Source organism: Panthera tigris, chromosome D3 (genome assembly GCF_018350195.1).
Source record: "Panthera tigris isolate Pti1 chromosome D3, P.tigris_Pti1_mat1.1, whole genome shotgun sequence".
Taxonomy (NCBI): domain Eukaryota; kingdom Metazoa; phylum Chordata; class Mammalia; order Carnivora; family Felidae; genus Panthera; species Panthera tigris.
Window position 1 is genome coordinate 424,842 of NC_056671.1, and position 260,405 is coordinate 685,246.

General features: G+C 58.5%; 8 protein-coding genes and 1 long non-coding RNA gene across 16 annotated transcripts; 4 read left to right on the forward strand and 5 right to left on the reverse strand.

The window, feature by feature from the left end:
• Window positions 1-3,459: 3,459 nt before the first annotated feature.
• Window positions 3,460-28,917, forward strand: ANKLE2 (ankyrin repeat and LEM domain containing 2). 2 transcript variants are annotated; one of them, XM_042961776.1, is made up of 13 exons: window positions 3,460-3,574; window positions 11,274-11,747; window positions 14,429-14,635; window positions 15,761-15,954; window positions 16,035-16,223; window positions 18,721-18,843; window positions 21,472-21,538; window positions 23,040-23,212; window positions 24,881-24,987; window positions 25,839-26,023; window positions 26,420-27,065; window positions 28,010-28,141; window positions 28,504-28,917. In XM_042961776.1, the coding sequence occupies exons 2-13, from the start codon at window positions 11,279-11,281 to the stop codon at window positions 28,706-28,708; spliced, it is 2,697 nt and encodes an 898-aa protein (XP_042817710.1). In that variant the 5' UTR covers window positions 3,460-3,574; window positions 11,274-11,278; the 3' UTR covers window positions 28,709-28,917. The 2 variants fall into 2 exon arrangements, with proteins under 2 accessions (XP_042817710.1, XP_042817709.1); XM_042961775.1 differs by lacking the exon at window positions 3,460-3,574 and adding an exon at window positions 4,355-4,555.
• Window positions 28,918-32,083: 3,166 nt separating this feature from the next.
• Window positions 32,084-39,671, reverse strand: PGAM5 (PGAM family member 5, mitochondrial serine/threonine protein phosphatase). Of its 2 annotated transcripts, none has more exons than XM_042961778.1 (6): window positions 39,461-39,671; window positions 36,333-36,511; window positions 35,267-35,392; window positions 35,074-35,162; window positions 34,822-34,952; window positions 32,084-33,126 (listed from the first exon to the last, which is right to left on the reverse strand). In XM_042961778.1, exons 1-6 carry the CDS (start codon window positions 39,649-39,651, stop codon window positions 32,976-32,978), a joined length of 867 nt encoding a protein of 288 aa, XP_042817712.1. In that variant the 5' UTR covers window positions 39,652-39,671; the 3' UTR covers window positions 32,084-32,975. The 2 variants fall into 2 exon arrangements, with proteins under 2 accessions (XP_042817712.1, XP_042817711.1); XM_042961777.1 differs by having other exon boundaries at window positions 34,822-34,955.
• Window positions 39,672-42,713: 3,042 nt separating this feature from the next.
• On the reverse strand, window positions 42,714-52,963 carry PXMP2 (peroxisomal membrane protein 2). Its single transcript, XM_042962756.1, has 5 exons — window positions 52,651-52,963; window positions 50,748-50,861; window positions 49,074-49,236; window positions 45,625-45,744; window positions 42,714-43,055 (listed from the first exon to the last, which is right to left on the reverse strand). The coding sequence occupies exons 1-5, from the start codon at window positions 52,770-52,772 to the stop codon at window positions 42,987-42,989; spliced, it is 588 nt and encodes a 195-aa protein (XP_042818690.1). The 5' UTR covers window positions 52,773-52,963; the 3' UTR covers window positions 42,714-42,986.
• LOC122232687 lies at window positions 49,150-50,374 on the forward strand. Its single transcript, XR_006210077.1, has 4 exons — window positions 49,150-49,255; window positions 49,436-49,552; window positions 49,642-49,735; window positions 50,171-50,374. It is a non-coding gene; the product is annotated as an uncharacterized LOC122232687 (long non-coding RNA).
• A 159-nt stretch (window positions 52,964-53,122) lies between the features above and the next one.
• On the forward strand, window positions 53,123-98,962 carry POLE (DNA polymerase epsilon, catalytic subunit). Of its 2 annotated transcripts, none has more exons than XM_042962050.1 (49): window positions 53,123-53,184; window positions 55,285-55,426; window positions 55,848-55,928; window positions 56,534-56,578; window positions 56,725-56,817; window positions 57,133-57,287; window positions 59,487-59,628; window positions 59,743-59,823; window positions 60,563-60,670; window positions 60,962-61,072; window positions 61,357-61,442; window positions 61,679-61,798; window positions 63,043-63,175; window positions 63,269-63,382; window positions 63,511-63,723; window positions 63,976-64,083; window positions 69,083-69,211; window positions 69,297-69,399; window positions 69,491-69,637; window positions 70,035-70,180; window positions 72,216-72,364; window positions 73,266-73,358; window positions 73,552-73,696; window positions 76,628-76,785; window positions 77,151-77,346; window positions 78,429-78,643; window positions 81,426-81,528; window positions 81,947-82,027; window positions 82,148-82,270; window positions 83,007-83,219; window positions 83,471-83,680; window positions 83,885-84,028; window positions 85,242-85,382; window positions 85,547-85,700; window positions 85,777-85,883; window positions 86,043-86,219; window positions 86,302-86,525; window positions 86,622-86,842; window positions 87,135-87,339; window positions 87,765-87,938; window positions 88,892-89,017; window positions 90,086-90,218; window positions 91,589-91,793; window positions 92,663-92,794; window positions 92,935-93,128; window positions 96,382-96,582; window positions 96,798-96,923; window positions 97,842-97,931; window positions 98,065-98,962. In XM_042962050.1, exons 1-49 carry the CDS (start codon window positions 53,123-53,125, stop codon window positions 98,176-98,178), a joined length of 6,873 nt encoding a protein of 2,290 aa, XP_042817984.1. In that variant the 3' UTR covers window positions 98,179-98,962. The 2 variants fall into 2 exon arrangements, with proteins under 2 accessions (XP_042817984.1, XP_042817985.1); XM_042962051.1 differs by lacking the exon at window positions 53,123-53,184 and adding an exon at window positions 53,287-53,366.
• Window positions 98,963-101,058: 2,096 nt separating this feature from the next.
• Window positions 101,059-104,251, reverse strand: P2RX2 (purinergic receptor P2X 2). 5 transcript variants are annotated; one of them, XM_042962023.1, is made up of 12 exons: window positions 104,067-104,251; window positions 103,815-103,950; window positions 103,643-103,714; window positions 103,460-103,535; window positions 103,293-103,389; window positions 103,054-103,134; window positions 102,791-102,929; window positions 102,263-102,393; window positions 102,019-102,109; window positions 101,837-101,902; window positions 101,679-101,756; window positions 101,059-101,519 (listed from the first exon to the last, which is right to left on the reverse strand). In XM_042962023.1, the coding sequence occupies exons 1-12, from the start codon at window positions 104,240-104,242 to the stop codon at window positions 101,415-101,417; spliced, it is 1,248 nt and encodes a 415-aa protein (XP_042817957.1). In that variant the 5' UTR covers window positions 104,243-104,251; the 3' UTR covers window positions 101,059-101,414. The 5 variants fall into 5 exon arrangements, with proteins under 5 accessions (XP_042817957.1, XP_042817959.1, XP_042817956.1 ...); XM_042962025.1 differs by lacking the exon at window positions 101,679-101,756; XM_042962022.1 differs by having other exon boundaries at window positions 101,059-101,756.
• A 5,758-nt stretch (window positions 104,252-110,009) lies between these two features.
• On the forward strand, window positions 110,010-116,631 carry LRCOL1 (leucine rich colipase like 1). The gene is made up of 6 exons (XM_042962686.1): window positions 110,010-110,190; window positions 113,456-113,557; window positions 114,484-114,792; window positions 114,875-114,997; window positions 115,109-115,205; window positions 115,817-116,631. Exons 2-6 carry the CDS (start codon window positions 113,468-113,470, stop codon window positions 116,203-116,205), a joined length of 1,008 nt encoding a protein of 335 aa, XP_042818620.1. The 5' UTR covers window positions 110,010-110,190; window positions 113,456-113,467; the 3' UTR covers window positions 116,206-116,631.
• Window positions 116,632-146,616: 29,985 nt separating this feature from the next.
• On the reverse strand, window positions 146,617-149,376 carry LOC122232706 (translation initiation factor IF-2-like). The gene is made up of 3 exons (XM_042962793.1): window positions 149,322-149,376; window positions 147,457-147,846; window positions 146,617-146,771 (listed from the first exon to the last, which is right to left on the reverse strand). The coding sequence occupies exons 1-3, from the start codon at window positions 149,374-149,376 to the stop codon at window positions 146,680-146,682; spliced, it is 537 nt and encodes a 178-aa protein (XP_042818727.1). The 3' UTR covers window positions 146,617-146,679.
• A 13,467-nt stretch (window positions 149,377-162,843) lies between these two features.
• FBRSL1 (fibrosin like 1) lies at window positions 162,844-240,370 on the reverse strand. Its single transcript, XM_042961363.1, is given in 21 exon segments — window positions 162,844-164,475; window positions 164,477-165,146; window positions 166,042-166,246; window positions 166,509-166,592; window positions 166,796-166,873; window positions 168,902-169,034; window positions 169,955-170,026; window positions 170,229-170,258; window positions 170,427-170,495; window positions 171,029-171,124; window positions 171,313-171,363; window positions 172,154-172,368; window positions 172,539-172,607; window positions 173,307-173,527; window positions 173,608-173,929; window positions 176,075-176,120; window positions 193,538-193,567; window positions 208,147-208,182; window positions 210,209-210,313; window positions 223,764-223,964; window positions 240,029-240,370. Coding segments are annotated over 21 exon segments (3,306 nt in total). The 5' UTR covers window positions 240,308-240,370; the 3' UTR covers window positions 162,844-164,181.
• Window positions 240,371-260,405: the final 20,035 nt, after the last annotated feature.

Here is a 260,405-nt window from a genome sequence, read left to right on the forward strand (position 1 = left end):
TGGGGTCCGAGTAATGGGACAGGCCTGCTAAGAAGATTCTCACTAAACTCTTTCTCAGTTTACAGACTTTTCTTGGTGTAGATGCTGCCGAAGCCATGACAGGTGTTCCTACTCCCATGAGTAACTTGTCACATAGAAATGACGTGTCCTGTGTAAAGATTTCTAGTAGTGAAAGGGACCAGTGTATCTGAAAGACACATGTCCTGGAGCCTTCCGCAAGGACCCCTGTGACATGTGAGACATTCTGAGCCTTATTCGAACAAGTTCACTGACACACGTCCCAGGCAAATCTGGTTGTGTGATGGTCTCAGGTTATAATAGGATCCTGGAGGGTAACGTTTTAGAGGATCTAGAAAACTTGGTGGCTTTAAGTTACTCATTTCTGTTAAAAATTTCCTCATGAAAGGATGTCCTCAGGTTGGGGCTGTTCAGGGGAAAGGTGTCACCGTGCACAACGAATTGTAACTTTAAAAAGCATGTTGATTTTTTATAAATGTAAGTGTGCTGGGGAATTCCTTAAATTTTGTGCAATAAACTATTTTTTGTTAAAGATTTTCACATTTCATTGGGAGCCTTATTTAATCGACATATTTAGCCGTATTTGGGAGGAAGTTTTATCTTGTGTTTTATAACCTGTGTTGAAATACTCGTCTTCAAAGAGCACCTCGCCGTCCTGGCTGTCCTGCCAAAGATTCACGTGGTGTGAGATCTCACTTGTGCCGCTTCTGACTCCAGAGCAGCATGCTCCCTGCGCCCTGCCCCCCCGCAGCCCACACCGCACCCACCTGCTGCCTCACGACGACAGGGAGGGAGGCGGCTGCCCTCGGGGCCGCGGGCACATCCCCGAGCTTGTCCCTGCACTGACTGGGCACTGCTGTCATGACTGTCCGCAGCTGGACCACAAATAATTCTCTAAATCTCAGTGTCGTGGCTCCAGTCTCCCCTCTTCCGTTCGCTGTCTAATTGTGATCGATGAGAGTAAGCCAGACGCGGAAGTCTTTACTGACCAGCAGGAGAAAGTGTACAGAATGGAAGTGAACTGGTGATCACAGAATGTGGTTTTGCGGTGGGAGTTACGCATCTCGCAGACCCCACTTGACCAGCTTCCGTAACCAAGGGTCAGGTAATATGTGTGCTACACAGAGCTTAGGGGAAGCCTCCTGCCCACCTGCCTCTGTGGCCCTAACTTCCTGAAGTAGTGAGGATGTCATGTCTTTTTCTCTACGGCAATCAGGAAAGGGCTGGTTCTGTGTCCCTGAACTTTTTTTCTTTTACCTATAAAGCTGCCAAACATTTGCAGGCACCGAACTGACACATCGATGGACTGACTTTTTAAGCACGCTGCGTCCTCTGGTCGTACAGTGGTGTCGAGGAGGGGCCTGGCTCGGCGGTGGCAGGTGAGCAGGGCCGGGTGCCGAGTGCGGGACCCAGGACTTCCTGCCGACGGGAAGCCTGGTGTTCAGGAATCACCGGATTATTCAGAAATCTCTCATGCAGATTATGTGGGAAATAGGATTAGTTATGCCGCTACCGTCCAGTTTGATGGACAAATGCAAGAGCTCTTGGAAGAATCTCCAAGCCTTTCCTAGAGAAAGAATTCTCAGCAATCAGCAACTTGTGAAACCAGAGGCATTTACTGGAATCCCTCTTGCCTTTATGCATGTGCTCAGTTGACAACAGACATCACAGATTCTGGTAAAAAGTATACTTCGGCAGTGCCTTTTCCTAGAAACAATGGAAACTGTGTTGCTCTCCCCTTGTTCTTGCTGTTTGGTGTGGGGCGGGCCTCCTCACATCCCGGCCCCCCTCCCGAAGGGCTCAGGAGCAGCACAACGACATCCCTTGGGGACAGTGTACCTCCCCCGAGTTGAATGTGTGTGGACCAACCGCAGCACCGGGGCGGGAGGGCAGCAGCTCTGGGGAAGTACCTGGAGGTTCTCACCCACTCAGCCCCCCACGTGGCCTGGGAACTGCTGGAGGAAATGGTCTGCCGGCTTTGCACGTAGTCTGGGCCCGAGCTCCACAGGGTGGGAGATAGAGGCTAGCTTATTAAGTACCTCGCAGGATGCTTCATTTTGACTGTGAGCTTTAAATGTGCATGTTATATATGTATATAATATATATATAATATACATAATTTTTTTAATGTTTATATATTATTGAGAGACAGAGCATGAGCATGGGAGGGGCAGAGAGACAGGGAGACGCAGAATCCGAAGCAGGCTCCAGGCTCTGAGCTTTCAGCACAGAGCCCGACACGGGGCTCGAACTCACGAACCGTGAGATCATGACCTGAGCTGAAGTCGCAGGCTCAACCGACTGAGCCACCCAAGCGCCCTCTACCTTTTTAAATGTACGCAAAATTTACACTAAAACACGGACAGATTTGGGCAACCATCCAGCCGCCTGTGTGCACCTGTCATTATCGACCCAAGCAAGATGTGGAACATTTCCTTCACAGTAAAGGTTTTCATGTCCCTTCCCGGTTAACCACCCCACCCAGAGGCAACCACTGCCCTGAGTGACCACAAGCTTTGCTCGTTCTTGAGACCCCTACAAATGGAATTGCACTGTGTGCGCTTTTGTGTGGGGTCTTTGTGCTTAGCGTGGTTTTCAGAATCATCCGCGTTATTGCTGAATGGTACAGCACCATAGGACTTTCAAATGACGGTTCCACAATTTGTGCATTCTTCCAGAGTTTATCCAGACACCTGGGCGTTTCCCGTTTGGGACTGCCACAAACATTGTGTGCCCGTCCCTTTTCATGCCTAAGGGAAGCCTGCACTACTGGGCCACAGAGCAGAGTTTGTCCGCTTATGAGAAACTGCCTGTTTTCCCCAGTGGTTAACTCATTTTACTCGCGCCAGCAGTGTAGGAGAATGCCAAGAGTACGCCAGTCTCCCCAAAATCAACCATTCTGCTGGGTGTAAAGCAGTATCTCACTGCGGTTTCATCTGCACTTCACTCACCCTCAAATTTACTGACTCTTTGCTGCCCAATCCACTTACATTTGCTTTTACCAAAGACGTCAATTGGATTTCTTCAGGGTTTTTCCATTAAAAAAAAAAAAAAAAAAAAGTCTGAGTTACAAGGGCGAATGGGTGGCTCAGTCCTCAAGCATCCAACTCTCGATTTCGGCGGGAGCCCCACGGTGGCCTTTGCTGGTAGCTCGGGCCGGCTTGAGATTCTCTCTCGCTGTCTCTCTGCCCCTCCCCTGCTTGCGAGCACCCTCCCTCTCAAAAAATAAGCTTCCAAATGTTACAGAAGAGTCACCCTTTTCCTCGTACGCGTCGGAGAGTTCTGACAAGCCTGACGAGCATAACGTTTCCGTCAGCCCCTACAGCCCTTCCCCCACCCCCGCCACTTGAGAGCCAACCCCTCCCCCCGCAGCCACCCCTGCTCGGCTCCAGGCCCCTCTGCGCCAACGTGGAAGGGACGGGATCACGCAGCCTGGAGCCTGACTAGACTGCAGCGGCGGGCACCCGCTCCTCGGGGAAGCCCTCCGCGCCCCAGGGCCGGGGCCGGGAGGAAACAGCTTCACTCGGGCCACGGCGATGCAACGCCGGCCGGCCAGGTAAGGCCAGCTTCACGGGCGGCAGGGAGCGGCTCTCCCGCGCACACGCGGCAGCTGCCCGGTCGCCTGCTTTGTCTGGCGCGGGAGAACTTGGTTCTCTAAAAGCCCAGGCGGTCACGAATGCCGCCTCACAGCGGGTCCAGGAGAACAAAACGCCGACTCCGGCCCGGAGAAGCCGGGTCGCTCCGATCCCGCGAGCAGCCCCGTTCCCACCGGGGCCGCGCGGAGCTGGCGCGCTCGCGGGGGCGCCGCCGGCCAACGCCCAGGCCCCGGCTCGCCCCCGCCCTGGCTCGCGCGCGGGACCTCGGGCCGCCCCCGCGGGCTCCGGGACCCGCCCGGCCGGCCCCCGGCCCCCGGCGTCCAGATGCCACCGCCCCCTCCGCCCGCCTTCCGGGCCGGCCCGGCCCGGGCTTCCCCCTTTGGCCGAGCGCCGCCGCCGAGGACGCCGTTCGCCTCAGGACCTCGCGACCCGAGCTGCCTCCGCTACCGCCTGACGGCGCGCTCGACGGCCCCTTGCCCCCCACCCCCCCCCCCCCCCCCCCCCCGGGACTGGGGCCGCGGCCTCGCTCCCTTGCCGGGCCACGGGGCGCGGCGGGCGAGCGCCCCGGCCCCCGCGTGCAGTCCCGGCTCCGCACCGACCACCCCTGCGTGCGGCGCCGTCAGGCAGTAGCGCGGGCAGCTCGGGTCGCGGGGTCCTGAGGCAGGCGGCCTCCTCGGCGGCGGCGGCGGCGACCGGGCGGCGGCGGCGGCGGCGGCGACCGGGCGGCGGCGGCGGCGGCGGCCGGGCGGCGGCGATGCTGTGGACGCGGCTGGCGGCGGCTGAGTGGGCGGCGCTGGTCTGGGAGCTGCTGGGGGCGTCCGTGCTGCTGATCGCGGTGCGCTGGCTGGTGCGGCGGCTGGATAAGCGGCCGCAGGGCCTGGGCCGGAGCGGGCCTCCAGCCCCGCCGCCCGGCGCGGCCACGAGCTCGGCCCTAGACCCAGGTGAGGCCTGGGCCCGAGCGCCGCCCCCCCTCCCCGCGCCCCGCTCGCTGGCCTGGGTCCCCTCCCCTCGCCCGGCCCGGGTCCCCTTCTCTCCTCAGGCCTGGGTCCCCCCCCCGCCCCTCCCCCCCCGGCCCGGGTCCCCTCAGCTTGGTGGCCTGGGTCCCCTCCCCTCGCCCGGCCCGGGTCCCCTCAGCTTGGTGGCCTGTGTCCCCTCCCCTCGCCCGGCCTGGGTCCCTTTCACTCCTCAGGCCTGTGTCCCCTCCCCTTGCCCGGCCTGGGTCCCCTCACCTGGCCTGAGTCCCCTAAGCTTGGTGGCCTGGGTCCCCTCAGCTTGGTAGCCTGGGTCCCCTCCCCTGGCCCGGGTCCCCTCAGCTTGGTGGCCTGGGTCCCTTTCACTCCTCAGGCCTGTGTCCCCTCCCCTTGCCCGGCCTGGGTCCCTTTCACTCCTCAGGCCTGTGTCCCCTCCCCTTGCCCGGCCTGGGTCCCCTCACCTGGCCTGAGTCCCCTAAGCTTGGTGGCCTGGGTCCCCTTCTCTCCTCAGGCCTGGGTCCCCCCCCCCCCCGGCCCGGGTCCCCTCAGCTTGGTGGCCTGTGTCCCCTCCCCTCGCCCGGCCTGGGTCCCCTCCCCTGGCCTGGGTCCCCTCAGCTTGGTGGCCTGGGTCCCCTCCCCTCGCCCGGCCTGGGTCCCTTTCACTCCTCAGGCCTGGGTCCCCTCCCCTTGCCCGGCCCGGGTCCCCTCAGCTTGGTGGCCTGTGTCCCCTCCCCTCGCCCAGCCTGTGTCCCCTCAGCTTGGTGGCCTGTGTGCCCTCCCCTCGCCCAGCCTGTGTCCCCTCCCCTCGCCCGGCCCGGGTCCCCTCAGCTTGGTGGCCTGTGTCCCCTCCCCTCGCCCGGCCTGGGTCCCCTCCACTCCCAGGCCTGGGTCCTCTCCCTCCGCCCGGCCCGGGTCCCTTTCATTCCCCCGGCCTGGGTCCCCACCCCTCCCAGGGCCTCGACTCTGTCCTGGGGCAGGACTCTGCCCCCTCCCCTGGCGGGCCCGAGTCTGGTGTTTTGGGCGAAGGCCCGGAGTAAGTCCCGGAGGCTTCACGCGCACGCGATAGGGAAGCGGGGAGCCGCGGGAGTGGCGCCCCCGTCTCCGGGCAGTCTTCATCCGCTTGGCTCCTTCGTTTGGCCGAGTTCTTCTCCAGGCCCTGCGGGCTGTGGTCCTCTCCCTCGCGGCCTCGCTCTGCCGTGCCACAGCGGTGGGCTTCCCAGACCGTGTGCGCCTGCAGGCGTTAGGGACCCTGCTTCTTCATACTGAGTTCACCCTCTCGCCAGAAAGTCGGGTTTCTTTTTGGAGAATCAGCGGTCGTTCCTTAAGTACTCTGATAGGAGGATGGCGTTTAATTAGCAGAAAGCAAAGTTAATGACCGCGTCTCCGGATCTCGGGGCTAACCGTCAGGGTCCGTACGGATGGCTTACTTCTGGTGTCCTGGCCCTGCAGCTGAGCAGACAGGCCCCAGGAAGGCCCGCCGGTGGTTGAGAGCACGCGGCTGGGAGGCTGGGGCCGGCTGGGATTGCAGGCCTGCTGACACCCGGTCCGCTTCCCCTCCGTCCTTGGGTTGCTTCCCTTTCCTCGCCTCCTGGAGAGAGTTTTAGCCGGTATGTTGAGAAAATAGCACGCTGATTTGTCCGGTCACACCGCCAGCCCTCTGCCAAGTAGCCGCACGACGCCGAGACTGCACACCGCCTGCGTGCTGAAGCTAAATGATGTGTGGGGCCACGAGGTCAGGGTTGGGAGCGCCCCCCCCCCCTTTTTTTTAAGATTATTTATTTGTTTTTGAGAGAGAGAGAGGTACTTGTATTCTCTCACGAGCAGGGGAAGGGCAGAGAGAGGGGGAGAGAGAATCCCAAGCAGGCTCCATACTGTCCATGCAGAGCCCGACACGGGGCTGGATCCCAGCAACCCGTTAGATCATGACCTGAGCCAAAATCAACAGTTGGACGCTCAGCCGACTGAGCCACCCAGGTGTCCCTTAAGTCATTTTTTGGACTTATAAAAAGTTACAAAACTAGTATGAAGCAAACGTATGTGCGAAAAGATGCTCAACGTCGCCAGCCAGTGGTGAAACACAGATTAAACCTCCAACGAGATACTGCACCTGTTAAAATGACTAAAATGAAAGTAGCCAGTACCGCAAGCTGCTGGTGGAAATGCTGAGAAACTGGGTCTCTCATTTACTGCTGGTGGAAATGTTACAGGGGCAGCCACTCTGAAATCAATTTGGCAGTTTCTCAAAAACGTAACTGTGCACCGTATTTTTGGGCATTTATCCTAGAGACATGAAAACATTTTTACACAAAAACCCGTGTGTGAATGCTTATAACTACTTGTAGTTTCCAAGAACTGGAAAAAGCCCAAATGTTTCTCGAGGGACAAAAGGGTAATAAGACTGGCATGTTCACACCACGAAATGCTGCTCAGCAGTGAGAAGGAAGGAGGTGGTGGTGTGTCTCAGGAGTATCGTGCTGATTGAAAAAAGCCAAGGAGGTTTAGAGGGTGTGATTCCATTTATCAGAATCTTCTTGAAAGATTACGGTGGAAGAGAACAAATTAGTGGTTGCCAGGGTCTGGGGACAGCGGAGGAGGTTGTGGGGGGGACAGTTCTGTGATCATGACTTTATCCACGTGATGGGTGGTGCTGGAAGCACGTACAAAGAAGAGCAGAGTCGTGCCGACACTGGTGAGGCTTAGCCGGTGTCACTTCCCTGATTTGGGTGCGGCACTGTCACCAGCGATGGGTCCCCAGGAACTTCCCATACTATTGTTTGTGTTTATAGTTTTTTTCAAAATAAAAAGTTAAATCTATGCCATTCGTTTAGATTCCCTGATGTTAGTAGCTTACATAATCACTAGGAGTAGGACAGCCTGGGAGTGTTCACCCAGCTCGCAGACCTGACTGGGTTTCCCGTACCGTCATCTCTGTCTCTCTGTCAGTCGGGGTTTGGCCGATACTTTGGATTCCAGCCCGAGGGTCGGCAGACCGCATCTTGCCAGCCAAATCCAGCCCCCACCTGGTTTTTCAGTCTTGCTGGATCTGTAGCTGTTCTTGAGTGTTCGAGAGACCTTCTCGCTCACAAGTCTCACCCTTAGTCTGTGGCCCTTTATGGATGTTTGCTGACCCCATTTCTAGCCTCCTTGCTTGTGACTCCCTTCTGTCAGTGAGGAACTGGACTCTCCTTAGCCATGGTGTATCCAGGTGCTTGCTGACCCCTCAGGCTGGTGTAAAGCAGCTTCAGGATCGTGGACCTGTCGAATGTACAGTCACTGGGTTCGTTCACCACCACTCCTTGCGCTTCTGTTGTCCACTTGGAAGGTCTTTCTCCATCTTTTTGCTTATTTACTTATTTTTTAGTATGTGAATCACAAATGTGTTTCTTTTATTCTTTTTCTTTCTTTTTTTTTTTTTTTAACATTTATTCATTTTTGAAAGAGAGAGACAGAGCACAAGCAGGGGAGGGGCAGAGACAGAGGGAGACACAGAATCCAAAGCAGGCTCCAGGCTCTGAGCATCAACACAGAGCCCGACACGGGGCTCAAACTCATGAACTGTGAGATCATGACCTGAGCCCAAGTCGGACACTCAACCTACTGAGCCTCCCCAGGCACCCCCCAAAAACATGTTTCCAAAAGTCAGAACATAAGAGTGACGTTCAGAGATGTTTTTCTCCCCTGTGCTGGCCCTCTGTCCATTCTTCCTGTCCAGTTTCCATACTCCACTCCTACTGGGAGTTTCTGCTTTATTCTTTATTTGGTACAGGTGAGCAGGTATTCGTATACTGTATTACAGTGTGTATTAAACAGTGTATTAAAGCAGTGGTTTTGTTTATATTCAGATTGACTTTCTAACATATGTGCTACAAAATAATAAGCCCGTGTAACCTAATAACTAAAACTGATAGTTGTGGATAATTTGTCAGTGTCAAACCTAGCAGCACGGACTTTACATGTATTTTTTACCTCACTCTTACTGTAGCCTGAGGGGTAGAACTGTCATATCCATTTTATAGATGAGGAAACTGAGGCTTAGAGTTTACATAACTTGTCCAAGGTCACACAGTTAGTGCCGTGATGTGATGGAATTGTTCTGTTTAGGGCTTGCTTGGTTGCAAGGACAAACTAGCCCAGATCAGAAGGGTGGCTTTAGAGCAGAGACACAGGAATGGCATGAAGACTGGACTTTTCTAGGAATGGGTGTGGCCTGTTTATTTGGAGCGTCTGCCCCAGTTATCCCAACCCCTTGCATGTGACTTTGACCTACTTTGTGACGTTCACATCAGTTTCCCATCATTGAGCCACCTCTGTTGCTCTTATATCGAGGTTTGTAGGGAATCACCTGGGTACCCCCCTAGGTGGAGTGGTCAATAGGCCCTCCCCTTGAAGTTCTGTGGCAGGTTTGGGGTTCTGTGCGGTACACTCATTGTTTAAAAGGCCAGTATCCCCTTTGCCAATAAGTAATAGCCAGTCTTGAAATCTTGGAGTTGGGTGGGGAGAGATGGTATTAAAAGTTAAAAAAAAACAACAACAATTTAACGTTTATTTATTTTTGAGAGAGAGAGCATCCGAAGCATGCTCCAAGCTGTCAGCACAGAGCCCGACACGGGGCTTGAACCCACGAGTTGTGAGGTCATGACCTGAGCTGAAGTCAGATGCTCAACCAGCTGAGCCACCCAGGTGCCCCGGCATTAAAAGTTTTTTAAAAAAGAAATTCACAGAAAAGATGGGGTAATATAAGAACTCTTTGCTGATAGCTATCATCCAGCTACAACGGGTATTAATATTTTGTGAATCTTTTTTATCTCTCACTGCCTCCCTCCTTTGCTCTCCTGCTAGAATAATTTATTTTTTAATTTTTATGTATTTTTTATTGATTTATTCTGAGAGAGAGAGAGAGAGAGCAGGTGCACAAGCAGGGAAGGGGCAGAGAGAGGGTGAGACAGAATCCCAAGCAGGCTCCACACCATCAGAGTTTGATGCAGGGCCTGAACTTACAAACTGTGAGATCATGACCTGAGCCAAGGTCAAGATTGGATGCTTAGCCTACGGTGCCCCCCCCTTGGGTCCCCCTGCTAGAGTGTTTTCAAGTCAATCCTGGATGTCCCATCACTTCATTTGTAAACACCTCCTAAAACCCTCTACTCCTTGGTTTCATTTTGTATCAGTGTGTGCATTTCTCTTCATCTCCTCTAGGGGTTTCTCTCTTTTTACTGTCAGGTTCCACTTTAGGCTCACTGTCTTTGTGTTTGTTCCTTGTTATTCCTGGTTTATTATTGGCATTAGAGCCAGCATCTATGTGCTTGTGACTCCCACAACCAATTTTTCCCACTCTGAACTTCTAAATCGAAACACCTGATCGGTAGGCATTAAGATGTTTTTGATGCTCAGTGCGTAAGTCTCCACCTCTTCTAGTTCTAGTATTCTCGGCCTTGGGTCAGGTCACTCATAGGCACCTGGACCAGAAGTCTGAGTGTCATCCTAGGCTGCCTGCAGGCCCACACACCCCTCCCCATGGCCTCTGATCCATCCGTCCTTCACGCCTCCAGTTTTTCTCACCTAAGTGCTTGTTTCCAGCCCCATTACGACGCTAGTCTGTACCCCAATATTTCTTCTTTCTCCCCAATTCTTGCTGACCACACTTAAACCTGCGACCTGCTCTTTCTCTGAAGGTGTGGATTAGAGCTCCTGCTCCAATTCAGATGCACTCACTGAGTGGCTGTGTCACTCGAACAAGTGACTGAGCGTCTCTGTGATCCAGGTTCTTCATCTGTAAAGTGGGGTGAACAGTGGTGAGACCTGCCACACAGAGAAATCATGCTGGTTAAATACTTTGTGTAGTGCGCTTACACCGGAGCCAGGCACATGGAAAGCCCCCCCCAGAACCTTAAACATTAACTACTTAATATTAGCAAAGTGACTGCCAGAGCCATCTCTGTGGCTCCTCTGGTTAAATCTTTGTATAATTTCCTTCACTTATGGAATGAAGTACACATGTATCTGTAGGATGCATCTCTAGAGTTGTATTTTTGACGGATATTGTTCACATGCCCTCCTTGGGTTTGTTCTAGATTACACTCTAAGTAGCACCAAATGATGTGCCCGTTCCCCCAGTGTGAGTACCTACTTAGAAAGTTAGTGTGATTGTGTCACGTAATAGTATCAGGTTCTAAGATTCTTATCCAAATAAACCAGAAATTGCTTATCTAAATTTGGTTAGATTATGATCAATTGGGAAACACTTTCAGAAAGCTCTCATAGGAGGCTCATAGACTACCAAAAATATGGACAAACACTGGCTTGAAATGAAACTGAAACCAGCATTTTTGCCACTTGTGTTTTTTGTTTTGTTGCTCATAAGAAAACAATGTAGGGGCGCCTGGGTGGCTCAGTCGGTTAAGCGTCCGACTTTGGCTCAGGTCAAAGTGTCCGACACCCAGGCGCGCCTGGGTGGCTCAGTCGGTTAAGCGTCCGACTTTGGCTCACGGTCCGTGAGTTCGAGCCCCGCGTCGGGCTCTGTGCTGACAGCTCAGATCCTGGAGCCTGTTTCAGATTCTGTGTCTCCCTCTCTCTCTGACCCTCCCTTGTTCATGCTCTGTCTCTCTCTGTCTCAAAAATAAATAAATGTAAAAAAGAAAAAGAAAACAATGTACTTCTCACCATCAGATTAATTCTTGTCTTGGCCTAGGTGAGATGACAATGGACGCTATCTTGGCTCGATTGAAACTCCTGAATCCAGATGACCTTAGAGAAGAAATTGTGAAAGCTGGATTGAAATGTGGACCCATTACATCAACCACAAGGTTCATTTTTGAGAAAAAATTGGCTCAGGCTCTACTGGAGCATGGAAGAACACTGCCTTCACAGCCTCCTGGCCACGACATGTCAGGAGCCACAACCATAAGCCAGGACGCACAGAGAAATTGGAAGTCGGCTGTAGGGAGCCAACCTGAGCAGGTTGGCTTGTCTGAGGACAGAGATTTTGGTTACAGCGTGGGCTTGAATCCTCCAGAGGAAGATGTCATGATGTCTAAGACCTGCTCTCTGTCCTTCGGTGCTGCCACTGGGGTCAACGGTCACAAAGCCATGGTGACGGCCTCTGCAGGGCCGCCTCTGTACTATGGGGTATGCCCGGCATACGAGGACATCCCTGCAAGAAATGGTAATGTGACAGGCACCTGGTGTTTCTCACATGGGGTGGATGGACAGCAGGGGAAGGTGATTTTGAAAATCACAAACTACAGAGAAGAATTAGGCCCCATAATTGCATTGCCCCAAATGAACCATCGTCAGCATTTTTGTATAGAATTCTGCTGAATTATTTGTAAATCTACATGTGACATGTGAATTTTTATAAAGAAAGTTGGATTCTGTGAGACATGCTTCACTTGCAAGTAGTTTTTGGCTGGCTACCATTTCTTGATTAATCTTCTCCCTCCTTTTTTTTTTATTCAATATAAGCTGAACCCCTTTTATGTTAATGTAAATGGCTAATGCAGCTATAAGTAATTTTCAACATGAAAGAATTGCAATTTTATTTTATTTTTAAAAATTTTTTTTTTTAAATTTTTTTTTTAACGTTTATTTGTTTTTGAGACAGAGAGAGACAGAGCATGAACGGGGGAGGGTCAGAGAGAGAGGGAGACACAGAATCCGAAACAGGCTCCAGGCTCTGAGCTGTCAGCACAGAGCCCGACGCGGGGCTCGAACCCACGGACCGTGAGATCATGACCTGAGCCGAAGTCGGACGCTTAACTGACCGAGCCACCCAGGCGCCCCTTAATTTTTTTTTTTAACGTTTATTTATTTTTGACAGAGACAGAGCATGAACAGGGGAGGGTCAGAGAGAGAGGGAGACATAGAATCTGAAACAGGCTCCAGGCTCTGAGCTGTCAGCACAGAGCCTGACACGGGGCTCGAACTCACAGACCGCGAGATCATGACCTGAGCTGAAGTCGGACGCTGAACCGACTGAGCCACCCAGGCGCCCCAAGAATTGCAATTTTTTTTTTTTAATTTTTTTTTTTAATTTTTTTTTTCAACGTTTTTTATTTATTTTTGGGACAGAGAGAGACAGAGCATGAACGGGGGAGGGGCAGAGAGAGAGGGAGACACAGAATCGGAAACAGGCTCCAGGCTCCGAGCCATCAGCCCAGAGCCTGACGCGGGGCTCAAACTCACAGACCGCGAGATCGTGACCTGGCTGAAGTCGGACGCTTAACCGACTGCGCCACCCAGGCGCCCCAAGAATTGCAATTTTAAACAAGACTAGAGTAGGTAGCATTGGAAAGAATTAATGAAAGCCTGATATTGATTAGAATGTCAGAAATCCAGACTATCACTATTGTGATATCATTTGTGGTGGCACCCCAAAATAGGAGATTAGACACATTATGTACCATGAGTAGAACTGAATGTTTATTTTGAGAGAGCACGTGCGAGCAGGGGAGGGGCAGAGAGGGGGGGGAGAGAGGATGTGAAGTGGGCTCTGCTGACGGCCGACAGGCCACTGTGGGCCAACTCACGAACCTTGAGTTCATGACCTGAGCCAAAGTCAGACGCTTGACTGACTGAGCCACCTAGGAACCATGAGATCATGACCTGAGCCAGAGTCAAGAGTCGGATGCTCGACCAACTAACTGAGCCACCCAGACACCCCAAAAGGTGTGCATTTTCCTTTGAAAGCCACTGCCCCCCAGAAGCTGTTAGTACGCACTGTGTTTGAGAGAGTAACTTTTCCAGTCTGTCTACAGTATTGAACGCAAGGTTTTATATCTGTAAAAAGGGAAGTCTTGTTTCCGTTCTGTCAGCCAAACTCCATGTTATTGAACTTTCCTTTTTATCTTTTGAATAAGGGAAACCTCTGTCTTGTAGGTCAGTTACTTTTTATATGGTTTTAATTTATTATTAATTGTATGAATCTGTTGGTCATATCTACTGACCGTTTTTACTGGGCAATAGACATTACTATTCTTCTCTTATATTGGTTAAAATTTTTTTCTCCCCATTAAAAAAATTTTTTTTCTTCCCATTTGTATTTTATGTATTTTTGAGAGTTTCAAGCAAGCTTGATTGTGATAATTCGCCTACAGAACTTTAATATTCTTATGTAATAGGAACTTTTCCTTTATGTATTCTGGGTTTCTTGGTACACTTAGAAAGGCATTCCCCACCCAAAATTATGTTTAAAATTCTCTTGCAATAGTCATAATTTTTAACTTGCTTTTTTTGTTATTTTTATTTATAACATTAACCCAGGAGTTTTATTTTTCATTATGAAATCGTATCCTTAGATACAGTAAAGTTACACGTGTATAGCATACACATTATTTACATTCACGTCCATGCATATGATCAGTCTTATTAACTGTGTTGTTTTGACTAGCTAAGGCCCTTTTTCTCAAGAATGACTTGGCTCAGGTCATGATTTCACGGTTTGTGAGCTCAAGCCCCACATCGGGCTCTGTGCTGACAGCTGTCAGCACAGGACCCCCTTCAGATCCTCTGTCTCTCTCTCTGCCCCTCCCCTGTGCATGTATGCGTCTCTGTGTCTCTCAAAAAGAAGTCAACATTTTTTAAAAATGGCTTTAAGATTAAAAACCTGAAATACTGGGGCACCTGGCTGGCTCAGTTGGAGGAGCGTGCAACTCTTGATCTTGGGGTCGTGAGTTCAGGCCCCACATTAGGTGTAGAGATTACTTAAAAATAAAACCTTTAAGAAACAAATCTGAAATACTAATGTGAAAGAAATCAGACAGCTGGTAATGGTTATTATGAAACTCGGGGCCTTCGGGTGTGAGCCAGTTACTTCTCTGTGATTTCCCTGTTACTTTTCCTACACAGAAAGGATTCATGTTTATGAAGATAAAAAGGAAGCACTGCAAGCTGTCAGAATGATCAAAGGATCTCGATTTAAAGCTTTTTCAAGTAGAGAAGATGCTGAGAAATTTGCTAGAGGACTTTGTGATTATTTCCCTTCTCCCAGCAAAGCCTCTTCAGCACTTTCTCCTGTGAAAACAGCACCACTCATGAGCAGTGGTGGGCTGAAAGGTGAGTTATATAGCAGTCTGCTTCTGGTACTGCTGTCAGGGTTACCCCTGGTGGTTTCTGGGCCCTCTTTCCTGATGTGTTGTGACTGGTTTTCTCCTCCTTTGAGAGAAGTCCAGTTTGCCAGGAAGTAGAGAGCTGAGGCCTAGGCCACGGAGTAGCCGAAGGAGAGTGGGTCGGTCACCTGGTCTGGGAAGGACTAGGGACCCCGAGGGTAGAGGCAGCGGGGCACTGAGTGGGCCCTGAACCTGACAAGGCCACTGTTGGCCCTTCCCTTCTGCTGCCTCTGTCTCCCTCTCTGCCTGCTGCCATGGGATCTTGGGGCTTTTTTAGATGCTGGGACCTGTCTCCTTCCCGCCTGCAGCCACACCTACTTCTAGGACGGTGGTGCCTGCTTTGGCACACATAGTCCTGCGGACGTGGAGCTGGCCTGCGGGGGGAGCCCTGCAGCCCGGAATCCCACCACACCTGCTCCAGCTCTGAACAGGGGTCTCGTGAGAGGCCTTTTCGGTAGGCCTTGTGCAGAACCCCAGCAGCCTCTGACCGTGGCCCACGCTCCGCCTTGCCCCCTCCTGGAGCCCGCAGCTGTCCTGCTTCCCAGGCTGGCTGGGGCTCCCGGGGAAGGCACCCTCTCCTTATGGACATACAGCCTTCAGTCGAAAGCTCCGCCAGCCTGTTTTCCTCTGCTTCCTTCCTCTGCTCACACAGGTGCTTCGTAGACGAAGCCACAGTGATTTCTAATACTTAGAGGTTTCCCTCTTTGCAGTCGGTGAAAGTGCTCAGATTGTTTTCAGACATTCTCGGGTGTTGTAATTAAAACGACAAATAGTCTTGGCTCACTGTGCGTTCGTGGGCGTGCTCCGTGCGCGTGGAGGTTCCTGTGTGCGTGCGGTGGTGTGCCCTCACCCTCCTCGCAGCCTTTTCTAGCTGCAGGCCGCTCAGGCCCTTTTGCACTTGGACTCCTGCTGTGGTGGCACGTTTGTGCCCCGCTGTTGGCTAGCGCACTCCCAACTAGGTGGTGATGAGCTTGTGTGGGGGCGATTTCTGCGGCCTCAGCGTAGCACACAGTGGGTGATGAGAAAATGTTGGTGAAGTTAAACATTCTTAAATCCTTTCTCTTGATGACAGATGGTTTGTACCCACCTGAGTCTGAAACTGTAAACAAAGAGCGAGCCAACAGTTACAAAACCCCCCGTACTCAAGATCTCACTGCCAAACTTCGAAAGGCTGTGGAGAAGGGAGAAGACGACACCTTTTCCGATCTCACCTGGAGTAACCCCCGGTATCTGATTGGTTCGGGGGACAATCCCACCATTGTGCAGGTAAGCCTGCTTCTAGCACCGTTAGCCTCGGAAGACTGTGCTTGGCAGAAATGAAGCTCACACCTACAGTCTTCTTTCAGGAAGGATGTCGGTACAATGTTATGCATGTTGCTGCCAAAGAGAATCAGGCTTCTATCTGCCAGCTGACCCTAGAGACTCTGGAAAACCCCGAGTTTATGCGACTCATGTACCCGGATGATGACCAGAACATGCTGCAGCAGCGCATCTATTACATCGTCGACCTGTACCTAAACACGCCTGACAAAGTGGTGAGTGCTCCTAGGAGGGGTCATGTCAGCCTGGCAGCAAGCTTGGTGTCCCCGTGTGCATTTCCCCGCATCGCCATGCACATGGAGGGTGGGACAGGAGACGCGCGTTCATTGCGCTCAGCTGCCTTCGAATTAGGGGTGGGGACGGGATCTGTTCACACATAGGAGATCTGCCGCCCCAGGCGGGGTGTACGTGGGTCTCACCTGTGGCCAGAGTTGCTGCAGGAACACGTCCCTCCTGGCCTTTGTCCGGGGAGACCTGAGCTGGGCTTTGATGACAGGCTGAGCCAACGCCAAAACCTAGAGAGAAAAGAAAGTAAGAGGTTGTGGTGCCTTTTATTCGAGGGTTCTGTGTGGTTTTTTTTTTTCCCCCACCTAATATGAGGAATCTTTCCTGTGGAGGTAAAAATCTCAAAGGTTTGGTTTTTAATGGTGCATAAGGCTTATGTAAGAATTGTTAAAACAGAAGAATTTTATATAGTTCTGTAAGGCAGAACCCAGTGATAGCTTACAGCCAAGACTTGTGAGCCCTGAGCAAGCCCAGGAGTTGGGAAAGTTGTGGTTGGCAGGAGAGGGAATGACAAGCGTGCTGAAGGTGTCATGACTCACTATTTCATGACACATACTGAATGGGACACATCAAACTCCACGGTCGCAGAGCAAGGGTAACCTTTAAATTAACAAGAGAGAAAAGAGGGAGTGAAGACACATTTGGCCAATCTGGCACAATTCTAGAAGGAGGTATGGGAGAAAGCGATGATTATACATATGGAAGCATTACTAATTGTAAAAGAAGACAGAAGGAGCACAGAGTTCTGTGCTTTAGACTCAATAAGGAAGGATTCCTGACTTGGTTATTACAATCAGGAAGTGTGACTTGAAAGGTAAAACAGAGAAGCGTGTGCCCTACAGAAAATGCAGTATTTACAGAAGATATGCATATGTACATCCAGAAGGAACACTTAATAAATTCTTGAAATTAGATGTTATAGGCTATCTTTGAGCAGAACTCACTAAGAGTAGGAATCAAAGTATTAGACACAAGTACCTGGCTTGGCAGAGCCCAGTGTCGGTGAGAAGCACCCAGAGCCTGCTGTCTGGGCAAGAGAAGCGGTTCCCGGCAGGAATGCGGGCAGAGGCGGGAGTCACGTTTGCAGAGCTCGGAACACGTTAGAGACGGATGTTCTGTGGTGCCAGGGAGCGGGGTGGCCAGAAGGACGCGGGCTGTTAGGTGCTGAGTGGAAACACTCACCCCTGCTGTGCCGCGATCGGTGTCCCCCTGCCTCTGCAGGCCTGGCACAGGAGGTCAGGCTATGAATGGATCTCGGGCCCAGAGCAGGAGTGTCCCCAGAACAGCATGAATTGAGAAAGTGCTAATACAGAGAATGCACCAGAGCAGATCTAGGAAAGGCCGGCCTGTTTTGGTAAACGAAGCTATACTGGAACACGAGTCTGCTCGTTCTTTCTGTGTCATCGTGGCCTCAGACACGCATAGAGCAGCGTGGCTGCCCTTGGCTGAGGCAGCTTGCCAACCTGGACGAGCGGGCAGGGTGCGGTCAGCACTGCTACGGGCAGACACCCAGACCTCTCCGGGTTCGTGTGGGAAGTCGTGTGGGATGGTGAGGTGGTCCTGGAGGGTGTGGAACAGGGAGTGGGTGCCTCCTGGAGGATATTTGTTCCCACGGGATCACTTGGATCACCTCTGGGGGACGCACAGGGTGGCGGTGTGAGTGCGAGTGCAAGCGGCAAGGCCCACGAGGAGTCTCGGAAGCCTGTGCAAGAGGCTAAGGGGAGGCCGGCACGTGGGGGACTTGCGAGCTGGGACGTGCCATCCTTGGTAGTCACAGGTGGACCGTGGCATTGAGTTCCTGGCCCTGGTCGATGGGAGTGGGTTCTGTTTCGGATGTGCTGCATTTGAGCCTGTGGCCGTTGCAAGTGAGGGTGCCCGGTTGAGGCGGGCTCCACAGCTCTTGGGCTCAGGGACGCTGTTAGTCGAAGGCCCGCTGATCTGTAGGCCTCAGTGGAAAGTATCCGGGGAGCGTTGGGAAGCATCCTGAGGTCAGGAGCAGAGAGTCTCATTTACTGTGGTGTTGGCCGCGAGAGAGGGTTGAGGGCAGACCAGGTTCACAGACTTTGTTTTATTCTGGGTATTGCATCCATCTGTGTACCTCAGCTTTTGAGCATTGATCATAGGACTTTGTACTGGGCCCTGAATTGTTAAAGATGCAGTTTACTGAGCGGTAGTTATGCCCCAGCTCACTTGTCAGCTCCGTCTGGGCCTGGGCACCTGTTAAGTGGGGTGCTGGGCTGGCCTCAAGCTCTGGCTTCAAGTGAGGGTAAGTGTTAACACGCCAATTATTTCTCAGTTATAAAAACAATGTCTTTCTATGGTCTTTTGTTTTTGAGCGTTTTTTGTTCTGCTAAATACCTATTTTTATCTTAAAGCAACTTTATGAGACAAACATAAATAAATATTCTTCCTCTGCACCTCTCACAGGGCTATGACACACCATTGCATTTTGCTTGTAAGTTTGGGAATGCAGACGTGGTCAATGTGCTTTCTTCACACCCTTTGATTGTAAAAAACCCAAGGAATAAATATGATAAAACTCCTGAAGATGTAAGTATTTATTTTTGGTTTTAAGTTTATTTGTTTACGTTTTTGAGAGAGCATCTGCATGTGTGTGCGCATGCACATGAGTGGGGGAGGGTCAGAGAGTGAGGGAATCCCAAGCAGGTTCCGCACTGTCTGCCCAGAGCCCGATGTGGGGTTCCATCTCACAAACTGTGAGATCGTGACCCGAGCCGAAAGCAAGAGTCGGACACTTAACCAACTGAACCATCCAGATGCGTCTGTAAGTATCTACTAAATTGCTGTTACTACATAGTACTAGATATGAAAATACACAAAGTTAGAGTCACTGTGAAGTCACAGTAACTGTTTGAACATGTTTGCGTCACAGGCACATCTTAGAACCATGATTACTGGGTAACAGGCCTAGCTCCTGGCTTTAATCAAGTTTCCTCTGTGTGTACCTCAGTTGACCAGGGAACTGGAGAACAGAGGAGGTGACGGTGTTGGTCGTTTGGGTGATGATGATGTTGCTGATGGTAATGAGAAGGTGGTGAGGATGACAGTGGAGAGGTGGTGATAATGAGGGAAATGGTGGGGATGGTGGGGATGATGGTGATGTTGGTGCTGGTGGTGATGGTGATAATGGAGATGGGGATGACAGTGATGATGATGATGGTGGTGATGGTGGTGATGACGACGAGGGAGATGGTGGTGGTGATGACGATAAGGCCGGGGATGATGGTGCTAGTGGTGCTGGCAATGGTGATGACAGTGATGATGGTGGTGAGGTGGGTGATGGCAATGATGAGGACGATGGTACTGAAAGCTGACGTGTTTAGCTCATGATGTACCAGCCGCTGTCCTAAGCCCCTCCCAGATATTCTCACCTGACCTATACAAGCCTTGTTAGGATTGATACTGGCCGTTGAGCAAAATGTGCCTTAGAGAGGGCAGAAGTGAGGTGGGGAGGGAGGTGGACCTGACGGAAACTGAAAGAAGGGTGATTTGTACTGTGCATCGGAGCTGTTGGCAAGCTGACCTGGGTCAGCCAGCCCTTGAGATGGAATCTGCAAGGATCTTAATCTGGTAGCAAATGCCACCTGTGTAGTTGCTATGGTTACGAAGATAGTGCCCATTTTCTATAGAAACTACAATACATGTAAAGAAAAAATTTTTCATTCTGTAACTCAGAAAATTACTATTATTTTTCACATGTATGTCTGACTCAACTGTTTGTGTGCATAGGTATGTATATTTATTCAATATAAGATGGTCTTTGGTAACTGCTATTCTTTTTAAATTAAAAAAAATTTTTTTAATGCTTGTTTATTTTTGAGAAAGAGAAAGACAGAGACAGAACATGAGTGTGGGAGGGGCAGAGAGAGAGGGAGACACAGAATATCAAGCAGGCTCCAGGCTCTGAGCTGTCAGCACAGAGCCCGATGCGGGACTTGAACCCACGAACCGTGAGATCGTGACCTGACCCGAAGTTGGACACTTCATGAACTGAGCCACTCAGGCGCCCCAGTAACTGGTATTCTTTTTTTTTTTTTTTTTTTTTTTTAATTTTTTTTTTCAACGTTTTTTATTTATTTTTGGGACAGAGAGAGACAGAGCATGAACGGGGGAGGGGCAGAGAGAGAGGGAGACACAGAATCGGAAACAGGCTCCAGGCTCCGAGCCATCAGCCCAGAGCCTGACGCGGGGCTCGAACTCACAGACCGCGAGATCGTGACCTGGCTGAAGTCGGACGCTTAACCGACTGCGCCACCCAGGCGCCCCTGGTATTCTTTAAAGCATTTGCCTTTTGGGGCGCCTGGGTGGCTCAGTTGGTTGAGCATCCGACCTCGGCTCAGGTCATGATCTCACAGTTCGTGGGTTCGAGTCCCGCGTCAGGCTCTGTGCTGACAGCTCGGAGCCTGGAGCCTGCTTTGGATTCTGTGTCTCCCGCTCTCTCTGCCCCTCCCCTGTTCATGCTCTGTCTCAAGAATAAAAAATAAACAGTAAAAAAAAAAAAAAAAGCATTTGCCTTTCCTCACAATCAGTTACACATTTGAAAAAATAGTTGCACTACTTACAGAGTAGAGTTTAGTTTGTTTTTTTCACAGGCTGGCAGGAGATGGTAATTTTGTAGTTCCTTCCTTATTTTAAGGTTATTGTGGTTTTTTATTATTTCTAGTAAAAATGTTCTTGAAACATCCTGCAATTCTTTAAGGAAGAAAGTTGATTTTAGAGTAGCAAGAATAAAACACCGTATTCTCGTTAAATAGGAACTCTGTTTTAACCCATCCAAACAAGAGCAACAAACAGGCCCCCAGGCATTGGAGCTCATAGAACTAAAAATTACAAGTGTCTCTGCCTGCGTTTGCCTAACTGAACATGCCTTTCCTTGAGGAAAACTAGAAAGTGTAGGGTAACACGAAGAAAGAAAATCAGTTCACTCCCAGGGTTTGTTTTTCTTGTCCTGACCCCTTTAGCTTTTATAGAACGTTTTGGGAGAAAATTGTACTGTTCAACATGGGGTTTTTGGTTGTGAGTTTGATGAAATATTTACCATTAGGACACTATCCTTTTTTTGTTAACCTTAAAACTTGCTTTTATAAAATTATTTTAATGATAAAATGTGACAAATTAAGATTTAAAGTGTTCACATACTGTGTCTTTTTAAAATAGGTCATTTGTGAAAGAAGTAAAAATAAGTCTGTGGAGCTGAAGGAGCGGATCAGAGAGTACTTAAAGGGTAAGGGGGACCCTGGCCTGGCGTCGTGGGAGTGGATCCTCTCTCTCCTGCTTCCTGAACCCCCAGCTCAATGCCATCTTGTTGTCCTGTCATCCCTCCTTTGAAGCCTGAGCTTTTCCGAGAGACGCGGGTTGTCTGTCCTTTGACTATTGCTCGTGGCTTCACCGCGTCATCCCTGCCCGTGTCTCGTGCAGCAGGACCCTCTCTGGTCCCTGCTACCTGGGCACGGCCTGCAAGTTGGCAGAGCAGAGAGTGGGAGGGGCCCTTCCTGGAGCACTTGGGTCTGGGGTGTCAGTGACTCCCCATCAGCCCTTTCCTGTGCCGCCCGCTGCACCCGGCCCTGCCGCTCCTGTAGCTACAGCTAGGACTGTCCTCACCGGGCTCCCAGAGGCAGCCCCGCTCCCGCCCTGGCCCAGCCCTCGGCATTCTAGGCTGATGCTTGAATTTGCGTGAGCCATGGGGGCAGCCCTTCCTGATCAGGGCCGTGGGGGCTCTTCCCCGCCTTCTGGGCCTGCCTTTTATGGTGAAGATGGCCGGTTTCAGAAAGGGGTTGTTGCCGGCGGCTTCCTCTGGGCTGTTTCCAGTGTGTTCTGAAGGTGGAGGCACAGGTGCCTTTCCTTTCGTTTTCAGCTGGAAGTCTGGTGGCCCCATTTCCCGTCTTTCCTTCTCTCTTAGTTTCTGTTAGATCCGTTTAAAGCAAAGGTCAGCAGATGCCTGCCTGGCCTGCCACCTCCTTTGCAGATAAAGCTTTATTGGCACACCACAGCCACAGCTATCCTTCTGTACGTGGCGTCTGGACCCCTTCCTGCTACACCGTCCCAGGTGACATCATCACAGTCCACCATCGTTCTTTCCGCATTTCACATGAGAGTGTCACATGATGCCGGGTCTGTTCGGAGTTGCGTGTTTGATGATAGAAGATTGTATCGTAGGGGCGCCTGGGTGGCTCAGTCGGTTGAGTGTTCAACTTCAGCTCAGGTCATGATCTTGTGGTTCGTGGGTTCGAGCCCCGCATCGGACTCTGTGCTGACAGCTCAGAGCCTGGAGCCTGCTTCGGATTCTGTCTCCCTTTCTCTCTCTGCCCCTCCCCCACTTGCATGTTTCTCTCTCAAAAATAAATAAACTTAAAAAAAAATTATTAAAAAAGAGAGTTAAAATCGAACTTTCTCTTTTTAACAATTCTCAGATTCCCATTATGCTAATGTTGTTCACACGGGCCCAGTCCTTTTAGTACCTGGGGGTGAGGAAGTCTGCTGCTGCCCTTCCTTCCTTCCCCTTATTTTCCTGGCAGAGGAATAATGTGTGGCTGATTGAGTCTGGCAAAAACTGGCCGCTTCCCCAGGTCTTTTGGCTCCAGAGCTTTTGTACCTTTTAGAGTTTTTGCAGCCTTTTTATCACTGAACAGCTTGCAAAACCCTGGTGTTTCTGAGGCTGCCTGACACGGCATTGAGGTGAGGACCTGCCCAAGCAGATGCCTTTAGCCGGTGTCTCCTCCTCCCAGGCCACTACTACGTGCCACTCCTGAGAGCTGAGGACACGTCGTCTCCGGTGATCGGGGAGTTGTGGTCTTCAGACCAGATGACCGAGACCTCTCACGTCAGCCATGGTGGAGGCGGCCCCAGAGACCCTGTTCTGACCCTGCGAGCCTTTGCAGGGCCCCTCAGCCCATCCAAGGTGAGCTGCTGTGGAAGCTTCTGGAACCAGCTCCTGGCCATCCCCACCAGAAGTGCCGGGTGTTCCAGCTCTTGCTTTGTGTTTGGTGTTGAGACCAGGACTTATGGAATCGTAGTCAGTTGGTGACAAGGCTTGAGAACATCTGCTGGAGAAACCAGAACGTGTCTTAACCCTGTTCCTCACTCGCTAGCCAGAGCGGATGCGGTGGTGAGCCCATACGTGAGAGAAGCGAAGTTTACCTGGGCTGACCCTCCATGCTATCATCACCTGGTGCTCCGGTCCGTGTCAGTGGCCCTTCTCACAGTACATACTGGTCTAGCCTGGCTGTCTATTCCCATATTCCTGGATTTGTATTGTCACTAGGAAACTTGCATTTGCAAACTGTGCAGTTCACCTTCTGGGCCGAGGTATTTCATACACTGTGTGTCATTTTCCTCTCGTTAAAAATAATTTTAAAGGGGCGCCTGGCTGGCTTGGTCGGTTAAGCGTCCACCTCTTCTTGATCTCAGCTTAGGTCTTGATCTCAGAGTTGTGAATTCAAGCCCCACATTGGGCTCCTTGCCGGGAGTGCAGAGCCTGCTTGGGATTCTGTCTCTCTTCCTCTCTCTCTGTTCCTCCCTTGCTTGTTCTCACTCAAAATAAATAAATTTAATTTTTTTTTTTTTTTTTTTTTTAAATAAAGAGGCACCTGGCTGTCTTGATGGGTGGAGCGTGAGACTCTTGATCTCAGGGTTATGAGTTCAAGCCCAACATTGGCAACGTTGAGTGTGGAGATTACTTAAAAATAAAATCTTTTTTTTTTTTTAATGTTTATTTTTGAGAGAGAGGGAGACACAGAATCCGAAGCAGGCTCCAGACTCTAAGCTGTCAGCACAAAGCCCAGTGCAGGGCTTGAAGCCATGAAACGCGAGATTGTGACCTGAGCTGAAGTCAGGTTAACAGACTGAACCACCCACATGCCCCTACTTAAAAATCAAATCTGAAAAAAAAACAAAAATCACTTGACATGAGACCTACCATCTGAACGAAATGTAAAGATAAATCATTTCATTTATTTTTTTGAAGTCTATTTCTTTTGAGGGAGAAAGTGCACGTGAGCAGGGGAGGAATAGAGAGAGAGGGAGAGACAATCCCAAGCAGGCTCCACACTGTCAGTGCAGAGCCCGACTTGGGGCTCAAACCCAGGAGCCATGAGATCATGAGCTGAGCCAAAACCAAGAGTTGGATGCTTAACTGAGCCACCCAGGCGCTCCAAAAATAATAATAATTTTAAATAGTTATGTGCATTTATAGAAGTGTCTCCAAAAACAGGTGTTATTAGTTAAGATTAGATTCATTTGTGTAAAAGAAGACTCTAGTTAAGAGTGACCTGAAAACATAAACATGCATTTACTCTTATGTGATGGGAAAGTGGCTTGAGGGTGGCAGCTCTCCAGTGTTGGCCTCGGGGTCCCCGCGGGAAGCTCCGACCCTCCCAGCCCAGCCTGGGCCCCTGGAAGGGAGCAGGACCACGCCCCCACGGAGCCTTGCCTCTGTGTGAGCGCCGCCCTGAGGCCGTCCGGCTGCCAGACCAGAGGGGGAGGGAGGAGGGGTGCTGGGAGGTGCTCGCTGGTTCTGTTCGTTCACCTGTGACTTGGGTGAGCACCGCCCCATCCGGTTTCTCCTCAGGCAGAAGACTTCCGCAGGCTCTGGAAGACCCCACCTCGAGAGAAAGCGGGCTTCTTTCACAGTGTCAGGAAGACGGACCCAGAAAGAGGCGTAGAGAGAGTGGGAAGGTACTTGCCAGAGCAGTATGAAGCGACACGGAGCTGAGTAGCAGTGTCCTTTCGTCCGCTGCGTGTGTCTGTGTTGAAACCAGTTAACAGCCGCCTTCAAAATGTCATTCCTGGGAAGCGTTCACTGGGGGGACATAAAGCCTCTTTACTGAGGTGTGATCCCGCCGTGGCAGCCACTCTCCCGGCAGGATTGATGGGTAGCGTGCCTGGGTTCACAGTGTTTTGTGTGACGTGTCATACAGAGGGTGCCCTCTTGGCAGTAAAGGAGGAAATAAAACACAAGAAGAAGGTGTGGCTTGAAACTGCTAGTAAAAAGTCCCAGAAAAGCATTTTTCCCACCATCAAGATGCTGAATACAGCATCATCAAATAAGGCTACACTGAGTTGTTTCAGAGCCTTTTCTCAAAATATGTGCCCCCCCGCCTCCCTGTATGTATATGTATGTATATGTGTGTGTGTGTGTGTCTGTGTGTGTGTACACACACATATATAACGTGCCTAGTTTCAGGTTGACAACTTGAACCTCAAAAGAACCTCCAAACGTTTATTTATGTGCTCAGCCAAAACCAGAGTCGTTTGTGGTGTGAGTGGGGTGGTCGAGGCCTCCTTGCCGTGACTTTAATGCATTCAGTGTAACAGTTCGTGAGTGAAACCGCTCTCAGTCCTGGCCTGCTTTAGAAAATAAAAACTGCTATCTTAGCCCCATATTTAGGATAAAGTAAAAATCATAACCAGAAGTACAGGCATTACTTGCACACTTTAGCACAAAGTGGCTCTTTTCTGTATAGTTGGTTCTGTGAGCGTTTTTTCCGACTGGTTTTCTAACTGATGGATGGTATCTCTTCCTGCAGGGAGCTGGCTCATGAGCTGGGGTATCCCTGGGTCGAGTACTGGGACTTTCTGGGCTGCTTTGTTGACTTGTCTTCCCAGGAGGGTCTGCAAAAACTAGAAGAATATCTCGCTCCCCGGGAAGTGCGCAACGACGCCCAAGAGTCGGGAGAAAATGAAGCCAGCCATCAGGACGCCTCTGTCTCTGGTAAGGACGCGCAGGCACATGTAGGTTCTCAGGACGCGGACCCTGTCCAGTGGCCGCGGACCAGGAAGCACGTCCACGTGAACGGGCAGATGCCTGCTGCTCCGCCTGCCCCTTATGTCCTGGCGAGTCATGGGAGGTGCCAGCCACCGTCCTGACCGCATGTGCCTACCCTTGACTTCCTTCTCCTTTTCCTGCTTTTGAGGGCAGGGTGCTGGGCCTGGAGGCTGTGCTTTCTGTTTGGCCTTTCCCAGGGAACTCACATCTGTCAGGGGCTGAGGAGGCGGCCTCGGCAAGAGGCTGGTTTCTGGCTGGTCCCAGGGATTTGCAGCCGCGCTGCCTGACGTGTCGCAGAGTGCGTCGCCCGCGCCTCTGCACAACTGCTCCTCTCCCTTGCAGGCCGCCGGAAGTGCAGCAATTCCATCTCCGTGAGGGCGTTTCTGGACGAAGATGACGAATTGAGCTTGGAGGAGATTAAAAATCGGCAGAACACAGCTCGGAACAACACCCGGCCCACACTTGGCACTTTTGGGGACTTGGAGTGTGACATCCTTCCCTTGGAGCAGGAGACCGAACTCATAGAAGCCTCCGCCCTGACCAGTGCCCACAGCAGCAAGAATGGATTTTGTAGCCCCCTAAGCGGAGGCCAGACTCTGGGGAGGAGGCGGCCAGAAGCCCCGCGTGGGGAGGAAGCCCTTCTCTCACCGGTGCCGGGCCTGACTGTTGAGTTTGATAAACTAAATTTGCAAGATCTAGGAAGTAACTTTTCTAAGACCCCAAATAAAAATATGAAAACTGCAGACAGACGGAGCCCGACAACAAGAACGGATGCGGTGGAGAGGGACTTGTTAGAGCCGTCTGCTGCCGATGCTCTTACAAATGAGCAAATGAGGACAGAAAATGAAATATCCGCCAGAATTGCTAAGATACTCCTGGGTCCCGACGCTCCTGGGCACGAGGCACAGCAGAGCTACAGTTCCCCATCCCCAGAGCCCTCAGGGGTCCCAGCTAGGAAGGAACCCATCCAGAGGCTCTTCCTTTTTGGGTATGAGTGGGTTGTGTGCGTGTGGGAGGCTGTGGGAGTAGACCTGGGAACGGAACATGGCAGGAGGCCGTGGGGGTAGACGTGGGAGCACATGGGAGGTCATGGGGGTGGGGGTGGATGTGGGAACATGGCGGGAGGCGGTGAGGGTAGACGTGGGAGCACGTGGGAGGCTGCGGGGGTGGACGTGGGAGCACATGGGGGTAGGGGTGGACCTGGGAGCATGTGGGAAGTCATGGGTGTGGGGGTGGACATGGGAGGCTGTGGGGTGGACGTGGGAACATGGTGGGAGGCCGTGAGGGTAGACGTGGGAGCACGTGGGAGGCTGCGGGGGTGGACGTGGGAGCACGTGGGAGCACGTGGGGGTAGGGGTGGACGTGGGAGCACATGGGAGGTCATGGGGGTGGGGGTGGACTGGGAGGCTGTGGGGTGGATGTGGGAGCACGTGGCGCCATCCTAATTCTCCTGAAGCTTTTTTCTGCCCGCAACCTGGTTGGACGTGCGCTCCTGGCTCCTATGTCTTTGATGAGTTTGTAGCTCTTGGTGCTTTTTGTGACCCTCCAAGTTGGCGGGAGACGCGTTTTCCTTTCCAGCTCAGCCTCCCGTCTTGCTGTACTTCTGGGGAAGCTGCGCTGAGAGCTCGGTGCTGCATCCCGGGGAGTCTCGGCCTCCTGGTTGGTGACCTTCGGAGGTGGCAATGCTCAGAATTGCATTTTCGGTGGGATGGTGTGTCCTCTCTGCCACTGTGGCTTTTGTCCTCCACAGCCCTCACCGCAGCTCTGACAGCCGAGCCCTGCAGTGGCAGCAACGGACCGGCTGCCCGTGCTTCCGTCCTGCTGCTCTGTTCCTGTGCCCGGCCCTCGAGTTCAGAACATCATGGTGTTGGAAGTCTGTGTTTCTAACTATGGGTATTTTTGTTTTTTCTTTCCTTTTTGTCTGCCTGGCAGAGAGGAGCCGTCCAAACTGGATCGGGATGTGTTGGCCGCTCTGGAGGGTACGGATGTGGACCCACAGCGGTACCCGGCTGTCCACAGGTGGAAGAGTGCCGTCCTATGCTTCTCCCCCTCAGACAGACAGAGGTCAGTGGGCCTGCAGGGTCACCGGTCTCTTATATGGGGGCTGTTGGTGGCCGCCTTCCGGAACGGTCTGGTTCTGAGTCGCGTGTGTGCACGCAGTGGCTTATCTGGGACACTGGCAGATGGGTCGGCCACACTGACGTGTGGCTGCCCGCACAGACAAGGGGTCTGCAGTTAGGGAGAAAGGGGACCGGGTGCTGCCAACAAGGTCGGGGCAGAGGATGGAAGCAGCCGGGGCTCTTGTTCAGGGCCACACGGGACTCGTGTGGAAGAGCTTGTGTGCTGTGAATCCACAGGCCTCGCAGGGTTGGGGCGCGGGGCCCACGTCACCATCCATGCTGACAGACCTTTCTTGGTTTCCTCAGTTGGCCGAGCCCCGCGCTGAAAGGGAGGCTGGAGTGTCGGCAGCCGGATCTTGGCGGCCCCCACAGCTGCAGCCCAGGGAGAAGCCCCGGGAAGCCCGGCCCCACACCCCACTCCCCGGGCCTGGGCAGCCCCGGGCGCTATAGCCCCGCAGGCGGGGGCCGCCTCCGCAGGATGGCGCGCCTGGCCCAGCTCACGGCCTTGTAGGGCTGGTGCCAGCTGCTGGGCGTCTTTTATTCTGTGTTTGTAAAGAAAGAAGGGTAACGTGTTTATTGCTAAAATTCTACCAAAAAGAATATATTCTGATTAATTTATTCTCATTTTGAGAGTTAAAAGAATTTTAGAAAATGCACATTTTTTTGTATAAAATTTCGTTCTCTGGTGTTTTGGGAGAACTTGATGAAAGCAAACTCGGATACAGATTTTCTGAGAATTGTCACTTGTACCGACACAGACTCGAGCTCACCGTCCCAGGCGGACGGCAGGTTGTGGGTGCCAGAGTGGGGGCGGCCAGATCGGCGGTGGCGCCCCTCGAATAGCTTCATTCACTTCAGTTCCGTTCTTAGAACAGATGAATTTTGTGTCGTCTTCTTTTTCTGGGAAGGAGTCTTGGACTTTCTAGTTCATGATAGAAAAATCTTTGTTTTGCCAGTGGATCCCAGTGGATTAGGCCAGTTGATAAAGGTGGCTGTCCGGCAGTAAACGAACCTTAAATAGGTCTTAGACTTGCAGCAATGTTTCTAATTTGGGTCATTACAAACATTAAACTAGGTTTTCTCTGGGAATAAATCCTCTAGTCTGTAGGAGTCCTAGGAACCGTCCGTAGCACTGGACAGGCCAGCAGCAGACCTAAGAAACCTGCACCTGCAGTTACTTTGTTTAGTTGCCAGAGTGATACCAATAAAATGATCTTTAAGTTGTTCTCTGGTTTTCAAATGTATTGCATATTTTCGAATTCATTTCCTTCCGATTTCCTGTGTAAAAGTGTTGTGTTTTAGTACAGAAACTAGAGGTTTATCTCTGAGTCCTGGTCAGTTACCGTAGTGCATTTATTTCAGCTTCCCTTTGGCCGTGACCTCTTGGGGGGTCTGCCTGGAGCGTGGGGGCCACCTTAGAACCACTGCCATGACTGACACCCAACCCACGGCCCCACGTTGAGGGCCGACCTTTCTCGGGTGTACGTGACCGCTCACACGCTGCTGGTGCTCTGTGAGCATGTCCAGTGTTATCCAAAATGCAAAGCTCTACCAATTTTTGCTAAATTCAGTGCCTTTTGTAAATTATTTTTTATTTTCCTGAAACTTGCTTTTTTGAGAATATACAGAGATACTCAGTAGGCATGAGGTTTTTTTTTTTTTTTTTCTATGAAAACTCTGATTGGGAACTTGTGTTTAAAAAAAGTTTATTTCTTTCATGTGTTAATAAGAGGTCAGGAATATTGGAATCTAGATTTAGATTTAAAAATTTTAAAGGTTGTTGCATAGAGTGTGTAACACTGGTGTGACAATCTAGATAAAACACAGAAAAATACATTCTATTCTAAAAGCCAATGGCGTTTATAAAAGGCATCTTTGTTCTCAAAAGAAATTAGAATACAGATAGCATATTCACAGTGGCAATCTGTTTTCTATAAAACCTTACCGTACTGTCCTGTATGTTGCTGTAAATATCCAGATGGAAATTAAAAGTGTTTCTGTCCTAATTATGCAGACTGTGGTTCTTGTTTTCTGAGGTTTTAGGTCATCTTTGACTATTTCCTCATTTGTTTATAGAAGGTGGCCCTGGCCTCAATGAATGCATTATCATGTGTCTTAAGGTGATTTTGCATTGTTTTTTAAGCTACTTAATGAAATTATTATTAAAACCATGTGGTAATAATTCTAAGCTTTCAGAAAGACTGCTCTCACTGGTGTCTGGGCAAGTACCGTTTTTAGTAAAATCTTAAGCAGTGTTGTGATGAAACAGTACATTAATCTGATGGTGGTGAATTTGCTGTTTTTTGGCCCTTTTTGTTCCTAACATGGTTGTGAAAAACTTCGAGTTAAGCTAGCACAGATTTCATAATCGCCCTTGGAAATGAAACCGGTCTCGTGATGTTAACAAATGGAGTGTAAGTTTTTCAGAAGAGGTGATGGGGACCACTCAGTGGTGCTGTGGCACCGGCTGACACACGAGGGACACAGGAAAGCCCCCGCCATCGTCGCCTGGGGGAAAACCAGAGCCAGGCTGTTCTAGAATGAGTGCCCACCACACGTGGCAGGTGTTGGTTTGCAACCCTCTTGGGAGTTTCCGGGAGAAATGCGTAACTGGTCCCTGTACGGGGGGCAGAGAGAAACCAAGAAAGAGGCCGGCCGCTCCAGGTGTAACAAGCCAAAGAACTTCTACAGGAGGCCTGTCTCGGGTGGGAGGATGAAACAGACCCCTGCACCCATCCTCCAGAAGTTTCTGTGGAAGCCTCAGCAGTTCACTCACGCATGCTGTACACACGTTCTCGGTCCCACGTCACCATCTCAAGGCTCCGTGGGCAGGGAAGGTGAGCGGAGTCCATATCCAAGGAGGGGAGAGGGTGAGGAGCCTCCGGGTGTGTGGGGCCAGCTCACAGGTCGACTGGCAGTCACGTCTTTTTGAAGACCTTCCCCAACAAGGACCACAGACGGATCCTCGTGAATAATTGGAGATACTCCCAGAAACATTCACAGCTTCGAGAGGAAACGGTGGGTTGTGGGATTACTGCTGTGACGGGGTGTGGCTTCGGAGGCCATCGCTCACTCACTGCCCTTTCGTCCTCAGCTGGGTGTGCTCACCGGGCCTGCACTTTCCTTGTCTTACACCCGCGTGTTGCAGCTGCGCACAAAACCCGCCAGTACTATCTTTGCTTACAGATGCACTCCGTTCCTTTCTTGATGGTCTCAGAAGACAGTATTTTGGAATAAGCAGCAGGCCACCATAGGAACCAAGTGCTGTTTGTTCCCAGATGTGGGTTCCTGATACAGCTCTCATTTGGGCCGAACTTGGGACAGTGCTGCTGACATCCCAGAAGTCTGGAGTCCCTGTCCCCTCAGACATCAGTGAGCCCCGACCCCATGTTAGCACCGACCTCCTGCTCCTCACCTGCCTCCCGCGATGTGGGCTTGTTTTTGGTTTCCAAAATGCTGCCCTGCATCTCAAAGGTCAAGTGAAATGCTGCCGGAAAGGCAGGTCTGAAGATGAGAGAGGCGGCAGCACCAACTTCCCTGAGGAAGGAGGGGAAGGGCCTGCTACCTCCACCTCAGGTCCTGGCTGGTCTGAGGGTCCAGGGCTCGGACTCGGGTTCCCATGCGTCATGCACACCGGAGGTCAGATGTATTGCCTGTCACTTGTATCCTCTGAGAAGCCGGTACAGCCCCTGGCATGTCGCAACTTTCTAGAAAGTGCCGAGGGGCTGGTGCATCTTGGGTCTGGGCCTTGGCCCCTGGTGGGTACACGCCCAGCAAGGCCGTCAACCCCAGGAAACACATCACCGTGGAAAACACTTGCCACCGCTGCTGCAGCATTCTGGCAAGTCTGGGCTCCTGTTTTCTTTAAAACATTCACAATAGCACCTTGAAAAACCAGTAAAATAAAATTTTATTTTGCAGTTATTTCCAAAGTTACAGAGAAGTGGATCAGATGTCCCAATTAGTTGCACAGATTGCAGAAAATGTTCATAACCACCTCACAGGAAGTTTCTCCTAAGTTAACAGAATACTTGGAATGGACACATCACGTCTAAACAGTTTCATCCATAAGTGTAAAGGATTAACAGCCAGAGGCAGACTAAAGTATCTGGTATTTTACTGAAACAGGACCCTGGCTGCACTGTCACTCTCCGGTCCCCTCCCTCACCCGTCATGCTGCTCTGAGGTGCCGGGAAAGGCCTAACAACACAGGGGAGTTCAGACCCAGCGGTGTCATGGGTGCAGGACTCCAGACTGAGTGGTTACCAAAGCAAGAACCCAGATGAATAGAATCTTTAATTGACAAATATTTAAGTGATAGAGTTTTAAGAAATGAGAAGAATGTATGACAAGTTCTGAATGGAAGCACTGGCGGCCCCTCCTCCGTGGAGCCCCTCGTGCCTAGTGGACTTTGCCGACAGCCTCGAGGGGCTCACGTGGCCAACAGCGGTCACAACCAAAGACGCCTGGGAAAACTGGCCGTAGTCCCCGCAGACAGCGTCAGTGAGGCCCCGTCCTGGCAGACAGGGCAGAGAACCCCAAGAGAGAAATCAGGCTGATCTGCTCAGGACGATTCCCTTTTCCATCCTGGGCCGAAGTACAGACCGAAACGCCACATTTTAGATACTAAAGACATTCGTGCTTTTTCACCTTTCTCCCCGAGAAACAGCATCACCACAGCAAAGCCTGTGGAAGGAAGATGGGGAAGGAGCTGTGTCCGTGGCGGCACCTGTGCGAACCAGGCTGGGGACCTGGAGAGCAGGTCCTCTGGGCAGCCCTCAGGAGCGGGAGATCTTGTCCGGAGGCATGAACCCCGTGTCCCCGAGGGCCCTGAGCGCCACTCGGCCATCAGGCCGAACCACCAGGTGGGTGATGCTGCCATTGTTGAGAGAGAGGCGGAGCCAGCCTTCTGGGGGGAACTGCAGCGCCCTGGAAGAGAAAGAACGTGCTGGAACAGGGAGCTCAGTCACCCCTCAGACCTTCCCGGGGCCCGGACCCGCAAAGGGAAGGGCTGGGCAGACACCAACCCATCGAGTCAGGGGACCAACCCAGCGCAAGAGGTGCAGGTGAGTCAGAAACACAGTTTCTACAGGTGAGTGTGGCTGATCTCTTTCCAGTGTAATCAGAAGGGGGCAGGGGGCGCCAGACGGTGCAGAAGACCCACTCCTGACCCGCTCACTGCCGGGAACAGGGTGGTGTAACCCATAATCCTTAGAGCAGTGTCTTCTTGTTCTTAGAAATGCTTTTTAGGCGCGGTAGTTGCTGAAAAGCCCAGTGTCATAATGGCTTCCCTTTGAGTCGTCAGACGTCCTTTGAGCCCCGAATGTCCCAGTGGACGAGCGCCATCCCGGCGGCTCACCTGCGGCCGACAGCCTCGGGGAGAGCTACCTTAGTGCTGCTTTTGAGTCTTCTTCACGTCTCCCCCAGGCTCTGCAGGGCCCTCACGTACCGTGACGGGGATGCTCTGGTTCCTTCTAGCCCTTTGCCACACGGGCCACCTTTACGCCAAACCCACGATTACTTCTGGGTTTTGCATATGTTTTCAGCATTGGGGTCACTTCCTAATGGCCGCCTACGTCAGCCTACCCCAGGCCGTGTTAGAACATGGTGCTCACACACGGCTGATCCACGCATGCCAAGAGCAGCAGACAGGACGGCGCGGAGGAAACGGTGTGTGTTGTACACCGGAGTTCCCAGACTACGCCTTCTGGGGGCACTTTAGCTGGAGGGTGTGGAGCCCCGTCTCAAGTCGCCCTCCATGTGGCCTGGCGTCCCTGTGCACCCTGCCCCGGATGCTCTGAGCTTCTCACCAGAGGCCGTACGCGCGCCCACCCCCCAGCTCTGGCGACAGGCCCGAGGGTCAAGCAGGGTCAGCAGAGACCCTAGGCGTAGGTTTGGACGGCACCACGGGCCAGCCGGCCGGGCTGTGTCCTGTCCTGCTGCTGCCATACTTGTCATCTCACGAGAAGGGGAAATCCCACAGCTACTCAAATGCCTGACACACATTTTCTGGTGGGTCTGGGGGCTGGCTGGGCTTACGGCTATTTCACATTCTGCACTAAGTGAGCTTTGGTCAGATACGTAAGTGCCAGCCAGCCTAACCACCTCCAGAGCCCTCTGACACACAGCTGCGCCTCAGGGCAGGCGTCACTCATGGGGGCTCCGGAACCTACTATAGTGCCAGGAAGTGAGGCCCAGCAGCCAATGCTGGGGCAGCCAGAGCAGCGACGTGCTGATGCGTTACGACCCACGGCGCCAACTAAAGATCTGTGAGTCCATAATCCTACAAGCAAACCAACGCAGAGTGAGAGTGAGCTCTTACAAAAGAATCTGAATGAAGAAATGCAGAATGAGGGAAACACGAAAGCACCGTCAGGCAAATGCCACCACAGGATCCGCTGTGGCAGGACCCACTGGCAGGTACTAGATACAAACAGTATAAACTGGAAAGAGAATGTTTGCACTGTCTCCCAAGATGGGGGGAAATAGACTGTACGGTGCGAGGAGTCCAGGGCACACAGAGCCCTAAGCAGGTGGCCATGTGGGTTTCACCCAGGAAACACCACTGGCCAGGCGGCCCGCCCTACACTAGGCCAAGCGGCTGCGTCTGTACTGTTTCCTCACCGGCACACGATGTAGCGGATGACATTGGCATGGCAGATGAAGATCTCGTAACTGTCCTCCTGCTGCTTGGCGTCTGCCCGGTGGATGTAGTTCCGGAAGGCGGCCTCGATCCGGGCCCCATCTTCGTAATACTGCTGGGGGCAGAGTAGAGAATCTTAAGCATAGGGGCAACACGCAGGCCACAGGTCGAGGGGTGTGGAGAGAGTGAGGGGGTGGAGCAGGGGGTGCTCCCCGGGGGAGTGGGGGTTTTACCACAGCCTCCGGCTTCCAGTGGGACACGGGTGGGTCGGGCTCAATGGGGGCGCCTTCCCTCAGCAGGTCTGTGCTGACTTTGGAGACGCCTGCAGGAAAAGCAGGGACTCAGGTTACCCCTTCGGGAGAGGCTGCCCAGAGCCCTCCCATCTCAGTCCTGATGCCAAGGGGCCTGGGGCGGCAGGGCACTCACCTGGCAGGTGTTTGCTGATGATATCAGTGGTTTCGATGGCACGGGTCATGGACGAATGGACAATTTTATTAAACTTCAAGCCCAAGCTTGCAAGTCGGAGCCCCGTCAGTTCAGCCTGTTCACGACCTTGAAGGTGAAACACACCAGAGAATTCCATGTTGCTGCAGCCCCTCTTCTGTTTACAAATACCCCAGTCCTCACCCAAGTACCATGAGGGTTGGGGGACAAGATGGGCAGGCCCTCCTGGGGCCTGGGCCTAACTGGGGGCCAGGCACTCAGCAGGTTAGACCAATGAGATAATCCAGTTACCTTCAGCCCCATCCAGAAGAAATGTTGAAAACAATGACCAAGGTTGAGGCTCGCTGAAGTCTAGGTAGGGTCCTGTTTACTATTTCTGGGTCCCTCATGCCACTTTTATTCAGTTTTGCCCAAAGATGGAGTCGCAACGTGCCACCGATCCACCAGCTGTGCAATCATCACAGATGTCAACACATAAAGACCCGATGGCCTCAGAGTGACCAGCACAGGAGGCTGGAGAACAGACTGCCGAACCCTCTATGCCATCTGAATTTTTTAATACGCGCATAAATGGGTAAGTGCAGCGCAGACCACTGTGCACTTCTCCTCCTGGAGTTTCTTCTACAGACATGCTTGCATGCAGCACACGGCGGACAGGCATGCCCGGCAGTGCCGCTCACGACGGCCAGAAAATGCAACACGCGGCACTTCTGGCCAGTCAGAGCGGCTGTCACCCGGTCTCGTCGGTTTATCACAAAGCCAACTCTAAACAGACCTGCGTGTGCAGACACAGGGTCTTCAGGAGCAGGCTGAGTCAAGCACACAGGGTGCGCAGTAGGCACCCACAGGGCGTCAGGGGTACAGAACACCTCTGCTATGCCTCAGATCTGATCGCTCGCAAGCCTCACCATCTATTTTTTAAAGCCGAGGGTGTTTTCAACGACTGTCTTGTGTCAGTCGGGCTGACGATCACTGTTAATGACCGTGCTTGAATCTTGGTCAGGCCCCTGACACAGGTACAAAGGAGCCCGGTGCGACCAGCACGTACCCAGGGGCGTCAGCGTGCGGTCCTTTTCCTGGGAAGCATCCACATGGTACTGGGAGTGCCTGATGAGGAAGATGTGTCGCGTGGCCTTGGCTTTGTAGTGGTCCAGCCTGGAGGCCAGTTCTTCTTCTCCAGATTCCAGGTTCCTCTTCCGCAGGTTCACCAAGGACAGCGGTTCTCGCCTAATGTTGAAACAGGAGAGGGGTGCCTGGGTGGCTCAGTCGGTTGAGCGTCCGACTTCAGCTCAGGTCATGATCTCACTGTCTGTGAGTTCGAGCCCCGCGTCAGGCTCTGAGCTGACGGCTCAGAGCCTGGAGCCTGTTTCAGATTCTGGGTCTCCCTCTCTCTGCCCCTCCCCCACTCATGCTCGCTCGCTCTCTCTTTCTCTGTCAAAAATAAACATAAAAAAATTAAAAAAAAAAAAAAAAAGAAACAGGAGAGGTGTCATCTTTGTGACCCCTGTTCACAACTCAGTCTGGAGATTTCCGGCAAGCCAGTCTTTCTGTCTTAGGAAAGCACAGGGACAAGCCAGTTGTCCTCTGCCTTCCACCAGTGGCCCCTGAGAGTCCCTCCTCCCAGAGCACATCTCATTTACTGCACAGACCCAAGCACCAGGCCTGTTTGGGGTGATCAGCGAATGAAGCAGACAAGCGAAGCCCTCGTGCTACCTACGTTCTAGCGAAGACTGGTAACAGCCAGGTGGTCAGTGACGTGGAGAAAATGAAACCAGGTAACAGGAAGGGGCAGCGGAGGGAGGGCTGGGGGAGTGCCCACAAGAAGGCCAGTATGAACTTGCTGACACAGAGGAATGACAGCCCCTGGCCATGTGGCTACTTACATTCAAGATGATGAAAGTTAAAATAAAACTCCCATTTCCCCAGTCAAGCTAGGCACACTTGAAATGCTCAGCAGCACATGGGATAGTGGCGATCATGGTGGACAGTGAGGAGGAAGACGTTCCCAGCATCACGAAGTCGATTGGGTGGCACTCTTGGAAAGGTGAGAAAGAGCTGATGGGAAAGTGGGGGGACAGCAGCAGGAAAGATGCTGAGAAATGACCAAATGTCATGAAGACAAGCATGTCTGGTGGCTCCCAGAACTTAAATCAGTAAGAGCTAAAGGTCTATGTCATGGGCAGAGCTAGGGAAAGAACATACTCAGCTGAGACAGTGGTGAAAGCGTAAGGTCTGGGGGAGGGGTGGCGACTCAAGGGTTCTTCAGGGCAAACCTGGGGTGCCCTAATACAGATAGGCTGAGATGCCACATGGGAACCTAGGGCTGAGCCAGAGAAGACCCCTGGGCATGGCAGGCACAGACACAGAAAGCCCAGACTGGATGAGGTTCTTCAGGAAGAGGCTGGAGAATTCACTGGATGAGGTCCTGGAACTCTCCAGCACAGACAGCATCCCCCTTCATAAATCTAGACTTGGTGAACAAATACAGTGTGTCAGCCTCAACCAATAAAGTGAGTCCAGTGCTGCTTCAAACAGAATCAAAGTCCACCTTGTTTCCTTAAAAAGCCCTAAGAAATTCAGAAGTTGTACTGATGTTTAAAAAAAAAAAAAGGATATGACCCTGGTCCAATCATGAGAAAAACAGACAAATCCCATTTGAGGGGCGTTCTATAAAATTCCCGATAACCATCCTCAGGGGCACCTGGGTGGCTCAGTCGGTTAAGCGTCCGACTTCAGCTCAGGTCTCGATCTCGCGGTCCGTGAGTTCGAGCCCCGCCTCGGGCTCTGGGCTGATGGCTCGGAGCCTGGAGCCTGCTTCCGATTCTGTGTCTCCCTCTCTCTCTGCCCCTCCCCCGTTCATGCTCTGTCTCTCTCTGTCTCAAAACTAAACATTAAAAAAAAAAAAAAAATTTAAAAAAAATTCCCGATAACCATCCTCAAAATGGTCAAAGTCATCAGAACAAGGAAAGTCTGAGAAACTGCCACAGTCAAGAGAAGCCTGAGGAGACGACTAATTGTCACGTGGGATCCTGGAAGAGACAACAATAACTGAAAACTGAAGAAACCGCAAAAAAGTACAACCGCAAAAAGAAAAAAAAAGTTAATAACACACAAATATTGGTTCACTTATTATGACACATAAACCATACTAAAGTAAGATGTTAGTAAAAGAGGAAATCAGGTGTGCAGTATACAGGAACGCTTATTATCTTTCCAATTTTCCTGTAAACGTATTCTAAGTATTTATTTTAATTAAAGGTTCTAAAGAAAACACCCGTGAAGTTCTTGATACAACTAGGCTGCTAGTCAATACCAGTTCTGTGCACTCATTCAGATAAACGACAGAGGAGGAGCTGGGATTGCTAAACCATCCCACAGTGGCCACTCCCAGACTCCAGACCAGTGCTGTCCAATAGAAACGGAACACCAGCAACAAATGTAAGTTTCCAAAAAACCACCTTTAAAAAGTAGAAAGGGACAGGTGAAATTTCAAAAGTTTACTTTATTTAATCCAACGTGTCAGTACCACCACTGCAACACATAAACTATATTTAAAAACCTGCACTGCTTTGATTTTTAAATTTAAATTCACTAACATCAAATAACACTAAAAAATGTTTCCTGATCACAGGTGCCACATCTCAAGCGCTCGATAAGCACGTGTGGCCGATGGCTCACGCGCGTCTCCAAGACGCACATCTTCCCTGCACACAGGTCCCTTGAGGGGCCAGGCTAGCATCCTTTGGGCCCCTCGTCCCCATTCCGCTCAGCTGGGAGGCAAGGAGCCTCCAATCCGCGCGTTCAGAAGTCGAGGGAGGGAAACGAAGACAGGGAGATCTAAGCCCTCCGTCCACCGCCCACCATCGCCGCCCCGGGCTCCCCGGTGCGCAGGCAGCGCAGTGCTCTCTCAACACGACCCCGAGGAGGCAGCCTCGGCGGCCCGGGCTCGGCGGCGGGGTCGTGCGGCACAGCCGAGGCTCCGGGGGCCGCGGGCGCCTCCGCCCGCCCCCACAGCCGGCCTCGCGGCCAGATCCGGAACACAAGCCCGCACGCGAGCCGGTCTCGCCCGCGCCTCGGCGGAACCAGCCGTCTCAGACCCAACGGGACGGCAGGCGGCCCGCAGGGTCCCCGCCGCCCGGCCGTCGACGCGCCCGACGCCACCCGCGGGCCCCGCACCTGTCCCAGTTGGAGTCCCAGACGCCCGGCCCGGGGCGCGCGGACCCCGCCCACGCCGGCGCCTCGACCACGCGCGACTCCGCGTCCCCGCCCGCGCGGGGCTTTCCCACCGCCACGGCCGAGAAGAGCACGGCGGCCGAGCCTCCGGCCAGGCCGCAGGCCGCCAGCTGCAGCGCCTGTCGGAACGCCATGCCCGCGCCCGTCCCGCGCCGGCTCCGCGCAGGCGCTCGCGGGAGGACGGCGCGCCGCGGGGGACACGATTCCTCCGGCGCCCGCTTCCGGCCGGCTGACAGCGCCGGGACGGAAGTCCCGCCCCGGCCAGGCAAAATCAACTTCCGGAAACAAAGTGGAAGGGGTGTGGTGCGCGACGGGGCGGAGACCTTTTCCCCGGATCCGGTGCGGAAGGCCGGCGTGCTAGTCATTCCTGCCTTCAAACGGCGAGCGTTCACGCGGCGCCTCCCGTTTAACCTGCGCTGCCCGCGTGGAGCCTCCTTCCCGACGGGAGCGCCAGAGCCAGCGGCGGGGCCGCGGGGGTGTGTGTGCGAGAGACAGAAGGGGGGACCGCGGGTGTATGTGTGAGAGAGGGGGAGGGAGCTGCGGGTCGGGGGGGGGCGAGGGTGTGTGCAACGGGGCTGCAGGGTGTTTGTGTGTGTGAGAGAGAGCCACGTGTGTGAGACGGCGGTGCGTGCGTGTGTGTGTGTGTGTGTGATGGGGCGGGGGGGGGGAGGGGAAGGGGTGTGGTCACAGGGGTGTGTGACCCCGCAGGGGGCGGGGGGGGGTCTACTCCTTGGGGGCCCCGCCTCTGGGAGTCCCAGCCTTGAGGCCACGAGGAGCTAGGAGAGATGAGGGAGCCTTGCAGAGAGAACCTAGTATAACTAGGAAACCAGCGAGTTTGTTTGGTTTTACTGCGGTAAAATGCAGGTACCAAAATTGACTGTTAACCAGATTGGGGGGTTGTTAAAAGGTGGGGTTTTTGTTGTTGTTTTTGTAAGTAATCTCTACACCCAACGTGGGCCTTGAACTTACAGCCCTGAGATGAAAAGACCCATGTTCTACTGACTGAGCCAGCCAGGTGCCCCACCATCTAACCCAGGCGTCAGGTACACTCACATTATAGGGCAGCCACTCCACCACCCAAAGTGACACTGTCTGCATTAAACGCAGACTCCCTATGCCTCCCCCCAGCCCCCAGGCCCCACCTTTCCCTTTTCTGTCTGGAGGAACTTGACAATTCTAGGGACTTCGTGTGAGTAGAGTCACACAGTATTCGTCCTTTTGGAACGGCTTGTTTCACTCAGCATAGTGTTCTCAAGGTTCATCCGTGTTGTAGCGTGTGTCAAAGTTCCTTTTTAAGGCTGAATGATATTCCACTTGATGCATATATCACATTTTGTTTATCCATCATCCATCACTGGACACTGGGTTGCTTCCACCATTTGGCTGCTGTGAATAATGCTATGAACTTAAGTGTGCAAATATCTCTTCAAGTCCCTTTCAGTTTGGGAGGGGGTATGTACCCAGAAAAGGAATTTCTGGGTCATCTTTGCAGATTTTTAAGTAGGAAATTGACATGATCTGACATACTTTTTTAAATGTTTCTTTAAGAGAGAGAGAGAGTGTGTGTGTGTGTGTGTGTGTGTGTGTGTCATGGGGAGGGGCCGAGAGAGAGAGATTGAGAGATTGAATCCCAAGCTAGCTTCACACCTAGTGCAGAGCCCAATGCAGGGCTCAATCTCATGACCTCAAGGTCACGACCTGAGCCAAAATCAAGAGTTGGAAAAAATCACTCTGGGTTTTGGAGAATGCATCTGTTCCACAGAAATACCCAGATCTCTGTTTAAACATGGTGCCTTGGGGGCGCCTGGGTGGCTCAGTCGACTGAGCGTCCGACTTTGGCTCAGCTCATGATCTCACAGCTCATGGGTTCGAGCCCCACATCGGGCTCTGTGCTGACAGCTGGGAGCCTGGAGCCTGCTTCAGATTCTGTCTCCTCTCTCTGTCCGTCCCCCATTCGTGCTCTCTCTCTCTCTCAAACATTATTTTAAATAAATTAACAAACAAACAAACATGGTGTCTTGAAACTATACATTCATGCCTCTTTCTTCCAGAAGGCTGCTTACTAAAATGATAGTAAAAAGATTTTGAAAGGAAAAAAATTAGTCCACAGGAAGAAGCAAAGCAAAAAGATCAGTTGACAAAATTTTGGAAGCTGGAAATCAGATCACCTTTGACCTGAGAAATGGAGCATCAGTTGCCAGTATTGTGGGGAAACCAAGAACAAGCTCAGTTAGTCCAGTGAGTCTGGAAGAATCTGGGAGTTACAGGCCGTAGCCCCATCTCTTAGGAAGGGGATAGGGTTGGACAAAGGAGGACTGGTTGAAGAGCCTTTAAGAGACTGTCGTCTGCACACCCTCCGTGACCTGTACCCTCAGGTGAATACCTCACCTCCATCATGGCAGAAGACTTTCATTCCGGAGGATTAAACCAGAAGGACCGTGGATCTGAGGACACCAGACCACGGAGACGAAGATACAGCAGTACAGCTGAGATTATGGAGTTCACATACTAATAGGACCTCTAACTCTTTTCCTCTAGTTAGCCACAAGAATGTTGGCCACTAGGCTTATACCATGCTCTGCTACAACCGCGACCCTTCTCCTGGGCAAGAAATTAAAGAATTTCTCTCTGGGAAAACTGACCAGTCTAAGAGAAAAGGCCTCAGTTACTGAAAATGGGTCATCTCCAGCCAAATTGGTCAGCCCACACTGAGGGTACCACCTGAGTGGCTCTGACTCTTAAACACTGATGTATGATTAGCAGACTTTGGGGGAAATCCTGACTGGAAGAAAGAGCAAAACAGGAAAGAAAGGAAAAAAAAATGTGAACCCTGAGAAAATAGAAACAGCGTATGCAACAGAAGAGAGATTTTTTAATATAAAATTAAGATCCAAGGGTATTGTAGCTATGAAACAAGAATGGGATATTGAGAATGAGAAAAGGTGAGAAGGAAGGTTAACAAATGAGTGATAACAGAGCAGAAAATCCACTGAAAGGTGGCGTATGGTTCTCGAAGGGCGAAATCCTGCTCTAGAAGGGCCCTTTTCCAACGGCTCCACGGAGGTAAGCAGTTGTAGAACAGATTTAACCACAACTTTTTTTAAAGTAAAAAAAAAAAAAATCTGAGCCCTCTAGCCACCCATTTCTTCTTCCAAAGTGACAGCAATTATTCTGAGAAATTAAAATCATCACGGAAAAGGCTACGTTATAGTTTATTGTTGTCCTAACTCAATTCAGGGTGACAAGTGCAATCATTGCTACTGCATTTTACGACTCTGAGGCAGCATCACCCGAAGACGGTTTCTACCTTTTTAAAACACGAGATTCTTACATTCACAGATTGTTTCGCCATCTTGAACCCCGTGATCTGGAGTCAGCTACAGTCTTGACCAGGTGGTTTCTGCTCTCTCACCCTAGGCAGGTGTCCCTACACAGCTGGGTAGTGGTCTGCGTTCACTCCAGGCCATCTTCACTTCCCCAGAGAGGCCAGGTAGATGTACCAGAACAGAGACACCAGGTTGGCGACAAGCACCCGGAACTGCCAAAGCGAACACAGGCCACAGTGAGCGAAGTCCTGACTGCGCTTCCCAGGCACCCATCCCCCAGGACTGAGCCCATCCGCCTACTACTGTATTCACTGAGCCTTACTTTGTACTGAGCACCGTGCTGGAGGGGTGAGCAGGACTCTGCCTAGCCATGTTACAGGCCAGGAGGGGAAACTGACGAGAACTGTCCCACATCCTCCTTCGCTGAGCACTAGCTCCTGGCTTAGCTTCCCAGCCCAGGACTGGTCAAGTGGTGGCCTCACCCAGCCCACTGGTGGCCGCCAGCCCCCCCACCCCAAGCCATTACCCTGCTTTGATGCTCTCATGGATGTACTCCCACCTGAAATGCCTTTAGTCAGGGAGCCTCCCTGGCATATAAGCTCCATGAAAGTAGCAGTCTGGTCTGTCTTGTTAATCACTGTACCCCTAGAGTTTAGAACAGTGGGGCATATAGTAGGTGCTCAGTATTTGCTTAATAAGCTTCACTGCCCCTTAGGCACTTGCCTGCGACCACCTCAAATGGAAACCGTGACCACAGCCTCCTGGCGCTCTGTCCCCAGGGTGCCCAGAAGGGTTCCATTTTCCAGGCTCTCCTACTCTCCCATCCACACACCCCTTCACATCCTCAGCCCTTCTGCCTTTCTGTGTCTATTTCCTTTGCTACATACATTAGAATACAAGGCCCAAAGCCCTCATTGCCTTCCCTTCCTGTTCCTTGGTTATACTCCTTGGCAAAGCTCCATTCTCCCTGCTCCCCTGCCACGCTGGGGCCCTAGGTCCACGCACACGAGGGTCTCCAGTCGGCTCCCTCTGCCGTCCTCTACAGGTTTGCCCCTCCTCTCCCCTCGAAGTACCCATCCTACCTCCTTTTGCCTCAGTGTGGCCCCGCCCTGGCCTCTGCCTTCCCCAGGGAAAGAGGTATGGATGGGAGGTCACCAGTGAACAGACACCACTCTCTTGTCTTAGTAAAGAAGAGCCTCTGTCCAAAGCATCCCTCTGCCTGTGTCCAAACCCCGTGCACCCTCTTTAGGGTAGAATATGGCCTCTCCAAGCTTCAGAGACCCTCTCCTATCACTTCTCCCCATCTCGTCACACACTTCTTGAGAGAACTTCGCAGACTTAACGATTTCTTTTCTACTTCCCCACCCACTGCTCAATTCACAGCAGTCTGGCTTCAGCCCTCATGGAGCCACTGAAATTGCTCCTGGGAAGGTCACTGATGAGGATTGTTGTTAAAGTCAATGAAACTAACTGATTTTCATTTTCCTTTAACTCCCTGCAGTGACTGTGGTTGTGTCACTGCCACCTTCTGGTTTTCTGCTACTCCTTGGTGTGTGTGTGTGTGTGTGTGTGTGTGACTATCCAGCCTGCACCTCCCTCCCTCTTCCCATCCTTGCAATGGAGCTCTGCTCCAGGGAGTTCTGCCTCAGAACTGGGGGAAACCAAGTTTCCCCTGGGGGAAACCAAGTAAGTTACTTAACTGGTGTGCAAAAAAAGCTTGAGGCTGCTCTCCTTGGAAAGGCCGGTCGGAGAGGCTAGCCCTTGCCTGGGCTCTGGGAACTTAGAGTTCCTGTGGGTTCCTACCTTTCCAAAACGGATAAGAATGGCCTCTGTGCTTGGACTGCTCGCTAAAACAAAGCAGTTCTGCTGAGCACTGACTCTCCTTCTGGGAGTCTGGAATTCTGGTAAGCACCAGGCAGAGGGTGCCTATGTGACTAGCTCTCCCCCAAACCCCAGGCACTGGGTCTTTACAGGGCTTCCCTGGACAGAAACATGGCCTGAGCGTTGCTGCGTTTTGTTGGTGGGTGAGAGCTTGCCCTGCGTGACCCTCACGGGAGGGAGGGAGCGTAGGAAGGCTGCAGTGTATTCCTAAGATGCAGTTGCAAATCCTTGCTCTGAGGCTGTAATACACCCACGGCCGTGGGCGGACGCTGCGCCAAGCCCCGCCTCCAGATCGCTAGCCCTGGGCGTGGTCTTGGGGCTGGACACAGGTGGGCTGTCCTCGGTGTGGAAAGACGGCGCAGGACGGCGGGCCCCTCAGCCTTGCCCTGGTGAGCTCTTCCTGCAGCTTAGAGCCCCTCCAGGCTCCCACCGTGCTCAGAGTGGAGGCCCAGTTTCAGCAGCCTGCCTCGGGCCGCGACCCCCGGTGCCCAGAAGGGCTGAACCTGGTGCGCGGCGCCCCGACAGCATCCCTGCCCCCAGGGTCCTGCCTGCCGCTTGCCTCTCTGGCGCACGGGGCGGGTAAGGCCGGCCGCGCCTCTGCCCCACACCCTGCTGGGCACGGCCACCGCTCGACTCCCGCACGCAAGCCCAGCTGTGACCCGCGGGGCCAGGCACTGGCAACGCTGCGCCCCTGGAAAACTCGAGCTGTCCTGGACTGGAGGCTTTTCAGAAATGTTTCTGGGACCAAGGGATGAGGTGTGGACACACGCTTCGCCCGTCCACATCCAAAGCTGCTAATGATTCTGCGCGGAGAGAAAACCACCAATCGTTCCAAGAAGGAACAAGGCTGGTGGAGGATGAGGCCCCCTCGGGCTCCGCATGGTGCCAGCTGGCCCTCACCTGCAGAGGGACGTAGTTGATGTTGATGAACTGCACTGGGGTCCAGACTCGCCAGTTCATGCGCAGCGCCGGCCAGAAGCTTCTTCTTATCTGGACAGAGAGAGCAGCTGCGTCTCTCCCCTGGAAAGGAGGGGAGTGTGGACAGTAAGTGATCACCACTGCCCTCAGAACTGAAGCGGGGGTGCCACGGTCTGGAGGGCCCCAAACCCTAACACGATGGTTTTGAAAACTGTGGATTTTGTTCCGTTTGTATAGAGACAGCACATCTGTGTGTCTCATTAGCACCGCAGGGATCAGGAGCCAGTCACCTGGTCAGAAAGCTGACGGTGAGACTCCCCGCGGCTCATCCTGTGCCCACTGCCCGCACAGGCCCTCATCGCTCCTCGCAGAGCTGATTAAGTGGTGTGACCCGTACTGCTGGCAGCGGGCACCAGAGCTGCTATTTATGGCCTGGCTGTTCGTGTTTCCCAAAATGGCCTCCAAAATTGATGCGTTTTTCAAGCAAAACTTGTCAGGAGTTTTTAAAAAATGAGCCCCAATAAGTTGATTCTGAATGTCATCTGAAAGGATAAGTGCATAAAAAATAACTATCTTGAAAAATAATAACAGGGGAGGCCTAAATTACTGAAGATTTAAAAAATACTCTATGGTAATTAATACTAATAATTACGGTAATTAAAAGCTAAAAAATAAAAGACATACGATGGAAACAGAATCCAGCAAAAGATCGAAGAGTCCAGATAACGGCCTGTACATATGAGAATGACAGTATATGATAAAGTTGACACTTCAAGGCACGGGATTGTTTGATAAATGGCAATGAGATAATTTGCAATTGAAGTGGAAGAAACAAGACAAGTGTATCTCCCACATATAATTAAAAAAATAAGAATACTGGAGGAAAATATAGAATATTCCTATTATGTTTGCATTTGTCAAAATGCACATAATATCATAGGAGTAAAAGAACAAAGTTTAAGAGAATATTTCCAGTATCTTCCTGTAAAGAAACCCACAACGAAAAAGAATCACATATTTGAATACATGAATTTTTTAAACTCCTGCATGGAGAAACACACTATAAATAAATAAACTATTTTTGTAACTTCAAATGTTTAACTTTATATGAAGTTAAAAGACAAACACCTAGGAGCGCCTGGGTGGCTCAGTCGGTTAAGCGTCTGACTTCAGCTCAGGTCATGATCTCATGGCTCATGAATTCGAGCCCCACGTTGGGCTCTGTGCTGACAGCTCAGAGCCTGGAACCTGCTTCGGATTCAGTGTCTCCCTCTCCCTTTGCTCCTCCCCTGCTCATGCTGTCTGTCTGTCTCTCTCTCAAAAATAAACATTTAAAAAAAAAAAAAGACAAACACCTAAAAAATGGGGAAAATATCTGCAATTTGTATCCGGCAAAGGATTGATCCCCTTAATATATACAAACACACAATCAGTGAGAAAAAGCCAACACTGATAGAAAATAAGCAAAGTTCATAGAATATAGGAGGCGTATAAAAAGATATTGAACCTTATAAAGATGTATATGTTGTTTTTACATATCAACCTGCAAACTATCTAAAAGAAAAATATAACCATGATTGTCAAGAATGTGGGGAAACAAACCTCACGTGGAGGAGAAAGAAGCTCTGGGGTCACAAAGCCTGGGTCTGACTCGATTCAAGGGCTCGTAAGTTATGAGAACTTAAGCCATGGGCCTCAGCTTTCTCATCTGTAAAATGGGGTTGCCTTGTGGCTCAAATGACACGAAGGGCTCAACGCGGGGCTTGGAACAAGCGCTCATAAATGTCCGCCGTTTGTATTACTCTGTACCACCGCAGGGAGGACACGTTGAGGACAGCCTTTTTGGATAAGGGACGGACATACGGTGGACTAGCAAACACTGTGTGGTCCAAACATGATGTCTATGATCAAGAAATGCTAGATGTCGGCACAGCGCAGGGAAGAGAGAAAGCGATATTTTAACAGAGTCGTATGCTGACACTTGCGGTGAGCATAGTGTAATGTATTGAGAAGTTGAGTCACTGTGCTGCACACCTGAAACTAACATAACATTGTGGGTCACCTATATTCAAATTAAAAAAAATTTTTTTAATGCAGATGCAGAAGCATCTATCGTGTGTGTGGTATAACGTGGTCCAACACAAGGCATTTATGTTGGGCGCTTTACACACCTTGGTAACATACGATACGCGGATTTAGGGTTTTTGTCTATTAATGAAAAATATATTCCTTTCGTAGCTAGAAGGAAAAAAAGAGACACTCCTATACCTTCACTTCTAATGTGGGTATCCTTTGCTTCCTACCTCAGGTTTTCTAACGGCTTCCCAAACACTTCTTTTTGCTATCAAGGACTTACTAGCAATCATGGTTGAGGTTATGCATCTTTCCTGCTTCCCCCGCAAGGATCACTTTTGGCCACAGGGGCATTCTCTTCAGTAACAAGACCTCAAGATGCTGCTTCAAAATAAAACCTGCAAAAGCATTTGCCTGCTGTGATTGGTCGGAACGATTACTTTCAGGGCAGAACAGGACACATCTCAGGCACACAGTGGACAGAGAGATGGTGAGAGGCTGGAGGTGTAGTGAACTGGGAAGGGTCTTAGGCTGGCACGTTAGAACAGACATGGCTAGTGATTTGCGTGAACACACCTCTCCTGCGGTGAGTTGTGAGGTTTTCAGTCTATGCTGGTCTGTTAACCTCTTCAGAGCACTTCTGATGTTCAGGCACTGAATTAGCACAGGCTTCTGCGATACCATTAGGGGCCTGAAACTTCTGTGTCGTGAGTCCCACAGACCCCCTTCTCAGAATCCTGTTTATATAACATATATAAGATTACCAGGGAACTATACTGAATACAGCTACCAAAATATTCAGAAAAGAATCTTATTGGGGCGCCTGGGTGGCTCAGTCGGTTAAGCAGCCGACTTTGGCTCGGGTCATGATTTCGCAGTCTGCGAGTTCGAGCCCCGCGTTGGGCTCTGTGCTGACAGCTCAGAGCCTGGAGCCTGTTTCAGATTTTGTGTCTCACTCTCTCTGACCCTCCCCCGTTCGTCCTCTGTCTCTGTCTCAAAAATAAATAAACGTTAAAAAAAAATTTGTTTTAAAAAAAAGAATCTTATGATAGACCGGTATATGTGCTTCCTTAACACATTCAGTGACGAGACTTGAAACCAGGTGCAGGGGGTCCAGAAACATAAAAGATATTTTGGGATGTGTGATATCAAGACCTCCGTGATTTCTCACTGCGGACCGACAGGTACCGCCAATATGACTGGGGTTTGTGTCTGACATTCATAAAAACAAGAGAGAGAAGTTTCAATTTTGGTGTGCCGGAAAGTTCACAGACCCTCTGAATTCCACCCACGGGTGCCAGGTCAAGAATCGCTGTGCCCCGCAAAGAGCTATCGCAAGTACTAAGGCAGCGACCAACCTCCAGGAAGTTCATGACGAGGAGAAATAACAACAGGAAGGCCGGTGCAAAGAGGAGGCGGTCCAGGAGGAGCCTCTTGACCCCAGCCCAGGGGACCTCAGAAGGGATCCAGTGCTCCATGAAGAGGTAGAAGAAGTGACTCAGTGGCCCTGTGAAGAAGAACCTGAGGCCCCGCAGCGGGGGTGAGCAGGACTGCCATTTCCTGGATGTGTCCTTCTTGGGTCCAGCTTCACCCCCCCAACCCCAGGTCCTAAGCCTTGCTCCCTGGGCCCCCCATCCCTGACCACACAGGTATGTGTGGTCCTTCTAGAAAACAGGCTTTCTTTGAATCTGCTTCAAGCATTGTCTTTTGTCCCTGATAGACCAGATCCCCCATCGATCTTCACGCGGCCAGCTCCTTCTCAACACTGTCAGCTTGGAGACCTCCTCATTGTTCGGGACAACGCACCAGCTGCTGTCTCAGCCACTCTCAATTCCAGGTCCTGTTTCACTGCCTTCATAGCATTTATCACTACATGTCCTCATCTCATTTGTTTAGTCACGTGGCGCCCTCTTCGCCCTGCTACAGGTACGCGTCACGAGACGGATCGTGTCCGTCTCATCGCTGCTGTGTCCACAGCGCCTAGAACGTGGCCTGGCTCAGAGGAGGTGCTCAGTAGTAAGTAAGTGGGGGCACCCCTGGTATTAGAGCTTCTCAGCAAACCCTGTTGGGTAGTTAGCAAGAGTGAAGCCTGGTGCTGGGCACTGGCTAGTCTGTCCTGCTACTGTGCATTCCCAAGTGTAGAACGCTTGGGACAGAACTGAACCCAGCCACGCCATCTGCTGGTAAAACACATCCACAGTTCCGTAAGATTCAGCAATAAAATGGGGGGTAGGGACCTAAGGGTCTTCCCATTTTTGACACTAACGTCCTTAAACAAGTGGTTCTCAGCTGTGGCTTCCTGTCCTGCCACGGGTTATGTGGCCGGGAGCAGGGTCCTCAGTGAGAGGGAACGGAAGTCAACGCCATAAACCCTGAGTGGGTGAGGCCTCTCAGGTGATCCTGACTCCCTCCTTCCCTCCAGGAGGATTATGGCTTCTCTTTATCTACATTACAGGACAGCTGTGGTGGCTGCAACCAGAGAGCTTCCGAAGACGAAGGGATATTTGTGAGTTTTAGATCAAAAACAAAACACGACTTCAAAATAATCCATCTATACAAACACTATTGTTGGCCGGAGAACGTGACGTGGATTTAATTGGGTAAAACTCCTGAATCTCTGTGTTCTTTGCAGTTCCAAAAGTGATTCCGAAACTGGACATTTTTCAGGATTCCTAAGTATTTATTTTCTGGTTGTTTAAGCTATGAAAATAACAGAAACAACTGGCAATATTTGAGTAGTTTTCCTCTTTCACGGTCTTTGTGTCTGAAAGTCTAATTTAGGTTCAGGTGAATTATCTGCCCTCAGATCTCTCGGCCCAATGAGGACAGCCGCCCCCACTCATGCGATTCAAAATGAAAACCATAAAACAAGTTAATGTTATCCATCATTCTGGCTTTTTCCCCATGATTACTTCAACGCTTTTTAAAAATTATTTCTCAAAATTAGGTTATTTCAGAGACTTGGTCTTGATACCCTAGCTTTGTCATGGTTAGTCTGCTGCTGGTTAGTTCAGCCCCTTTGTGAAACTCACCCATAAATGGCGTATCTGAGAGGCCCACTGACATCTAGCTTTTGGGAATTTTCTTTTTTCCGCTGCTTCGCCATCACCTGGGCCAGGAAGTTCCCAAGTGCTGACAAAATGCCACTGTGGACAGAGATGTCGTCAGAAAACGGGGGCAACCAGCAAGAGGGGGGCCATTCCTGCATGTACTTAGCGTGGCTGTTCTGAGATCATGGTGGGGTGGGTAGAGAGGAGTCCTTTTTTTTTTTTTTTTTAATTTTTTAAATTTTTTTTTTTCAACGTTTTTTTTTTAATTTATTTTTGGGACAGAGAGAGACAGAGCATGAACGGGGGAGGGGCAGAGAGAGAGGGAGACACAGAATCGGAAACAGGCTCCAGGCTCCGAGCCATCAGCCCAGAGCCCGACGCGGGGCTCGAACTCACGGACCGTGAGATCGTGACCCGGCTGAAGTCGGACGCTTAACCGACTGCGCCACCCAGGCGCCCCGAGAGGAGTCCTTTTTAAAGAAGGTTTTTAGTTTTAATTTTTTATTTTTTTAGAGAGAGCACAAGTGGTGGAGAGGGGCAAAGGGAGAGAGAGAGAATCCCAAGCAGGCTCCACACTCTGCACGGAGCCTGGCGCAGGGCTCAATCCCACGACCCTTGGGATCATGACCCGAGCTGAAATCAAGAATCTGACGCTCGACTGAGCCACCCAGGCGCCCCTAAAGCAGGTTTTTAAGGCAGCCCCAGTGTAAGGTCCCTATGTCAAAAGGTGGGGATAGCAGAACGAAAGCCAGGAAAATCTGACCTGTTGCCAGTGCCTGGCTGTGATATTGTGCTACACTTTTACAAAATGTTACCCATGGGGGAAACTGGGCAAAGTGTGCGAGGGACCTCCCTGTATTCTTTCTTACACCCGCATGTAAACTACAGTGATCACAACAGAAATGTCAGTAGAGAGGTGGACACAGGCCCGGTTGCTCCAAGGCTTGGTCTGCAGCTACCTTCTGATAAGCTCTGTGGGCTAAAAATGTCAAAATTCTTTGCATGGGTGATAAGCACCTTCTCGAGCTGATCCTTGGCTACCTCTTTCTCATCTGCTTCCTTTCTCGGCTTTTCATTTCTCCGGCAACACAGTCTTCTTTCCGCCCCTCCATTATTAGCTTGCTCCTCCCTCGGGATCTTTGCACCTGAAGTACCCTCTGCCCAGGGAGGTTTGGCTCCCCTCGTTCCCTCCCTTCATCCAGGCCTCCTGTTCAAATGTCACCTTCCCCGACCACTTCATCTCTGCTATGTATTTATCTGTTTCTCGTCTACTCTTTCACTAGAACAGAAACGCCTTTGAGGGTCCCTACCCTCTTGATTGCTGCTGATGCCTGACACGCAGGAAGCGTGCTGTACCTACTTAGGAAAAGCTGGCTTTAACAAAAGCGGACAAACTTATAAAAGGGTGCGACTGACCAGCAGACGGGGGAGGGGGGAGGGGGGAGTGCGGAGGGCGGAGGGGGATTGTCCCCTTTCTGCCGAATGCAAAGCTGACTAAAAAACCAAATCTTAACACGTCGCTCCTGAGCCACTCTAACCTCAGAACAAGCGCAGGTCAGGCTTCGACCGCCCGCGGAGAAGCTGGGCCGGAGGTCACCTCCAGGGCAGGAGGTCACGTCCAGGGCAGGAGGTCTGCCTGGAGCCCTTCGCTTTGTGCCTTCCTTCGGTCTGGCCCCTGGTAACTACTTGTGAGGACCGAATGCACCAAGCCGCCTCTGCTGAGCTCTCGGGCTAACTGAAGGCCTTTGGGAGGTCATTCTGACACCCGGACATTTTGCCTTTCGCACTCAAATCCCTGCACAGGATGCATCTACGTGGCGGGGTCCCCGAGCTCCGGGCCGCCCCCCGCCCGGTCCCGTTCCCTCCGCGGCCCTTGCGCGCCGACCTGGTGGCCGCCTTGGTGAGCACAGGGTAGAGCCGCAGAAGGCGCAGGTACTGGGCGAGCGCCCGCTGCGGGAGCGCCCCGAGCCCGGCCTCCGCCCGCAGCTTCGACGCCGCCGACGCCATCGCCTACCGCGCTCCGCGCCCTCCGGGGCCCCACGTCCCCGCACCAGGCGGGGACGGCCTGACATTTCCCGCCCCGCCGCGGCACGCAGCGCGGCCGGGGACAGACCCCGCCTTGCGCGGCGACCGCCTCCGCACACTTTTCCCTGAGTCCCTATCCGGCCGCCACCCCTCGGGCGGCCGTGGCCATTGGAGCTCGGTGGGGCGGGGCGGGGCGGGGCGGGGCGGGGCGGGGCGGGGCGGGGCGGGGCGAGCCTCCAGAGGGAGCGGCGGGCGCTTCCGGTCTCTCGCGAGAGTTGGGGGGAGCGCGCCAAATTTCTCCGGGAGAGCCGGGGCGGTGCGAGCGCGGCGCGATGGTTCTGAGGAACAGCGGGCGGCGGCGCGCGGAACCGGGCGCGGACGGCGAGGCCAGCCGGTGAGGGGCGCCGGGCCGTCCGGGCGGGTGGGCGGCGGGCGTTTGGGGCGCGCGGCCGCGGCGGCCCCGCTCAGGACGCCTCGGTGCGGCGCGTCGGTCCCGGGCTCGCACTGGGTTTCCGTGCGCTTCGCTCCGAGGTCGGTGTGGGAACGTCTGTGGTTGGCGACGTGGCGGCGCAGCAGGTGGGGCCGCCTCCCTGGGTTTGTAACGCGGGCCGGTGGGGGACGGCTTCGTGCAGACCGCGGCGTGTGCGCGCCCCTCGCTCCGCTCCCGCCTGGTGCAGACGGAGGCCTTGCGGGCGCGGGGGGTGCGGAGGTGGGGGGGGGCCGGAGCGCGGAGGCTGAGCGGGCGCGGGGCGCGGGCCGAGTTCCCGGAGCGCTTCCCCGGCTCTCCGCGTGGACGGAGTGGGGTCGTTCGAGTGTTGGCTTTCAGCGAGCGCCGCTAGCGTAGGATCTTCCCTTACAGACGAGAGACATACTCCCTTGTATTTGTGTTGACCTTTGATGAGTATCCCAAGTGCTGTTTATTGAGCACCCACTGTATACATCACGTGCATCATCTGACTTAATTGTCACGCTCGATTTTGGCAGAACTAGAATCCAGGCCAGATCGGTCATCAGGACTCTCGCTTGTGTACTGCGCTGCCGGGCTTTGCGGGCTCATTGTTGTGGTGGATAACGTTGATTTCACTTTACAGACTAATAAATTTCAGAACGGTCATTTTAAAATTAAAAATACAAAGAAACAGCTTTTTGAGTTAATTGTAGATTCGCAAGCAGTTGTAAGAAATGACACACAGATCGCGTGCACCCCTAAGCGATAAGGTTCACCCTGGGGGTAACATCTTAGTTGCTAAAGCACAAGGTTGCAACCAGGAAATTGACGTGCATGCAGTGCATGGACACTCGTGTGTGTGTGTGTGTGTGTGTGTGTGTTTACTCGCGTGTGTGCACATCGTATGTGACCACCACCACAATCAAGGCGCAGGACAGTTCTAGCCCACGGATCGCTCCTGCTGCCCTTTTGTGGCCACAGCCGCCTCCGCTCCTCCCTCTTCCTCATCCATGCCAGCCACTACTACTCTGTTGTCCACTCTGGTTTTACTCCAAGGATGCTGTCTCAGTGGAATTGTGAAGTGTGTGATTTTAGAGGGTTGGCTTTTTTCACTGTGAATAATACCCTTGATGGGTAAGTTTGTTCCTTCTTCTTGACCAATAGTATTGCATGGGAAGGATACAGCCTAGGTTGATGACTCACCTGTTAAGGAGTCCCTGGGTGGTTTCCACTTTGGGTTATCATGAGTGGGCTGCTAGGCACAGTCACGCGCAAGTGTGTGTGTGAACGTGGGTTTCTTTTCTCCGGGGTAAATGCCCAGGAGCGCAATGCTGGACTTGGTGCATTTTTAGTATCCCATAAGGCAGCGGTGTCCAGTCAGGATTGTTTTTTTTTAAGTTTTTCTTTTTTAGTTTATTTTTTTATTTATTTTTTTTTTAATTTTTTTTCAACGTTTTTTATTTATTTTTGGGACAGAGAGAGACAGAGCGTGAACGGGGGAGGGGCAGAGAGAGAGGGAGACACAGAATCGAAACAGGCTCCGAGCCATTAGCCCAGAGCCTGACGCGGGGCTCGAACCCACGGACAGCAAGATCGTGACCTGGCTGAAGTCGGACGCTCAACCGACTGCGCCACCGAGGCGCCCCTTTAGTTTATTTTTTTAAAGAGACAGAGCGGGGGAGGGGTAGAGAGGATCTGAAGCAGGCTCTGTGCTGCCAGCAGAGAACCCGATGCGGGGCTCACACTCACAAACCACGAGATCACGACTTGAGACGGAGTTGGACGCTCAACCACCGAGCCCCCTCAGGCGCCCCACGATTGTTTCTATTAGTGCTCTGGTTACAGAGCCCAGCGTGTTTTGCGGATCCTGCCTGTCGCGTTTCCCGTGACATATGTTGTCTTAATGAATCGTTCTGCCACACGTGAGGTGTTTTGGGGGACGCATCTCCTGTGTCACATCCGAAATGGTCACGCTGGGTGGACGGAGGGTTGTGGGAATGGATGGCGTCGTGATCGGTGAAGACGAATTTCCCTCCTTTCGTGCAGGGACGATGGCCCCTCTTCCTCTGTCTCAGCACTTAAGCGCCTGGAGCGCAGTCAGCGGACAGATAAGATGGATTTGCGCTTTGGTTTTGAGAGACTCAAGGAGCCTGGTGAGAAGACGGGCTGGCTCATCAACATGCACCCCGTAAGCACCTGGGCTTTTTCTCGGGCCTCGTCCCGCTCGGGAGGGCAGCTGCGGCCCTCGGAGCAGCCTTGGCCTTGGCGGCGCGGGGGATACCGGCGGAGACGGCACCGTTTGTAGCTCTCCGACTTCCCTCTTTCACACCGCTGGGTCGTGTAGGGGCTACGGGGAAGACCAGGGTGAAGGGTGTCCCTGTTAACCCACAAGAATGAAGTTTTCAGGGATGAGGGGGGGATTGAGAGAAACCCTCATTTGAAAGGTGTTGCGATGCGGTTCTTGTGAATGGGGCTGCGGGATGTGTACGCGGGGGCGGGGCAGGGAGAAAGGGTTTGTTTTTGTGCTCAGTTTCCCAGAGAGTGAAAAGCAAGAGGGGTCTTGGACTGTGCGGCGGGTAAGGTGCCTGTGCTGGCTGGTTCTCTCGTAGACCGAGATTTTAGATGAAGATAAACGCCTGGTCAGTGCGGTGGATTACTACTTTATTCAAGATGACGGGAGCAGGTTTAAGGTAAGCCCCTGAGCCCCAAGAAGCTAAAACCCACTCAAGTGACGAGGTGTAGCTGGGTCCAAAGTGGTAGCTGTGAGGAGAGGGGTTGGGAGCTGTCAGGGACACGGGTCCCTTGGAGCCACGCGGGTCACCATTTAGGGTGTCATAAGAGGAGCCAGCTTGCACAGACTGGAAGAGCAGTGGCGTCTGTCTCAGACTTTTGCCCCTGCCATATGTGCAGCTCTTAATTTCCTGCTGCAGCACCTTTTTTTTTTTTTTTTTTTTTTTAATGTTTATTTATTTATGAGGCAGAGAGAGAGCATGAGTGGGGGAGGGTCAGAGAGAGAGGGAGACACAGAGTCTGAAGCAGGCTCCAGGCTCCGAGCTGTCGGCACAGAGCCCGACGCGGGGCTCGAACTCACCGACCCTGAGATCGTGACCTGAGCCGAAGTCGGAAGCTCAACCGACTGAGCCACCCAGGCGCCCCTTCAGCATCTTTTAAGAGGTGTCAAGGGCAAGGGTGCATCGGATCCAGGCTGCTCACGAGTATAATAGCAAACAGCGTGTCTTCACTCGTCTCCCTTTTTTCTTTCTTGTTGCCTCTGAATGGTCGGTGGCTTTCGCAGGTGGCCTTGCCCTACAAGCCATATTTCTACATTGCAACCAGAAAGGTAAGTGTGGTTAGTAGCGTCAGGTCACACGACCTGAGCCTCAAATATGGGGAGCTTCGGAACTGAACGTAAAGGGGCCTCTAGAGAAACGGGCCAGGAAGACAGATTTCACTGTAGAAAGTCCTTTCACTCTGATCTCAATTTAGGGTTGTGAGCGAGAAGTTTCATCTTTTCTCTCCAAGAAGTTTCAGGGTAAAATTGCTAAAGTAGAGACTGTCCCCAAAGAGGATCTGGACTTGGTGAGTACCACTTGGCCCTTCCAGGATAAATGAGGCTGGGTCTGCCCTGCACACGGGGTGAGATGGGTGAGACGGGAGGAGGCCAAGTTTAGCACCTGTGGGGTGGTACGGGTGGCGGGGCTTCGGTGACTGTCCGTACGTCCCGGAGAAGCCCAGTGGCATAGTTGGTGCCACACGCGGAGTTGGACAAGGTGCTTTGGACTTGCTGACTCTTCCATTCGTGGGTTTACCTTTGAGTCGTTCTCCCCTTATTTTCTTTCCCCAATAAAGTCTTTTTTCTCTTGAGCTCATGAGCACAATCTCTTCATTTTGTAGCCAAATCACTTGGTGGGTCTGAAGCGAAATTACATTAAGCTGTCCTTCAACACGGTGGAGGACCTTGTCAGAGTGAGGAAGGACCTCTCCCCTGCCGTGAGGAAGAGCCGGGAGCAGGGCCACGCCAGTGATGCCTACACAGCTATGCTGTCCAGGTGAGCTTACCTGTTGTAAGCAGCCAGTGAGTCCACACGGACGGGTTCCTGGAGTGTGTCCCGAGGGGCAAGATGGATGGGAGGTAGGAAAACCCAGTGGTGAAGTTACCATAAGGATTGGCTTGTCCAGTGTGGAAGCACTTTCAAGCAATTAGATAGAATTAATTTCTTTCTTTCTTTCTTTCTTTCTTTCTTTCTTTCTTTCTTTCTTTCTTTCTTATTAATATTTGAGAGGGAGAGAGAGCATGAACGCACAAGCAGGGGGAGGGCCAGAGAGAGAGAGAGAGAGAGAGAGAGAGAGACGTAGAATCTGCAGCAGGCTCCAGGCTCTGAGCTGTCAACACAGAGCCCAACGCGGGGCTTAAACTCATGAGCCGTGAGATCATGACCTGAGCCAAAGTCGGACGCTTAACCAACTGAGCCGCCCAGGTGCCCCTAGATAGAATTTCTTATGTGCTACATTTTTGTTAAAGAAATGGTGGTTTCTTGGCTTACATTTGAGCTCTTCCTCTTTTCTTACATAGCGGTGGATTTGTGGCTCTAAAATTGAGTTGCTGTAACAGAGACATTTTGGATTCCTAGGCACACCACTTCGCTTCAGTCTGTTTTCATGGCTTATGGCAAGTGTCAAGCTGCCTTCAGAGTTTACTGCATGCCTGGAGTTACATAGCACATCTTCTCTAGAAAACTTTGGGTGTTATACAGAAAAATGTAAATATAGGATGCCCAACTCTGTTCATCAAGTGTTTAGATATCAACAATAATAGGAAACAGGATAAGAGATTAAGAAGAGGAAATCTTGGGGTGCCTGGGTGGCTCAGTCAGTTAAGTGTCCGACTCTTGGTTTTGGCTCAGGTCATGAGATTGAGCCTCTCGTTGGGCTCCACACTGAGTATGGAGCCTGCTTGGGATTTTGTCTCCCCCCGTCCCTAGCTCACTCTCTGTCTCTCTCTCAAAATAAATAAAGAAAAAGCGAGGAAATCTTGGCTAATTAAAACTTATGAAGACTTCAAGAGAGCTAATCATATTCTCTGAAAAAAGATCAATTTGGGACCCTGAACATTTCTGCACTGCACCTGCCCCCTGCCCCCAGTATAATTACCTTTTATAGTATTGCAAGGTGTCCCCAGAGGCCTAAGACTTTTCTCTAAAACTCGTTGTCTTTTTTTTCCCCTTTAATAGTCCATTTAGTGTTCTGAAGCTTACTGGGCTGATATTAGAGTTAATATTCTAGTGACAGTGATTTCCTGCTTTCCAATGATAAGGTAATTATGGTACTGAAAATTGCTACTTACCAGCTGCTGTGCCACGCAGAGAGCTCTATGAGTGTTACCTCACGACACTCCTGCAGGGTGGACGTGTTCCTGTGACCCTTGTTCTTTAAAAAAAAAAAAAAAATTTTTTTAATGTTTATTTTTGAGACAGAGAGAGACAGAGCATGAACGGGGAAGGGTCAGAGAGAGAGGGAGACACGGAATCCGAAGCAGGCTCCAGGCTCTGAGCTGTCAGCACAGAGCCCAACGCGGGGCTCGAACTCATGGACTGTGAGATCATGACCTGAGCTGAAGTCAGACTCTTAATCAACTGAGCCACCTAGGCACCCCATGACTCTCGTTCTTGATGGGGAAACAAGGTCAGCCAGGGTGGTTCACATCTGTACATGTGCCTCCCAAGTAACAGAGCATTTTCCTTTCTTTGTTTCTAATTGGGATGTAATGTACATCCCCTAAAATACGTGTTCGGAGCTCTCACTGAATTTCCTGCCCGTAGCCTGCTGCTTGTGGGAGGCTGTCATCCAACGTCGTCCTTTTTGTTTAAAGGATTTTTTTTTTTTATTTGTTTGTTTTTGAGAGAGAGGGAAAGAACATGAGCAGGGTAGGGGCACAGAGAGGGAGAGAGAGATCCCAAGCAGACTCCACGCTGTCCGGGCAGAGCCTGACACGGGGCTCAGACTAATGAACCGAGAGATCATGACCTGAGCCAAAATCAGGAGTCAGATACTTAACCGACTGAGCACCCCAGCATCCCTGCCAAACCCCCCCCCCCCCCCCCCCCCGCCCCACTAATTCTTTAAGAAGAGCCTGTCCTGGTCATCTTAGCCACCTTCTACCTTTTGTGTTTACTCCACATGGACTCTGGTCCCCCCTGCGCCATCCCCCAGCAGACTGTAGTTAGGAGTATCCTCTCTCTGTTTCACAGTGTTCTGCAAGGGGGCAGTGTGGTTGTTGATGAAGAGGAAGCCTCTAAGAAGGTCACTGACCAGTTGGACAACATCGTGGACATGCGAGAGTATGATGTGCCCTATCACATCCGCCTCTCCATTGACCTGAAGATCCATGTGGTGAGTGGGCCGTCGCTTTCGGGCAGCCCCTGGCGGTCAGGAGGTGACACTGAAAAGAAATACCCCTCCTGGGACAGACGCAGACTCTTGATAAACACGCTGCACGTCCCGCAGGCTCACTGGTACAACGTCAGGTACCGAGGAAATGCCTTCCCTGTGGAAATCACCCGCCGAGATGACCTTGTTGAACGACCTGTAAGTACTGCTTGCGTTTCCTCCATCCTGGCTTTTCCACTTGTTTCTAGAGAGATCTAATTCGGTGCTGAAGAATGAATACAATTCAGAGATTTGTTTTCTTTTTCCCCAAATACTTTCTTAAAAAAGTTGTAGAGAAATCTTTTTCCTTTTTCTTTTTTGTCGGTTTCTGATGAGGTGTGATTTCACTTAGTGCTTGTATGTCACCATGTGATGTCCTTGTTTGAGCTAGGCTGGATCTGAACTTCAAAGGAGAGCTCTGACTTCCATTTTGGATGGTTGGTAGCGACGTGATGGAGTGAAAAGCAGATTCGTATGTGGAAGGCTTTGGTTCAGGAACACATTTGTGATCTTGGGCAAGTCTGTACTCTGTTTTCTCATTTCCAAAGTGGAGATGTTGACTCTAGCACAGTCTCCCATGTGGGTTATCGTAAAGGTCAAAAGGAGGTCATGATTTTAAAGTACTTTGTGACTCAAGTGCTCTGTAATTCTAGGATTTTCCCATCATGCTTTAGCCTCTCATAGGTGTTTAAGATTTCATACCCTCCGTGAATCGTGGTGTTCTTGACATAGGTTAGTCAACCCAAAACGCCTGTCTCGCTTCTTTTGGAACCTCTCTCTGTGGCTGCTTGGCTCTTGTTTTAGCAGCTGGAGCTGGAGGTGGTGGGTGTCGGGAAGACCGTTGGCGTCTCCAGAGCTCAGCTTGGTTTACGTCCAACTTAATGAGATGTCCCTGCAGGACCCTGTGGTTTTGGCATTTGACATCGAGACAACCAAACTGCCCCTCAAGTTTCCAGACGCTGAGACTGACCAGATTATGATGATTTCCTATATGATTGACGGTCAGGTAAGTGGTGCCTCTTGGGGTGTACGCTTCCTGGGAGCAGCATGCAGCCTGTGGCTGGTGTTTTTTCGGTGAAAATAAGTGAGTTGAGTCCAGGAAAGTGAAGAAACAAGCCGTGCCCCTGCCTTCCAATCTGAGTCTGACACGTTTGGGGTCTAGGGGCTGCAGCTCCTGGTGGGCGAGGGGCCTCCCGTTGCTGCAGACTCTTGTCGCAGGAGCTTCTGTGCCGAGTGTGGGGAGGTGTGTTTGGCTTTTTGTGTCCTAACTCACACCGACTGCTCACACGCTTCCCAGGGCTACCTCATCACCAACAGGGAGATAGTGTCAGAGGATGTTGGAGATTTCGAGTTCACCCCCAAGCCAGAGTATGAGGGACCCTTCTGTGTCTTCAATGAACCCGACGAGGTAAAGAGGTGTCATGTGGGAAACTCCCTGGTGTTTGGGGTGATACCGGAAGAAGAGCCCCCTGACTCTTGAGGCCTCAGTGCTCATTTAACCAGAATGGCAGCTTGCTGGTCTGGGTTCCTGGCGGTATGGTCCTCGTTCACACTGGGGGCACAGGGTGGGTGTGGAAATGAGATACAGCATGAGATACAGCCTGCTTTTCCGAAATTTTGGGAGGGGTGGTTGGAAGTAGCTGGAAGAAGAGACACACAAATCTGCTGACTGCTATGAATCATTGAATTCAGGTTCATCTAATCCAGAGGTGGTTTGAACACGTCCAAGAGGCCAAACCCACCATCATGGTCACCTACAATGGGGACTTTTTTGACTGGTGAGTCTGACGTCTAGTTTGTGAGTAACTGGAGTGTGTCGGGGAGGGGATGTTGTGTGGCGCTGTGAATGTACTCACGCTAACGAGCTGTATGCTTAGAAATGGTTAAGATGTAGAGGAGAGGTGGGGGGGGGGGGTTCCTGGGTTTGCTCGGGAGTCTTGTGGGGCAGTCTTTCTGTATTTGAGGGAGCTGAAGAATACCTGCCGTGCGCTCCTTTATCTGCCCTCATCCCTAGGCCGTTTGTGGAGGCCAGAGCGGCGGTCCACGGGCTGAGCATGTACCAGGAGATAGGGTTCCAGAAGGACAGCCAGGGGGAGTATAAGGCATCCCAGTGCATCCACATGGACTGTCTCAGGTAGGCCCGGCGGCTCCTGGCGCTGTCTTAGGGGGCTTTCTGTGTGCGGGTCCAAGGCTCCCTTCTTGCACACCCTTGTCCTGTCTGCGTCCCTTTGAGGGAGGATGGTGGCCAATGTTGCAGCTCCATCACCTTCAAGGACAGCGGCTGTGGCTGGGTCTGGGGACGTGTTGTCTTCCCTTGTGTGTTCATTACTCCTTCCACCAGCAAACACATCAGTGTCAGGCCTCGGGCTGGGGAAGCCAGAACAGAAAGAGGCCGGGTTGAGTCAGGCCCTGGTGCTGTGAGAGCTCCCCACGGAGGTGAGGGTGCTGCAGCCAGGGGTGTCCAGGCTGGAGAGAAAGGAGGTTTTGTGGGCCTCCTGTACCCTGTGGGGAGGCAGATTTTATCTTGGGGGGCCTGGCATTATGGTGGGGGCCGGAGGGGGCAGATGGGAGTGAGGAGAGGGGTGGACTTGGGCATCCACAGACCTGGGCGGGGGGCAGAGGTACCTGGGACACAGGGAATGTTGGTTCTCAGGGTTTGGGGTGGGCTCTGGAGCAGGAGGGTGGGTTCTAGGTAGAAGCAGGCCTGGGAACGCCACTTGCAGGGGGCGTGGTGATCAACGGATTCCAGAAGAGAAGAAAAAGGACGGGAGGGGGCTTCAGAGGAGGCGGCGATATTGGGAGATCCCAGGGGCACTTCTAGGAGTGAGGATAGCCAAGGGTCTGGAGGCTGAGGGAGGGGAGACTTGATGCAGTCAAGAGAGAGCTGTGGCCGCCAGGGACACGACCACATCCGTCGCGGAGCTGCCTCACAGGGAGGATTTGCAGACAGGTGTGAGGGTGAGGGGCGCAGGGTAGCCCCCGGTTTCCGTGCCGAAGGGACTGTGTAAGCAGAGAGGAGGTTAAGAAGAGCGCCTGAGAGCAGGGAGAGCAGGGCAGACTGGCAGTCCCATGGGACAAGCTGGAGGGGCTGAGGGCTCCCTCCTGCTCAGCGTTCTCTCTCCACAAGGGACAGAGGGAGGCCATGGGACTCGGGAGACTGGCGTTTCCTTGTGTTTGTGGGCGTATCTGTGAGATTACCTGGATCTGGGATAGAGGCTTCGCAAGGCGCCTGTGCCGTGCGGGGTCTCGGTGGCAATCCTGGGCGTATCTGTTGGGACGAGCCGTCTTTCTGTGTCGTGTCCAGCGGGGCTGCCTCTCGCAGTGCGTGGGCTGTGTCTCAGAGCCATCTCTGACCTTTGCACGTGTTCTTGTTCCTAGGTGGGTGAAGAGGGACAGTTACCTTCCTGTGGGCAGTCACAACCTCAAGGCGGCTGCCAAAGCCAAGTTGGGCTACGACCCTGTGGAGCTGGACCCTGAAGACATGTGCCGGATGGCCACCGAGCAGCCCCAGGCATGCGCCTCTCCTCACGGCCTTTACCTGTAGCTCCCACACGGTGCCTGCCCGGCTCCTGGTCGCTCTCACCGCCCTGTGTTCTCTCCTCAGACTCTGGCCACATACTCGGTGTCAGACGCGGTGGCCACGTACTACCTGTACATGAAGTACGTCCACCCCTTCATATTCGCCCTCTGCACCATTATCCCCATGGAGCCTGACGAGGTCAGTGCGTCTCCCGGCCCCGTGTGCCGGTGTCAGCCCGCCGCCCTTGGAGCTTGTCCCCGGCGGCTGCCGTGGATGCAGCTGTGTGATTTTGGCGTTTGGTTTGAAGTCTGGCTTTTCCCCCGCAGGTGCTGCGGAAGGGCTCCGGGACGCTGTGTGAGGCCTTGTTGATGGTGCAGGCCTTCCATGCCAACATCATCTTCCCCAACAAGCAGGAGCAGGAGTTTAACAAGCTGACCGATGATGGCCACGTGCTGGACGCCGAGACCTATGTGGGTGGCCACGTGGAGGCCCTGGAGTCGGGCGTGTTCCGCAGTGACATCCCCTGCCGGTTCAGGATGGTGAGCCCTCCCCGCTCTCCCGAGGGCTGAGACCCAGAAGCCTCCAGGGCTGCAGTACAGCCCTCACCCCTTTCTTGCCCTGTGGGTCCCTCACCAGCCCTCCCTTGTCTGGCCTGTCCTTGACTGAGGTGCTGCGGGACAAGCCCTTGGCTTCTCCGGGCCGGTCCCGGCAGTGTCCTGCCCGAGGTAGTTGGGTACGTGTGAGGGCGTTTTCCCTTCTCACTTGCGTTCTCTCTTGGTCATCTGTACTAGAATCCTGCCGCCTTTGACTTCCTGCTGCAGCGGGTGGAGAAGACCATGCGTCATGCCATCGAGGAAGAGGAGAAGGTGCCCATGGAGCAGGTCACCAACTTCCAAGAGGTAACGCTCCAGGGGCCAGGAGAGACCGTCTTCACACGCCCTGCTTGTAGACTGGCTGCTTTCAGTAGCATGCACCTACTGTGTGCTGATACTTGGGCTCCGAGCCAGGTGATACAGAGTCTGTTCTGGTCTGCTTGGGGGGCACAGGACAGTGTTGTGGTTACGGTGAATGACTGGGCTTTGGGAGATGGTAGAGATTCACAAGTTGGCCGTGGGGTCTTGAGCTGGCTATTGCTTAGAACATAGTGGTGGGTGGACGCAGGACAAAGGCGAGGGATAGGCCTTATGCCCAGTTCATTTGGACTTTATTTTGTAGGCAGTGAGGAGCCACTGGTTTTAATTTTTGTTGTTAAGGAGACTTTAAAAGTGATGATAGTCAATTCCTACAGATGACAGAGTAGAATGTAGTGACTGTAAAAACTGTCCAATAATGGTTAGAAAGCACCATTTACAAGTGCTACATGCCTGGAGACCCCAGGTACCTCCCGCCTTGCTTGTCTTATTTGAACATGGCACTTCTCAGGTGTGTCTGTCGGGCACTGCTCAACACTACAGCATATTGAGTCACTAGTGGTTTGGAGCTTTTACGAGTTTTAGGATTGATTTCAAGAAATATGTCATAACAGGGGCAGATGAGTGGGTCTGTCAGTTAAGCGTGTGACTCTTGATTTTAGCTCAGGTCATGATCTTGAGGTTGTGAGATGGAGACCCGCATCAGGCCCCACGCTCAGGGCAGAGATTCTCTCCTCATCCTCCCCATCTCTCCTCTCTGTCTGTCTGTCTCTCTCTAAGAAATGTCTCAGAACAGACTCACTAGGCAGAATTTGAATAAGAATGGTTACAGGGGCGCCTGGGTGGCTCAGTCAGTTAAGTATCCAACTCTTTTTTTTTTTTTTTAATTTTTTTTTTTCAACGTTTTTTATTTATTTTTGGGACAGAGAGAGACAGAGCATGAACAGGGGAGGGGCAGAGAGAGAGGGAGACACAGAATCGGAAACAGGCTCCAGGCTCCGAGCCATCAGCCCAGAGCCTGACGCGGGGCTCGAACTCACAGACCGCGAGATCGTGACCTGGCTGAAGTCGGACGCTTAACCGACTGCGCCACCCAGGCGCCCCAAGTATCCAACTCTTAATAGATTCTTGATATCAGTTCGGGTCACGATCTCATGGTCCTGAGATCGAGCCACACGCTGGGCTCTGTGCCGGGTGTGGAGCCTGCTTAAGATTCCGCCTCTCCCTCTGCCCCTCCCCTGCTTGTGCTCTCTGGTCTCTCACACGTGAGAAAGCTGTGTTTGTACACTGTAAAGTGCTGTGCAGCTGTTGTCAGCTCCAGCTACCATACACTTTAAGAACTAAGAACAACCTGGGGGCACCTGGGTGGCTTAGCCGCTTAAGCATCCGACTTCGGCTCAGGTCATGATCTCACGGCTCTTGAGTTCAGGCCCCACGTTGGGCTCTGTGCTGACAGCTCGGAGCCTGGAGCCTGCTTCGGATTCTGTGTCTCCCTCTCTCTCTGCCCCTCCCCTGCTCACACTCTGTCTCTGTCTCAAAAACAAATAACATTAGGGGCGTTCATGTTCTGTCTGTCTCTGTCTCAAAAATAAATAAACGTTAAAAAAAAAAAAAATTAAAAAAAACAAAAAAACAAATAACATTAAAAAAACTTAAAAAAAAAAAAGGGAACTAAGAACAACCTAGAAGAGTGGCTAGGCTAAAGAACAAATGTGAGTTAACACCTTAGAAGGAACACACTTTCAACTTGAAGAAATAGTGAAATGAGTGAGAACAAAGATATGCTGATTGGAGGGACTCTAGACACCCTGGCGAATCCAGCAGTAGGCTCCTAGAGGACGGAGTATGGCTCCTTCGCGGTTTCTAAAGTGTGTTCTAGAGGGCACTGGACTCATCTCTTTGTTCCCGAGGGGCCATCTCATCCCGAGGATGCTGAGGGGAGGTGCCAGCCGGGGATCTCGGCAGCGCAGGTGTGTTCCGTGGGAACTGCCTCCCTCCCCTCTTACCTGGACTGTCTCCGTGGGCCTCCTCATTGGCATTTCAGGACCTGCCTCGGTGGAGAAGGATGGAGTGATTATTCAAATGATTGATTTGCTTAAAATTCAACTAGGAACAAATATTAATACTTCTGGTATTTTCTGTTGTATATGATAAACATTCTTCCTTTTAGTCATTGTTGCTGTATAATTTTTGGTGTGTTTTTTTATTTTGACTACTTTGGAGGGTTTTAAGGAATGTTTTCTTGTTGTGTTTTGTTTTTTGAGCGAGAGCTTGCAGGGGTAGGGGTGCAGAGAGAGAGAGAGAATCCCAATCAGGCTTCACACAGAGTCTAGAGCCTGACGCGGGGCTTGATCTCCCGACCGTGAGATCATGACCTGAGCTGAAATGAAGAGTCGAATGATGCTTAACTGAGCCACCCAGGCGCCCCTTAAGGAGTTTAATACTAAAGGCAATTTTTTCATTCAAATGATTTTTCTAATATGACTTCCAAATTTAACACATTTCATTAAAAAAAAAAAGATGGCTACTCTCCTGGTTAGTCTTCGTATTTATTCATATGTTTTTTAGTTTTCTCTATTCTTTTTTAAGCTTTTTTTTTAAATGTTCATTATCTTTGAGAGGAGAGAGCGAGCGGGGGAGGCGCAGAGAGAGAGGGGTAGATACAGAATCCAAAGCAGACTCCAGGCTCTGAGCTGTCAGTACAGAGCCCGACGTGGGGCTTGAACCCACAAACCGTGAGATCATGACCTGAGCTGAAGTCGGACGCTTAACCGAGTGAGCCACCCAGGCGCCCCTGGTTTTCTCTATTCTTAAATGTCTATAACAGACGTTGGCAAACTATAGCCCATGAGGCCTATGTAACCAGCAAGCTAAGAATAGCTTTTACATTTTAAAGATGTTATAAAAAAAAGATTGTGACAGATTGTGTGGCCACAAAACCTAAATTAAGATATTTATTATCTGGTCCCATCCAGAGGTTTCCTGAGTCATTAGATTAACTTCTAAATATACTAATTCTCCAGTTCTGATGTGTACGTTTTGTGCAGAATGAACTTACCAGATAAGTACATATTAATGTTATGATGTAATCAGGTATTAGTTTTGGGAGAGTGAATATATCACCATTAGAAGACAGTTAGTTTTAGGGGCACCAGGGTGGCTCAGTTGGTTAAGCATCCGACTTCGGCTCAGGTCTGATCTCATCGTTTGTGAGTTTTAGCCCCACATCGGGCTCTGTGCTGACAGCTCGGAGCATGGAGCCTGCTTCGGATTCTGTGTCTCCCTCTCTCTCTGCCCCTCACCCACTCGTGTTCTGTCTCCCTCTCTTTCTGACCCTCCTCCACTCGCACTCTGTGTCTCTCTCTCAAAAATAAACATTAAAAAAAAAAAAGTGGACTCTTTCTCTCCCTGTTTTATTTAGGGCTTGGTCTTTAGTATTTTTAATTGTGCTAGTTTCCCCACGTTTACTCTGGGAGGCTTATTCTCGCGGGTTCTCAGTGGCCTCCCCCTGTGTCTGCTGTTGGTCATGGGGGTGTTTCTTCCCATGCTCTGTGATTTTGGGATGTGAATTTGTATTCAGCAGGGAGTCTCCTGCAGCCCATTGGGGGCCGTCAGTTACTTTGACGGTTGTTTGTGGCCGGGGTCCCTTGTCACCTGGTTCCTGGGCCGGAGGGTTCCCAGATCCAGTGGAGTGTAACGTAAACCCCACACTTATTAGAGGGACTAGCCTGCGGTGCCAGATGTGCAGCCCAGAGGAGATGTGATTTTGGTGAGCAGGCTTGTAGTTTATTCTTTCACAGAGGTGGCCTTTGTTGGTCCTGCCTTTTTGGGGGGGTTCTGTTTCGTCCCCCTGTTGTGTGCAGGCTTCCTGTCCCTGAGGAGGCACGAGAACCGTGCGGGAGCGCACACACCCTGGGCCAAGGCAGCCGACCTCAGAAAGGCCTGCTCGTGAGGCCGGGAGCTCGGGTCTCAGGAGGGAGGTTTCTCTCCTTTCTCGGACAGGAGTCCCTCCTGAACCTCGCTCACTCGTGCAGACACTTGTTCACACGGAACACCGCCCTCCTGGGAGCCTGTGGTTTGGGTGTGTGTGGGCTAAGGTGCCCAGGTGCCCAGTGCCCAGTGTACACTCTGGGCACTGGGTCCATGAGCAAGATGGCATTAGGCACATGTCCCGGTTTGATGCCGGGAGAATTAAGCTCATCCCAGCTTGAGCCTGACCTCCTCCTGACCTTGCCCCAGTGCCTTTCCCCTTTGCTGATTGAGTTCTGTGTCCTTGCACTGTGAGTCACTACACCTGGGAGTGGTCCTAGAGACCCCGACCCAGAGCCTGGCCTCTGCCAGGCCACCGCTGATGTAGCTCTCTGCTCTGGTTTTGAGTCTCCTCTTCGCTCTTGCCCTCTGGGGTAACTTAGAAACTCAGTTCTGCATTTACAGGGATAGTCCTCATATTTCATGCAGGATATCTAGGTGTTAGGTACCAGGAGGGTTTTTTTACATAACAGTTTAACCTCTGGCTGGAAACAAATCTGATTCATCGGTTTGTAAAGTAATGCTGGGGACCATCTAGCACCGAGGTTCAGAGTGTGGCGTTTGGGCTAAGGGCGCCTGTGCTTGAGCCCCTGCTAAGCTCTTGAGCCTCTCATGTGTCAGGTGAGGGGCTGCTGAGGCAGGGATATCACATACCCACACTGTGCATGCACACAGGGCACCCAGGAAGGGTGCTGTTGATACTCGAGCTGGGTCTTACACCTTGCTGGCGGGTGGGCCCTGCCATCTGAGTCCACAGTCTTTCAGTTTTCTCCCAGTCCCGAAAGGTCCTCTGGGGTGGAGGCTGCTGCTTCCTGAGATGCTGTGCTCCTTAGGGTTCTTTCCTTGTGAGGTTCCTGTACCTCCCGGACCTAGCATTGGTGGCCAGCGTCTGCTGTCCTTCTGGGACCCACGTGCTTGCTTTGTTGCTGTCTATACAGTCTTTCTCCTTTCTCCGTAGGTGTGTGATCAGATTAAGACCAAGCTCACCTCCCTGAAAGATGTCCCAAACAGAATCGAGTGTCCCCTTATCTACCACCTGGATGTGGGGGCCATGTACCCCAACATCATCCTGACGAACCGCCTGCAGGTGAGACGGATTCCCCTGTCAGAATCGAGCTCTTTTCTGCCCAAATACTAACTGCTGCACCCCCCCCACCCAACCCCACCCCCAGCCCTCTGCCGTGGTGGACGAGGCCACCTGTGCTGCCTGTGACTTCAACAAGCCTGGAGCAGACTGCCAGAGGAAGATGGCCTGGCAGTGGAGGGGCGAGTTCAGTGAGTGCGACCCAGGGGCAGGGGCCGGGTGGCTCAGCAGGCAGCGGGTGCATAGGTCTCTGTCACAGACTCTCCTCTGTCGCCCTCCTAGTGCCAGCCAGTCGCAGCGAGTACCATCGGATCCAGCACCAGCTGGAGTCAGAGAAGTTCCCTCCCTTGACTGCAGAGGGCCCAGCCCGGGCCTTTCACGAGCTGTCCCGCGAGGAGCAGGCTAAATATGAGAAGCGGAGGCTGTCAGGTGAGCAGTTTCCTAACACTGTGGTTCCTCTGACTTGGGCCTTTCTGGTATGTCACAGCTTGATGTCATCTAAACTAGATGTTGCACTAGATAAGAGATGAGATCACTGTGAACTATCTCTTCCTAGCCTCCTTTTCCTTATTTCTCCCTCAGTGAATGTTCGGATGATGAATTCTGCTTCCCGGGCTCTTGCCGAATTTGGCCCGTTCACACTGGGCTGTCCTTTGATAGGATAAACCAGCACTGTCTCTCTGAGTTTCGTGCTCCTCCGTACTGACCTGGGAAGCTTCATTTGTTGGTGTCGGCCTTATCCTGACTTCCTTTGGCTACGTACAGGTGGCCCGGCTATGTCCTGTTTGGGGTCTCACATGCTCCCCTGCTCTCGATTGTGCCGCAGATTACTGCCGGAAGGCCTACAAGAAGATCCACGTGACCAGAGTGGAGGAGCGCCTCACCACCATCTGCCAGCGGGAGAACTCCTTCTATGTGGACACGGTGCGCGCCTTCCGGGACAGGCGCTATGAGTTCAAGGGTCTCCACAAGGCGAGTCTGACCTTTGTGAAGTCAGAACAGTCTAGTCTCTGAGATGAGAGTCCTTGCTTGGTGCTGTCTGGACAGTCATGACTTCCCCAGTTAGGATGTGTGGCTCCCAGCCTCACGCGTTTGGAAAGTAATTGAATGCACGGTTTTGAGTTTGTTTGTTTCTTGTTTTTAAGTAGGCTTCATGCCCAATGTGGAGCCCGGCGAGGGGCCTGAACTCGTGACCTGGAGACCAAGACCTAGGATGAGCTCAAGAGTCAGACACATAACCAACTGAGCCACCCAGGCGCCCCTCGCTTATTTTTAGTTTTGAGGATTTAAGGGCCTGAGGCCTTGAAACTATTTTGAATGATTGCTTTTGAAATATTTATTTAGAGCAGGGATCAGCTGACTATGGGTGGGCAGACTTTTTATAAATAAAATTTGATAGGAACGGAGCCGTGTCCGCTGCAGCAGGGAGGTGAGCAGCGGAGCAGAAGCGGAGGCTGCATGAGCACGGTATTGGCCATATGGCCGTAGTTTGCCAGCCTCCGATGGGGACGAATTCGGGTGATTTACTGGCCTGGCTCATCCAGGAGGATCAGGGAAGACACATACCACCTCAGTTGTCATGACAAATCGTAGCTTTATACTTAAGCAAATGGGGTTGTTTTTCCTGAAGGACCTTCCTTCATTGTTGGACTCGGTAAGGTCCCTGCTCTGATAGACTTTGTCACTGTAAAAGATACGCGACATAAAACCTAACGTTTTTAAGTGCACGGTTCTGTGGCGTTGGGTGCGTTCACACTGTTATGCAGCCGCCACCCCGGGCCTTGCCAGAACTCTTCATCTCGCAGAACTAAAACTCGGCACCATTTAACCACAAGCCCCCCATCTCACTTTCGGTCTCTGAGTCCAGCTCCTCTAGGCCCTCACGGAAGGGGAGTCACGCGGTGTTTGTCTCTCATGACGGCTCTTTCCCTTCGCGTCGTGTCCTCGGGTTCGTCCGTGTAGTCGCGGGTGTCAGAATCTCCTTTCGGGGCTGAATGATACTCCGTTGTGTGTACGCACCACATCGTGTGCATCCGCCCCCCGTCCACGGACACTGGGTTGCTTCCGCGGTTTGGCCACTTGAAGAATGCTGCTGTGAACGTGGGTGTGCAAATCTCTTGAAGTCCCTGATGTCATTCTTTTGAGTGTGAACCCCGACGGGATTGCTGGGTCCTGTGCTAATTCCGTTTTTAACCTTTTGAGGAACTGCCATACCGTTTCATGTTAATTAACTATTAAGTTACTTATTCTCTCTCTCTCTCTTCAGACAAGCACTAAAAGCGTCTGTCTTGTTCTTCAGAGTCTACACAATACCTGGCACATAGTAGGCATTCAACAGATACCTGAATTGTTTCTTTCTTTATATTACTTTATTACTTTTTTTTAGAGAGAGAGCACACGCAGGAGAGGGGCAGAGAGAGAGAATCTTAAGCAGCCTCCGTACTCAGTGAGGAGCCCCACACAGGCTCTGTCCCACAACCCTGGCATCATGACCTGAGCTGAAATCAAGAGTTGGACACTTGGGGCGCCCGGGTGGCCCAGCCAGTTAAGCGTCTGACTTCGGCTCAGGTCGGGGTCTCATGGTTTGTGGGTTTGAGCCCCGTGTCGGGCTCTGTGCTGACAGCTCGGAGCCTGGAGCCTCCATCGGATTCTGTGTCTCCCTCTCGCTCTGCCCCTCCCCAGCTTGTGCGCTTGTGCACGCGCTGTCGCTCTGTCTCTCAAAAATAAACATTAAAAAAAGAAAGAAAGAAACCACGTGCTGGAGTCTCTAGGGGGTCGGTCACGATGTCTGCCCTGTTCATCTGGCTGTGCCACTAGAGAGAACGGGATAAGGAAACGTGGCAGAGCATCAACGGTTGTTTTTCCCGATGTGTCTATAGTCTTCGCTTGTATTGGATTTTGAAGGTTTCTATAGATTTGACATTTTCCCAATATGAGAATGCCGGGCCGCGGACCGTAGACTGAGCTGGAGGAACCGAGTTGGTGATCGGTGCGCGTGTGGTTCCAGGTGTGGAAGAAGAAGCTGTCTGCGGCCGTGGAGGTGGGCGACGCCGCCGAAGTGAAGCGCTGCAAGAACATGGAGGTCCTGTACGACTCCCTGCAGCTGGCGCACAAGTGCATCCTGAACTCCTTCTACGGCTACGTCATGCGCAAAGGGTGGGCTCCCGGCCGAGGGCCTCGCTCCGTGGAGCGAGGGTGGGGGCGTCCGGCTGCGCCGACCCAGGGCGTCTGGACTGCCGGGGACCGGTACCACGGACGTGTTGTCGGAATGTCTTGGGCTGGAGACAGTGATTTGGCAGTTTCCGGTGTATTTATGTGACTTGGTGAATGGCATAACCTGGGGGCTGTAGAGGGTCTAGGCCGTCCTGAAAAAGCACCACGTGAGCCATGGGGGGTGTAAAGCCGTCTGAGGAGTCAGGATGGCCAGGAGTGGGGGGGTCTGAAAGCCGAGATGGATGCTCTTTCTGATGGAGATGTACAGCCAGGTGGGTGAGGGCCTTGGGGAGAGCAGGCTGTAGAGGCCTGGCCGCCGTGGGCAGGGTCACGAGGAGCAGCAGCATGGAGGCTCTGGAGGAGGACGATGGGGTGCTGGGGTTTGTTGGGTTTGGGTGAGGGGGAGGAAAGTGGGGCCGGGAGGGGCCGGCCTCTGGGCGCCCGACCTTGTGGGTGAGACCCGGTTTGGGGGCAACGAGGCGGGTGTCTGGCGGGGAGTTGAGGGTGTTTGTGGGCCTGTGCTTTCCCTGAGAAGTCGGAGGATGAGCGTCGGGTCTGGGAGATGGAGAAGGCACGAGACGGAGCTGGGGACAGGGGGAGAGGGCTCGTGGGGGGGGGGGGGGGGCGGGGCACGGGACCATCTGGGCTGGTACCGAGAGAGCATGCCGCCTCCAGCCCCACACCCTGAAGCGGGGCGGAGGAGTGTCCTCAGCACGGCCCCGTGCTGCCGCGGTTCCTGCCCCACTTCAGACGTCCCCTCCGCGGTGTCCTCCTGACCTCCTCTAAGGACCCTTTGCGGGGAGCCCTACCCACCCCACCCCCAGGCTGTGACTGTCTTCCTCAGGGCTCGCTGGTACTCCATGGAGATGGCAGGCATTGTCTGCTTCACGGGAGCCAACATCATCACCCAGGCACGGGAACTGATCGAACAGATCGGGTGAGCGCTGTGCTCTGGTCAGCTGCCGGGAGTGGACAGCCTACGGGGGGAAGGCTGGGGGGCACAGACGGGGAGTGAGCATGTGGGCATTGTGTTTTTGGGTCCATGGCCTGGAAGGGCCTTCACACTGGGTACTTCCTGCATGGAGGCCATGGTCCAGCATCCACGTGGCCTCGTTTCTCTCTTTCTAAAGGAGGCCCTTAGAGCTGGACACAGACGGAATATGGTGCGTCCTGCCCAACAGCTTCCCTGAAAACTTTGTCATCAAGACGACCAGTGTAAAAAAACCCAAGGTGACCATCTCCTACCCTGGGGCCATGTTAAACATCATGGTCAAGGTGAGCCTGGGTCTCCAGGGAGGGCCTGCTATCTCTGGGCCTGGGTTCTTAACGTCTCTACTCTGATGGGGATTTGGGGGGGGGGGGGGGGACTGCATCGGCTGTCACACTGGCGCGTTCCCCTTCCTAACGTCACGTCACCCTGCTTGACGCCGTTCAGATTCTTCTGTAGCCTGAGGATCTATACAGAAAATGCTGTGCTCACACTCAAGTGAGTCTGTGTTCCCTGTAGGACAGCAGCAGACTATTTCGCTTTTAAGTTTGTATTTTGAAGTAACTTCAGATCTACAGAAAAGTTTTAAAAGTAGAACGCAATTTGTATATATGCTTCAGCCTCTTTCCTCTAACATCAGTTCACATATATAAACCGTGGCACGCTTATCAGAACTAAGAAGTTCACGTTGGCGCAGCCCCATAACCAAGCCACAGTCTTTGTTTGGATTTCCCGGTTTCTCCAGGGCTCCTGTCTTCTTAGTGCCCCCAGGCTGGCAGCTCCCTGTCTTCAGTAAGCCCTGCTCAGGTGTCTTGTTGGCTGCCCCTCATTTGGGTTTGTTGTTTCTTATCATGTTGGTTGTATCTTATCAAATGAGATTATTTGCATTTTTTAAGGCACGCTAGCGATATGACCCGTGTTTCATTCTTTGGCTGCATGGTGTCAGGGTCTGCGCTTCTGGTCACCAGGCACAGCTGCTGTCTCCCCGCCCTCTACTGCTGCTGGAGCGAGGCATCGAGCCTACGCCGGCGGGCAGGGGTGTCGGAGAGTCTGGCCATGTGTTAAAGCCACCAGAGCCTTGAAGAACCCTAGAGGAGATACTTGAGACCGTGCAGATGTCCTGTGTCTCCCTAATTTTCACTGGTTTGAGTGACAGTGGTTCTGCGATGACATTCCCCAACGGTGGCTCCCGCTTTCCCACAGTCCTGGTACATTTATTGGAATCCCTCTGTAAGGAAGCGTATCACCCCTCTTTCCACTCAGCAGTTCTCTTCGTCGTCGATATTGGTTAGACTGGGTTACAACCCAGGCCTGCCCTGGTGTTTTGTGACTCAGCTCATTCCTCCTGGGCTGCTAGGGCCTCCTTCACATTTGCCTACGTGTTCCTGACACGTGTCCCTGGTCTGTGGTTTGGGTTTGGGGCATTTTTAATTTAATTAATTTATTTCTTTAGCACTTTCTTACTTCTTGGTCCTGAAGGCACTCTAGCCTCATCTTGGTTATCCTAGTCCTCACCCCGGAATCCGCCATTTCTCTGAGGAACCGGGTTCCTTTTATTGGAGAGGGTATTGGAAACCAAGGTCAAGTGCAGATGCTCATTGCTGCTGGGTGTAACTGCTTCTAGCTGTTCTCAGATTGAGCTAGGAGATATGTATATGCCTGATCGCCCTGTCCGCGCATGCATCTGGGTTTATTTCTCTGCGTGTGCACTTTAATTTTTTTTTTTTAATGTTTATTTTTGAGAGACAGAGACAGCATGAGCAGGAGAGGGCAGAGAGAGAGAGAGAGGGAGACCCAGAATCGGAAGCAGGCTCCAGGCTCCGAGCCGTCAGCCCAGAGCCAGACGCGGGGCTCGAACCTGCAAGCCATGAAATCATGACCTGAGCCGAAGTCGGACACTCAACTGACTGAGCCACCCAGGCGCCCCTGCGTGTGCACTTTAAAGTACGAAATGCGGGGCGCCTGGGTGGCTCAGTCGGCTGAGCGTCCGACTTCAGCTCAGGTCACGATCTCACGGTCCGTGAGTTCGAGCCCCACGTCAGGCTCTGGGCTGACGGCTCGGAGCCTGGAGCCTGCTTCCGATTCTGTGTCTCCCTCTCTCTCTGCCCCTCCCCGTTCATGCTCTGTCTCTCTCTGTCTCAAAAATAAATAAACATTAAAAAAAAAAAAATTTAAAGTACGAAATGCAAGTGGAGCCTGGATGGCTCAGTCAGTTGAGTGGCCGACTCTTGGTTTCGACTCAAGTCATGGTCCCGGGATTGTGGGATCACGCTCCACATTGGGCTATGCACTGGGCATGGAGCCTACTTAGGATTCTCTCTCCCTCTCCCTCTCCACCCCTTTTCCCCACTCACACTCTCTGTCACGCACGTGCGCGCGCGCTCTCTCTCTCTCAAAACATTTAAAAAACATACGTATGTACGTAAAGGACATGAATCCACATCTATATGTCCAGCCCCAATCTAGTCCCCTTTCCGTTAGTCACTTCTTTCTCTTGCAGTGAGAAGCCTGTCCCTCATTTTCTCAATATGTTTATTTGTTCACTAGTGTGTGTGTACAATTGTAAAATGGCTTCAGGATCGTGCCACCGTGTGCCGTAAACTTAACCGACTACAGCACAGTGTGTGTGTATAGTTGCTACTGTCTTTAGTCTGTATTACCTCATCACAACCAGGTTTGCCAAAGTGACTGAAGCCGGCCCTTCAGTGGGATTGTTTGTCCCAGTCTGCAGTTTCCCTTGGGGTTGCCCGACATCCTGGTTGGGTGCTTTTTAATTTGCTTACAGTAAAATTCACTCTTCGTAGAGTGCAGTTCTGTGGGTTTTGAGCCACACAGGGTCCTGTTTCCACCACCGCAGAGAACATGGAAAAGTTCCACCCCTCAGAAGTTCCCGAGTGCTGCCTCTATCATCAGCCTTTCTCCCTCTCTTCCCCTAGACCCTGGCTACCTAGTGTGTTCCTTTGCAACGCTAATTCTGCCTTTTCCAGAATGTCCTGTGAATGGAAACAAGGTGTATAAGCTTCTGGGCTTGGCAGAATGTGTTTGGGTTCATCCACTTCTGACATGTGTCACAACTTGGCCTCTTTCTCTGGCTGAGTGGTGTCCACTGTATGGAAGAACCCCAGTTTGTTGGTCTGGTCAGTCGTCACAGGCAACTGGTCACTTCGAGGTTTGGATGGTCAGGAGTGAAGCTGCCTCCACTTCCTCTTGTTTTGCAGGAAGGCTTCACCAATGATCAGTACCAGGAGCTGACTGAGCCAGCCTCACTCACCTATGTCACCCGCTCAGAGAACAGCATCTTTTTTGAGGTTGATGGACCCTACCTTGCCATGATCCTTCCAGCCTCCAAGGAAGAGGGCAAGAAACTGAAGAAGAGGTAGGAATCCCACAGCCTTTGTGCTTGGGGAGAAAATGAATGAGATTTAACAACCCATCCGGGAAGTGGACCAGGAGGCCAGATGGGACTACTTCTGTTTCTTGACCTTTTCGTTTCAGTATGGAAAGCTGTTGCCGACACAGATCCCGCCATCTCTGCTCTCCACCTGCTAGATTCTCGTTTACAGGCTGCAGCCTCTTATGTCGTTTTTATGTCAGAAATATGAACCTCAGGGTGGGGAGATGTTTGCTGCCTAGTAGATGCTGGAGGGGAGGGCTGGACGGAGAAGGGGAAGGTGGAGAGCCAGTGACTAACAGCCAGCATCCCAGGCCCCCATTCACCGCTGGGCTCGCCTATGATTCCAGATATGCTGTCTTCAACGAGGACGGTTCCCTGGCTGAGCTAAAGGGCTTCGAGATCAAACGCCGGGGGGAGCTGCAGCTGATTAAAATCTTCCAGTCCTCAGTGTTTGAGGCCTTCCTCAAGGGCAGCACCCTAGAAGAAGTGTATGGCTCCGTCGCCAAGGTGGCTGACTACTGGCTGGACGTGCTGTACAGTAAGGTGAGCCGCCCTCCACCTGGCCGTGAGGGTCCTGCAGGCTCCTGGCGAGCAGGGTGAGTCAGGGCTGATTCTGATGAAACGGGACTTCCTAGTCGGTGCCTCTCAGTCCCTCGAAGCCGGACCCTGTGCCCAGTGACAGAATTCCAGGAAGGAGGCACCTAGCATAGTGAAAGGATTTGTAAGAGAAAAATTTACCAGTGATCCCATCAGCTTCTTTGATTTTTTTTTACTTTGTAGGCCCTGTTAATGAATATGCAATTTCTACAATTTAAATGACAGTGTTGGCTTACCTTGAAACATACCTTCTCATGGGATCTATCATTATTTGTTACTCTTTAGTCTGTATTTGTCAAGTTTGCACTACTTAATTTAATCTGTAAATGTTGGGTATCATGTAGGCTTTTTTCACTATTTTAATGTTTTCTAAGCGAAAGGAATACTGGGATGGATATTCTAGAACTTTTCTGGCTTCCTTTGCTTTGTGGGCTGCTGCAGCTTGAGGCATATTGTCTTGTTCTATAGAGTTGGCCCATACATGAGAGTAAGCACCGAGAGAGAAAAACACACGAAACAGGATCCAAACAAATCTTCCAGGATGTCAGGGCTGGGGGGTCAGGGATGTGTGCACATGGGACAGCAGGGCCGGGGGGTCAGGGGTGCATGTGCACAGGAGCAGATACAGCTATTTGTCCTCAGACTGCTCCGACTCCTCCCTTCTTAGTCCCATGGCTCTCCGGGGGGCTAGTGTCTCTCTTTCCTTTTTCCTGGCTCCTCCTTTCCCTAGTTTTCTTTTTGTTTTAGGAGAAAAATATCACTAATTCTGTCTTTCCTCTTTTTCTGTTAACTTTGGTGTCAGTAGCTCAGTAAACGTCTTTTAATGTTTTCTACATAGTTCGACAAAATGGAATTTAAGGTTTTGTGTGTGGATTTGTAGCGTTGCTACTCACTGGCATGAGACAACCGTGTTGTACCGCTGCCTTCAGCCCATCAGGCTGGAGAAGCTCGCTACTCGGGGGAGATGTCCCAGTGAGCTTGGGATAGCGCTCTGTTCCTCCTGTGTGATCTGCTCGTTGCCTCTCCAGGCCGCGAACATGCCTGATTCTGAGCTGTTTGAGCTGATCTCTGAGAACCGCTCCATGTCTCGGAAGCTGGAAGATTATGGGGAGCAGAAGTCCACGTCTATCAGCACAGCCAAGCGCCTGGCTGAGTTCCTGGGGGATCAGATGGTGAAGGACGCGGGGCTGAGCTGCCGCTACATCATCTCCCGGAAGCCCGAGGGCTCTCCGGTCACAGAGAGGTAAGGGTTTCTGGGGTTAAGGAAGGGATTCCGTACGGTCTTGGATGTTCGGGTTGGAAGCTTGAGTCTGTTATGGGACCTCTGTCCCTTTGTAGCGATGTCAGCTTCCTTGTAAAGAGCAGGATGGTCAGGTGTGGAAGACAGGGACTGGGCTCTGGTCCCCTGCGGAACCTGGGTTGTGGGGGCCTAGACTGAGGGTACCCTGTCAGTCAGCAGGCACAGAGATGTGAGAGTGTATTGGAGCGGGGGTTGCTATGATGGGAGCCATCACAGAGTTCAGTTGAGGTCTAGGGCAGGCCCTGGATCACTCACACCTTTGAGGAGACCATTGTCACCCTGGCTGAGAGGTCTTTCTGGCGAGCTGCACAGAATGCTCTAGCATCCGAGGCTCCATGGCACTGCCGATGCTGTGGCCTCAGCTCTCTTTACCGACAGACGGAAATGTCTTCCAGCTTCTGAAACACGTTCAGCGTGACAGCAAAGGGTTCTGTCAGACGGCATCTTCCACTCCCGACTACGGAATCTTTGGGGTCAGCAGTGGTTCTCCTGTCACCCTGTCGCTCATCAGGCTGCTTGAACCGTGCAGGGACCGTGTGAATGGAACAGGAGAAAACTGTGTTGAGGGCATGGATTTCTAGAACAATAGGTTTTCTTCCTGCGAATCATTGTATAACCGTGGCAGAATTTCCCACCAGGAGCTCAGGGACTAGAAGTGGTTCCGCGGACAAGCCTTGAGAACAGCGGGCAGATGGGGGAAGTGCTAAGCACCAACAAGAGCAAACGTTTCAAAGATGGCCACAGCGGTGCTTCCGTGACCGTTTGTGACAGGGCCTCGTTCCTCCCATGACACTCCTTCCCTTGCACAGAGTCTGGGCAGTCCTGTGACTTGCTGCGGCCTATGCAACGTGGCAGAAGTGAACCTTGGTTGCGGGAGGCCTCATGCTTCTGCTCTTGCCCTTTGGCTGCCTGGTCAGCCTGCTAGGGGCCGGGGGTCCCTTGCAGAGGCAGGACCAGGTAACTGCAGCAGCTGCCACACCTGCAGGGGAGGCCACAGCGGCCACACAAGTGACCCCGGGCAGAACCACCTCAATCATAGGCTCATAAGCCAAAACAGTTACTGTTTCGATCCATGGAATTTGAGGTGGTTTGTAGTATAGCAGTAGGTAACTGATAAAGCTAGACACGTCAGTAATGCGCGTTTTCACCTACGCTAGGAAGGTCGGGAGTGGAGGGGGTGGGGAGCAAATGAATGAAACACAGCAAATATTTCCTTAAAAAGAAATTCCCTCGGGGCGCCTGGGTGGCTCAGTCGGTTAAGCGGCCGACTTCGGCTCAGGTCACGATCTCGCGGTCCGTGAGTTCGAGCCCCGCGTCGGGCTCTGGGCTGACGGCTCCGAGCCTGGAGCCTGCTTCCGATTCTGTGTCTCCCTCTCTCTCTGCTCCTCCCCCGTTCATGCTCTGTCTCTCTCTGTCTCAAAAATAAATAAAACGTTAAAAAAAATTAAAAAAAGAAATTCCCAGAGTTCTAACAAAAGAAGGAATTTGGTGTAAGGCTAAAACAGATTACATGGAGAGTAAAATGCAGAATTGCTGTGTATCATTAAGAAAACGGCAACACAGAAAGTAGGCAACTTCTATGAACAGGCAATCTGCAAGTGAAGAAGTTGATGGTCAGTGCACGTAAAGATGTGCAAATTCACTGTAATTGGGAAACAAGTGTGTTAATACCAGTTGTCCCCCATGTACACAGGGTGGTGACAGTCACTTTGGAGAAGCCAGCAGTGCATGATGCATTAGATGGTGCCTGATTCCCCTCACAATTGAGCACGTCTGGGGATGTGTCCTGGATGATTGCCCCTGTGGTTTACATTGTGTTTAATAGCAAACGTTGGGAATGCCGTAGTGTCCCTCAATCAGAAAATGGGCAAATGTGTTTTTAATGCAGTGAAATGCTGTGCGGGCGTTGGAACGATTGAATCGCAGCTGCGTGGTAAATGCGCGGGCTGGCACAGGCAGTCTACTTCCATCTGTATAAAATTTACAGACGTGGACAACACTCTCGTTTGTTTACACATACGTACGGACAATAGTAGTATGGGAGCAGGCGTGGGATTGGTAAACGCCAAGACAGGGACTGTGTTTATCTCTGTGAGGACAGTCAGGATCGCTGCACAGAGCCTCATCCTTGTATCTGTTTTCTCAAATGTGAAGTAAAATGGCAAGGCATGAAGTTTGATAGGACTAGGTGATAGGTGCACAGGGGTTTGTTGTGTTCTAAGTTTCTTTGTGTTTATAAAATTCACAAGAACAACTGTTTCCTCCAGTGAAAGGAAAGGTATTGACAGTTGCCCTGTAGCCCTGCTAGTGCCATGAAAACTGGCGCATTCTTTCAGGAAAGCAGATAGACTCTTCTGTATCTTACTCAATGAGTAACATTTTAGAAATGTCTAATTACATGCACGCACATGGATATGTAATTTAGGGGAGGACTTTGGCAATAGCTCTGTTAACAGTGGTCAAACAACACAGACCAAACGGCCACCAGTGGGGGGATCGTGCATTAATCCGTGGTATTTTAATACAGTGAAGGATTATTTGGTTATTGAATATGATAAACATTAGATATTAGCTGTGGTTTATACAAAACAATGTCATTAAATAAAAGAGGTTACAATCTAGGTTCTAAGTCCTTATTTCCATGTGAAATACATGTACGCGGTCAACGCTGTACAGAGTTAGAGAGATTTCCGTGTTTGTGAGTTTTGTGCCTCTTTTCACCCAGGGCCATCCCACTCGCCATTTTCCAGGCAGAGCCCATGGTGAGGAAGCATTTTCTCCGGAAATGGCTTAAGAGTTCTTCCCTCCAAGACTTCGATATTCGGACAGTGAGTGCTGACTTCTGTACTCTGAGAAGTTTGGGAGGAGGAGTCGATAGCACAGTATCCCTGACTCGGGTCATCGTTCTGTCTGAGTCTCCACTCTCGATGTCCTCCTCTCTGCACACAGGGGGTGAGGAAGTAGTTCCACTTAAGGACAAAACCAGAAAAACTAGTGCCGGGCAGCGCTTAGATTCTGGTGCAGGGCTCTTGTGTTGGCTCGGCCAGCTACTAACTGTCATCCTGGGAGTCCTTTCTTTAAGTGTTCTGCCTCAGTTTCCTTCTCTGTGAAATGGGTACCTCTTGCCCTAGAATTTCTAGGTGGGATAAGTATGACACAGGGAACATTCAGTGTGGTGTGCGGTATAGAGTGGAGCACGGGGCTGCTGCTGCTTTCCTCTTAACGTTTCTCCTTATGCGCACCCAGATCCTGGACTGGGACTACTACATTGAGCGGCTAGGGAGTGCCATACAGAAGATCATCACAATCCCTGCGGCCCTGCAGCAGGTGAGGCCCCGCCCATGCAGACAGGGCCTGATGTGGCTCAGAAGCCATGGAAACCTGGGCCTGGCCCCTACTAGCAGTCAGACAAGTGATCGGTAAGTGATTGGTGTCACCTTCTTGTAGGTGAAGAACCCGGTGCCACGCGTCAAGCACCCTGACTGGCTGCACAAGAAACTTCTGGAGAAGAATGACATCTGCAAGCAGAAGAAGATCAGTGAGCTTTTTGTCCTCGAAGGCAGGAGACAGGTAGGGGGCCCAGGGCCGCCGAGCCGTGCCCGTCAGGCCTCGTGGGGGCCCCATGCTACCCAGGCTTGGATGCTCCCATTCAAGTGTCTAGAGTGTTTCTTTTCTTTTCTTTCTTTCTAAAACTGTGTACCTGACAGACAACTCTTTCCATCTGGGGGGGTCTTCTGGCATAGGAAGCCTTGGGCCTTCTGTCAGGGATAAGGACTGTTTTCTGTGTGAATAGAGCAGTAACTGGGCTCAGGGACTCAGTGCATCAGTGTGCCTTGGGACTCCCGTTTTCAAACTGTGAAGTAAAAACCTGTAGAGACACTAGACAGTACTAAAGACAGTGTAATGAAGGGCTTAGCTGAAATCAGGAGAGCCAAAAGAAAATTCTCAGCTGCTGGAATGCAAAGTGAACTTTATTTTTACTATTTTTTTCCCCACCCCCCAAAAGCACACTGTAAACTAGAGCACTGGGGGCTGGGAAGGAAAAGAGAGGACCTGTTCTTTGCAGTATTTTATTCTGTCTTACGAAAAGGAGCGAATCCCAGAGCAAACAAGGGAAAAATAGTCGTACTCGACTGATGTTTTCTATTTGACCTTTTCGCTCTTAGAAATTGGAACCAGATCAGTCAGTAGATGCACATCTTTGTGTACAAGTATCTTAGCCTATTCATTTGATCCCACATGTGTATTTCTAGAGGCGGAGTTTCCTGAGAGATCGTGGTGTTTTCAGTCTCCTGGGTCTTTGCAGGTGGGCGTGGCCCAGGCTCCAGAAGGCACACAGAGCCTTGGTGCTCCGGACATGGAGGACCTCGGCCTGGCAAAGCCACCGCGCTCAGTGGTTCCTGTTGCCACCAGGAGAAAGCGCGTCCTCTGGGAGAGCCAGGGGGAGTCGCAGGACCTGGAGCTGACGGTGCCCTGGCAGGAGATCTTGGGGCCGCCTCCGGCCCTCGGGACCACGCAGGTGACACGTCGACGTGGCCGGTGGGTGGGGGCGGGGGCAGCAGCCTGGCCCGAGCTGTAGCTTGAGGTCTCCCGTGGAGTCTGCTACGTAGCTCCGGGGCCCTGCATGGGTGAGAGGCGTCCTCACCAGAGACACCTGCGCTGGGAAGCTGTGCAGTGCAGTTGCTGTGCAAGGCTGTTCCTGCTTTACCGCGTGCTCCTGGGTTGTGTTGACTGCCCCCTCTTCCTGACTTGCTTCACCGTCTGCCCTAGGAAGAGTGGCTGGTCTGGCTCCGATTCCACAAGAAGAAGTGGCAGCTGCAGGCCCGGCAGCGCCTGGGTCGCAAGAAGAGGCGGCGTCTGGAGGTGGCAGAGGGCGACCCTCGGCCTGGGGCTGTCCGCGACAGGCCTGCCACCGGGCTGGGGGGCTTCTTGCGAAGAGCCGCCCGCAGCATTTTGGACCTTCCGTGGCAGATTGTGCAGGTGCGGACTGCCATCGGTTTGGGGGGTGGGATGCCCCCCAAGGGCAGCATCACAGCTGATGGGAAGGGGTGTCTGGCCAGCTCACGATCCTGGGGACCCTCCGTTACTTTTGTGCCCTGTGATTGGGGCTGGTGCCGGAGAGCGCTCAGGAGTGTGAGCACGGTTTGTGTCGAGGTGACACGTGGTCTGCTCTCTCCGTTCCAGATCAGTGAGACCAGCCAGGCCGGCTTGTTCAGGCTGTGGGCCGTCATCAGCAGTGACTTGTACTGCATCAGGCTGAACATCCCCCGCCAGTTCTATGTTAACCAGCGGGTGGCTAAAGCCGAGGAGGGGCCTTCATACCGCAAGGTACGGGGCAGCACATGCTGCTGGTCGCTGTGGTCAGCTGTCTGCTCCGCCTCTGAGGTGGTGTCCCCGGCGATGAGGGAGCCACATAAAGGATGGGGCTTTGTGGACACAAAAGCCTGGTGAGCTGTGACGCTGAGCCGGGCGTGCTGGAGCACCTTCTTGGGGTGCTGTGAGGAGTGAAACGGTGTCTGTGGAGCACCGGGCACAGAGCGAATGCTCAGGAACTGGAGTTGCCGGTGTCCTGGGGGCGCCGTCCTCTTACGTCCGATGTCTGTGTAGCAGGGGAGGGACGAGGGGGACGTGTGTCAGTGGCTGGAGTCTGTTTCCATAGGCGCTTCTCCTGTTAGCAGCCTCCCTGGACAGACGTCACATGCCTCAGGGTTCCCTTGGTGAAAGCGTGCGGTTCAGTGGCTTTCCGTGCGTCCCGTCCTGCAGCCTCTGCCACAGCCAGTCCTCGAGCGTTTTATCTCCCTCAGAACAAACTGGGACCCTTTGCAGATCGTCCCCTCCCCCAGCCCTGGCTCCCCACCGTTCCCTTGACACCCGGGTTCTGCCCGTAGGTTAGCCTGTCGTGGAGTCCAGCTAGTTTAGTTCTGTCCGAAGCTCGTTTACTGAGGCTGTCGTGCGCATTTCGCAGTGGGTGCTGGGACGCGCAGAATGCGCTGCCGTCTAGTTGCGACGAGACGTGGGAGTTTGTAACTGAGACTTGACTCCAGAGGCTTTCTGGAGAAGGTGGGACTCTGCCCCCACCAGGATTCAGGGGCGTGCGGCCCTGGAAAGGGCGGGGCGCGTGAAGGCGGGGAACAGATGGTCTGGGATTCGTGTCGCTTTCCTGGATGCGATGCTGCATTGTAACCTCGGAGGACACCTTTTCCGTGGGGAGGTTTTCCCTTTGGGTGCCCTGCTCTGCTCCGCTCTCTGGCTCCCCCACGCCCGTCCTCTGACTGGCAGACAACAGGAAAATAACCTGGGGACACCTGCTCCCCTCACTGCCCCAAAGCTCCTCTGCTTTTCATGAGCCCCAGGCTGCTTTTTGAACCTACAGCCACAGCTTCCAGTTTTCGTTTTACCTGTGAGGAGAGACGGGCTCTGAGGGGCTCACGTGGCTGCGGCTGCACAAGCCCTAGGACTATTTAAGGGATGCACGGAGTATGCGAGTTCAACAGACGTCACCGGTGAGCCTTGTGACCAGGCTGGCGCCCTGTTTCACCAGGTCAGTCGAGTGCTTCCTCGCTCCAACGTGGTCTACAACCTCTACGAGTACTCGGTGCCCGAGGACATGTATCAGGAACATGTCAACGAGATCAATACTGAATTGTCGGCCCCAGACATCGAGGGCGTGTACGAGACACAGGTGATCATCTTCCCAGCTGGATGGAATGGAGGAAGCAAAATTGCGTGTGGCGTGGACGGGCTAGCAGCCCAGCTCTGGGCCGCCTTCCCGGTGAACTCCAGCAGCGTGTCTGCTGAGGACACGCGGGCAGCGGCCTCACCCTGCCCTGTCCACCCCTCTCCCAGGTTCCGTTATTGTTCCGGGCCCTGGTGCAGCTGGGCTGTGTGTGTGTGGTCAATAAACAGCTGGTGAGACACCTTTCAGGCCGAGAAGCAGAGACCTTTGCTCTCGAGCACCTGGAGATGCGCTCTCTGGCCCAGTTCAGCTACTTGGAACCAGGTAGGACGTGTGCCCGCTGCCTTTGCCCGGCCCGGCCTCCCACGCACGTCGGGGTGACGGCCGTGTTGCCCCGCAGGGAGCATCCGCCACCTCTACCTGTACCACCACGCGCAAGGCCACAAGGCGCTCTTTGGCCTGTTTGTGCCCTCCCAGCGCAGGGCGTCTGTGTTCGTGCTGGACACTGTGAGTTCCTGGCGAGGGGCTCGGGGAGGGACAGGCCCCTGGGCGGGACGGGCCTCTGCCCCCGGTGCCTGTGGTGATGGCTTTTGAAGTGGAGCCACAAAGGGGTCCCTGCGGCAGCACCTGCGTGGGGAGAGGGCTGACCCGGCCCCCACTGTCCAGGTGCGAAGCAACCAGATGCCCAGCCTCAGCGCCCTGTACGCCGCCGAGCACAGCCTCCTGATGGAGAAGGTGGGCCCCGAGCTCCTGCCTCCCCCCAAACACACTTTTGAAGTTCGGGCTGAAACCGACTTGAAAACCATCTGCAGAGCCATCCAGCGCTTCCTGCTGGCCTACAAGGTGAGTGGGGTGGGGCTTCTGTGTGTGAGCCCCTCCCCCCAGCGCCCCCTCCCCCCCAGCCGCTTGCTTCCCTTACGTCCAGGAGGAGCGCCGTGGGCCCACACTCATCGCTGTTCAGTCCAACTGGGAGCTGAAGAGGCTGGCCGGCGAGGTGCCGGTCCTGGAGGACTTCCCGCTGGTGCCGGTCCGCGTGGCTGATAGGGTCAGCTATGGAGTCCTGGACTGGCAGCGCCTCGGTGCCCGGCGCATGATCCGCCACTACCTCAACCTGGACACCTGCCTGTCCCAGGCCTTCGAGATGAGCAGGTGAGGGGAGTGGAGGGCATTTCTCCGTTTCTGGGCTCTAGCCCAGTTCCCGGTTCGTCCGTCCCTTCCCTGGGGCTGACCCCGTGCCCTCTGCAGGTACTTCCACATCCCCATTGGGAACCTGCCCGAAGACATCTCCACCTTCGGCTCCGACCTCTTCTTTGCCCGCCACCTGCAGCGCCACAACCACCTGCTCTGGCTGTCCCCCACGGCGCGCCCTGACCTGGGCGGCAAGGAGGCCGACGACAATCGCCTCGTCATGGAGTTCGACGACCAGGCCAGCGTGGAGATCAACTGTCCGGGCTGCTACTCCACGCGTAGGTGCTCGAGGCACCGGGGGTCCCCGGCTGCTGGCGTTTCCGCCACGTATTGCCATTCTGTGGTGGCGGGAACGCCCAGTGGCGGATGCTCCGCGCTCGGCCGTGACGGTGTGGGCACTGAGCCTGCAGCGGCATCCGTGGGCGTGGGACGAGCGGGGCTGGGCTCTTTAGTCGCTCAGTGACAGGCTTGTCAGCCAGCCCGGCTGCCCCGGGAGCGGTGTGTTTCCTGAGGTAGCACTTGCTGCAGTCGGCCCACGGGCACCACAGGGGTGTCTGTCTCTGTGCGCAGTGTGCGTGGAGCTGGACATCCAGAACCTGGCCGTCAACACCATCTTGCAGTCCCACCACATCAATGACATGGAGGGGGCTGACAGCGTGGGCATCAGCTTCGACGTGATCCAGCAGGCCTCCCTGGAGGACATGATCACCGGCAATCAGGCCGCCGGCACCCCGGCCAGCTACGATGAGACAGCCCTCTGCTCCAGCACGTTCAGGTGCCCTGAGAGCACAGCCTGGCCTTCTGTTCGTGTGCCCAGTCCTCTCCCTAGGCAGGATGGCTGGGCTTGGGATTTAGAAGGAACATTAGAAACCTATTTATCCTCTGCCCTTGTTTTGGAAAACTAAGAGCTAAGACATTGTCACTGGGGCTTCTCTCCCCCAGGGCGGCAGAACCAGCACCCCATGTGGGGCCAAGCTCTTTCCTCCAGTCGCTGGGCTTTGCTGCCCTCCGGGCACCATTCTGGCCCCTTCCTGTGGCCATTGGTGTGTTGTAGGCGTTGAGTGCAGAGTGAGGCCTGAGGGCGCACATGAGGGCCCAGCGATAGGGTTTGGACAGTGAGGAGAGGGGGCAGAGGCGACAGCACAACAGGGGGAAGCTGGCATCAGGGACGAAGGGCCACCCTCCGTGCCTTTCTTCCAGGATCCTGAAGAGCATGGTGGTGGGCTGGGTGAAGGAGATCACACAGTACCGCAATATCTACGCTGACAACCAGGTGATGCACTTTTACCGCTGGCTCCGGTCCCCATCCTCGCTGCTGCACGACCCCGCCCTGCACCGCACGCTCCACAACATGATGAAGAAGCTCTTCCTGCAGTGAGTGCTGCCAGCGGCTTGCTCCAGGCCCTGCTGGCCCCAGCCCCCCCAGTCCCCAAATCCACAGGAATGGCCGGCCGACGCCCCGGGCTAGTGGTCCATGGCGGTAAAGGTCCCAGGGAGTGCTTAGCTGCTGTCCCAGCCTGCTCAGCATCCTGCACAGGTGTGCCGTGTGCTGGGGTCTTTCTGCGTCCTGTCGGCACAAGTCTTCATGCCCTGTGTGTGTGTGTGTTCTGCACCTGTAGTTAAGAGCAGATATTGGAGACCCATGTGTGGATGTATCATCCTAATGGGCACTCGGGCTGCTTCCAGAACTCAGGCTGTTACAGATCACCAAGCAAGAATGGCCTTGTGCCCAAGGTCACGGGAATACATCTCTGGAATAATCTCTAGCAAAAGCACTGGTGCAGGTTTGATAGATCTCTTGACTGGATAGGAAGACGCTAATTTGATTCTTAGCGACAAAGCACTCTCCGTGGAAGTGGTACAGTTGTTTGTGTGTCCAACAGAGACTGAGAATGTGTGTCCGCAGCCCCACCAGCACGGCAGACACTGGGGCCAGCCTCGTGTGGTGAAGTGCTAACCCGGTGTACTCTTGCTCTGCAGTACTCATAATAAGTGAACTTGAACTTTCTTTTTATATCCTTTGTCCATTTTTCTGTAGTTTTGTTGGTTTTTTTTCCTCATTGATTTATATGAGTTGTTTCTACGTAAAAATTAGCCATTTTTGTGTGATGTGAAAGCATGTTTTCTCCTGTTTTTGATTCTCTTTGGCTTTGTTTATGAAAGAAACAAGTATTTGTTTTGCCCCGAGAAATCTTCACTCTGTTGCGTCTGGATTTCAGGCATATTTAGAATAGCTTTTTTGTTTAGGATCCTTAGCTTGTTTTCCCATGATGTCTTGTGGTGTCCTCTGTGGCATCGCGACCGGTGATTGTGACCTTGGTCTACAGGCTCATCGCTGAGTTCAAGCGCTTGGGGTCCTCTGTCGTCTATGCCAACTTCAACCGCATCATCCTCTGCACGAAGAAGCGGCGGGTCGCAGATGCCATTGCCTACGTGGAGTACATCACCAACAGGTGTTTACATTTCTAGAATTCTGCCTTCCTTTGTGTTCTGATCTGGTGTCCTTTCCCTTCTGCTGAGGGACTTCCTGTAAATCACTCGTAGCATGGATCTGTTCGTAATGAATTCTTTCTGCCACTGGATGTCCAAAGATGCCTTTATTTTACCTTTATTTTTGGGAGATCTCGTTGCTGGTATAGAATTATATATAGGTAGATCTGTTTTGAAAGTTTTATTTCTCTCTGTGTTTCTTTTTGGGTAATTTCTTTTGTTGTGTCCTTAAAGTTGTTAATCCTTTCCTGCAGTGTTTAGTCTGCCGTTCATCCCGTCCAGGGTGGTTTTCCTCTCACATGTCTGTAAGCCTAGCTGGGTCTTAGTATTCCTAGAGTGTGCTGAGCCTGCTCTGTCTTTCCTCTAGCTTTATGACTAGAACCCAGGGTCAATAACCATTTCAGTGTTGTGTCAGTTCTGATTTGTATTCAGTGGTAGGTTTTTCTCCCGATTCCGCATTGCCTGGGAGCCTGGTGATACCTCAATGGATGTCGGCAGTTGTGAACACATGTGAATGCCTTGTCTCATGGATACCTTGGCATTTTATTCTTCTGTAGATGTTCTAGAGCTTTCTTACTTGGAAACACATTGGCCTTTTGAGCATTTTTTGTGATTTATAGGTAGGCTGGGCCAGAGCCGTGTTTAGTCTAGAGCTCACTGTTGTTCACTGGTGAAGCAAGATTGCTGTGAGTGCAGCCCTGGGCACCTTGTGAGTCCTGAGGCTCTCGGACAGCGGTGGGAGCGGGCACTCAGCGGTCCTTGTCCCTGCTCTGTGTAGTCTCCTTGCACGCAGAGAGGCTCTTACTTCTCTGGTCCCTCAGCACGAGTCCCTGCCGCTCCCTCTTGCTTGGTGCAGAAGTCGCCTTAGCGTCGGGTTTATCACGTCCTCTGGAAAGTTGGAGGGCTGATCTAGTTTGAATCCACCGTAAGTTTTTGTTAAGAAGTGAAGGGTAAGCAGGTACGAAAATAAAAGGAGGAGAGTGGAGAAAAAATGATTTCATGTAAGCAGTTTCTATTTGGCTTCTTTTCAGCGTCCATTCTAAAGAGATCTTCCATTCCTTGACGATTTCTTTCTCTCGGTGCTGGGAGTTTCTTCTCTGGATGGATCCCTCTAACTATGGTGGAATCAAAGGAAACGTCCCATCTAGTATTCACTGTGGACAGGTAAGATGTCACAGTCTGGAGAGCCCAGGCTGGGGTCTGAGACAGCTTTGGGGCCCGTCTTTGTCTCATTGCACATGTTTGGTGCTCATGGGTCCAGTGCCTGGTCCAGTTCTGGGCGCCATCCTGCAGCCGTTCCCGCAAGAGCGTGCTGCCCCCGGGGGATCTGTGAGGGAAGAGGTGAGCAAATGGGCAGATGGGGAACGTGCAGCACTGGCAACGGTAGGGGCTGAGGGAGGGCAGAGAGCAGGCTGTGGGGCAGGGGGCTGACTTAGGTGGGACCGTCACAGAGGCCTCTAAAGAGGGGACAGGCAAGCAGGGAATGAAGAACTGGGCCGGGGGTACAGTGTCAGCGTAGCCATGACAACAGAGCAGGGCTGGGCGGGGGTCACGGGTAGCACAGAGCAGCCAGGAAAACAACTGGAACATCGTACTGTTCCTGCCACAGGCAGCCTCCTTGGGCCCAAAGGCCGAGTCGGAGTCTTGGCTTTTAGTGACAAAGAGACTCTGAGCAGGAGCACGTCAGGGCCTCCACTAGGGCCCCGTGTTGTCGACAACAGCGTAGGAGATCAAGGCTTCAGTAGGAGCCCAGTTAGCATCAGCCCAGGGGAGGGTGGGGGGCAGGGTGGAGTCTGGGAGAAGGACTCGGGTGGGTTTTGAAGGTGCAGTGTACAAGCCAATGGAATGGATGGAGGTGACTCCTGGGGGTGTGGGTGCACCCAGGGGTGTGGAGCCACGCGTCTATGATAAGATGGATGGGGCAGGAGAGCACGTGTGGGGTGAGAGGAGCCAAGCCTGGCCAGGGTGTGTGGCGTGTGCACAAGGTCCGGCCGTCCTCAGTGCTGGGGCAGGAGGTCTGTGGAGACCTCGATGGGAGGGAAGTGCAGGTATCGTCGCTGAATCAGGAGAAGGCAGTGGATGCTGCTTGAAGGGTGTGGGGGATGCCGGAGTTCACACGTTGACGTGGAAGGCGCCACTGAGAGGGGAAGTTGGTCATGCGGGAGATATCTGCAGTAGGGCCCCTTGGGTAGGATTGTCACCGTCCCAGGACGTGTGGGATTCAGACAAGAGATCTAGTCACCCAAGGTCACCCACTCGTGAATCTTCCCTACCTGGGAGGTGGGAGTTAAAGAATTCTAAAGTGAATTCCCTGGAAGAACAAAGTGAGAATCACGATCAGCATTTGCTGAGTACACACCGGGTGCGTTACCTAAGCAGCTTCATCACCTAAGTGGCCTCGTCCCTAGAGCCGTCCTGCGGGACTTTGACTCAGGCTCAGGGATGTGGAACGACTCGATGAGCATCTCACGAGGCACAAGGGGTCAGTAGACCCAGGTGTAGAATGACTCAAGTGTGTTGCGTCTGTGTTACAGCAAGACTCCCGAAAAGAAGGCAGAGAGGAGGAGGAGGAGGAGGAGGAGGAGGAGGAGGAGGAGGAGGAAGGTGGGGAGGAAGAGGAGGAGGAGGAAGGTGCCCAGGAGCCCGACGTGGAGGACATGCTGGAAAACAACTGGAACATCGTGCAGTTCCTGCCACAGGCAGCCTCCTGCCAGAGCTACTTCCTCATGATCGTTTCGGGTGAGCCGGCCCGCTAGCTTGCGTCGGAGTCTGGCGGTGGGAGTAACGTGGCTCTGGCGTGTTTGCATGCAAGGAGGTAAAGGGGAAGTCAAGTCTGGTGGGCGTGCACTGGCTGCGCCGGCCTTGCGGGGCTGGACCCCTGTCCTCTGCCCTGGGGCGTGTCCGCAAGTCCCAGGACTTGCGTGTGCACACAGAGCAAGTAAAAGTAAACACCAAGTACAGAAGATTGGAAACTTCCTGAATCAGTTGCCCACTGGCTGGTCTTTGAGGCTCAACTTCTGTGTCAGAATCTTCTGTATCTGACTTGGGTCTAGAGGTGCAGTGTTAATAAAGGTTCGGTGTTTACAAACCAGGGTGTCTGAGATCACATGCACACCAAGTGTATACGTTACACTCTGTCACACAGAGCTCGTCATTAGGGGAGAGCAGGTGGCGAGGGCCGGGAACACCACTCAGACCTAGCGATGTGCAGCCACAGCGGTGGTTTCGTTTATAACTGCATGTGTGCTCGCCCTTGAGTCTCTCTCTACTTCTCTTTTGAAACTCCTGGGGGGCTACCTCAGAAGGCGTGCCGACACCAGGAGCCTAGACTTGCGTTTGTTATGAGCCATGTTTTGTCACTGTGTCACTGTGCGGCAGGAAGGTTGGTGAGTGTGGCTTACACGGCACTCTCCCTACTAAGGTGCACTTGGACCTGGGCCTCAGTAAGTGCCCTGCTTATTCCCATTTTTCCAGTTGATTTTGGCTCGTCCAAATGCAGCCAAGAGTCACGACTAGTAATGATATTTCAGCCCAGGCTGGCTGGAGGTCCGACCGGCCACAGGGCCCCCTGGGTCCTGACTCTCAAGGCCTGTGGCCTGTCTCTGCAGCATACATTGTGGCCGTGTACCACAGCATGAAGGAGGAGCTGAGGCGCAGTGTCCCGGGGAGCACCCCCCTGCGGAGGAGGGGGCCCAGCCAGCTCTCCCAAGAGGCCCAGGCGGTGGCCGGAGCCCTTCCTGGTGAGCACCCCCTTGCTGCGTGAGGCCACCCCTCTGTCCCTGGAACCTGAGCCCTCTGCTCTGGGGGTCCCCGTGTCCTTCCCTTAGTGTCCTTATCACTGCAAAATGGGGAGCATGTGCCGCATCCCTTTCCTTCCCAGGAGTGATCACCTTCTCTCAAGATTACGTGGCAAATGAACTCACTCAGAACTTCTTCACCATCACTCAGAAGATTCAGAAGAAAGTCACGGGTTCCCGGAACGCCACTGAGCTCTCAAAAATGTTCCCTGTCCTCCCTGGTTCTCACTTGCTGCTCAATAACCCTGCGCTGGAGTTCATCAAATACGTGTGCAAGGTGAGGCCGCGACACGTGTGCAGGGCAGAGATGCTTAACGCTAACGCGAGCACTCACAAGAGTGTCGGTGTGTGTGGGAAGCGAGGGTGCCAGGAGTACAATCTTGTTGATTCCACGAACTCTCACTGCTCATGCCTTGCATCTGCTGTGTGAGGCATTTGGGGCTAGAAGTGGGAGGAGACCAGAGCCCCCCCGTCCTCACGGAGCCTGTGGTCCAGTGAGGGCGAGGACAAGTCAGTCAGGGACAGGTGAGCCCAGAGAGGGGAGGCGGGCTGAGGTGGCCTCAGAAGGGCAGGGTAGATGAGGAAGTTGGGGCCCGAGGCCACACTGAGCAGGAGGGTCCAGCCGCGTGCGGACCTGAAGAAGAACCTGAGGGTGCAAAGGCCCTGGGGTAGGATGGTCTGGGGGTGCTGGTGAGAGGCACCTGCTGAGTGGGCGAGCTGTGAAATGGCGGTGCTTGTGGATCTGGTGGGGCCAAGGGCCGGGACCAGGAACAGTCTCCCACAATGAGCAGGCTGTGGTGAAATCACAGAGGAGAGCTTGCTCGGATGCTAAATGCTTTCTGGGAAAGGCGGGCGGAGTCAGCGATGGGATAATATTACCAGATAGCGACTGTGCCGGTGTCACCCCTCAGAGAGCACTTTCCTGGGCATTCAGTTACAGGATGCTCCAGGATCAGGTGACTTCTGGTTGTGGTGCAGAAATAGTTTAGTTTGCCATTTTATTCTTCTGTTAGACTCCAGGGTTTTTAAAATTTATTTTTACTCAGGTATAGCTTGCGTACGGTGAGATTTCACCATTGTGGGTGTGTGTTCTGTGAGTGGTGGCAGAGGCAGGATGCAGGGCATTTCACCGTCCCGCAAACATCGCACCCACCCCTGCCACGCGCTGATCTGTCTGTCTGATGTCCGTGCACTCTCTAAAGTTGACCCAGTCACATTCAGTCTGTGCAGTGAGTTGTTCAAGCTTTCACAGAGCGATGGGGCTGTGCTGCGGGCAGGTTCAAACGGTCTCCACCTGAGCTAACTCCCCCCGAACCACTGATCTGCCCTTGCACGGCCACCTCTTCCAGAATCCCACGTTGTGGATTATGTGGCCGGTTAGGTCTGGCTCCTTTCACGGCACACACAGAGTGTACATGCGGTCCTCCACGCGGTCGCGAGTTGGGGCGGTGCAGAGAGGGAGAGGGGGACAGAGGGAGAGGAGGGGCACAGAAGAAATAAAGCGGGCTCTGTGTGGATCGGAACCCACAAACCATGATATCATGACTTGTGCTGAAGTTGGACACTCAACCAACTGAACCACCTAGGTATCCCTAGAATCATTTTAATCTATAGATTAACTTAGGGAGAATTAACATCTTGGGTTTTTTTAATGCTTATTTATTTATTTTGAGAGAGAGCGCAGAAGCACAAGGAGGGGAGGGGCAGATGAGAGAGAATCCCAAGACTCCCAAGCAGGCTCTGCACTGTAAGTGCAGAGCCCGACGTGGGACTCAAACTCACGAACATGCGATCATGACCTGAGCTGAAATCAGGAGTCCGATGAACGCTTAACTGACTGAGCCACCTGGGCACCCACAACATCTTAGTGTTGAGACTCCTGATTCATGAACCACTATCTCTTTCCATTTATTTAGGTCGCCTCTGATTTTCTTCATCAGTGTTTGGGGTTTTCAGCATCTAAATATGACACACATTTGCACCTAAGGTTTTCAGGCTGTTTGGTGCCATCGTAATAGCACTGACTTTTTAAAACTTCAGTTTCCGGTTGTTCACTGCTAATATATAGAGATACATGGATATTTGTATCTTGTGTCACATCTTTTTTGTCCATTCGTTTATCAGTGGACATTTGGGTTGCTTCCATAAGTTGGCTATTGTAAAAAATGCTGCAGTAAACACAGGGGTGCATATATCTGTTTGAATTAGTGTTTGCTTATTCTTTGAGTAAATACTCAGTAGCGGAATTGTTGGATCATAGCGTAATTTTATTTTTAACTTTTTGAGGAACTTCCATACTATTCTCCAGAGTGGCTACACCAGTTTGCATTCCCAGTGATAGCGTAAGAGAGTCCCTTTTCTTCACATCCTCACCAACATTTGTTATGTCTTGTGTTTTTTTATTTTGCCCATTCTGGCAGCTGTGAGGTGATACGTCATTGTGATTTTGGTTTGTATTTCCCTAATGATGAGTGATGTTGAGCATCTTTTCATATGTCTGATGGCCATCTGGACATGACACTGATTTTTAAATATTAATCCAGCCTCGCTTGTATTCTTGGAGTAAATCGCACTTGGTTGTGACGTATCATCCTTTTTATACATTGGTGGGTTCAATTTGCTGGTATTGTTGAGGATTTTTGAGTGCACATGATGGTGGTTGGCCTGCTGTTTTCTTGTGCTGTCTTTGGTATCAGGATGATGATAGCCTCATAAACGAGCTAGAAGTGTTTTCCCTTTTGTGTTTCCTGGAATACTGTGTAGAATACTATTTTTTGCTTAATTTTTGGTAAATTTACCAGTGAAATCTTTTTTCTTTGTTTTCCTCTTTAATTCAATCCAGTTTTTTTTTTATAATGGAGATATATAAACTGTATGTTTTAAGCAAACAGCTTCATACTAACAGGCTGTCGCTCCTCGTTATACATACTTGCAAATTTACCTGCTTGCCGAAATCTACTTGTCTCACTGGATGGGGTGGCGGGCTTCGAATCTGACCATAAATAGTTCTCCCAAAAATGTCTTCTAAGAGGGCTTTGGTTCTGTGGTGTTCTTGGTGTTGAGCTGGGACAGTAGAGTTTTAGGGGTGGGAGGGACCTCTAAAGAGGTCCGTCCTGTCCTGTCCTCTCCATTATGGACAAAAGGAGGAGACACCTCACCTGTGGTTCTGCAGGCACCACCACGAGAGCCAGGCTTCCCAGCGGGCTCCGGGCTGGCACGGGAACCCCCACCGTCGGGGCTGAGAGCACGCACTCTGCCGATGAGACCGTGCGGCCCCGCAGATTTAGGACTTCCTGTCCTTGAGGAGGAGGGAGCCAGGAAGGACGGCAGGAGGAGCACGTAGTGCCCCCGTCCCCCCGAGCTGACGGAAACCTGCTCGCAGGGCCGCACTGAGGAAGCCCCCCTCACTTCCAGCGGGAGAAGGAGGGCGCGGGGCTGAGAAGCTGCAGCCTGAAGAGTCCGCTGCAGGCTTTTCCGCTCCCGATGGAGACCGGCCCACGAGGCCGTCACTGACGCTCTGTTCTTTGAAGGTTCTGTCTCTGGACACGAACATCACGAACCAGGTGAACAAGCTGAACCGGGACCTGCTGCGCCTGGTGGACGTTGGCGAGTTCTCAGAGGAGGCCCAGTTCCGAGACCCCTGCCGTTCCTACGTGCTCCCTGAGGTCATCTGCCGCAGCTGTAACTTCTGCCGGGACCTGGACCTGTGCAAAGAGCCCTCCTTCTCTCAGGTGGGCGGGGCCGGGAGGCTCTCAGACACCTTTCCTGTGTGCCGGTGCGGTGTCCTGATAGACGGTGGCGGTGACGGTGGTGCGTGCGGGCCGGCAGCCCCCTCCCCCCGGCTCCCCAGCTGGCTCCGCACGGTCCCTGCCCAGCCCCTGGGAAGCCCTGGCTGCCGAGGAAGGCTGGGCGGACCGCTGACCCGGCCCCCTCCTCCCCTGCCTAGGACGGGGCTGTGCTGCCTCAGTGGCTCTGCTCCAACTGCCTGGTTGCCTATGACTCATCAGTCATTGAGATGGCCCTGGTGGAAGCCGTGCAGAAGAAACTGATGGCCTTCACTCTGCAGGACCTGGTGAGTGGCAGGCCTGGCGTGGGGGACTCCACCCCAGCCCCCTCTCCAGTGGGCAGAGGGCTTCCTGATGAGCGATTTGCACCCCGAGAAGCCACAGGTGTGCACAGTTCTCAAGTCCCGACTCAGTGCTCTGAGGTGGCCGGCCCTTGGATCAGGGCTCCTCTTGACTCCTTGTCACGCATCTCTGGGGCCCCTGCAGGGGCGGGTGCTGGCTCCACGCACCTTTTGTTGTAATGGAAGAGGGTAGCTGGTGAGCAGAATGGAGTGTGAGAGTCATGGCAAGTGTAAAGACAACAAACAGGGAAGAGAGAGAGAAACAGGGACGTTGTCAGCATTAGATAGAGGGGTGTTCTTTTTTTTTTTTTTTTTTTTTTATTTATTTTTGGGACAGAGAGAGACAGAGCATGAACGGGGGAGGGTCAGAGAGAGGGAGACACAGAATCGGAAACAGGCTCCAGGCTCCGAGCCGTCAGCCCAGAGCCCGACACGGGGCTCGAACTCACGGACCGCGAGATCGTGACCTGGCTGAAGTCGGACGCTCAACCGACTGCGCCACCCAGGCGCCCCGATAGAGGGGTGTTCTTGATGAGAGGATGTGAAGGGGTGTCGGGGCCCGGGCAGGGAACAGCCCACATCTGCTCTGATGGAATAGGGAGACCCAAGGAAGGCACAGGGGTGAGGTCCCTGGGACTCAGAGGCAAGGGTGCAGTGCCGCCCGCCCCCCTGGGAGGGTGTTAGGAAGCAGCTGGCATGTTTGGATAAATCCCGTTACAAAGTATTGGTCTTTCCTGGTTGAGCTGAAGGCCATGGGGTGGAGGGGGTGCGGGCGGGTGGGTGGGCATGCCGAGCTCTTGGCTACCACTGGCCACCACAGGCCCAGAAGGGGACACTGGTGACCAGGGCTGCTCCTCATTGCAGATCTGCCTCAAGTGCCGGGGTGTGAAGGAGACCAACATGCCTGTGTACTGCAGCTGTGCCGGGGACTTCGCCCTCACCGTCCGCACCAAGGTGGGGGTCCCACGGCTGGCCTGGCTGCCCCCCCTCTCCCGTTTGCCCTTTCTGGTCTCTGCCATCTGCCTCTCTCCCTACACACCCGAGCCTATGCCTTACATCCCTGTGCCTCCTCTGGTCATTTCTGCAGGTCTTCATGGACCAGATTAGAATCTTCCAGAACATCGCCCAGCACTATGGCATGTCGTACCTCATGGAGACCCTGGAGTGGCTGCTGCAGAAGAACCTTCAGCTGGGCCATTAGCGAGTCGAGCGGCGACCCCATTCCCTGCCCTGACTTCCAGATTTGTGACCCTGGCTAGGACGGAGCACCGAGGAAAAGGAGCAGGTCACATAGAGAAGCACGAGCCAGCCAGAGCAGGAGGTGGCTCCACCTGGGGCTGCCTAGGCCGCCAGCTGTGGTCAGGGCAGCCCACTGTTGGCCTGAGAGGGGTCTCCAGGGCGGTTCCTGCTGAGTGGACAGCCCTCCCTGCGGTCCCGCTCTGTCACTCTCTCCTCTGCTGTTGAGGGGGTCTTCTGTCTGGTGATGACTAGTGGGGTTTGCAGCCCTTGTTTCTCATCACTTGTGACCACGGAGACGGTCTCATAGCTGGATGCCAGCAGGATGTGGGCCTGTTCCAGGGAATCCGGAGCCAAACCCTGAGGGGACCTGGACATCTTTCCCACAATGAGTTCCCAGGACTTAGGCTTCTTGTCTGGAGACTTCCTGGTCAGTGTAGGGTCTGCAGGGGTGGGGCCCGCATCATGGCAGTCACCTTGCCTGCAGCAGCGAGATCTGGAATCGGGTGTGGCACCCTTGCCCTCTGAACCTGCAGGTGGGGGTGGGGACAGACACGGGCACCGGGCTCAGACTGCCGCGCATGGGTGGGAGGATGCACGTGTTTGTCACAGGCTTCAACGTCATCTGTTAGCACTTGGGTTTATAGGGAAATCCTTCACATGCAAGACAGTCGGTTTTTTCCTTCCGGTTTGAGGGATCTGGTCGGGGGAAGAGACGGGAATAAAACGGCAGCAGCAGTTTTGTTGGGCTTCTAGCGGTTCTGCTCTGGCTTTTTAGCTTCAGAGTCCAAGACCTCCGACCCTTGCGGGCCTGCCCGTCCTCCAGGGGCCACTCGGGGCATGCACGCCCAGGGTCAGCGGCCCTCACCTGCAGAGAGGGTCAGTCGGGACCATGGCCCCTTTAAACCTGGACACTTGCCACCAGTTTCTTCAGAGAGCCGGTGCAGCGCGGAGATGTGGGACCTCACTCTTTGCTGACCCTGTGGTGGGGCTGGAAAAGGGGGGAGGCCCAGACAGGGGAGTCTGCGTCCCAGTGACCTCAGGAAGACTTTGCTGAGCCGGTCCCTCTGTCGTCACCTGCCCCAGCACAAAAGACCCAACTCCACACTTCATTTTAGTAGTTAGGTTCTATTTTTTTATTTTAGAGAGGAAGCATGAGCGGGGTGGGGGAGGGGCAGAGGATGAAAGACAGAATTTTAAGCAGGCTCCATGCTCCCCGCTGACGGAACTCGACCCCACAACCCTGGAATCCTGACCTGAGCCAAAATCAAGAGTCGAGCCACCAGGCGCCTCACACTTCATTTTTAACTAAATGAGACTGGAAGTGGAAAAAGAAGAATGGCCAGGTTGGCAAGGCAACACACAGGCTAACTGAATCATAAACTCAGACCCCAAATGGGCGGCCTCCAGGGAGGCCGTACGGAAGCCGTGGGCCAGCGTCCGCTCGGGCCCGGCTCGAGTTCATCATCGCTGCCTGACTTCTCCAAGTATCTCCTAGTATTTTACGCTTTAACTTCAGTTTTACTCTTTGGATTTTGCATTCCTGAACATTTTTACATGTGTTTGTGCGAGGACAGAAAAAAGACCTGTGTTGCAACTGGGTGCATTGGCTCCTGGGTCCTGTGCTCCGGGTGTGCCCAGGCCCCGTGGCCACGAGAAACCTGACACTGGCTGGAAGGTGGACAGAGCCTGCATCAGCCCCCAGATGGAGATCAAATCAAATTAGGGCTGGGATGGGGAGGGGAGCTAACTAGGCTTCCTGGAAGTGCAGCAGAGAGCAGAGATGTCCCCGGAGAGGGGAGGGGAGGGGCTGGGGGCCTGCATACCACTCCCTGTCCTTACAGCAGGGCCAGAGAGTGCCGGGTGGGTCCCTCAGAGGCCAGTTTAGGGATTGGAGCGTTTGGGACAGCAAAGGGTCCTGGGGTCACTCTCGTGCTTGGGAATGGGAAACCTGAACCCCTGGCCGTGGTTCTTGAGCTGCAGCCCAGGCCCAACTGGAAAAGCCAGTTTCTCCAAAACTGGACATCAGGGAGCCAGACACGGTATTGCAGGCATTTGGGTGACTGAGGAATCCTCACGTCAAGGTGGCCGGGGGGGGGGGGGGGGGGGGGGGGGCTTAGGTGTGTGCTGTTGCTGGCCCCCCTGTTGGGTGTGGGCAGGTGAGATGGCCAGCTCTGGCTACCTGCCAGCATGATTTGGACATGGGGACCCCCCGAGCTATCGCTCAACCTCGGAAGAGGGATCCCGGCTGAGGGAGTCTGTGCAAAGCACAGCATGTGCTGCCGTAGACCTGTGTGCTCACCATCCGTGTTGCTAGGGGAACCGCCACCCGGCCAAGTTCTGGCGGCCCCTGGGGGAGGGGGGCCTGGCCAGACAGGCACCAGGCAGCGCCGATGAATATAATGACCATTGTGGCATCTGAGGGTGTGGTAACCAGTTATCTGCTGGCTTGTGCTCCCCCTCAACCTCACCCATGACCATCCCCCTCCCTCAGCACCAACTTCTTGCCCCGCCTGGGTCCTTGTTTCAAGTTCCCTCACCTACCCCTTGTCTTCCTTCCTCCAGAGTCCCCATCCTTTCACATGTTTTGAGGGTGGGTCTGGGATCACCCCCCTCCCCACCCCAGGAGGTTGGTAAGCAAGCTGACTGAAGGGCAGGTGCTGGGTTCCTCATGCACCCAGTCTCTGCCTGTCCCCCTGCTTGGATACAACATGCAGTCTGCACCCAGGCTGATTAGAGGACAGACCAGAGGCACCCACAGCTCCCATGCGCGAGGACCCTCTACTGCCTAGGTCTTCAGGACCTCAAGATGCTTCTCCCAAAAAATGAGGCCAGAGGTTCTGGACACAGGTTTATTGGACTCTGGGTATGTGACTTCTTGGCTATGAAGCAAGCAAAGGGTCTGGGTGGGGAGGGGTGAGAAGTTTGTGAGGAGGTCAGCTAGGGAGGAGGAGGCGGCAGGAGTTTACCCCTTCCTCCAGGCCCCGGGGACGTTGGGGGGCCAGCCAGGATCCGGTGCCACCCACTTCGTGCCCGCCCACTGCCCGGTTGCGCGGGGGGTCTTTTCGTTCCCAGCTTCTCAGAGCGTGTTGAGGTGCATGGGCAGGGCCCAGGGGAGCTGGCGGCTTGGTCTCGGGACCAGACTTCAGGACCCCATCAGGCCCGCCTTGGACACAGCATGATGGAAAGCATGTGGTGGGCTCAGAGCTGGGCCAAACCTCGGGGGTCCGTGAGTGTGGAGTCCTGCCGGGAAGGCTCGGAGGCACACAACTCTGGTCCCACAGTCTGCTCAGGGGTGTCGGCCATCTGCTCAGAAGGGGCAGAGGCAGGGCAAGGCCATGGGGGCGGGGCGGCCAGGGACTGGCCTGGGTCTGCAGAGCAGGGACAGGGTGGGGGAGGAGCCTGGCCCAAAACAAGAGCCAGAGTCACAGGCCAGCTACCAGAGGAGCGCCTGGGTGTGCACACCTTGTCGAATTTCTTATGGCTGTACACCTTGTTTTTGTTCATGAACGTCAGCAAGATCCAGTCACACAGGAAGGAGCCCTGGGCCAGCAAGACCGACACGTGAGGGCCCAGGAGACCCCCCCACCCAAGCCCCCCATGCCCAGCATGCATTTCCTTACCACCCCGATGGAGGTCAGTGCTGTGGCCAGATTAATGATGGTGGGAATCAGGCTGAACTTCCCTGCCTGGGGAGAGGAGGCTGCCTTAGATGGTTGTTGGGTCCGGGGCAGGTGGGGCTCAAGGGAGGGTGGGGGAGATGAGGCCATGCCAGCTGGGCCCTGGGCGAAGCAGGCTGGCCTACCTGTCCGTGCACAATGACGTCGATGCGGATCCCATAGGCCTTGATGAGCGTGCGGGTGGCGCTGCCGTTTACCTTGTAATACTTGGCAAACCTGGGACAGCATGACCCTGAGGAGCACGGTGGCGGGTGCCCACCCATCACCCAAGATGGGAAGCTCCCCTGGACCTTGGAGCACCTGCCCTGTTCTTTTAGAGCCACCACAGCCAGGGCAGATGAGGACCCAGGCGTCCCAAGGCCAAGGTACCTGAAGTTGTAGCCAGACGAGGCTGGGACGTGCTTGGGGTCAAGCCTCCGGAAAGAATACTTGGGGTTGCACTTTGACGCTGACAGGTCCAGGTCACAGTCCCAGTTGATAATGACCCCGATGACACCACCCTGCCCAGAAGTGGGCACAGGGATGGGTGTCAGGGAGGCCGCACAGAGGACCCCCAAGAGCCGTGGGTCCTGCCCTGGGACTGTGCACGGGGCGCTCATCTTGGGACACCTCGGGCCGCTCAGGGCCGAGAGCCAGGAGTGCCTGGCGAGCGCCCTGCTTCCGAAGCACAAGGGTATGCTGGTGGCCAGCCGTGTGACCAGGAGTCAATAATTTAGCAGCAGCCATGCATGCCCAGACCGGTCGGCCGATTGTGTTTCTCTTTCCTTTGCCCGAACAGGGCCGGGGTTGGCCAAGACCGCAAAGGGGGCTGGCTGTAATGGAGACCCTCCGTTTGCGGCTAGGAGCCGGCACCTGGAGGAGAGCTGGCCCGCCCACTCCCTCGGCTGCCCGCCTCACCGTGTGTGCGAGCTCCGTGAAGTTTTCCCCTGCCTGTTCCACAATGAAGCCCAGCTTGAAAATGGGACAGTAGGGGTCGGAGACCTCATCGAACGTGCAGCGTTTCAGGTAGCCGTCCTTCCGGTGCTCGATGTTGCCTCTGAGGACAGGGCCCAGCCACGTCAGGTGGGAAGGGGGCGGAAGCTCTGTAACCCACAAACGCCCCATTCCCGGGACGTAGCTCCCATCCCGACCCGTGGTCACCACAGCCTGGTGGCTCTTACTTGGAGAACTGGAATTTAGGGTAGTGGATGCTGTTCTTGATGAGGATGGTGAAATTCGGAGCCATCTTGCCGAGAAATTGGCTGAGGAGGCACAGACTGGGTGTGTTTAGTCTCCCCCACCCCGAACCCCTCCCCGGTACATCCCCAGTCCTGGCCAGTGAGGAGAGAAAGGAGCAAAATAGAGTCGCGCTGGGGTGTCAGCTGCGTCCCAGCTAGGTGGGGTCACTGGGCGTGCGCACCTGACCGACGCCCCGTCTTCCACCGGGCACCAGCCCCACACCTCGCAGGTCTTGGCCGACCCTTGGTAGTAGGGTACGCAGCGCCCGGTCCGCAGGCCTGCGGGCAGATGGACGCTCAGGGGGCGAGGGGCGCCGCCCCGCCCCACCCCCAGCCGGCGCGCACTGACCGCTTCCCAGCATGTCCAGCCGTTCCGCCACGCAGTCCTCGTCTGTGTCACAGGAGGCGTTGCTAACCCTCACGCTCTAGGGAGGAGCCGCCTGGGTCAGGGGCCCCGAGCCTTCTGCGGCAAGCTGACCGGGCAGGCAGGGCCCCTCCCTCTGCCCCAGCTCTGCCCTCCACCAGGCCTCACCTCCGGGCAGGTTCCGAGGGTCTGCGAGGGTGTGACCTCGATCCTGGTGATGATGCTGAACACGCTGCCTCCCTGGGCTCAGAAAGAGGGGATGGTCGGCCGAGGCTCAGGGAGAGGGGATGGTCGGTCCCGTCCCGGGGTGCGCGGCCGCGGGCGGGGCGGGCAGGCGCACCTCGGGGGGCTTCACGTACTCCTCCACGTCCCACACTTTGCGCTCGGAGAAGGTGATGCCCTTGACCTTGGTAATGACGGAGCTCTCGGGGCCCGTCTCGCTGTCCTGGTAGCTCTTCTGCACGATGAACACGTACCTGCGGGACGGGCAGGGCCGCGCTGGAGGCGACCCGGGACCCTCCCCCCCGCCGGCCGCCGCCTCCCGGGGCCCCGAGGCCCCGCGCCCCCCCCCCCCCGGCCGCGCCGCACCCACCACACGAAGTAGAGCAGGATGAGGAGCTGCACCGCGCGGTACACGACGCCCAGGCGCCGGTTCTTCACCACGATCACCTTGGGCGTCTCGTAGTCCCAGAACGCGGACCAGCAGCCTCGGGCCAGGCGCCCGGCCGCGGCCGCCCCCGCGGGGGGCTTGGGCTCGGCGGCCGCCATGGCCCGGAGCTCCGCCCGGGGCGCGACGCGGGCGCACCCTGCGGGCTCGGGGCGCGGGCAGGGGAGCCCCGCGGCGCCGCCCCGGGGCGTGGCCTCGCGCGCCCCGCCCCTCACCCCCGCCGGGCCGCGCGGCCCCGGGGCGCGCGGGGGCGCACCTGGCAGGTGTCTCCAGGTGGGCCCGGCGCGGGCACGGCGCGGGCGGCGGCCTTCGCCCCACCCGCCCCGGGGGCCCGCACGTCCCTGCGGTGGGACACGGAGCCGCGGGGACATTGTTGAGACGCGGGAGGAAGACCCGGCGAGGCTCCGCAGGCCTCCTGGCGTCTCCGGCGGCGTCTGACGGCGGCGCGCCCTGACCCCGAGGGGCTGTCCCTGTGTCCCGTGCCCTGACTTCGAACACCGTGGGGGGTTAGGTGTCTCAGGAGGGCATTTCCGAAGGGCAGTCCTGGATTCCCCGCAGCTCGGCAGAGACCCCCGGCCGCCCGCCCCCGCCAGGCTCGCACAAACCTGGGTCCTTTCCTTTGCCCAGACGGCCCCTCTGCTCGAGCCACGGGCGCGCTCTGAGCCGTCAGTTCTCGCCCCTCCTCCACGCAGCCGCCCAGCCCCGGCGTCTGTCCTGGACTTGGGCTGAGGCCCCTAACTGCTTTTATCCGCTTCGGTCCGTTTCCGCTTTCTTTGCAAACCGAAGCGGTTGTGGGTGTTTTTGAGCCCTTTTATATCTTCACCCCACTTCGTTATTTTGGTATTTCACAAAATGACACGTTTCTTGAAGCTTTATTTAGGTGAAATTCATTTAGCATCTAATTAACCTTTTTCTTTTTTTCAGTTTATTTATTTATTTTGAGAGAGAACAAGCGGGGGAGAGGAAGAGTGGGCGGGGGCGCAGACAGAGGATCGGAAGCAGGCTCTGCGCTGACAGCTGAGAGCCGGATGCGGGGCTCAAACCCGCAAACCCCAAGATCATGGCCAGAGGTGAACTTGCGCGCATAGCGGACTGAGCCACCCAGGTGCCCCAAGCGTGGGACTCTTGATTTCAGTTCAGGTCATGATCTCGCGGCTTGTGGGTTCGAGCCCCCACATCAGGCTCTGCACCGACAGTGGGGAGCCTACTTGGGATTCTCTCTGCCCCTCACAAGCTTGCCCTCTCTCTCTCCCTCTCAAAAATAAACATTAAAAAAAGTCAAATGAAAACACCAGGCAGACTCTCCAGGCTGGGAGAAAACCAGTGTAGACCCTAACCACGGAATTTGTATAAATTTAAATTTATAATTTGAGGGGCATCTGGGTGGCTCACTTGATTAAGCCTCGGACTTCGGCTCAGGTCATGATCTTGTGGTTCACGAGTTCGAGCCCCGCATCGGGGTCTGTGCTGACAGCTCAGAGTCTGGAGCCTGCTTCAGATTCTGTCTCCCTCTCTGCTCCTCCCCCACTCCTGTTCTGTCTCTGTCTCTCTCTCTCAAAAATAAACATTAAAAAGAATTAAAAAATATTTTTTAAATTTATAATTTGCATGAAACTTTCAAAGGCGTTAAAGAAATTAGTCTTAGGAGGAGTGAGTCTCGTAATAGTTTTTGTTGTTGTTGTTGTTTTTACCTAAAAATGCCTTTTACAAGTGAAAAAATAAAGTTATTCAACTGAATTTTAAAACGTTTGGTTAACCGGAAATATTACTCTACGGCAAGAATAGAATAAACATATCTGTAAATAACAATGTAAAAACAGCCTAGTTATAAGTAAAAGTCCCAAATAAAAATAAAATTAGATTTCCTTTTCTTTTCTTAAATTTTTTTTTTTAACGTTTTTTATTTATTTTTGAGACAGAGACAGAGCATGAACAGGGGAGGGTCAGAGAGAGGGAGACACAGAATCTGAAACAGGCTCCAGGCTCCGAGCTGTCAGCACAGAGCCCGACGCGGGACTCGAACCCACGAACCGCGAGATCATGACCTGAGCCGAAGTCGGCCGCTTAACCGACTGAGCCACCCAGGCGCCCCTAGATTTCCTTTTCTAAACAGCTTCATTGAGATAAAATTCACACGCCATACAATTTACCCGTTTGGAGTACGGAATTCATTGTTTCTAGTATATTCACACGGTGGTACAAACATCACAATCTAATTTTAGAACACCGCTTCTAAAGGAAACCCCAGACCCATTACCAGCCCCCACTCTGCTCCCCTCGACCCCGCAGCTGCCCCCGGAGGACCCCCGGCCACGCCTGCGTCTCCGCCCGCTGCCTCCGGGGCTCCCTCCTGCTCGTGGCCCGATTCCCGGCCCGGGTCGCAGAGCCGCTCAGGCTCCGCAGGGCCCCTGCCGTGCGCCCGGCCAACCCACACGCGCCGAGAGATGATGTGACCAACTGCCCTTTCAGGCCAGCGAACTCTGGCGCGCGTTGTTAACGCTGCGCGAACGCGGATCCCCGACACCCCGGTCGCGACGGGCCGGGGTCGCTCTGGGTTCTCGCCCAGCCCCCCGCCCCCGCCTGCCCCTCCTTCCTGCGCCAGCCCCGCCCCCGCCCCGCGTCCTGAAGCGCTTCCCGCCGGCTGCAGGTCCAGACGCGGCCGCCCACCCGCCGCCAGGGGCCGCTCGCTAACCGCTAACCGTCCCAGCTCCCGGCACCCCCTCCTCGCTCTAAATCCACCCACCTCCTTCTGCCTCATCTCTTTGTTGACACGACCACTTCCCAAACTAGACCAAGCACTCTTGGGGGCAAGGAGGGGCGGGCACACGCAATCTTTCCCTGGGCAGAGCCTCGCATGTAGTCAACAGTGAGTAAATACATGTTTACTGAATGAACGACGTCCGCAGAGAGAAACGAAGAGCACCCCCGATGAGAACAAACCCCTGCTTGGCATCCGGCCACCCACAGGCAGGCAGGTGTGTGGGGATGCTGGTGGTGCGAGGCTGGTGCAGGTGCCCCCAGGGGACTTGGAGGGGGGGGGGCGAGCATCCCACTAGATCGGTTAAGGGCATATTTGGTCCTGAGTCGGAAGAGGGGAAAGACTGGGGAAGCCACAGCCACTGACCCAGTGCTGGCTGTCTGGCCGGTTGGCCTGCAGCAGCTGTGGTCAAGCTTCCCGGGCTCCTGTGTGGCCGGGCCTCGTCTGCTTCCATCCGGTCCTTCCTGCAGAGGGGGGAGACTCTGGTCAGCTGGAAGGTGGGGCCAGGAAGGAGGTAGGAGAGGAAGGTGGGCCTTGCCCTGGTGAGTCTGTGGCGCTTTGCCCAGGACTCCCTTGGCCTTGGTCCTGTGGATTCTCCCTTGGGGGCTGGAGTCTGTTCTGGAGTTACGGCTTGGCCGGTCTCCCTTACAGAGGGGCAGGTGGAGCCCACGATAGAAAGGTAGGAGCACTGAACACTTGAGCAGTTATCAGCGGCCAGGGAGAGATTTTCTGCGAGCACTGTCCAGCTTCACGCATTTGCCCGTGTGGTCTGCTTCCCTGTGTGCAAGCGTGCAGAGGCTGCTGCCCTGGGCCGACTGCCCCGGTCCGGGCCACACTGCCTTTCCTTGGAGGTGGCAAAGGAGGCAGGGCGGGTAAGGCCCCAGTGTGAGGGGTTCGTGCTCGAAATATGGGAGTCACAGTTCAGGGAATAATTTATTGGCGTCTGTGATTTCTGGCAAGATTTGGCATCAAGCTTTTTTAAAATAAGTTTATTTTTGACACAGAGAGAGAGAGAGAGAGAGAGAGAGAGATCACAGCGGGGGAGGGGGAGGGGCAGAGAGAGAAAGGGAGACACAGAATCCGAAGCAGGCTCCAGGCTCTGAGCTGTCAGCACAGAGCCTGACGCGGGGCTCGAACTCACGAACCGTGAGATCTTGACCTGAGCTGAAGTCGGACACAACTGACGGAGCCCCCCGGGCACCCCTGGCATCAAGCTTTTATTTGCCAGATTGAGATACTATGGAATCATATTTTGGTGTTGAGGTTTGGAAGGAAAGACTGTGGAAAGATGTCTGCTCTGAGAGGTTTATACACAAATATCCACGGAAAGAGACTGCATTAATAAAAGAATAGTTAAGAATAAGCAGGGGCTGCGAATGCCCTGTTCTTCCAAGTTCAGGAACAGCTACGCCTCAGGGCCTCCCGGGCCTCTGAGCAGTGCCGGTAGCCTTTGATTTACGGCAGTGAGATACACATAAAAATTTTCCCAATGTAAACACCGTAACGGGCACAGTTCAGGGGCACCAGGTACCCCCGCACCGCCCTGCCGGGGCCACCGTCCACGTCCAGCACTGTCTCGCCCTCCGAGACTGACGCTCTGTCCCGCTCCACGCTGACGGCGGCCCAGCGCCCGGTACCCACCTTCTACCCGCTGCTTCTACGAATCTGGCTGCTCTAAGGCCTTCCTACGAGTGGAAGCCTGCAGCGTCTGTCCTCCTGGGACCTGCTTATTTCACTCAGCATCATGTCCTCAGCGCCCAGCCAGGTTGTGACACGTGTCAGGGTTTCCCTCCTTTTTCAGGTGAATTACATGTCATTGTATGGATGGACTACGTTCTGTTTATCCTTCATCCTGGACACCTGGGCTGCGCCCGCCTCTTGGCCGCCAGCCTTGTCGCTGCTGTGGACGGCATGGGCTGGAGCCGCTCCCTGGGGACAGTGGGTGTCTGTGCGGCATGGCTGTTTGACCAGGCACATCAGGCCCAGTTTTATAAAAGGCCTGTGAACTTTTCAAGGGCCCATGAGAAATCAGAGACCATAAAGGTTTTTTTTGCCCTGTTCAAAGTACAAAAAAACATGGCAAGTTTTAAATTCTTAAATATTCAAGTTGTGATTTAAATCCAGCCTTCATATAGTTGTATTACTCATATTCTTTATATTTGATGTAATATGGAGGCAAGACTTTCAAGACTGATACAGTGGCTACAGGTTTGCCCATTTATTTTCGGGAATGTTTATCCGACTCCGTTGTCTAGTGTCATTTCTCTGGAACATGTGCTTAGGGGCATCTGGGAGCCTTGACCTGCAGTGAGGGGACAGAAAGAGTTCCCACAGGGGCGCCTGGGTGGGTCAGTCAGTTGACTTCAGCTCAGGTCGTGATCTTGTGGCTCGCGAGTTCGAGCCCCGTGTCAGACTGCTGTCAGCACAGAGCCCACTTCAGATCCTCTGTCCCCCTCTCTCTTGCCCCTCCCCTGCTTGCACTGTCTCTCTCTCTCTCTCTCTCTCAAAAATCTTTATATATATAAATATAAAAGAGTTCCCACAGCCCTTCCACTGTCCCTCGAGCGCTGGCTCATGGAGCTTACGGATCAGGAGAACAGAGGCCCAGGGGTCAGCAGAATGGAACGCGGCCCGGTGCGTAAGCATGACGCAGGGAGATGTGTCCACGCCCCAGGAGAAGGGCCCCGGAAGGGACGGCCCCACCCACACCCGGATCTGGACCTCCAGCCTCCAGGACTGTGAGGAACGAACGGTGGTTGAACCCACCCCGCTCACGGTGTTTGTTATGCAGCCGCCGCGGACCGGTACGGGTGTCCCATGGTTGCTCAGCGGGCGTCGTTGGCCTCGCGGGCCGGTCCTGACTTGAGGACGCTGCAGCCGCTGGCCCAGTGCTGGTCCCCGAGGGCCAGCTGAGAGACGGAAGTTGGCTTCCGGGCTGGCTGCTGCGGCCCGGGGGCCGAGTCCCACTTTCAGAGACGGTCCGGCCATTGTCCGTCTGTGTGCTCGGTCTTCCAGGACTAAAAGGTGGGTCTTGGGTTGCGTCAGGGAGATGCTTGGCGACCTCATAAGAGCTGTTTCTGAATGTTCCGTAAGTTCAGTGGCCTCCAGGGCCTGGGGGTCTGGGAGCTGCTGGCAGGAGCTGCCTGGTGGGCGGCCTCAGCGGCCCCTGGAACGCACGGAGGCCACCCCGGAAGGCTTCGCTCGCACTCCCCATCCGCCGTGCGGGCCGTGCAGGGAACCCACAAGCTCACGCGTCACGCCTGCCGGCATCTGGGGCCACACGCGGCACAGGTATGTCCTGCTGCTCTTGAGGGGAAAACGCTTAAACACCGGCAGCACGTGAACGCTGAAACAGACTTCGAAGTGCTTTTCCGAGGGTAAGAAGTGAAAGAGCTTTGGCGCTGCTCGCGCTGCGCCCAGCAGCCTCCCTCTGCTCCCCTCTCCCGTGTCTTTGTCATTCTTTGGTGGCTGCCGATCAGAACAGGGCTCCGCGTTCATGGAGTTGTACCTCTTTTGAAACCAATTAGCAAAACGTGGGAACAAAATGGTCTAGCAGTGCTTTTGTGACTTCTGAACTATCTTAAACGGATTGCAGACAAATTTAAGTATACGATTACAGAAAGCCCGAAACTCAGCTGATGTGTGCTGTGATTTGCTATTTTTTCCAAAAACAAAACAAAACAAAAGACCCGATAGACGATGATAGCCTCCTTTGGCCTGAGATGTCCTGTGTTGCTGAACGTGTCTTCACGGGGATTCACATGTCGCATGGGCCGCAGGTCGTTTCCGGAGATTTTTGTGGAGGCCAAATGACTCTAAGTGTGGAGACGCTCTGGAAAATACCAGCCTCACCGGTTCTGCTAGCGCTCCTGTTGATGTGACTTGAGCGGGAGGTACACAGAGTCCTCGGGGGCCCCCCGTGCTGGCTCCCTGACCCCAACCCTGCCACGGGCTCTGGCTCCCGCCTCCTCACAAGCTTCCCCACGGCAGCCTGCCCAGAAATGGCTGTCCCTGGGCCGTCCCGTGCGGCTCCACTGTTTTGTCCAGCTCCTGGGCTCTCCTCGTCCGTCTGCGTCACCCCAAGCGCGAGGACACGGTGTGTCTGCCTTTCTCCCTGGGGACCTTCTGCGTTTCTCAGTTCCAGCCCCGGGAGGACTTGTCTTGTGGTCAGAGGTGCTCCTGGCCTGGGGGCCTGAACAGACCAGGAGACAACAAACAGGTTTCCACTGTGCTTTGCGGGGCAAGTGACCCCAGTAAAGAACAAAGGGGCAAGATGAGCACATCTTCACTGGAATCATCTGGAAACCAGAGGTTCAGGGGACACGACATGGGACAGCAAGAGGCCACCACTGACCTCATAGATGGGCAGCAAGGTCCCGGAAAGGCTCAGCCGTCCCCCCCCACCCCACCCCCAAAGGGCCTGCAGCACCTGGGACGGAAACCAAAGGCAGGACTGAGTCTGAGGCTCGTGGGCCCTGGGCTGGGAGCTGGTGGTCCTGGAGGGGAGCACGGCCATGGGGCGGGAAGACAGACTTGAGGAGGGTTCTAGAACAGGAGTCTAGCTTGTACTGTGGGATGATGGAATGTTCTAGAACCAGATAGAGGTGGTGCTTGCACACTGCTAGGAATGCACTAAAGGCCCCTGAATTGTTTACTTTACAAAAAGTTATGGAGGCGCCTGGGTGACTCAATCGGTTAAGCCTCGGACCTCAGCTGAGGTCATGATCTCACTGTTCATGGGTTCGAGCCCCGCGTCAGGCTCTGTGCGGACGGCTCAGAGCCTGGAGCCTGCTTCGCATTCTGTGTCTCCCTCTCTCTCTACCCCTCCCCCGCTCATGCTCTGTCTCTCTGTCTCTATCTCTCTCCCAAAAATAAACATTTGAAAATTCTTTTTTAATTTATAAAAATTTAAAAATGGTTAACTTTATGTTCTGTGAATATCACTTCAGTTTTGTTTTATTTGTCTGTTTATTTATTTATTTACTTTGAGGGAGAGAGAGAGAGCACAGGCAGAAGAGAGGGGCAGAGGGAGAGAGACGATCGGAAGCAGGTTCCATGCCCAGCACAGAGCCCGACTCGGGGCTCAATCCCATAACCCCCGGGGTCATGACCTGAGCCGAAATCAAGAGTTGGATGCTCGGGGGCGCCTGGGTGGCTCATCTTTCAGGCATCCAACTCTTGATTTTGGCTCAGGTCATGACCTCACAGTTTGTGAGTCCAAGGCTCACATCAGGCTCTGCACTGATGGTGTGGAGCCTCCTTGGGATTCTCTCTCTCCCTCTCTCTCTACCCGCTCTCTCTCTCAAAAAAAAAAAAGAAAAAGAAAAAAAAAAGAGAAAAGAGTTGGATGCTCAATGGACTGAACCTCCCAGGTACTCCATTACTTAATTTAAAAGATAAAAGAGAGGCATCTTGCGGGGGGGGGGGGGGGGTTGTCTGTCAGTTAAGCCCCTTGATTTCGGCTCAGGTTATGATCTTGCAGTTCGTGGATTCAGGCCCTGCATCAGGCTCTGTGCTGATGATGCGGAAGCTGTTTGGGATTCTCTCTCTCTCTCCCTCTTTGCCGCTTCCCCCACCTCTCAAAATAAATATTGAGAAAAAAAAAAAGATAAGAGAACCGGGGGCAAAGTTGGAGGCCAAACCATCAGCTTTATGAATAGCCAGACAATCGGCCAAATACCCTGCGCGTGGGCAGGGGCGGCTGAGGCTTGGATCTGAGGCTGACTCGGGGCTCCTGGCCATCCTCCCCCATGCGGGGCGGGAGACTCGCCCGTGCCTGGGGGCTGCCACGCCTGCTCCCCCAACTGCAGGGCGTGGGCTCACGGCTCAGCCTGCCCGCCTCAGCGGGGGGGTGGGGGTGGGGGTGGGGGGTGGGGGAGGGCATAGGAGCTGGACTCACAGGAGGGTCGCACAGCCCGCGGGTGCTCTGTGACATCAAGCAGAGAGGCTCCTGTTCAACTCAGGGCACGAACCTTCCCAGGAGAAAGGGGTGTTGAAAATTCATTTTCCAGTCAGCGATAAAAAGGGATTTGCTATCAAGTGGGTGAAGGAAGCCAGTCTGGAAGGCTGCATCTTGTACGGTTCCAGCTCTAGGATAGTGGGGAAAAGGCACGAGGCACAACTACGAGACCAAAAAAGAACCCCCAAAAGATCCATGGTTGCCGCGGTTTCATGGGCAAGGCTGAGCAGGCAGAGCACAGAGGGTTTAGGGCAGTGAAAATACTGTGTGTTGACGTGGTGGCCTTCGTCCAACCGGCAGAGCGACCCGCACCGGCAGTGAACCCGGGAGCTCGTAATAATGTATCTGTGTCACCTGACCAACTGTAGCCGATGTCCCGGCGTCCGCTGACGTAATACTAGGGAAACAGGGGGGAGGGGGCTGTATGGGAACTCTTTGTACTTTCTGCGCAATTTCTGTAGCCCTAAAACTGCTCCAGAAAATGTCTGTTACTGTAAAAGACCTGTTTTGCGAGAGCAAGACGGGGAAGGGGGGAAGGAAGCGGGTGCCCACGCAGGTGCCGTGGGGGACAGGGAGAGCCATCTGGGGCATTGACAGGCCGGGAGCCCCATGGCGTGCGCCAGGCGTCTGCTGCTGCTGCTCTGCCTGCTGCCTGTGTCCTTGGCCTGGAGGCCCAAGACCGTGTGCCATTTGCATAAGGTAAGCACCCCCCCCCCCCCCCCCCCCCCCGCCGCAGCGGAGGTGGCCCCCACTCGGGCTCCCGGGCGTTCCCGGCTCCTCTCCGCAGGTGCCTGCCCCCACGAATCCTGTCTGGGCTCTCTGGAAAAGAAGGCCCCCGGGCGTTTGGGCCCCCAGGACAGCTGACGCTGGCTCCCCCAGGCCGCAGGGTCCCCGACGATGACGGTCACAGGCCGGGGAGCCAGGCAGGTAGCGCTGTGCCGGGTGCCCGGTGGGGCCACTCCGTGCTCAGCACGTTCTGCTTTGCTTTGGAAAATGGACTTGTGTTTCATAAGAAGCTGTTCTGTAGGTGAACACGGGCTGGAGTTCCTGTTTTTAACTAAGTTTACACACAAGTACGTAAAACTCTGAGTACCCGCCGCGGGAAAAGTCCTTACGAGGGACCCACGCCAACAACAGCTCTGGGGCCTCAGCAGTTTGCTGAGTTTGCAAAGGGGTGTTGCGACCCGAAGCTTGAGGACTTCCATCAAAGGCCTCGGGAGCAGGGGGCCTCCAGCGGCCGGGCCAGGACCGGGGTGACGGCCAGCTGCGGCTCCTGCCCGCCCGTGACCCCGCGCTGCCCTCCTGGGCCCGTGGAAGCTGTGAGAGTCCGTGGCAGCTCTTCCCCTCCCCGCTCCGCCGCTCCTCCTCTCGTCCTCTGTGCCTTGGTTTACCTCCCGTCCGTGCGGCTCACCGCACAGACCACGTTAGTCCTCTTCCCCTCCCTTTCCGCTGGCTCCCCCCGCCAAGAGCCCCACCAGGTCTGGGACATTCCGGAACTTGGAAGGGAAGCAGAAAGGAGGGGAGGGTGCTCCTAAATCAAGAAGCCCTACTGGGCGCTGGGTCCGCAGGGGATGCCAGGCCCCTGAGGAGCGCCTGGAGGGCCCGAGCCACTGCTGTGTCCCCAGCAGCCTGGAGTCACAGACGCTCTGCACCACCCAGACCGGCTCCCTCCAGGGCCGGGCCCGGCAGAAGGCGTCGGAGCGGGCTGGCCGGCACCAGGAGGAGGAGGGTCCCGCCGCCCAGAGCCGGCCTCCGAGGGGGCAGGGGGCCGGCGGAGAGAACGGGGTCTCCCCTCCGGCGGCCGGCGGCCGAACGGCCACGCCTGCTCCAAGCACTCCGAATGCCGGAGCCGCTGCTGTGTGCTCAGCGTCTCCAGCTCCGAGCTGACCTGCAGATCCATGACCATCTTCCTGCAGCGTCAGCCTTGGCGCAAGGTGAGCCGGCGGCCGGGCCGCGGCAGGGAGGGCCGGGGCCGGGGCGGGAGGCGGGCGCCAGGCTCCGGCTCTGTGTCCCCAGCCCAACGGGAGCCACTGCACCAAGGACGACGAGTGCCAGAGCAGGTGTTGCCTCGCTCCGACCGAGGTCAGCCACCGCCGCTGCGTCCCCCAGAGAGGGATCCTGGTTCAGTGCCTGCTCTTGGTGAGTGGCCCCCGATGCCCGGGTGGAGGGGCTGCCCGGAGCCCTGGACTGGCCCTAGGGCCTGCGCCGAGCGAACGGGATTCTCCGAACCCACGGAGCGTCCCCTTCCAGGAGAGGCTGTCCTCTGCCGTCTGGACACTGGCCTCTGCGTCCGCTTCCTTGAGCAGGAAGGCCCGGGTGAGGCCTCCGAAAAGGAAACAGGTCACAGGCAGGTCCCTCAGGGTCTCGGCAGGGAACAGGTGCCCCCGCCTGGGAAAGGGCCATCTGATGCGTGGCTGGGTGGTGAACCCACCTCACCAGGTGCCGGGATTACCGGGTGCCAGGATTCCCAACATGGGGCTGAAGGCGGGGGGTGGGGGGTTGGGGACAGAGGGAGGGGGTGGAAGAAGGGACTTCGGAGATGAGGGGGTGAGAGATGGGGAGGGGGTGGACAGAGGTGGGGAGGGTCGGAGACGGGGAGGGGGCCACAGTAGCTGGAGATGGGCCTTGGGGGGTTGCTGAGAGAACGCACGGGTGCAGTGATGTGTGGGTGTTTAAGTACGTGGTCTGATGCCGGAATCCATAACTTCTTTCCGATTATGAAGGGGTCTCTGCTCCCAGGGTTAAGGAGCACATTTTTGAGCACATACGACCTCTTTGGAGGTCCCAGGGGAGCACTGGGCACAGCAGGTGTTCGCCGCAGTGTGTAAATGCTGGATTCCCTGTGTGGTCCTTGCCCCAGACGAGCTGGTTCCGCCAGTGAGGGTGAGGGTGGGGGCGGCGTTGGGTGCCTGACGGGCCCCGTATCTCCCTGTGCCTTTTCTAACTTTGCCCCGTTAGTGACGGGGAAACTCATCCTCGTGGAAGAACCAGTCCGGACCCGGGAGAAGCTCAGCCTGGATCTCGTGCCTGCGTTTAGCTGGGAGCTCAGCTTGCGGTTCCCGCCGCTCGTTCTGGGCTGTGAAAACCTGCAGGTGTCAGACGCGCCCGTCCTGTCCTGTCCTGTCGTACCAGCGAGCTCCGGAGGACGAACCGTAGCTCCGGGGAACCTGCAGCTTGACGGCCTCACATCAGTGAGCCCCGCCGACCGAGTCAAGGCACTGCGTCACTTGTATTGTTTTCAGACAATAAAGATAATACAAATCTGTAGAAGACGTGGAGACCGTGGAGAGGTGGAGCCTGCTCAGGTTGCCTGCCTAGGAATGTGCGTCCAGCAGAGACGAGCCTGACCTGGAGGGAGAGGGGCAGAGCAGGGGCGTGCCCTCCCCACGGGGCGTCTTGTCCTGGCAGGTAGAAATCCTCCGCCCACTGTCCCAAACTGAAAAGCCTCCCCTGAGCGTTGCTGCCCGACAGGAAACACAAGCAAACACAAGCACGGGAGCAGAGCGGAGCCAGGACTCCCTGGAGGGGCCCCAGGTCCTGCCGCTTCCCTGGGAGCAGACGTGCTGGCTAACTCAGAGCCCGTTCCCACCAGGGCCTTCTTGGCGTTCCCAGAGCGCAGGGCCTCGGGCGAAGCACCCGGACAACTGCCTTCTGGGGCTCCCGTCGCCCATGCTGACACCGGGCTGCTTCTCTGAGCGCCTTAAAAATATTTCGCCTCCTCCCTCCCCACCTCGTCCCTTCTGCCCCTCCTCCTCCTCCCCCTCTTCCCCCCCTCCTTCTTCCACTCCTCCTCCCCTCCCCCTTCCTCTCCCTCTTCCCTTCCTCCCCTCGTTCTCCCCCTCCTCCTCCCCTTCCTCTCCCTCTTCCTTTCCTCCCCTCCCCCTTCCTCTCCCTCCTCCCTTCTGCCTCTCCTCCTCCTTCTTCCACTCCTCCCCTCCCCCTTCCTCTCCCTCCTCCCTTCCTCCTCCCCTCCTTTTCCCCCTCCTCCTCCCCTTCCTCTCCCTCTTCCCTTCCTCCCCTCCCCCTTCCTCTCCCTCTTCCCTTCCTCCCCTTTCTATCCCTTCTTTCCCACCTCCTCCTCCTTCTCCCCCTTCTTCTCTTCCTTTCCCTTTCCTCTCCATCCTTCCTTCCTCTCCTCTCCTCCCTCCTCCTTAGCCTGAGCTAAGATGATTGTTGCAGAGAAAGTTAGGAGAAGCCATTGCTTCTATCCTAATAATGAGAGCAGGTGAGGTAAGCCATAAAGTATAGCTAAAAAAAAAAAAAAAAAAAAAAAAAAAAAAGGAAAGAACAGATGTAAGTGTAAAACATAACGTACAAAGCATTTAGAAGAAAAATAGGATACTTTCTTGATCTCGGATTCAACAAAGAGTTCTTAGATATGACCAAATGTCACTCATAAGAGAAAAGGTAGATAAACCCCTAAAATTAAGAACTTTCATTCTATGATACATACCATTTTATAGGTTTTATTAAAACTTGCAGAAACCACGTGCTTTTAAAAAATGTTTATTTATTTTTGAGAGAGAGAAAGAGGCAGAGAGGGAGAGAGAATCCCAAGCAGGGTCAGCACTGTCAGTGCAGAGCCCGATGTGCGGCTCAGACTCACATGCCACAAAATCATGACCTGAGCCGAAATCAAGAGTCGGACGCTTAATCAACAGTCACCCAGGCACCGCTATTTTTTTTATCTTATTATTTTATATTTTACTTTATATTTAATTGCATTTCATTATTTCATTTTATTGTAATCTCTATGCCCAACATGGGGCTGGAAATCAAGACCCTGAGATCAAGAGTTTCGTGCCCCTCCACCTGAGCTGGCAGGTGCCCCTAGGACAGAAACCGTTAAGGGAAACCGTTAACCTAACAAAGGGCTTATATCCAGGGTATATTAAAAAAAAAAAAAACTCTTGGGACTTAACACTTACTAAACAACCCAATTAAAAAGTAGACCAAAGACTTGCGCAGACATTTCGCCAAAGAGATCCACAGGGGGCAGAAAAGGGCATACAACGTGTTGGCCGTCAGGGAAACGCACGTCAGGACAGACGCCGGAGTGACAGTCCTGACTGTCCCCACTGCTTGTGCCAGATTCACAAGGAGACCCCTGTGACCAAAGTTCGTGACCAAAGTCACTGTTTTCCACGCCTGTATTTCTAGCAGCTGAACACAGCTCCTAAATTGTATCATCCAAAAGCCAAGTTCCCTTTTCTTGAAGGTTTGGAAGAGATGTCTCTAACTGAGCACCAGAGGAAGGCTTGCATTTGGAGGCCCGTGTGTGAAAAGATAGGCAACATCCAAGTTCCATTTGACGGCACAGGTGTCCCCAGCGCCTGGCTGAGAACGAGTGAGCCGCTCGGCCGAGGGAAGCCTGGACCTGAAACAGGGAAGCGTAGGTAGAGCCGGGCCTCTGAACAGCATCCCCCCAGGGACCACAGGCAAGGGGATCTGGCGGCCACTTGGGTGCGCGTACGGCTGGAGGCCCACAGACAGTGAGCCAACGGCGCACGTGCAGACGGTGGAGGCCCGAGCGCAGTGCAGGCGGTGCAGGCCAAGGGCGCATGTGCAGGTGCCGCAGGCCAAGGGCGCATGTGCAGGCGGTGCAGGCCAAGGGCGCATGTGCAGGTGCCGCAGGCCAAGGGCGCATGTGCGGGTGGTGCCGGCCGGGGGAGGTCTTGACCTCAAAAGTGCGGCCAACTGCAGAACCTGGGCCCGGGAGCTGCTCCCAGAGCCACTCGGCATCTGTTCGATCCAAGCAGGATCCCCCACAACGGCACATTTCGCCCCGAATCCAGAGCAGGTTGCGTGCCTGGGCGGGGGTCGAGGGGGACGGTCGGGTTGCCCTCCAGAGGGAGGGTCAGAAGCCTCCCTTGCTGGACCGGCCGGGGCACCCACCGGGCAAGTGGACCACCTGGGGACTGACTGGTGCCAGGTACAATGTGCCGCATCAGAAAGACGGTCCTGGTGTGGGCATCCTGGGGTGGGTCGGGATCTCCAAGGGGCTGGGGTGTCCCCGAGGCCCAAGGGGCGGACGGCACATGTGCAGGCCACGCAGGTGGCACAGCCTGGGGCCCGGAACGGGGCGGCTGTAGGAAGGGGCCAGGTCACGGGAGGAGGCTGCTTGGCGCCTGGGTCGGCCTGGTTCAGAGACTTAGTTCACCCTCGGGCACATGTGCCCCCCCGAAGGCCGATCTAGAGGCAAATGTACTACCTTTCTAGCTCTGGGCGGGGCCAGCGGGCTGGTGAATCCTAGTGAATCCTCCCCCAAAGACCCGGGGAGGGGAGCCTTGATGGCTGGAGAGGCGGGGGAGCCCATCGCACAGACAGGCCGCAGAGGACTGACTGCTGCTGCATTCAAGCTGCTGGCTCAGAGAGGTTCGCGGGTTGGGATCTCTCCTCCGGGAAGGCTGTTCTGGTGTGGACGGAGCTCCACGGGCAGAGGGCCCCGGCTCCACACACGGGGGGGAGGGGGGCCTGGTGCGCACGTGCGCGCCCCGCGGGTGCCTAGAATGGAGCGAATGTGCGGAGAGGTCTGGGGAGGGGAGCGGGCGCCCGGCTGTCCCAGGCCTCTGCCTGATTCCCCGCCCTCCGCTCCACAGTTGTGCCTATTTCACCCCAAAGGTAAAGGCGGGGGGCGGGGGGGAGCGCGCTGCCTCGGTCGGAGGGGCCGGGGTGGCTGGTTTCCAGCCAGAGACGCCCGGGAGCCTCGATTCCTGGTAACCCCGGGACCCCTCAGGCAGGCAGCCAGGCGCAGGGGGCACGGACTGCAGCGTTTCGTCACCTGAGAAAGTGTTTGGGTGGAGGGGGTGCCTCTTTTCACCGTGGAGGCTGCTGGGTGATTCCGGCTCTTCCGGATTTCCACCGGGGTCCAGGGCTCCGCTGGCTGCCGGGGTGTGTACCCCGCTTGTACGAGCTGCCGGGTCGGGGGAGCCCAGGACAGCGGGCGCGGCGGGGCTCGGCTGTAGGGGGTCCACGTGCCCTACATACTTGCGCCCCAGGTGGGTGCAACCTGCCTAGCTGGGGGTGCTACCCTTTCAGCCGGAGCTGGAGGAACTGGGACTGTCTGGCCCGGGTGGCCCTGAGCCCCCGGACGGTGCTGTCCTGTGATAAGAGACACCTGGGAGCCTTGAGGAGGGTAAGCCCGGAGCCTCCGGCGGCCGTTCCAAGCTGGGACTGCGCTTGGCCGCTCGAGAGGGGCATCCAAGAGAGAGGTGTGGGTGGTGGCCCCTCCAGCCTGCAGGCGGTGCATGTGGCCCCAGACCCCCCCCCCCCCCCGCGCTCCACAGGCTGATACCCCCAGCTGCCCTCCGCGGGCTGACGGGGCGCCTACTGAGCAGGCTCCAGCCGCACAGGCGAGGGTCTGGAGAGGGTCTGGAGAGGCCGGTTCGCAGGCGTGGCCCGGTGGGGGACGTGGCACCTGCCTATTTGCAAGCGCCAGTCCGCACGAAGGCGGGGATCCCTTCCGCCGGAGGGCAGAGCGGAGGGATCTGGAAGCCTCGCAAGCACCGAGCCCAGCACGCGCACCGTGGTACCCCTCCACGACAGGCACCTGGGAGCCTTGTTTGCCGCAGAGACCCGGGACTTCCGAACAGCGAGCTCACCTGGGGACCGCCTCTCACCACTTCCGGGCCGCCTGCAAAGCGATTTCAGAGGTGGGCGGGCTCCCTCCGTGTTTGACGCAATTGACGCGATGCAGAGGTGGGGGGAGGTGGGCCCTGGCTCCCAAGGCGGCGGACGGACGGGGTGAGTACCGTGCATGTGTGAGCCTCACGGGTGGCGGGGGGGGGGAGGGCAGGGCCTGGAGCAGGGCCGCGTGGGGCGAGGTCGGGACACGGTAGCGGGCTTGTGTGGACCCGAATCTACCTAAAGCCAAGCCCTGACCTGCACCAGTGTCACGTGCCCCCCTGAAGTCTGGTGGGTTTGGGGACAAACAGTGCTGAGACTGATTGTCTTCGCCACCAGTGTCTTTTTGTTGTTGCTGTTGTTTGATACATTTAAAATAGTTTTAAATTCCAGGGGCGCCTGGGTGTCTCAGTCGGTTAAGCCTCCCACTTCGGCTCAGGTCATGATCTCACGGTCTGTGAGTTCGAGCCCCGCGTGGGGCTCTGTGCTGACAGCTCAAGCCTGGAGCCTGCTTCGGATTCTGTGTCTCCCTCTCTCTCTGGCCCTCTCCCCTCATGCTCTGTCTCCCTCTCTCCTTCAAAAATAAACATCAAAAATTTTTTTTTAATTTTTTTTAATCCAGCGTAGTTAACGTAGTGTTGTATTAGTTTCCGGTGTGCAATGTGGCGATTCACCTGTTCATCCATCACCCGCTGCTCATCGTAAGTACTGTCAGTTCCATTCACCCAGTTCACTCATCCCCCACCCACCTCCCGCCCGCAACCAGGAGTGTTCTCCACGGTTGAGTCTGTTTCTTGGTTTCTCTTTTTTTTCCTTTAGGTTGTTTCTTAAATTCCACGTGGGAGTGAAATCGTATGGTATCTGTCTGTCTCTGACTTGTCTTGCTTAGCATAATACACTCTAGCTCCACCCATGTCCTTGCAAGTGGCCAGACTTCGTTTTTGATTGCCGAGTAATATTCCGTTGCCTATATCCGTCTTCCTCTCCGTTCATCAGCTGATGGACACTTGGGCTGTTGCTGTATTTCGGCTGTTGTAGGTAATGCGCCTATAAAGGGCGCACATATCCCCTTGAATTAGTGTTTTTGTATTTTGGGGGTAAATACCCAGTAGTGCGCTTACTGACTTAGAGGGGACTTCTATTTTTAACTTTTGCAGGAAGCTCCACTCTCTTTTCCAGAGCGGCCGCACCTGTTTGCATTCCCAGCAACAGTGCACGAGGGTCCCCTTTCTCCGCATCCTCGCCAGCACCTGTGTTTCTCGTGTTGTTACCGTTAGCCGTTCTGGCAGGTGTGAGGCGGTATCTCGTCGTGGTTTTCATCTGTGTGTCCCCGATGAGTGATATCGAGCATCTCACGTGTCTGTTGGCCATCTGTGTGTCTTCTCTGGAGACGTGTCTATTCATGTCTTCTGCCCGTTTTTTAAAATGTCATTCATTTTGGGGGTGTTGGGCTTGAGAAGTTCTTTATAGATTTTGGATACTAACCCTTTATCCAATGTCATTTGCAAATATCTTCTCCAGTTCCTATGCTGCCTTTTACATTTGTTGATTGTTTCTTTGCTGTGCAGAAAGTTTTTATTTTGATATAGTCCTAGTCTATTTTTGCTTTTTTTGTTTCCCTTGCCTCTGGAGACGTGTTGAGTAAGAAGTTGCTGCAGCCCATGTTACAGAAGTTCCTGCCTCTGTTCTCCTGTACGATTTTTATGGTTTCAGGTCTTACGTTTAAGTCTTTCAGAGTTTATTTTTGTGTCTGGCGTAAGAAAGTGGTCCCGGCTCATTTTTCTGCCTGTCGCTGTCCAGTTTTCAAGGCACCACTTGCTGAAGAGACCGTCTTTATTCCATTGGATATTCTTTCCTGCTTTGTGAAAGACGAGTTGGTCATACGTTTGTGGGTCCATTTCTGGGTTCTCTATTCTGTCCCATTGATTGGAGTGTCTCTTCTTGTGCCAGTACCGTACTGTCTTGATGACAGCTTTGTAGTATAGCTTGAAGTCCAGGATTGTGATGCCTCCTCCTTCGGTTTTCTTTTTCAGGATTGCTTTGGCTATTCAGGCTCTTTTCTGGTTTCATACAAATTTTAAGATTGTTTGTTCTAGCTCTGTGAAGAATGCTGGTGGCATTTTGATGGGGATTGCATTAAATGTGTAGATGGCCTTGGGGAGTAGTGACATTTTAACAATATTTTTTTCCTGCAACTCACGAGCATGGAATGTCTTTCCTTGTGTTTCCATCATATCGAATTCTTTCGTCGGTGTTTCACAGTTTTCAAAGTACAGATCCTTCGCTACTTTGGTTAAATTTATTCCTAGATCATTTATTGTTTTTGGTGCAATTGCAAATGATATCGTTTAATTAATTTCATTTTCTGCTTCATTATTAGCGTATAGGAAACGAACGCGTGTCTGCATATTGATTTTTATCCTGTGACTTTATTTTTTTTAATTTTGCAATGTTTATTTGGGTGGGGGGAGGGACAGAGAAAGAAGGAGACAAGAATCTGAAGCAGGCTCCAGGCTCTGAGCTGTCGGCACAGAGCCCGACGTGGGGCTCGAACTCCCGAACTGCAGGATCGTGACCTGAGCTGCAGTCGGCCGCTGAACCGACTGAGCCACCCAGGCGCCCCCCCATCCTGCGACTGAATTCATTTGTATCAGTTCTGGAGATTTTCGGTGGAGCCTAGGGTGTCTGCTTTCTGTCAAAGTCTGGACGTAGTGTCCACGGATGGGTGGCTGACGACCTAATCGGGGACTATTGTTTTCTAAGCTCCTTGGGGGCTTCCCGCATCTCATCTGAACCCGGCCGCTGTTCTGAGGGCAGGGAGAGACCAAGGGTGGGGGCGGCCCACTCTGGGTGGGGAGGTGGCAGGTTTAAGGAGCGTGGCTTGTCTGGGGCGGCAGCAAAAGGAGTGGATCTCCACACCCGCCTGCCTCCTCTCAGAGGTTCGTACAGAGGCCGTGACTGAGTTGAGTCACAGATACCACCCGGGTGGTCTGAACGCCACATGGCTGTCTCCAGGCCACGTGCCTGGAGCAGCCCCTGGGAGTGGGGAAGGCAGGGGAGGCCCACGTTCCGAGGGCGGGGAGGGTGAGGGCCCCCCACCGCCCGGGGCCAGGTCTCAGCCAGTGGTGGTCACGGCCTCTCGCCGACCTTCTCCGACACCCCGGCCGCGTGCCCGGTGCTCGTGGGCCTCTGTTCTGCGGTGACCCGAGCGGCCGGGAAGGGGCGGCACCGGCACGGACGCGCCTCCTGGGGCGGCTGTGTGGCTGCGGCGGACGCAGAAGCCACGGCAGTGACGCGGCCACGTGTGAGGGAGAGCGCAGACGGGGACGGGGATTCCCAAAATGAGCCGCAAGTTCTCCCAAGAGGCCCGCGATCCCAGCCGCTGGCTTATGAGATCCCCAAGGCTGGGCTCAGATCGCCCAGGGCGCTCACGGTGCCCTCGTGAGCCTCGTCAGGTCCGAACACGCAGCGCCCTGTTCGGAGCGGGGCACGGGTGCCTCCTTGGAGGAAGCGCAGATGTCTGAGGCCATCGTGGTTTGCAGGACGGCTGTTCTCATTGGAGACGCTTGGGTGTTCAGTGACGACAGACTTCCCGGCCGTCCCTCAGGGCTCGCTGAGGGACTGCAGCCCGGGCTACAGGAAGCCGAGGGAGCGAAGGGCAGCCCATCCAAGACAGAGTGCGCCCATCCGGCCTCCGGAGAGGGAGCCTGTGCCCCGTAGTTCCCCGGGGAAGGCCACGGCCAAACGTGTGCCAGGGAACGACGGAGGCCCATTAGAGGCACCCACTAAACACCAGTGGGGGGACCGGTCTCTGCCCTTCATGTGACAGGACGGCCGTGGCCCCAGTGGTATCCATTCCGTGTTCCTAATACGGTTGGGTTGATTTTGTTGAGGGTGATTTTTCTGTTTCCAACAGGGGTGACAGGACACCAAAATGTCCTTAATCCGGAGTCGGCCACATCAACGCACTCCAATTCTGAGCATAGCCACCCGTGACCGTGATGGTGGTTCTAGAGCCTTCCAGGGAGCAGTTTGATGGGCTGCATTTATAGTTTGTTGGACGGAAAAGCAATACCCGTGCCCAGTGCTCCGGACGTGCTCCGGGTGGTGCTGGATGAGAGTGCTGGTCCTCGCTTGCCCTCGAGGCCTCCCGACTTCTCCCCCAGAGGGGCGATACCCACCACTTTGGCCCAGGGAGGTGGGGCGTGGGCGGGATGTGGCAGACCGGGACCCCCGCTCCCCCCCCCCCCCGATGCCGTGTGTCATGCGAGGTGTAGTGCGTTTCGGTAGGTCTGACTGCGGTGGGACAGCGGGGCCCCAGCAGAGACGGAGTCGTTTCCCGCCACCCGGGGTGTGAAGTGACTCCTCTGTCTGGGAACTTCTCGGTGCGAATTCCAGCCCGTCCCTCCCCTCCCAGGTGTGACGGGGCAGCCGAGCTCGCCGATCCTCGGTGGAGGCCAGGCGTCGGCTATGTCCTACGGCTTCCGTGGTTATGACGCTGGGGCCCCGGTGGGGTTCTGTCTCGGTATGGACGACCGGCCATACAGGCTGACCCTGCAGAAGCGTTAGAGCCCGGACGTTGTTAGTACCCGGCCAAGGTCCCGTTCCCTGTAACTCAACCTGCTGCTTTCCTGTTCCGTTGCTCCTTTCTACCAGCCCTGCTCTGTGGCTCTGGGCAAGGTGGACCCCCGCTCACTGCCGCGCGCCCCCCAGTCCTGCACATTGTGATCTTCGAAGTGTGACCCCCCACCCCCGCCGATCACTGTTCCGTGAGGCCCCCGCACGTGCCACTCAGCCTCTCTCTGACCCTAGCGGTGGCAGCCTGCTTTGCACGGTGGCAGGGAAGGCTTGGGTTAGGCCGGGCGCGGTGTCCACGCAAACCAGGCATATTTAGGACCCTCACCTGGAGGGGCCGGTGTGACCAGTCCCGCCCCGGGTGGGGACTCCACGGATGGTCCTGGAACCATGTGGCAGCTGCCTTGGGTCCCGCTGAGAACACACAGGACGTGGTGGCGTGGCATTGATGCAACCACTGGCGCCCAGCGCGGTCGGCATGTGTGGCAACGGCCCCCCCACCCCCGGGCGCCGAGCGGCCGGATCTCCTGGGGGGTCGCTCGCCGGGGCGTCTGCGGCCCGACTGCCAGGCCTTTGCGAGCCGGGGCAGCAACCAGGGACGGCCACGCCAGGCTCTCGCGGACGGGCCGGTCCTCCCCCGTTCCCGACCCCACGAGGGCTCCCCCCTCGGGAACAGCCCACGGCTGGTGCGGTGACCACGGCCCAGCTCCGAGTCCGGCGCTGGCTGCCCGGCTGCCGCGGGTGTTCCTGCTTCTAACCAGACGGAGTCCCCGTTGGCCGCGTGGGGACCGCTGTCCGGGTCGTACACTGCACCGACGAGACCCACTGTGCGCCAGGAGCCAGCTGGCAGCTCCCCACTCCCGGTCCGCAGACCCAGGGATGCCCCAGGCAGAGGGGCCGGGATATCCGGAGGGTCTCCTCGTGCCCACCGTTCTAGAGGCCGCGGGCTGGGGGGCAGAGTGCCCCTCCCCAGCGCTGGGCGTGACCTTTCATCCCACGGGGGTTTCAGCCCCAGCAGAGGTGAGTCGAGGGGACGTACGCTCACCCCAGCCCTGACATGCGGCGCAGCTGGCCACAACTGGGGGATGCGCCCGAGTCGTCACCTTGACCGCGTGACCCGGGGCCGGAGGTGTCCTGGGAACGGCACTGCAGATCCGGCCGAGCACGGTCCTGGGGCCGCAGCAGAGCGGCTACCACGGTGTCACTGTTGGGCGTGGCCTCGTGGATGGGGCGCTCGCTCCCCACCCACTGTCACCCCCACCAGCGGTCAGGCACTGGCGGCCACGCCGGGCTGTTGAAACCACTGCGGGGACGTGTGCGGCGGCCCCGCGGTCAGTTTCAGGGCGGCCTCCCCGGTCCCCTCGTGGCCCCGAGCAGCTTCTGCCGTTTGAGGGTGACCGGCCTTCAGGGAATGCGGCCTCCCAGTTCCCGGTTCCCACGCCCCCCCTGCACGGCTTCGAGGATGCCACCCGGAGGTGGAATCCAGACAGAAACACGGTGGGTCCTCAGGGTCGGGGGAGCCCACGGCGTCCGTGTCAGGGCCCCTCCCCCCCCCCCCCCCCCCGACCATAACTGCTTGTGCCCCGTGACCCTCGGAGCTCTGTGGGGGCGACCCTGTGTTCCGGTCCATCCGGCTGCCGGACCCACCGACGGCCCCCGTGAGCATCTCCAGAGGACTGACGAGCAGCGAGCCCACTGTGAGGCCTCTGCCGGCCCCCCGTGGCCCTCACCTGGCGGCAACCTGGGCCGGCGTCCCGCACCCGGAAAGGGAGGCCCCCAGCCTGTGGAGGACGGTGTCCCTGAGGCCATTTCTGGAGGAGGTGAGGCACCCGGGATGGCAGGGCTGATGGGGCGAATCTGAACCGCTCGCCTCCAGCGAGCGCTGGGGCTGCCTGCCGACCTCCGCTGTCCCCGTGCTCACGCGGTGGACGCCGCCTACCTGACGTGTGGGCCAACTGTCCCCCACGGGGCTCCTCCCCAGGCCTGTCCCTCCCGTCCCATCCGTGGCTTCCCGGGTGTCAAGTGTCCAGCAGCCCGAGAGCTTCTAGGGTTCATGTGAGGCCCGTCCCTGTGCCAAGAACGGGCAGGGACTGAAGACAGGTGCAGGCCAGCCCAGAATGGCGGGGGGGGGGGGGGTCGTCAGCAAGGGACCCCACCTACCAGGTCTGGGGCAGCAGGAAGATGAGCGCGTGTCTGGCTGCCACATCTGGAAGGTTGGACAGACGCCTCAGGTGGGTTCAGCACGTCAGTGTCTGTCGGCCGTGGCCTGGGCACAGCATCTGGGAGCAGGGAGGCGAGCAGACCCCGCAGTGGGGGAAGGGAGCGGGCGGGAGGGGCCCGCGATCACCGGGTCCAGCTCACGGTGAAGCAGTCGTCACACCGCGTGGACAGCGTCCTCCATGGTGACTTTGCATTAAACAGTGTGATGGGGAATCTAGAAAATCATCAATGTAAGTCTGAGATTAAACTGTGTTTATTCTTACAAATTTCTGCTGTGTCCAGACCGCCCTTGTCGGAAGCTACGGGAGCAGCACAGAGGTGAGGACAAGGCTGTCCCGGTGTATTTGCTGGGTTATCCTGCCAAGATCCAGTGAGGAGCTCAGACCAGAATCCATCACCCGAGTCCGTGAGCAGGACGTACGTGGTGTCCCTCAGCAGCCCCCCGACCCTCGTGCGGAGAGACCTGGGGTTTCCACTCGGGATCAGCCTCCCTGCACCTCCCGGCGAGCAGGCGGGGCCGACAGCGGAGGGCGGAGGGGGTGGGCTCACCACGCCGGGGACGGTGGGGCCGCTGGTGCGTCCTCGGGGCGACAAGGGGTCCGGGATGGCGACCGACCGCGGAGCGGGCAGAGGCCGTCGCAGACAGCGGGGCTGTACCCGGACCGGGAGGCCGCCTTCCAGCCCCGGACGGCGGGGGGCGCCAGGCCTCTCGCTGGGGCCGAGGGAAGGGTGTCGGCGGGGCGGAGAGGATGCCGTCCCACAGTGAGCAGGGACGGACGTGCGGGCCGCGGCCGCGTCTGCACCCGCCCGCTTCGGGGTCTCGGTGGAGGCTGGAGATGCGAAGCCGTCCTGCCCGTGGTCGTGAGGACCGCGTCCTGCGAACGTTCCGCCCTTCTCGTTCTCGCCCCTCGAGGGACGCCGGACTCCTCGGGGCCGTCGGTGCGGGTCCCGCCCCAGGCACAACCGCCCCGCATCGCCTGAGCCTGAGTATTCGGCGTCGGAGGTGGGCCTCCTACCTGACGTGTTTATAGACCCGTCACACGATGGCTTTAATTGCATGGGCTGTGCCTTTTGCTCAGTCCCCTGCCTTTGCTTCTCCCCTGTCTTCACCCGAGGGTGGAGAGTGGCGGCGCTCGTTCGGTCGGGCGCACCTGTTCCCGTCCTCGCCGCGCTCTGCTGCCCTGCGTGTCTGCGTGAGCTGTGGCGGACGTGCCCGCGCCGTGTTCCGGGTTGTCGTCCGCGTGCGCGGGGACGCGTGCGACGAAGCTGGAGACGGCGGCAGCCCGCGCCGGTGCCCGCGCCGTGTTCCGTGCGGGGAGCTCCGCCATCAGCTCCCGCCCGCGAGTCTGAGAGCGCACCCACGGCCTCGTCGTCCCCCCGGACGGGTTCTCCCCGGGGCAGCGGCCCGGTCACCGGCGCGGCCGGCGTCGCGGAGGCCGAGCTGTCTGGAGCGCGCGCGCCGTGCTCGGGGCCGGGGGCGGAAGCGCTCGCTGCGGGGAGGCTGCGGCCGGTCTGCCGTGGCCACGGTGGGGCTTCCCCGGCTGGTGCGGGGGCCCGGCCTCCCGCGTGCGCGCCCTGCTGGGAAACGGCCCGCTTCCCGGTCGGGACCGTGGTGGGGGTCGCTGCCCTCTGTTCGCCGGGGGTCCGCTTGCCGGCTCCGGAACGGACGCTGCGGTTGACCCGCCGTCGCTTTAGTCTGTGTCGGTGGCTCTGCCGTCCGTAGGGCCCCAGAGAGCGCCCAGGGGAGCCTTTCAGCCGCTGGTCCCTGTCCTCAGATCGCGGGGACTCGTTCGCCCAAAACCCACTCGGGTGGAACCGGGGCCTGCGGCGTTTCGGTCCCCGGCGACCGTGCCGCAAACCCTTGGGAGTGACGTGGCTCGGGTGTGCGCTCAGAGTCCTCCTCAGCCGGCGCCAGGGTCTTCCGGGTCCTGACTGTGCTTCTGCAGTCAAGGCTGCGTCAACCAGCGTGTATTAAGTTTCAGATCCAGTGGTGACATGGTTTATAGTAACACTTGTATCTGAGAGTATTCCCTCCATTTTTGCAGTATTAGTTTAAGTTCCCGTTACCTATTATAAATCTACAGGACTCGTGTTGTTTTTAACCTACCGCATCGGTCTGTCATATGATACAGTCCACACGATAATTTGCTCTTTTAGGAGTTTATGGATTTTTTTCCCCTGAGTATGTGCTATTATGTCCATTCCAAGGATGTTTTCCAAATGGGGACATTTAAGGTACTTAGTGTTAACGGCTGGTCTGTCACCAATTGTTATGGATCTAGGACCCATGTCCCTGGGCTCAATTTTCCTCCTAGTTGTTTAGTTAGCTGCCACCCAGAAAGATATTCGGGGCGGGCTTCCTGCATGCGGAGGCTTTGCAGGTTGACGGGGGACTGACTGGAGCCCTCCTGTCCTGGAGGCCCCCGATGCTCACGGGCAGTTGACGGGCTGTGTCCTGTGCGTGTGTTTGCCGTGCAGGTCAGGAAGCCAACGCCCTCGCCTGGGCATGTGTCTGAGAGGCCAGGTGCCCAGGGTGACGTCTCGGGGTCCACGGTATCTGCCCCGACTCATCCTCTCCTGCACAGGTACACTTATTCCTCCTGAGCACAAAGCTGGAGGCACCTACAGTGTCTTCCTGGGTTACTTTGGTTCAGGGAAACCTAGGATCCTTGACTACTGGTTTTGGGAAGGAAAACTTTTCCTCTGTCTTTCGAGGTTCTTCTAGCTGGTTCAAGAATTAAGTTGACATGAATGGGGCACATGGGTGGCTCTGTCAGTTAAGCGTCTGACCTCGGCTCAGGTCATGATCTCACCTCTCTCCGCCTCTCCCCAACTCGTGCACACACGCACGCTCTCTCAAAAACAAACATTTAAAAAATTATTTAAAAAAACTGACATGGTTAACAGGAGAAAGAAACAAGGTTTTATCACGTGCACATGGAGGCCCAATGATGAGACAGAAAGAATGACCAAGGCAGGCAGCGTTTGTGTATTTTAGACAGAGGCATACATCTGTGAGGAATTTGCAGGACAATCAATCGAGTAATCTGGTATTAAATAAGAGGCATTTCTATGGAAACAAAAGCAAAACAGTGGAGTGGAGCAAATTATACACCAATTTTTGAGTTCTGAGTGTGGCCAGTCAAGATTTCTAGACGTCAGGGTCGAAGCATCTTTAGATGGAGTGAAAGCAGATGGCAGCAATCAGAAAGGCATTCCTGGTCTGCTGTTGGAATGTCTCCGGTGACCTCTTGGAGTGGCCCACGCAGCCACAGGCCTAGCGCCCGCGTGTGAGCTGCTGCGGCCGTCTCTCTGAAGTACGCCTCGAGCCGTTCATTTCAGTTTGCAAGGCTTCGGGAAAAAGGGCAGTTTCAGCGTTCAAGGTTTCGAGTCAAACAGATGGAAGGAAATTGGAATGTTAGTTTGGAGAGTTGTAGTCTGACATTACGAGAATCTGGAAGAATTCGGGATCCAGAGTTTTTACAGATAGAAATCAGAACCTCAAAACAACAGAACTAGCATCTGATATCCAAAAGCATACATTATAGTTCCAATGGAAGTGAAATTTTCCTCTCAACAATTACCCCCATTTCTATCAACAGTAACCATCGTAAGACTAATTTGCCAATTAGATGGTTTCAGTACACTAGAATTAGCGATGGGTCAACATGGGCTATTTTAAATATGCTTTGCTGCAGCTTTTCATAAGGAATCTCAGATTGACGTTTTTGAAAATTTTATGTTTGAAACATGGTTGACACACAATATTACAATATTAATTTATACTTTTTGTGCAATATAGTGATGCGACAAGTCTACACAGTATGCAATACCGTGCAAAGTGTCCTCTGTCATTTGCCGTTGCCGACTGTATGCTCCGTCCCGCGGTCTTCCTCCCTGCGACTTCTTTCAAAACGGGGACTCTAACTCTTCAGCCCCTTCGCCTGCTTGGCCCATCCCCCACCCCCTTCCTTCTGCAAGCGAGTTTGTTCTCTGAGTCTGTTTCTGGTTTGGGTTTTTGTTCGTTTGTTTTAGACACCACATATAAGGAAATCTGGGTTTTCCCACCTGTCTCCGACTTCTTTCAGCACAAGACCCTGTAGGTCTGTCTGCGTTCTAACAAACGGCAAGGTTTCTTTCTTCATGACTGAGTACTATTTCATTGTGTGTCTGTTCTGTCTTTATCCATCTGTCATTGGACATGCAGGTCACTTCTATATCTTGCCTGTTGTAAATAGTGCTGCCATCAACATAGGGGGGTGCACGTATCATTTTGAGTTAGTGCTTTAATTTTCTTTGGGCAAATACCCCATGGTAGGATTACTGGATTGTATGGTGTTTTTAAGTTTCTGAGGCCCCGCCATACTGTCTTCCTCAGGGGCTGCACCAGTCTGCATCCCAGACAACAGTGCACGAGGGTTCCTATTTCTCCACATCCTCCCCAGTACTTGTCATTTCTTGTCTGGCATCAGCCATTCTGACAGGTGTGAGGTGATACCTCATTGTGGTTTTGATTCGAGTTTCCCTGACGATTAGCGATGTTGAGTGTCGTCGCATGTAGCCGTCGGCCGTCTCCGTGTCGTCTTTGGAAAAACGTCTCCTCAGGGCCTCTGCCCTTTTAAAAATTAGACTGTTTGGTGGGATTGCTGTGTGTGTGTGTGCATGTGTGTTGTTGGAGTTCTTATATATTTGGATATTAACACCTTACTGGATATATCATTAGCAAATATCTTCTATTCATTTTCACTGAATTTTTGTTTTGTTGATGGTTTCCTTCACTGGGCAAAGCTTTCCAGTTTGGTGTGGTCCCAACAGCCTACTATTGATTTTGTTTGTTTTACCTGAAGTGAGACACGAGCAGAAAGTTGCTACGGCTGATGTGCAAAGGTTTGCTTCTGTTTCCTCTTGGGAGTCTTACGGTTTCAGGTCTCACACTTAGGTCTTTAATCCCTTTTGAGTTCATTTCCGTGGGTGGCCTAAGCATGGGATCCCATTTCAGTCTTTTCCACACGCTGTCCCATTTTCCCAGCGCCGTGTACTGAAGAGACTCTTCCCTCGTTTCGTATTCTTGCCCCCTCTGTTCAGATGAATTGACCAGAAAAGTGGAGATTTGTTTCGGGCTGTCTGTCCTGCTCCGTTGACCTCTGTCTTGGGCCATTCCCGTACCGCTTTGATTACGGCAACTCTGTGGTGTGCCTCGATATCTGGGACTGCGATACCCCCAGCTCTATTCTCCCTTCTCAAGATTGCTTTGGTTATTTGGGGTCTCTGCGGTTCAATACACATTTTAAGATTCTTGTTCTTGCTCCGTTAAAAACACTACTGGTATTTTGATAGGGATCCCATTGACTGTGGAGAGTCCTCTGGGCAGGCAGGCTATTTTAACAACATCCCTTCTTCCGCTCCATGAGCTTAGCGTACGTTTCCGCTCGTTGGTGTCATCTTCAGTTGCTTCATCATATTTTATAGTTTTCAGAGTCCAGGTGTTTCACTTCCCTGGTTAAATTTCTTCCCAGGTATTTTACTCCTTTTGGTGCAGTTGTAAACCGAACTGTTTCCTTAACTTCTCTTTATGCTGCTTTGATATCAGTGTGTAGAAATGCAACACATTTCTGTGTGTTGACTTGGTATCCTGCAACTCTACTGAATGCGTCTATTGCAATAGAATCTTGGTGGAGTCTTCGGGCTGTTCTAGATGTAGTATCCCGCCATCTGCAAATAGTGACAGTTTTACTTCTTCCTTGGCAATTGGGATGCCTTTTCTCTCTCTTTCCTGTCCGGTTGCTGGGGTTTGGTCTTCCAGTACCATGTTGAACAAAGGTGGCAACGGGGGGCATCCTTGTCTTGGAGGAAAAGCTCTCGGTTTATCACCGTCGACTTTGATGTATGCTCGGCCTTTGCCACACGTGGCCTTTATCATTTGCGATAGATTTCCTCTAATGCCACTCCGTTGGAGTTTTATCATGAATGGATGTTGTCAAATGCTTTTTCTGCATCTGTTGAGACGACCATACGGTTTTTATCCTTCGTGTCATTAATGTGACGTGTCACTGTGATTGATTTCGGTATTGAACCACGCTTTCATGTCTGGAATAAACCCCACTTCACTCTGGCATATGGTCCTTTTAATGTATTGTTGAACTTGGTTTGTGAATAGTTCGTTGAGGGGTATTTTTGCATCCATGTTCATCAGGGATATTGGCCTGTAGTTCTCCTTTTTTGTGGTGTCTTTTTCTGGTTGCGGTGTCAGGGTAATGCCGGCCACATAGAATGAATCTGGAAGTTTTCCTTCCTTTTTATTTTTGAATTGGCTTGAGAAGAATAGTTATTAACTGCTATTTAAATGTTTGATAGAAATTACCTGTGAAACCATCTGGTTCTTGACTTTGTTGGGAGCTTATAGATTGCTGATTCTGAACAGACCAATTACCAATAATGAAACTAATTTTCTTTTTTTTTTTTATTAAAAAAATTTTTTTTTAATGTTTATTTATTTTTGAGACAGAGAGAGACAGAGCATGAACGGGGGAGGGTCAGAGAGAGAGGGAGACACAGAATCTGAAGCAGGCTCCAGGCTCTGAGCTGTCAGCACAGAGCCCGACGCGGGGCTCGAACTCACGGACCGTGAGATCATTACCTGAGCCGAAGTCGGACGCTTAACCGACTGAGCCACCCAGGTGCCCCAATGAAACTAATTTTCTATTTGTTCCTGATTCAGTTTTGGAAGATTGTTTCTAGGAATTTATCTACTTATGGTTGTCCAATTTGTTGGCATATAATTTTTCGTAATGTTCTCATAATCCTTTGTATTTCTTTGTCAGTGTTTTCTCATTTCTATTTATTTGAATTATCTTGTTTTCATAATGAGTCTAGCTAAATGTTTATTAGTTTTGTTTTTTTTTTTTTTCAAAGAACCAGCTCTTAGTTTTATTGGGCTTTTCTGATTTCTTTCCACTCTGATCTTTACCATTTACTTCCTTCCACCAATTTTGGGCTTTATTTGTTCTTCTTCTTGTAGTTCCTTGAGGTGTGAAGTTAGATTGAGACTTTTCTTGTGTCTAGAGGTAGGTTTGTATCACTGTAAACTTCCCTCTTAGAGCTTTGCTGTTTCCCCAAGATTTTGCACTGCTGTGTTTCCATTTTCATTTGTCTCTGGGTATTTAAAATTTTTTTCTCTTTGATTTCTTCGATGACACATTTGTTGAGTAGTGTGTTGTTTGGCCTCCATGTGTTAATGGTTTTTCCATGTTTTTCTTGTGATTTAGAAAGATGATGAAGTTTAGATCTTCTTCAGTTTTCTGAGACCTGGTTTGTGGCCCAACATGGGATCCGTTCCAGAGAATGTTTTACGTGTACTTGAGATGCACGTGTGGTCCGCTGTTTGGGACAGATTGGTCCGTATGTATCTGCTAAGTCCATCTGGACTTGTGTTGTTCAAGGCCAATGTTTCTGCCTTGATCTTCTGTCAGGATGATCTATCCTCGGAGGTAGGTGACATGTCACAGTCCCTCTCCTATTGTATCACTGTCGACCTCTCCCTTTATGTGTGGTAATACCTGTGAATGACATACATATTTGGGTCTTCCTATGCTGGGTGCACAGATACTTACAACTGCCCTATCCTCTTGTTGGCCTGGTTCCTTTATTACTAGGTGATGCCTCTCTCTGTCTCTGGTTACAAACTTTAACTCTATTTTTTCTGATAGAAGGATTGTTACCCTGAATTTTTTTCCTTCTGTTTGCACAGATCTCTTTTCCATACCTTTACTGTCGGTCTGCAGGTGTCTTTAGGTCTGAAGTGAGTCTCTTGCAAACAGCACATGAGGTGGGCCTTGCTTGTTTTATCCATTCATTCACCCTCTGTCTTTTGATTGGACCGTTTGGGCCATTTGCATTTAAGGTAATTATCGACATGTATGTGCTTACTGCCATTTTGTCACATTTCCTCTCGGGTTTGTGGTTCTTCTGTGTCCCTTTCTTCTTGTGTCCCTTCTCTTCCTTTATAACTGATGACTTTCTTTAGTGTTACGCTTGGGTCCTCTCTCTCTTTTGGTGTATTGATTACGGGTTTTGGGTTTGTGGCTTCCATCCTCACTGTACCACAGCCCGTATGAAGTTCATGGTCACTTAAGTTCAAACACATTCTGGGAGCCCTACGTTCTCACTCCCCCTTCTGTGTGTCACGCCTGTGATGTCATCTCACATCTTTTAGGCGTCCCTTAACTGTGACTGATTTGCCTACGTTTGTCGCTTCACCTTCTTACCGCCTTTAAAAGCGGTCGATCTACTACCTGTAGTGTATGTTTGTGCTCACAATTTTCCTTTCGGTTTTCTTCCAACTAGAGCCTTTTCTTTGCTACTTCAAGAAGTTCTGTAGACCCTTCTTGTAAGGCTAGTTCAGTGGTGACGAATGCCTTCAACTTCTGCTTGCGTGGGACACACTCTCCCTTTTCTTTAGTTCTGAACAGGGCAGTGAACTCGGAGGTGTCTTCCCGTCCAGCACTTCGCGTGCCTCATGCCCCTCCCTCCGGCCTGCAAAGTTTCTGTTGAAAAGTCGGCTGATTGCCCTGTGGGGTTTCCCTTGTGGGCAACTGGTTGCTTTTCTACCATTGTTTTTAAGATTCTCTCTCTAATCGTTGACCACTGGATTATCATCTGTTGTGGGAGGACCTCCCGGGCCTCATCTTCTGGGGGGTTGTCTGTGCTTCTTGGTCCCAAATGTCTGTTTCCTTCCTTCCTGTTCCTCAGGTTAGGGAGCTTTTCGGTTATTATTTAAGGGACTTTCCCTTTCTCTCTCTCCTCCTTCTGGGACCCCTCTAATGTGAGCGCTCACAGGCTTTGTGTTTTCCGGAGCTTTCTGAACTTGGCCTCCTTTTTATTTATTCGTGTCTTCCTTCCCTGCGGCTCAGCGTGGACCATGACCCTGTCTTTCAGGTTGCGGATCCGTCCCTCTGCGTCCTGTAATCTGCTGCTTCCCTCCTGTGTGTTCATTTCAGTTACCATATTCTCTGATTCTTTCTTATATTTGCTGTCTCTCTGGGGAAGTTCTCACTGAGCCCGTCCACTCTTCCCTCGAGTCCACGAGCACCGCTATGACCTCTGCTTTGAAGTCTTTCTCAGGTAGATTGCTGATCTCTGTTTCACGTGGTGGTTTTTCTGAAGCTTTGTCTTTTTCTTTCATTTGGAGCATGTTCCTGTCTCCTCATTTTGACTTTCTGTGTGTGTTTCTGTGAGTTAGGTGGAACAGTGGTCTCCAATCTTGGAGGAAAGGCCTTATTCAGGAACATGCCCTGTGCAGACTGCATATGCCTGGGGCTTTGGCTGGCTGGCACTATGGTGGGTGCAGGTGGGGGGTCCCAGGGCCATCCTGATCGGACAGCTAGAGCTGAAGCAGGTGTGGGCACGGGGACCCCAGGGTACTCCGTGCAGAGGGTGCCCTGCGGGAACAGGCAGAGGTAAGGCTGGTACAGGCCAGGAGGTCCCGGGGCATTCAATGCAGGGGACACCTGGTGGGATCACTGGAGCTGAAGCAGGGGACCCAGGGTACTCGACAGAGGCCCCAGGATGGGCTGGGTGGCACGAGCCAAGGGCATGTGGACCAGGTGGTTCTGGGGTACTCCACACTGGGGGTTCCCTGGCCAGTCACGTGGAGCTGACACAGGAGCAGGCCTGGCATGTCCCAGGGTGCTTTGTGCCTGTGTCACCTTGCCGGGAGGGCTGGAGCTGCACTAGGTCCTGCGCCGGGGTCACCTTGGCGGGCTGACTGGGGCCCCAGCCTCGCTGAAGCCGCAGGCTGGCTTCATCTGCACTGGCCAGGTGAAGGGGGGAGGGAAGTCGCGGTCTGGCCAGCACCTCCAAACCCCCACCTTTTGGCAGGTGCTCTAGCATTGTTTCCTTTGTATTCTAGTTGCCCCTTTTACACCGTGGCTCTGTGTATCCTGGCCGGATGAATCGGTTCCTGGCCCCTCCACCCCCCCCGCAGGTCACAGTGTTCCTCTCCTGCCCTTCCCTGCGTGGTCTGTCCAGTCATTCCCTCAGTGCTGCAGGAGGAGCTACCGACCAGGGAGGAGGTGAATCAGGGTCCTGCTACCTCACCGTCTTTTAATGCCTGTAGCTGGGCTCACTTCCTCTCTTCTCGAGGCCCCCAAATCTCCGGAAGTTCTTGCTCCTGTGAGGAAGTGACCTTTGATCCCCTGGGAAGGCTGCAGGGGCCCTGTAAGCAAGGCATCAAGGGGACATTTCCAAGGGGCTTTAGTGGCTCCATAAAGTCAACCTCCGTCCCTAAGAGCTGGCCGGTTTGGAGTCAACAAGGTCTTTCTCAAATACGGTTCTGGTCAAGCCTTGGTAATCTCGGCAGTGTTCCCAGCCGCGCCCCATTCCGAGATCAGCTTCCCACTGAGCGTACGCCAGGATGGATGTGAAAACGGGAACGTAACAGAGGTTGCTGATCTCGGGGCATCATGTTGGGCACAAGCCTCCATCCCGTTTACAAAGGTCTCATTTACGGACCTGCCGTAAGTAGATGTCCTTCTATCGGGAACACGACAGATGATCGTGAACGAGGTCCTGACGGTTACAAATATCCTCCCAGTATTCACTTCCACGTAATGAATCGTCGATCTTTGTTATGGTTTCGTGGGGCTGTCGGGTCCCCCTGCAGAGTTCTGTAACTCTGACCCTGGGTCAGTGGTACCGTCTGAAATTAACAGCTCACTCTAGCACCTGGGTCTGTGCGAGAAGGAAGCACCCTTGCAGAAGCATCGGAGTCAGACCACAACCGCTGTAAACGAGGAAGGACTTAAAAGGGCCATGTTTAAATACCTGCTTAGTTCCTGTCATGCAGCTGACAAGGAGATTTGGGGACTTCTGTGGTTCAGGGCACTTCAAATGACAGAATTACAGGTGATAACACACCAGGACCGATCAGATCTTTAGGAGTTTGGTACGGCTTCCACAATGCTAAATTTCACATAGATTTCTACAGACACAATCTCAGAAGGGTTAGCACCACTTACCAGGAACGAGTTCTGCAAGTATTTTCTCCAGCTGTGGGAAGGGGTTCTCCCACTCTTGTCTCTACTTGACCCGGACGCTGACATGGGAAGGGCTCGTGTGCTGGCCGCTTACTTCAAAGTCATCAGCCTGCCAGCGTGGCGCATTTTAGGGTGTCCTGTCCCCTCACGGGCACTTGTGTAGGCTAGGGCTTGGAATTTTCCAGATTCCTCGGACCCACAATTTCCCCTTCCGTTCCCAGTCCCTCCTGGCAGGGGCCCTCTCTCGGGCCCGGGATAAGTGAATCGGGAGAGGCCTGCACTGGGGCCGGGCACACTCCAGCTTCAACCCTGGGGGCCTGTACACCCCAGGCCCGTGGAGCTCAGGCCCATTCCCATCAACTGCACAGCCTCCAAAGGTGGAGGGAAACACCTGGAAAATCTTTCTGAAATGTCAGCTTTAAACTGGCAACGCGCCTTCCCCATTTGGACCTGCTGCCTGATGGGGTCCCGGCTTCTCCAGCGAACAAGGTCCCCAGGTGTGTTTTTGGAGGCCAGCCTGGCAGAACCGGGCCTTCAGCTTGGCCTTCACAGGGAGTAAGCACATTTGTGTAGCTGAGGGCCAGGAGTAGGCATGTGCCGTGAGCTGTCTGCTCCCGAGGCCAGGGGGCTTCTGCAGCAGGGTCCCTGGCCACCCGGAGTATCGATGCAAGTGAGTGAAAAACGTACCCAGTCAGCCAGTCTCAGGCGACCGGGACAAGGCTGACATGCACCGCTCAGACTAGTCCTCACCTACCTGCATGGCTCCAGGGCAGAGGGAACACGGCCCCTCAGATCTTTCTGGGTTGTTCGCTTTCAACTAGGAAAGGTCAGTCACCCTTTCGAGACGCTGTTCGATGAGGTCTTGGGCTTCACATTAAGGCTGCAGGTGTCTCTTCATGAGGGGAACCCCAGCAGCCAGACCCTGGCCCTGTTCCAGGGTAGTAGAGACAGATAAAACGTGCAACAAAATTCAACACCAATTCATGATAAAAACTAAGCAATATAGCAATCCCTATCAAAAGAACACCAGCATTCTTCACAGAGCTAGAACAGACCATCCCAAAATTTGTATGGAACCAGAAAAGACTCCGAATAGCCAAAGCAATCTTGAGAAAGAAAACCACAGCAGGAGGCATCACAATCCCAGACTTCAAGCTGTATTACAGAGCTGTCATCATCAAGACAGTATGGTACGGGCACAAGAAGAGATGCTCAGATCAATGGAACAGAGTAGAGAACCCAGAAATGGACCCACAAACGTATGGCCAACTAATCTCTGACAAAACAGGAAAGAACGTCCGATGGAATAAAGACAGTCTCTTCAGCAAGTGGTGCTGGGAAAAAGGGACAGCGACACGCACAAGAATGAACCTGGACCACTTTCTTACACCAGACACAAAAATAAACTCAAAGTGGTTGAAAGACCTCAATGTAAGACAGGAAGCCATCAAAATCCTAGAGAAGAAAGCAGGCAAAAACCTCTTTCACCTCGGCTGCAGCAACTTCTTACTCAACACGTCTCCAGAGGCAAGGGAAATAAAAGCACAAATGAACTACTGGGACCTCATCAAGATAAAAAGCTTCTGCACAGCAAAGGAAACAATCAGCAAAACTAAAGGGCAACCGACAGAATGGGAGAAGATATTTGCAAGTGACATATTAAAGGGTTAGTATCCAAAATCTCTATAAAGAATTTATCAAACTCAACACCCCAAAACCAAATAATCTAGTGAAGAAATGGGCAAAAGACACGAATAGACACTTCTCCAGAGAAGACATCCAGATGGCCAACCGACACATGAAAAAATGCTCTACTTCACTCATCATCAGGGAAACACAAATCAAAACCACCATGAAATACCACCTTATACCTGTCAGAATGGCTAACATTAACAACTCAGGCAACAACAGATGTTGGCGAAGATGCACTGCTGGTGGGAATGCAAACTGGTGCAGCCGCTCTGGAAAACAGTGTGGAGGTTCCTCAAAAAGTTACAAATAGAACTACCCCACGACCCAACAATTGCACTACTAGGTATTCATCCAGAGGATACAGGTGTGGTGATGCATAGGGACATGCACCCCAACGTTTATAGCTAAACGTGTATAGCTATTGACAATAGCCAAGTTATGGAAAGAGCCCAAATGTCCATCGGTGGATGAATGGATAAAGATGTGATATATATGCCCAATGGAATATTACTCAGTGATCAAAAAGGATGAAATCTTGACACTTGCAACTACGTGGATGGAACCAGAGGGTATTATGCTAAGCGAAATTAGTCCAAGAAAGACATGTATCACATGACTTCACTCGTGTGGAATTTAAGGTACAAAACAGATGAACATAAGGGAAGGGAAGCAAAAATAATACAAAACATAGAGGGAGACCAACCATAAGAGACTCTTAAGTACAGAACAAACTGAGGGTTGCTGTAGGGGTGTTGGGTGGGGGGATGGGCTAGATGGGCGAAGGGCATCAAGGAAGACACATGGGATGAGCACTGGGTGTTCTATGTAAGTGATGAATCACTAAATTCTATTCCTGAAATCACTATTACACTCTATGTTAACTAACTTGTATTAAGTTGTATTACACTCTATGTTAACTAACTTGTAGATTCCTCAGCAATCTAGGAATGAGGGGAGTTCCCTCAACTTAATAAAGAACATCTACCAGAAACATGCAGCTAACATACTTAATGGTGAGAAGCTCAACATTTTCTCCCTACGATCAGGAACAAGGCAAAGAGGTCCCCTCACCACTGCTTTTCAACATCATAATGAGAGACAACGACATTTCAGGAGAGGGAAAGGGGGTAGGTGATGACAACTAGAGAGAAAGCCCTAGCTAATCCAACCAGATGAAAAAAATTCCACATTCTCAGCCAGTTATTGTGCAGATATCAACAAATGTATTCTAAAGTGTATATGAAGAGGCAAGAGATCCAGACTAGCCAGCTCAATTCTGAAGAATGAGGTTGGAGAGCTGACCCTATGATGCTACCCAATGTCACGACTCACTGGGGAGCCACGGTGATGGGGACAGGGTGGTCCTACTGAAAGAGCAGATCAACAGGACAGAATAGAGAGTCTGGAAGGTGGCCCACATCAACACGATCCACTGATGCTGACAAAGGAGTAAAGACAATAGAACAGAGAGGGTCTCCTGTAAATCGTGCCGGGACAACAGGACATCCATGTGCAGGAAACGACCCATGGAGACAGAGACCTTACACCCGTGACAGAATTAATTCAAACCGCAACATAGACCTCAATACAAAACACAAAATGGCAGGCATACCTCACTGCGTTGTGCTTTGCAGATACTGTGTTTTCTACACAGTGAAGGTTTGTGGTGCCAAGGCTACAGGCGCCATTTTCCTACAGCATCTGCTCACTTCACGTTTGTGTGTCCCGCTCGAAATACTCCAGATGTTTCCATTGTTTCTCTCGTTGTCGTGGGGACCCTTGATGTTACCGTTGTAACTGGGAAACCAGGACGTACGATGGCGAACTTCATCAATACGCACGTGCATACGAAGCTGTGCCTGCTTCGTGGACCCACTGTGCCGTGTCCCTTGTCCTGGAGACAAAACAGTATTAAAACCAGGGCAACTAATAACCCTACGATGGTCTCTAGGGTACAAGTGAGAGAGTCACACGTCTCTCACTGCAAATCAAAAGGTAGAAATGGTTAAGCTCCGTGAGGAAGGCGTGTTGAACACCGAGAGAGGGCAAAAGCTAGGTCTCTTGTGCCAAGCAGACCAGCTGTGAATAGAGAGTAATGTTCTAGAAGGAACTGAAAAGGGCTACGCCGGTGAGCAGATGAAGGCGAAGCAGATTTACATCCGATGTGGAGAAAGTTTGAGCGGTCGGGACGGAAAGGTCAGACCAGCTACAAACCTTCCCTTAAGCCCAAGCCTCACCCAGAGCGAGGCCTTGGCTCTCTTCAGTTCCGCAAAGGCCGAGGGAGGCGAGGACGCTGACAAGTCTGAAGCCAGCCGAGGCTGGGTCATGAGGTCTGAGGAAAGAAGGCATCTCCAAAACATCAAGTGCAGGTGACGCAGCAGGTGTCAGAAGATGTAGCTGAGGTGACTGGAGGTGGCCCCACTGAACAGATTTTCAGTGTAAATGCACAGCCTTCTGTTGGAAGAAGAGGCCATTTAGGACTTTCGTGGCCAGAGAGAAGTCAGTGCCCGGCCTCAAAGCTTCTAGGCACGGGCTGACTCTCTTGTTAGGGGCTGATGCAGCTAGTGACTTCACGGGGCAGCCGTGCTCAATGGCCATCCTGAAAAACTTGGGGCCCTGGAGAATTATGCCCCCTGCCCTCTGCCTGTGCTCTGTCAGTGGAACGACAAAGCCTGGATGGCAGCCCGTGTCTTTACAACGTGACTGAATGTTTTAAGCCCACGGTTGGGACTACCGCTCAGAAAAAAAAGATTCAAACTGTTACTGCTCATTGACCCCTCACCGGGTCACCCATGAGCTCTGACGACGAACAACGAGATGAGTGTTTCCACGGCAGCCAACACAGCGTCCGCCTGTTCTGCAGCCCGTGGAGCGGTAAGTCTTCAACTTTCACGTCTTTTTAGGAAATACATTTCGTGAAGCTACAGCTGCCATAGACGGTGATTCCTCTGAGGGACTGGGGCAGAGTGAACCGGAAAGGAGTCACCCTCCTAGATGCCACAGAACGGTCGTGACTCGTGGGAAGAAGTCAGAACGTCAACACTAGCAGGAATTGGAAGGAGTGGATTCCAACCCCGGTGGATGACTGTGAGGGGTCGAGACCGGGGGAGGCCGTCCCCACAGGTGGGGTGGAAACAGGAGAACCGGAGTGAGGAGTGGAGCCTGAAGGTAGGACTGAATCGCTGCCGTCCCAGGACCAAACGGGAATGGACGAGGAGGCGCTTCCTGGGGAGGTGCGAAGAGCCTGGTTCCTTGAGAAGGAGTCTCCTCCTGGTGAGGGTGCTGGGACGATTGCGGACGTGACAAGGACAGGATATCAGAGACCTCGTGGCAGGTTGGAGAGCATGCGTTTGGAAAGAAGCTTCTCCTGTGGGTGAGAGGCCAGCAAACAGCACCACCTGCCGCAGAGAAATCATTTGTGAAAGGAGGAGAGTCCATCGACGCGGCCAACTTCATTCTCGTTTGAAGAAATTGCCACGGCCACCCTGGCCTGCCATGGGCACCACCCTGACAGGCCGGCAGACATGGGCATCGAGGGACGACCCTCCGCCAGAAACACGTTACAGCCAATGAAAACTTGGATGATGCTTAGCATTTTTTTTTTTTTTTTGAGAGAGTGGGAGCGGGGAGGGGCAGAGAGAGAGGGAGACGCAGAATCCGAAGCAGGTTCCAGGCTCCGAGCTATCAGCACAGAGCCCCATGTGGGGCTCGAACCCACGAACCGCGAGATCATGACCTGAGCTGAAGCCAGCCAAGGCTGAGCCACCGAGGCACCCCAGAGCGTGTTTTAATGATGGAGTATTTTTTTAACTTTTAGAGACTCCCAAGCAGGCTCCATACTTCATGCAGAGCCCAATGTGGAGCTCAATCCCATGACCGTAGGGTGGTGACCTGCACCGAAATCAAAAGTCAGACATTCAATGGACTGAGTCACCCAGGTGCTCTAGCAGTGAAATATTTTTAAATTAAAATATGAACAGGGGCTCCTGGGTGGCTTTGTCAGTTAAGCGTCCGACTTTGGCTCAGGTCACGATCTCAGTTTGTGGGTTCGAGCCCCGCATCGGGCTCTGTGCTAATGGCTCCGAGCCTGGAGCCTGCTTCGGATTCTGTGTCTCCCTCTCTCTCTGCCCCTCCCCTGCTCTCTCTCTCCCCCTCAAAAATAAACGTTAAAAAAAAAAAAAGGAACGGTGGGGGGTGCCTGGGTGGTTCAGTCAGTTAAGCGTCCGACTTCGGCTCAGGTCGTGATCTCACAGTTCGTGGGATCGAGCCCCATATTGGCTCTGTGCTGACAGCTCAGAGCCTGGAGCCTGCTTTGGATTCCCTGTCTCCCTCTCTCTGCCCCTCTCCTGCTGATGTCCTCTCTCAAAAATAAGCAAACATAAAACATTAAAAAAAAAACACACAACAAATGACAAAAATTAGAATTCCAGCAAACTGATCTGAACACAGAAATCCAACGGCAATTAGAGTCTTGGACCAAAGGGGGAAAATGTCCAACCCTCCAGGAGCAGAGATGGTGTGGCCTGAACTTCATCAAGCCTTAGAATCATGCTCTCCACGTGCTCGACTTACCAACATCTCCGTTTGCCTGGGTAGCAGCAACCTGGCCCACAACTAACAGGTCATCCTCTCAAGCATCTCCGTGGAAAACAGGGAAGCTCTAATCGAATAACAAAGTTAGAACACTTACCTGTGACTTGGGATGTGGCCTAGAAGCCCACAGACATCCGGGCCTTTGGTAGAAACACACCGTTGCTTCCTATACTGCTGACATCCTTACTTCTGGTGACACCTCGGAGAAGAGACTAACGTCCGTATGGAGTTAATCGAATTCCTACCTTCGGGGGGTGGACGATCGGCCCAACCAAGAGCCACGTGTCTCACGCTACAGTAAAATTTCTAGGCATGTCCTCCGAAGGCAGAAAAATACCACATCGCCCACCTCGCACACAGCATAGGTTACAGACCAGCCCCGACTACAAAGGAGACACAGGACTGATGGGAGACAGCACGGACCGGGTGCGGGGAGAACAGAGCAACTCATTTACGAAATAACTAGGAGAGTAGGGAACGTACGTGGACACAGACTCAAGACGCAGCCCTGACTGCAGAAGCACAGTCAGGACCCGGAAGACCCTGGCGCCGGCTGAGGAGGACTCTGAGCGCACACCCGAGCCACGTCACTCCCAAGGGTTTGCGGCACGGTCGCCGGGGACCGAAACGCCGCAGGCCCCGGTTCCACCCGAGTGGGTTTTGGGCGAACGAGTCCCCGCGATCTGAGGACAGGGACCAGCGGCTGAAAGGCTCCCCTGGGCGCTCTCTGGGGCCCTACGGACGGCAGAGCCACCGACACAGACTAAAGCGACGGCGGGTCAACCGCAGCGTCCGTTCCGGAGCCGGCAAGCGGACCCCCGGCGAACAGAGGGCAGCGACCCCCACCACGGGTCCCGGCCGGGAAGCGGGCCGTTTCCCAGCAGGGCGCGCACGCGGGAGGCCGGGCCCCCGCACCAGCCGGGGAAGCCCCACCGTGGCCACGGCAGACCGGCCGCAGCCTCCCCGCAGCGAGCGCTTCCGCCCCCGGCCCCGAGCACGGCGCGCGCGCTCCAGACAGCTCGGCCTCCGCGACGCCGGCCGCGCCGGTGACCGGGCCGCTGCCCCGGGGAGAACCCGTCCGGGGGGACGACGAGGCCGTGGGTGCGCTCTCAGACTCGCGGGCGGGAGCTGATGGCGGAGCTCCCCGCACGGAACACGGCGCGGGCACCGGCGCGGGCTGCCGCCGTCTCCAGCTTCGTCGCACGCGTCCCTGCGCACGCGGACGACAACCCGGAACACGGCACGGGCACGTCCGCCACAGCTCACGCAGACACGCAGGGCAGCAGAGCGCGGCGAGGACGGGAACAGGTGCGCCCGACCAAACGAGCGCCGCCACTCTCCACCCTCGGGTGAAGACAGGGGAGAAGCAAAGGCAGGGGACTGAGCAAAAGGCACAGCCCATGCAATTAAAGCCATCGTGTGACGGGTCTATAAACACGTCAGGTAGGAGGCCCACCTCCGACGCCGAATACTCAGGCTCAGGCGATGCGGGGCGGTTGTGCCTGGGGCGGGACCCGCACCGACGGCCCCGAGGAGTCCGGCGTCCCTCGAGGGGCGAGAACGAGAAGGGCGGAACGTTCGCAGGACGCGGTCCTCACGACCACGGGCAGGACGGCTTCGCATCTCCAGCCTCCACCGAGACCCCGAAGCGGGCGGGTGCAGACGCGGCCGCGGCCCGCACGTCCGTCCCTGCTCACTGTGGGACGGCATCCTCTCCGCCCCGCCGACACCCTTCCCTCGGCCCCAGCGAGAGGCCTGGCGCCCCCCGCCGTCCGGGGCTGGAAGGCGGCCTCCCGGTCCGGGTACAGCCCCGCTGTCTGCGACGGCCTCTGCCCGCTCCGCGGTCGGTCACCATCCCGGACCCCTTGTCGCCCCGAGGACGCACCAGCGGCCCCACCGTCCCCGGCGTGGTGAGCCCACCCCCTCCGCCCTCCGCTGTCGGCCCCGCCTGCTCGCCGGGAGGTGCAGGGAGGCTGATCCCGAGTGGAAACCCCAGGTCTCTCCGCACGAGGGTCGGGGGGCTGCTGAGGGACACCACGTACGTCCTGCTCACGGACTCGGGTGATGGATTCTGGTCTGAGCTCCTCACTGGATCTTGGCAGGATAACCCAGCAAATACACCGGGACAGCCTTGTCCTCACCTCTGTGCTGCTCCCGTAGCTTCCGACAAGGGCGGTCTGGACACAGCAGAAATTTGTAAGAATAAACACAGTTTAATCTCAGACTTACATTGATGATTTTCTAGATTCCCCATCACACTGTTTAATGCAAAGTCACCATGGAGGACGCTGTCCACGCGGTGTGACGACTGCTTCACCGTGAGCTGGACCCGGTGATCGCGGGCCCCTCCCGCCCGCTCCCTTCCCCCACTGCGGGGTCTGCTCGCCTCCCTGCTCCCAGATGCTGTGCCCAGGCCACGGCCGACAGACACTGACGTGCTGAACCCACCTGAGGCGTCTGTCCAACCTTCCAGATGTGGCAGCCAGACACGCGCTCATCTTCCTGCTGCCCCAGACCTGGTAGGTGGGGTCCCTTGCTGACGACCCCCCCCCCCCCCCCCGCCATTCTGGGCTGGCCTGCACCTGTCTTCAGTCCCTGCCCGTTCTTGGCACAGGGACGGGCCTCACATGAACCCTAGAAGCTCTCGGGCTGCTGGACACTTGACACCCGGGAAGCCACGGATGGGACGGGAGGGACAGGCCTGGGGAGGAGCCCCGTGGGGGACAGTTGGCCCACACGTCAGGTAGGCGGCGTCCACCGCGTGAGCACGGGGACAGCGGAGGTCGGCAGGCAGCCCCAGCGCTCGCTGGAGGCGAGCGGTTCAGATTCGCCCCATCAGCCCTGCCATCCCGGGTGCCTCACCTCCTCCAGAAATGGCCTCAGGGACACCGTCCTCCACAGGCTGGGGGCCTCCCTTTCCGGGTGCGGGACGCCGGCCCAGGTTGCCGCCAGGTGAGGGCCACGGGGGGCCGGCAGAGGCCTCACAGTGGGCTCGCTGCTCGTCAGTCCTCTGGAGATGCTCACGGGGGCCGTCGGTGGGTCCGGCAGCCGGATGGACCGGAACACAGGGTCGCCCCCACAGAGCTCCGAGGGTCACGGGGCACAAGCAGTTATGGTCGGGGGGGGGGGGGAGGGGCCCTGACACGGACGCCGTGGGCTCCCCCGACCCTGAGGACCCACCGTGTTTCTGTCTGGATTCCACCTCCGGGTGGCGTCCTCGAAGCCGTGCAGGGGGGGCGTGGGAACCGGGAACTGGGAGGCCGCATTCCCTGAAGGCCGGTCACCCTCAAACGGCAGAAGCTGCTCGGGGCCACGAGGGGACCGGGGAGGCCGCCCTGAAACTGACCGCGGGGCCGCCGCACACGTCCCCGCAGTGGTTTCAACAGCCCGGCGTGGCCGCCAGTGCCTGACCGCTGGTGGGGGTGACAGTGGGTGGGGAGCGAGCGCCCCATCCACGAGGCCACGCCCAACAGTGACACCGTGGTAGCCGCTCTGCCGCGGCCCCAGGACCGTGCTCGGCCGGATCTGCAGTGCCGTTCCCAGGACACCTCCGGCCCCGGGTCACGCGGTCAAGGTGACGACTCGGGCGCATCCCCCAGTTGTGGCCAGCTGCGCCGCATGTCAGGGCTGGGGTGAGCGTACGTCCCCTCGACTCACCTCTGCTGGGGCTGAAACCCCCGTGGGATGAAAGGTCACGCCCAGCGCTGGGGAGGGGCACTCTGCCCCCCAGCCCGCGGCCTCTAGAACGGTGGGCACGAGGAGACCCTGCGGATATCCCGGCCCCTCTGCCTGGGGCATCCCTGGGTCTGCGGACCGGGAGTGGGGAGCTGCCAGCTGACTCCTGGCGCACAGTGGGTCTCGTCGGTGCAGTGTACGACCCGGACAGCGGTCCCCACGCGGCCAACGGGGACTCCGTCTGGTTAGAAGCAGGAACACCCGCGGCAGCCGGGCAGCCAGCGCCGGACTCGGAGCTGGGCCGTGGTCACCGCACCAGCCGTGGGCTGTTCCCGAGGGGGGAGCCCTCGTGGGGTCGGGAACGGGGGAGGACCGGCCCGTCCGCGAGAGCCTGGCGTGGCCGTCCCTGGTTGCTGCCCCGGCTCGCAAAGGCCTGGCAGTCGGGCCGCAGACGCCCCGGCGAGCGACCCCCCAGGAGATCCGGCCGCTCGGCGCCCGGGGGTGGGGGGGCCGTTGCCACACATGCCGACCGCGCTGGGCGCCAGTGGTTGCATCAATGCCACGCCACCACGTCCTGTGTGTTCTCAGCGGGACCCAAGGCAGCTGCCACATGGTTCCAGGACCATCCGTGGAGTCCCCACCCGGGGCGGGACTGGTCACACCGGCCCCTCCAGGTGAGGGTCCTAAATATGCCTGGTTTGCGTGGACACCGCGCCCGGCCTAACCCAAGCCTTCCCTGCCACCGTGCAAAGCAGGCTGCCACCGCTAGGGTCAGAGAGAGGCTGAGTGGCACGTGCGGGGGCCTCACGGAACAGTGATCGGCGGGGGTGGGGGGTCACACTTCGAAGATCACAATGTGCAGGACTGGGGGGCGCGCGGCAGTGAGCGGGGGTCCACCTTGCCCAGAGCCACAGAGCAGGGCTGGTAGAAAGGAGCAACGGAACAGGAAAGCAGCAGGTTGAGTTACAGGGAACGGGACCTTGGCCGGGTACTAACAACGTCCGGGCTCTAACGCTTCTGCAGGGTCAGCCTGTATGGCCGGTCGTCCATACCGAGACAGAACCCCACCGGGGCCCCAGCGTCATAACCACGGAAGCCGTAGGACATAGCCGACGCCTGGCCTCCACCGAGGATCGGCGAGCTCGGCTGCCCCGTCACACCTGGGAGGGGAGGGACGGGCTGGAATTCGCACCGAGAAGTTCCCAGACAGAGGAGTCACTTCACACCCCGGGTGGCGGGAAACGACTCCGTCTCTGCTGGGGCCCCGCTGTCCCACCGCAGTCAGACCTACCGAAACGCACTACACCTCGCATGACACATGGCATCGGGGGGGGGGGGGGAGCGGGGGTCCCGGTCTGCCACATCCCGCCCACGCCCCACCTCCCTGGGCCAAAGTGGTGGGTATTGCCCCTCCGGGGGAGAAGTCGGGAGGCCTCGAGGGCAAGCGAGGACCAGCACTCTCATCCAGCACCACCTGGAGCACGTCCGGAGCACTGGGCACGGGTATTGCTTTTCCGTCCAACAAACTATAAATGCAGCCCATCAAACTGCTCCCTGGAAGGCTCTAGAACCACCATCACGGTCACGGGTGGCTATGCTCAGAATTGGAGTGCGTTGATGTGGCCGACTCCGGATTAAGGACATTTTGGTGTCCTGTCACCCCTGTTGGAAACAGAAAAATCACCCTCAACAAAATCAACCCAACCGTATTAGGAACACGGAATGGATACCACTGGGGCCACGGCCGTCCTGTCACATGAAGGGCAGAGACCGGTCCCCCCACTGGTGTTTAGTGGGTGCCTCTAATGGGCCTCCGTCGTTCCCTGGCACACGTTTGGCCGTGGCCTTCCCCGGGGAACTACGGGGCACAGGCTCCCTCTCCGGAGGCCGGATGGGCGCACTCTGTCTTGGATGGGCTGCCCTTCGCTCCATCGGCTTCCTGTAGCCCGGGCTGCAGTCCCTCAGCGAGCCCTGAGGGACGGCCGGGAAGTCTGTCGTCACTGAACACCCAAGCGTCTCCAATGAGAACAGCCGTCCTGCAAACCACGATGGCCGCAGACATCTGCGCTTCCTCCAAGGAGGCACCCGTGCCCCGCTCCGAACAGGGCGCTGCGTGTTCGGACCTGACGAGGCTCACGAGGGCACCGTGAGCGCCCTGGGCGATCTGAGCCCAGCCTTGGGGATCTCATAAGCCAGCGGCTGGGATCGCGGGCCTCTTGGGAGAACTTGCGGCTCATTTTGGGAATCCCCGTCCCCGTCTGCGCTCTCCCTCACACGTGGCCGCGTCACTGCCGTGGCTTCTGTGTCCGCCGCAGCCACACAGCCGCCCCAGGAGGCGCGTCCGTGCCGGTGCCGCCCCTTCCCGGCCGCTCGGGCCACCGCAGAACAGAGGCCCACGAGCACCGGGCACGCGGCCGGGGTGTCGGAGAAGGTCGGCGAGAGGCCGTGACCACCACTGGCTGAGACCTGGCCCCGGGCGGTGGGGGGCCCTCACCCTCCCCGCCCTCGGAACGTGGGCCTCCCCTGCCTTCCCCACTCCCAGGGGCTGCTCCAGGCACGTGGCCTGGAGACAGCCATGTGGCGTTCAGACCACCCGGATGGTATCTGTGACTCAACTCAGTCACGGCCTCTGTACGAACCTGAGAGGAGGCAGGCGGGTGTGGAGATCCACTCCTTTTGCTGCCGCCCCAGACAAGCCACGCTCCTTAAACCTGCCACCTCCCCACCCAGAGTGGGCCGCCCCCACCCTTGGTCTCTCCCTGCCCTCAGAACAGCGGCCGGGTTCAGATGAGATGCGGGAAGCCCCCAAGGAGCTTAGAAAACAATAGTCCCCGATTAGGTCGTCAGCCACCCATCCGTGGACACTACGTCCAGACTTTGACAGAAAGCAGACACCCTAGGCTCCACCGAAAATCTCCAGAACTGATACAAATGAATTCAGTCGCAGGATGGGGGGGCGCCTGGGTGGCTCAGTCGGTTCAGCGGCCGACTGCAGCTCAGGTCACGATCCTGCAGTTCGTGAGTTCGAGCCCCACGTCGGGCTCTGTGCCGACAGCTCAGAGCCTGGAGCCTGCTTCAGATTCTGTGTCTCCCTCTTTCTCTGTCCCTCCCCCCACCCAAATAAACATTGCAAAATTAAAAAAAATAAAGTCACAGGATAAAAATCAATATGCAGACACGCGTTCGTTTCCTATACGCTAATAATGAAGCAGAAAATGAAATTAATTAAACGATATCATTTGCAATTGCACCAAAAACAATAAATGATCTAGGAATAAATTTAACCAAAGTAGCGAAGGATCTGTACTTTGAAAACTGTGAAACACCGACGAAAGAATTCAATATGATGGAAACACAAGGAAAGACATTCCATGCTCGTGAGTTGCAGGAAAAAAATATTGTTAAAATGTCACTACTCCCCAAGGCCATCTACACATTTAATGCAATCCCCATCAAAATGCCACCAGCATTCTTCACAGAGCTAGAACAAACAATCTTAAAATTTGTATGAAACCAGAAAAGAGCCTGAATAGCCAAAGCAATCCTGAAAAAGAAAACCGAAGGAGGAGGCATCACAATCCTGGACTTCAAGCTATACTACAAAGCTGTCATCATCAAGACAGTATGGTACTGGCACAAGAAGAGACACTCCAATCAATGGGACAGAATAGAGAACCCAGAAATGGACCCACAAACGTATGACCAACTCGTCTTTCACAAAGCAGGAAAGAATATCCAATGGAATAAAGACGGTCTCTTCAGCAAGTGGTGCCTTGAAAACTGGACAGCGACAGGCAGAAAAATGAGCCTGGACCACTTTCTTACACCAGACACAAAAATAAACTCTGAAAGACTTAAACGTAAGACCTGAAACCATAAAAATCGTACAGGAGAACAGAGGCAGGAACTTCTGTAACATGGGCTGCAGCAACTTCTTACTCAACACGTCTCCAGAGGCAAGGGAAACAAAAAAAGCAAAAATAGACTAGGACTATATCAAAATAAAAACTTTCTGCACAGCAAAGAAACAATCAACAAATGTAAAAGGCAGCATAGGAACTGGAGAAGATATTTGCAAATGACATTGGATAAAGGGTTAGTATCCAAAATCTATAAAGAACTTCTCAAGCCCAACACCCCAAAAATGAATGACATTTTAAAAAACGGGCAGAAGACATGAATAGACACGTCTCCAGAGAAGACACACAGATGGCCAACAGACACGTGAGATGCTCGATATCACTCATCGGGGACACACAGATGAAAACCACGACGAGATACCGCCTCACACCTGCCAGAACGGCTAACGGTAACAACACGAGAAACACAGGTGCTGGCGAGGATGCGGAGAAAGGGGACCCTCGTGCACTGTTGCTGGGAATGCAAACAGGTGCGGCCGCTCTGGAAAAGAGAGTGGAGCTTCCTGCAAAAGTTAAAAATAGAAGTCCCCTCTAAGTCAGTAAGCGCACTACTGGGTATTTACCCCCAAAATACAAAAACACTAATTCAAGGGGATACGTGCGCCCTTTATAGGCGCATTACCTACAACAGCCGAAATACGGCAACAGCCCAAGTGTCCATCAGCTGATGAACGGAGAGGAAGACGGATATAGGCAACGGAATATTACTCGGCAATCAAAAACGAAGTCTGGCCACTTGCAAGGACATGGGTGGAGCTAGAGTGTATTATGCTAAGCAAGACAAGTCAGAGACAGACAGATACCATACGATTTCACTCCCACGTGGAATTTAAGAAACAACCTAAAGGAAAAAAAAGAGAAACCAAGAAACAGACTCAACCGTGGAGAACACTCCTGGTTGCGGGCGGGAGGTGGGTGGGGGATGAGTGAACTGGGTGAATGGAACTGACAGTACTTACGATGAGCAGCGGGTGATGGATGAACAGGTGAATCGCCACATTGCACACCGGAAACTAATACAACACTACGTTAACTACGCTGGATTAAAAAAAATTAAAAAAAAATTTTTGATGTTTATTTTTGAAGGAGAGAGGGAGACAGAGCATGAGGGGAGAGGGCCAGAGAGAGAGGGAGACACAGAATCCGAAGCAGGCTCCAGGCTTGAGCTGTCAGCACAGAGCCCCACGCGGGGCTCGAACTCACAGACCGTGAGATCATGACCTGAGCCGAAGTGGGAGGCTTAATCGACTGAGACACCCAGGCGCCCCTGGAATTTAAAACTATTTTAAATGTATCAAACAACAGCAACAACAAAAAGACACTGGTGGCGAAGACAATCAGTCTCAGCACTGTTTGTCCCCAAACCCACCAGACTTCAGGGGGGCACGTGACACTGGTGCAGGTCAGGGCTTGGCTTTAGGTAGATTCGGGTCCACACAAGCCCGCTACCGTGTCCCGACCTCGCCCCACGCGGCCCTGCTCCAGGCCCTGCCCTCCCCCCCCCGCCACCCGTGAGGCTCACACATGCACGGTACTCACCCCGTCCGTCCGCCGCCTTGGGAGCCAGGGCCCACCTCCCCCCACCTCTGCATCGCGTCAATTGCGTCAAACACGGAGGGAGCCCGCCCACCTCTGAAATCGCTTTGCAGGCGGCCCGGAAGTGGTGAGAGGCGGTCCCCAGGTGAGCTCGCTGTTCGGAAGTCCCGGGTCTCTGCGGCAAACAAGGCTCCCAGGTGCCTGTCGTGGAGGGGTACCACGGTGCGCGTGCTGGGCTCGGTGCTTGCGAGGCTTCCAGATCCCTCCGCTCTGCCCTCCGGCGGAAGGGATCCCCGCCTTCGTGCGGACTGGCGCTTGCAAATAGGCAGGTGCCACGTCCCCCACCGGGCCACGCCTGCGAACCGGCCTCTCCAGACCCTCTCCAGACCCTCGCCTGTGCGGCTGGAGCCTGCTCAGTAGGCGCCCCGTCGGCCCGCGGAGGGCAGCTGGGGGGTATCAGCCTGTGGAGCGCCGGGGGGGGGGGGGGTCTGGGGCCACATGCACCGCCTGCAGGCTGGAGGGGCCACCACCCACACCTCTCTCTTGGATGCCCCTCTCGAGCGGCCAAGCGCAGTCCCAGCTTGGAACGGCCGCCGGAGGCTCCGGGCTTACCCTCCTCAAGGCTCCCAGGTGTCTCTTATCACAGGACAGCACCGTCCGGGGGCTCAGGGCCACCCGGGCCAGACAGTCCCAGTTCCTCCAGCTCCGGCTGAAAGGGTAGCACCCCCAGCTAGGCAGGTTGCACCCACCTGGGGCGCAAGTATGTAGGGCACGTGGACCCCCTACAGCCGAGCCCCGCCGCGCCCGCTGTCCTGGGCTCCCCCGACCCGGCAGCTCGTACAAGCGGGGTACACACCCCGGCAGCCAGCGGAGCCCTGGACCCCGGTGGAAATCCGGAAGAGCCGGAATCACCCAGCAGCCTCCACGGTGAAAAGAGGCACCCCCTCCACCCAAACACTTTCTCAGGTGACGAAACGCTGCAGTCCGTGCCCCCTGCGCCTGGCTGCCTGCCTGAGGGGTCCCGGGGTTACCAGGAATCGAGGCTCCCGGGCGTCTCTGGCTGGAAACCAGCCACCCCGGCCCCTCCGACCGAGGCAGCGCGCTCCCCCCCCCCCCCGCCTTTACCTTTGGGGTGAAATAGGCACAACTGTGGAGCGGAGGGCGGGGAATCAGGCAGAGGCCTGGGACAGCCGGGCGCCCGCTCCCCTCCCCAGACCTCTCCGCACATTCGCTCCATTCTAGGCACCCGCGGGGCGCGCACGTGCGCACCAGGCCCCCCTCCCCCCCGTGTGTGGAGCCGGGGCCCTCTGCCCGTGGAGCTCCGTCCACACCAGAACAGCCTTCCCGGAGGAGAGATCCCAACCCGCGAACCTCTCTGAGCCAGCAGCTTGAATGCAGCAGCAGTCAGTCCTCTGCGGCCTGTCTGTGCGATGGGCTCCCCCGCCTCTCCAGCCATCAAGGCTCCCCTCCCCGGGTCTTTGGGGGAGGATTCACTAGGATTCACCAGCCCGCTGGCCCCGCCCAGAGCTAGAAAGGTAGTACATTTGCCTCTAGATCGGCCTTCGGGGGGGCACATGTGCCCGAGGGTGAACTAAGTCTCTGAACCAGGCCGACCCAGGCGCCAAGCAGCCTCCTCCCGTGACCTGGCCCCTTCCTACAGCCGCCCCGTTCCGGGCCCCAGGCTGCGCCACCTGCGGGGCTGGCACATGCGCATCAGGTCCCCCTCCCCCGTGTGTGGAGCCGGGGCCCTCTGCCCGTGGAGCTCCGTCCACACCAGAACCACCTGGACGGCCTTCCAGGGCCGGAGCCCTGCCCCCACAACATGTTTCTGAGGGGGCACTGAGCCCCCACGGTGGCGGCTGCCTGCCTGAAGGGGCCCAGGCTCCACCTCCTGCCCCCGCTTTGGGGCCCGGGACCCCCGCGCCTCCCGGCAGCCGGAACAAATGTAGCGGGTCCCCAGTGGGCCTTCGGCTGAGCGTGCCCAGGGGCCCCTCTCTCTCCTCCTGTGTCCCCCGCCCGCCTCCCGGCCTGTCGGGCTCAGGTCGATCCCCAGGTTGTAGAGAAGTCACACCGCCAAATCCTGTCTGAGGCAGAGCTGGAAGCTGGGGACAGCCAGTCCCCTTTACGTTGGATGCCCGGTGGGCCCCGGGGCCTCCCAGATCACTGGAGCGCTCTCCGGCCTGAGTTGGGGTGGCCCGGGCTCTCCCCGCGAGTCCCCCGGGTTCGGGTCCACGCCTCCCCCGTGGCCGGCGGTCCGCGCACACACAGCCGGCCCCTCGGTGTCGCGGCCCCTGCAGGCCTCTGTCTGCCAGCTCCCTCCCGGCCTGTCGTCTCGGGCAGAATTCGGGTTGGAGGGAGCCCACTGCGCACCCCCTTTCTGAGGCAGCAGCCCTCAGCTGCCCGCGCGCCCTCACCCTTTCCTCGGGAGGCCCGATGGGCTCCCGGGTGTCCGTTCGCCGCCTGCCCGCAGCAGCCGGGCCTGGTCTGCAGGGCAATCCGAGTCCTCCCTCGGGCTGAGCGCTGGGAACTGAGGATCCAGGTTCCTCCCGCCAGCCCCCCCCCCCCCGCTGCCGGGCCTCGTCAGCCCTGCCCCAGGCCCGGCTCCCCGCCCACGTGCCCACTCACGCAGCTGTCCTCACTGAGTCTGCCATCCCTTGGTGCAGGCCCAGGCTCGGAAACAGGCGGATGCTGCCACGAACCCCCCAGCCGCTCCCACTGTCCCCCAGCCTGGCGGGACACGCCCTGTTCTGGGGCCTGGCTCCCCTGACCCACCTCCCCGGCCCGCCCCCGCACAGTCGGCACCCTGGGAGCTGGCCCCAGGCCCGGGGGGAGGGGGGGGGGTCTGGCTTGACCTCCAGGGTGCAGGGGCCACACTCCGAACGGCCTTCTGGGCTTCCTTGGACACCAAGGACTGTCGGTCCCTGTGGGGACTGGGCGCTTCTTCGGCGGTCGAGGCCTCCGGGAGTCTCTTCTCGGAGGGGAATCCCCGACCTCCCATGGGGCCATGCCGCGGGCCGTCCGGATTCCTCCAGGCGTGCCTTCAGGGCGGACACACACGTTTGTGGAGTTGGAGGCGAGCTGGGCAGAAGCCGGCGGCACCCACCTGCCCCCTCCTGGGTCCGGCGCCCCTACGGCCGCCCCCGCGTGGGTATCTGGGTCTGCTGGTCCCTGCGGGGCTCTGTCGGGCAGCCTGGGGAGCCTGGGCGGTCCGGGCCTGTGGAGCTAGGGCCCAGCCCCACACCCCGCAGAGCCTCAAGCGTGCAGTGACCACACGCAGCTGGCATCTTTCGGGGGGGGGGGCAGCTCTCCACCGACGACCGTCACCGCCCATTTGCACAGGCTGCCCGAAGGGGTGGACGTCTGTTACCGAGCTCGAGGCTTCCTGTGTCTCCTGGGGCTGGCCGCCCAGGCGCTGAGCCAGCAGGACACTCAAGTCCTTGCTCTGCCCTCGGGGGTGACGGGCCTGGCCGTGCTACCAAGGCCCCGGAAGAAGGCAGAGGCTGGTCCCCCCTCACCTGCTTGGGTCTGGCTCCCGACCCCGGCCCCACACCGTCCTCTCCCAGCTCCCGGCTGCCCAGACCGTCCACACCCCGTCATCTGGCGTGGCCTTAGGAAACCCCGCACGCCCGTGGAAACAGGCCTTAACCCAAACGCCTGCACGGCCAAGACCACACCGGCCAAGCCACGCGAGCACGTGCCACGTCTGGCGAAGCCACGTCGACCTCGAAAACACGGACCGAGGCCACGAGCCGCCACCACAGGGACCGAGGCCACGTCAGCCAGCTCCACGAGTACCGAGGCCACCCCACTCTGGCCTCCGGACCCGGCTGCCCTATTCGGTTTAGACCGAGAGCCCCTCGGAGGAGGGGACCCGCCAGGATCCACCGGCACCCGGGCCCGGCCGCGAGCGGGAGGCGGCGCTGGGTGGGACGTGTGGGTGTGAGCGAGGGGCTTTGCGGGGAAGGTGGGGCGCGGCCCCCAGCCCCCGTGAGGAGAAGGGGAAGGGGAAAGCCGGCCGCCCGCCGCACAGTGCTGTTGACAGAGGTCGCGCTGGCACGTTCACGTTTCTGTGCTCAACAGCTCCGGCTTGAGCCAAGCGGATCCCACAACAGACATTCCTGCAGGATGTGAGGCCAGGATGGAAGAAATGGTCGTGGGGGGCGGGCAGGAAGGGACCGCTCCGCTGAGACCGAGATCCCGGCTTGGGGAAGACGTCCCGCTTCTGGGAAGCTGGCGCTAGGGGGGGCACAGGGTGTCCCCTCCTCTGCGAGCGCAGGATGGGCGGGGCGGGGTTGGGGGCGCGGGCGCTTCCGGGAACTTACTCCACACGGTCTCTCCCCCCAGAATAAACCACTAAGAATTAACGAGAGGCATCAGCCCCCTGGTTCGCGTCCCCCAGCGCGCTATCCCGAGGCGTCCGCTCTGGACCAGCTTGGTATGACGTGGTGGGGGGCCCGGACGCTCCGGACACGGGGTGTCACATCAGGAAAGAGGAGGGAACCAGCGCTCAGCAGAACCTCCTGGTCCTGCGGGACCCCCACCGGCCCTCGCCAGTGACCCCCCTCCCTCTGCAGCCCGGGCTCCTGACGGAGCAGAGGGGACGCTGGGCGGTGAACACGGGGCGACGACAGAGGAGCCTAGGACCGGGACCTGACCCCCAGGAGACTGGTTCCCGTCGACACCAGGGCCAGTGCCCGGCCACACTCGCCCTGCCCTGCTCTCGGCTCTCGGCCTCCTGGGCTTTCGCCAGAGCACAAGGCAAGCAGGGGGGCGTCCCCGCGTGTCAAGGCCAGGCCAGGGGAGAACAGCACAGACAGGCTGGCCGCCAGTGTCGGGGGCAAAAGTGCGCAGTCCTCAGAAAGGTCGCCAAACAGGCATCGTGTTAAGTAGCCATGGCGACACGGGGGAACTGAGTCCCAGTTTCCCCCTCTGGATTCAGAGACGTGGAACAACTTGTTTGCTTAAAGTGGTCACGCACACAACTTTTAAAACCATTTCTTTTTTTTTTTTTTTAACGTTTATTTATTTTTGAGACAGAGACAGAGAATGAACGGGGGAGGGGCAGAGAGAGAGGGAGACACAGAATCCGAAGCAGGTTCCAGGCTCCGAGCGGTCAGCACAGAGCCCGACGTGGGGCTGGAACCCACGGACCGCGAGATCATGACCTGAGCCGAAGTCGGACGCTCAACCGACTGAGCCCCCCAGGCGCCCCTTAAAACCATTTCTAAAGTAAGAGTGCCTGCATCAAGGCAGTGACGTGGTGCCCGAGTGCACCCAAGGTCACTGTGACCGGTGTGGGTCATTTCATAAAAACGTGGACCAGTGAATCCAAGATGGACCGTGTTAGAAGGCCCACGTGTGGGGTCTCAGGTGCTCCCAGACTGAAGGAGGAACGTGCTCCAGCCCCGGACGTCAAAAATGCCGTGAGGCTACACGCCCGTGACCGATTCAAACCTTTAAAAGGAAGCCAAAAGAAAAGAAAAGCTAGCAATTGGATATCAAGCTCCAGCCACATCTGAACAGCGAATACCACCCTTGACCGTGGAGCTGGTCCCCGGCGAGGGACAGGAAGGTCACTGCCCGCTGCCAGTGCTGTCCCGGAGGCCCCGGCTCACACGGCAGCACGGCGAGCACAGCGAGAAGCAGGCGCGGGGCCGTCCCTGTCCGAAGATGACCTCTTCCCGGGAAGTAAGGAACCGGTAGGAGGGTTAGTAAACAGGAAAGGTCAGGAGAGGTCAGCTGTGCCGCCCCAATGGAAACCCCAGCCACAGGGGCTCCTGACGGCCAAGGTCACTTCCCGGCCACGCTGCACGTCCAGCGTGGCTCAGCCAACGCTGGGCTGTGCTCCCCTCGCCCAGAGCGGCCGCCCTTACGGCCCTGGCTGCGGAGGCGGGGGACCCACGCCGGTGGGTCGATGCCTACTTCCACGGCAGATGCACTGACCGGGGTGAGTCCCGCCCCTGGCTGTGAAGGGCCAGGAGTACTGTCTACCGTGCACCCCAAAGACCGGGGAGCTGGTGCTGATCCGCCACAGCAAGGCGTACCACAAATACACGTGGCCAGGAGCGGTTCGGTGCAATCATGAAAGCCAGTGCAAACCCACAACTTTATTAGAAGCCTAAAGAACACAGGACTACATGTGGCAAGAAGCTGCAAAACATCCCCAACAACAGAAAAGGAAACCCAGATAAATTAGTGAGTTGCGTGGTGGCTTGGGAGGAATCGATATTTAAAGATGTCTGTTCTCCCCCCAAATTAATCTACGAATCCAGTGCTATTCCAAAATAAAGTTCACAGGGAAAAAACCGAACAAAACCCCGAGAAGCTAACCCTAGAGTTCACGCGGAGAAGGGCCAGCAAGGAGGACGAAGTGCTCGCGGCACGCAGGTTCCCCCAAGACCGTCCGGGCCAGAGTGCTCCCGCACCTGCCATGCAGATGTCATCCTGGGTCTCCCCCCCTCCGCTGCCCTCCTGACCTGCGGCCCTTCTGTCGGTTTACGGCCTTTCTCCCACCTGAGTTTTCCTCTAGTAGCTTCCAAAGGAAAGGCACGGGAATAAACAGCATGTCTGAAGATGCCTTTATTCTTGACTGGCATTTGGCTGCGGTGTTCTTCCTACCACTTCTTTTAAATGCCCCAAGTCGTTAGGCCTTTTTTCCTGAACATTCTAGGAGTCGGGGATGGGCATCCTGGGAAAGCCTCTGTCTTATTTTTCCTCAATTTTTCAACTCACTGTCTTTTCGTTTTTACCTTCTTGGAGATTTTACAAATTTTATAAACTCTTTTAACTCTTTTATAGAGAATGTTTATCTGACAAACATTTATTTTTATTTTAAACACACTTCCTAGGGAGTGATGCTCCAGTGTGGACCCTGGGTCCCTGGAGTCTGGTGCTGCATTAGAGGACAGTCCCTTGTGGGTCACTCAAAGGATTACGGCCTTTGGTGGGGAGTGCTCCCCAGGAGGTACCCACCAGAGTGCTCCCCAAGAGGTGCCCACCAGAGTGCTCCCAATGGGATGCTTCATCAGAGTGCTCGCCAGGAAGTACCCACCACAATGCTCCCAGGGGGATGCTTCACCAGAGTGCTCCCAGGAGGTATCCACCAGTGCTCCCAGGAAGTACCCACCACAGTGCTCCCAGGGAGATGCTTTACCAGAGTGTTCCCAGGAGGTACCTACCACAGACCTCCCAGGGGGATGCTTCATCATAGTGCTCCCAGGAGGTACCCACCAGTGCTCCCGGGGGGGGGGCTTCATCAGAGTGCTCCCAGGAAGTACCCACCACACTCCCAGGGGGATGCTTCACCAGAGTGCTCCCAGGAAGTACCCACCACAGTGCTCCCAGGGAAATGCTTTACCAGAGTGTTCCCAGGAGGTACCCACCACAGTGCTCCCGGGGGGTGCTTCATCAGAGTGCTCCCAGGAAATACCCACCAGTGCTCCAGGGGGATGCTTCACCAGAGTGCTCTCAATAGGATGCTTAATCAGAGTGCTCCCAGGGGGTGCTTCACCAGAGTGCTCCCAGGAGGTATCCACCACAATGCTCCCGGGGGGTGCTTCATCAGAGTGCTCCCAGGAAGTACCCACTACAGTGCTCCCAGGGGGATGCTTCACCAGAGTGTTCCCAGGAGGTACCCACCACAGTGCTCCCGGGGGGTGCTTCATCAGAGTGCTCCCAGGAAATACGCACCAGTGCTCCAGGGGGATGCTTCACCAGAGTGCTCTCAATGGGATGCTTAATCAGAGTGCTCCCAGGGGGTGCTTCATCAGAGTGTTCCCAGGAGGTATCCACCACAGTGCTCCCAGGAGGTACCCACCACAGTGCTCCCAGGGAGATGCTTTACCAGAGTGTTCCCAGGAGGTAACCACCACAGTGCTCCCGGGGGGTGCTTCATCAGAGTGCTCCCAGGAAGTACCCACCAGTGCTCCAGGGGGATGCTTCACCAGAGTGCCCCCCAGGAAGCACCCACCACAATGCTCCCAGGGGGTGCTTCATCAGAGTGCTCCCAGGAGGTACCCACCACAGTGCTCCCAGGGGGGTGCTTCACCAGAGTGCTCCCGGAGTATATCCACCACAGTGCTCCCTAGGGAGCAGAACCTCACTATGGATTTTGCTCCATCATGAGCCACCCTCCTCAAGGATAACACACCGTTAGAGAAACTGACCCCTTGACGATGACATCCCTCAGGGCTGTTACGTCCTGCCCCGGTGCAGATACCAACTCTCTCCCGCGGGTGCCATTGCACCAGGGGACCTTACCTGGGACGGGGTGAGCACTGGCCTGCTCCCCTCACCCTGCGGTTCAGTGCAGACTGTGTTTTGGCTTCTCACGCAAATGCTGCATTTACCTGCCGTCCCTGGACCCGCAGGTGGTCCTGGTCGAGGGAAGAGCCTGAAATGCATCTCCGCTCAGACCCACCCATGAGCACGTCCCCAGAGCCCTGGGGGCCGGGGGGCCGGCAGCCCTGTGCATCTTCTCACTGCGCTGCTGGGCCTTGGCGGTGGTGCGGTTTAGCCCGGGCCGCCGGGCACAGCGGGCTCCGTGCGAGGCACCCCCGACTCTCCATGGTGGGGGGGGGGGGGGCGCCTCTTAGGCTCAGGGCACTTCCGGTCCTGGCTGCTCACCTAACAGGCAAATCCACGCAGGGGGCTCCGTCGGGGCCCCCGCTTCCGGACCATGGACAGAGCAGGGGAAATGGCCCCCTGCCCTTCTCCCCCAGGGGGTGGAGGTGGCCAGTTCTGCCTCTGCCCCCTCCCTCCCCGAGCCCTCATTTCTCCACAGACGGGTCACCCGGCTCTGAATGGTGCTGGGGCAGCGGGAACAAGGCCGGCCCTCCACGGAGGTGAGCCGCCACCCGGTGCGCAGAGAAGACTGAGCAGGCAGAAGGGGCGGGACGGGACAAGGGACAGGTCCCAGGCAAAGGCCGGGAGGGCATCCCGCAGCAGGAGCGGCCCCGGGGGAGCCAGTCCAGGTGAAGCCGGAGATGGGAAGGTCTAGAAGCCCACGAGGCGCTCCGCCCCTAGGCGGGGGTGACCGGCAACCCCGGGGCTCCGCCCAACGCAGCCGGCAGAGACCCCCTACCTTCTCCAATGCCACACAAAACACCCAACCACCTCGTGATCGAAATCAAGACTGTATTTATCTTCATTGATTGACACGAGAACTGAATGTTTAAAGCAACCACAGTCCACAGTGGAAACGGGTTGAAAGTACAGAACGGGGCAAACGGCTGCGGACGTCGAGCCGACAAGGCTCAAAAGTGCGGCGGACACACGTGTGGCCGCCGGGGAACAGAAAAGGGCGCTGAGGGCAGGGCGAGGCGGCGTTCGAGAGGTTATGAGAGCAAACCCGAAAGCAAAAGGAAATCATGCCAAGGCCTCGGTCGGGGCAGGGCCACGCTGAGAAACGTTTGCTGACGGCCTTCGCACAGGAGAGAAAACACCGGTTACCGTTTCGTTTTGTGATGAGCCTTTACTCTTCACTCCTGAAAGTCTGCCTGTCAGGTACAGATTCCGAAAACGCTGCGCAAACGAAACCAGGACCCACAGAAGTGTCCCGCGGCCAGAGCCGGCCAGTCCCAGGGAGGGCAGGGCCCCGGGGCTGGGGACCGGGGAGGCCGGCGTGGCCGCTCCCAGCCTTGTTCCCCGGACGGCGGCCCAGCCCCACCTCAGAGCGCTTCTTGCATAGTTGAAGGGTCGGTGCTGCAGTTCAACTTGCGCGCGTTTCCAACTGGCAGCGAGGGTTTCTTTTTGTGACCGTGTTAAACAAATCACCAGAGAGGTTTCTAGAAACTGTTCATAAAGTCTACCCAGGTTAAGAATTTAATAACGCCATATATTTATATTAACAGACTATTTACAGATTTCATTTTTTTTTAAAAACCGAAAAAAATCCTCTTACGCTTCTGCATAATAAGGCAAAAAAAGTTTTGTACATTATTATTATTATTTTAATATATATCTGTAACTTCGGTTCCCAGTACCAAGGGAGGGCCAGGGCCGGCCCTGAGCGGGGGCCTCACAGTGCGCTGGACAAAATGACCGTGTTTTCTCCATAAATAAGACAAGATCCTGGGGCTCTAGAGAGGGATCTGAGGCCTTTACATTGCAAATCCGAACTGAAGGTAAAAAAGCAAAAGTTTCTTGTTTTAAGTGTCTAAAGAGCACAAAATTGAAAAAAATACAAATCTATTAAAAACGCTTCTCACCTGTGGGAAAAGATGTACAAACTCGAATTCTCTTCCAGTGGTCTAACCTCAAGCTCGGAAAACGAAAGATCACCCCCAGCAAGGCTGTGGATGAGACTCCCCGACTCCGCGGGCTTCGAGCGGAAAGCGAGTGTCACCCCAGGACTGACGGCGCTGTGCTTAGGTTCTAGAAACGTCCACGTAGAAAAGTTAACAGCAGTGCATTTGTGGGAGGGTCTCCGTACAGGCGGCGCGGGGTCCCGCGGGGACTACCGCGCCTCCACCTCCTGGGGGTTGCGGGACGGGGAGTAGTCGCGCGCCTCGGGCCCGTGGCCCCCCAGCGGCGTAGTCCTGCTCCGCGGCGGCGGCCCCGGGGGCGTGGGGGGCCCGCCCGCGGCCACCAGCGGGGGCGGCGCGCCGAGCGCGGCGGCGGCGGCGGCGGCGGGCGGGGTCCGCGCCAGGAGCCCGTTGTGCAGCGCGGCGGCGGCGGCGGGCCCGAGGCGCGGGTAGTGCAGGGCGCCCAGCGCGGGCAGCAGCGCGGCGCCGTCGGGCAGATGCGGGGGCGGCGCCCAGGTGCGCGGCCCGCGCGCGCTCCAGCTCCTCGCGGCGCGCCTCCCGCAGGCGCTCGGGGCTGTAGTCGTGCGGCTCGCGGTCGCGGTAGGGGCGCTCGGGGGGCTCGAACAGGGCGGTCGGGGCCGGGGCGGGGGCGGCGGCGGCGGGCAGGGCGCGCCGGGGCAGCTCCGGGCCGCGGTAGGCGTCGCGCAGGGGCTCCCACGCGAAGGCCAGGCGCTCGCGGCCCGCGGGGCCGGGGCCGAGCTGCAGGGGCGCGGGGGCGGCGCGCGGGCGCTCGGTCGCGGGGTGCGGGCCGGCCCCGGGGGGCTCGGGCGCGTCGCCTTCTTCCCTGCGTTCCTCCTTGACTTTCACGTCGCCCTGGGGCCGCTCGGCCGGCGCCTCGGGCGGCTTCCCCGGCTCTCGGCCCAGGAGGCCGGCCAGGCGCAGGCTGTCGCCCAGCGCCGCCTTGCTGTAGGGAGACGGCGGGCGCGCGGCCGGCTTGGCGCCGTCCTCCCTGGCCGGTGAGCGGCTCTCCTTGACGCGGGGCTCGGCCTCGCGCTCGGCAGGGACCCCGGGCCGGCACGGCTCGCCCTGGCCGCGGAGCAGGAAGCTGCTGACCGGGTAGCCCACGGGAGCTGCGGGCGAGGCCCGGCTCAGCAGGCGCGTCTTCTCCAGGAGGTCCCTGGGAGTGAGGAGACAGACACCTCACTCAGGCTCCGCCCAGGAGGCGCTTTCAAGCTGTTTGCTGCCAAGTTCCCACCCTCCAGGGCCTCAAGATCCCTCGGGGTGAGTGTGTGGGGGTGGGAGGTCCCTTTAGCACCCTGTCTGTCAACACACGGTAACAAACCCACACCCTCACGAAGGACCCCCAACACCCCACGCCTCCCTCCCCTCGATAAACTGCTGGGAGCCAGCTTTGCAGAGCTCTTCCCGCATACCCAGGCGGCTAGGCCGGCAGGTAGACCCTCAGTGAGGAAGTCGGGCCCAACCAAAGTCACTGCGAGGGTAGGACCCTGGAGTCCCGTCTTGGCCATGGCTGACCCTAGTTCTCCTTCACGAGGCCGAGTCCGGGGACAGGGAAGAGGTCACGGCTCTCAGGACTGGTGTATGAACCGTGGCCTTGGCTGGGGACGCTTCTCTGCTCTTGTCCCCTCGGCCAGCCGGCCACAGCTCAAAAACCCTCAGATTCCAGACTCTGCTGCTGACTCTGGACTAGGACACCCGCCTCCCCTGCCCCAGCCTAGTCCTGCTGCCCAGGGGCGTCCTCCCGGCCAGAGGACTCCCCCATGGGCGCTCCTCCCAGACCTGGCCCCCACCTGGAAGATGCAGGTGGTTCCGTGGCCCTGCTAACCCCAGCTCCCTGCAGAGGGCCTACTGTGGTCAACAAGCCAAGTGTCCCGGCCGCTCCTTCCAGGGGTGGACCCTCCCCCCTCTGGATGGCCCCTGCCCACATCCTGCCCCATCTGGGACTCTCCCCTGGCCTTGCCCAGCCCTGAGGGTGCAGCGAGGGGGGGTCATCAGGGCAGAGCCCTGCAAAGCCGGCAGGAGGCCACAGGAGCCGGCTGGGTGCCACTCACCGCTCCCGCTCCTCCCTGCCCTTGTCTGGCTCCCGGTCGTGGTTGGTCAGGGCTGAGACCCGATCGGGGTCCACAGGCTTAGGCCACGGGGGCGGTGTGGGGAAGGAGGGAGGCGCCCGGTGCAGCCGGTTCCAGGCCTCGTGGGGGCTGGGCAGGCCGTGCAGTGCGGAGCTCTCCTTGGGGGCGAAGATGCCGCTGCCCTGAGCTGGAGGGGGGCGGGGTGTGAGGCCAGGATACCACTGCACCTCTGCCCAAGGAGCCCCATCCCTGCCCAGGGCACCCCGTGGAACCTCAGGGCTGCTGGGGGGGGGGGTGGGGGGAAGCACTCCATTCCCACGTGCTGAAGGTGTACCCCAGGGGGACAGCCAGAGGGGACCAGTCAGCCAGGGGTCAGGGTGTGGCCCAAACCCACGAGGAGCTCCGGCGTGCACGCAAGTGAATGGGAAGCAAGCACAGGGGTCACTCACTCAGTGCGTGGCTCCCCAGGCCTCCGAAGGCGTTGCTGCCCAGGCTCCCCAGGCCCCCGAAGGTGCCTGACCTGCCGAACGGGTCTGTGGGGACAGCGGGGCTCAGGCTTCTGCGTGGCTCATGCCAGAGCTCCCATGTGACTCATGTGCACCAGGACCTGTGCTGTGACTCCAGCAACTGCTACCTATACAATCTGAGGGTCACCTCCCCACCCACCGACATCCCCTGCCCCAGCCCTGAGGTCTGCAAAGACCCAGGCCGACTTCAGGGACCCGAGAGCACCTACCTGTCAGATGACCAGAGGTCAGGAAGCTGCCGGGATGGGCCGAGGGTCCGAACGGGTTGGTGGCGGGGTGGGCTGCACCTGTGGGGCGGGGGTGGTGGAAGCCTGATGTACCGGGGCCTCTTGTTTGTGGCTCGTTCCCAAGGCGGGGCCACCCCAGCTTCCTCTGGGGATGTCCACACCTCCCACCGGAAGCACGCCGAAGGGGGCAGGTGGTGGTGGAGCCCCTGGGGAAAGGGGCACAGAGAGCCTTCAAGGCTGCCCTGAAAACGCAGACGGGGAACCTCCAACTAGAAGCTAATGTGTCATCGTAGCCACACAAGTGTCCTGGTGCACAGCCGCCTGTGTCACGGCTGAAGACAGCAGCTCCTCCCGTGGGGTCCCCCGCCACAGCCCACAGGTGTCTGCTCTGCCACTCATCCGTGGCCCTGCCCTGGCTCTCCTGAGACCCCCTGACCCCACCCCGAGGGCAGCAAGTGGAGAAGGGGCACTGGGTCAAGGGGCCCGGCCTTGCCGCTAGGGTGGGACACACGGCCTCTTTCTCGAGGGTGGGTTTCCGGCGAAGACCAGTGATGAGGCCACCGGTCTCTCCGGCGTCCCCCATCTTGGGAGACCCCCACAGGGGAGCGTTTATGTTTTTGCTGGGCTGCCGCAGGCACGGAGCTCCCCCACCAGAAAGCTAAACCCAGTCCTGAATGACCCCCGGGCCAAAGAAATCAAACAGGAAATCAGGAAACGAGAAGTGGCTGGCCCAGTGCTAACGAAGGCGAACACCAGCGTGGGGGTGAACCGTCGCCTGGAAAGAGCACAGGCAGCGAGAAAAGGCCAACGAGTCAACGGGCCAGCTTCCAGCTCATGCTGTTTGGCGGGGGGCGGGGGGCGGGCGGAGGCAGAGAGGGAATCCCCCAGCCATAGCCTCGGGACAGCGCCCCTTGTGGGGGGCGTGTCCTGGGCGTGTGGACCGCACAGCAGGGCTGCAGCGGGGCCAAGTGGGGAGCCCAGGCTCCTGAGCACACCCAGCTCGCGTCCCGGGGGCTCCAGGGACTGAAGCCCAGACGGGGTCTGCAGAACGCCAGGGCGTTGGAGCCAGGGGCCGAGACGAGCCACCACGCTTGTGCAGGTCCCGGGGGACCCTGCCGCGCCCATCCACCCAGCCTGCTGACAGGCCCACCCTCACTGTCCACGCGTGTCCGTGCGACCCGGCTGCGGGTGGAGGTGGGCCTGCGTGAAGACGGGGAGTGGGGGTGGAGGAGGGTGGTCAGGGCGGGCTCTCTGGACCGGCTGCCCGTCCCTGAGGAGGTACGAGAACCGCGTGGGAGCGCACACAGCCTGGGCCGAGGCAGCCGACCTCAGAAAGGCCTGCTCGTGAGGCCGGGGGCTCGGGTCTCAGGAGGGAGGTTTCTCTCCTTTCTCGGACAGGAGTCCCTCCTGAACCTCGCTCACTCGTGCAGACACTGGTTCACACGGAACACCGCCCTCCTGGGAGCCTGTGGTTTGGGTGTGTGCGGGCCAAGGTGCCCACAAACACCCTGGGCTCTGGGTCCGTGAGCAACCCTGTGAAGCACGTGTTGTCCCGGGACCCCATAGGACGGCGAGCCCTGCGCCTGGCTTCCGCTGATCTCGCCCCACATGCCTCTCCCCTTCGCCCACGTGCTGCGTCCCTCCCCTGTGACACGTGCTAGCTGTGGGGGTGACCTCTACTGAGGTGGAAGGGCTGTTCGTGACCCTCGAACCCAGGGGTGCTCCTGGGGCCCCAGCACAGCAGGCACCCAGCAGTGCAGGGCGGACGCGGGAATTCTCGGGGCAGGGTCCTGCCGTTCCTGAGGAAGGCGGTAGCCCTTCCTGAGAGGGAGGTGGGGCTGGGGGAGGGGCAGTCTGGGTGCCGGGAGGACCCCTGGCCCTCCTGGCCTCAGCAGGGACGAGGGAGAGCCTGGGCAAGTGGCAGAGACCGCGGGAGGGCAGGGTGGGGCAGACTTGCAGCGTGAGCAAAACAAACTTTGCCGAAGCGTCTAGAGGGGTCCTGCTCCAGGACCGGCCAGAGGGACCAGGCAAAAACGCCCCCGCCCGCCGGACACCCCCCTTCCTCGTGCTCTGGACGGGGCGCCTTACCCGAGCCGGAGAAGAGGGGCCGGGCCAGCTCCTGTGGGTACTGCAATCCGGCAAACACGCCCGGGGCGGGGGGTCTGCTGGACAAGTCCAGCTTGGCGCCCACCTCCGGCTTGTGGGGCTCCAGCTGCACCTGCTGAAAGGGACAGAGCGTGCGCTGGGCCTGCGGCCTGGTCGGCCCCTGACCACCACCAAGCGCGTGACGCCACCTGGGCACCGGTCCCAGTGAGGCCTCGTGACTCAGCACGGAGTGCGGCCGTGACAACGCGTGCTGGGCGCAGGAGGTGTTTCGTGAACTGCTCTTTGAAAGCTGCGTGTTTTACGCTGAAGCAGATCTCGGTTTGGATGGTGCCTTTTCGTTGGAAATACTTTACCCGGGTTAAGATTTTGCAAAGCTGAGCTGAAACGTACCTACGTTGTTTTAAATGTGTTTAAAAGCTCCCCCGTGACTGAATTTGGCATCACTAGTAACATTTAAATTTATCTAAGTTAAACCGAGAAAGCCCGCGCCTCAGTGCTGAAGGCCACACCGGGCACAGGGGCCGGGCGAGCGCTTCCTGGTCCCACTGTGGCCCCGCAGCCCCTGCGGCCCCGCCAGCCCCCGGCTCCCCATCGGGGCGGCGGGGGCACGCTCGGTGTGACGGGGGAGGGAACCCCAGCCCAGGCGGGGGCACCCCCACAGTGCTGCTGCGTGCGGAGGCCGCCCCGCCCCTTCCCCACCCCCAGGGTTACGCCAGGACACCTGCGGAGGGCAGCACCCAGCGTCTCGTGGCAAGCCCCTGCCGACTTCTCGTAGCCCCGGGGACGTGACGGTTTTTGAAAGCCGCGCAGGGAGGTGGCGTGTGTGACCAGAGATGTGTGGAGGCGGGGTGGGGATGGGGCGAGGCCCTTGGCTGCCCCCGCCCCGGTCTGGGTGGGGGCGGGTCCCCCAGCTGGCACCACCCACCCCTCCCCAACCGCAGCCCGGGTCCTCCTGCGTGGTCCCCAGCCAGACAAGGGCGCATCAGGGACGCCCTGGCGCTCTGCCCGTCGGCAGCAGGAGCAGCTGGCGCTCACCTTCGTCTTCTGCTGATGCCGAAAGATCTGCCAGGCGATCTGCACGTGCATGGCACACCACTTGCCGGGTTTCTGTGACGGGGCGGGCCACACGCTCAGCTGCACAGCGGGGACCTCTTCACCCTGCTCCCCCCACCCCCAGAGTCCTGCCGGTACAGGCACCCCTGTGGCCATCCAGGCGGAACCCAGGATCCTCCCCAGCTGCGGGCCTCCCCGAGACCCCTTCCTCCCAAGGAGGCGTGCACGTCCACGCAGACGCGTGCCACACACTCACCCTGACTGCCGTCCGGTACGGGTCAGACACCTACCGTTGAGAGAGAACAAAGAGTTAGGTCCAGGCTCCGGGGGTGGCCGGGTCCCAGGGCTGGCGGTGGGGGACGGACATGCCCCACAGCAGCCACCCCCTCCCCCAGCGAGGGGCACTGGGCCGGCTGGGGTGACCGCAGGGAGGGACGGGCACTGTCGCACCTACCCCGGGGGCTTTCTGGAGGAGGGTGTGAACAGCACTGGCTCGACCCGTTACCTCGATTGGGTTTGAAGTCTGAAGGGAGAGAACGGGGTGTGAGACAGCTGCAGACCCCAGATGCCCAAGTCCACCTTCCACACTGCCCCCCTCACCCCACAAGGGGAGGCCTGGGTTCCTACATCCTCAGCCCAAGGGTTTCTGCAAAGGTGGGAAGGGGCTCCCGACACAGCCATGCCTGGGTTGGGGGGCTGAAACAGCCCGGCTTCAGGGAGGGTCAGAGAAGCAAGCCCAGTCCTGCCCGGGGCCTCCTGTGGCACAGACAGCCCCGTAGCGGCCACCCCACACGACCTCACCTCTGCCCCGGTGCTCCTCACCCTGGCCTTGAGCATGCCCAGGTGAGGAGTAAGCATGCATGAAGCATGGCTCCCGCCGTCCCCTGGTGCCCCACCCTGCTGCCGTCTAGACCGGGGGGTCCCGCCGCGGGGCTGCACAGACGCATCCCACCCGGAACGCTGGCTCACCCCCACACTAGGATCGCAGCACGTGACTGCGTGGTGGGGCCTCCCGCTGTGCCCTGAACCCTGTCCCACCCCAGGAGCAGCTGGTACCTTGGGCTGAAAAGCACCCTGTAGGGACCCAAAGGGGCCTGGGTGTGGGAGCAGGGTGGGCAGTCCGGGGATGGCAGAAGAGAAGGATGGGAAAAACTGCAAGAGAAAGAGGGGAGCGTTCCGGGGGCCCCGCTAGGAGCACGGACATCCCGGGTGGGGGCCGTGGGGCCCGGCCCCCTGCACTCGGCAGAAGGTGCCCTGACAAGGCCTGAAGGGCGTGGCTCCACCCTTCACCCGCCCCCTCCAGCCCATGGACCAGTGCAGTGACCACGAAGGACACTCACGTTGGAATGTCGGAAGTAGGGGCTGTCCAGCTTGGGTGCGTATTTGTCAAACTGGAAGGGAAAGAGGTGGACGTGAGGCCTCCCGAGCCTGCCCACACCCTCCACGGGGCCCAGCACCCGCGTCCCCGTTGGTCAGCCAGTGGCCCGGATGGCTGTCCTGCCTTCTGCAGCTGGTAGTCTGCGGCCAGCTGTCTCCCTGAGGGCATTTCCAATGGCCTTGGACTGGCCTCTTGGGCTCAGGTTCTCAAACTGGGTGGATCTAAGTAAGGGGCCCCTGTTCTAACGGTCCCACCGTGGGAGTTGCAAACTGGCCGGTCTGGACAGTCTGAACCTATTCCTGAGGCCCAGGAGGTGCTGCAGCCATGACGGGGGGTTGGGCGCCCAGGGCCAGTGGTCAAGCAGTGAGATGCCCCCAGCAAACTGGCCCAGCGCCCAGCAAAGCCTAGTGGGGGTAGACTCTGCCCCACGCAGCAGCTGGCTCAAGAGACGAGGCCCCAGGCCCCACGGGAGGGCATCCTGGTTCCCCGGCCCCTCAGCCCTCAGTCTCCGGACCTGCTGCAAACTGAGACTTGCAGACCCTGTGTGGGCACAACTGGCCCCAAGGCCACGTCACCTGTGTGGATGTGGGGGCACCCGCCCAAGCCCAGGACAGGGAACCTCATGACATGACGTCACCCAGAGGGGGGCCAGAGGGAGGGGCCAGAGGGACAGACGGACGGCAAGGGCCGGCGTCGGCCAGCGTGCGTGCGGAGAGCGTCTGCGTGTGCCTGCTGTGTGTCCCGCCGCCCGGGCCGCCCCCGCCCGCCCGCCCGCGCGCGCGGGGGGAGGGGGGCCTACGCACCGGCGGGGGTGCGGCGGGCTGCAGGAGCGGCGTCGGGGGCAGCCCCGCGGGGAAGGGGGCAAATGTGTGTTGGTGCTGGTGTGTGTGCTGGTGTGTGTGTTGGTGCTGGTGGAACTCCGCCCGCAGCAGAGCCCCCGGGCCCAGCGGGGCGCCGGGCCGCTCAGCGCTCTGGACCAGAAAACGCGCGTTCAGCTCTTGCCTGAGCAGCTCGTGATCTACAAGAGAAAAAGAGAGAGAGACGGAGAGGCACGTCGGCCGCGGGCTCCCGGCGGGGCGAGGCGGATAGTCACCTGGCACTCCCGGTTTCGGCAGGCCAAGCCGTGGTGGCCGCTCGCTAGGTGCGGGCCCCAGGGTGGAGGTAAGAGAGGTGCCTGTGACCAAGTACCAATCAGAATCCCCGAATGAGGCTGGCAATACATGATTGGCTGGCTGAATGAGATCAACAGGCTGGCATCTAAAGGCAAGAAAGAACACCGTGAGCCGCCGGGGGGCCCCCAGAGCCGGCCACAGGGGAGCCCTGCCCCGCCGCCCCCCCGCCCCCACCCCCGCCCCGCCGCCCAGCATCCTGGTCCCATTCCGGGGCACGGAGCTGCCCCAGACCTGAGTTGGGCCGCTCAGAATCATAAAAAGAACTTGGAAACAAGACCCACGGGAAAAGAAGTCTTCAATGACCCGAGGTTCGGCTTTGAAGGGGGCGCCCTGCCGGAACCAAACGGGGAGAGAGGCCAGACGGCCGCGGTTCACCTGGAGACCCTCCTACTCCAGGACGCGCTCTACACGCCCCCCACAGACCCTGCCACACGAGGGACGAGCAGGTCCTGGAAGTCCCTACTGGCAGTGGAGCAGCTCCAGGCGCCCCTCCCCTTGACCGGGCCTGGCCAGGGCTCGGGGCGGAGCCGAGGGCTCGGTGTGGCCGCGTGCACGACCCAGGTGCAGGCAGGACGCCGCGTCTGTACTGGGCGGTGGGGCGCCCTTGGGAAAGGCAGCCTGCGGGGCCCAGAGCCCTGCCATCTGTCCATGGGGTCCTTCGGCAGGTGCGGGGTGGGGGCCTCAGGAGCCGGCACCCCTTCCCCGGGGCGAGGCCTCCCCACCTGCCCAGAGGCCAGGATCAGAGTGGAGGGGGACAGCGACCCCGGCCCCAGCCAGCACCTACCGGCAGGGTGTCCTGGGATGACCAGGCTGTTGGCCGGCAGCGCCGGGGGCGGGGGCAGTGTCGGGGGGGCGGCGAACATGGCCGCCGCGTGGTGCTGGTGCTGGGCCTGCGAGCGGAGCGCCAAGTGTGAGGTAGACAGGTGGGGGCCCGGCCCGAGAGGCGACAGGGACGCGTGCTTCGCGAGCCCGAGGCTGGCGCTGCTGCTGGCGCTGCCGCTCCTGCTGCGGGGACGCGGGGGCTCAGTGGCCGCGCGCGGGGACCGCGCGGCCCCGCCCCCCGGCCCGCCCCGGCCCCCGCCCACCTGAGGCTGTGCAGGCCGTTGTGCGCGGCCTGGCCGGGGCCCGCGAAGGCGCCCAGGGGCAGAGGCACGTGCGTCGGGAGCGGGGCACGGGGCTGCGGGGGCGCTGGCGGCGGCTGCGGGGTGAGGCGGGGCAGGGCGGGGGCTTCCTTCTTGACCGGCGGGCTGGCCGGGGCGTCCGGCGCGGGGCCGGCAGGGGGTGCGGGGCTGCGCACGGCAGGCAGGAAGGGCGGCGGCTCCGCGCTCAGCTCACGGCTGCGCTCCAGGCCCGAGACCTTGGGCGGTGCCCCGGCCTTGGCCTCGGCCTCGTCGCCCAGCGCGGGGCCTGCGGGAGAGAGAGAGAGAGGGCGGAGTGAGCTGGGCCCACGCGGCGAGGTCCTGCCCTCGCCCCAGCGCGCAGGGCTGGGGCTGCGGCTGGGGAGCTGGGGAGGAGGAGGGCTGCCCGCGCAGAGGGCCCGCAGCAATCCCTGCGCGGGCCTCACGACCCCACTTCACGGAAGGGAGACGAACGGCAGCACAGGATCGGCCCCAGCAGAGCTCCGGCCCCGAACCTGTGCTTCCCGGCCTCGGCTGCACCTCCACTTGTTGCCCTTGCGACCGAGCGACACGCATGCTAGTGACCTTTCTTCTGGAACCACCCGGGTGACCCATAGCCTGAGCCCTCTCTAGGCCCGTGACCTGGGGGGAGGAAGCTGCTGCACCCCCCCCCCCCAACATCCGCTGTCCCTCATCACCTACCCCGGCAGGTCCACCTGAGGCCGCTCCCTGGGAACCCAGCGTTTGTGCTCAGGTGTGCTCATGACCTTGAACTGCCACCTACTCACTCCAAACCCTCCTTTCCAGGCAGTGTCTCAGGTTACATGCCCCTGGGGCCCAGTAGGTTAAGAAATACCCTAAGCAGGCTAGGCAGAGGGCATGTGTCCAGGCCCACGCACAACAGCCTGCCGGGGCCGGCCGGCCCCTTGCACAGTGAGAGCAGCCACCTAAGAGGCAGGTGTGGGCCATGCAGACCGGTGGCCCCAACCCTCTGGCCCTCCTGGAGCCTCTCCCCTCACTGGGAAAGCACGAGCAACTCTTGATCACCCCTGGTGTGCACCTGCCGAGGCCCCTCAAAGCCTCGACTGGTTTCCTGAGCTCTGCCTGCAGCAGTGAGGGACCCGGTAGTGGGCCGAACTGTGCTAAAAAGCTGTGTCCAAGCTGTAATCCCTACTACCTGTTGATGTGACTGAATTTGGGAAAAGGGTCTTTGCAGATGTCACCAAGCTAAGAATTCTGAGATGACATCAGTCTGGAATGGGGTGGGCCCTAGATCCAGGGATGAGTGCCCTTGTAAGAGAAAAGGAGGCGGCAGCCAGGGAGGTGGGAGGGATACGGCCACAAGCCCAGAGACCCCCAGAAGTCGAAGAGGCAGGAAGGAACCTCAGAGTTTTCAGAGTGTGGCCTTGCCAACACCTTCACCTCAGACTTCTGGTCTCCAAACCTGTTGAGAGGGTAGGTGTCTGTCCATCTTGAGCCGCCCAGCTCGTGATCGTTTGTCGAAAAGGAGACAGTTCTGTGTTACCCCCAGTGTGAAATGCCAGCAGAGTGCCTTTCTCTCCCTGGACCTGTCTGGCATCCCCAACCCTGGATGCTTGGCTGAAATGCTCTGACTCGAGCGAGGACGAGCCTTCTCCACTTGAAAGCACGTGGAGGCTGTACCCTGCTGCATGGGACCTGTTGCTGCAGATGCCCGTCTGCATGTGCCGCAAAGCCCGTCCTGTGCAGTCATATCTGGATGCAGTCTTCCGAGTAAAAGGGCCCCCTCTCCGTGCTGGGTCCAGTGAGCCCCCCCTGGGCCACAGCTGGTACTGGCAGGCTGGATTACAAAGGCCCCTCCTGGCCTTGAATGGCTGGATGCTGGGGCGTTCGCTCTCTGGAGCAGTGCTGCCCAGGACAGCTTTGGGGCACCATGAAATGCTGTGCACCTGTGCCACCCGCATGGGGGCTACCGGCCAGAGGAAGGGCTGCTGTGCAGGGAGTCTAGTCACTTCATGTCAGTGTGAGTCACGTTTGCAGTGGTGGCACTGGTGGCCAGCCTACACTGTGGCAGGGGTGCCTCAGCAGGCCCCAAACCATGACCTGCCAGTTGTCCCCAGAACACCTGACCCCGTGAGCCTGGGGGAGGGTCTGGGAACATGCACTACTAACAGTCCCGGGGAAAGGGCAGGAACCCCACTTTGGGAACCACTCTTCCAGTGCTGGCCCTGATCCTGACTTCTGCTTTCCTTGTGGCTTTCGCTGGGGGGGGCTGTAAATCATAGCACCTAACTCCCGCCTCAGGCTCTGCATCCAGAATCCGACCCACAATAGCGCCTAACCTGGAGCCCACTCTCTTGCCCTGAGAGGCCCACTGCTCCCTCCGATGATGACTTCAGGAGTGTGTCCTGTCCCTTCCTAGAGGCCAGGAGGTGAAGCTAAGGAACGTGCTTACCTTTATCGGCTGCTGGGGCAAAGAGCTTCTCGGAGCCCACAGATGCCTGGAAGACAGAGAGGAGGATCAGAAACTAGAGGGAGCTGAGGGCCTGGGGTGAACTAGGCTCTTACCCCGGCCCCCAGGAAACAGGTCTGGGCAGGTTTTGTGCCTGCGAGGGCTGGGAAGAATGTGTCCTCCTGTGCCCACAGCCTCCACAGAGGAGGGCGAGTATGCCCAGGCCCAGCTTTGAGCAAGTGGGCACATAGGTCACTCCGCCTGTGAACCAAGGACGCCCTGCTCAGCAGAGATGTGGGGGCTCAGGGTGGCCCTGCCAGTGGGGGGCTGGGACCTGGGACTTGGGTATCTCTTGGCAGTGTTAGACCCAGGGACCCGATGACTCCGCCGGGCCTGGGCCTGGAGGAGGGAGCAGAGCCTGGGACCGAATGGGCCGCGGGACAAAATGCGGTCACGGTTTGGCCCAAGTCACAGGTCTGGGGACCACGGCTGTGACGAGGTATCGGCTGTCCAGGGAGGAGCGTTCCACTCCAAGTGGTTTCTGATGGACCCCACCTATGAGCTTCTCCTCCTGGGGAGACACCCACGTGCACGCAGGGTTGCAGGATATTGGGGTGAGGACGTGGTCCTGGGTGGAGACCTTTGCCACGGCTCATGGGAAGGAGCTCCGTTAAGACTGCCCTGACTAGACCTTTTTTTGCTACTTGATTTTTTTTACAGATTTTATTTTTTTAAATCACGGATTTATTTATTTTGAGAGAGAGCGAGCGGGGGAGGGGAGAGAGAAAGAATCCCAAACAGGATTCAGCACAGAGCCTGACGTGGGGCTCGAACTCCCGAACCGTGAGGTCGTGACCCGAGCCCAAATCAAGAGTCAGATGCTTAACTGACTGAGCCACCCAGGCGCCCCTAACGATTTTATTTTTAAGTAATCTCTACACCCAACGTGGGACTCGAATTCACAACCCCGAGATCACCAAGAGTCGCACGCTCTTTCAACCAAGCCAGCCAGGCACCCCACTAGTTGACTTTTTTAAAAAAAAGCTTCCCCGATGGTGCATCTGGGTGGCTCAGTTGCTTAAACGTCCGCCTCTTGATCTCATCTCGAGTCTCGATTTCAGAGTTAAAAATTAAGATAAAAACAGCTTCACTGAGCTAAAACTCACATGCCATACAATTTACCTGTCAAAGGTGACAATTCAGCGGTTTTAGTGTATTCACAGCACTGTCCCCTCGGTGAGGCTTAGGACATTTTCATCAGCCCAAAAGGAAACCTTGAGGTCTTCAGCCATCGCCCCAACCCGCGTGCCCCCTGGCTGCAGGACCACTGCCTCTCCAGCGTGCGCAGAGGCCCTGGGCCACACTCCCACCGGCTGCTGTTGGTGGGTGTGGCCAGGCGTCGGTGACACCGGAGGGCACGAGGCCAGCCGCTATGACAACCAGAGAACACCTGGTGCTGGGGAGCATGTAGAGAAACCAGGACCCCTGCACACTGCTGGGGGGGGGGGGACAGGAAAAGGTGCAGCCACCGTAGAGGACGGGACAGAGGCTTCTCGGGAGATGGAACACGGAATCAGCACAGGATACCGCGATCCCACTTCTGGATACGTACTCCCCCAAACCGAGAGCAGAGTCTTTCACAAATACTTGCACACGAGTATTCACGGCAGCTGACAAACGGCCCGGCGTCCATCAGCAGATATATGGACACACAGAATGTGCTCCATTTGTGCAACCAGCCCTACAAAGGCAGGCAGTTCTGACACGTGCAGCAACATGGATGGACCCTGACGACACGATGCTGAGACAGGCTAGTCCAGCACGAACGCCGTGGGATCTGCTCAGAGGACGTCAGATCCCGCTTATCCGAGGGGTCAGAGCCGCACGGAGTAACGGGGTTGCCGGGCGGGCCGGGGAGTTAACGTTTAGGAGAGACAGTGTCCGCTTTAAAGGTGACGAGAGTCCTGAGGTGGACGGTGGCGGAGGCCGCGCAGCAGTGTGAATGTGCTTTTAATGCCTCTGAACTGTGCACGTAAAAATGGTGAAGATGCCAAATTTTGTTATGTGTAATAAACACAAAATTAAAAAACCCACTAAGGGAGCTTTCTGGACCGATGAAAACGTTCTCTATCTCACTGTGGTGGTGGAAACATAAACACGTGTATCTGTCAAAGTGCATTAAGCTGTACATTTAAAATAGGAGTGCTCTGGGGCGCATGCGGGGCTCAATCAGTTACGCACCCAACTTCAGCTCAGATCACGATCTCACGGTGTGTGGGTTTGAGCCCCGCAACAGGCCCTGTGCTGACAGCTCAGAGCCTGGAGCCTGCTTCGGTTTGTGCCTCCCTCTCTCTCTGCCCCCTCCCCAACTCGTGCTCTCTCTCTTAAAGAGCAATAAACTTTAAAAATTTTTTTATAATGTTTATTTTTGAGAGAGAGACAGAGCATGAGCAGGGGAGGGGCAGAGAAAGGGGGAGACACAGAATCCGAAGCAGGTTCCAGACTCTGAGCTGTCAGTACAGATCCCGACGTGGGGCTTGAACTCACGGACCGCAAGCCAAAGTTGGACGCTCAGCCGACTGAGCCACCCAGGTGCCCCTCTTTCTTTTTCTTTTTCTTTTGAGAGAGACAGAGTGCAAGTGGGGAAGGGGCAGACAGAGGGAGAGAAAGGATCCCAAGCTGGCTCTGTGCTGCTGGAGCCCCACACGGGGCCTGACCTCACGAACCGCGAGATCACGACCTGAGCCAAAATCAAGAGTCGGATGCTCAACCGACTGAGCCCCCCGGGCGCCCAAAGAGAAATAAACTTTTCAAAAAAATAAGAGCACCTCATGGCAGGTAAATTATGGTGCCGGACAGTCACAAGATGTGGCACTGACCCGACAATAGGCCCACTGGTGGACAGAACAGAGACGAGAATCCAAAGCAGACCCAGGCCCATGTGGGACCCAGGCCGGAGGCTGCTAGTCTGTGGGGAAAGGGCACGTCGTTCAAACGAACGGTGTGTGACGGGAGCTTGCTGCTTGGGAAAAGGGGAAGCCGAGACCCCGTTTCGCCCCCCGCCCAGACTGATCAGGGATGTAAACGTGAAACACGGAACCACAGATGCGAGAGGAAACGTGTCGGCGCGACACTTCACGAGCACACCGGAAGGAGGTTAGCCCTTTATAATCGTGTCCCGGTACCAGGAAGAAAAGAGAGCGGTGAGTGCAGCCCCCACAACACAGGCTGGGGCGCCAGGAGCTGGGCCCCTGCACCAGGACGTCTCACACCATGCACTGTCACGGAGCTCGCGGTGGCCAGGTGGACCCCCGAGGCAGCAGAGTCCCAGACGAGGAAGGTGGGTGCGGCCAGCAGTGCTGGGAAGGGTCCTTCCTGCCCGGCCCGCCAGACCACGGAGGCCGCGTGCGACCTCCTGACCCACCGCCAGCCCGGCAGGACGCGCCGCGCTCACGCACGGGGGGCACCACAGCCGTGACCTCCTTCCAAGTTTGTTTCCTTGCCAGTGTGCTTTTTCCAGCACATTCTACCTAGTGAGGCGTCCCCATGGGGGTGCGGAGTCCACCAGAGCTGGGGGGCTGTAGGGGCAAGATGCTGCAGGCCGTCAGCCCTGGTGGGGAGGGGGCAGTGCCGCCCAGGAGACCAGCGGCGCCGGCCCCCAGCCCACCTGGATCCCGGGACCAGGGCGAGGGCGGCTCATGCCAGGCCGCTTTATGGCAGGTGTGGCCCCACCTCTGCACGTGCAGGTGTGAGGCCAGGTGCCTGATGCAGGGCCTGCCCAAAGACCCCCATTTGTCCTGAGCCGGACCTCACCACGACCCAAGGAGGAGGTCCCGTAGGGCCACACAGCAGTGCTGGAGCGACAGCCGTCCCGCTGTGGCCCTTACCAAGGCTTGGGAACGTGCTCACAAGCCGATTCCTCACAAAGCTCCGAGCACCTTCTATCATCAAGTCAGCCAGCACAAGTCACTCCCAGACTTCAACACCCGACCACACCCTGCAGGGCTGTGGGAGACCTCACCCCGGGCCCCCTCCCCGATCTGGGACCCAACTGGCCGCACCGCCTGCTCTCTTCAGGCTCCAGCGGCGCCCCCTCCGCGGTGCCCAGAGCCAGCACAGGCCCGGCTGACCAGGGGTCCCAGCCTGGGGTGGGGGTGGGGGGGTGGAGGGGAGCAAGCTCACTTAAGGCCGCACAGGTTCAGTTCAAGGCCTGGCGCTCGAGTACCCACTCCCAGGGCCAGGAGGTGGCGCACAGGCTCTGGGAAATTCAAGGGGAGCAGAGGAGAGGGGGAGGGGGGAGGGCCTTCCCCACCACTCCCAACCCTGGATGCCAGCCTGGCAGAGGCAGGAAGGGAGGCCACTGTCCTAGGTCCATCCGGTCCCCACACCCCCAACTGCCACAACGGACCCAAGTCAAAGTTTGCTTGGGGAAGTTGAGGGAACTGAGTCCCTGCAGGGGTCCTGGGAAGGGGCCTGGACATCTGGCCAGGCACAGCCATGCCCATCTGGGAAGGCTCTAAACAGACATGGCAGGCACGCTGGGCGCTCACAACCTCGGCAGGGCCGTGGCCCAGGTTCCAGCCCCCTTCCCAGGGCAGGCAAACAGGCGCGCGCTCCTGCCGGATCCCACCCGGCACGCACTCCCTCTGTTCCTTCCCTTCCAGGAGGAGGGGTCTGGAGCTGGCCAGCCGACCCCAGGCGGGTGGGCAGCCCCCAGAGCCGTGCAAATAACTTCCCAAGGATTATCTACTGGGACGTGACCCAGGCAGCCACATCTTCTCCAAACCTGGCACTGAGCCAGTGTGGGGGTGGAAGGAAGGGGTCACTCAGGGCCACAATACAGGTGGGAGGTCTCCGGGTTGCAGGTTCAGGGTCTCGGGGGAGGGGGCACGCCCGTTAGGGTGAGTGTCAAAACCCGGCACTAACTCCCCCTGGGTGCACAATCCCGGCCGCAGGCGGAGGTCACGGCGCGCTTTGTCTGCGAGGACCCGACCCCGCGGGGCAGCCTCGGCTCAGACACGCGGCACAGCCTCCGCCGGCCGCGCCCCGCCCCAGACAAAGAACTCCAACTCCGGGCAGGTGAGCGCGGAGGGCGCCGGGAACCGGGGTGGCCGGGACCCCGCCGGAGCGCAGACAAAAGCGCGCGTCCCCCACGACGCCCGGCCCCGCCTCCGCCGCGGGCCCCACCAGCCCCCCGCCGGCCAAGGCCCAGGACCTTCTGCGGGGATGCACCCCCTGCCCGCCTGCCGCCACGTGGGCCGCCGCCGGAGAGACACGGGGTCTCCGCGCGCCTGGCTCGCGGGAGAGACGGGGTGGGCAGAGCGCCGAGGGCCCCTCCTGGGCCCCCGCGCCTCTAGAGGGGGCGGTCGCTCTCCTGTCCCTGGCCCCCGAAGTCCAGAATCCCTCCCCCGAGCCACCAGCGCGCACTCACCGCGCGGGCGCCCCGGGTCAGAAGCGCTCTGCTGGCAGTTGCCGCTAGTCCTCAGGCCGGAGCCGGAGCCGGAGCCGGAACCGGAGCCGGGCGGCATGGACGCGGGCGGCGGAGCGCGGGCCCCCGCCGCCTCTGCCCGTCGAGGTGGCCCCTCTCCCGGCGCGCCCTGCCTAGCCGGAGCCCGCGCCGGGGACGCGCATGTCCGCCGCGCCGCCTCGGCGCGCTCCGGGCGGCTCTCGGGGCGCGCTGGGCCCCCGGCGCCGTCGGCAGCGGCGCGGGCCGGAGAAGGCGGCGTTGGCGGCGGCGGCGGGCGCACTGCTGGCGGGCGCGCAGGCGGCGGCGAGAGCGCGGGCGGGCGGGCGGGCGGGCGGGGCGGGGCGGGGGCGGGGCGCGGGCAGGCCCGACTAATCCAGCCCCGAGGCGCGGATCTGCCCGCGCCGGGCCGTAGACCCGTCGGAGCCTCGCCGCTCCCTCTCCGCTTCTGGGTCGGCGCGCGCCGCGCCCGCTCTGCTGCGCGCTTTATGGGCCCGACCCCTCCCACCCGCGGCAAGTTCTGCACGGCTTCTAAGCTCAGTTTACAAAGGGGGAAACTGAGTCACTGAGCCGCGAGGAAAGAGGACACAACTCGCACGGCCGCTCACGTGAGCCCCGCCGTCCCTGGGGCTCGGTTTCACCATCCTGCGAAACGGGGATGCACCGTGGGGAAGGATCCAAGCAGTTACTTTACGTGCAAACGCCTGCTGCGCAGCACGCGCCGCCGGAGCCGCCTGGCCGCTCGGTGGGAGGAAGCCCACCTTGTGATCAAGGCAGAACCACCGCCCCTGGCGACGCCCAGTAGGTGCGGGCCCTGACCCGGGCGCACCGGCGGGGTACAGCTTCCCAGAGCGAAAAGCGCGCTGTGAGGGAATCCACGCAAACCCACACGCTCCGGGGCACCAGGAGATCAGCTCTGGTGGGGCGTCCAAGGACCCCCGGCCCAGGCTGTGAGAATCAGCGTCTGAGTCCATTGAGGGGGAGTGTCGCGTAGCCACTGGGAGACACCCTCGGTCACCAGCTCCAGGATCCTATGCGCTGGGCCTGAGCTTTCTTTTCAGAAAGCGGCTAAATACCCACAGCGTACACATTTAAATAGGGCGCGGGAAAACTCCAAGGGTACAGAACAAATGACTAACAGTGACACTCAGGTGGGGGCCTTAAGTCCTTTTGTTCTGTTTGAATTATTTACCAAATACATGTATTCCCTTCTCCCCGCAAATTAACGCCATTCCCCCAGAGTCCTGCTGTTTCCTGCCATAAAAACAGCAAACGCTGCTGCGGGTCAGACATCCTGCTAAATGCCTTGCAACTATGAAATCGCCAGGCCCTCATGCCTATACCCGTTAAGGACGCCCCGTCATCCCCATTTTACTGATGAGAAAACTGGGGTAGAGACGTGAGGTGACCCACCTGAAGTCATGCTGCTGTTCGGGGGCAGAGCTGGGGTTTGGACCCCAGCAGTCTGCCTTCCATGGGTGTAGCCAAGACATTCTTTTCCTCTGGGAAGGCAGCAGAGGCCAGACCCGGTGGGAGAGTCAGGGGCGGGGCTCTGCCTCCCAGGTGGGTGTCTGTGGGCTCGTGTGCCTCTCACCTGCCACACCGTGCCCCAGAGGGTTATGGGCTCCCGCACGGCCCTGGCTCCAAGGCCTCTGGCAGTGGAGTGTCCCAATTTGCCTCTCCGTGTTCAGCAGCTAAAGAGCCCTGAGAGACGTCACGCCCTAACCCCATGAATCTGTGAATAGGTACCCACGTGACAGGGTGGAATTAAGGTTGCTAACCAGCTGACCTTGAGATGGGCAGATGATTTGGGGGTGGTAGTGTAATCACAGGGTCCTTACAAGTGGAGGGAGATGGGAAGATGCCACCCCAGTAGCTGTGAAGACTGAGGCAGGGCCAGGAGCCGGGAGTGTGGGTGCCATCTGCGGCCAGAAGAGGCAGGGAAGGGATCCTCCCCTGGAGCCTGAGGGACAAGCCCAGCCACACCTTGACTTAACCCCGTGATGTGTGTTGGAGTTCTGGTTTCCAGAAGTGTGAGATAACCAGTCTGTGGGGAGCTCAGCCCCCAAATGCAGGTAGCTTGTCCCTGCAGCCACAGGAAACCCTTAGGTTTGCGACCGAGACCCCGATGAGGGGATGGAATGCAGAAAGACGGGCCCTTGGGCCACAGAGAGCTGGTGCCCCCCGCAAGTCTGCATGCAAATGCCCATCGGCAGGCCTGGGTCCTGCTTACAGCCTAGTGGGAGCAGCCGGCAACGCTCAGGGAAACAGGCAAGACGATGCACGCAGGGTGGGCAGGAAGGGCAAATGGGGCGGGGAGATAGATGGGTGTCCTCCTCCGAGTGGCTGTCAGGGAAGCCCCTGCAATCAGGGGCCTCTGAGCAGAGATGCGGGGGACCAAGCTGAGGGGAACCCTGGGGAAGAGCTCTTCTAGGGCAGCTAACAGCCAGTACTAAGGTCCTGAGGCATGAACAACCTGGCAGGGCCTTGAGGGAGCAAGAGAAGTGGTTCCAGGTTTTAGCGGGGGAGAGGGGGACGGGGGGAGCAAGGAGCCCAGCTGGGAGCTGCTGTGACAAGCCAGGTGGTATGGCGGCCAAAGGGAGTGGGTGGTGACGGGGCTGTTCCATCAGAGGTGACAGGTGGCAGTGGTGACAGAAGCGTGGACCTCCGTGGGGCGAGGTTGGCCAGGGGCCTGCATGGGGCCCTGCCCTGCCGTCACTCTTGTCCACCAGGGGCTTGCTGCCGAGGCCCAGAGAGGCCTGCGTGGAAGCAGGAGGGGGAGGGGACGACAGCGCACACAGGCCTGCGTGGAGTCCCGGCTCCGTCATTTCCTCGGGACCCTGGACAGGCCCCACCCTCCTGGGGGCAGACATACGCCAAGTCGGGTACTCCTCGCAGTCTGAGCACGAACCCTCGGGGCCCCCAGAGGTGTGTTCTACCCTTGTGCCTCCTACAGCGGAGGGACCCAGGTGGCTGGACACCTTACCGCTGGTGGAGTCAGTGGGGGTGCAGAGGGCAGGTGGGGACCACGTGGCACTGTGGAGCCAGTTCAGGCACTGGCAGGAGAGCCGGGAGATGCGCTGAGGGGGAGCCCCGGGGTCTGGCCATCCGGCCGCTGCTGAGGTCTCAACAAGGCCCCTGCTCCTCTGTCCGGCCTGCCCAGCACAGCCCCAGGCACCAGGCCCCAGGAGAAGCCTGTCTTCCTATAAAATGTGGTCTTCCTTTCAAACATCGCCCCCCAGGCCGCCTCCGGCACTGGTTATTCTTGAGAGCCCCCACCCCCACCCACTCCAGCCTGGAGGTACAAGTGGCCTGAGAACCCAGGGCAGGTCTGGGTTTAGGAAGGAAGGCAGCTGCGACATGAAAGGTCTGACGGGGGGGGGAACCTAGAAGGAAACAGAGCGGCAGGTGACAGGGAGGCGGTGGCCAGACCTAATCAGACGTAACCCCCTCAGGGCTCACCCGGGGTTCAACAAGCAGCATCACACCAGCAGCTGTCGTCACAGGCAGCTCCAAGGCAGCTCCAGGATAGGAGTCGTCACGGGAGTTCCTGGAGGGGGCACTGGGAGCCACATCAGCCCCGTGCAGGTGACAGCCACCACCACCCCTCCCCCCCCCCCCCCCCGCAGGCCACGTCCTGGGGGTAAGTGGCTGCTGAGGCTGCAGATAAAAAGGCATGGGGCCCGTGACAGGGAGACCAAGGACAGGGCCCTGGCCGGGGGGGTCTCAGGGAGGGGGACAGGCTGGCCAGGCCTGAGTGCCCTCTCCTCCCTCCCTGGTCGTCCTGGCCACGTTGGGAGTGTGGCCTAGCACGGGAGAACCCCTGGGGGAGGACCGGCAGACCCCGCTGGGGGCGGGGGTGGCGTCCGGCGTTGGAAGAGAAAGGCCCACAAATCTCACCGACGGGCTGACAGAGGCTGAAATCAGACCCCGCTCAAACAGCGAGCTCTGCCTCCTTACTGACCGGGAGCTACCAGTCCAGTGCCTACAGCCATGGGGGAGTCCAGACGGTGCCAGCGACACGGCGTTTCAAAGAACCGAGACAACCCCCTCGGAAGCCCATGGAGGGCCTGCCAGCACCGGGAGAACGGCCTCCGGGACGCTGCCCGGAGCCACAAGGCTCTGAAGGTGCCCGGCCTGGGCGCAGGGGGCCTGGGCCGTCCACCGTCCAAACACCGTGGCCGTGGCAGCTCTGTGGCTTGTGCTGTTCAGGAGGTGGATGCGAGGGACGGGGCAGCCCGCTGCACTGGCTGGACAGTGGCCCCATACGATACGCCCACCCAGAGCCTCAGAATGTGACCACGGTGGCATCAGGGTCTCTGCAGGGGTGATTAACATAAGGGTATCGAGATGAAATCTGGATCAGGGCGGCCCTAAATCCAAGGACTCTGTCCCTCCAAGAGGAGAGACAAGGAGAAGCCATGTGACGACAGAGGCAGAGACGGGAGGGTGGAGCGGAGACCCCCCCCAGGCCGGAGGAGGCAGGAGGGACCCTCCCCTGGAGCCCCGAGGGCGCACATGCCCTGCCCACACCTGGATTCTGGACTTCTGGCCCCAGACCCGTGGGAGAGGGGCTGTTCACTGCCCCCCCCCCCCACTCCTGCACTGGCCACTGCCCTTGTCACCAGATGGCAGGGAGGCTTGGCTCTTCAGGCCTTCCCCTCTGGGGTTAGGGGGCTACAGGCCCCCGGGGGGGTGGGGCTGGGGGGCCCCCAAGGGGCAGAGGACTGTGGTGGGGCCAGGGTGGGCGTGGGAGCTCCGACCACCCGAGGCCCCAGCAGGCGCGGGGCTTGACCCCCCGCTAACCCCTGCCTCATCTACCCCTTGGTCTGCAAGCTCTCACTGCCTCTTCTAGCGCCCGGCCGGCTGACTTGCGCCCAGCCACACCTGCTCGGAAAGACCCTGGGGTTCCCACCGTGCCCCCACCTGTCCTGGAGGTGAGCACCACCCACCCTAAAGCCTTCACCAGGCCCGTGAGGTCAGTGGGGCAGATGGGGTGTGGAGGGACTATGATCCCTCTGGGCACAGAGGGGAGCAGACCCACAGGGGCAGCGGCCAAACAGACAGATGGCCCCTCTCTCGGCCCCCCACCCCAGGCAGGCCCGGTATGACCCCCGGGGCGGGGGGACGTGGGGGGGGTGCCCCAGGCCCCACACCTCCACGTCCTGCTTAGCTAGTTCTGGAAGGGACAGAGGGACACACAGCCCCCACCATCTGGGCCTGTCACTCCACTGAGTTGGAAGGGGACAGGTTCCAGGCCGGCTCTGCACGCAAGCTGTGTGACCTCAGTACCTCTGCTCTCTGCTGAACGCCGTGGGTCCCGGGGTCAGTGCTCGCCCCCACTTTCTGTCCCCGGAGAGTGGCTCCACATCTGCTGTGTCCTGCCGGCTCCAGCCGGGGCCGTGTGTGCACCCACGGAGGGGCCCAGCAGGGCTGTGGGGGCGTGCTCCCTAGCGCTGGGGCCAGGCTGGCCCCGGTGGGGCGGCCCAGGGCGGCTGTCCCAGACCAGCGGGGCCCTGAGGCATCATCTGGCTGCAGGGGAAACCCGTCCTCTTCCCCAGCCTGTTTCCCCCAGACCCTGTGTCACTCAGGCTCCCGTGAGGTGAGTGTTTGTCACTCGCAACCCAAGGCATCCTGGTCTCCCTCACCTCCCTCACCCTGCCCTGCTTCTTCTGGGCCCCTGGTCGTAAAAGCACTGTCCACCCTGTGCTATGGCCTGAGACCTGGGCATCGTACCCCAGCAGTAGTAGGAGAGCGGCGGTCTCTATGACACCCGTGTCCTAATCCTCGGAGCCTGTGAACATGTCGTCGGTCACCCTACAAGGCCACAGGGCTTTACACACTGGGTTAAGGAGGACGCAAGCCTGGAGGACCCTGGCGAACCCAACCTGGTCACAAGGGTCCTTACAAGAGGGAGGAAGAGGAGGAGGGGGAGGAGGGTCAGATCCGAGAAGACGTGACAACAGAGGTGGAGACCTGATGTGAGGAGCCGGCGGGGAGGCCACACGGCTGGAAAGGAATCGTGTGCTCCCTGGAGCCTCCAGAAGGAGCCGCCTAGGCTGACGCTTCCGTTCTGGCCTTGTGAAACCCATTTCACACTCGCCACCTCCACAACTATAAAGCTTGAGCTGTCTGAAGCCACTGAGTTTGTGACAAGGTGTCACAGCAGGTGCTAAGGTGACCCCCACCCTGCAGCCAGAGCCCAGGCCACACCACCTCTGCCAGGACACCATGGCCTGACCATCCCGGGGGGGCCTCCAGTCCTGGTGGATCCTCACTCTGGGGGACCTGGGGCATATCACTGAGGCTTTCTGTCCCTCAGATGCCCTACTCAGAACGGGTAACAGAGGGTTATCTGGGGCCAGGTGAGCTGATGGTCCTTGCTGGGACCTACATGCCACACCCAGTGCCTGCCTGGACCCTCAGTAAGCAAACAGCCCAAGACCCTGCCTTGGACAGACCCAGGAAAGACACTGTGGGCACAGCTCAGAGTGGGGGTTGGCTTCACTGCCCCCGCCCCCACCACCACGCCATTCCCAGCACCCACATGGGGTGCAGGGGAGCACAGGCTCCCTGCACCGTCATCCCCACGGCAGCTGGCCGGGAGGCAGGACGGCAGGTGAGGGGGACAGGAGGGCCTCCTACGGACTCCTGGGCAGGTGTTCGCGGGAGCGGGTCTAGGAGAGCCACGTGGGGAAGCAGGGAGCTCTGAGGGCCAGGAGGCTTCCTGCAAGAGGGGCTGCAGGTGCTAATTCGGGAGGCAGCTGGCCTGGGGGGCAAGTACAAGCGCCCCCGTCCCCGCCCCCACCAGAGGGGGGTGATCCCAGGACACAAGCGGGTGCTGGTCTGAGCACGGGCCCTCCTCCTCCCAGGATCCTTCTGGTTACGGGCCGGAGGGCAGGGGCTCCGCTATTTGGTCCACGGCGCCCTCTCCTTGCAGTTCACGGGGGCCCGGGAGGTGGACTCTGTGAGCCTCATTGCAGAGATAAAGCAGAGGTTCAGAGAGGACCCCAGTCAGGCACAGAGGAGCCTGGTCCAGAGCGTGTGCTCCCTGCAGACAGCACACAAGGAGCGAGGCTGACCCAGGGGCACAGATGCCCGCTTGGCTCATTTGGGGCAGCCCCCAACGTGCTGTGTACGGGCCAGATGCTCGCACCTATGCCTGGAACGCTTGCGTCCACCCCAGACCACAGGCACCCCTGTGACCCCCACTTAGCAGAGAGGAAGTGAAGCCCGGAGGGTGCGGGCCGGCCATACAGGTGCCGGTGGCCACAGACGACCCCTGCCCCCACCGGCTGGCCAGCTGCTCAGGAGCAGGCAGAGCCTGGCGCTGGGGGTGTGTCCTCACAGGGGATCTGGCAGGCCAGACAGACAGCCTGCCTACGAGGGGGAGCGCGCGCGGCCTCGGCCACCTGGTGGGGCCACTTGGGCAGACGGCAGCCAGTCCAGGCCCAGGAGGCTGCCTAGTGAGCCCCACGCAATTTTTCACCCCATACTTTTCCAATAAAAAAGCGGTTAGACACCACCCACAGCCTTGCGGAGGGGCCATCTGGCAGCCCAGGCTGCCTTCCCTGCCAGCAGCCAGCGCCCGCAGTAGGGCCGGGATGGGGTGCTCGGGGGCAGAGCCTGGCCTGTCAGGAGGGGTGGGGGTGGCCACCCGCAGGGGGAGGCAATGGGGAGGGGTGGGGGTGGCCACCCGCAGGGGGAGGCGACGGGGAGGGTTGGGGGTGGCCACCCGCAGGGGGAGGCGACGGGGAGGCCTTCCTCCAGGGATGCTGTTGGGCGGACACAGAGCCCAAGGCCAGGGGTGAAGCGGGGGATGGGTTGGCAGCAGCCCAGGGGACCAGTGAGGGAGGGGCGGCGGGGCCGACAGAAGGCGCGGGTGCATCTGACCTCAGACCCTGGCAGGTCTAGGAGGAGCAAACAGGCTGGCAGAGAGGGAGGCTGGCCCGCTCGCTGCCCCGTCCGGGGGGTGACCTCCCTGGGTGCTGCCCACCGGCCATGCTTTCCCGGGCCCAGTGCGCGCATCCTGCCAGCGCGGACAGATCCAGGGCCCGAGCCGCACACTGTCGCCCTCCTGCCCAGACTGCACATGCAGCACCCCCCCCCCCCGCCCCAGCCCCAGAGCCGCGTCGGCGTCTTCTGCCCGCCACACAGCAAGCAGAGCGACAAGTGGAGCCCGTTCCAACGCTGTGTGGTACACGAGTGCCCCGGGGCTGAGCGAGTGTCTGGGAGGCACCCCGTGCCAGCCCCAGGTGGATGGCTCTGCCTCTCACTCCCGTGCTCTTACAGTCCTATAAGATCAGGGCTCTGCCCTTCCAGAAATACTGTGGGGACACCTGACCTTCCTCCCCTGACCAGCTCCTCCTGGAAGGGGCGAACGACCTCACCCTGCCGTGCGCCTGGAGACAGGTCGGGGCTGCAGAGGGCAGAGGCCCTTCTCTGGCTCCTCTGGCAGGTGAGCTGGATGGGGGGCGGTGGGGGGGGAGGAGCTGAGTGTGCAGGTGAGCTGGACCAGGGGGTGGGTGGGGGAGGAGAGTGCACCACACCCTCTGAGCTGCACCTGCCTCTTGATGGGCTGGGAGGAAGTTACCCGTCACCCAGAAACCCAGCCTGGGTCAGCAAAGGAAGGCAGAAGGAAGTCGGGTCTCTCTTGCTATCCGAACTCACTACTCACCCCCCTAAACTCCAGAACCAAGCGGTTTTGAGTAAGGGGGTGTCCTTGCCGTGGGGGAAACTAAGGGGTCTGCGCCGCAGGCAACACCCACCGGGCACGGTATCCCCGTGCAGCCCGGAGGGACAGGGGCCTCTTGGGACAGTGGTTCCCCCTCAGCTTCCCACTATGATCTACACAAGGGGCCCGTGTGAACTCACGCACTCTCCCTCTCTCTCTCCCTCTGCTCCAGCCCCACCGGACATTCTGCACCAACATTCCCCGCCTCACCACGCAGGAGGCGATCGGTGCGGTGGGAGGTGAGCTGCGGGAGACGTGGCACCGCGGCCTTCACGGGCAAGGGGTCACTGTGAGCGGGGGAAAGCCGTATGTGAAGTCTGGCCGGGCCGACAGGCAGCAGCCTGCTGAGCACGGACAGCCCAGCCTGCACTTTCAGCTGAGAGAGACCAAGTCCTCTATCAAATCACTGTTCACTCCCGTTTCCACTACGGCAGCCACACGCGGGCCCTAACCAACGTGGGCCGTGTGGCTGAGCTGGCATGTGCTCCTTGAGCGCCAGGACTGAGGGCCGGGAGGTCCCGGTGTGCGGGCAGTATGGGTCTCTGCGTCGGATGAGGGCAGACTTGGGAGGGGACCAAAGGGCCTGTGCTCTGTCCAGATGCGAGGCAGTGAGGGCGGGGGGAGGCGGGGCTGGACCTCTGCAGCACAGGTACAGTGGCCCGACCGGTGCCGGTCCACCAGGCACGGCCCACCCCAGGGGCAGAGAGGCAGAGATGCAGACACGCATCGGCGGTGGGTGGCGAACCGTTCCTCGGGGAGGCCTCGATCCAGGCAGCCTCTCTGAGAAGCAATCCTGAAGCTTTAGGGCCCCGTCCGGGCCCTCACCCACCCAGCCTGTGCAGAACCAGGGTCGGCTGCGTGGAGTCTCGGCCCCGGCTTGGGCCTCCCTCCCAAGCTGCGCAGGGACGCGGCCTACTGTCACAGACGATGCAGACACTCATGGGAGCGGCGAACCCGGGTGACCAGGGACCAACCTGAGCCCTTTCCCGGGCTCTCCAGCCGAGGGCTTGCTGAAACACGGTGGCTCGCTCACTCTGACTTAACTGACTCAGAGCTTGCCGTGGCCCAAGACAGGTGTCTCTATGACCCTGGTGCGGGCAGGGATGATGGGGCGGGAGACGGGGGTGGGGAAGTGGGGGAGGGGGCGGCCCTGCTTCCTCCTCTGGCCCCAGCCTCCCCGAAGCTGGGGACAAGGGGAGGCATGGCCTGCCACCTGACCTGCGATGGAGCCAGAGGCCGTCACACGCTAGGGCGGGATGTGTGGTCACATCACCCGTGCAGACCACGGCCATGGCTGGGGCCCAGCACACAGCGGTGGGGGAGGCTGGCCCTGCCCATGGCCACCATCCCCCTTCCTTCCCAGGACCCGCAGCTACGGGCCCCAGTCACAGCCCGAGGCGGGTCTGGGCCAAGTGACCACACCTCACACGGCAGAGACATGGGCCCCAACACAGACCCCAGCCAGCCCCTCCAGGCAGGGGGCCCTGGAACCCAGACTCTGGCCGTCCTAACACCCTCTAGGGCAGCAGTTTACGAGGGGATCCGCAGGAAGACGAGAACCCTCAGCTCCAGGCCCTGCCCCGCACCCGTCCGCGGTGCACCCCACTGCCCACCCCGCACCTGCTCTCCCCCGTTCCCCGGCCGGGACCGGCCTGTGGGCTCCCTGTTGGATGTGAGTGCGGAGGAGGCCAAAGCTCCGGCCTCCTGCTACCCTCGGCCGTGGCCTGCCACCCGCTCCAGGGCACTGACGGCCACGTCAGCAGTGACCTCTCGTTCCTGGGGCGCGGTCTCCACCTCTTGTAGCAGGGCTGGACTCACAAGCAGAGAACAGGCAGGACCGGGCGCGACCAAGGGGCCAGGCCGAGCTCTGGAGGCCCCTAGGGGGCCAGGGTCGGCCCTGTGCTGCCGGAGGGAAGGAGGCAGCGGTTCTAGGTGGCGGGGTACCAACCGCAGCAGCGTCAGGGCTTGGACAGATGGAAGGAACCAGCGTGGGGGTAGCGGTTCAGTTTCTCCTGTGGAAACAGGCCGGGGTCCTAATGGCGGCGGCCGGCGGCCTCTGGAACCCCCTCGAGCAGGCCCTGGCCTCAGAGAGAGCTGCCTGCAAGGTGTTTTTAGATCAAGGACAGGCCGAGGGCGACGCGGTGGCCCAGGCGCGTAATCTAACTCACTCAGGAGATCTCGGAACGACTGTTCCCGTGGACGCACGCCCATCCCGGGGCCCATGACAGCCACGGAAGTGCCTCAGGGGACCCCGATGGCGATGGCGTTCTTTCCCAGCCGCCCGGCCTCCGGCCACCTTCCCCAAACCATCCAGACCGCAGGGACAAGCCCACGTGGGACCTCCAGGCTGACTTGCCTCGGATGTGCGGCTTTCCAGTCCTTTGCACACTTGCTCACGTATTTGTCTCCCGAGAGGGGCCGTCTGGCTGTCCCCCCAGGACAGGCGGGGACACACCAGGTAAGCGGGAACCAAGGTCACACAGCACACAGATGTCCCGTGGGACTTTACCCCGTGTCATAAAACTTGCCTCAGAGCCGGTGTTCAGGGGGACCCTTCGGCCCATCTCCCGAAAACAGCGCTTGATCGCACCGTCCCCGTGGCCTGGTCAGCCCCTTGCTGCAGCCTGGTGCACGGCCATCACCTGCAGCCTCATCACCAGCTACGACTCTTCCCAGGTGGGCCGTTCACGTGTCCGAGAGGACTATGCACCCGGCCTGCCTGGGGTCCAGGCGTGTGACCCTTACCCTCCCTCTGCCTCAGTGTCCCCGGGTATCCGTCAGGGAGGCTCGGTGCCCTCCCCCTCTCCCTGGGCTGGGGGAGAGGCCCACAGTGAGCGTAGGAGCCTGGGCCGGCGGGGGCCGGGGGGGCATCTCTGCCCATAAGGCGCCCAGCTGCTGAGCTCAGGGCTCTGGGCGACCTCTTTCCCTGCTCCCCACAAAACACCCCAGGGCCGGTAGATGACCAGGACCGAGGGCCCTAAGGAGGCCTGCGCTGTGGTTTCTCCAGCTGCATAAATCCTGAGTTAATGGGAATTTCATTGTTCCTGAAAAGGAGGGTAATTATGAGGTGCTAGCACGCTGCTATTAACGGAAGTCTCTATTTTCTGGTGACGTTTACAGCCCCCAGCCTGGAAAGCTGCCCTCCCACCCTGCTCTGCCCCTGGCGGTCTCCATCCCAGGGAGCCCTGGTGGAGCCTGTGGCGGGGCCCCTTGTCCTCTGCACCCCTGTGGGTGGAGGTCTCAGGAGGAGGTGGGGGGGGGGGCTTACCTTGTCGTCCCCTTCACTCTCGCTGTCACACTGCGGGGAGAGAGACAGAGGAGAGTCAGAGCCCCGCAGCACCCCTGGGCAGGGCGGGGCGGGGGGGGCTTGTGGGGAGAGGGGGCCTCGGTCAAGGGCTCTGTGGGGCCGGCCAGGCAGACCCTGGGGCCCAGAGTGAGCCGTGCAGCCCCCTCCTCACCCCGGCCACACCTGGAGCAGCATCACCCCCGTCCTGGGACAGAGCTGCTACCCTGCGACCCCCTCAGGCCTCCTCCCACATGCTGGTCTCCAGGCGGGAAGAGCTTGGTCTCCTGGGCGGCAGGCACAGGCCACACCCCACACGCTTCACGAGGCCCACGGGTGGGGGTGGGGGCCCGGGGAAGGGATCGAGGGTGCCCTCTGGGCAAGGACACGGGAGCCTGGCCCGGCTTGAAGGGGCGGCAGGGAGGGCGAGGGGCTAGCGGGCCCGGACCCCTGGGACAGACAAGGGGGTCAGGACAGGCCGTGGCCACAGCACCGCCTGCGGGAGAGCCGCCGCAGACTGGGCATAAACCACGCCACGTATCAGCTCGGCTGCTTTAAAGGAAGGCTGGCAATCATGCGAACAAATCTTTGTTTTCCGTTTTCAGTGCGCAGAGCTTTAAAAAGAAAGACTGCTCCTCTAGAAACCACAGCAATGCCCCCCTGCAAGAACGTAAAGAAAAATAATCCCTTTCCAGCAACTGCAATTACGACACGTCCCGTCGGATGAATTATCCCGCTGAAGAGAAATCTCCGGGGCCCACGCAGGAGGGTGGGAGGGAGTCAGGGGTACGCACTGCTCGCGCGGTGCCCTCCACTTGGTTAGTGCAGGGGGGGGGGCCGGGGTGAGGGCAGGGGTGCGCTCCACGACAAAGCTCACAGAGTTGCGCACGTGTGCCACTCGCTGCAGCCGAAAGTGACCCTGGGGGCTGGGCACGTTGGGGGGGATCTTCTGAGGCCACGAGCTTCCCACCCTCAGCCCCACGGACCCCCCCTCCCCCCCGCAGGGCCTGGACAGAGGCCCCCCGACCCCCAGAATCGGGGGGAGGTCCTTTCACAGAAGGGACCGGTGGGCCCACAGGGTGCTGGCCGCATGGCTACTAGAGGCCAGGGCAATCCTGCGTGGCCGGGTCCGGGGGTGGGGAGAGGGGAGAGGGGCTGAAACTCAGGAGGCATATGGGAAGGCGAGGAGGGGCTGGAACATTCCAGAACACGTGGCGTGTCACTGTGCAGTCCCAGTGAGCTGGGACTGAACTCTGCTGTGGGAGCCCTGGCCTAGAGACAGGGAAGGCCAGGGTCTCTGTGCTGGCAGAGAAGGGGTGGGGGCCAGAGGGTCGTGGCCTGTGGGAGGGGGCCCTGGAAGGGGGCCCGTGCACAGCTGGCGCAGAAGAGCCAAGCTGCCGGCAGAGCTGTGGGAGGCCCCCCGCCGGGCCTCTTCCTGCTCCGTTAGTGGCACCAAGCCCTTGGGCTGGACACCGCGGTCCCTTCACCCTGCCGGGAGGGCTGGGCCTCGTGTGCGGCCAGACCGCGCTGGGGCGCCCGGAACCCCCCAGGCCGGGCTGCCTCACACCTCTCCCCACGGCTTCAGGTGTCGCGATGAGAGCTTAATGGCCCGACAATCAAGGCGGGGTGAGGGTGCGTTGCGGCGAGTGCACGGATCCTGTGATTAACCAAACAGCACGCACACCCCTGTCAGCCAGCACAGGCCACGTCGTAGATGAATTCGCGTTATTAAGTCCTACTGAATTAATGTTTAACTGCAATAGAGTCGGAACCGAATGAGGCAATTAATCAGGGCAAGGAGGGGAAAAAGAGCCACATCCGTCTTACAGGGGCCGCCTGAACGAGGTGACCTTCACAGGGTTGGGCCAGGTGGCCCCGGCGTGGGTGGGGGTCCAGGCGGGGAGTCCACGGAGCACAGGACAGACTCCAGGCCCCGAGGAGACGTGCCGGCTGTGGCCGGGAGGCCACAACACGGGCTCCGGAGCAGACGCCCACTGGGACGCTGTGCCACCACCCATGCTGTGCAGGCCTGGGCAAGTCCCTTGACCTCTCTGTGCCTCAGTCTGTGCTTCTGCAAAACACAGACAACAGCGCACCTACAGGGCTGTTGCGCAGGTTCCGTGAGTGAATCCGCGCAAAGCACTAGAACAGTGCTGGGTACGAGGCCAGCAGGACATACAGCACGATGGTATCTTCATCACCATCACCACCATCGTCGCATCGTCACCACCGTCACCGTCACCGTCTTTGCCATCGCTATCATCCGCGTCAGCCTCTTCCCTCACATCACCCGAACAGCCCTTGGATGCGTCTAGCCCCCCAGAGGGTCTGGGCACAGACACCTCTCACCTGACAGTGCCCTGCTCCCCTACGAGCACCCGCTCAGGAGGTCTGGAGAACTTGGCCTCCATCACCAGGCCTTTCTTCCAGAAACCCGGGCAGCCGCTTGCTCGGGTGGGGCTGCTTGTCACCCTCCAGCATTGGGAGACGCAAATCAACACGGTCATTCGACAGCAACAGAAATGTGCCTTTTTCTCGTCTCAGTGCGAACGTAATTACCGCTTCACGGCGGAGCTTAGGGGAAGGCCGCTGGCCTTCCATTTCTCAAACAAAGGCATGAAAAATTCATGGGCGGGGAAACTTGACGCTGAGCCCACGGCTCCCATCAGCTGCTCTAGCACCTGGGCCTGGCCCAGAGGTGCCCACGGGGAGTGGAGAGGAGAGAGGCAGGGAGCCGGGGCAGGGTCCCTCCTGCTCACGTGGGGCCCAGAGGCTGTCCTGGGCCCTGTCCTGGATGAGGATGCTGGAAGTCCTCCCCGCTCCAGCTTCCCACTCGGTGCCCCACTCTACCCTGCGAAGCAGGAGGCGTGTGGTGTGGTCCACAGTCTGGGGTACCGCCTCTGGAGGTCCAGCTGGCAGAGCTGCCCCGGGGGCAAAGGAGAACCTTACTTCTCACCAGTCTGGGACTCACTCCGGAAGGGCACTGTTGCTCACAAAGGCCCAAGCAGCTGCAAACCAGAAAAATCAGCAGGGTCCATGGTCTACGTGGGGGTGGAAGGCAACGGAACATTCTATGCCGCTCACTTGAGCGTGGAGGCAGAAACTCAGACTGTCTGAGCTGCTGGACAGTTAGTGCTGACCCCACCTGGACCGGACCCATGCGCCCTGAGGTGTGTCCATGCACTTTCCGTGTGCCCTGGGGACACCCGAGGAATCCTTGCTGTGGTCGTTTTCCCTGGGCGTGCCATCATGGCTCACGCGTGCGTGTGCATGTTGCGACGCGTGTCAGGGTGTGCTCTGGGCCTCTGTCAAGTGAGCGCCTGGGCATCCTGTCCAACGGGTGTCCCACCGCACGCCACGTGTGCACCCAGGGGACCTGACAGAGCCGCCTGTCCCCGGGCGTGTGGCCGTGCCGACAGCTCGTCTGTGCTTAGGGCTCTCACCCTCCCGTAGCCCCTCGCGGGTCTCACCGTGCCTGCTGGCACTGCTTCTGAAGAACCTGGGGGAGGGAGCGGCTGCCTTTCCGCCTGCGTGGGTGTCCCTCCTCCTGGAGAAGGACACGAGGGTGCTCCCTTCCATCGTGCTGCACGCACTCCACGGGGGTTCAGAAAGCACGCCCAGTAAGCAGGGCAAGCTAAACAAGGGGCCGTGGACAGGCTGGGCGCTGGGGCTGGGGCGCCCCGGTCACGTGAGTGAGAACCACCAATGCAGGGCCATGCCTCGGGACCCCATGGGCAGGCAAGGGTGCCAGGAGTGGGGTGGGGGCCGCAGTCTCCTCCGGGGCGGCCACAGGACCAGCTGGGTGACCGTCTCAAGTGCTGAACGGCACCGCAAGTGTGGGTCACACGACACAAGGCGGGAGCTGTCCAACCAGTGCTCGCCGTGGTATTAGCCCATTACATGGACAAGAAAGTGGAGGCTCAGGAGCTAAAGGGACTTGCTTGCAGTCGTGTGGCCCAGAGGCAGGAGCCAAGCACTAGGACCTGGGGGTCCGCTGGGCCGGCAGGGCAGGCAGGACAGAGGCGTCCCTGCATCCCAGCAGCGGGAGGCCTGGGACGGTGTGGGGGGTGAGGCTGACGGCACATTTGCTCACTGGGGTCACTTCTGTACAACTCAGGCGCCACCACAGACCCACCTGCGTACAGATGGGGAAACTGAGGCAGAGTAGGCGAGTGGGTGAGGGGGCTCTGGAACCCATGGTCTCCATCTGACCCCTCTGGTCAGGACCCCAAGCCGGGGACGCCCTCATGGCAGCTGGGACAGGGCTGGGTATCACGCAGTATCACCCTGCAAAGGGCTCCGGGCCACTCTGGCCCAGAAAGTCACAGCGAGCCTGATTAATTATGCACGATAGCTGGATGGGGACCCTGAAAATCCCATTCTTGTTTACTCAGCTAATTCACTTTTATGAGTATTTAGGCTTTAAAGCAAAACAAAGCACTAATTACCCAATTAACGAGCAATTAAGTTACTGCAGCCTAATAGCCCGAGCGCGGACGGCCTCCACGGGCTGAGGGTGAGCGAGACCCACTTAGCGGAGACGCGCAGCTGGAGCTGCGCAGGCGCGCGTGGGAGGAGGGAGGCGGGGCCGCGTTCCCTGAGCAGGGCGGTCATCGAGGGCGGGGCTGCTTCCCCTAGGCCGCACCCCTAGGCAGCCCCGCGGCCCCTCACAGCCAGGAGCGGTGGGAGGGGGCCCCAGGCTGTTCCCGCCCAGGGAGTCTGCGTCTCGGGTGCAATGGGGAGCTCCGGGCGGCCTCCCATCTGGAGGCCTCCTCACGGGCAGCGGCGGGCAGTGGGCTCTTTGGGGCCCTGAGAGACAAGTGGGCTGGCGTTCTGTCTCCTGCTCCCAGGCCTCCTTGGAGACCTGGCTGGGAGCAGTCACCAAGGTGACAAGCGTGGGGCCTGGTGGCAGCCTGGGACCATCCCTGAGCCCCAAGTCTGAGCTGAGGCAGGAAACGCGGCAGCTTCTGAGTAGCCAACTGCACGAGCCCACATCAGCGAGGACAGTCCGGGCCACGGGGCGCCGGGCAGATCCAGCACCCGGTCAGAGGGGAGGCCCGACCCCAAGCCTCTGACTCTCAAGAGGACCCGGGGCAACATTCTGATTCTTCCACTGCTTGGCCCATGACCCACCTGCTGCCCCTGGACAGAACCCAGACAGCGCAGGCCTGGAACAAATGCATGGGTGGACGGATGCCCGGATGGACGGATGACAGAACGGAGGCATGACCTGGGCTCTGACCGCTGATGTCTGAACTGTCCTGTCCTCCTCCCGCTCCTGATGCAGGGGCTCAAGGGGATGGCACTCCTGAGGGATTCTGGGTTTCCCAGTGGGGGCCAACCTACAACACCACTGTGAAAAACACAAATTACTTTTAATATTCCCTCGTTGCAGTTCCCTAAGATCTCGAGGAGAGCTGGGTGTTGTTTCGTGGGACAGCTTGTCTGAGATCGCCTACCAGGGCAGAGGATGCTCGGGTGGTGCCCCAGGGTGGTGGCGGCATGGGGGACACTGCTGCCTGGACGGACCGAGGCCTGGCGCCCCGGCTGCTGCCTGCTCTTGGACGCCATCTCCCGTCATAGCCGGGGTGGCCCCGTCCCTCTCGGGAGTCCGAGCCCCAACAGGGCCAAACCTGCCTGCCCGTGCACCCCGCTGCGCCCCGCACTGGGCCCCTCTGTTCCCACCGGCAGCTCCTTCTCCCCACAGGTGTCCAGGGCCCCTTGCTAACCCTGCCTCCCCTACCTGCAGGCCACGCTGTGAGTGTAATAACGCACGTACGCGCATGCCTGCACACTCACGCTGACACACACACACACACACACACACACACACGTGTCCCCGTGGAACGCCCTCCCCCAGTGTGCTCAGTGGCACCTCTGGACCCCGGCCCGACAGCCCCTCCACGTTCTCTCCCCGTCCCGCTGTCTTATGGCCCCCGTGAGAGCGGGGGTTCCTGGGCTTCCTCCAATCCCCTGACCACAGGGCCTGGGGCCGCCCCCCGCCTGCACTAAGCGCTCAACAAACACCTGGGACGGCAAACAGCCCCACCTCACGATCAGGTCGCCTCTCCCGAGCCTCAAGGGACGGCGGGGACCCTCTGCTCCCGCCTCAGGGGCCTCGCCAGTCCCTCAGGTCCGTGTCTTCCTCCGTGCCCATGGCCGGCACAAACCCCCTCTTCCTGTCCCTCGTTAGCGGCTCCCCCGCCAGCCCGTGTCAGAGGAGAACAAAAGATGGGCCGCAGCCCCACCGCACACGGCTGACCTTTCGCGGCGTCGACTGTATTAATATATTCCCGTGTTGTCAGACTCAAAGCGCTAACTGCCTCATGAATTATTTATCAACACAAAAAGTCTCAACCAGAACAGCGTTAACATTAATTCCTAACCTCCTGTGCCCTCACAGCCCCGCGTGTCCCACATAATTGAATCTCCCAGCGGCCCGGCCTGTCGCCCTCCCTCCAGCCACGGCTCCCGCGCATGTGGCCGCCGCCCGGAGGCGTCCTTGCGGGCCTGCGCAGAGAGTCTGTGTCTGGCCTCTGGGGGCAGGGCTGGGGCCTGGTCACGGGGGTGGACGGGAGTCCCAGGACTCGGCACCAAACTGCCCCGGGGCAGTTACACGCTCAGTGGCTCCGAGCAGGGTCCCGGGCAGAAGGGGGACCCTCCCGGGCACCCGCCTGGAGGCCGGACGCAGGAACGGGGAACCGAAGCGCGGGGCCTGGCAGAGGTGGGAAGCCACGGTGACCTACAGCTGAAGGGAGGGCAGGGGCTGCCCCGCACCCCAGGCCAGGCAGGCAGGGAGTGTGCCAGCCTCCCTGCCCCTCTGAGGTGTCCCGCGTGCTGGGGGGGGGGGGGGGGGGCGACGTAGGCAGGGCACAGGCACGGGGGCTGCAATGGCCCCCACAAGCCTTCCTGGAGTCCACACCATGTGTAGTCCCAGCCAAGATGACACTACAGAGTGACCATAGTGTCCGAGGCTGACACTCCCCCGGCCAAATGTCCCCAAGTGGGTGCCCTGGAGTCCACAAGGCAGCGAGGGGACAGCTGGAACATGTGTGGCCCGTGGTGGGGCCTTTCCTACGGAGAGCAGGTAGGAAGATAGACTCTGTGAGGCCTGGAGTTTTTGGGGACGGGGTGCAGGGGACACACGGGATGGCTTCTCCTGGCAGTCCCTGCAAACTGACCGGGGCAGGCCCCAATCCGTGGCCCACCCGTGTGCCAGACCCCCACCTGCCCAGTTAGGGGCGTTCTGTCAGCTGCTCCCCGAGGCCGGAGGGCTGGGCACCTGCCCTCAGGCGCTCCCCCTGTAGTGGGGCTGAAGCCTCTTTTGTGCGCCTGTTGCCAGTTTGAAATACGACAATGGGGGAGGAAATGTTAAAGACGGTTGGAAAACGTCACAGAGACAAGCCAGTTTCTCACAAACGTACGCTCTCCTGACATTAAATCCGGCCCTTGATCTGACAGAAGCACGAGGGCCGTGACACAACTGTGTGACCCCTGAGGCACAGACAACCGTGCTCAGGGTTCCAGGCCCCCAGCTGGAGGGCCCTGATGCCTCCCAGAACCCAGTCCCCTCTTGCCGACAGCGCCCCACCCCTCATGGAGCCATCTGCCCAGAGAAGTGCCAACGGGCTGCATGTGTTTGGGCTGCTGGGACAAGCCTTGCCTGAAGCTGGCATCCCTTTTGGCCCCATGAGCCGGCTAGGCCCCCTCAGCCTCCACGTGGCCCTTTCCTTCTAGCACTCTGTCCGGACCTTGACCTTGCCCCCCGCCTGGCACCCCGTGCTTGCCCCTCTCTGAGTGAGGGTCTCCTACCGGTGGCCAACACTGTGTGAAAGCACCTGTCGGGTCTGCTTTCTCCTGCCGTCTGCCCAGAAGGGCAGGCACCAGAGATCCGCTCTGCTTGCACCCTCGGTGCGGGGGAGCTCCCGGGGCCACCGTCACGGACGCGCAGAGCTCCAGAACCATGTGCCCTCGGAGATGGCACAGGAACAGCAAACACTTTCACTCTGTCTCTGTGGCCCTGTAGGGCTACCGCCCTGGCCCTCTTCCAGAGAACACTGAGGCCCCCAGCCGCAGGGCAGCGTCGCGCTCCTCCCCTGCAACGCAGACCCTGGCCTGACCTTACCCAGCTGGCCCTTCCCTCTAGGACAGGGCTCTGTGGCGCTGTGGAGCGCGGGGAGGAACGCGAGCAGGGGCCGTCCCTGTCCCCCATCCCGGCGCGCAGGAGCCACACGTGACCCTTGCAGGCAGCTCTGGCGAGGCCCCAGCAGGACGGCAGGTGCTGATGGCAGGTGCTGCCCACGGCACCAGGTCCCAGGGCTGGGGGCGGAGGCGCTCATGGCTGTCCTGGGCTGTGCTGCCCTGACCCGACGGTGACCGACCAGCTCAGCACACACGCAGCACTGCTCTGTGAGTGGGGGTGGCGGGCAGAACACTGGTGGGGGGGGGGGGTGGACCCTCCAGGGGGACTGTTCCTTCCCACCTCCAGCATCTGGCAGGACAAAGGAGTGGGGGTAGGAAGTTTCTCTGTCCAGCAGGGTGAGTCCCCAGAAACCCGGGAAGGGGAGGGCATGCAACCCTGGTGTGCCTGGGGCACACCCTGCCCTGGCTAGGCTGACCTCACCTGGGACAGCAGAGCAAGGGGACAAGGCCCAGGCTACCTGCAGAAAATGGCCACAGAGAGACAAGGTAGAGAAATGTGCCCACGTGACTGTCCAGGCAGGTAGAACCCGTCAGACACACACAGTTACCTTCAGAACCTGCTCATACAAGATAGTCAGAGATTGAGGACCCTCCCCCCCACCCGGGCACCCCTCCCCCTCTACCCCGGCACCCCCTCCGCCTGTATCTTTCCTAAGACCATTTGCCAGCAACTAAAGTACTGGGTAGGTCGCCTGTTCATCATTTCATCCTCTGTCCTGTCCTTGCCCTACCTGGGAGTGCACAGCACTTCATTGCCCTGCCCCCTTCCAGGAACATCCTGCTACCTGGCTCCGGGGAGTGGGGCCTGCAGCCCTGGGCCACAGGAAGGGAGCTCGGGAGCAGAGGCCCCTAAGGCCACGCCCCTCCCGGTGCCCCATCCACAGACTGCACAGCAATAAAGGGCCGGCCTGGCTGTTCTGGGTCAAACCCTCATCAGCCTCCACATCAGGGTCGGCTTCCCTGGGAACACAATCTTGGAGGTACCCTAGGGCCACGTTCGGAATCTCACAACCAGCCTGAGAAAGTGGCCCTGCCCAGCTGGGGCTGACACCCCCTGACCCAGCCGGGCTAAAGCGCTGGGTGACAGGCGCCCGGGACACAGGGGCTCTTCACCCACCCACAGGGAGGGGCCTCCGTGTTCTACCAGCTGGACACACGTGGGCCACGGCTGCACCCCAGGGCCCTAGGCGGGGGGCTGAGTGAATGAAGGGTGGGTAGACAGTGGATCCTCTGAAAAGAGACACCAGGCACTGGCTGGGGCTGCGTCACAGGGAAGGACACTGTGCTCAGCGCACACCCCCACCGTCCCCGCTGTCCCCCGAGCAGCGGCTCAAGGACTGCCCTGTGCTCAGAGGTCGTTAGGAGAATGCAGCTCCCTGACTCCAGGGACAGGCTGACTGGTTTTTATTGCTTTTGTACAAATTACGGCCGCTCAGAAGTGGCCCAAGGAGCAGGGTAATGGATGTCGTAAACCTGCCTCGTAAAGACACAGCCCACGCTGTTCGGGGGCGGCCACTCCTGGGGAGCAAACAGGTCTCAGGACGGCTTGGGACACCCCGGGCACCTCTCCGCCAGCTCCCCCAAAGAGGACAGCCGGCCGGGGTTCCGCTGCACGTGTCCACCCACCCTCCAGCCATCTGACACCTCACCGGGACCCAGGTCCACCCCATCTCATGCTACACCCCACCTTTAACCACAGATGGCCCTGGCTCGAGGAGGCAGAGCCGGCAAGCGGCCTGCATGCACCCGTCAGTTACCTCGAGCTCTGTCCCTGGTCCCCGGGGGGGCCACCTGCTTGGCCCCAGCAAGCACAGGGCCCACCTGGACTCAGCACCCGGAAGGCACGACGGAGGGCGGGACACCACGCACGGAGCCAGGAGCTACCACCACTGTCCCGGGAGGAAGTGGTGGCCCAAGGCCACAGGGGGACCCCACGCGTGTGCTGAATCACACACACGTGGCCCTCCGTGGCTGCAGCTGCTGCCGTTTTGGCCGGGCTCAGGTCAGCCTCATTCACAGCCACACGGGGCCCGGCACGCTGCAGGCACTCGCCAGACGTCGGCTGCAGGCGCCAGCTGCCTTGTGCACGCACGCGCCTGTCTTCGCCGGCACAGACCTGCTGCGCCCCCGCCCCCCGGGGAAGGACAGGCCGGGTCGGAACGGGTGAGGGGTGTGTGTGCCCATCAGCCTGTGTCCGCTCACAAAGTGTGGGCACCCTCCTGCCGAGGAAGAGGGCCTCGGACCTGCCCCTTGAGTCCAAGTGGCTCTCTGGTGACGAGAGAGGGTGTGGAAGCCACACCGCCGACGCCGCCTCCTCCCGGCTCTCGCTAAGGCGCCCTAATGCTGTGAGGAGGCCGAACCGGCCCACGCAGGGGCCACACAGGGAAGCCCACAGCCGGGGAGCGGAGGCCCAGGCGAGGGAGTGGTCTTTCCACACTGAGCCCTTCCGGGCTTCCTCAGCAACTGACGGGCACCGGCCCGGCACCAGCTGGGGCCCTGCCAGGTGCTCTCAGGTCTGCCCGGCTGCCCAGGCACTGAGGTGAAGGGGACAGCCTGGGGCACAGCACAGTCCCAGGCAGGCTCCCCCCACCGCCCGCCCGTGGCAGGAGGTGCTGAGACCGGCCGGTCCGGTAGCCCAACCAAAGTCTTACAGTCAATTTCCAGAAATGCCCCCAAGGCGATCAGGCCAAGCGGCTCGTTCCACCCTGCCCTGCGTGAGGGGCTACTGCCCTGGCAGGTCTAGCAGGTGGGGCGCTGCTCAACCCCGATGAGCCGGCTCTCCCACACGCACCCCTCCCCTCCCGGCTGCCTGGCCGGGCAGACACCCCTTCCTCCCCATCCTGCCCTGAGTCCAATTAGAGCCTCGCCTGGACCCTCCTGCAGGTGGGGACCCCTCCCGCAGCAGCGGCCGCCCCGTGCCTCTTTACACACGGAGGTGGGCCCCTCCCACGGCAGGGCCATGGCCCTGGGGGCTCCCGGTGCCACTGGCGTGGTGCAGACGCCTCCCCTGCCGCACCACGTTCACCTTCCTACCGCCTTCCCACCGCTGCGCTCACCGCCTCCACCTGGGAGTGCTACTTATCTGCTCTATCGACTGTCTTCTCCGCGGCACCGTGAGGCCCGCGGGGCAGGGACATTGGCCATTCGGTTCCTTCCCAGCACCAGTGACGGGTGCAGAACAGACTATAAGCGCTCGTCGAGGGGGGACAACGCGCAAGCACCTTGTGGGCCGGGAGAATCGCCCGAGCCCGAGGGCCGAACCGAGGGCGGAACAGGTTTGCGAGCCCCAGCGGGCGAGGGGCAGGGCCGGCGAGCGAGGGGCGGGACAAGGTGCCGGGAAGGGGGCTCCCTCTTGATGGTGACAGACCAGAGCAGGACTGGCCCGCCGGCTGCGCTCCGCGTCTCGGCTGGGCCCCTCAGTGGGTACCTGGGGGGCCTCTCTGACCCCCCGCGCCTGAGTGTCCTCACCTGGAGGTTGGGGGGGGTCATCGCCATGGCAACAATGTCCACCACGGAGAGACCTGAGACCTGCCTGGCTGATGGCCCCACCTGTTGGGGCTCTGCCAGGCCCCCCATACCTCTGTGAGCACCGACCACCACACTCACTCGGGATGCAGAGGGCAGGGCCGGCCTCCCGGCCTCAGTAGCCACCTGGACCCTCGCTTCTCTCTAATAAAGGAAACCCCAAGTCCCTGCTGGGGAGGGAGATGGGTCATCATGCTCTCGGTTGCAAGCAGCCAAATTGAGAGAATTCCTTTCCAACTAATTTCATGGCACTAGCATCTGATGGTGAGCCGGGGAGGCTGCACCAAGCTTCCGGGACAGCAGCTGTTGAGGATGGGCAATAATTGGGGATTCGCTGGGGTAAGAACCTCACAGAATTAAGCCCCTTTAAGTCCAGTCTATAAGCACCTAGCGCAGGGACGCTGTCAGGGACGGGCAAAGACGGGCACGAGCCCTGCTGAGGCCCCAACTGCAGACACACCCGAGCGGCAGGGGCCACGGGTCACACACAGGCACGTGTGGCCCGCCTGCAGTCAGCCACACACAAACGAGACGCACCTGTGCCACACCTGGCACTTACACACGGCCCACGGAGAAACACGAGGCACCTCCAGGTGCTGGTGTGCACAGCCCCACCACGGCCACACGGAGAGACCACCTGCCAGACACATGTCAACGCACAGGGGGACGTGGCACACACCCTCCTCTCACCGAGAGCCACACGGAGCTGCACACGAGGCAAGGGCACGCAGAAGCCACGCGACCTACCCACTGAAACGCCACGCACACGCCCGCACACGCACACGCTCAAGGGTCCAGGGTCGTCCCATGACGCACACACCCTCACACGTACGCGCTCAAGTGCCCAGGGTCCCATGATGCACACACACAAGCTCAAGAGTCCAGGGTCCCATGGCACACGCCCGCACACGCACACACCTAAGTGTCCAGGCTCCCATGGTGATGCCCAGGTCTAGAGGCAGGGCTGCAACCCCTCTGCCCAGTCCAGCTGGCCCAGCCCTCACACCCCTGGCGGGCATTGCCAGCACCACAGACAGCCCTGGGGGCCCGAGGCACGCAGAGATCTGGGTGCTGAGCTCACTGTGTTTTCCAGGCCTGGGCCTGGCCACCCACCCGCCCCACTCTGCCTGCTCCTACTGGACGAGGGTCACCTGGGTCAGTTCCGGCTCCCCGGGGCCAGAGACACCTCTGCTTCGGGGAGGGTGGGGCCAACCACCCACACCCTGCAGGGCCCACAGGCACGTGCCAGGGACCAACACACACACCCACTCACACCAGGGCCTAGTGCACACATCTGCACGTGCCAGGGCCTGGCGTGCACACACAGGAACCCCCACGGCCCCAGCAGCAGGCGGAGCCTGTCCCTGCCGCCACCTGTCACTCCCGTGCAACAGCTGTGCGGGGTTAAGTTGCAAGCAGCTGGCACCTTAATTATGGGTTCTTCTCCAGGAAACATTCAAAAAAGCTCTTTGGGGAGAAGACCGTGAATGACGCACGCAATCTGGGAGCAGAAGGGCTGTCCAGTGGCTTGGCAAGGAAGCTCCGGGCAGGGAGACCCCAGCAGCCCAGGGGGACTTGGACATAGAAGGAGGCTCCAAATGGGGCATCCCTGGGCCTGGCCTCTCTAGGGGGCCCTGTGGGACCAGCCCACGTCCCTCACCTCACCTGCTGGTGGGGGTTCTGGCCCCTCACTCTCTCTTATCCCGACCACAGCACGTTACTGCCAGCTGCCCCCGTACCACAGGCCCACCGGCCCTGTCCCTCACCGGGGCCCAGTGCCTGCACAGCTCAGAGGCTGAGGCTGAGTGCTCAGCGTGGTCACCTCTGAGAGTGGCTGGGACGTGGGGACTGCCCAGGCCCGTGGGAGGAGGAGGTTGTCACCCGTGGCTGTGACTGGGGGCAAGGGAGTCACGGCTGCCTGAGGAGGGCAGGGTTCCCCCAGAGAGACGCCCCTCTGGCGTCTGGATGCGACCACCACCCAGAAGCGTACGGCCCTCATGGGCAAAGCTGGAAAGCACCACACCTGATCCGGGTCGGAACCCGAAGGCACAGCCGCCCAGGCAGCAGACCCTGAGTTGGATGGCCAGGGGTCAAGGGAGGGCCAGGGGTGCGGGTGGCCCTGCCACACAGCGAGTCAGCGGGTTGATGACACCCTATAAAAAGCCACTGTGATTTATGTAACCAGCCCAGCAGGCCCTGGAACTCTGGAACTCGCAGTAAATCAGGGGCTGCAGCGATGAGGCGGGCGGAGCCCCGGCCCCGCCCTCCAGTGAGCCCAAATGGCCGTAAATCTGCAGAAATGGCTTTTACGGAGCTCTGGGTTTTATGGTGTCATTAACGTTCCTCCTGACACTTAAGGGGAAATGAAATGAAGTCGTGAGGACCGGGCAGGGGCTGCTCCCCCGGACCAGGGGCAGAGCGGGGGTCCCCACACAGCTGGAGCCATTCGGCAAGGCCAGCCCCTCCTGCCCTTGGCCCCGAGCAGAGCTAAGGCCAGAGGGCTGCCTGCCAGCACGGCTGTGGTGCGGGGAGTCGAGTCCCCGGGGGAGGGGGGACCAGTCACTCAGGCCCCAGGGCCCTTCACTCCAACTGCTTCCTGGCAGGCCTCCAGAGGCAGGGTCTCCCCCACCCCTACTCCCTGAGGAGGTCTCTCCAGGGCAGGGCCCTGAGCGGGCGTGATGTTCCCTCCCCATCTTGGCGGCTCTGGCCCCACCCCAGCCCGGTACCAAGTTACCCCCAGCCCCGCTGCAGGGCCAGGACCATCCTGACATCTCTCCAGCCCCGGGGGAAGCATTCGGGACAGTCGGGGGCTCCAGGGAGATGTGGCATGCAGGGCACAGACGGCAGAGGAGAGGCGATGGACTTACCGAGTAGCCCCGGCCGGAGACCGCCTGCGCAGAGCTCTGTGCGGAAGGAAGGACAGTCAGTGAGAGGGTCAGGGCCCCAGAACCGCTGCCCACCCGCCCCCCCAGGACCACTCCCTCCACCCAGGACCTGAGCCTTCGGAGCCCCCATCCCTGGGTGCAGATGCTGTGACTCCAAGCTGCAGGGGAGGGTAGAGCAGAGCATCACGGAGCCCCAGGAGCCTGGCGCTGTGCCTGAGCACCGAACTGTCCTCAGGAGACTCGGATTCCCCGCGTGCCCTCAGTGATGGGCTCCGCCCTCCGGCCCATGTCCAAGAGGCCCCCCACCCCCTTTCACAGCTTGTAGCCTCGGGAATGCAGGGAGGCAGGCCCCTCCTGGGGCCCGGTCTGCAGCCCCACGACCCTGTGTCCAGGCTGGCCTGGTCCTTACCACCCCCAGCCTCCCAGGGTCCTGGCAAGGGAGCTGGACCGATAGCCTCGGGGTCAGGGAAGTGAGAATTCAGGACCAGCTGTGCCTGGAGGCCAGCGGCCACGCAGGGAGATCCCCGAGGGTGACCCCAACAGCACTTGACGGAGCGTGGGGCAGCCGCGTGGGGAGGCGCGTTCCACGAGTACACAGGCTGGAAGGATGGGGGACAGGGCACAGGAGAGGGCGGGCCGGGCGGACGTGGGGTAGGTGTAGCGCGTGCGCGAGGGGCGCGTGCGCGAGGGGCGCGTGCGCGAGGGGCGCGTGCGCGAGGGGCGCGTGCGCGAGGGGCGCGTGCGCGAGGGGCGCGTGCGCGAGGGGCGCGTGCGCGGCAGGCCAGGCAGGCTGGCTGGAACCCGCACACCAGGGTCCAGAGCGCGCTGCGGGGGACGGGGGGGCGGGGGGATCTGGCTGCAGATTCCTCGGGGAGGGTGGGTGAACACGGGGGAAGCGAGGTCCCCTCCTAGCGCAGCCCAGCCTGCACCGCTTTGCACAAAGCAGCCTCGCCTGGGGCTCTGGGACCCTTCCTAGCCCAGGCAGGCCCTTGCCAGGTCCTGGGGGAGGGCCACCCCCAAGCCCCGCTAACGGGGGCGGGCGGGCGGGGTGCTGTTGACTGCCCTGGAGCCCGTGCCCTCAGGGCCGCCCCTACTGTGCTCAGAATCCGTCTTCACTGGTCCCGCCAGCAATTAGAGTCCGAAGTAGGGCAGCCCTGGGCCCCAGACAATTACCAGCCTATTTTCCCATCTTGTGGCGACAAGCTTCTCAGAGCTGGGCAATTAGGCCCTCCTCCAGGCCTCCCCCTGCTGGCTGCGCCCCCCCACCCCCGCCCCTTTTGAGATGATAATGAGAGAGGCGAACTCCATTCAGTCACCCAGAAACCAGGCCCTGCCCCCCCCCCCCCCCCCCCCCCCCCCCCCGCATCTGCAGCTGAGGGTCCAGGAAGACAAAGGCCTCTGGGAGGGGGAGGGGCTTCCTCCAGGGACCCCCATCCCCCTGTCCCCGTCCCAGTTCCTGCTGTGCCCACCCACCCCCTCCTCCAGGTGGCTGTGGCCAGGGAGCCAGGGAGACCCAGGAGGGTGCCCCGACCGCTACTGCCTGCCAAGTCCCAAGTGCAATCTCTGCGTGTGGCCAGGGTCGCCCCCATACTATGCCTGAGGCCCGGGGACCTGTCCTCTGGGACACCGTCTGTCCCCCAGATCAGGCACTGAGTGTGCCTCCGCGGGGCACCGTGCTCCCAGGGGGCCCGAGGCTGCCTCAGCACCAGAAGCATCACCCACCGCTGTCCCCCCACAGACCCGCCTCCCTGCCCACCACCTGCCCAGCAGCACCCGCGGGAGAGGGCGGCCCCGCGGAAGAGGGGCCTCCCCTGCGGCTCCTGCTGGGGCCTAATCGGCGTTCCTCATTTAAACCCCTCCTGGTGGGGAAGTCCTAATTAGTGAGAAATCACGTTTTAATGAAGGCAAAATGCTAATTGCAAAGGCAAAGCCCTCTCGTGAGCCTCTCGGGGTCCTAAGCACGCAGCCTGCAGAGTCTGCTGGAGGTGGGGGGCACCCGAGAGACTCGGGAGCGAGCGGCTGAGCAAGTGGCTGGGGCACTCACGTCACTGAGCTGGTCCCGAGAACTGCTCCTCCGGGAGCTGGTGGCTTCGTGGAAGCTGTCATCCCCACTGTGGCGGTCGCCCCCTCTGGACGCTGTGGCCTTCATCTGGGGACAGGGAGAGGCAGGCTCAGCAAACACAGACCCACCCTCTGCCTGTGGGCTCCTCACCCCTGTCCTGCCCTGCTCACCCACACAGGGTCCCCGGCCACCACCCAGGGCGAGGGCAGCGGGGACAGAGCTAACCATTTACTACTCAGAATGGAGAGAAACACCCAGAAGAGCAAGCGCCAGCCCCGTCCCCTTTCCCGGAAACCGCGGGCCATCCCTCCCCATCTCACTACACCAGGGAGCTGGTCACCGGGCCTCCAGGACGGGCCAGGGCAGCTCACCCACCCTCTCTGCGTCCACGCCCACCACGGCGGTCCCAGGGCACCACCAGCTGGGTGTGTGCGGGCCACGCCCCACCGCGGGACCCCGGCTGGCCCTAGACCTCCCTGCGCCTCGGGCAGACAGCACCCCGCGGCGGGACGGCTGCTTTGTCATACGCTGTCCAGCGTCCCCCCCGGCCTGTGGTGCTCAGCTCTCTGCTTCTCCCCCAGAAGCCCTGATGAGACGTTTGTGCCCACTTTACAGAGGACCGAACCAAGCCCCGAGAGGTTAAGGAGACCCGGAATTTTCGCTCCTATTTTTTTTTTTTTGCTTGGAAATAACGTCAAACCTCACAGAGCCGTGGCAATGAAGACATCGCAGCCCCGACCCTGACCTCCTACAGCCCCGAACCACCTGGCCCAGCTTTCCTGGGCTCCTGACTGCCCTCTCAGCCTCCCTGACTCGCCAGCTGGGGTCTGCCGTCCCACGACCTCCCTACCCCTCCAGCCTCCCGGTTCTGGAACATCCCGGCAGCCCTGTCCTGTGTCAGTGTGTGGGACACACGCTGACCGCACCTCGTCTGCATGCCTGGTGTCTCCTTGGAGACTCAGCTGGTGGTTCACCATCCAGCCGACCCCTCCCCCTGGTGCTGTTCAAGACCCCGTGGGACAGTGTGGGGACACCGCAGGGCATGTGAATGTCCCACCCTCCTCTTTGCCTCCAGGCCTCCCAGCCCAGTACCGGCGCCCTCCAGGAGCCCTCAGAACCTGCCTCACGACCAGGGTCAGGGGGCCCTGGCCAGGATCCAGAGCCTGCAGCCAGTCCTCTACAGCCAGCCCTCTCGTCTCAAGCACCCTCCAGCCTGGAGACCCCGACTGGGCCAAAGGTCAGGACGGGACTGCAAGGTGCACCGTCTATGCTCTGAAATATTCCTGAGTCCCAGGGAAGCTCCCTCAGGCCTGGGCCCCTCCTCCTGCAGACCCCACGCCAGGCTCAGCCTCTCTCAAGGCTTCTCCTCAGAGCCCTGGCTCCCCAGGGCCACCCCAGGTCCCACGATGGGGGTACAGCCCCTCAAAGCCACAGGCCCCATGCTGCTGGCCAACAGGGCGTAAATGACAAGACAGAACTAGTATCCACAATCCGCAGCCCGGGGCCCAGGCCCAGGGGAGGCCCAGCCTCGCCAGCACCCTCCCACCCTCCTTCCCCGAGCCAGGCCGAGGGCAGGGTCCTGGCCCCACCCCAGGCACGAGCCCCCACCTCCCCTGCTGCATGCTGCTCAGCTGGGCAGTGAACGTACAGACCCTGGGCCAGAATGGCTTCTTCTGACTGTCGGCAAGCCTCAGTTTCCTCACCTGTGAAATGGGGAAGCCAACGGAGTCCCTCACACATGCGGGGGAGGGTGGGGGTGGAGGGTGTGGGAGGTGGAGGGATCTGTCAGCCTGGGCCCAGGGCCAGCCCTGAGAAGCCACCAGGTGTCACTGTCGTCACCTGCAGGGCTCTAACTGCCCTGGACCCCAGGACAGACAGGGGACCCTCCTTTCTGCCTTGTTTGGGGGAGCCTCTCTAAGAAGCCAAGAGCCATAGTCCAGTGCTTCTCAAAGTGGGGTCCCTGGGCCTGCAGCATCAGCAACACCCGGGAACTTGTCAGGAACGCAAATACACATTTCCAGGTCCCACCCCAGACTTACTGAATCTGAAACGCAAACCGTGTGTCATCAGGCCCTGTGGGAGACTCTGGTGTGGATCCAGCTGAGACTCGTGGCCCTGGTCATTAGTAATCACCCCCATGAGCCCGACACTCACTGCTGGGGGATAGCAGTTCAGGTTAGCTCGGGTCAGGGTCCCTGCCCCAGAAGAGAAGAGCTGAACCCTAAGACACTACAGGGACAGGAAAGGACCAACACAGGGCTGCCACGTACAGTTGTGAAGGCCGTTCACTGCACAAGTACAACTGGTTAGGGGAAAAGGGAAGGAGGGCCTACATTACAACCCATACGCAGCTGAAATTTCAGGAAGGAGGATCCTGAATTCTACTTCATACACTCATACAGACTGTCTCCTCTCTCAGCTGGGCCCTAGAAAGGGTGCCTCAACCAGACTCCTCAGTGGTACCCTGCAGGAGGGGCAGGCTGGGTCTGTCACCCTTCCTCAGGTGGCCAGTTTTAGTTCTGAAAGCCCCATTTCCGAGAAAATCCTGTAAAACTGAGTCCTGCATCCTGGGAACCACCCCAATCCCAGACACATTGGGATGGCTGGTCACCTACTTGTGTCCCCAGGTCAGGACCCCAAATAGCCCAAGCTGCAGTCTGGCTGTCTTGTAGCCCTGTCCGCTTCCCTAGCTGCTCAGAAACACCACTGGCCAATCATGTTAGGGGGTCAGGGTTGGCACACCTGTTTCCAGCTGGAGCTGGAGAGATGAGATCAGAGTCCCTGGGCCTCCAAGTCCATGTCCAGGGCCAGAGGGTGCCCTGATTGCCCTGGGAGAGTAGGTGAGAGCCCCTGTGCCTGTGCCCACCACTGGGCCTTGTGGTCCATCCACTCATCCATCCATCCGCCCATCAGCCCATCCCCCACCTAACCATCAATGCACCACCCATCTACCCATCCATTCTCCATTCACTTATCCATCCATCCATCCATCCATCCATCCATCCACCCACCCATCCACCCACCCATCCACCCGTCCATCCATCTGTCCGTCCATCCATCCACCTGTCCATCCACTCATCCGTCCACCCATCCATCCACCCATCTGTCCGTCCACCCATCCATCCGTCCATCCATCCATCCACCTATCCGTCCGTCCGTCCATCCACCCATCCGTCCATCCATCCATCCACCCACCCATCCACCCACCCATCCACCTGTCCATCCATCTGTCCGTCCATCCATCCACTTGTCCATTCACTCATCCGTCCACCCATCCATCCACCCATCTGTCCGTCCACCCACCCATCTGTCCGTCCACCCATCCATCTGTCCGTCCACCCATCCATCCGTCCGTCCATCCATCCACCTATCCGTCCGTCCGTCCATCCACCCATCCGTCCATCCATCCATCCACCCACCCATCCACCCGTCCATCCATCTGTCCGTCCATCCATCCACTTGTCCGTTCACTCATCCGTCCACCCATCCATCCACCCATCTGTCCGTCCACCCATCCATCTGTCCGTCCACCCATCCATCCGTCCATCCATCCATCCACCTATCCGTCCGTCCGTCCATCCACCCATCCGTCCACCCATCCATCCGTCCACCCGTCCATCCATCCGTCCATCCATCCGTCCATCCAGCCGCCCACTACTCATCCATCCATCTACCCATTGATCCACTCATCCATCCACCCACCCACCCGATGCTTACTGGATGCCTAGGAGCTGGCTCTGTTCTGGGCAGTGAACACATCAGGCACACCCCCACCTCCTGAAGCCTACAAAGTAGAGGCTGGCACATGGCTGGCAAACAGCCACAAGTACCAAAAACACAGCATTCTGAAAAAGGACAGGGTAGCCGGGGAGGTGGCACCTGTAAAGGCGTGCAGCTGAGTCAGAAGGCTGATAGGAAAACTACGGGACGGCACCTCCTGGGGGAGGGGAGAGCCCCGACACGGGGCACCCGCAGCTTCTGTGTGTAAACACACCATGGCTGGCTCGGCTGCCAACAGTCTGGAAACTGGCTTGCAAATCTAACAGCCCGCTCCTACACGGTGGTGTGCCACCAGAGCGTGCCCTCGGACTGGTGGGGCTGGGACTCTGCCTTCAGGCTGAGGGACACGTAGAAATAAGGCACTGCCCTCAGCCTGGCAGGGCCAGGTCACGGCTCTCAGAAGGGTGGGGAGAGGACAATTCCCTTAAACTAGCATGTTTAGGTCACTGCCATCAGACTAGTGGGGTGAGGGACACTACTCTCAGACTGGGGCGTACCAGGGGCACCTGGGATCCTGAGCTTTCTGGCAGTAACAACAAGGCCATGGCAACTCACCCTTCCAAGACACCTCCCAGGCTGCCACCCCATCTTGTGCCCTCCCAGCTGCAACCTGGTGCCCCCGCTGCCTGTCACCTACTCGGGTGATAAGCTTGGGCCCTGCTTCTTCCAGAAATCCTTCCCAATACTCTGTCCGCTCCTGCATCAACCAGGCTGGGTGAGCGACCGTAAAGGCCCCAAGTGTCCCTCTGAAAGTGAAGCAGGACCACGGCTGCCCTGTCTGTCTCCCTGCATCATGCTGTGAGTGTTCAGTGGGAAAGGTTGTCCTCTGTCCCCGATGACCAGGCCCGGGGTCCGGCGCAGGGAAGGGGGCTCGGGCAGTGCAAGTGTCCCCATGCCCAGTGCCAGGGAGCAGGCTGCCGCTGTCTGAGGCTGGTCACCCCTTCCGCTGTGCCAGGTTCTTCCACTGAGACTTGGGTGGGTAGATGGGTGGGGGATGGATGGGCCAACAGATGGACAGACGGGTAAGATGCACAACAGATTATAAGGGATGCTGTTGAGGCCAACTCCCAGGTGACGTGTGGCCAGGAGGCCCTGGGGGACACAAGCTGCCTGTGAGCCCCGTCTGTGCCTGGGCGTGGTCTCCCTTGCCAGAGGGACAAGATGGGCAGCCATGTCTGGCCCCCAGAATGTATCAGAGTGGGCTCAGGAGTGGTGCCCCCAAGCTGGAGTGGGGTTCTCTGGGCTCTTTTTGGCTGGGCCACTGAGCCACTCAGATGTTGTCCCCATCACCTGAAAGACTAAGGACTTGATTCAAGCCACCCAGAGCTTCCTGCACCTGCAGAAACCTCCTACCCATCCACTGCCCACTGGGGGCAGTACATCAGCTCGTGCCCTGAGCTGCTCACAACCCCCGGAGCCCCTCTGCAGGACAGCCGGGCACTTGGGCCCTCCCCGGGCGGGCTGGGAGAGGCTCCCTGATCCCTGCTCTACAGGGGCCCCTTCTCCCTTTGCGGGCAGACCCGTCGGCACATCGGAGTCCCTCCACCTGTTCCACACCTGTCTTCCCAACTGGAATGTAAGCTTCATGAAGGTAGGGACCGTCTTCTGTCACGTTCACTGCTACCCCCGATCCACCCCCCACACAGGGAGTGACAAGGGAGCTCACGCCGGATGCTGAGCCCTTCCCTCTGATGCAGGGCCAGGTGGGGCCGGGCGGGCCGGGTGCCTGCCACCCCGGGCCCCCCGTGTCCCCTCCTCTGAGCTCACAGGAGCCCAGGGCTTGTGGCAGCCCCGCCCCAGCCTGCTGCTCCTGGGGAAGGACCCGAGAGGGTCCAGCAAGGAGGCCACAGAAGCCTTCTGTAAGAAAACCAGGCCAGCAGCAAAGACAGACCCAGCACGCGGCAGGCGTACAGACTTGCTTGCCGTCTCGCGTGCATGTGAGGCGCGTAGGGTTGCTGGCACCTCACCTTAGAGAGGAGGAAACGGGCCCAGAGGCAGGGGCAGGCGGGGCTGGGGGTTGAGAAGGGTGACGGGGGGGGGGGGGGGGGGGGGGGGAGGGGGGGAGGGGAGCGCTGAGCCCCCGCCGGGGGGCCGCACCTGTGCGCTGACGTGCCGACGGCGGCACAGCCCAGCCTGGGGACCGCGAGCGTCCCTGAGCCACAAGCCAGCTGTGAGAATGAGTCGGGTGGGAACTATTTCCCCGAGTAGGAATCAGCCGTTCCCATCGGCTCGGGACCCGGCGCTGTTCTGAGACTTCACTGAATTAAGGCTCCGCTCCCGACCACCCTGAGGAAGCAGTGTCCTTACCCCACCGCACGGGCGAGGAGACCCAGGCACCGAGGGGTGGAGTCAGCTGCCCAGAGTGCCAAGGAGGCCCCCGCCAGGACTCCAGTCCCCTGGCATGCAGTACTGACGTGACACGGACATGGGGAACAGCAAAGACAGCCAATGTGGGGCATCCAGAACCCGCCTCCCTGAGCGCCTGCCTCTGCCAGGCTCGGGGTCACGGGGCCTGGCTGTGAGCCGAGGACAGGTGCACAGGGCACGAGGGGCCTGGAGGGGCCTGGAGCGGCAGGGAGGGCTCGGAGGGTGGACAGTGCATGAGCTGAATGTGGACGGCAGTCAGTCAGAAACTAGGCAAGTCGGGGGAGGAGGGTGACTCAGGTCACCAGGAGTAGAGGGAACCTTCCAGAACACTCTCGGCAGGGGAAGGACATGCTCAGATGGGCTGCAGACGGCAGGGCGACAGGAGCCCGGGAAGCCAGCAGGTGCCACCGCCACGGTCTTGCAGAGGAGGGTCAAGGTCAAGGACACAGACTCCAGGGAGGGAGTTGCCTGGGCTCCAACCCCGGCTGCCTGCTGTCCTGTTCGTCCTGGGCGCGTTAGCTGCTGCTTCTGGGGTCTGGCCTCAGCATATTCGTCTGAGACGCGGGGAGAGCAACGCCCGCTACCTCCTAGGTGTGGCCAGCTACGTCAGCGGGTCAGCGGTGTTGGGCCTGGACGGCGGGGAGGCCAGCTTCTGTCAGGTGCCCGGGGACCGTGGTGGCGGGCGGGGTGCGGTGACACCCGTGTTACGGACACGAGACCATTCAGCTCGTCGGCTTCGCCGTGGGTCCGCTGGGGAAGCCGTACGTTTCGGGAAGCGCGCACCTCCCCCCTGCTGACGACTCCCTAGGATGAGCGGTCCCTGTGCGTCCCCGGCGTGTCGGGGTCTCCTGTCTCAGGCCCGATCCTGGATGAGTCTGGGGTTCTTCATTCCTCGTCAGTCCAGATCGGGGTCACTTCGGTGGCGCTTGCGGCCTGGTCATTCTCTCTGTTGTTCGCTGCGTCACTCCCCTCCTCACACCCACCCTCTCCAGCTCCTCGTGGCCACCGGTCTCGGGCCCATCTCGTCCTCCAGCACAAGCACCGGGTCGCTCCGACACCGCTTAGTGCACGCTCCCGGCTGATGATGCGTCCTGACAGCCGTTCGCTTTGAATTCTTTCCTTTTTTTTTTTTAATTTTTTTTTTTTAACATTTATTTATTTTTGAGACAGAGAGAGACAGAGCACGAACGGGGGAGGGGCAGAGAGAGAGGGAGACACAGAATCTGAGACAGGCTCCAGGCTCTGAGCCGTCAGCACAGAGCCCGACGCGGGGCTCGAACCCACGAACCGTGAGATCGTGACCTGAGCCGAAGTCGGACGCTGAACCGACCGAGCCACCCAGGCGCCCCTTCTAATGAAATCTCATCGACGGACATTCGGAAGGTAGAAGCAAGGACCGGCCTTGGGTGGGGGTGAGCGGCACAAGACGGCTCTCGCGCAGACGCCAGCTCACCCCTGGGACGGGGGGAGGTTCAGAGCTCGCGGGGAGGCTCTGGGCTGCCGCGCTCAGCCTTGCGGCCCAGGGCCGGGGATTCAAACCATGGGCTGGCTGAGCGTGAGCAATCCAGCAAGAGTCACGAGGGTGAGGAGAGAGACTCAGGGAGACAGGTCCCTGGGGACCCTCCCAGGCCATGCCGCCCTCCACTCCCCCCAGGCCGGAAGCCGCACGGTTACGGAGCGTGTGAACGCACCCGTCTGACCCACGGAGGTCTATAGCGGCAAGACCCACACCCCCTTCCGGAGACTTGCTACAGAGAGAGAGAAACATCCCGCTGATAGTTTCGTTGACTGCACGTTGAAAAGATACCACTGAGAACACACCAAGTTAAAATACGTTATTCAGATGGATTTTGTCCCTTCTCGAATTTTGACGTGGCCACCAGAGTGTTCACGGCTGCGTGCTCCGGCCAGGACCCCGTCACGCAACGCTGCCGGCAGGCTCCACCCGCAGGACCAGACTTGCCTTTGAACAAGGCCCGGGGCCCCCTCAAGTGTGGGGGCCCCAACCCGGGCCTGGGGCAGGCTTCTTGCCGAATCCCCCCAGGCCAAGTGGGCGGCGGGACACGGACGCCACCTTCCTCAAGCTCCCTGGGTTCGGCAAGCTGCCCGGATGGGTGGTGGTCCCCACAGCCTCAGGCCGGGGCAGGGGCAGCCTGGATGCACGCCGGCCCTTTCTAACCCAGTGAGTGACGGACCCACAGGCCGCCCGGCTAGATCTGAGCTCCAGGGGGCAGGGCTGGTCTGCGTCGGACGGACGCCTCTTCAGGGCCCGGAGCAGCGCCTGGTAATGAGGTGCTGGCGCAATCCTCACTCATCGAGCGGCGGGCCGGCCCAGGGCTCCTCCTCCCCGGGCGTCTGCGTGACGGGGCAGGACGTGTCGGGAGGGCTCGGGCATCCACCTGAGCTGGGAGCCCGCTCGGAGAGCCCCGCCACACTCAGACGGGGACACGGACGGACACACACACACGCACAGATGTGCACGTGGGGCAGACGAGCTCTTCCAGGGGGCCCTGGACCGGGGCGGCCCGGGCAAGCGCTGGATGAGGCCCACCAGGGGGTCCCCGTGCTCAGGAGGGCCCTCCCCTCCCTGCGAACCACCACCCCAGCCCCACCACCGCTGCCCTTGCTCCTCGGGGCACAGCGGGGATGGGGCATGGTCTCCTCCCCAGGGCCCCATCCGCTGGGGCTGGCGGGGAGGTGCGGGCTTGCAAGAGGCGGGCTGCGGGGCTTGGAGAAAGACCCCCGCGAAGCACGGCGCCCAGCTCCGGTCCCCATCCGAGGGGTCCCCTGGGACCCACGGCACCCGAGGACTCGTTCCACCCCCCAAACGCCAGGCAGAGCTGCCCCACTCTCCCCACAACAGGGCGGGCCACACTTCTGGCCCTGGGGCCACACTCCGCTGGAGCCCAAGCCTCTCTCTACCCCAGGCCACGCAGGGGCCCGTGCAGGTGTGTCCTTTGGCCAACGAGTGATTCGTAACATTAGAATGAGCTGCCAGTTCACGATCTCCAAACCCACAGAAAGACCCAGATTACCAGCTGCCAGACACGTCCAAGGTGTGGCCACACAGGACCCTCATTTCCTCAGGGCGACGAGGGTGCCAACAGCCCCCCGCCCCAGGACACAGCCCACGTGGTGCAGCCCCGCCCCCCCAGCACGTGGTCGTCTCCCCAGAGTGCACTCCCCTCGGGGACCCGTCACTTCGAACCCAAAGCCGGCTGCGGCCACGGTGTGGGGTGGGGTCCCTTAGGGCCTTGCGGGGGCCCCTCTGGGTTCTCATGGGACAAGAGCTGCTTCCTCAGCACGTCCTCAGGCAAGGAAGAGCAGGGGTCCGAGGGCGCCGTGGGTCACCCGTGGCGGCGTCGCTCCAGAGGGGAAGAAGTGGGCCCAGCCTAGGGGGGCTGCGGTCGCCTACCCTCTCCTGTGGACCAGCACCGTTTCCCCCACATAGGCACTCAAGTGCCAGGGCCAACACTCCCAGAGCGGAAAGGCCTAGAAGGTGGCGGCGGCACGGTTCACACCTGCCTGACCCCACCCACGAGCCTGCACAGAACCAACAGGGAAGATTCCAGCACTGCGGCCCTCAGGTCAGCAGGGCTCCGGGGCGGGGCGAGGGAGGGGCGGTACAGTCCACGACAAGCCTCAAGAGGCCCCTTCTGCAGCCCCCAGAGAGAGACCCCTTCTAGAGCAGGGACTCCGAGGAACACGAAATGGTGTGAGGGCCGGGCCGGCCACGGAGGCCTGGACGGCAATTAAGGCGAGTGCGGCTCCCCACACCCCCCAAACACACATCACACAGCATGGCGAGCCGTGTCCAGGCCCTGCACCCCTCCCCGGGCAGCCCCTCCCCGGGCTGCTCTCCTGGTGCTCAGCAGGTGTGCAGTAAAGGGAGGCAAGTCCAGATGTGCAGAAAACCACTTGTGGGAATAAGTCAGTTCACGTATGACACACACTCACTGATGCTGTTATAAAAATAATGGCACGGCACTTTTTATTTTCTTTAATCAGAAAAATAAGCCCCGCGTTTCTGGGAGGGAGACCCAGGTGAGGACCAGATGCCTGAGGGCCCTGCTCTGGGCGGACCCCACACCCAGCCAGCCAGGACCCCAAAGGGCAAGAGGGGTGGGGTGGGGCACCTCCGAGGCCTTCGCAAACAGGATCAGCACGCGAGTGGCCGTCGCAGCCCCGTGAGACTGGGCGCACAGAAGGCTGGCGGGAGCACAGCCGGGCCACCCTCAGGGGGCTGATGCTCTCCAGAGAGGGCTGCGGTCCCCTCTCCCAGAGACCCTCAAATCCCGGAGAGTCAGAGCTGAGCCCTCGCCTCACGCCCAGGACTCCGGGAGCACCAGTGTGGGACTGCCCCGAGCCAGGGGTCTGGGGTGAGGAACGGGCGACCCCTGAGCACAGGTGTGGGGTGGGCGGAGGGCAGGCAAAGCCCTGTAGTGTGAGGTCTGTCCCAAGAGGGAAGACCCTGGGGGGCTGGCAGCTGACGGCTGCACAGGCTGAGTGGGAGGCCGGGAGGAGGCGCTCCGAGAACAGCCCGGGGCCCTCCTGGTCCAGAGCTGGGGGGATGGGACACTCTGCCTCTGCTTCAGTGCTTGGCCTCCTTCAGTGGAGGCGGGGTGGGGGGGGGGGCCCTCCTTGTCACCACCAGTTCCTAAGTGGCCACAGACAGCCTGAGCGCCCTTGCGTCCGTCCCCTCCCTGCATTCACAGAACCCGGGAGGTGGACACACATCCCCACCCTGGGCTAGAGGGGAGGCGAGTGGGACCTGTGGCCAGGCCCCAGCGGAGCCCGCTTCTGGCCTAGGGGTGGGGGATGCGCGCTGGCCGGCTGGGTTGGGGCCCAAGGAGCGCCAGGCCTGCAGCTGGCAAGCCCCACAGCACGTATGCACACACACCACGTACATGCACGCACACGCTGCACACAAACACTTGAGGGGCAGCACACACCTGGGGCGGGTGTGCACAAAGACTCCGACACAAGGACACGTGGGCACTTCGGAGGCACAGAGGCACCGAGACCCCCTGCGAGAAGCCTGAGCCCTCGGGGGCAGCCGTGTTCGCTCTCTTAGGGGCGTGTACATCACAGGGTAGCGGGCACGATGGGGGCGGGTGTGGCGGGGGGGGAGCGGGGGGGAAGATGCTGGGGGTCCTCTCCCCTCCTCCTGGTGCAGGTGGGCCTCAGCCCGGTGGCGGCTCTGCAGGGGGCTGCCTCTGCTGAAACCTCAGTTTGCAACCACGAACGGCCCGGCCTGTCTGGCGAAGGCCTCTGGCCAGTCTTGGCAACACAGGTGCCCAGCACAGCCACACCCAGGGTGGTACAGAAACCGGGCATCAGGCTCCAGGGCTCACGGATGGGGCCTGGCGGGCCACCGCAGGGGTGGAGGACCGAGTCCGTCGTGACCTCAGGGGCCTGCAGGGCCGGCCCGCTGCCAGGAGTGAGAGCTGGGGCTGATGGGCCCGCACCAGGTCCAGCAGGGAGCGCCGCGGCTGGCTCAGGGGCCCCAGGAGGGGCCGGCGGGGCGGAGCAGGCCGGCCCAGGAGTGACGGGCGCTCAGGGATGGGGAGTAAAGGCTGGGGTTTGCAGGGCTGGCCGGGGCCCAGAAGTGACTGCAGGGGCTGGCACGGCTGCTTTGGGCCCAGGAGTGGCCGCTTTCGTCGGCAGGGCTGTTCTGGGCCCAGGAGTGGCCGCTTGGGTGGACGAGGCTGTTCTGGGCCCATGAGTGGCCGCTTTTGTTGGCACGGCTGTCCGGGGCCCAGCAGCGAAGGTTTCGGGGGGCCAGGGTGCTCTGGGGCCTCAACTAACTGCTGGGGCTGACTGAGGCCCAGCAGTGACCCCTGGGGGTGGCTGGGCTGGCCCAGGAGGGACCTCCGGGGCTGGCACGGGGCTAAGAGCACCCGCCGGGGGCAGCAGCACTGGCCCGCAAGTGAGGCAGCGGGCCGGCGGCGTGGACGCAGCAGGAGGAGTGACTGTAGGGGCCGGCCCCGCTGTCCTGAGGACGCCCGGCTGGGCTGGCCGCGGAGACAGGGAGCCACCCATGACCGCAGGGGCCGGCAGCGGTGCCAGAGGGCCAGGAGGGACCGCAGCGGCCGGCAGAGGTGGCACGGGGCCAGCAGGGACCGCAGGGGCCGGCAGAGGTGGCACGGGGCCAGCAGGGACCGCAGGGGCCGGCAGCGTTGCCTGGGGCCTAGGAGCCCCCAGCGCGGCCGGCAGGGCTGAGCCAGGAGTGACCGCTGGGGCCGGCAGTGCTCATCTGGGGCTGGAAGCAGCCGCTGGGGCCGGCAGGGCTGACCCGGGCCCAGAAGTGACCGCCGGGGCCGGCAGGGCTGTCTTGGGCCCAGAAGTGACCGCTGGGGCCAGCTGCGCTGACCCGGGACTGGCGGCTGGGGCCGGCAGGGCTGCCCGGGGTCCGGGAGAGCCCGACGGGGCTGGCAGCGCTGACACGGGGCTGGGGGTGACCCCTGGGGCTGGCTGGGCTGGAGCTGCCGCTGGAGCTGGGCCGGGCCGTTCTGGTCCCAGTGGCTGGCTGGGAGCGGCCCCCCTTCTGGGGAGCACACCTGCTGGAAGAAAGAGCACGTGTCCACCCGGGCAGGCGTGCCTGCACACCCCCCGACCAGCCCGGGGCCCGGAGACATGCTGCCCCTGACCAGCAGCCCAATCCCCAAGGGAGCCGAAGGGGAGTGTGGAACAGCGAGAAGAACCCCTCTCTGAAAAGAAGGCGCGAACCAGCGAGTCCCCGAGGAGGAGAGCAGCTGCAGGACCGAGCCGGCACCCGGGACACAGCCCCTTGGTCCCAGGCTCCCCGTCCCATCCCGGCTGGGCTCTGGGGACAGCGAGGACGGCCCCTCCCGCCACGGGGGGAGGCCCCTGGGCGGGGAGGGGCTGCGGAGGGGCTGCTCCCCGCACCTGGACCCCTGACCGCGAAGTCACGTGCCCCCCCCCCCCCCACAGGTACGCTGCGCTCCACAGACGTCCAGCAGGCGGAGAGCACCCAGCACTGAACCTGGCCCCCCCGCGCATTACAGACACGCCGGACACCCCGTGGTCGGCGGAGCCTGACAGACGCGATGGGGAAACGGGGCCGGCCTAGCAGCGGGTGCGCCCTCCTGCCCCGAGTGCACGCTCCCCCACCCCCAGTGCCTGCGCTCCCAGCCCGGCCTCTCCGGCCGGGACCCACCGGGGGCGGGTCTTCCGTCTGCTCGGGCCCCGGGCTCACGGTGAGCAGCTGCCTGGGGCCCCAGTCCACGTGTGCCCTGCACCCCCTGCCCGACAACGATGGAGCACGTTGCCAGGCGGGCCCGGATGCCGACGGTGGTGTCCAGGTGCTGGTGTGGCCCCGAGGGCACGGAGACCGCGGTTCTGAGTGGGGGCGGGGCCCGGGGCTCACCTGCTTGGTGGGCTGCAGGGGGACCTTCTTCTTCCCCCGGTCGCAGGCAGGCTCCAGGTCCTGCTCAGGGCTGCCCATCTCCAGGGGCCGCCCGTTCTCGCTTGGTTCTGCAGACGGGCAGTTTTCTGACTCACGGGGCTTCTTGGCAAGGCGACGCTCCCATTTCTCCTTCCGCTCGTGTGGCTTCAGGGCCATGTCCTTCTGCGAGTGAAGAAGGACAAGGCCGGTTAATTGGCAGTGTCATCCCTCCAGTGACACCGTGTCAGGCCATGCCGTGCTGAGGGCGGGCCCCGGGTGTGTGACCGCACCCGCCTGAAGGCGCCAGGCCCCCCTGCTGGGATCACAGCTCAGGAGGAGGGGCGGACGGGGCGGGGAAAACTTGGGTGGGCCTGTCAGGACAGGTGGGGGGCAGGGGGAGCTGCAACAAAGCTGCATAAGGGAGCAGGCTTCCCAAGGGGCACCACCTGGTCACGGGGGGCCCTGATCCTTGGCCCAGAACTGGGCGGGTGCCGGGACCAATGGCTGCACCAGCCCTGGTGAGGCGCAGCCCCCGCCTAGGGTGCCCTGGGTTCCGGAACTGCAGGCCGTGGCCACAGCACATGACGACCGGCCCCGGGGGCAACCCGGGGATCTACCTGCCCGCCCAGCTGCACGCAGCCTGGCACCCTGATATCACGGAGGCCCGTCTTAGGAAATCAGTCCCAGACTCGGCCGGGTGTGCAGACCTCCGGGGACCCCAGGCCCCTCCCTAGAACGGGGACTTGTGCCCATCTCGTTCGTAGCTGCGCCTGGTGCCCAAGGCAGGGCCCGGCACGCAGCGGGTATTTACTGAGCATGTGCCGTGCAGATGCCAACAACAGCAGCCGGCTCTCTCTCGTGCCCCCCGCGGGGCCCCGCACCACCGTGCACTGCTCCTGCTCTGCAGAGGTGGTCCCGCACCCAGCACACCTGCAGTCCGGCCAGTGAGCCCAGAGCCCAGGAGGGCCTGGCATTGCTTGGTGGTGGGCAGGTAGTGTCACCCGCCACCCTCCTGCTTGGGTCCGTGGGGTGGGGTGGGAGGCACCGTCCCCACTGGGCTGCCGAAACCGCAGAAAGGGACCCGGAGGGTTCTGAAAGCATTCACCCCAGGGGGAGGGGAAGAGGGCCCGGATGAAAGTGATGCCCATGGCGGAGAGGCTCCCCCACGTCCCAGGTGACACCCTCACGTCCCCACAGGAAATGCTTCCTGAGGCCTCTGCTCTCGGGTGGGCACCCGGCCACCGCCAGGCCTCAGAGGCCTCAGCCCACCCGGGCAGGTGGCAGCAAGAACCAAATTCCCAGTCTGTTGCGGTGCCCTGGCCTGGCGACGGAGACAGGGACACGCTGTTCCTCGTCCGGCGAGGTCCTCCGACCCAGCGCCAGCGGCCCCACCAGGCTGGCCGGACTAGAACCGTCTGTCCGGCACGGAAGCTCCCGTGACTGTCCCGCCCCATGTGACTCCACAGCCTGGGCCGGGAGCAACCACGCACATGTGGGGGCGGCAGACCGCCCTCACGTAGGGTGGGACACCCCACGTCCCCAGGACTCTCCTGAGGGGCCCGAAATCACAGTCACACGGACGGAGGACAGCCCCTCAAAGCCTCTCACGTCTGAACTGACGCTAAAGGCCGAGCGTGCACCCTCCTGCGCCCCTCCCCGCTCTCTAGGGCCAAGGGGCAACGGGAAGGGAGAGGGAGACCAAGCTGGCACCCGTCCTGGGACACCTCTCGGTCAGGGACTGTCCCTCGCTGAAGCTCTGCCCTAAGTCTGATGCCCACCTTCACCCAGGCTATAGGGCTCTGCCCAGAGCTCCGCGGGCTTGTGCCACAGCAGCGAGTGGACCCTCACTTCCCGGACGGGACAGACCCTTTCCCACGCCCGCCCTCTGGAATCTCAGACCCCAGGGACACCGCGGGTCGCTGGCGTGTCTATAGCCTGTCCTGGAGTCCTGGGCACAAGTCCTCGTGCCCCTCTGAAGCTCTTGGCGCCCCTGCTTATCTCAGCACACAGGGGCCCCACACCCTGACATGGCGGCCCTGCTCACACCGAGACCTCTGCGCTCCCTCCCTACCCGTGGGTATCAGGCGGACTCTGGACTCCGTGGCCCGCCCCCCCACATCTGCATACACAAAGCCGGTGCTCAGCACTGACTATGCCAGTCCAGGCACCAGTGACCAGCTCAGAAGGGAGTTGGCCCAAAGGGACAGGAGGGCAACCCAAGCAGGGGAGCTGAAGGGAAGGGCCCACTTGAGAGCTGCTTAGGGAGGACCCGTGGGAGCCGCCCAGAGAGGAGCAGCCAGTGCAAAGGCCCTGAGGTGGCAAGGAGCTCCATGCTCCCTCTCTCGTGCCTGCCTCCCTGGCTCATACAGCCACAGGCGTCCCTGGGGAAGAAAACCGAGGCAGTCCCTCCAGGGACGGGAAGGTCTCGGTAAAGACCGCAGCCCGCTCTCCACGTGCAAGGCTCTGAATAGTCATGGGCTCCTGGTGCCCCCACAACACACGAGTGCCGTGCCTCCTTCCAGATAGTCTCGCTCCAACTCGTAGCTTTCAGCCTCCTGCCCCGGGTCGCCGTTGCTGCTAACAGGCCGTTCCCTCCCACACAGGCCCTAGAGAACAGCAGGGCCCCCACCGGATGCTGCCAGTCAACTGCAGGGTGCCAGAGCCTCAGAACCTCACCGCCCCTGCCTCGGACACCCTGCCCGGCCCCAGCCTCCCATCGCAGGACAGAGGGTGGGCCCAGCAGGCTGTGTCAGAGCCCACAGTGCTGTAGGGGCGTATCGGCCAGGGCTTTCCGGAGAAACAGAGCGGCAGGGCACGTGTATGTGGGGAGCCTCGCTAGGGGGAGCCGGCCACACAACTGTGGGGGCCCGGATGCCCCGAGGTCTGGTGTGGATTCCCTCCCCGGGGCCGGAGAAAACCCCTGTCCCGGCTCGAGGCAGCAGGAAAAGCCGGGCCTTTCTGTTCTGTTCAGGCCCTCGGTCGATCAGATGGGACGCACACACACGGGGCAGGATTCACAGATGTACATGCTAGCCTCGTCCAGAGACACCCTCACCGAACGTCCGGGCCCCTGGGGGACGCCGACCGTGTCAGGGCAGGTGCGGACACAACCCCAAGTGTGTGTGGACACGACGAGGAGGGCGGGAGTCGGAGGCATCCCACCACGCACGCACACGCACAATGCTCACACAGGTACACACTCGCACAGCCCGGGGGAGTCTCCGAGCAGGACGGGGGGTGGGGGGGTGTCTCTGCCAGGCCCGCCCTGTGCCGTAGCCCCACTGGATGGGCTCCGGGGCCCCACCCGGCTCTCCACGCCCGGGTGTGCGCACACCGCGCGCCCGCCATGGGCCACCCACACCTCCGTACCGCCGCAGAGAGCAGCCAGTCCCCCCCCACCCCCCCCCACCCCAGATTCCTGGGGGCCGCCTCCTCCTGCGAGAAGTGGGCATCCTGCCACTGCGTGACGCCACACGGCCACACGGCGCGCTCCTGAGTCACGGTGAGGTGAGTCCCCCGCAGCCGCTTGTTCTGACGGAAGGAGCAGGAACGGCTTCTAGGACCTTCCCACCAGGTAAGCCCACAGACACGGTTTCTGGCCCGGGGGCCAGCCTCTGAAGCCCCCCCCACCCCATTGGAGCCCTGGGCGGAGAACAGGCCGGCCGCGGGGCACGCCATCGGCACGAGCAGAGCCCGGCACGCGGAACCCGTGGGAACGGCCTGCCCCTCGGGGACACTGGGCTGGGCTGGGATCCGTCTTTCTAAGGAGCACTTGTCATCAAAACAGACACAGCAGGATAGATGGACGGAAGGGCAGACGCGCTGCAGAGCACGTGTGGTGAACCGTCAACCGCAGAGCGGGCCGTGGGCTCCACGAAGGCCTCCGTCTAGGCCCTGCCTCCGCCCCTCTGTGGGTTCCGGAATGGCCTCGGGGCAACTCCAGGCCACCTCTCCAGACACACCCAGTCACCACGTCTTTCACGAGCCATTCAACGCCTCACACCTTCTGTAAACCCGCTATGACGCTGCTTGTGTCTTCTGAACAACAAACCGGGAAGCTAAACCGTCACAACCCTTGAAGTATCAGTGACGGGGCCTCCCCCCCCCCCGCCTGGACTTGGTCCAGCTCCATCCCGCCCACAGCCAGACACCCTCGCTTTCCTGGGCTGGAGGCCACGGGCCAGTGGGGGCAGGTGAGGCCCTCGGGCAGGAGCTCCCGCGTCTGCCGGGGCCCCGCAGAGGGCGAGCCGGCAGGCGGCGGGCCCCGGCGACACCACAGGCTCCCTCCTGGCTCCAGCAGGCAAGAGGCCTGGTGCCGCACCGGGATCCAGAGGCGGCCGCCCCCCACGCAGCCACTGCCCTGAGAGTGGCCCCAGGCATCTCTGAGCTGTGCGTCCTGGGGGCTCCCAGCCACAGGACTCAATAGACCCTGCCTCGGGGCACTGCTGCGACGTCTGGCTGGCCCTTTCCTGGCACCGCAAGGCCGGGGCTGGCCCTCCCTCGCTATGCTGACCCCGACCCCGCACGAGGCTGGGCCAGTTCTGGAGGCTCGCCCAAGCCCAGGTGCACGCTGCCACAGTTCTGCGCCCTCTGAGCCTGCTCTGGCGGTAGTGCTGCCCCCGGTCCCAATCGCGGGGCCCCCCTCGTCACCCGACTGGGGCAGCTGTGCCCCGACTGTGCCGACCGCCCTGGGCGGGGCCTAGCCGTCACAGCGACGACGGCCCCACCAAGGGCCAGGGCACGTCCGCAAGCAGAGAGACCCTCTGGAGAGATCCGCAGGGAGGGAGGCCAAGGCGAGCAGCGGGCTGGCGTCCGAGCCACGGGACACGCGGTGCGCTGCTCGGGGACCCACGCCACGCACCCGGAGGAGCGGAGCGCGCGCCCTGCCGAGGCCGCAGCGATGGTTTGGGGCGAGCCGGGACCACCTCCAGCGGTCGGGGTCAGGGCCGGGTCATGTGTTCACGGGCTGCCTTCCGCCCACGGACCCGTCTGTGAGCCGCACGGACAGAAGGGCAGACGAGGCCAAGCACGGCGGTCCCCCACCCTCGAGGCCTGAGGCAACGGCCCCACGGCGACGCTCCCAGCGCCCCCAGCAGCAGCGAGGCCCCTGGTCCCCCCCCCCCCCGGGCCACGAGGGGGTAGGGGTGCTCGGTGGCGTGAGACCAGAGATTAGATTTTCGTGTAGCAATTTTATGGGACTGTTTTTAGCTCCCCTAACCGTTCTCACTATGCAGTACCAGTAAGATCTCTGACTGCACTTCGGTAAACCGACCGCGCACAGACACGAGTCATTATAGCCGGCAAACACAGACCCAGATTCTCTCTCACCGAGGGCTGAGGCTGCCAGTTCCTACGTGGGCCGGGCCCCTCCAGCTCCCAGACCCAGCAGGCAAAGGCATGGTGCCGCAGCCAGGTGGGCGCCCCCTCCGCTCCCGGAGCTGCGCTGGGGCCTCTCCCCCCGCACCTGGGTCTGAGCCCCCAGGGTCACAGAGAACCCACCCTTCATTGCCAAGCACGGGCACCCCCTCGGTGGAGTGGAAGGCCTGGCCCACCTGGGACTCACCCTCCCCGGCCCACCTCCCCACCTCCCCGCCCTGCCTGGCCGAGGCTGCTGGTCTCCCAGAACCTCTGGGACTCAGGGCCTCCAGCAGACCTTGCTGGCTCTCAGTTCTGTCAGCAGCTCTTCGTTGTTCCAAAAGCTCAGGCCGAATTCCACCCACTGCTCACCTGGCAGGCCGTCATCCCTAACCTGGAAGCCCTTCGGCACACATGCGCCCCAGGGCCTTGGCACAGCTGTTCCCTCCACCCTGGCATCTATGTGGCTCACTCTCCTTCACCTGTTAAGTTCTGAATCAAACTTCTCCACCCGCCCGCAAGTAAAACCCACGCCCTGCCTGCTTTCCGCGCCATGAGTCCCCCTCTCTGGCCCCAGGGCAGAGACCACAGTACAGGTGTCTCCTTCCGTGTGGTCAAGAGAGCGCATGGTTCCGTGCAGGGTCTCTACCCAAGAAGGACCACCTTCCTCCCCCACCTCAGCTACCAAGGAGGCAGCTTGTCTACTGCCCACCAGCAACTGCCCCCGCCCGCGCCCCCCCCGCCCCGAGTTGACCAACCATCCCTGTTGTCTGGGACCGAGAGGGTTCCCTGGATGTGGGACTCACAGTGCTAAAACCGGGGAGGTCCCAAAGAAACGGGAGGCCCCGTGAACCAGAACAGCAGCACCCTCCTATTACAGACCACCTTCAGCAGAGTCACGAAAAAACTGGAAGACAGGTGGGGGTGACAGGGTCCCTCTGCCGGGCCTACCTTCCCGCCCCGGGCCCCCCGCGTCCAGGTGCAGCAAGGCCTGGGGCACCGCTGACACCCGCCGCTGACCACCGTCCAGACGCAAAGGCCGACGGAGATGGCCTGGAAGTCCCTGCGGGCAGCGGCCTCCACCCTGGCATGGGGACCTCGGGCTCTGATGCTGGGACGGCACTCCTCCCTGACCCGTCCCCTCCTCGGTGCACACCCACACCAGACGGACGGCGCTCCCTGCCTGAGAGGCCCCTCAACCCCCGGTGCCGTGGCTACTCGAGCGTAACCCTGCCCTCGAGGACCGTCCCCTAAAGGCCTCACAGACACCTCGGCTGCTCCAGAACCTTCCAGAGCCTGCCTCGTGAGCCTTGGTCCCTGTGGGCCAGTCGCCTGCTAGCTCACAGCACTCCTCCCCGGCACCCCTGCTTCCAGGCGCCGCTCACAGGGTGTCCTACACGCTGGGACACCCGGCAAGGCAGAGAGCCGGGAGCTGGGAGGCGGGCCAGCAGGGGCAGGACAGCTGCCCGCAGAACCACTGCAGCCTGCCCTGCGCTCTAGCGGGGACCCCCCACCTCAGGCTCTGTGAAAACACTCCATCCTTCCCATGTCTGTGCAGCGCCCATCAGCCATCACACACTGCGTGGTTGCTGGGGCAGAGGAGACCCACCCCGTGGCCAGGGACAAGTGGAACAGATGCTGACGGCGACAGGCACTCTGATCAAGGCATGGAGGTGGAGGAGGGCGGCGGGCACAGAGCCCGAAGCAAAGAGGGACCCGGATAAGGGACAGGCAGACCCCGCTCCGGGCCACCCGCCCAGGTCTGCACCTGAACACCACAGACGCACCCTCCCACGTCCCCGCACGCACACCCCGCTGCAACCCCACTCTGTGACCCTGTGCCGACCCCCCAGGCCGCCATCTAACCCACATTCGACGGATTTTTGTGTTCACAACCGCTGTCCCGGCAACCGGGTTTGGAGGTCAGTCTCCGGCCAAATTCCTCCCCAGCCCTCCGCACACAGACAGCACGCCGTGCACCAGCCCACGACTGCCGGAGCCGGCCCCAGGCTCTCCGCCCTGCGAGCCCCCCTCAGTCTCTGGGACCTGCTCAGCTGTCACACACGGTGGGGGCTGCCCAGGGAGGCCAAAGCCAGGGCCACTGTTGCTGAAGTGTCTCCTGCCTCTGTTTTGTCCTGTGGTGGGGGACAAAGAGAACAGACCTCAGGGGCAGCTCAGAGAAGGGCTCCGGAGAGGGGACAGGGAGGGGCTCAGGACCATATGGCAAAAACTTTTAGCTCATCACCCCCACTTTCCAGATGAGGAAAACAAGGCCCAGAGCAGGCAGGGGGCTACCTAGGGGCCACATGGCGAGAAAGAGAACTGAATTTAAACCGGGCATCTGGACTGGGCTCACTCAGTGGGTGGGGGACAGGGGAGGAGTCAGAGGAAGAATCCTGAACTTGCTCCTGGGAGATGGGCCCGAGCATAGCACGTGCAAAGGCCCTGAGGCGGAAGTGTGTGGGGCCCCAGCTGAGGGGGTGGGCAGGGCCGAGCCTCACGGAGAATGTGGGTTCATTCCATGGATGACAGACAGGGGCCTGCCCTTAGAGGATCTGGGACAGGCAGAGAGATGACCTCAGGAGGCAGGGGCCCCCGGCTTTATCCAGGAGACGATCTACATGAATTCCTGACAAATCCCCACTGGGGCTACAGATGGAACCAGGTGCTGAGGGGGAGGCATGCAGCGTGTGGAACAGCACTGGCTGAGGGCTAGCCAGAGGCCTGTCAGGGTCTGACAACCAGTACGTGGGTTTGGGGCAAGGGGCCAGAGGGGACAGCTGCAATGGGTAAGGTCAGAGGGCTGATGGGTCATGGCAGATCCCGAGGGTCCCTGTGGGGGCTCTAGGTCTGAGGGGTGGGAGCCCTAGGGCCACATGAACAGCCTTCCCCAAGGCTGGAGAGTGTTTGCGGGGGGCGGGGGGGTGGCGCGCGGCAGGTGCTGGCCACTCAAGGCAGCATGGCACCCGGCGTGGCCATGCAACCCGTGGCCTCCAACCCCAGCCCCCCTGAGGTGCACACACTCGTGCCCCATGCCTGGTTTCAACCCCACGCCGGCTGCAGACTGACTCCCCTTGCCTCAGCGTCCTTGTCTATACAGCGGCGACAGCACGGCTCCCGCTGGAGGAGCTGCAGGGAGGTGAAATGAGCGAACGCCTCATCTGGTGCAGAGGAGACACGGCACTCTGCCCTGACCTCGGTCCTGGTCACCGTCCTCCCGACCCTCGCGACTTTCAGCACGGCTGCACCTCGGGCTGGGCTCTGGCCTCCTGCTCCTCCCTGGCAACGGGGTACAGGCGGCAGCCTTCCGGCAGGGCCACCCCCGTGCCCACACAATGGCTGCCCTGCCTCTACGACCACCTGCTGACACCCCGCTCTCACCAGAGTGCCCGCCTTCGTCCAGGGCCCACGGGCACCTGCAGCTCGGTCAGAGTGTATGCGGCTCCGGCCAGCCGCGTGGAGTCCAGGGAGCGGCCCGCCCCGAACAGCTGCTCCGAGAAAACAGCAGAGCCGGGGCCCCTGCAGGGCCTCACTCGGCTGGAGTCTACGCTGGGCCGCCGGGAGGGTGTGGGGAGGGACGTGGATGTGCCCCCCTGGCCTTTCTGCAGGGGGATCCTTCTCCCCACGCACACACCACTCCTGTGCTGGGCTGGGCAGCAGGGTCCTGGTACACAGTCCTGGGGGGCTGAACAAGGCCGGGAACTCGCTGGTCTGTTTCCTTTCTTTAGCTGCTCGGGTGAACCAGGGCACCAGAACAGGCTCCACGTGGAACCAGATGCCACACCTGCCCAGAGTCCCCGGAGCACTCATTCCATGTGGGTTTCAGATTCCGGATCCCAAGGGAGACAGTGCCTCGGGTGCCCTTGGGGCCCCAGCCCGGCCGCCCCATCAACCTTCTCTAGGCATCCCAAACTGGTTGTGACTACGTCAGGGCACCCTGGTCAGGCCTGTGCCCGACCCAGCTACTCTTCCACCAGGGGCTATAAACACAAGCCTGATGCCTCAGTTTCCCCCTCAGTTTCCCTAAAGGGCTGACCATGGCCCCCGCCTCTGGGAGCTCCGTGAAGGGCATGCGAACCACAGCGGTCAAGGCCGGGATGATGGTGGCTCCCGTGTACGCCCTGCCCAGTCACTGTGCAGCTGCTGCCTCTCGGGCTGCCCCGAGAACATGCCAGTGCCCAAGCCCACGGTGGGAGCAGTTTCCGGACTCTGGCGTCCTTCCTCCAGAAAGCAGCCACTGCCCTCCCGAACAGAATGCAGGGGGACAGGGCCTGAGGTCTCACACCTGCCAGCTCACAGGCAGCCCTTCTCAGGAGCTCCTGTCCCATGCCAGCCTGCTCCGGGGGTTGGGGGTGGAGTGCCCTGCTGACCCTGTTTCCGGCAAGCTGGTCCCACAGAGCCCTTACCCATCACCTGCTTCCCCATCCCAAAGGGAGCTGACACGGGTCTTGAACCAGCCACCAGCAAATGAGGCTGGAAAGCTGGGACCCCAAGTGTTCTTTCCAGGTGTGGGAGGAGTTGATGATTCTCATGCCACTCTGTTCCAGGGCACAAGGAAAGATGCAGCGGGCACGAGACCACATGGCAAGGCACTCAGGGACAGCCTGCTGTCACTGGGTCCAGAGAAGGAAGACAATCATCACACAGGAGGGTGAGTACAGCACACGGATCACTTCTGGTGTGAGCGCAGACCCCTCCCAGGCGGGACACAGCAGCCACACGGAGTCCAGGGGAAGCAGGAGCCCCGCCGGAAAGGACGGGGCCCCCACGCGGTGCCGTGGAGGTGCTGACAGACGCCACAGGGCAGGAAGGGAGGTAGCAGGGATGGCTGCCTCAGTGGCCAACGGGAAACCTAGACGCTCTGCCGGGAAACTCTCAGAACCGAGAAGGAAATTCTACAAAGTGCCCGGGTACAAACACTGAAGCAGCCAATCAGAAAGCAGAACAACCCAGGCCCGAGGCAGGACAAGTCAGCAAATGCACAGACCCTCCGCAGGAAGAGGCCCGTACCACGGTCAAGGACAACGGCCTCCCACGTATCAAAATGAACAGAGCACCGCCACAGCCCCCCCCACCCCCCCGCCCCAGGTCTAGGAGCTTCTCTCGGGAAACAAGCACACAGGAGGTTCTGGGTGGGGGACACCTGAGTCTGCAGGGTGGGGCGGGGAACAGACGGTAAGCCGGGAGGGGCTGGGGCGGCCTGGACACGGGAATTGAAGACTCCCTGCCAGGGAAGGGGGTATGTGATCGGACAGTGAGTCACCCTGACAATTGGGGAAAGAATCTTCTGGGCAGGGGACAGAGCAGACAACAAAGGCCAGAAGTGTGCCAATGTGTGTGTCTGAGGATTCTCGGGGGGGGGGGGGGGGGGAGGGGGGTCAGGAGTGAGGGGCTGGCTGGGGTGGGGTGTGGAGGGGCCCCAGTAGGGGCAAGGTTACTGAATTAGAAGTTTAGAGCAGAGAAGCTGATGGGCCCAAGAGGCCAGGGGGGCGGTGGGGACAGGGGCCAGCTCTGTGAGCTCATGAGCATCTGCTGCCCGCTGGGGCGGGGGTGGGGGTGACCATCTTGCAGCAGGCCCAGGACAATGGAGGGAGGGGGTGAGGCCCTGTCCTGGAGCTCCAGGACGGGGTTTCCCTGCGTGTAGGCCTGTCCTCTGCTCTGTCCACGCCACAGAGCTGCTGCCCCAGACGGGGTCTGCGGCACACAGACGTGCACAGGGATTTACACACGTGCCCAGGCAAGGACACACCACAGACGTGTGTATCCACATGTGCGCGCGCACACACACGAATGTACCTCGGACGTGGACACGCTACACACACGCACCTGCCGTGGACCTGAAACTCTGTCTGGAAGCTCAGAGCGAGGGCAGAGGGAAAGTGGGCTGTGGCCTGCCGCAGGGGTGCCCCCACGGCCCGTGCTGCCCCTCCCGGCCAAGCCCACTGGCCGGAAGGGGAGGCTCCACCTCCCGGTGTAGCGCGGCTTCTTCCGGGCACTCGAGGGCAGCTGCCTCTGCCGCCGTCGGTCCCGTGCGGGGCCACGGTGTGGGCAGGACAGGCAAACCGAGGCCCAAGACCCTCACCTGTGCCCAGGGGTGGCAGGGACAGCAAGCTGGCCACCAGATACACAGGGCCACCACGTATCAGGAGGACCACGGCCACCTCCACCGCGCCATGCCACCGTGCGTGAGCGTTCACCCTATGGCCTCACCGCCCACGACAGGAGTGCGGCGAGGAGTGGACCCCTCCCAGCCTGTGCGTAGTCAAAGGCTCTGCAGACCGTCGATGCCCACGGAGCTCAGACGGGGCGGCCCTTCCCCAGAGGTCAGGCAGCGGACCCAGGGCGGCGTGGGCACCTACTGCCACTCCTGCAGCCCGGAAAGGCCATCCCTTTAGAAGTCACGCAGACCACTGCCCTCTCTGCTCGAGCTCAGATTCATCCCAAAGAACGTCTAGAAGACGCAACACAAGTTTCGGTCGAGACTCAGGAGGTGTCTGTGGTCTGGTGCTATGCTGGGCAGATCCCAGGTGAGAGCTCGGCCACCCTGGGCTTCAGTCTCCGCATCTACGGAGGGCTGTGTGAGGACAGCGCCCTCGGCCGTCCGCGTCACCACCGCTCCCGTGACACACCTTCCCACAACAGGGCGCTGACCCACAGGACAGGAGAGCTCAGTCCACGCTCCCACCCCACACCCAGCACACTGCTGCTGTCCAGGCAAGGCAGCGGGTGTCCACGCGGGCAGAGCAGGCCACGCCACGGCTCTACTTCCACCCAGCTGGGGGGGGGGGGGGGGGGGGGAGGGGTCCCCACCTTGGCGGGAGCAGCCCCTCCCCAACAGCAGTGGCCCTCAGGAGGACGGGGGAGCGACCCAATGCTGGCCCAAGCAGGTCCCAGGCTTGGGGCTGTGCCTGTGTCCCATGACTGCAGGCAAAATGCTCCCCCTCTCTGGGCCTTGGTTTCCCCATCTGGAGAGTAGGAGGCAGCCTGGAGGAGGTGCCCTGGCTGGTGGGCATGGACACTCCTCTCAGCAACAACTCGCCTTTGTCCCCCTTATTGAAGGGATGGGCCGGGCGCGGCACACGGCCCCCTAGATCAAGGCCCCCACCTGCGGGACCAACAGCGTGGGCTTTTGCACATGGACAGCGGGGCCACATCCTGACCCCCTGCACTCCTGGCCCTTAGCAACCAGACCTAGCATGACTGTGTGCCCCTCGCCCCGGGGGGACACTGAACCCAGCTTGCAGAGAGATCACTACCACGGAGCCCCCTGCACGTGGCCTAGGGGAGTTCTGGCACACCGCACACCCCTCCCATGGGGCCACCGCCCATCAGGACTGAGGCAGCCTCCCCCGCCTGCCTCGAAGCCAGTGGCCCCAGCATCCCAAGGCTGGGAGAACTTGGTTATTTCTGGCAGAAATGCACACACACCCCTGGACAGCACTGGGAGCCGGGCAACCAGGCCAGGACCACCTGCCCACACAGCCATTCACCTGCTGATTTGGCCACAGGGAGGCCGGGGCAGGGTTTCTCAGCACAGCTCTGTGTACGGCTGGTCGGGTTACCTAGACAAGGCGCAGTGATCGGTGGGGGAAACAGAATTAGAGAAAGGAAGTCACCTGTTAACCACAGCTAGAACTTTGGGTGTTTTCCTTTTCATCTTTACTCTCGGGTACGTACCTCTTAGACACACACGCAGGAGTGGTGAATAACCCTCTCTCTCTAGCAAAAAGGGAGGGACGTAAGAGTACACATCTGTGTGTGTACATCTACACAACACGCTCTGGAAAGGCCAGGAGCTGGTGAGAAAAGTTACTGCGGACGTCTGGGCCGGGGCTGAGAATTTTCTCAGGACAACCCCTTTTCACTGATACCGACCTTTGAACCAGGGGCAAGTGTCTTGCTGTCTGAAATCAAATTAACAAAGAATTACACAGGTGCCGAACCAGAAGGGTGGTTTCCGCCGGGTGCCAGCGGTACACGGCTTTCTCAAGAGCTGGGCACCGACAGGGTGTGGAGGGAAGGGCCGGCGCACAGGCACCCCGAGGAAGGTGCTGGCAGGCGCACGGCAGGTCTGCAAAGTGAATCTCCCAGGGGACCTAGGGGCTGGTACCACCTGACCTGTGGCCTAAGGGTTGCCTTTTGCATTAGGGAGGAAGACCCAGGCAGAGCATTTCAATTCTGCCCTGGCCTGTCTGTCCTCCAAGGGCCTTCCCATCACCTCTGGAGACAGAGATGTCACAGGAACCAGGATGGCAGGAAACATCTATCTGTCCCCAATGTTCCCGGCTGGTGAGAGCAAAGACAGCTTCTGTCCCGCTACCAAACCACAAGACCCCTGTTCCACCACCACCTGCTTCCTGCTCCCACCCTGTTAAACGGAGAATCAGAAAGTTGACGAAAGACGAGGGCTCAGGAGGGCACACCCTGGCCTCGGACGCCGAGCTCCGGCCATCCAGCCCCGGACTCCTGTGGGGACAACACCATGAGCCAGATGGGACCTGGGAGCCCTCTCCTCAGCCAACAACACTACTGCCCCACGCGTGTGGCCACGGCATCTCACAGAAGTGGCTTACGATCCTCAGCCACACGGGGCAAGGACTTGTACTCCCTTAAGGGCAAACACGGTGCGTACGGGGCGGGGGTGCTGGAAGGGTGGGGCCAGGGGCTTGCCTGGGGCTTGCGGGGGCAGGGTAGGCCGCACCCTCAGGACAAAGGAAAGGAGGACTCCTGGACATTGGCACTCTCCAAATGTCCTGGGCAGGTCTACCCGACATTTGGCCGTTCGTGCCCCGGGGGTTGGCAGCTTGACACTCACGGCACTGGGCCTCAGTGTCCCCAGCTGTACCACGGAGTTCGGGGACAGACTCAGAACGGTGTCCGCTCGGATACGTGTTCGCTGTGTGCTAGTCACTCGATGCCCTTATGAGTTATCTGAATTCTGGGGAAAACCATTACGCTTTAGCAAGAAAAGAGCCCGAACAACAGAGCCCAGCTAGAAGTTGTGACTTGTGCAGAAGCCCCGTACTTTCCAAGGCAGGCGGATCCCTCCCGGGCTCAGCAGGGCAGAGAAAGGGGCCTGCTGACGTGGCTGTATGAACGCCAAGCCGAAAGCAGGCTCCGGCCCTCTGTGACCTGACCGGGACTGGTCCGAGCCCCCAAACCCACAGCTGCACTTCCAGTGTTCCTGATGCCAGAGGGGCAGTTACAGCCAAGGCCGCCGCGGGCAGCGCGTGCAACTGGCGGGCTTATGTCAGCGGGGCGCAGCGGGGCCCCTGGCGCAGCCTTCCTGAACAGCGGGGTCTGCTCTCGCTCCTTCACTCCGCAACACGCACGGGGCAGGGGAACTCACGAACGACACACAAGACACACGTGCTGCCTGCTCTCTCCCAGCCTACAAGTTCTGGTGGGGAGAGAGCCAACACGGAGAGCGAGTAAATCACCAGATGGCTTCAGACAGAGAGTGGCCACTGAAGGAAGGAAAGTGGGAGATCGACAGGGCAGAGGTGGGGAAGGAGGGACGCCCCTTCGGAAGGTCGGTGGGAGGGGGGGGGGTCTCTCTAGGTGACATCTATGCTGAGACACGAAGGCTCCTGAAGACCTCGGCAGAGGGGACAGCAGGAACGGGGGCCCCGAGGCAGCAGAACCTCACAGGGGCTAACAAGCTGGTTCGAGAGGACGTCGGGTGGGAGAGGCCAACCGGGTGGTTGCGGAGCCTTGGGGACCAGTTAGGGTTTTGCTTGTTCCCCACCTGGCGGGGCAGGTACACGTGCAGAAGGTGGCTGGCGTGAGCACTCTCAGAAACCACAGGACACAACTTGGCCACCCCTTCTCAGTTCGGAGCTGTGGCATGTGCCACCCCCCCAAAAAGCGTCTTAGCTGGGGACCCCTTGATCCGGGAATGATGTCAGGCCCCCTAGGGATGCAGGGGTGGGGGTGGGGGGGGTCTGCGTGGTGGGTGTAAATGCCCCGCCTCTGTGCATCCGCCTGCCCAGACAGAAAGCAGCAAACCTGTCCCTGGGCCACCTCTCCTTGGCGGCCAGCGTCTGACACTCAGACTGTCCACAGACCTGGAGGACCTTAGGGACAGGGTGCGCTGCAGGGGCCTGCAAGGTAGGCCTGCCCCCTCTCCCAAAGCTCAGCCTCTGACTGGGGATCCCAGGCCACTGGCCCCGAGGCCCAGGAAAAGGAAGGGGGCCGTGAACTGAGCCATCTCTGGGACCCCAAACGCAGCAGATGCCGGCCTTCCCAAATAAGAGCTGCATGGGGCCCCTGCAGGGTGTGGGGCTGGCCAGCACGCCTACATCGCTCTAGGAGACAGGGGCTCCCCACTCGCCCCAGTCGCCAGATCTCTGACAGTCAGCATTCCTGTCCTTCTCCACTCACCTGGGTCCATGCAAGAAGGGCAGTATTTGCTGAGCAAATAAGCCGGAGGATAACTCGGCCGTACAAGCAGTATTTTTTGCCACCCTATTTACCAGCCGGTGAAGACACAACCGGGAGGGAGGTCTTAGATACTACCCCTCCCCCTCCGTCTAAACAAAAACCTCCAGGAGGACGAAAGGAACAGGAAGAATCTCAAAGTATCCATTCCACGACTGCCTTCACCACCGCCAGCAGCGCTCCCCTCCCCGGCACGTCCTGGGCCGGATGAAGTGAGATTTTGTTAAAAGAAACAGCTGAAAACAGGCGAGTGTGCAACCAGACGGCCTTCGGTTTGGACAGTGTAATTTAGACACTCTTCTCGCTCGCAGCTCCAGACACGAACACCCGCTGCATCCACCGCAGGCGGCCGGGCCCTCCCGGAGCCACCTGCGAGGCGCGCGGGCCCCGGGCGGCCCCGCGGGGTGGGTGTGCCGCCGCCCCAGGCGCGCCCCGCCCGCCGCCCCACCTACCTCCAAGGCCTCCAGCGTGCTGAAGCTGGCGATGGCGAAGCCGTCGATGACCTCCTCCTCCTGCGAGCTGGACTCGCGGCGGCGGCGGCGCGGGGGGCGCACGGCGGCGGCGCGGGGCGGGGGCGCGCGGGGCAGGCCCGCGTTCTCCTTGCCAGGCCCGGGCTCGGTCTCGTCGCCCGACGACGCGCTCTGGTCACGGGCGTCGCGGGCCGCCTCCCGGCGCCGGCCGCGGTCCCGCTGCGCGCGCGAGCGCCGGCTCTGGCGGACCTTGGCCTCCATGGTGCGCGGTGACCTTGCGGCCGCGCCGTCGGGCTCCCGCGCTCCCGCTGCCGCTGCCGCTGCGCTACGCGGCGCCGCCGGGCTCGGTGCGGGCCGCGCGGGCTCGGGCCCTGGGCGGCGGCGGGCGGCGGGCCGGGCCGGGCATGCCGCGCGGGGTTCCTCAGCCCCGGGCCCGGCGCGGCCTGGGAGCCCCGGCGCGGGCGGCCGCGCGCATCGGCGGGGCGGCCGGCGCTCAGCGGCCCTCGGCCGCGGCCCCGGGGGCGCGCCTCATGCGCGGCGGGCGGCGACGGCGGCGGGCGGAGCGCGGGCGGGGCGGGTCCCGAGCTGAGGCGCCGTGGCTCGTGAGGCTGAGGCGGCGGCGGCGGCGGCGGCGGCGGCGGCAGCGGCAGCGGCGGCGGAGCCTGGAGCAGATAACAACTGACGTACTTCCGCCCGGCAGCCAGCGCCAGAGGAAGTGGGCGCTCCGGCGGAGCCCAGAGCCGGCCCCGCCCAGGCCCCGCCCCGACCGCGCCCCGGCCCCGCCCCCCCCCGGCGCGCCGCGGGCCCGACCGCGCCAAGGCTCCGCCCCAGGCGCCGTCCGCCCCGCCCAGGCCGGCCCCGCCCCGCCTCCTTCGCCCGAGGCCCCGCCCCTCCATGCCCCGCCCCGCCCTTTCAGGCTCCGCCTCTCGGGGAGGGAGCTGGGAGGCCCCGCCTCTTCCCACCCCTATGCCTGCACCTGGACTGGCGCGTCTTCACGTGGGAGGTGCCGGGTCCGGGGGGTCTCTGCGCCTTTCCAGGCTGGGTCTCAAGCCGGAAAAGTGGGGCCTCTCCAGCCAAACCAGACACGTGGGCCGATGGGGCAAGCTCACCGTCACACCCGGGCTGGGGGCTGTGGTGGGGTGCGAAGCATGGGGCTTCTTAGTCCCCGCTCCCGATGGGGAGGGCATCATCAATGCCACTGCTGATATGGGGGCGGGGGTGGGGTGTTACTGGAGGAGTTCTCGCAGACCCTAGAAGTCCTGCCCACGTGTGTAGGGATGTGCGTGGAAGGGGAACGGACCGCCGCGGCCCAGAGAGCGAGTGTGTGAAGGCCCAGTGCACGTTTCCCAGCCTTCCACTACTCCGTCCCCCAGTCTGAGCCGTCTCTCCGTGTGCCCCCTGCCCCTCTCCCTGGGGGTCTCCTGCAGGCTCTCAGCTCCGGGTAGCCTCCAGTGCTCCCCGCCCAGGTGGAGCCCTGACTTCCTGTTGCGGTTCTAGGTCAGGCTGCTCAGACTTTACAGTAAGGCGGCTCTCCCAAGGCCAGAGGAACCCAGAATGTACCCGCAGAGACTGCCTCACTGATGCCACAGGGCTGCCTGGTTTGCATAGAGATAGCAGTTTGGGCCGCAGGGGTTGAGTGCTACAGCGGAGCAGGAACTGACGGGAAGGGGCGGCTGAAGAGTTGAAAGCTACGTAGACCGGTGAGCTTCCTCTTTCCCCAACAAGAGACCGCCTGGGGTAAGGAGGGACACGCAGGTGGGGAGAGGCCGTCCGTTTTCTTCAATCGTAAGCTCATTAATTCGTTCAGCACATATTTACCAAATGCACTACGTCCCGTCCAGGCACCAGCACCGTCTGTGATGCTGTGACGGAGGAGACAGATGGCCCTTTCAGAAGTGGGAGGGAACACGAGCACAGAGCCAAATAAGATAATATCTAATGATAACATGAAGAAAACTGAATAGGGATCTGTCATAGGAAGTGAGTGTTGGGTGGTCCCAGAATGCCTCCGAGTGAGGATCTGAGCTGAGACCTGCAAGATGGGAAGGAGCTGACTGGCCGTGCACGGAACTGCGGAACCATGTTTCCCTGCAGAGAGCACAGCCTCTGCAAAGGCACTGAGGCGGGGAAGCATTTGCTGGTGTGCGTGGAGAGTGAAGGAAACACAATGGATGAGCTCTGGCAGGTGCCCCTTTGCTTGATGAGGAAGCACTGCCCTGGGCAAGGCTGGAGGGATGTTCGGTCCTCCCGTTCAGGAGCTTGGGCTTTCAGTCTGTAGGATCCCGACGTGGGGGGGAGGGGCAGGGAGGTGTGTGGTCTGGGGGCCCTGTTGGCCGGGCTGTCCCTGGGGGCAGTTGGGAAGGCAGCTCCACATACTCTGGGTGCAGGGTCAGGGCTCTCGGGCCCCTGAACTGCCAGCCTCCAATCCACCCCGGCCCCTCCCCTCCCCTCCCCCCTCCTAACCTTCCAAGGGTGGGGGCAGGGCTCCCCTTCCCTTCTTCGCATTCCGGGTTTTGTTATGAAAACTCTGACTCCATCAGCATCATCCCTAGTGATTTGTCAGAACCTCATCAGGAAGACAGAAATGGAACCCGAACGTCTCCGTTTCTTCTTCCTTAGTTACCCCCGAAGACAGAAGACCAGAAAATGTGGGTGTGGGAGGGTGTCCCAGGATAGCGCTTCAGGATTTCATTTGGATACAGGCCTTTGGGTCCATGGCCTGTTCCAAGGGCTCCATACCTGCTCTGGAGGGTACAGAGACCCACCTACACCCAGCCTGGCGCTTTCTATGGGACCTCTCCCGTCTCCCCTTCCCCACCCTCCTAGAATGAGGCTGCGCTGGGCAGGGCAGGCCTAGAAGCAGACTGGGTGAATAATCTCACTCCTCTGGCCTGGAGTCCCTGCTCTGAACAGGGCGGGCGGTGATGACCCTGCTCCCTGCCGCGGGTTGTCTGCGGGTTCAGAGAGCTCCCCAGCTCTGAAGCTGTCAGCCACGTGGGCCTGGGAGACTCACCAGCATACATCTCAGGGCCCCGGAGTTCCGGGGTCATCCGGTCTTGAGAATCTGCAGTGGGCAGGTTTGGGGAAACACAGGTTTCCGCACCACCGCAGCACCTGGCACATAGTAGGGCTTGCACATGAGTGCCGCCCCTTGTTCATGTGAAGCCACCAGCGTCCTCACTCACCCCCTGCCCCCACCTCCCCCAGGCCATCCCCACCAGGGCCGGGCTCTTGATGACCTGACCGTGATAGCCTGCATCTTTCTGCCCTAGTTCTGGGCATCTCACTGGCTCCCTCCCAGGCCCCTGGGGCTTGGCTTCTGCCCTACTGCCAGCCCAGGTCCCTGCCGTCCCTTCGTCGCATCCCTGAGGACCGTCCTTCCCAGTGCAATAAGGGCAGAGGGGTCCTCCCCTCCCCACAGGCAGGAACGCTGTCTCCACCGCCACCACCCCTCCACCCCTCCACCCCTCCACCCCCCCCTCTGCCCTAGGAGCGCCGGCCCAGCACTGCGGCCCCGAAGCCCAGCCCTCACCTGGTCACTGCACGTGGCACTGCGCCCTCCCCAGCAGAGCTCCGGGAGACATTGCCGACAAGGAGCTCCTTCCAGGACAGCCCGGCCGCGTCAGCCCCATCAATCTTGGCGGTTGGGTTTTGCTTCAGAGTCACTGCTCCTCTGTAAGGCTGGGAGCAAAGTTAATTGACATGAAATTGTATTCAAAATTCAATTTGCTCTCACAGATCCGATTCAGGCCCTATAAATCACCAGAGCCAGCTGCTCCTTTGGGGTTCAGACATGCTTTTTGCTTGCAGGGTGACAGCTGGAAAACGTGTTCTGGCTGACAGGCTGGCCCCTGGTGCCTCATCTGTGAACCAGAGGTTTGGTCCACCCTGCAGAGCCTTCCCGGTATGCGTCCCACCTCCTTCAGGTCATGGCACGTCAGTGTATTTGAGACCATTTCTGTGGCTGCAGTCTCGGTTGGGGGGGGGGGTTAGCTCATTGAGATGCCCCTCGTCCCCTAGCCATTCCCCTCTGTCCCCTAGCCGTCCCCTAGCCAAGGGTGGGCAGATACGACAGCTCCTGTGAGAAAAGCTTAGAACACACACTGCTCAGAAAGCCCTAGGACTTGAAAACATCATGTTTTTCTTGCTCCCAGGGCTGTAGGTTGACCTGAGGGGCTCTGCTCCAGGCCGTGGGTCAGGTTCAGACCCCCAAGGGTCTCTCTCCTCTCTCTCTCTGTCTCTCTCTCTCTCTCTGTCTGGGACCCAGGTGGCAAGAGATGAGCTACGTGGGGCATTCTCTTTGCCAAACCCGCAGGGCCAAGCAAACCACACAGACACCCTGAAAGCCTCTTCTCTAAGCCTGGCATCTTGTCTGTTCATATACGATGCCAAGCAAGTCAGGTGGCCGAGACCGTCCCACACGGTCGGTCGGAAGCCCGTGCCTGCCACTGAGGGGGGGGCGGGGGGGCTGGTAGTGCAGAGTCACGTGGCAGGGAATGGGTGTGGCTCTGTGACGGAGGAAGTAAACATTTGGGGACTATTTTCCCATTTGTGACAGCCTGTTCCTGGAATCCCAATCTGTCTTGAGCCCTGTGTTCAAGAGACTGAACTTTGGGGTGCACCCATCCCAAATGCGCCCCTTCCCCTAATTCCTGCTCCTCAGGACCTGCTCTGTGGTCAGTTTCTGAGGCTGCTCCTGCCCTGGGGGCTCCCCACATCCTGCCCCTCCCCCCCATCCACACCCTCCGTCACCGTCACCGTCACCGTCACCGGTCCTGACACCGCATTCCCTCCCGGAGGCCAGTGGCTGGCTTCCTGCTGAGCAGGGAGCCCCGCATGAGAAACCACCGGCATGTCCTGGCAGGCAGAAGTGAAAGCGGGGCCGATTCACCCCAGAGGGCGGGCAAGGCGCGCAGGTTTGCCCCTGTCGCACACAGAGCTGGGATCCACGGTGCCCTGCCCCCAAGCTGGCCAGGGCAGCTCCAGGCCTGCAGCCAGAGGGCTCCCGTCCACCTCCTGCCACCTCTTGGTCCCCGTGAGGCGAGGGCTCCGCGGGGTAGTTGTCATGTGGGTGGAGGCGGCTTGGGTTTGTCTGGAGTATTTTCACAGCGGCTGCCGGCCACCCTGGAGACAGGCCCACACCCAGCCTCCTGTCCCCACCGCCTGGTCCCTCTGTCATAGCAGGCCAGGAACCCAGTCCCACAGACGGTGCCCCCGAGGCCTCTCCAGCACGAGTGCCCTCTCCTGCTCTCCTCTGTGAGCGCGTCTGTTCCAGAAGAGCAGCCTCGGGCCCGACTCGGTGCCAGCGCACAGCAGGGGGGCCGTAAGCAAAGTGTGCTTTGAGCGGTCATCGCGGCTCTCTGGCCGTCCCCGGACGGTGCTCTCCAGCCGGCCTTGCCCCGGGCCGGGAGAGGGAGGTTCCTGCGAGGAAGCGGTGTCTGCAGGGTGTTTGCAGGGCAGGGAGGTCCCGGCCTGCGTGGTCTGAGTGGTGCTGACAGCAGGCTGGGCCTGTGAGAGGCAGGAGAGGGACAGACGCCCTGGACTCTCCGGGCTCTGACCGTGGAAGTCGACAGAAAGCCCAAACCCGAACTGGCTGAGTCCACAGTGGCGCTTCAGAGTCTACCTGGGCCATAAGTAGGACCGGCTCAAGAGACTGGCTTTGCCTGGGGAGGTGAGGGCTGCCGTGGCGTCGGCCTGCCAAGTTCAAGGTCAATGGTCACAGGTTTTTCAGACCCTTCAGAGGGAGCCCGGCCTGGCTGACACCTTGATCTAGGACCTCCGTCTCCAGAACGATGACAGAGCAGGTGTCTCTCGTTCTAAGCCAGCCAGTCTGTGGCCACGGGAGATGACCGCAGGCCTGTACCTGCCTGGCGCCCCCACCTGGGCCTGGCCACGCCTTGCCTTGGTCCGTGGCAGGGATAGAAGCAGCTGTGTGCCCACTCTGAGCCCAGACTTGAGAGACCCTGTGTTTCTGCCTGTTGTCCTGTGCCTCTGCCACGGCCTTGAGGAGGGTGTGACCAGGCTGGCCCGCTGGTCCCAGACACCAGGGACTAATGCTGTGGTCTCGGTGCCCAGGCCTCATCCTGGAGTGAGTCCAGTTGACATGAATGGGCACAGCCCACATTCAGAAATATGAACCATTGGGGTGCCTGGGTAGCTCAGTCGGTTGGGCGGCCGACTTCGGCTCAGGTCATGATCTCGCGGTCCATGAGTTCGAGCCCCGCGTCGGGCTCTGTGCTGACAGCTCAGAGCCTGGAGCCTGTTTCAGATTCTGTGTCTCCTTCTCTCTGACCCTCCCCTGTTCATGCTCCTCTGTCTCTCTCTGTCTCAAAAAAATAAATAAACATTAAAAAAAATTAAAAAAAAAAAAAAAAGAAATATGAACCATAGACATGGGTTGTCCAAAGCTGCCAGGATCCTGGGGTGCTTGTTAATCAGCACTTTTGTGGGCTTGCTGACAGGTGCAGGTGGGGGTGAGGCATGGAGGGGCCAGGCAGCCATGTGGGGAAAGACCTTGCGTAGCTCCTCCAAGGTGGCCGGGTGCCTTTGGGCATAGACTGTGCTGAGCCCACCTCTCGGGGACTGAAACGTTTCTGCTCTGCCAGCCTAGGCCATAGGGACAAGCAAGCCATGGGTGACCTTCAGAACATCTATGTTGTGCCGGGGAGGGAGTGGCGATCTCAAGAGAGGCAGACCTGGCCCCCCCAGGGCCCGCGATTGGCCGAGGCAAGTACTTAGCAGATCATTGCACTCCAAGTTACCGATTCCTTTCATCTTTCAGTTTCCGCAGGGCAGAGGTGACAAAGCCACCTTTGACTTTGTGGAAGTGAGCGAGGAAGCACAAACCCCTCTTCCAGGGAGTGTGACCGTGAGGGAGAACATGACCTGGACGGTAGCTGGGCGGGACTGTGGGGCCGTGTGGCCGTGTGACGATAATGACGCTGATGATACTGACGGCTATCAGTTGCTGGGAACTTATTATTACCAGATATGATTCCAAACACTTCCTTATGTTAACTCTTTCAACCTTTACGAGACTTTTAGTTGGTAGGTCGTGGTGTTAACTGATTCTTAATAGCAATTCGTCATAGTCTCCTACCAGAAAAGTGTTGCATGTTACCCATGCAACAAGCGAGAAACAGAACATTGCTCCCGGCACTGGCTTTGCTTTTCTTACTTGCTGCTTTACGGATACAGCATGGCTGCTGCAGCACCAGTCATCATGTCCGTACTCCAAAGGCCTACGCAGAGAGGAAAGCAAACTGGGTGCCAGTCCCAGGAGTTCTCGTGGATCAGAACGTAGTCTCGTGGACATTAATTGTTGTAAAGGGGGCTGGGAAAATGAAAATCCGGCAAGGGGCGGGGTGGGGGAGGACTTTACTATGTCTGCCTTAAACCAAGTGTGATTCGTCATAAGGCCGAAGGAAGACGGCCATCTTTCCTGTGGTCAAGGGGTTTCTGCCTCTTAGGGAACACATGGGGCTATGTGAGCAGGGGAGCAGGGTGTGTATGGCTGTTTGGGGACAGGGCGCACTGCCCCATCATGCTGATTTGGTAACAGCACCCTCATTTTCCTCTGGCGCCACTCTCTCCTATACCCCTTTGGTGAAATTAGGGGGGTGTTAATTCCATCTCTGGCTCCAGGTGTAAGCTCATCACTCAGTTTTGCCAGTGGAAAAATCCCATTTCCTTGTCCCCAGCGATGGGTCCAGGCACGGGTGGCCATCCTCGGAAGGGACGATCACTCTTTCCGTCAGGGTTTGGAGGCAGGTGGGTGTCAGCTGGGGCTTCTGGCTGCCACGTGGCCATCACAAGGGGAGGAGTGCCTACTCCGGAATGGATCCCACACGGAGCACAGCTGAGCGAGGAGACGGAGGGAACTACGTCCTGAAGACGCTTTTAACTTCTGGATCCCGCTGTGCCTGAGGCCAGAACTTCCCATGGACTTTACAGACACACGATTCAATACGTTCCCTTTTTGTTCAGGCCAGTTTAGGTTGAGTTTTCCGCCACAAGCACAGCAGAGTGCTGTCTGAGATGACCCTGTTACCCGTCAGAAGCCCCTGCAAGCCACAGGGCCCGGTGGGGGGTGGAGCCCGGGCTTTCTAGTTCCTGTGCCTTGAGGCGTGATGCTCCTCCCCAGGCCCCTGTGGCCCCAGGGAGTGGGCACCTGCAGCTGTCAGGCACCAGGCTGGCTTTTGTTTCTTTGTTTATCCGGCAAATGCTTCCTGAGCCCTGTGGGGCTTCTGAGGTCCGGCAGGACAGCATTTGTATCCGCCAGCTCTTTTTTTCCCAGACGCCCAGCCTCGGCGTGGGTGAGGGACGTGGGTGTGAGGGCACCTCGGGCCGCCGGGCGTCAGTGCTCCTTGCTAGCTGTTTCCTGCTGCGCGGCTCACCTAATGCAGCTGCGAGGGGCCGGGCTGCGCCGTGGCCACCTGCTCTGGTTGCCTGGGTAACAGTGTACCCCTCGCCTGGCGGGGCGGGGGGGGGTGGGGAGGCGATGGGGCTCTGCTCCACGCGGTGATTCAGGGGTCCGGGCACGTGGAGCGTCTGCCACGGCCCCGGCTGTGAAAGGGAGCCCAGAGGGAGCCCCCCGATGTGCGATGCCTGGTCCCCGAGGTGACACGTGACAGAGCAGCCACCGGAGCCCCCCAGATACAAGAGGAAGCCGGGCACTGGGGGGCCAGCGGCTACCTCTGCAGCAGCGGGTAACGGTGCTGGTGTGTGGACGGCCCCGACGCACACCGGCAGCTGCTCCTGTCTTTGTAAATTGCCAGACTCACACTCGGAGGCTGTTTTCTGGGCCCTCGGAGATCAGGCAAGGTCTGAGTGTCAGGGTGGTTCAGGTCAGCGTTCCCCCGGAGCACCCCCTCTGCGCTGGGCCCTCCGGGGGAGACACCAGACACCGTCCCTGCCTGCGACACGGAGTCTCCGTTTCAAAGCTTCCGAACCTGATCTCATTTCTGCTGCAGGCTCGCCTGTTTGGTAGGAGGGGGTCGCTCGCCAAGGTGCTTGAACACCCGCGGGCAGATGGGACCCTCCTCTGCCGCAGTCCCCACCCCTCCCTCTTCCCTTCCACCCGTGTGCCTGGCCTGCCTGTCTCCCGTCCGTCTGCACAGGCGTCTGTGGTGCCGGATCCCTTACCTGCCTGGTCAGTTTACTCTCCAGGCCTCGTTTCAGGTATTTCCAGAGAGTTCCCCAAACCACGACTTAGCCTGCTCCGAGATGACCTTTAGAGATTCAGGCTGAGGATCGTCACTCCGGATACAGGCTGGAGCCTAAGTGCTCGGCATGCCCGGAGCTGTGCAGAGGACCACCAGCGTGGGCGCAGTGCTGGCCCCGCTCAGGAGCCTGGCCACCGTGTGACCACCCGGTGCCAGCCCCCCCAGTTTACCTCACTCTTCAGGCCTTGCCTGGCTCAGCTTTCCCAGTCTTACCTGCCCTCTGTAGAGGCTCGTGGCAATTGCATAGGGCCCTTCCTGTTGGGAAGGACATAAACCCAACTCAACCAACTCAGGTAACAGGGAGAGACTTGATTCATGTGGCCGTAGAGCGTAAACCCAGCCTGACCCAGGGGTTCAAATGGTGCCAGCAGGACCCCGCCCGCCTCCATCCGTCCTACTGTCCTCCGTGTCGGCCCTGTTCTTAGCCAGGCTCACACCTGGGGTGGCAACACGGCCCTCACCCGAAGCTCCAGGATCACACTCTCTCAGGGTAGTGACTCCAGCAAGACAGTCCTGCTAAAATCCCAGGGTTCACTCTGATTAGACTCACTTGGGCTACGTGCCCATCCTTGATCAAACACTGATAGGGAGATGATGACGGTAACAGTGAGAGTTAGCAGTTTTTAGTGTTTATCAAGTGCAAAGGAACCATCTTTCTATCTAGACGTTTGTCACAACAGCCCAATTACATCACTTTTTTTAATCCTCGTTTTCTAAATGAAGAGACTGGAGCGAATGAGTTCGAATAACTTGATTCCTCCTCCACACGGGCCTCCAGCCCAGATGTCAGGTAAGAGTGCTGTACCGCCCGGGGGGAGTCAGAGGAGCACGTTGGAAACGGGAGAGCTAGGGCGAGCCCTTGCTGGGGGATCCGTATGTTGGCTGCAGGCTCACCTACTCTAGAGTATCACTTCTCTTGATGTCACGCGATGTGGAGACCGGGGGACTTGGCTCACATAAGGCAGTTGGGGGCGGTGGTAGAATTTTCCTCCAACAGGGCAAACTGGATACGGAGCAGCCCCTTCCCCGTCCCTTGAGCCCCCCCTCCGGATGCCCGCGCCAGAGGAGGAAGTGCTGAGGTGTGGGAGAGCCCCTAGCCAGGCTCCCGGACCGTCTCCCACCTGAGACTCCCACAGGCTGGGCCCAGGCAGAAGCCAGCCCGGGAAACTCCACGGCAGGGTCAGGACGAGGCGAGGACTGAACTCCGGGGCAGACAGCTGGGCCAGGATGGAGCGTGAGGGTGGTCACCACGAAGAACTTCCCGGCGGGTTACGTACGGAGACGGCGCCGTTCTCGCCCCGGCGGGGCCGGAGGCTCAGACTTCTGCTGAACAGGTAGGTGTTCGGCCTTCCTTGGTCATCTGTGCGTCCTGACACTTTTCTAAGGTGGAGAGAGGCTGGCGTCACAAGGAAGGACTTTCGAGGTCCTGACAGCCCGGAAGTGGAGAACACTCAGAGTAGGGGCGTTGCGGCATCAGTCCCCATGGCAAAGGAGACCAAGGCCCCCGGGGGGGGGGACTTATTCAGAGTCTCACAGGGCGGCGGGGGGGGGGGGGGGGGCGTGGATCCAGGATACAGCTCACCTGCACGGATCTTTTTGGAGCCAAAGGGCATTCGTAAGGACTCAGCGAAAAACCCAAGCCCATCAGATGTGAGTGAAAACGGAACGATGTTAGTTAGCACAGGCAAATGGGAATGTCAGGGAGGCTGGCTTCAGGTATGGCTTAATCCAGAGGTCAGCCCGGGCCAACATGTCTGGATCTCCCTGGCTCTGTGCTCAGCTGTTCCTTCCTGATCGTTTGCACCGACCCGGGGGCATTGCTGGCTTGACTAAGGTTACCTGCCCGTACCTGGGCCATCCAGGTCATGAATGGGGGAGACACAGGCCCCCACTGACTTACCAGACCTGGCTTTGGCCATGGTGAGGGTAGGGCCCCTGAGACTGTACTTACGGGGGGTGGGGGTGCTCCTCAAAGCAGGCTGAGGGGCCTTTAGCAAATGCGGGAGGGAGGCAGCAGGCAGAAAGAGCCCCTGTCCCCCACAGAGAGGCTACCGTGCCCCCAACAAACGCAGGGACGGAGCCCCGTCTGCCCCTCCCAGGGGAGGCTCCTGGCCGGAGCGGGTTCCCTGCCGCATGCACGCCCTGGGGGCTGGGCCAGCAGCCCGGCCCGGCCGCAGGGGGGTCAGGCTGCCAGACAGCCCCCGCGCCCCGAGCTTTTCCACGGCAACGGCTGCACCAGCCGACCACCGGGTTCAGCAGTCACTTTATGAGCCTCTCGGAGGAGGCCACACCCCACGTCCCGGAGAGGACAGCGGGCGCCAGGCCGGGGGCGCGTCCACGGTGACTCCACGGAGGGCCGGCAGGGCTGGGACAGGCTGAAGCTTGTTCCTCGCGGACACCTAGGTTCTCCCGGGCGGCCGAGCACGGCTGAGGTCAGGCCTGACGTTTTGCGGGTGGATGACCTCGAGCACTAGCGGTCTGGGTGTTGGGCTCCTCATCTGTAGAACACAAAGAATCACGCCCATGCCCGAGGGTGAGGGACACGGCCAGGTGTGGCGATGGAAACGTCGTCGGGCTCCTCCACTGGGCGCCTTGAGGACAGGCAGGAAGATGCGGGCGCCCAGAGACGACTGAAGTCAGGGACTCGGGTCTAAGAGAGGAGGCGTGTTGGGGAGAAGCAAACCAGAGTCCTCCCTTCCTCCTAATTGATCCAACAGATCTCGGTCTCCTCGGGACGGAGCCGGGAGCACCGACCCGGGTGAGTGCAGCTGTGGGTGCGTGAGCGACACCAGGTCACGGGCCGGGGACAGGGAGGGACTCCTGACGGTTGTCGAAGGTGTGGCACTGCCGGTGGGACCCCTACAGGTTACCGGCAGTGGGCCCGGATTCGTTGTAAAGGCACGTGGCAAACTCTAGGCTGACCACCAAAAATGTTTTCCAAGAGATGTTGTTGATACGCTTGAAAGGGATACCGGTGTGTTTGGGGTGCCGGGGGCCACCCTGGGGCCGGCACACGAGGGACAGGGCCGTGGACACTGGAGCAGAGACACGGGAGCAGGGAGGGAAGGCCGGGGGGAGGGGGCTGCGGCCGGTCCAGGGAACAAGCACCTTCTGTCTCTGTCCTGCCAGCACTGCCACCAGGGCAGGGGCCCCCGACTCAGCTCGTCAGCTCTGGGGCCGAGTAGGACGGTGAGGCTGGAGGCTGGGGCGTCCAGACGGAAGTTCCAGGACAAGTACAGGCGAGTGGCCTGCGCCTGTCCTGAGCCCTCGGGGAGGCTGGACTCTGCAGCCTGTGGGCCTCAGGGAGGCTGGACCTGTCCTTGGAGGCTGTTCTCTGTGGGTCTGGGTCTAGCCCCTGGGGTGTTCAGTTACCGCCCTTGTAACCGCCTTGGACAGATTGTCTGCCCGCCCCCCCCCCCCCCCAGCAGCGTTGTGCTCTGTCTCCCACCCCTACCCCCGGGGGGAACGATGGTGTGCTCTGTCCCGTCACCCCCCACCCCGACCCCGCCCTGGGAACGGCGGTGTGCAAACAGCCAGCCCCGAAAATTTAATAAGATTTACGAACCGATGTTACTCACCTGAAAACTCCGATCGCTCTCCATCCACGACGGCCTTGGGCCGACAGACGGCAGGCCCGCTGCCCTGGGCCCCTCCGGGGGCTGTGGGCGGTGCTGGGGCGACTCCTGGCACCAGTGGCTACGGCAGTCGGGCCCAAGGGCCTGCGCCGATTCCCGGTCCCAGGTGCCCCTCGGAGGCTGTCAGAGGGTGAATCCAGGGAGCACCTGCCTGCTGCTCCAGCAAGAGCGGTTTTGGAATGGCCCTGGGGGCCCCGGGGGGTTGTGTACCCTCACAGTTCACATGGGTGGCCTGGGCTGCTTAAGGGCTCCACAGGCTGTGTCCTTCCAGGCGCTCTGGGGGGGGAGGGGGCGCTGTGGCCAGAGAGGGACATCGGTCGGCTCGCGGAGGGGCTTGTAGAGCAAGTGCCGTGCGGCTCCATGCAGGGTGGCCGCTGGGGGATGGGCGCATGGTGGGATCAGGCTGGACCGTAGGGGGCAGAGCTCTGAAGTGCAGGGCACGGTGTTGGGAGCTGAGGGAATGGACCGTGCGAGGTGAGGCGAGTAGAGAGCATGAGTGGATGGTATGTGGGGGGGAGGGTATGGCAGACGTGGAAGGTATGGGTGGACGGCCCAGCTCCCCGTGTGATCTGAGTCAAGGTCAGACCCACGTGTGATGGGGCCCTCAGCCCCTCAGAGGCCCCCTGCCACGTGCTCGGGATCCAGACGAAGCAGAAGCAGGGTGTCCCTGCGGCCTGGGGGGGACCCAATGTCTGCACAGACCTGACGGAACGTGACATCTGGCTCACACCCGTGACAAAAGCTTTTCTGCGGGGGGGGGGGGAGGGGGTTGGGCACGGGCAGAGCGGGTTCAGCCCAGCTCCAGCCTTGCTCCCTGTTGCCGAGACCTGACGGCTTTCCTAGAATCTGGAAGCCCCCCCCAGTTTCTCTCCTACGCTCACATCCAACCAGGCCACTCACTGATCGGTCTGTGCTCCGGGCCAGGGTGGGGACCGGGGACTCACATGGCGAGCACACGGTGTGGGGCCTCCTGATGCCCCAGGGCTGTGCTGCATGCTCACTGGTTGCCCAGACGTGGCTGGAGCCCCTGCCGAAGGCCCGCGTTCTGGGCCCGGGACGCAGCTGCACCAGCTGGCCTGCTGGGTGCCACGTCAGGTGCCACGGAGAGAAATAAGGCGGGAGGGGTAGGGGGCCAGCGTGCAGGGAAGGGCCCGCTGGGAGGCACCTCGCCTGGAGCAGGTGAGGCCGTGAGCTGGGGCGCCTCGTGTCTGCTGCTCTGCGCCGGGACCGTGGTTACCCCGGCGGTCCTAGAACTCAGCCTGCACTGCGGCACAGACTTGCCCAGGCCTCCCACGCGCAGACGGCCGGCCGGCCGGCCGGGGGCTGCTGAGTCTCCAGCGTGGAGGGAACCAACTCCTATAAACAAGCAAAGGCAAGAGGCCCGGGGGGAAGCCGGTGCCCGCCCAGAGGAGAGGCGTGGTCGGAGACCCGTCCTTGACCTGCCGTGCGCATCGGCACCCCCCTCCAGGCGAGGCGCTGGCCTTTGCCGCCGAGCTGGCTGTGGACCAGAGGACAGACGCGCGGGAAGGCCTTAAGGGTTTCCTATTGGCCTAAGCCACCCGGAAGGACTGGCCAGTTCTCAAGCCGGGGCGCCGGGGGAGAGGCGGGTTTGGGGTGCTACGTTTGTGTCCTGGGGCCACAGTAACAAAGCGCCACCAGCCGCGTGGCTTCAAACAAGAGACATGTCGTGTCTCAGTTCTGGAGGCCAGACGTCCGAGATCAATGTGTCCTCAGGGCCGGGCTCCCTCCGGAGAGCCCCGGGGAGGGCCCTTCTTGCCCCGTCCAACTTCTGTCGTATCCCCGGGTCTCTGACCTGCGCCCAGCTCAGCTTCCTCTTTCATGCAGCCCTGTGGCCCCCCACCCCCACCTCCCGAGGGATCACAGGCTCTGGAGTGTGTCTGTGGTGTGGCCGTCCCCAGGTTTGAATAGGAGGGTGAAGGCCACCTCCGCCCCCACATGGACTTTGTTCAGGAGGAAATGTCTAACACCACGTGGTCACTGGAGTAACAATGACAGCCTCTGCGGCTCGTGCACTCTGGGCGCCTTATCCAGTTACCTCCCTGGGGCGCGAGACCACCGAGGAGGCGTCACCGTGCCGGGCTTCCCGTGAAAGCGGACGGTCGGAGCCCGGATCACTCAGCTGGAAGTCATGCTGCTGAGGTTCAGCGGCCCGTGCTCCCCCTTCCAGGCCATTCTGCACGAAGACCGAACAGCAGCCAGAGCGGCACTTGGCAGAGGCCGCGGGCTCTGAGGGCGGGGGCAGGAGGCCTGGGTCGCATCGACTGTGGCTTCCAGCCACACCAGCTGTGGCGCGAGGAGAGGGCAGCGGCACTTGCTCTGCCCGCGACGGGGCTTGTCTACATGGCCGTGAGGAGGCCTGGGCACCACAGCCGCCTGAGGCCAGGTCACCTGCTCATCCCTGCATCCGCTCATGAGCGAGGGTGACGGTGCGTGTGCTGTGGGTCAGGCCCCGTTCTGGGCGCTGGTAACCAGCAGAGGCCAAGACGTGAGGGGCCCTGCCCGGCGTGGGGCTTTCACAGGCGGCCTCTGGAGCGACTCTCTCCAAGAATGTCCACCCGGACACATCAGAGGGAGACACAGGGCCCCCTGCTGAGGGTTCGCAAGGCCAGGGACACTGCAGCCTCTGTGGGAGACGCGATGGGGCCAGGCGGGGCTGGGGTGCGGGCCCCCAGGAGCTCCTTCACCTGGGCACCCGGGGGCTGGGAGCGAGAGAGGAAGGCGAGGCTGAGGGTAGACGGGAGGGGCTGGGGAGCACAGGCTGCAGGGGACAGTCCGGTGGCCTGGATTCTGCCCGCTGGTGGGGCCCCGGCCAGCCGGGCAAGAACTTAGCTGCCCTCACGCTGCAGACTTTCAACATCCGTTCCGGTTCCACTGAACGGCGGGGGGGGCGGGAGAGTTTTATTTTTTCCCAACACTTCGTCATGAAAGCTTTCAAACACAGAAGCTGAAGGAACGTCTGGGGCAGATCGGCGTGACCGCCACCCACCCCCCCCCCCTCCGGGCAGCCGGGACAGGCGGCCCAGACAAGTGTCCACAGCCCCGGGGGCGAAGAGCCCAGGAGTTTCCCCTCCTTGTTCCGGGGCCGGAAGCTGAGATCCTGGTGTCACAGGCCGCTGCCCCCCCCTCCCCCCCCACCGGCCGCTGGCGTCCTTGTCCCGTGGCTGCAGCCCACCTCTGCCTCGACGTCAGGTGCCCTCCGCCTCTGTGTCCCTGGATTTGGGGCCCACCCTAATCTGGGCTCATAACATAATTGCATCACAAAGACCCTTTTTCCAGATGAAGTCCATGCGCCCCACGGACACCTCTTTTGGGGCCACCAAACGGTCAGCAAGGGCTGGGCCCGGGGGGCGGGGCCCTTACCCACGAGTAATGACTCACTAAACACCGAGCCTGCCGGGGGGTGCTGGTGCATGCCGGGCTTTAGGTGCACGCTGGCCACCGCTGCAAATCAAGACGTGGGTCTTAGGAAGTGCGGGGGGTAGGCTGAGGGCTGCGGATGTCGGGGCGACCCGGTGCTCGCCTTGCTCCTCGGCACCGCTCATTTCCGAGCACACACATACGCGGACGATGAAGGTAATTAAACGAGATGAAAATTTAACTTAAAGCCTGACCTACAAACAAGAGAGGCCTGGTGTCCCCGAAAGTCAGTCCTGGGGGGCGGCTGGGGGCAGGTGCAGGAGGCACTGAGGAGGCAGTTCTCTGTGGTGGGGCTCCCCGGGTTTGCTGTGTGGGGCGCTGGGCCCCAGAAGGGCCGGGATTGAGGGCTGGCTCTGCCTTTGCCTCCCCGATTCCTTCTCGTCCCAGCCGCTACCTCTGACCAGGGGGTGCCAGGCGGCTCCCCAGCTCTCTGAACAGACACGGCCTTGTATGTCCCCGAACGGTGAGGGCGAACCTTGGGCCCGGGCTGTCCACGTGCCCCCCACCCCCACCCCAGCAGAGCCAGCAGGGCTCTTGGCTGGGGAGACAAGGCTGGGGACACAGAAAACCAAGGGAGGTTCCCGTGTCCACGAGGGCACAGGGCACGGAGCCCACGGACCACTGGGACACGGGCCTCAGGCGACGTTCTCACCTGAAATGATGCTCCAGGGCACAGAGAGAGGGAGCAGTCACCGTCCCTGCTGCCTACCTAATCTGCACGGACTTGTGGCTCAGAGCGGCACGTCTGGGGTCAGACGTCCAAGGCCCACGCGTGGGCCAGGCTGGTCCCTCTGGAGGCTCTGGGGGGAGCGCACCCCCCGCCCCGTGTGCTTTCTGGATGCTGCCCTCATCCTCGACTCTGCGTCACCCCAGCCTCTGCTGCGGCCTCGACCCCTTCCGGGCCTCACCCTCCCACCTCCGACGGTAAGGGCCCTTTGGGTGACTGGGCCCCTTCCCCGGTCATCCAGGACAGTCTCCCACTGAGGAACCTTAGTTTAACAATCTCTTCAAAGGCCCTTTGCCTGACAATCTGACGTATTCACATTATAAGCACACAGAGCAGGACCTGGTGTCCCTGAGACTCTTCTGCCCACCACACCTGAGTGACACAGAGCCTCACTGGATATTGAAACACGTGCATTTTAGGGGTGCCTGGGTGGCTCGGTCAGTTGAGCGTCCAACTTTGGCTCAGGCCATGATCTCGTGGTTTGTGAGTTCGAGCCCCGCGTCGGGCTCTGTGCTGACAGCTCAGAGCCTGGAGCCTGCTTCCGATTCTGTGTCTCCCTCTCTCTCTGCCCCTCCCCCGCTCATGCTCTGTCTTTCTCTGTCTCAAAAGTAAATAAAACCATTTTAAAAAAAAAGAAAAAAGACCACGTGCATTTTAGCAGTATGTTTGGCAGACTTTCGACGTGTTCTGGGGTGAGCTGCAGCCGCTGAGGCCGGCGGGAGGGAGGCGTGGCCCCGCCCTGTGCCAATCATGAAGGCGGTGGGGGGGGGGGGGTCCCCCAGAGAGAGACCCAAGGGCCGTGCCAACAACGTCGTGTCCCACCTTGAGGACAGGTGGCGCCGTGCTGCGCGTGGCCTCGGATGAGTTACGGACCGCTCTGTGTCCCCGATTCCTCACCAGGAACAGTCTGCCTCAGAAGGGGAGCGAGGGCTGAGGCAGGGTGACACCGGCACGGGGCAGGTGCACCTCCAGACACGCCGACAGAGCTCCCCCACCCGTGTGCTCTCCTCCCGTCCGCGTGCAGTGGAACCTGGCGGGCTCGTGCCCTGGCCGGAGCAGCCCCGCGACGTCTCCTCTCCTAGGACATCCACGCTCAGGGCCAGCCACCCTGCTGAGAGGAAGCCCCGGCAGCCCACGTGGGGAGAGGCCACGGGGGTGGGGGAGGAACCAAGCCCTCGGCCCCCGGCCACTCACCGCGGACGAGCACCCTCAGCCTGGCCAAGCTCCTCTGGTGACCGAGTCCCGGGCAGAGACGTGCGGGTTCACGAGCGAAAGAAATGAGTGTAGCGGACTGAGCCGCCGAGTTTCGGGGTGGCTGGTCTAGCGGCGGCAGAAAAGCGACGCACCACGACGCACCGAGCACGGTGTGAGCACGAGGTCAGTGCTCGCAAACGTTGGCCGCTCTGGTCGGGAGGCCCGGGGTCACTACCGTCGCAGGGGTCCCGTGACACCACGCGACGCTTCCTGGAGGCGGGAGCAAGCGCCACCGGCCGCCAGCGTCCTGGGGGTCCTGGACTGGGCGAAGGCGTGCAGAGGCGCCTCCGACACGCGGAACCGGGGGGGTTCCAGGGACGTTGTCTTCCTGGCGCCTCGTGTCCGACTTCCTTGGGGCGCCGTGTCTCCCTTCTGCGACGGTCCACTCTCCCGGGCCCCCCGCCCCCCAGGGCCCTCGGATGGAGGGGAGAAGGGCTTCCTGTGGCCCCCGCCTCTGCAGCAGAGCCCCGCACGGCCCTGGGCCTGTGGACGGCGTGGACACCGGCCGGCACGTCAGATCGGTGCAGGGGTCTCTCCGGGGGTGACCGTGCCGCCAGGGACACTTTGGTTTTCACATCAGGCGTCTTTCTCCCCCTCTGGGCTCCTCTGCCTCCCCGAGAGGCCTCTCGCGAAGACAGTGGGCCCACCCGCTCATCCGGGATAATCCTATTTTAAGGTCAGCTGATTATCGGCTTTAATTCCATCTGCAGCCTTAATCCCCCTGCCGTGTAACCTAATATATTCATAAATTCTGGGATCAGTGTGGCAGCCAGGCCTCGGCTTAACTTGATCACATCAGTAGAGACTTCTTCCAAATAAGGTTGCATTCAGGTGCTGGGGGTGAGGGCTTGGGCACATTGTTTTGGGGGCTGTCCGCCCCCCGACGAGAGCTTAGGTGAGCGTGTGACACGCCGTGAGCTCAGTGTGCGCTGGGTGGCCCGGCGGGGCACGCGCAGGGGCCTGGGGCCAGCCTCCTCACCCTCTGAGAGCCACCTCACCTGTCTCTGGTGTCTCTGCACGGACCTGGAAGGAAGCCTCCCAGCATGACAGCTGTAAGCCTGACCTGGCTGCCAGCTCACAGCCGTCGAGGGGCCCCTCCTGCCCCCGCCGTCTCTTGCTCTCCAGCCCGCTGACCCGATGGCTTCTGCGGCAGCCGCCTCTGGGCTCCCCAAGGACAGGAGGGTTGTTGAGGCCCCTGAGATCTGGGCCAGGAGCTCGTGTGGCATCCCTCCCCACGTCCTAATGGTCAAGGCCGGACACAAGGCGGGCCCTGATCTGGGCTGGGGCACGTGGACCCCAGCTGACGGGGAGACGGCAAAGTTGCACCGGGAGGGGCCTGAGCGCAGGGGACAGCGGGGCCTGGCGGGCCTCGCCTCGCCCCACACCCAGCAGGGCATGCGTGTGGGCCCTTGCTCTGAACTTCAGGAAGCTGTGCTCCTGGCTGACCTCATAGCCCACCCCGTCTGCTGGGTGTGCACCTGCACACGCGTGCTCACGCACTCACACACAGACCCAGGATTTTCCTTATAAAGCTGTAACCCTAAGACTTCAAACACCCATGTTTATTCCAAATACAGGGCTCTCCTGCCCAGGCCATCTGCCTGCATGCTGGTGTGATGCTCAGGGCAGCAAGTCTTCAGCAACCCTCCTGGTGCCCCCTTCATGCCTGGCCCCTGGGGATCCCTGGTCTCTGCATGGGGCCCCTGGGCATCCCTGGTCTTCTCAGGGGGCCCCTGGACACCCCTCGTCTCCGCCGGGGGCCCCTGGGCATCCCGGGTCTCTGCCGGGGCCCCCTGGACACCCCTGGTCTCTGCTGGGAGGCCCTGGGCATCCCGGGTCTCTGCCGGGGGCCCCTGGACACCCCTGGTCTCCGCCGGGAGCCCCTGGACATCCCGGGTCTCCGCCGGGGCCCCCTGGACACCCCTGGTCTCCGCCGGGGGCCCCTGGGCATCCCGGGTCTCTGCCGGGGGCCCCTGGGCACCCCTGGTCTCTTCCCCGTGGCCTTGGAGCAGAGAGAAAGCAGGGCCCTACACCAGTCAGCAGCTCTCCTGTCTGAGCAGCCCCAGGCCCCTGGAGACCCC

Bases quoted from the DNA above. Each gene is read 5' to 3' on its own strand.
- P2RX2 (XM_042962022.1), bottom strand. From the start codon at position 104,242: ATGGCGGCCGCCGAGCCCAAGCCCCCCGCGGGGGCGGCCGCGGCCGGG. The intron at 103,536-103,642 runs GTGAGGCCTGGT...GCTCCTCCCTAG, and splicing joins CCCTCGGAACCTGCCCGGAG to AGCGTGAGGGTTAGCAACGC. The intron at 103,135-103,292 runs GTGCGCACGCCC...GTGCCTCCTCAG, and splicing joins GAAGACGGGGCGTCGGTCAG to CCAATTTCTCGGCAAGATGG.
- PGAM5 (XM_042961777.1), bottom strand. From the start codon at position 39,651: ATGGCGTTCCGACAGGCGCTGCAGCTGGCGGCCTGCGGCCTGGCCGGA. The intron at 35,393-36,332 runs GTACGTGCTGGT...TTCACCTTCAAG, and splicing joins CCGCACGCTGACGCCCCTGG to GTCGTGAACAGGCTGAACTG. The intron at 33,127-34,821 runs GTGAGGAAACAG...TTTCTCTTCCAG, and splicing joins ATCCGCTACATCGTGTGCCG to GGCGCTGCAGTTCCCCCCAG.
- POLE (XM_042962050.1), top strand. From the start codon at position 53,123: ATGGTTCTGAGGAACAGCGGGCGGCGGCGCGCGGAACCGGGCGCGGAC. The intron at 55,929-56,533 runs GTAAGCCCCTGA...TGGCTTTCGCAG, and splicing joins ATGACGGGAGCAGGTTTAAG to GTGGCCTTGCCCTACAAGCC. The intron at 69,212-69,296 runs GTGAGACGGATT...CCCCACCCCCAG, and splicing joins TCCTGACGAACCGCCTGCAG to CCCTCTGCCGTGGTGGACGA.
- PXMP2 (XM_042962756.1), bottom strand. From the start codon at position 52,772: ATGGCGTCGGCGGCGTCGAAGCTGCGGGCGGAGGCCGGGCTCGGGGCG. The intron at 50,862-52,650 runs GTCGGCGCGCAA...CTCTGTCCACAG, and splicing joins CTCACCAAGGCGGCCACCAG to TGGCATTTTGTCAGCACTTG. The intron at 43,056-45,624 runs GTGAGGGCCAGC...TCGCTTTGGCAG, and splicing joins TCAACTACGTCCCTCTGCAG to TTCCGGGTGCTTGTCGCCAA.
- LRCOL1 (XM_042962686.1), top strand. From the start codon at position 113,468: ATGGCGTGCGCCAGGCGTCTGCTGCTGCTGCTCTGCCTGCTGCCTGTG. The intron at 114,998-115,108 runs GTGAGTGGCCCC...GTCCCCTTCCAG, and splicing joins TGGTTCAGTGCCTGCTCTTG to GAGAGGCTGTCCTCTGCCGT. The intron at 115,206-115,816 runs GCAGGTCCCTCA...TTGCCCCGTTAG, and splicing joins GAAAAGGAAACAGGTCACAG to TGACGGGGAAACTCATCCTC.
- LOC122232706 (XM_042962793.1), bottom strand. From the start codon at position 149,376: ATGTCCTACGGCTTCCGTGGTTATGACGCTGGGGCCCCGGTGGGGTTC. The intron at 147,847-149,321 runs GTATGGACGACC...GCGGCCTCCCAG, and splicing joins CCCGGTGGGGTTCTGTCTCG to TTCCCGGTTCCCACGCCCCC. The intron at 146,772-147,456 runs GTGAGGCACCCG...TGCTGTGTCCAG, and splicing joins TGAGGCCATTTCTGGAGGAG to ACCGCCCTTGTCGGAAGCTA.
- ANKLE2 (XM_042961775.1), top strand. From the start codon at position 4,369: ATGCTGTGGACGCGGCTGGCGGCGGCTGAGTGGGCGGCGCTGGTCTGG. The intron at 4,556-11,273 runs GTGAGGCCTGGG...GTCTTGGCCTAG, and splicing joins GAGCTCGGCCCTAGACCCAG to GTGAGATGACAATGGACGCT. The intron at 27,066-28,009 runs GTATGAGTGGGT...TCTGCCTGGCAG, and splicing joins CAGAGGCTCTTCCTTTTTGG to AGAGGAGCCGTCCAAACTGG.